The following is a 288,358-nucleotide window of genomic DNA, read 5'->3' on the forward strand; positions in this document are numbered from 1 at the left end:
AATAACGTGCAGAATGTTTTAACAAAATCAGTGTGGGAAGGTAGACGGCTGGGTGTTGTTACACTGTGCCAGTATGTTGTATGTAGCGGGTTCACTTCTTTCATTGTTTTTTACAATGTCGTGCACCAGGCATAATTGTCAAGTGGCTGGACAAGTGCTTTTGAAGCTTTACAAAACACGAAATAGTATATGTTCTCATATTTTGTGTTCCTGTAGTGAGTTTTCGCATGGAGTCGAAATTTCCTCAACTTGACAAAACTCGCTAAACAATTGAAAATTCGTAATATTTGCTGCAGCTGTACACTTTCTACCATTCTGAGGATGCAAGGGATGTGGTGAAAGCAACTTTTCAATCAATGGGATAAAGTGGTGTCTGAAAGGGTTAAGACGTATGGAAGCGTACTTGTTCCTCGTTCTCACAAGCATCTTCAATAGTGCCCTAAAGTCTAGTACCTTTTCTAGCACTCGGAAGGTAGCATGAACATTGCCCATGCACAAATCAGGTGCTAGATGTGCAGTTACGAACTGCCGACCTATATCTATCCTCTTCAGTGCATCAGGTGTTTGAATCGATATGGGATTCCTCGCTTTCTGTTAGTGCTAAGAGCATTCTAATAAATGAACAGCATAACTTTGTGTGCCAACAACTTAAAACTATTTCAGACTGTCAACAGTGTTCACCACGGCATCGACTTCCGACAAGACATTTTTTTCGCTCTCAGACTGGTGCAGAAACAATGAGTACTCTTAAATGCTTCCAACACTATGGCATTAAGTTATAAGCACAAAACGCATCATGTCAAATTTTGATAGACCCTACGTGATGCTCCACTCTTTAGGGTCGATGAAATGAAAGATCTTGGTGTGTACTTCGACAAAATGCCAAGCTTCTCTTCACATAGATAATTACACAAGATGCCCTTCACGCTCTTGGAATTGCATGATTTCCACTTACCTGTTGTGTTTCTGAAATTCTGCTGTGTGCCTCCGACTACTAGAGTATGCCTCTGTAGGAGGGGTGTGCAATGAGCAAATCTAATTCAGACCTCATGGAACGCATCCAGAATAAACTGATATCGATATTAAAGCACCACTTTTGTCATTCTGGCGACCACAGTTGAGCCTTCTCAAATATACTTCAACTCGCACCAGTGGCGTAGCCAGAAATTTCGTTCGAAGGGGGCTCAAAATGCAGCTTGGCCACCTCCTAAGACGAAACATTAGGCCGGTTGCTCCTATCTAAATACATGTAGAAGGAAAATTCGTTTTTCTCGGCAACCACTTCACCAAATTTGATGAGGTTTGTTGCATTTAAAAGCAAAACTTAAATTCTAGTGATTGTTTGTTTCGAATATTTTAATATTTTATATGGTCGTAAATATTTTAATAAAAAGTGGCAAACAACGAAAATTTCCAGAAAACGATACAATGAAGTGTACAACTCTGCAAATCAGCAATGAAAATTGATATCACAATTCTGTAAATTGCACATAATAGTACATCGACAGCGGACAATATTGATGTTACACATGAGTCTCAAAATATTAAGTATTATGGAAATAAGGCTTTTGCAGAACCCTTGTACATAACATAACCAATTCAAATAGACATATCAAATTTGTCCGCTTTGAATGGTGTAATGGATGCCGTTTACAGAACCATGATATCTGTTCTTGATGAAGAGCTATTAATTTGTAAACTTCGTGCTTCTACTTTCTTCGGAGTTTCGAATTTTTCAAAATATTTTAAACAAAGTTCGGGCCCTAAATCGAAATTCCGCTTCCCACAGACACTAGAATTAAACTTACTCGCTCAAATGCAACAAATTTCATTAATCGATTCAGGAGTTATCTCAGAAAAGCGTTTCTGCGTTTTACATGTATCTGAATAGGCCGCGTCGGAGTTGGGCCCGAGCTAAAGCTTCCTCTTAAACATTTGCCTAGGGACCAAATACATGAATAATAACTGTATTGTCATTGCCAAAGATGCTGCAAACGAATTCTTGAACGCTACGCACTGTCAATACAAGCAAAATATGTATTTTTTCATAGAATATTATACTCGCATGTGCCAAAAATTGTGCCCAACATAACTGATGTCAATGCTTCCATGTTTTTGTCTAATTACTAAGTAAAGAAAATATCACACGAGCTTTAGAACTACATCAGTTGGAAACCAGCAAAAGCAGTGCATGCCGCTGATATGAAAAATGTAAAGGCCATGAAATGAACAAGTTGAGGACAAATATGTTAATGAAACTTTGTCATTCAATATCCTTCTTTACATTCTTGTACATATGCAACGGCCAGTGAAAAATCTCAATGACGCTGTCATTTGTTCCAATGTATTACGCAGGAGCAGCTGTCACCGGTCGTGTATCATGAGTAATTGCACCGAAATTATAGTCGCAACAGAAAGCACGTATAAAAAGCAGGAGTTCTGCAGAATTTACGAGGGCCAGTCAAATGAAAGTGAGCCAATGCGAACATATGACAAACGGGGTACCTTATTTAAAAGTAGCCTCCATGAGCATTTAGACATTTGTCCCATTGACTAACGAGTCGCGTAATTGCCGTCTCATAAAGCTCCTTGGGTTGTTGCTCCAAAACGTCTGCAACTGACTTTCACGTCATCGTCCGAGACGAATCTGGTTCCCTTGGGCTGTTTTTTTGGTTGCCCCAAAATGTCGAAGTCGCAAGGCGACAGGTCTGAGCTTTATGCCGGATGTTGCAGCGTTTCCCGCTTGAACTTTGCCAGTTTTATGTTAACCACATCAGCGACGTGTGCACGGGCATTGTCGTGGAACAAGATGACCCCATTCGTCAATTTTTCACGTGGTTTGTTCTTGATTGCAACATGCAGCCGATCCGGTGTTTCATAATATCGGAAACAATTGATAGCCTCTCAAGATTTAGCAAATTCTATCAGTAATGTCCCCTGACGATCGAAAAATAAAAATCAACAGCACCTTTCCGGCGGAAATGACGGCCTTTGCTTTCTTTGGGGGTGGTGAATTCGAATGTTTCCATTGTAAGCTTTGCCGTCGTGTTTCAGGCTCGTAGTAGTGGCATGATGGTTCGTCTCCGATCACAATTGCAGACATGAAATCGTCACCCTTATTGTGATACTGGATCAGAGGAGTAAAGGCAGCGCCGAACTTCTCCGTACTCTGGCAGTGGTTCAAAATCTTGGGCATCCATAGCGCACACAAGAGCCTATAACCGAGATGTTCATGAATTATGGCGTGAACGGTGACGGTGAACTGGACCGTGGCTGATGTTCACACGTTCTGCCACTTCATCGATGCTTATCCTCTGTTCTTGCGTCATCAGCTCATCAACCTTTGCAATTTTGTTAGGGGTGATTGCACGATGGCTTTGGTGCGGTCTGCAATCGTCTTTGCAACTTTCACATCCTTCTTTGAACCGTTTGTTCTAACGCTTGACAGTGGCCAATGCAATGCATTGTTCAATCAATGTTCAATAGGACTTAGTCAAGCTGCTGACGCAGCTTTTTTCTTCAAGACCTGTCCATATTCAAATGTATATTGTATATGGGGAATAAAGCACTTACTTACTTACTTTACTTGCTTACTTACTTTACTTGCTTGCTTGCTTGCTTGCTTGCAATGTACACGGCAGCCATACGGTCACTAATTTCTTTTTGGGAAACAGATTCAGCTGTCAAAAACCTCACGGCACCACGCTGCTCAACTTCTGGAGCGTCCATTACGTCTCGCAACCATGTTAAACCCAGTGTATGAGCCCATTAAGGAACATTTATCCTCACACCTGCGTGTCACTTTTGTAAATGAGAGATGCCTGTGTGCTACGCGCAGGCCTTGCAGATAATGAACAGAACCATAATTGCGCAGGATGGGTGGGCTTACTTTCATTTCACTCGCCTTCGTACATTAGAAACGCGAAGATACAATGGAATATACAAATGCCAAGATACAGCTTGATAAAGGGCAAAAAAGTGCGTCTCGAAACAAAGTTCACTGCACGTATGCACAAAACCTCGCAACAAGATATCTAAACGTACGTATAAGTCTCCAATAAATCTACGTATCTAAGAGAAAGTCACAGTATATAATTGGTGAAACAAGGCAAATAAACATGTTGCGCAATCACAGATTCACAGAATCCTAGATCCGTCCCCCATTCCATCCACTCCCTCCGATGTATCGCGCGCGACGGAAAGCGGCGCGCTTGCTCCTGTTTTCTCTCTCGCGCACACAAGACGGAGCCACCATCGTCGTCTCACCCATTCCGGCCCCCTATCCCCCTTCCTACGTCCTCGGACTTTATGTGAAACATGAGGGAGACGGCAACGGCAGGAATGCGCCTAGAGTGTCCATATAATTGCTATCGCAATAGTATAATAAGAGTATCCGGCAGCTGAAGCGTCCCATGACCCGTTACTTTCCGCAAAAGAAGAAGGAACAAAATGGAACTTTCACCATGCGACAATTCGCTGTGCCACAACAATGTCTTTTTTTTTCCTTTTGTGGGGCGGAGGCATCAAATGCAAAAACGCAGACGAAAGTATCTCCACAATCGAATGCCTACTTTGGGCACCTAATTTGGCTACCGAAAGAATATCGAAGAAATCGTGAGACGTTTGGTCCACCGAGAACCATACGCATACTGCTCGGTATCCTACACCGGCTAGACAAGACTCTCTGGAGAGGTTACGCTCAGGCGAACGCGGTGCAATCCATCAAGTCCCCACAGTGATGGCGGCGAGCGACCATTGTTTATTTTTCTCGTCTTCTAGCTAGAAAGCCTCCAAAACTCTGCCAGGTGAAAATTTACTCGGCCAGAGAAAACCGAATGCGCACCGAAGTGCGCCGCGCGGTGGTCGGGGCAACACGAGAAAAACGCATGTGCTCTGGCTGGCTCTGGCACCCCGCGGGTAGGGCAGCGAGAACAAAAAAAAATTGAAGAGGCTCAATGTGCCATGGCAATTAAATGTCAAAATAGAAAAAATAAATAGGAACGTAGTTACCTTGGCTGGCTTTAGTGTCTTCATTGGATGCTTTGGCGCAGGTGAAAAGAAAGTGTTAATATTTTTTATGTGACATGACGGCACGAAAAAACCACCACAACGCTTCGTCTCATCGGCCCTCGATGCGGGCTTTGTCAACTTGTCTGATAGTGCGTTGACTTGGCTTGTCTCGTTGTATGGCCCGATGTACGAATTTGGAAAAGTTAATGAACCTTTGGCGTCAAATATTTATGGGAACATTAAACTTACAAAGTTCCGCAATTGAAAATCTAAAGCACGCGTTTGGAAATGTCAATGCACCTTCCACATCAAAAGTTAATGAGAACTTTACACCCATAAAGTTTCGGAATTGACATCCACGCACTCCGTAGATTCCATGATAAAGTGTAGATACCGCGGCCTCCGCGAGATGCCCCGCGAGCCCGTTCGCCATCAAAACGTCCTTGAAACTTTGTGCTCGGATGGGGCTGCTTGCGTTATGTGACTCCCGGTGCATGGGCGTTGCCGCGAAATCCAGCCCGAGTTCGCGATTTTTTCGGTGAAATGGCTTTTCGAGCGTGGAAAAGACGTTCTACACAAAATTCAGACTGATTGCCGGCGCCGGGGCTTGCTTTGGTCGGCGGTGCGTGGACAGCACGAAAAAATTTCGGGGGGGGGATGAAGCCCCATAAGCACCCCCCCCCCCCTTGGCTACACCCCTGACTCGCATCTCTAGATTCAAGTCTTAATTAATCACACCTTTTGTTCCTGTATAAGGTGGTCCATGACATTATACATTCCTTAAAGCTTCTTGATCATATGCATTTGTTTGTGCCGCAACAGTATACCAGGTAGCATTCCAGATTCGTTGCCTGGGCTTGTTACAAGATTGTGCTAATAAGACTCGACTCCAAAACATACTTCAGAGTTCATTTCCTGTGTTTTGTGTATCTGTAGATAATCACGTAGGATTAACTCCCTTTTACTTTTCCGCGTTTCCTTTTTTCCCTATTTGTTTCTCTATCTGCCATTTTTTTGTCTACTACATTCATGTTTTCTGTACATTTTGTATCACATAGTGCTCGTTAAGTGCACCAGTACAAAGGCTCTCTAGCTGTTCCTGGGCACTACAATAAAAATTTGAATGATTGATCATTATCGTAGTATAAAATTGGGCTATTTAAGTATGTACTAGTATACTATTTCAGTGCAGTAGCTTTTGTGCAATTAAAGAAAGGGCATGAATTAAGAAGAGAGAGAGAAAATTATAAATGAAAGTTAGGGAGGTTAACCAGGACTGAGCCCGATTGGCTACCCTCCATTGGGGAAAGGGAAGGGGGACGGAAAGATTAAAAGGAGATAAAGTCCACTGGGGATATCAGTCGGTCACTCAGTCCGGATCACAGACGCTGACTCAATCCGGTATCTTTCAAATATCGCAGCAGCGCTTTTGTGGCCTTTTGCAGCTGCGATATGCGAGGCCATGGTCCCAAGATCTTGTTCAAGGTGAACGGCTTTCCATCTAGCTGGCTGAGAGCTGTGCAGAGGCCTTGCCTTTCATCTTCAAAAGATGGGCAGTAGCACAGTAGGTGTTCTATGGTTTCCTCGACACCGCAGGCATTGCACTCGGCGCTATCAGCCATTCCAATCAAAAATGCATATGCATTGGTGAAAGCGACGCCCAAACGTAAGCGGCACAGCACTGTTTCCTCATTTTGCGGAAGACCTGGTAACAGCCGCAGTTGCATAGAGGGATCGAGGGAATGCAAGCGATGGTGAGTGAATTCTGATGTGTGCCACTTTTCCAATGTCAAAAGAGTGCGCTAGCTTGCCTAAGTGTTGAGCTGCGTCGGTCCGCGATAAAGGTATAGAAACAAGGGTTGCTCCTTCGTGGGCTTTCCTAGCCGCTTCGTCAGCGAGGTCGTTGCCGGAGATACCGCAATGACCAGGCAGCCACTAAAACACGACGTCGTGTCCTTTCATGATCATGTGATGGTGCATTTCTCGTATCTCCGACACGAGTTGTTCACATGACCCGCGACGAAGAGATGACAGAAGACATTGTAAGGCCGCCTTTGAATCGCAGAATATTGCCCACCGATTAGGCGGTTGGTTATTAATATAATCAACGGCACCTCGGAGGGCAACAAGCTCCGAACCGGTCGATGTTGTCAAGTGAGAAATCTTGTATTGGATGCTTAGTGATCGTGATGGTATAACCACTGCGCTGGTGGAGCTGGTCTGAGTGGAAGAACCATCCGTATATATGTGGACTCGATCAAAGTAGAAAGTGTGCAAACAATCCAGAGCTGCTTGCTTCAAGGCCAAGGTAGGCAAGTCGGTCTTCTTTCTTATCCCTGGAAGCGTAAGACGCACTTGAGGTTGTTTTAAACACCACAAAGCTGAGGTTGAACGTGCTGAGGGTGCGAAGCCCGATGGGTAAGGAGGCACGATGGATGCTCACCTTGTTGGAGAAGGACGCCTGTGATCGTCGTTCTGGCATGAATTAAGAAAGTGTAATAATATGCTATGTGCCTGATCATATGCATTGTGCTATTAATTTCTTCTGAGTTTTAATAATGGCTGGCTACTGTATGCAGTGTTGTACAATAAAATAATATGCCACAGCAATTACTGCGTGCCTCGCAGAACAAATTGAATATATATTTCTCAGTCAAAACATCATAGCAGGCTGAAAACAATAAACTGCAATTTTTCTTTTTGTGGTGACGAAGTGTACAAATTGTGAAAATAACCTGTTTTGATGATTTTCTCAGAACCCACTTTTTCACGTTTCTCTCATGCACCAACAAGCAACCCGCCGTGGTTGCTCAGTGGCTATGGTGTTGGGCTGCTGAGCACGAGGGCGCGGGATCGAATCCCGGCCGCGGCGGCCGCATTTCGATGGAGGCGAAATGCGAAAACACCCGTGTGCTTAGATTTAGGTGCACGTTAAAGAACCCCAGGTAGTATTTACCGTCGCTACTACATGGCAATATTTCCAACACAGATTTTTTCAGTTATACATTGCACGCCTAATTCTTACATAGTTGCAATGGCAGTGCAATAAGCTACCAAAAAATGAAATGGTACAACAGTTTTTGATATATGGCATCGTCGTGCAGGTGTTTGCAAAGCGATCTTGCAGACAGACGACGCGCGAGCGCTGATGTCGATATTTTGTACACTGTTGTTACTTCAAAAATAAAAACAAACTGTTGCGGCAGGCGTACATTCATTATTCAAACATGTTTTTTATATATAAAAGCACGTACAGACCACTAAGTTATTGTTTCAAGCTTAGTTTACAGCAGGCTGTTTTAGGCCGGACTTTGACGGATGAAGACGGAATAGTCCAGCAACAGTGTGCCGCAGTCGAGGAGCGAGCTTCGGCGCGCGTCGGAGCTTCTGTCCAGTGGTTGCGTGCCATCTTCCTCCCACCAACGCGAAGCGAAGCGTTCGCTTGTCGGCGCGCGCCGAAGCTTGCCGACGCGTGCCAGTGGTTGGGGCATTAGAAGGCGCACACGTGAATCGAGAACAGCTAAAGCTATGGTCACACATCACTCATGCAGTCATCCCCAACTCATGCTTGTAGGAGACCCTTTTTTCTGTCATCGTTTTGTTGTTGTGACCAGAAAAAGGCAAACACTTGCTTTTCTGGACGTAGACATTGCAGCCGAGCTCGTTTGATGTGGAACTGAGTCTCCAGACGTCTCGCCAAGCCCTCCCACACGCAGGCGCCGGACGCATTCCGTGGAAACCAGTGAAACGCGCACACTTTGATGTAGGTCAGGAAAGAAGCGTCATTCCACGGCTCGCGTGAGTATCGCCAACGGGCTGCGTGGCAGAAAAAAAAAGGCAAAGCAAAGGCGATAACAGAAGTGGGGGAGGGGGCGTACATAATGCACTCGCGCTGCAACAAATTTTTTCGTCTGTGTCGGCAAAAGTGGAGCAACAATCTTAGCGCGCGAACAACTGCATACCGCTTGCTGAACGGCATCACTCAACGCAGCGCCACCCTTCCATAGAAAGGCTGCTTACGCGCGCAGGTCTCGGAGCTGCCTACACGAGTCTCCGGGGCAAGGCACGGTTTGTCACTCGCTGACAGCGCTATGGTGGCTAGAGGACCTCTAGCCACCATAACAGCGTGTTATTCCCCCAAGGTGGATGAGCGCCAGATGGGACACGAAACAGACAGGACGCCACGAGTGAAATGGTTTGGTTGTTCAGCCAGGGATGTACAACTCAAAACCAGCGAGGGCCTAACCCGTTCCCCTGGGACCCGCATTTTAGTGTGAAACGTTGCAAGTTTTGCTTGGACAGTGGCACTGTGTTTGGTGGCACAACACTTGTTGATGTACCCAGCGTGTCTTGTAATGTCACGTCCGTCAAAGATCACAGACGGCGCCTCTTGCTCGAAGTCGCAAAACAATGTCTGCACACAGAGCAACTCGGTTCCGTAGTGAGTCTCACGACGTTGTTAGCTACGTTTCCATGTTTGTTTTCATAGAACCGAAGGCTGCTCGGCAGCTGCGCCCATTTTAGATCCATCGAAAACTGCAGCCCTGTAATGTATAATGGCTATCTCGGCGCCACCGAGCAAAGGCCGCGAAAGAAATGCTTGCTCACGTTGGAATGACTTAAGGCGCTTGGAACTCTGTCAAAATGTCCTCGGCATGTTCCTTAGCTCTGCGTTGCATTTCCTCTACTTACGTGTGTATTTATTTATCTTGAAACCTAAATGTGTTAGCAGCTGCTAGAAAGAAACGAACAAAAATAAAAGGCCATTACCATATCAGTTTTTGCTGTATGAGACGAACAAAAACATCGTGCTTTTTGCCGTTGGAAGGGATCATGAAATGGCTATATCTGCGATCGAACCGCAATGTTGTAGGCATCGACGCAGAAAAAAAATTCACCGACGATTACGATAATCCCTAATGCAAAATTTGAGCTCAGCTCCATACGTACGTGTCTTCATTTCGCGATATATTAGAGAGCTTTCGAATAGGGGCCCCAATAGTTTGGGGCCTCAAAGAGGTTTGCGGGTGTTAGCGTTGCTGCACGGAGGAGTTTTCGAATGAGGTTTTGTGTTTCCGGATAGGGTCTTGCGCTGACAGCACCGCTACGGCGCCAAAGAAAAACATTTAGAAATAATAAATAACATAAAATTTTCTGATACGAACAGTAATTATTACTTCCGTGTATTCGCGTTTAATTACACTTTAGAGGTTATTCTGTGAGCAGCAAACAATGTAACAACAATGGTAGTAACAGTGGCATCTTGCTGCGGTGTCGAGCCCCAAGTGGATCGTTGCCGACTGGCGCTTTTTACTGCTGTGGTTGCACCAGGCGAGGCAAAGCTACGCTCCGGTTGCCAGTCCAGAAAGACGGTTTCTTCCAAAAATGGCTCCAGGTAATCCGCAGTTGAATTAGCGCAAGAGGCAACACTGGAAAACTGCCGGCATTAGTCGGCTTGAGCGAAACGGCTCCGCATGAGGCGGACCAGGTGAAGAGGGAAAGTGGTCGCAGGAATGGATCCGGGAGGAACCGCGCGCCAATAAGCACACCGAGGAAGGCCATTCTAGAGAGGCGTCGTTGGGATACAGTTGGCTGGAACTGAGCGGGACATAGCACATCGCCAAGGTAACCACTGGCTGTAACAACAACGATGGTAAGTGCGGCACCCTCGATGCGGTGTTGAGCCCCCTGTCTGGATCTGTACGCATTGCATAGAGTTCATTAAAGCTATAATTAATTGCCGGATTATTATGTTTCTGTACTGACTTTAGAGCTTTAACTACGCTTAACATAACTGCCTTCTGAAGAATCCTATTCTTGGCGTGCTAAAAACATTTCATAGGCCTCAGTCGTTTGCAGCGAAAGTGACCGACTGCTGCATGAGGCACTCTGGCATGATGCAGCACGAGCACACTTTCTATTTAGATGTGTTTGCTTCCATAAAATGCATGTCGCACAATCTGCGAGCTGTCACAGGGGTTTATCGTTTAGCCGGCGCCATTAGGCGACGCTCAAGGAGGAGTGGGACACCCATTTCGTTTCTTAGGTTGCTCACCTGCAGAGAGCAGGTTGGTCACGGAACATGGGGGCGCTGGTCATATCGTTCACGGTTGAATAAGTGGGATGTTCACGGTTTGCATGTTCTGTCAAAAATACACGAAACTTGAGTAGTACGACCTTTGAAAATGGAGTGGCCGTTAATTAGGTTCGACGTGGAGATCGACTTTTTACAGGACTTCTCCTGAAGGCACCGGCAGCCAGGCGGATATCTAGATGGCAAGCAGGTTACATCATCTTTAGGCGCTCGGATGAGCAGGTTGATACACTGACCCAGAATAATTTCAGCGCGCATGTATGAGGTTTTTGTAGTGGTTCATGAGGTACTTGTCACTACTCCAAGTTGTGTGCGACAATTAATGACGTTCATTGTTTTCAAGCACTTGCTCTTAACATATTCATAACATATGTCATAACATATGACGAAGAGACCAGCGTTGTGAAGACGACGGCCAAGTGAAGCGTCTCCATTTTGTAAATATAATTGTATATAGCTTCTCGTCTGCGTCTGCCAGCGTAACAATATTTTATGTTTGATATAAATGTTAGAGCTGTGTCCAGAATTATGCCTAAATATGTGTGTTTTTATTTACAGATAAGTGCTGTCCATGTAGCTCAATGTCTGGATCTGGGATGAAGCCTCTCAACAAAACAGACTGGAGGGTTAGTTGGTATTGCCTGTTAATATGTTTAGCGCAAAGAAACGCACGACGCGAGAGAAGGCACACAGGACACAGTGATGTGTACAGTGTGCCTTCTCTCGTGTCGTCCTTTTCCTTGCGCTAAATGTATTAACATGAATCCTCTCTTTCTTGAGGAAAGGATGCAGGAGCTTTTGTTGAGCTTCAGCTAAAAAAATAATTTTCAGCGGCGCATTTAAGGACCTTGTACAGAGTAAAGCGTATATACTTCATGGAATATATGGGCGCAAAGAGTTCATCTTTACAATGAAGAGATTACAACTCAGTACTCCGCCCTGCGGGGCCCCAGTTGGCTGGATAAATAGCCCAGACAAAGCATTGCGAAATCTGACACGGAACGTACGATGAAGTAAGCAACTTTCGATTATATTAAGCATGTTGTCATTGACACCTATTTCTTAGAAGTCATAAAATCCGCGTGTTGATAAAATTGCATAAGCAGGTCTGGAGTGCGGCCTGATCCCGGTGACCAGAACCGGTAACGCACTCCCTCACCAGAGCAGGATTGGCCACCCTGGTGCTGTACTTGGCCACAACCTCCTATATGAGCACAACAATCAAACCCCGGCCATTAGTCACCAGCAGCTGCGAAACAACTGACCACGGCGGCGGTCAGACTTGTGACACAGCAGAAGGTGCTAAGAACCCCTGGGTCCGGACAGATCGCCATTGGACTCTGAACCTGGCGACGTTTAAAGCTAGAACGTTATCTAGTGAGGCGAGTCTAGCAGTGCTATTGGATGAATTAGAGGGCAGTAATGGGGATATAATAGGACTCAGTGAAATTAGGAGGACAAAAGAAGCATATACAGTGCTAAAAAGCGAGAACGTCGTGTGCTACCGGGGCTTAGCGGAGAGACGAAAACTAGGAGTCGCATCCCTGAATAATAAGGTATAGCTGTTAACATACAGGAATTCTATAGCATTAACGAGAGGGTGGCAGGTCTTTTAGTGAAACTTAAGAGGTACAAATTGGAGGTCGTACAGGTCTACGCCCCTACATCCAGTCATGATGACCAGGAAGTCGAAAGCTTTCATGAAGACATGGAATCGGTGATGGGCAAAGTAAAAACAAAGTACGCTATACTGATGGGCGACTTCAATGTCAAGCTAGGCAAGAAGCAGGCTGGAGACAAGTCAGTGGGCGAATATGGCGTAGGCTCTAGGAATAGCAGGGGGGAGTTATTAGTAGAGTTCGCAGAACAGAATAATATGCGGGTAATGAATACCTTCTACCGCAAGCGGGATAGTCGAAAGTGGACGTGGAGGAGCCCGAATGGCGAGACTAGAAATTGTGATAGCGCCGACAGGCGTCGTTCAGTGTTTGTTATCAGAAGCGGATAAGCAACCGCCAGCGTGTATAAGAGGCACGCGCTGTTCCGAATAAAGCGTTCTCTGTTCAAGAGCCCGCTGGTCTTCTAGCTCGTCACGCTGCGCGCCTGGGCGCGTCTCCGCCCGCACGTAGTACACAACACATGGCGACGAAGATGGGATCGACGCAAGTGGCTTCCCGGGACCGTGGCGGATGCTGACAACAAGCGCGGCAGGCAACCAGGCCAGGGCGGCGGAACTTCGAGGAAACGGCAACATGTCAAAGGTGGGAAGAATCGATGGCTTTGACGAGAAGGCCGAAAGTTTTGACTCGTACGTGAAACGGTTCGAGTTGTATGTGGAAGCAAATGAGGTAGCCGACAGCAAGAAATTAGCCGTATTCTTGACGGTCGTAGGACCGCAATCGTACCAAATACTGAAAAACCTGCTCGTACCCGATGCGCCGTCCAGTAAAACGTACGATGAAGCTAAAGCGGTTCTGAAGAATCATTACAGCCCCCGTAAAGCCATCGTTGCGGGACGGTACAGATTCAACCACCGCGTACAGGTTGAACACGAAAGCGTAACAGACTTCATACTCCAGCTGAAGAATTTAGCCAGAAATTGCGCATTTATTTATTATTTATTTATTTATTAGTTACCTGCATCGCCCCGTAGGGCATTACAGCAGGGAGGTTACAAACTTGAATCAATACATCAACAGATTAGTTCAATGCGTGGTAAAAAGCATCATTTTCTGTAATATATACAATGGTCGATGGCAAACTGTTCCAATCTCGAACAGTTCTAACAAAAAAAGAATAACGGAAGACGTCACCCCTACAAGAAAATTCCCTGACCTTCAAACAGTGGTCAAGTCGCCTAGATATATAGTGTGGTGCCTGGATATATTTATCGCGGATTATGCCTGTTTTAGAATAATAAATATCGTGGAAAAAGTTTAATCTAATATGCCTTCTACGATCCTTCAGCTCTTGCCATTTAAGTTTAAGTTTGCTTTCTGTCATGCTAAGCTGCCGGCTATAATTACCAAGAACAAATCTAACTGCCCTATTCTGGATTTTTTCTAATTTGTTTATAAGCTCAGATGTGTGTGGGTCCCAACAAACACATCCATATTCAAGTATTGAACGTACATGACTAAAGTACAACTGCGTCTTCAAGTTACTCGGTAAATGACTAAAATTGCGCCGCAAGAATCCCAAAACTGATGCTGCCTTATTTCCAATATAGTTAACATGCTTGTTCCATCGTAAATCAGAAGTAAAAAACACACCTAGATATTTAAATTCCTTGCTTACTTTTAGAGTTGAATCATGAATTCTATACATATAGGGATGATTAGCTCGTTTTCTTGTAAAGGTGACGTGAACAGTCTTATTTATATATAACGACATATCCCAACGCACACACCAGTCTGCGATAGTGTTTAGGTCAACTTGCAGGATTTGTGAATCGGAAATGGCATCTATGACTCTGTAAACAACACAATCATCGGCAAACATCCTGAATGAAGACTGTATACCAACTGAAATATCATTAATATACAACAAAAACAATAGTGGCCCCAACACTGAGCCTTGGGGAACTCCCGACGTAACTGACGCATATTGCGAAGATATACCGTTCAGAACCACAGCCTGTTTCCGCAATGACAAATATTCGGCAATCCACGCTATTATTTTACCATCCAAGTTATAAGCTTTTAATTTGGAGAGTAGGAGACTGTGTGCGACTACATCAAACGCTTTACTGAAATCCAAAAAAACGCAGTCCACAACTTGTTGCTTATCAACTGCCGAGGCTAAATCATGAATAAACTCTACCAACTATGTATTGCACGATAAACCACGCCTGAAACCATGTTGGCAAGGACTTAGGAGATTATGCTTAGTTAAGTGGGCCATAACACAACTGTATATTACATGCTCCATAATTTTGCAGGTTATACTAGTTAAGGAAACGGGCCTGTAGTTCTGAACGGAGTTACGCACCCCACTCTTTAGTATGGGCACGACTCGCGCTAACTTCCAATCATCTGGCATATCAGCTTCATTGAGGGACTTCTGAAACATCCGGACATTCAGGCATTCGGTGACTTTCTTGACCAAGCCTTGAGGGACAGGCTCGTAGCGGGGCTGCGATGCGCGGACACCCAGCGGGAGCTGTTCGCGGCTGACGCCGGGGTTTTGACCTTTGAAGGGGCTTGCGAAATTGCTGTGAACCGCGAAATGGTATCGAAGCAGTCGCAACAAATTAAGTCTGAGGAAGCAGCTCGTCAGACGGACCTGACAGTGGAAAGCAGGCAAATAGGCAAGCTCTCAGGCCAACAACGCCCCGTCAGAGAGAACCGCAGGCGAGGAGTCGTGACAGAACCAATAGAATGTTTCCGATGTGGAAACAACCACTCGGAAAGAACATGTCGATATCGCAGGTACAAGTGCCACAACTGTGGCACGCAAGGTCATCCCAGGACGATGTTCAGGTGGGGAACCGAACCACGCAAAGAACTAAATTGGGTGGACTACTCCACGGAAGAATCGGATAATGATTTGCAGATTTGTAGTATCACCAGCAACAAGTCCGCGTATTATGTTACCGTTGAGGTAGAGGGCCACAACGTTACCATGCAAATAGACACGGGCGCCTCAGTGACGGTGATGCCAAAGGCAATCTATCAGCAGAACTGGGCGCACCTGCCCCTGGAGGCGGTGGCTGATCCGTTAAGAACGTACACGGGCGAGCTTGTCCCAGTCCTTGGTTCGGTCGACGTGCAAGTAAAATACAATAAGCAGACTTGCGTCTTTCCCCTGATAATAGTCGATGATGCAGGAAAGCAGTGGTCATGCCTATTGGGAAGAAACTGGCTGAGTCGACTAAAGGTAAATTGGAACGAAGTCGCTGCCATAAGGTCAGTAGACATTGTCGCTGAGCTCAAACAGAAATTTGCGCCTGTTTTTTTGAAGCAGTTAGGACCAATTTCCGGGTTCAAAGCGCAAATACTAATAAACCAGACAGCAAACCCGTGTTCTGCAGAGCACGTAAGGTACTTTCCCTCTTGTTGAACCAGTGGGAAATCAGTTGGATACTTGGGAGGAAGCCGGCGTCGTGAAGCGGGTAACACGGAGCGATTGGGCAACACCCTTAGTCACTGTGCCAAAGGACGGAGGGGCAGACGTCCGGTTGTGTGGTGACTATAAGCTTACTGTGAACCCCGTGCTGAAAACAGAGCATTACCCGCTTCCGCTACCAGAAGACTTGTTCGCAGCTTTAGAGGGCTTGAGTGTTTTTTTGCGTTTTGGATCTAGCCTCTGCATACCAGCAAGTAGAGCTATGTGAAGACTCCAAGTCACTCTTGACGATAAACACGCATAAAGGGCTCTTCCAATACCAGCGTCTGCCCTTTGGCATTGCAAGCGCTCCGGCAGTATTCCAGTCGCTTATGGACAGAATTCTCAGTGGTATTCCTCACGTAGGATGCTACATTGATGATGTAATCATTGGGGGTACCACCACGTCGGACTGTCGCGAGCGGCTAGAACAAGTACTCCAGCGGTTTCAGGCCCACAATGTACCTCTTCAAGAGGAAAAATGCAAGTTTTTTCAAAGGGAAGTTCGGTAGCTGGGCCAGCGGATATCTGCAGCCGGAATCCAGCCTCTGGGATCAAAAGTTAAAGCAATTACGGCTGCGCCAGAACCCTGAAACGCAACGGAATTGAAATCATTCTTGGGCATGGTCACCTTTTATTCCAAGTTCCTGTCGAACTTGGCGACCGTGGCAGCAAAGCTGTACGCTCTTTTAAAGAAACGCCTGCGGTGGCACTGGTCCAAAGAATGCTCTGCTGCTTTCCACAAAACAAAGAAGCTGCTCACGTTCAGCCCAGTACTCTGCTACTACAACCCAAAGCGACCGCTTGTACTCAGTTGCGATGCATCCCAGTACGGACTGGGCGCAGTGATTTCGCATGTGCAACCAAATGGGGACGAAAGGCCCATTGCGTTTGCCTCTCGAACATTATCGGCAGCAGAACGCGCGTACTCGCGCGTTCTGCTGCCCGATGCGTTATTGAGATTGCCACTTCCAAGTCAAGCAAAGGATGAAGAGGCCGATTGTTTGGCAGTTTTTGAAACGACGCCGCTGTCAGCCAGAGATGTCGCCAAGGCTACCAGACAGGACAAAGTGCTGTGCAAGGTTGCTGAACTTACGCGTAGTGGATGGCCACTGCAAGTAAAAGCCGAGCTACGACCATACCACACAAAACGAATGGAACTATCGCTAGAGCAAGGATGCGTGACATGGGGTAGCAGGGTCGTCGTTCCGCTCAAACTGCAAGCACATGTGTTGGCATTACTGCATGCTGAGCACCCTGGAATAGTCCGAATGAAGATGTTAGCTCGCGGCCTAGTGTGGTGAAAACCGGTGTGGTGGCGAAACCGTCGTGAAAAGCTGCAAAATATGCCAAGCAACGCAGAGTAGCGCTCCCCGCGCCCCTCTGGAACCCTGGCCATTTCCCGCTCGCTGCTGGCAAAGAGTACACGTTGATTTTTTCGAGTGCGAAGGCGCTTCATTCTTGCTGTGTGTTGACTCTTATTCGAAGTGGATTGATGTCTTTCACATGAAGTCGACAACGGCCATGAACACCACTGAACGGCTTCGTACGCTCCTTGCTGCATACGGGTTGCCGGAACAGCTAGTGTCAGATAATGGCCCCCAGTTTACGGCACGAGAGTTCAATGATTTTCTCGAGTCATGGGGAGTGCGTCACACGTACAGCCCACCTTATCACCCGCAGTCTAATGGAGCAGCTGGGAGGTGTGTGCAAACAGCAAAGAAAACCTTGCGTAAGCAACTACTCCATGATAGCGCTTCCGGCAGCCACAGGACGCTACGAGAACGCCTAGACCATTTTTTGCTTGCCTATCGGACAACTCCGTGCGCAGTAACGGGCCGCTCACCAGCCGAACTGTTTCTAAAAAGGGCACCGCGTACAAAGCTGTCGCTGCTAAAGCCATCATTTCAAGAAGACATATGCTAAAGGGACAACAAAAGTCCAAGGCTCAACGCGACCGAGGTCGCTCTCCATGGCGCTTAATTCTTCACGGAAGGGGACCGCGTCTACGTTAAAACGGTCAGAGGGGAGAAAACAGCGTGGACTGAAGGCCGAATAGTGAAGGTCATTAGCCCTGTCACGTACTTGGTGGACACGGTGAGCCTTTTTAAAGTACATTTCGTTCACGTTGATCATCTGCGTTTGGCCAGTTATTCTCAGCACGCAGATATGTCTACCCCATGCTAGTCATCCCAGCCAGCCATTCCAGAGCACCTGCCGTACGCAGGCCCCCAGACAGTCCCGGCGGGTGTGCCTGGGAGCACGACGGGTGTGCACGAGCGGGACCAGTCCATGGAGGGAGACCGTCAGCCAATGGGTCAACGAGAGCATCTTCAAATAAATCCAGACGATGAGGCAACCGTTCAGCCCACGACCTCCCCCCCCCCCCCCCACACACACCAGCACGACCCCTATGCCAGGCACCCGTCCAGCCCACGTCACCCGAGCCCCCTGCCGTACCACGTAGAAGTTCACGACAGCGGCACCAACCTGTTCGTTACGAGTCGGAGGACTTTCCCAAAGGAACTTAATTTGTGGGTAAAGGAATGTGATAGCGCCAACAGGCGTCGTTCAGTGTTTGTTATCAGAAGCGGATAAGCAACCGCCAGCGTGTATAAGAAGCACGCGCTGTTCCGAATAAAGCATTCTCTGTTCCGAGCCCGCTGGTCTTCTTGCTCGTCACGCTGCGCGCCTGGGCGCGTCCCCGCCTACACGTAGTACACAACAGAAATGAAATAGTCTTTATAGTCTGCGCTAACCCTGGCATCATACAAGATGTGGACGTGCTCGGCAAGGTGCGCTGCAGTGACCATAGGATGGTAAGAACACGAATTAGCCTAGACTTCAGGAGGGAATGGAAGAAACTGCTACATAAGAAGCCGATCGATGAGTTAGCGGCAAGAGGGAAAATAGAGGAATTCCGGATCAAGCTACAGAACAGGTATTCAGCTTTAACTCAGGAAGAGGACATTAGTGTTGAAGCAATGAACGAAAATCTTATGAGCATCATTAAGGAGAGTGCAATAGAAGTCGGTGGTAACTCCGTTAGACAGGACACCAGTAAGGTATTGTAGGAGACGAAAGATCTGATCAAGAAACGCCAGTGTATGAAAGCCTCTAATCCTACAGCTAAAATCGAACTGGCAGAACTTTCGAAGTTAATCAACAAGTGTAAGGCAGCTGACATAAGGAAGCATAATATGGATAGAATTGAACATGCTCTCAGGAAAGGAGGAAGCCTAAAGGAAGTGACGAAGAAACTAGGAATAGGCAAGAATCGTACGTATGCGTTAAGAGACAAACCGGCTTTATCACTACCAATACGGATGAGATAGTTCAAGTCGCTGAGGGGTTCTATAGAGATTTAGACAGTACCAGTGGCACCAACGACGATAATGGAAGAGAGAATAGCCTAGAGGAATTTTAAATCCCACAAGTAACGCCGGAATAAGTAAAGAAAGCCTTGGGATCTATGCAAAGGGGGAAGGCAGCTGGAGAGGATCAGGTAACAGCAGATTTGCTGAACGATGGTGGGCAGATTGTTCAAGAAGAACTGGCAACCCTGTATACACAATGCCTCATGACCTCGAGCGTACCGGTATTTTGGAAGAACGCTTACATAATCCAAATTCATAAGAAAGGTAAGAAAGGGGACGCCAGGACTTGAAACATTATAGACGAATAAGCTTACTGTCCGTTGCCTACAAAGTATTTACTAAGGTAATCGCAAATAGAATCAGGAACTCCTTAGACTTCTGCCAACCAAACGACCAGGCAGGATTCCGTAAAGGCTACTCAACAATAGACTATATTCGCACTATCCATCAGGTGATAGAAAAATGTGCGGAACATAACCAATATATATCTTTCATTGATTACGAGAAAGCGTTTAATTCAGTTAAAACCTCAGCAGTCGTGGAGGGATTACGGAATCAGGGTGTAGGCGAGCCGTATGTAAAAATACTGAAACACATCTATAGCGGCTCCACAGCCACCGTAGTCGTCCATAAAGAAAGCAACAAAATCCCAATAAAGAAGGGCGTCAGGCAGGGACATACGATCTCTCCAATGCTATTCACTGCGTGTTTACAGGAGGTATTCAGAGATTTGGATTGGGAAGAATTGGGGATAAGAGTTAATGGAGAATACCTTATATAGTAACTTGCGATTCGCTGATGATATCGCCCCGCTTAGTAACTCAGGGGACCAGTTGCAATGCATGGTCACTGACCTGGGGAGGCAAAGCAGAAGGGTGGGTCTAAAAATTAATCTGCAGAAAACTAAAGTAATGTTTAACAGTCTCGGAAGAGAACAGCAGTTTACGATAGGTAGCGAGGCACTGGAAGTGGTAAGGGAATACATCTACTTAGGCCAGGTAGTGACCACGGATCCGGGTCATGAGACTGAAATATTCAGAAGAATAAGAATGGGCTGGTGTGCGCTTAGCAGGCATTCTCGGATCATGAACAGCAGGTTGCCATTATGCCACAAGAGAAAAGTGTATAACAGCTGTGTCTTTCCAGTACTCACGTACGGGGCAGAAGCATGGAGGCTTACGAGAAGGGTTCTACTTAAACTGAGGACGACGCAACGAGCTATGGAAAGAAGAATGATGGGTGTAACGTTAAGGGATAAGAAAAGAACAGATTAGGTGAGGGAACAAACGTGAATTAATGACATCTTGGTTGAAATCAAGAAAAAGAAATGGGCATGGGCAGGGAATGTAATGAGGAGAAAAGATATCAGTTGGTCATTAGGGCTTACAGACAGGATTTCAAGGGAAGGGAAGTGTAGTAGGGGGCGGCAGAATGTTAGGAGGGCGGATGAGATTAAGAAGCTTGCAGGGACAACATGGCCACAATTAGTACATGACCGGGGTATGATTATTATTATTATTATTATTATTATTATTATTATTATTATTATTATAAAATTCCAAGACGCCAAGTAGTGTCATGGGATTTTTCCATGTCAAGGAACACGGACAGAAAGAATTGTCTGCGAACTAAAGCCTCACGAATGCATATCTCAATCCGGTCGAGGTTGTGGATCGACCTTTTCTAAAGTTGCATCGATATGAGTCCAATAATTTGTCTGATTTGAGGGCAACAGCCAGCGATTTAAAATGTTTTAAAATAATTTTCAGACGCAACTTATTAGTGCTATAGGCCGATAGCTTGTCATGGAGGATAGATATTTGCGCTGTTTCAAAAGAGGGACTATAATAACGTCTTTCCACGCCAATGAAATGTACCCTGTTGCCCAGATATTATAGAAAAGGTAGAACAATACCATGGCTATGTCAGGATGAACATGTTTTATATTTACATACATAGTTCTACCATTTTCCAGTGCAGACATCTCACCTGTATTCAAAGATGCTCTTAACGCGGCCATACCAAAGGGAAGGCTGTATATGGTTCATTTACACTACACCTGCGATTGAGTGCGTTGTTTTCTGTTATTTTGTTGTGCTATAGGAAAGTTTCAGAATAACGTAGTTAGCTAGACACATGCTCGAAATGTTGGTCTTCGAAATGCTGACCAAGGCCTGGTCTTCAAGTCCTTGATCATCGACCCAAGGCAAGAGGTAAGGCTGCCTAGCTATTAATCTTGTTAACCTATTCCATATGCCTCTTAAATATGAGAATTTGTGCTCAAAATGTATTTTCCCCAGCTCTCTTTCTGGCAATACGCCGTGTTCTTCCTCCTTGCGATTTGATATGTTTCAAGTTTGTTAGATTATCTGCCATTGGAGACTGGCCTAGCAAGCCCCGAGCTTCGTTCTGTTTTCTCACGCGCATGTCTGAATTCTTCGTTCCACTGGGGCACGCGTCTTTTCTTTGGAGATACATTCTTTTGTAGAATACATTATAATCCGACGTCAAATATGAAAGCGCTAAAATAGTCGACCGCATTGTTCAGAGCGTTACGAGGCATGTAAGGGTCATTTGCTCGAACTTCTTTCAGTCTGCAGATAGTGTCCTTTCTAGCAAGGGGCGTGAGGGGAATCATGTTTTTTCTAAGGTAGATATCCTAACGACGTTCCATGCTAATTGTAGGGCATTAATGTCGGGGGTGCTATGTTCAAGTCTATTGAACTGTATGTGTTAGGTGCAAGGGCTGCGATATGTTGACTTTTTCTTATTTGTTAAGCAGGCGCCTGAAGAGACAAGAAATTGCTCTATTAACCGGACTCTTGCATCGAATCAGGTAACTTATCAATCAAGCTCTGGAATTCTGTTCTATGGAGTCGATAATTAGGTGGTGTGAACAGAGATGAGATCGTAATCAGTTTTACAAACAGTATGGCACTAACTAAACAGCCTCAAGAGTGGTTGGAATTCTGATGCGTGACATGCTGCTCACTTACCAGTTGTAATAGCCACACCGCCAGACGAGGCGTTAGCGTTGTCATGGTCCTTGCGGAAAATGAAGTACTGCGGAAGAAAGTTTGTTTCTCCACGTTTTAAAGGTGTTTCCTCAACACAGCACCTTCGGATTATATTTCTGCAGCAGTTATTTGATATAGTCATGGTTATGAAGGAGTCATCTGATATTTTATTGTAATATTTGAGTCTCGATCCTTATTAGTCACACAAAGGTTGAAATATGGGCTTATGGACACATTTGGAAACTTATTTTGAGGATCGCTCAACGACAGGACAAGGACTGCTCCCTTGTGTTGTCTTTCCTTGTCCCGTCGTTTAGCGTTCCTCAAAATAAATGTAATAATGGTGCTGGTGCTGTGTGCTGAAGAAACAAAATTGCTGACGAAGCCCTTTCCGGGCGCCATGATGCGAGGTTTGTATTTTTTGGAGCACTGGAAAGGCTCGCGCCGTTCCTTAGGCGCTGGCTGTGCCATCGAGTTGTGTCCATCGTTTCTTACGTGGTGCTGGACACACGAGGCGCTGGATACATGCTGTTTGCTTTGAATGCCGCGCTTCGACAAACGAAAGCCTGGAGGCCACCAGCCCAGAGGTGAAACAGCGTCGGATGCTATCGCCAAGGGCATGGCACTCTTTGTGGGGGCGGGGCAGAAGCCTAAGTCTGATGCCCTTTATCAGCATACGTTGCGGTATGAAGAAGCTTCTTGGAAGGACATTTTTTTTTTGCTTTCAGCGTGATGATATCCACGCGAGACACGACAGAGAGTGGGTTGGGTGCCCACCGTCGCAGTTGTCTGCAGGGTTTTCATGTGCAGGTGAGATGGCCTCTGAGAGCCGTGAGCGAATCTTTGACAAGCGAAGCAGCGGTGTCGGTTGGGCATGTACGGATAGACGTCTGTTTTGAGGTAGCCTGTTTAAAGGTTGTGTGGCTGATGAGGCATTTCGTTGGGACTTCTTTATCACCTCCTCTAAGTTCAATTCTCTGTACGTTTGGCACATTGTGTTTTTTCTAGCCCCCAAGGAGCTCCGTTTTATTTGAATATAGCAACTCCACTTGTGAAATTACTTCTCGTGAGCCGTTCATTGATTGATGGCGGCTAACCGAGATTCAGGCTGATGATGATAACGATGGTGTAATGTAGGTGGTAACAGAATTAGGGTGTATTACGCATTCCCTACTTAGGGTCAATTCATCGTCTGCAATATTTTCTCTGCCTGATTCAGCAGGTATTACTCATTGATCTGTATTCCCATGGCGTGTATGCCGAGAATCTGCATGAAGTTGAGTTGCTGAGACATAGCCTGGTTGTCACAGGTGACTAATAAGTGGTAACATCCAGGTTGGCAGGTGTGCTAGTAGTGCACATTTTGGTGGGGAGGATTTTAGACAATGGTCTGGCGCAGCATATTGAATTTTGTTGGTGTACTGGGCTCCATATGTATACAGGGGTGCCTGTGTTTGACCATATTGGGATGCCAGCGATGCTTGGAAATGCTATGTGCACCTGGCACATTACTAGACTGAAACGTGGCGTTACTGACAGGACTATTATGTTTGAATATTGGCATGAGGTGGTATGTACATTCCAAAATTTACTGTTTACGTGCTTTTTTCAAATAGACGAGTTCGTGGCCACATGTAATGGCTTAGATGTTTTAGTATGGTGCGGCGAGTGGCATTGTCAAAACGTTTTTTGGGACTAATGTCTAGGACAACTTTGATTTGTGCTGGTCTGAGGTCGTTAATTATGTCGGCCTGTAGTAGAGCTAAAGCATACTGTGTTGACATTTTCTGTAGCCAATGAGCGTGTAGGATGCGTCACTATAATATGTTTGTGATCTGTTGAGGGCCATTTTTCTCACAAGTTTTCCTACACATGAGGTTAGTGAGGTGGGCCATAAGTTTTCAACTGAGTGTGTTTTCCAAAGTTTCATGTTGGCGGTTTTCTGTTTAAGAGCTGTGTGTCGTGTATGCCAGGCAACATTTATTTGCTTTAGCAGAAATTTGTAATCAGTCCCTGTGAGCTTGTGTAATGGTTAGCTATTATATAATTTGGCTATTACGTTAAAAGGTGTGAGTAAGCAGCTGTGAGTAGTACTTTGATAAGTGTAAAGTCAGGTACTGTGTCATGCTTTATAGGCTCTCTGTGTTGAGTTGGTCAGTCTTTATTAATCAGGAATGTGTGCTCGACGGCGTTAAAGACTACTGTGCCATTGTAAGTACAGTTGTAGACCCAGACTATATTGGGTGCTGAAATTCCACATTATGACGCGCATGAAATGCTGTATGTGTTGGCATTGTTTGACATAGTGCTTTGAGAAAGTCAGTGTTTTGCTTAAGTGGGCTGCATATGTTAGCAATGTAGAGGTGATGTTGCATGTGGCATTGTCTTGTACGAGTGACCACAGGTAGTGTTTCTGGAAGGGTATGTGGAACAGTAGAGTGTATTACTCTTATGCACTCCTTGGATCATTTTGCTGCTGAGGTTTCAGTTCATATGATTATCGCAAGGCTTTGTCTCCACATAGCTAGACTGTGGTGTGGTATTCTATGCCGCTACATTTTTCACTAAGGCTTGCTTTTTTGCGTCTGACCTGAAGAAAAACTGATCAAGGAATAGCTGTGTTTTGGCCTCATGATTAAATGGTTCAGCTGGTGTGGTAATGTATGGAACAAAGGTGGTGTTTGTTTCCATGATCCAGGAAGAAATTCACATAAATTTCAAGTTTCGGTCACAGTAATTTAGTCAACTGTTTGCTTGCCACGACAGTTGCAAGCAGGCATAACACAGTACTTCTGCGCAGTTGCAATAACCAGTCACGAAATTGCCTTTCTTTATCTGACGCAAATAAAACAGTTGTTTTATTACACAGTGATATTTACACAGTGTTATTTCTTTAGTTCTCAATGTAAGCTAATAACAGTGATACTTTTAGTTGGAGCTGAAAAGTCAATAGGCATTCTCAGAGAACACAGGCATGTAATCAAAGTTGACTTAAAATAAACGAATACCTGCCAACCTTTGAACATTCGAATTCTTAACAATCTTGCCAACATAGCACTAGGGAGAGTAGAGAAGACACGTATCCCCATTTTTAAAAAAAGTTTGCCTGGATAAATGTTCTGTGAGAAACATCGACACTTTTTTAATGATAATTTAGGAGTCAGCGGAGAGTGACAGATGACACATTCATTTTAGAGCGCAGCTCTTTGGCGTCCGTTCCTGGGTTTCGCGTCGTCGTCGTCGTCGGCGTTGTTGGCGTTGTCGTCGGCCTCGTAACCAGCTCGCCGACGAATCTGCTGCTCCGCCGCCGCGCATGCGCGCTGTCGGCTCTCCGGGCGAGGGAGGATGATGGAAGGGAGGAGGAGAGACTGTGGAGGAGGGCTGGCTACACAAATGGCTCTTTGGCGTCCGTTCCTGGGTTTCGCGTCGTCGTCGCCGTTATCGTCGGCCTCGTAACCAGCTCCGCCCCCCTTTCATCCCCCCAGCGCTAGCAGCGACCGACTGATACCGCTTTCGTGAGTCCGCTACCGCACTCACGAAAGACGTCGTGCACTTCCTGCAACTCGCATTAACCGTCCATCGATCCACACCGATGTTAGTAGTGGGGGACTTTAATGTTGACATAAAGACAAACAGCAATTTCCTAACACTTATGCGGGAGAACATCCCGTTCCTCTCGCTCGTAACGCGTCCCACGGCTGTGACAACCTCGCGAGGCACTTGTATAGATCTCGTCTTTGAGAATCAAGCATTGGTGTACCAAGTCGAACATATATCAGTCTATTTCTCCGACCACAAAGCTTCCTTCATGACTGTCAAGAACTGTTAGTGGAGTCTTTGTTAAAGGAATACGTGTGAAAATAAAAAAAAATTCTGTGATAGCGCATACATGTGTTGCTCGATTTCTTTGCCTCAATCTATCGAAAAGGTGAAACAGCTTATTTGCTGCGCTCAAATTTCGCATTAGGAAGTAACGTAATCGTCGGTAATTTTTTAGTTCACAGAAACTGGTTTACTTTGTTTGTGCTGATTTTGTCTGCATAAACTGGTGCAAAACAGGTATTCTTCCACATCAAGAGTGTGGCCATAGATTGATGAGTGAAATATTTCAGTGAACAGAATTTATCATAAAACTTGACATGACCTTTGAAACATTAGCGAAATTTTGTAAATGTTACAGAAATTCGGTAGACTTGACAGATACGTAAAAGTCAATAAAGCAATGATATCCTGTACTTAACCACAATTGCAATGTAAAAATAGCAATTAAGTACTTCACACACAACACAGATCACACTCAATGCTGATACACCAGGTGCCAAAAACAGTATCAACCATCACAGAGAACTTCACCAACATGAAGTTAAATTTTCACAAATGGACACAAATTCTATTTCTTTATACTACAAGCTTGAATTCGGGGCTTATGGATAAATGTCTTGGGCCAATATTGAAGGATAAGCAGCGTCCCTGTTGGGTTACAGGGGGAACAGAGGACACGGATAAAGCGACTAGCTTTCTTTTAAATGCACTGTCCAAGGAGAAAGAAATGAAAAATCTGTAGCCACAGTGGTATCCCGTAAGTAACGCAGAGAAAAGCAATCTACACCCCTGTTTCAGATGTGATGATAAATATCTGTACGAGTTCCACACAAGGCCATTGGTACTTTGCTAGTGAACTGCCTAGTGTTGCCTAGAGGCCACAAGCCTGTTGTTTATATAGTTGACTTTTTTCCTTTCCATTAAATATTCTAATTCTTGGAAAAATGGACATTTGCTTTAAATATTCTTGTGCTTTGTATGTAAGCATGAGTGCAAAGACAATAAATGTGAAACAAGCTTGATGTTTTTACAATAGAGTAGTGAAAATGATGCAGCTTGCATTCACTGAGTTCGACGTCAGCCAAATCATATCAAAAGGAACCTAATTAAAAGTACTGTACACAGCACCGTGTGCACTATGTCAAGTCAAATTTTGCGATTTTACACACAACATAGATGAACATGCTGCAGCTGTTTCTTTTTAACTTTTCAACTCTAAAGCATGATTACTGAAGTTCTGTTTAGAGCTATGAGACATCATGGTAGAGGGCTTTGCATTAATTTTGACTGCCTGGGTTTTCTAATGTGCATTAAATTTACATACACAGGTCTTTTTCATTTCTGCCCAAGGCTACAGGTTGTTCCATTGTTAATACCAAGGTGAAGATCCTCAAACTCCATACAGTTGCTATAAAATCTGTACACAAGAATGATGGGCCTAGCTCTCGCAATTAAGTACTCCTTGCAATACACGTCTGAGGTCACATGCACTGGTTCTCTACATTATGAATGCTGGTAAAACGACTAATGCTGTCCTGAATTACCTGCAAATGCATATAATACAACAGTGAAGGTGAACATTTCCACGCTACAGTTTCAATTTGAAAGAGTAAATTCTCGTGAAATTTCTTAATTTATTGTAGCATGTACTATCATGAGCAATATGAAAGGGAACACAGGAACGCGTGGCAAACAGCCTCGAAACAGACTCGGAGCGATACGCGGATGGCGCTGTGAAAAACAAAGGGGGAAAGGAGGGCGCTCTTCCACAAACTGTGGGCATGCACTGCCACTATGCTGGCATTTCTACAAAGCAGCAGCTTACGTCATGGATCATCCGACAGCCGATAAGACAGTAATCGTCCAGTGACTTACACGGATTCACTTTCTTTTCTTTCATTCTCTTTTTTTCTTCGCGCAACCGCTTGATAGTACTCCGAGACCAAGTTTGCCCTGTATTTCAAACCGATTCTTTATTTGAATCGACGCACTCGGTTGTCAGTGGCACCTCGAACAGTGGCGACGCTCGAACCAATGACGCCAGAGGAATAGAATAAATAAAAATAAAAAAAGAACATTGATAAACTCTCTTTCGTGCGACTTTGTTGCACGAAGTTTGTTCAGAAAATTTCACGTCGCACACTGCAGTGGCCCACGCAGGGCAGCCAACTCTGATTTTGTAGCCACAAGATGCCTCGAGTGCCTCTTAAAGAGCGGGAAGATATAATAGAAATGTCTAAAAGAGGTTATACGCAGCGCAATATTGCTCTCGTGACAGGCCGCCCGTCGAAAACGGTCAACCGGATTATCCAGGCTTACCGAGACGAAGGATGCATAAACGATGCGCCACACTGCAGACGACCCCGATCAACAACGAACGACCAAGACCTTTGCACAGTGGCTGCCGTCAGCGACAAACCATTTCAAAGTGCCAAGGACGTTCGAGGTGCTCTTGGACTGGACAACTTGAGCGACAGCACGGTACGACGAAGGCATAGAGAAGCAGGACTGTGAAGTCGCATCGCCGCACAGAAACCTCTGCTCACCGTAGCCAACAAAGCAGCTCGCTTGAGGTTCGCTATACTGAACACCGCAGCTGGAGCGAGAGTGAGTGGAAGTATGTAGTTTTCTCTGATGAGTCCATGTTCTCGAGCCGCTGGGACCAACGAAAGAGAGTGTGGCGGACTGAAAACACACGCTTTAGTCCACAGAATATCCAGGAGGTGGCCACCAGCAGATGCGTGTCTGTGAACGTCTGGGGGGGGGGGGGGGGGAGGGCGATTTCTCACGAAGGCCTAGGCCCACTGATGAGAATTGATGGGAGGTTCACCAGTGCTGCCTATTGCACTCTGCTCGAGCACCAGATGATCCCCTATGTGTTGAACGGGCCGCACCCGGATGGGTGTTATTTTTTCCAGCAGGACTTGTCTCCCGTTCCCACATCGAAGGACGTGGCGTGCCTTTTGGAAGAACGAGGGGTAATGCAACTTCAGTGGTGCGCGAAGGGTGCCGACATGAACATTATAAAGCACGTTTGGGGCCGTATGAAAGTGAACCTTTCGAAGAGCTTACTAGAATTGGCGAACTCCGACCAACTATGGGAAGCAATAGAACATGAGTGGAAGCACCTTCAGCGTAATACGGCATTCATCGAGGCTCTCTACGCGTCTCTGCCCCAAAGAATGGAGGCCGTCGTTCAAGTCGACGGTGGCATGACGCGTTATTCGGCAAGCAACGAACAAAACAGAGGACGAGGATAAGCTGCGATGACGTTATTGCCGTATTTCATTTGCTTCAATATCTGTTTAATATTCGGCAAGCGCCAATAAACTTATTTTCAACTCACCCTTAAAGACAATTCTTTCCTGATTTACAAGATTTACCACAAATCAATATAGAAGTCAGGAACAATGCTGCCTTTTGTAACGATTCGACGCAAAGGCTTACCAGTGACGAAATATCGAACAGTGTTATCACTGTCTGCTGGCGATGCGAAGTTCCGCACTTTGCAGACGCACGGCGAGAGTGCGAACAGTTGTTAGAACAGCGTCCCCCTTTCCACTTTGTTTCCGACGGTGGCCGCTGCGTATCATCCATATAGCTGGGTCTGAGGGTGTTTTCTACGTGTTCCTGTGTTCCCTTTCATATTGCTCATAATAGTACATTAACATATAATATAGGCTGACAGTGTGAGAATGTGAGAATTCAGAATGAGTAGCATGATGCTCTACGGCATTTGTCTATGATTGTTCAAGCTTTTGTGTGCTTAGAATTGGAGGTTGCAGATTCAACAGGATGCAACACGTTCACATTATATTACTCAAATAAGCAAGGGGGTCATTAGGTACTTGAAAATTCTTGAAAATTAACAATATCAAACATTTTTATACGCTGGATAGCTGTTTCAACATTGATGCGCACCTGAGCAATGTGGTAAGTTTGCTGGAGCTCATCATATGTAAATTGCATGCTTCCTTTAGAGAAATGGGGCAAGACAACAATGCCCTTGTTTCCTTCCACTGGTGCTTTTATGCCTGGAAAACCTTTGTCGGCTAACACAACGTGCCCTGGCTCAATTCAATTGAGAAAGCCTGACTCAAGAGTTATGTGCTTGTCTGAAGTTCGACCTCCATAAGCCTCTGATACAAAAGTCACTGCACAATTGTGCAAGATTAAAATTAAAACTTCAGTGTGTAGCATCCTTTGTAGCGTGAAAAAAGAGCTCGACGCTGTTCTACAGTAGGTGGCTCTTCCGTTCTCACTTCAGTGGTCCATAATAAGACGACAGTTAGGGTAGGGTACCTTAAAGCATGTTGGCATAGTTGCCTTGACAGCCTTGACGGTTCGGGAATGAAGTGTTGCATTGAGTAAAGAAGATTCCTCAAAACGAAAAAGAAGATGCGGCTAACAGCTGTAAGATGCAGGCCAAAAATAACAGCTATACCTGCAAATTAAATGCCAAGTTGCATCTTCATTAGGAAGATCACCATCTATTGAAGGATAGGGAGATCAACACACCTCACGACTACAGATGAAAATAGAGACATTAGCATGGCAAACACATTTGCCCTGACTCCACATAGTTCTGTGAATGCATCTTTCTTTTCGCAAAGAGAGCTGTATCCAAGGGAAACGCAGCTTAGCTGTTCTGGCCCAGTGGCGGCCGACCTCACTGCGGGTTCTGCTTGCACGCTACTGTCTGTAATTTCAAAATGAGACACTTGTGTCGATGCATCACACTGTGACACCACAGAAAGAAACAAGCTACATGGCCCCTTGAATGAACTGTTCTCTGTCTGAGTCATCTGAAAATTCAATATTAACAGGCATTATTGTCACATCTTATTATTGTGTTGCCATGAAAATGATCAAACAGACCAAAAATATAGCCGTTGTAAGTTGTCTGGTACAGTATACAAGTCATGGGCGAAAATCTCTGATTCAGGACAACATTCATTTGGGCTAGATGGTGCATACTTGAATTATGAAGGAACAGCGCCAACAAAGACGATCACAAGTGGGGAGAACGACACAGGATGGCGCTTGTCCTGTGTCTTTCTCCCCACTTGTGATCGTCTTCGTTGGCGCTGTTCCTTTGTAATTCAAGAAAATCTCTGAACCTATCTGTATCAGTAGCAACTAGTTGGGTGCAGAAAAATATATTTTGTAGAACAGAAACTAGCAAGAGAACGTAATCAGCACTACAGTTCATGTTAGCCCACAAAATTTCGAGATGCGCCTGTTTGGAAAACAAACCGACTGTGTACTGTGCAATAATGCCAGCGTCTTACCAAGGACGCAAACTTGTTGCATTCTTCCGACGCGGATGTGTCCCGTGCCGAGTCAGAACTGGAGGAAACGGTGGCTTCCAAGTTTGACGTTTCGTTGCGTTCTCCAGTGCCGCTTTGTCATGTTCAGAATTCAAGGAGACGGTAGTTTGACACGTCGGAGCAATGACTGGTCGCAATGAGGTCCGTCGCTGAATTCTAGAAGAACAAGACAGAAAGCATGAATGTTACTGCACAATAAGGTGCCCGAATGCACCATCGGGGCAAAGCTACGAAGTTTCACTTTCATACTGGCATTAATCGATAGTAAGACATGTTTACCTTGCTCGGCGGACAGCTGCGATCCACCTCTGTCTTCTTTCAGTCTTGTACGATTTCGAAGGAAAGCGGTAGAATTTGATCGGCGGCAATTTTCCAGCAGTGTTCCTAGCTGTTGTGACAGCCATAAACGCAGCAGTACGGCGAATTGTCTTTCCTGGACCCGGTTTGCACAACCACGCAACGAGGCGCCATGCTCCCCTGCGTTGTCAACGCGTCCACTTCGCATTCACCCCCAACCTATAATCGCCGACACCCGCGACAGAGGGCGCTACGTGCGCGGTTTGAAGCTGCATAGCACGAGCCCTACATACGGCAAGAAAGGCGGGAAAGCAGGCAGTGCGCAGTGGGTCCCTCAAGGCAGATGAGGGGCCGAATGAGAATGGAGAGGGAATCGAGTCAACGAGGCACACACTGTGATGTCGATATTAGGCTGCAGAAAATCGAGGCCTTCCAGGAAGAGCTTGTCAAACAGGTGGAACAGCTCAAAAATGAGCTAAACAGGGAACGCGATGCACGGAAGGTAGTTGAAAAAAGACTTGGAGTAGCGGAGGAAAAGCTGAACAGGGACGCCATTGTGAACGAGAATGTGCGTGACAATGGAACACAATCCCCCGACGTGACAGGAGTAGGAGTGCTAGCAAAATACGTGAAATGCGTGCAACGTGGTGAAGGGTTAGCTGGAAAGAGCGGCACCTACCTTGAGGCCGCCACGCGGAAAAAGCAGGGACACAGGGGACAATGCCCTTTGCCGAGTCCGAATCACTCAGAAAAGGACAAAGGGAAGCAGGGAGAGGTAGGAGAGAATGAAAGGTTGATGATCGCCGGCAACTCAAACCTGGCTGAGTGCTCAGAATCAATTGTGGAGAGGGTGAAAGGCGACAAACAGTGGCGGTAGGGACATTTCCAGGGCGGATCCTGGGATCTGTCATGGAGTGAGCTAAAGAAAAGCTCGCGGAAAATGCCCGCGAGCGCAACCTTGTCACAGTAGCAGGTGCACTAAATGACGTCCTGAACGGAGAAAGGGACAGGACTAGCCCAGCGCTTGCGAAGGGGATGGACGACTTGCGCGTGCTATCCCCTCAGGTGCAGATCGTGATGTGCACGGTGCCGGAGGTGCCTGTACATAGTGGCCGCTAATGAGGAGATATGGAAAATGAGCCGAGAGAAAGGCTTCGAGGTTGTCGAAGTAAACAGGGAATTGAGGAGGTGTGAAGATTTTAAACGAGACGGGATCCACTTCAGTTACAGGCTGGCACGAGAAGTGGTTTGGTGGCTTGGTGGTCGCGCTGTTTTCTTAGGGGGTCCACGGGCGCTCAGGAGGCCAGAGTAGGTAGTAATGAAGAAGGTCCCCTAGGGGAACCTCAGAAGAGCATCGCCTTCGACAACAGAAAAAGAGGAAAGCAATAAAGAGAGCTCGCCATGCAATCATCATCATCATCAGCCTGGTTACGCCCACTGCAGGGCAAAGGCCTCTCCCATATTTCTCCAACAACCCCGGTCATGTACTAATTGTGGCCATGCCGTCCCTGCAAACTTCTTAATCTCATCCGCCCACCTAACTTTCTGCCGTCCCTTGCTACGCTTCCCTTCCCTTGGAATCCAGTCCGTAACCCTTAATGACCATCGGTTATCTTCCCTCCTCATTACATGTCCTGCCCATGCCCATTTCTTTTTCTTGATTTCAACTAAGATGTCATTAACTCGCGTTTGTTCCCTCACCCAATCTGCTCTTCTCTTATCCCTTAACGTTACACCTGTCATTCTTCTTTCCATAGCTCGTTGCGTCGTCCTCAATTTGAATAGAACCCTTTTCGTAAGCCTCCAGGTTTCTGCCCCGTAGGTGAGTACTGGTAAGACACAGCTATTATACACTTTTCTCTTGAGGGATAATGGCAACCTGCTGTTCATGATCTGAGAATGCCTGCCAAACGCACCCCAGCCCATTCTTATTCTTCTGATTATTTCTGTCTCAGGATCCGGATCCGCAGTCACTACCTGCCCTAAGTAGATGTATTCCCTTACGACTTCCAGTGCCTCGCTTCCTATTGTAAACTGCTGTTCTCTTCCGAGACTGTTAAACATTACTTTAGTTTTCTGCAGACTAATTTTTAGACCCACTCTTCTACTTTGCCTCTCCAGGTCAGTGAGCATGCATTGCAGTTGGTCCCCTGAGTTACCAAGCAAGGCAATATCATCAGCGAATCGCAAGTTACTAAGGTATTCTCCATTAACTTTTATCCCCATTTCTTCCCAATCCAGGTCTCTGAATACCTCCTGTAAACACGCTGTGAATAGCATTGGAGAGATCGTATCTCCCTGCCTGACGCCTTTCTTTATTGGGATTTTGTTGCTTTCTTTATGGAGGACTATGGTGGCTGTGGAGCCGCTATAGATATTTTTCAGTATTTTTACATATGGCTCGTCTACACCCTGATTCCGTAATGCCTCCATGACTGCTGGGATTTCGACAGAATCAAATGCTTTCTCGTAATCAACGAAAGCTATATATAAGGGTTGGTTATATTCCGCACATTTCTCTATGACCTGATTGATAGTGTGAATATGATCTATTGTTGAGTAGCCTTTACGGAATCCTGCCTGGTCCTTTGCTTGACAGAAGTCTAAGGTGTTCCTGATTCTATTTGCGATTACCTTAGTAAATAGTTTGTAGGCAACGGACAGTAAGCTGATTGGTCTACAATTTTTCAAGTCTTTGGCGTCCCCTTTCTTATGGATTAGGATTATGTTAGCGTTTTTCCAAGATTCCGGTACGCTCGACGTTAGGAGGCATTGCGTATACAGGGTGGCCAGTTTCTCTAGAACAATCTGCCCACCATCCTTCAACAAATCTGCTGTTACCTGATCCTCCCCAGCTGCCTTCCCCCTTTGCATATCTCCCAAGGCTTTCTTTACTTCTTCCGGCGTTACCTGTGGGATTTCGAATTCCTCTAGACTACTTTCTCTTCCATTATCGTCGTGGGTGGCACTGGTACTGTACAAATCTCTATAGAACTCCTCAGCCACTTGTACTATCTCATCCATATTAGTAATGATATTGCCGGCTTTGTCTCTTAACGCATACACCTGATTCTTGCCAATTCCTAGTTTCTTTTTCACTGTTTTTAGGCTTCCTCCGTTCCTGAGAGCATGTTCAATTCTATCCATATTATACTTCCTTATGTCAGCTGTCTTACGCTTGTTGATTAACTTCGAAAGTTCTGCCAGTTCTATTCTAGCTGCGGGTTAGAGGCTTTCATACATTGGCGTTTCTTGATCAGATCTTTCGTCTCCTGCGATAGTTTACTGGTATCCTGCCTAACGGCGTTACCACCGACTTCCATTGCACACTCCTTAATGATGTCCACAAGATTGTCGTTCATTGCTTCAACACTAAGGTCCTCTTCCTGAGTTAAAGCCGAATACCTGTTCTGTAGCTTGATCTGGAATTGCTCTATTTTCCCTCTTACCGCTAACTCATTGATCGGCTTCTTATGTACCAGTTTCTTCCGTTCTCTTCTCAGGTCTAGGCTAATTCGAGTTCTTACCATCCTGTGGTCACTGCAGCGCACCTTGCCGAGTACGTCCACATCTTTTATGATGCCAGGGTTAGCGCAGAGTATGAAGTCTATTTCATTTCTAGTCTCACCGTTCGGGCCCCTCCACGTCCACTTTCGGCTATCCCGTTTGCGGAAGAAGGTATTCATTATCCTCATATTATTCTGTTCCGCAAACTCTACCAATAACTCCCCCCTGATATTCCTAGTGCCTATGCCATATTCCCCCACTGCCTTGTCTCCAGCCTCCTTTTTGCCTACCTTGGCATTAAAGTCACCCATTAGTATAGTGTATTTAGTTTTCACTCTACCCATCGCCGATTCCACGTCTTCATAGAAGCTTTCGACTTCCTGGTCATCATGACTCGATGTAGGGGCGTAGACCTGTACAATCTTCATTTTGTACCTCTTATTAAGTTTCACAACAAGACCTGCCACCCTCTCGTTAATGCTATAGAATTCCTGTATGTTACCAGCTATATTCTTATTAATCAGGAATCCGACGCCTAGTTCCCTTCTCTCTGCTAAGCCCCGGTAGCACAGGACGTGCCCGCTTTTTAGCACTGTATATGCTTCTTTTGGCCTCCTAACTTCGCCATGCAATAGGCTACATAAACGTGCAGGGCGACAGCAGAAAGGAAAAGTGGGCAGAGATTGAGGAGCAGTTAAATAGAGGACAAATAGGAGTGTATGCAGAAGGGTTGAAATCTGGGCCAGTTGGTACATACTTGGTTCGTCCTTAATAGTGGGATCCCTGGTGCCAACACGGCCTTTTCAGTTGACATTGAAGACCTCTTCTACAGCATTCCCCATGATGAACTCTTTGTAGCTGTGCGTGAACTTATTGATCACTGCAGTGCTGTAAACTTCCAGAATGCATGTGGTATGTCGGTGGATGCCTTTCTAGAGCTCCTATCCTTTTATCTGTCATCCACTGTTGTTGAATTCAAAGGTTCCTTGTTCCTTCAGAAAAAAGGAATATGTATTGGCTCTAGTGTTGCCCCAGTGCTTTCAAAGATATTTTTAGCAAAATTTGACAGGAAACTTCAAGGCTTCCTTCTAAACAAGCGTGTGTGCAAAGTTTTTAGGTATGTGGACGATTTTTTAGTACTTTTAGAGCTTTTACCAAATGACACTCTGCCCGCAGCAGTAGACGATGTATTGACTGCTTTTAAGGCTTCTTCACGCACTCTTAATTTCACTCATGAACTTCCTAGCAATCATTCCATCAGGTTCCTAGAACTGCAACTAACTTTCCTTGACGACGGGCATTTGTGGTGGATGTTTTCACCTAGGGGCAAGAAAGCTCTTTTACCATTTGGATCTGCACATTCAAAGATTGTTAAAAGAGGGATTGCAATGAATTGTTTCCGCAATGCACTTGAAAAAAGCTGTCACCACGCTATTAAAAGTAGCTTTGACGCACAATCCCAACGTCTAGAAGCCGCAGGGTTCCCTCCGCCTCTTTTGAAAGCGGTGGCTGAATCGCTGCTTCAGAGGCTAAAGAAGGAACGTACGGAGCTGGTAGATGGTGGGGCTATTGAACGTAAGAAACTTGAAGTTATGCCGTACGTGCATAAAGTGAGCCACAGTATTAAGAAAGTTGCCGCCAAGCAGGGAGTAAGTGTTGTTTTTTCTGCCCCTTGTAAGCTTTCGGGTCTGTGTTCGCGCATTTCTCGAGGCAGGGCAAGGAACCATGTTTGCACAACGCAGCATGAAAATCGTTTCACGGCATGTGCTGCAGGGGTTGTTTATAAGTTCCCTCTCACGTGCGAAAGATTTTACATAGGCCAAACCGGTCGATGTATTAATGACCGCCTGCGTGAGCACCACTCCTCCCTGGGGTCAGATAACGGTGCAAACTTGCCTCGCCATTGCAATGAGTGTGGTTGTTTTCCTTTGTTTAGCAATGTGACGATTCTTGGTAGGGGCAAGGGCAAAGAAGAGCGAGAAATCCTGGAAGCGTACTTCATCAGTTTATTAAGTGATGACTGCGTTAGTACAACTTCGGTGCGCTTACAAGAAAAAGAATTTGAATTTCTAAGTCGGTGCCGATAGAAACGGTGCTGTCTTTTCATGCTATGTGATAAGTGATGATGCGATTGCGCATGCTCTGCTGCCCTTGCTGGGACTACACCGATTCTAATAAACCACAGTTGATAGTCCAGTCATTGTGATGTGAACTTCTCCTCTTGTCCTTTGTGTTTTTGACTGGTTTTTTCGTTCAAGGAGTGTATGCGGTGACAGAAACGCACCTTAGAGTATCGGAAGAGCCGCCAGTGATTGAGAATTATGTTTGGGAAGGGTGCGACAGAACTGAGTCAGAAAGAAAGGGAGGGGGAGTCGGAATGCTTATCCATCAGGGAGCCAAATGGAAAAGAGTAAATTCTAAATATCAAGAGCATCTTTGATTATCAGGTACAACGAGTGGGAAAAAAACATGGCTGGGCGTTACGTATTTGTGGATCGGAAATAATTGCACAGAGAAGAATAAAGAGTTAGTGGAACGCATAAGCACTAATATTAAAGGGTTTGGGAATGGTGCTGAAATTATACTATAGTTGGCGACATGAATGCCCACATTCAGGATTTAAATGGCTATACTGACAACAATGGGAACTCAATGCTAGACCTTTGTGAGAAACATAACCTCGTTATCGTGAATACAGGGCTTAAGTGTGGAGGGCAGACCACGTGGGAAGTGGGAAATTGGCAATCAACCATTGATTACTGTCTGATGATAGAAGGAGTTAATGATAAGTTGAGAGAAATGGTCATTTATGAGGAAGGGCCTCGTTATCGTGAATACAGGGCCTACGTGTGAAGGGCAGATCGCGTGGGAAGTGCGAAACCGGCAATCAACCATTGATTACTGTCTGATGACAGAAGGAATTAATGATAAGTTGAAAGAAATAGTCATTGATGAGGAAGGGTATACTAGCATAGGGAGTGACCATAAACGCCTCATTATGAAAATGGTATATGTAGTTGGGAAAGAGAGCAAGGAGTGCAAAATGGCCAGTACGAATTTGAACGCTGTACAAATAGCAAATATAGTCACTAGAGTCGAGGAAGAACTTGGCAAATGGCCATATAAAGAGTGAGAATATAGTGAGCTTCTAAGTGTGATAACGTCAGAAATACGCAAAGAGAAAGAACATGTTCGTTGGAATGGAAATAAGAAACTGAAAAGCTGGTGGAACGGGGAGATACGAGAAGCGATCGCCGAACGACAGAAAGCAGCCAAAGAGCATAGGCAGGTAAAGAAGGCGCAGTTGCAGCAGAATGAAGTAGCCAGTAAATGGGAAATATACCGGGAGAAAAAGTCTATGGTTCAAATGCTGGTGCAAGCAAAATTAAAAGGTGCAAGTGAACGTTGGTTGTCAGAAATACGCGAGAAACGGAAGGCCGCACCTAGAATATGTTGGAACCACATAACATTATTAGGCAGGAAGTGAACAACAACACAACAACCTATCCTAGACGAAGATGAAAACAGACTGGTAGGAGAAGCGGCAATAAATTACATCCGAAAAATAACAGCTGAATCTTTCCAAGACAATGCCGAGGTTGGGTTTGAAGAAAAAAAGAGCATGAAAGAGACCCAGGTGGAAAAGGAGCTGGTGCTGACAAATTTCAACTGGAAGAAAGCCGAAGAGAAAATTCTTAAGCGCAAAGCCACAGGGATAGACGAGGTTCCCGTTAGGCTGATTAATGAAATGGGACCAAAAAGTAAGGAAACTCTGGTGAAAGCAGTGGCAAAAACTTTAAAAGATAGACAAATACCAGACAGTTGGCGAGAAAGTAGCATGAATTTAATTTATAAAGGTAATGGGGGAGAAAGATAGCATTCACTCGCATTGACCGTTGATCATTACATCGGTAATATACAGGCTATCAATGCAGGCAATCAAACTAAACCTTCAAGCATGGGCAGAGAATAAAGGCATTTTCAGCGAACTTCAGGATGGCTTCAGAATAGGTAGGCGTTTAGATGATAACTTATTTGTTCTTACCCGGTGTATTGAAATATCAAACGTAGAAAGCAGACCGTTATATGTGGCCTTTTTGGACATTACAGGAGCATATGACAACGTAGACCGCAACGTTTTGTGCGATATTCTGGAAGTGGAAGGCTTAGGTGACGATTGTCTACAGCTTTTGAGAGAGATTTACCTAGAAAATAGTGTTTGCGTTGAATGGGAAGGGATGAGGAGCGAGGAGAAAGTTCATATCAACAAGGGTCTGAGGCAGGGGTGCCCTTTATCCTCACTGCTGTTTATGATGTACATGGTGAGGATGGAGAGGGCGCTAGAAGGATGTAATATCGGGTTTAATCCCTCATACGAACAGACGGGTACAGTAGTAGAGCAGCAGCTTCCAGGTGTATTTTATGCGGACGACATAGTGTTGCTAGCTAACAAGCAAAGCGATTTGCAACGTCTGGCTAATATCTGTGGAAAGGAAGGCAACAATTTAGGTTTGAATTTTAGTTGATTGCGAGGCATCTAGAAGCGGCTTCTAGATCCCTCGCAATCAATCCCCAGGCGCACGATCCTGAAGCTTACTTATCGCTCCTTAGGTTTGTTCTCACGTTCAACTATTTCGAATTCGATTCTATACACTACCTGCAAATTTTCGGCACTAGCATGGGTACGCCATTCGCTCCCACGTATGCGAACTTTTTCACGGGACAGCTTGAAGCAGACCTGCTGAAATCCTACCTTTTAAAACCCCACACCTATCTTCGTTACATTAACGACATATTTATAATATGGGAACACGGCACAAGCGCCTTAACCGACTTAATTAGCCATTTCAATCGCTTTCACCCGAGTATTAAATTTACTGCTCACCGCTCTCCTAGTCAGATCAACTTCCTGGACACGACGGTCTACATAGAAAACGGAAAACTGAGAACGACACTTTAGCAGAAGCCTACAGATAGCGAGCAATATTTAGACTACAACAGTCATCACCCGCGACATTGCAAGCAAGGAATTTTTGTTGTACAAGCGAAACGTATAAGAAGAATCTGCAGCGAAGACCACGATTATATGCACCACCGAAATGACCTTAAATCAGCGCTAGCAGAAAGGAACTATCGCCAAGTTGCTCTAGATAGAGCTTATCATGCCGCGTCAAGATTGGAGAGACAGTCGAAATTGGCGAAGAGACAGCCCAGAGTAGAATCTGACAGACCGCCGGCCTTTATAACAAAATATTCTAATGCACTCCCAAACATAAACATCCTAAGAAAATACCACCCAATATTATCAAGTAACGAGCGTCTGCGAAAAGCGTTCCCGGATGTACCCAGCGTTACCTATCGCCGAAACAAGAACTTTAAAGACATGTTAGTGCGCGCAAAAGTCAGCCAACAGCATTCCCCCGTAACAAAAACATGTTGTCGCCCTAGGTGCAAAACCTGCAGGCACCTTCAAAGTGACATTAAAATTAAAAGTACCGCAAATAGTTATACACATGAAGTCAAATCTAGCTTCACTTGTACAAGTTCGGATGTGATTTATATGTTTGAATGTTCCTTTTGTAAGAAACAATATATCGGGGAAACAGGACAATCAATGAACGTCAGGTTAAACGGACATCGCGCGGACACAGCTAAAGAGCTTCCCAAAGCCGTCGCCGAGCATTTCAACCAACCAGGTCATAACTCTGATGAACTTAAGCTCTACATCTTACAGTCCATTTTCCGTTCTGAACGAGAAAGAAAATACAGAGAATCATATCTTATCCATAAGTTCAAGACATTGCAACCAATAGGCATAAACGTTTCGAAGGGAGCTTTAGAATCTACTCGCTATGCTAAACTTCAAGCTATAGGCAACAACACTTAGTTTGATTTCTTGGCGTATCTCCCCCCCCCCCATTTTCCCCCTTTCCTTACCTTTTCTTTTTTTTTTGTCAGCCGGCGTGTCAGACGCTCTTGACACGCCGGCTAACGCGCGTGCGTTGACAGACCGGGGTAGGTGGGGGTGCCTGGCTTTGACTTTGTACACAGCGTTCCTTTACTCTCAATTCGACACGCTAACACATTTTCCCTCGTTTCCGCATCCTCCCGCCTTACACCTTCTCCCCTTTAGAAGAACCACACCTATATACACTGTGGCGAGGAAAACATACATCGCCTTGACGCAGACAAGTCCACTTGTCGAAACGTTGGCTCCAGCATTCAGCTTGTTCACGTTTTGCTCAATACAATACAAGGATGTCTTTCGCAAGTGGTTTAGTACTAATGACGGAATTTAACTGAGGAGTGCTTTCGTCATCGGGCAAGTACTTGAGTGTCTCGGGGGAGCCTATAATCATGTCCTGCATTTACCTCAATTTCTCCATTATGATGGCTCTGTTCGCGATAATATTGACGCCTTAGTGTTTCTCCAGCCCTAATCTATCACTTTAGCTTGGCTTATTATTTGCCTTTAGTGTCCCTTTAAAGTAGATTGTGTTTTAGAAACAAAAGAAGATATGAAGGAAGCCAATAAAATAACGCTTATAATGATATCAGTAAGTGTTAACAGCAGAGACGAGTGCGCACGACTGAAAACCGTAGAGCAGACGAAGCTCATCAAACCCGACTGTTGAGAAAGGAGATCGCTTTTAATGAAAGTGTTCTGTCATTCGCAGCAGCACTTATTATACCGTATGGTTGCTTATTCACAAATCGGAATGGAGAGACTGCACTCTACGGCAGACGGAAAGAGGGAAATAATTGCCGTCTTTGATGAGCCGAAGTAGTTAGGGGTTCGATGAGTAGCTAACGGTTGCGTTGTAGACGATGAGAAGCAGAGGACGGCCGACGGGAACATGCCAGCAATTTGAGGAACGCGCCGCAGACGAAGGGAAGGAGGAGCAGACGGCGGAATCTTCGCTTGGCAGAGCGAACATGGCGGCGCATGTGCTCCGGCGCTCTGCGTGAATGAAAGGATACCGACCCCTTCTCTCGGAGCGGGCGGCCGAGGTCTTTGAACGACCGCGGCAATGCAGGAGCAGCGGCAGCACCACCACCATCAGTCGGCGACGGCCCTCCGAGACAGAGGAGGAGGAGAAGCGGCTTCTCTGCGGGGTGAAGGGACGTCTCCGCCTCTGTGCGGCGCAGATTGCTCTCTCCACCGTCGCATCCCCCTTTTACGATTCGGTTCGAGACGGCCCCTCCTCTCTGGATGCCTGTATCCTTTGTTTGTACTAGCAGACGTGTGGTGGCGCAGCAGGAGCGGCTTCTCTGGGTATCTCCGTCTCCCAAGAATTCCTGGGCGGCCGGACTTGCGCCGCTACCGCCCTCTCTTGCACCCCTCCGCCAATTTCTGAGCGTGCCACTGGACAAGCTCGTCCACCAGTCGGGCCGTATTTTCCCACTTCGAGAGTTCTTTACCTTCCGAGCCATACACTTGGCGATTCTTTCCAAGAAGCCAGCGGCGTCCGGCGTAGGTGCGGGATAGCGCTCATCTGCCGAAGCAGCCGTCTGCTGCTGCCTCTGTGCCTCCGCGATTTTGTCTATTTTTGCTTTGCTCGGTGCGCTCGCTCAGCAACGGAAGAAGGAGCCTGGAAGAGAGGTTCCCGCCTTTTCTGGGCCGCGCCGGCAGCTCTCGCTGGCCGTGCGTTTACACGCGGCCTGCTTGCCGAGCTCTTTCCGACCCAAATGTGGGCCCCAATGTAAAGGCCCAGAACCCTGCCAATATGTCTAGGAGCATTCATCGCCCGCTGATATACGTGACGCGACCATGAAAGAAAAATAAAATGCGTGCGTATTTTATAAGCCCAAGAAAATAAAATAGCATACCAAAAAGCTCGTTAGACAATTGCTCATGAAGATAGGCTTTGGCCCCGATAATGAGGTTATCATGATCTCAACGTCGGAGCAGATAAGCGCAACAAGACCCTCCCACTTGCTGAGGGGGCGTCAAATAAGACACGATAAAATCTGAAATCCCGAGTGGTGCTGTGGAATGCCGGAATATATATATATATTTTTAATTCGACGTTCTTTGTTGCCGAGCACAGCAATGGTGGCTGTATTATCTTATTGAAACCTTCGCTGCTGATTTTCAGTTGAGTAGGAAAACAAAAGCTAATTAGTTGGCACAAAATTAACCCGGAGAAAATAACAAAAATGGATGCGCATCAACTGTACGAGTACTCCTACATCTCGTATTTCATTTGGCCTCTCAGAGGACATGTGAGCGGTGTTAAACAAATATTGTTTCGATTTGTACAGGGACAACCGATGAGCAGTCATCGTGTCGCAGTGGCGACGAATTCTAAGCCAGCACCCAAGGGAGAAGAACCTCACTATCGACAAATGCTCGCTCGCACGTGACCTCGGAATAGAGCGAGGGGGCACGGCTCTTCCCATGCGAGGGTCTGCGCGGTAGTCCGTTGAACACCGCCCCCTTTTTATATTGCCCTCTCGCATTCCGAGCGCCACTGTGCCAGAAGACGCGTCAACAAAACGGTCCCGGCTCTCCTCTCTTTTCGCCGATCGTGGAGGAGGAGGCACGCATACCGGACACACTCCTCCTTGCCTCGTGCATCAGGATTTCTTGTTCGCGACGTGTTCTTGTTGCTGTTTGAGCAACGCTCTAAACAGTCCGCGTGCAACTCTCTGTGGAGCCGCCCTCCAGCATGTAGTAATTAACTACTCGGTGATGCTGATTGCGCTTGCCACAACGATTTCATTGCTTCCGAGAATGATGTCCCTGTGGTCATGCGTCCTTACGTTACCGCGAGAAATGTCACCTTCATGATCGCTGTCCAAAGCAATGGGAATGTGACAACTCCAGACATGCTGCCTGGTGGAAAGCTTGGCGAGTTAATGCTAACAACACAGGTGGTGGTCCGCAAAGTCACTTCACATATGTACAACTGTTGCGTGCTGAAGATGGTTCACGTCTAAACGGTTGAAATCCAGATACGATGCTGAGTTTGCTTTCAGGTGGTTTACTGTAATCGGACACCAATGAACCCAAAAGGAATGTAGTGACATCCGTTGTTTGGTTTACTTAAGGACTACTGCATGAAAGGTGTGCTACATGAGTTCTATCTGCAAAGTGTATGAGTACACCTTGCAAGTAGCACTGACATCGCACTTAAAAAGAACAGGGGGAAAAATAAAGCACGCCGTACAGACGTTTTCCCCCTTCATATGAAACATTGTGCTAGGACTCCACTCCTTCCTAGGCTCAGTCACGCAAGCAAGAAAACCGCGGGAAATCTTTCGGAGGAAAGCAACAGACAGCGGTTAACACGTTCTTCGCTCGCATTCCTCTGGTTAGGGTGGGTGCATGAATGCGCGGCTCTAGTAGGCACGGTGGAAACGCAACCACGCATGCCACTGAAGCATTCACGTTTCGCCCATGAACTCTTGGCAAGGCCAGCGCAGCGGGAGCGAAAGTTCAGCGGAAGCCCGGGCGTGTGGCTCACGGCTTCAGCCGCTGTGCTGAATGCGCGACCTTCCCCGCGCACACCCTCTACCGACGTTTCATTGGAAAAAACAGCTGTCAGGGGAAGTGGCTAAGTCGAAACAGGCAAAGCTACGCGAATAGTCCCTCGTTCCGAGGCTGACCCGACGCCCTCGATGGAGGTCAAGAATGCGAAAACGGCGGGAAAAGAGGTGATCACGGCTCTTTTCCCCGCCAATTCTTGGCCGGCGGCGGAGGGCCCAAGGACCTTGCGCGGCAGGATCATCGGCCTCTGAAAAGCGGCGGGCGACCACGTGTGAGGGGCCGACAGAACACAAACAGTGCATGGTGCCGGGCTTCGGCAACAGCCTTTTCCCTCGCGCGCTCTCCTCTGGGTCTGCAGAGAGAGAGAGAGGGAACGCCGGGAAGCGCGCGCACTTTTTTCCCGCGCTTTTCGGTCTCTCCGTAAAAGGCGCCAAAAGAAGTGGCTGCGAGGGATTCTTAAGTGAGGTTGTGAAGGTTTGGGTAAAGTGCAGCGCACCAACTGTCTCTCAATAGAGGACACCCAAAGCGCGCTGCACTAGGGGATGAGGATTGGAATGAGTAGCGGCAGAAGGAGCAGCCGCAACGCCGCAGGCGTGGGCTGCGACGCGTGTGCGAGCTTTCACGTCCGCGCGCGGAGCATTCGCTCAAATTTACCGCGCGCACAACGTTGCTTGCACAACCGCTGACAACCAACCTGCAACCCTCTCGCTGCAACTCATCTCACAGGATGCTTTTCCGCGCGCTCGTGGCCTTGGGCCGATCGTCTCTGACCGCTGCTCTCCCCAAGCCTTTCCGGCTGCTGCTGCTCTGTCCCCTTCTGTCTCTCCTCTTTCCAATACCCACCCAACTAGTGCAGCGCGGCTAAAGTGTCCTTTATTGAGAGACTGCGCTGCGCTTTACCCAACCTTTCACAACTCAAGAATCTTTCTATGCGGGTAGAAACGATCTAAACGGCCTTCGGCGAAGGTCAGGAGCGCGCGGAAAAGCAGCCCGTGTTGCAGCCAGGAGAGCGCATCCACCGTTGTGCAAGGAAGGAGCGCGCGGACGAGACCAGCCGCCGTTTGCTTACCAGCAGGGATCCGGCCGACACGTGACGTCGATCACGTGTTCATTCGAACAAGAGCTGCACCTGAGTCCCTCGTGCGCTCAACTGTTCCGCAATTTTGATTTCCTCGACTGGAAAAACGCTACAGAACGTCTCTTTAATTAGAGGGTGGCTGCCTAAGGCGTAGTAGTAATATTATTTAAAAAGAAAAAGCGATAAACAGCGCCGCATCTTGCGGACAGTCCACCAAGACGTGCTCACGTCGGAAGACAAGGGAGGCGCTCGTTCAAAGCTGCGAGTTTAAAAGCGCAAACCGCTCGGCAAGTCGCACTGCTGCCCGGCTCGTTCTCGGAGTTTAAATAAAGCAAGCTCGTTGCGTTCCGTCCCGAGGCAGGAAGGGCGACCATTAAAAGAAAGCGAACTTGCGAGTGAAAAGACTTCGGTGTGAATGGGGGCGCGGCGAACGGTGGACTCCTCGCAGTTGGCGCAGAGGAGGAAAGTGGGCAGTTTGACGGCGCTGTGCGATAGAACAAAGATTCCGTCATGAACGTAATCATTCGAGCACGCAACTTTGACAAAGGCCAGCGCGATGAAAAGCGAGAACACCCAAACAGACGATGGCAGAGCCGATCGTTCAGGCACGCTAGCTTACAGGACGTTCGTAAAGATTGATGAAAACTGCAACATTTAAATCAAGTGCTCATTGCGGATCGTGGGCGACAACCGCGGCGGCGTTCGCCGGGCCGGTTCTGCCAGACGCGAAGGTGCAGCGGCTCCGCTGCGAGGAACCCCCGGCACACTGCAACAGGTGTCGCCTGCAGTACACATCATTTAGAGGTCGAAATATCGACCACTACTCGCATTGCTCTTCCTATCCTAATGCATTAACATTACGAGTGGCAAACAGGTATGTTTACAGTGCGGGAAGCCGGTCGCGTGGTAGAAGTAGACAGGGCATGGGAGAGCTTCAAGAGCATGCGTGTACATTACATAGGCGTGCACTTGGCTTCTCGAAGATGCAGCACTTTGTACTGCAGTGAACGCGGTTTAAATCACGGGACCTTGAAGAGGCGCGACGTAATGCTAACGCATTTCTTCTCATATTTAGCTCTACATCGCCACTGAAGTGTTCGATAAAGGAACTGCGTGCCTTCGTAGTCGCCGGACAACCTTCCAATCGGATGTAGTTGCCCCTTAGGCGATTATCTGTTTCCACAGGAGCGTGCCCACAATAGGCCTCTGGGTGTTTGCAAACAGCGTGACGTCACCGCGAGTGCCTCTCCCATCAGCCGGACCTGCGCTGGTCGGCAAAAAAAACGCCCTGTTCTGCGATGGCAATTCCGACATATGGCTATTTTTTTTTAAGCGAGAGCATGCACAAACTTTCTTAGGATGCACAATCGTCCCCGTTCTGCCGGCACAACAACGTGACATTGTTGCCGACTGCATGGTTCTTTTAATCAGCATGTAGTGATTTTGTAAGAGTATGCCGTGGATCAAACAGTCGCAAAAGTGTATTGCTGTTTGAAAGCGAACATTTTATTACAGATGATGCACATTTTCACGGTGCCGAAATGATACTTCGTTTAAGTGACTAGCCTGGATAAAAATTGCATTGCCGTAACGGTACTCATAATTTACACTGTAGCTTGAGAAGATATACAAAATGCAACGATCAGCCACACCCATCACGGCGGCGCCAAAAATTCAGAAAAGGAAGGAATGCACTTGCTATCATGCTTGAGGAGCACGAAACGATAACCCAAGTGGTCAAGACAAACCCGGAGCCTTTCCTCACCCTGTCCCCATAAGCCACTGTGCGGCTTAGGTATGTTAAACGCCATAATATAATTTTATTCATTAGTCATGGTCAGGTGAATCCTCAGAGCAGGCACGTACCCAGGAATTTTTTTTTAGGGGGGGGGGGGCGGAACCCAAGGCAACGTTTTTATGCAAGTGAGAGGAGGGGGGTACTGTTACATGTAAAGCTGTGAATAATGCCTACCAATCGCTATAACGATGCGTAAATCCACAAAAGAGAAATGAAATAAGGTGTATTTTACAGGTACGCCTGTGAGATACACCTCTCCTTTACTTGGCAAACAAAGAACCACGTCAAATGGACTCGCGCAGGAAAGAAGCGCAAGAAGAACACTGCCAAGAACAAGTAAACAAGCGAAAGTGTAACATAAAGATTTCTAGTAGCATTTCTTGAATTAGCTCTAGAAGAATTGTAGAGGAACATATATTTGCGGAACAATCACACTTATTTTGGATCCCTCGTTTACTGCTCTACCAAGTTAAGTACCAAAACCGACTCGTATTGTTATTTGGGAAGTTGCGTAACGATGCGTGGCCGCCAGTCCCGCACAGCAGCGTAGTGCGCAAGACGTTGAGGTTCTAAATGCACTGCACCCACCGCAGAAAGTTACAAAAACACCTATATAAGCCAGGCACGTACCCAGGATGTTCTTGCGGGGAGGGGGGTGCTCAACCCAAGGTAACTTTTCTATGCAAAAGAGGGGGTGGGAGTTACTTTTACTAGTGCAGATATGAATAACGCCCACCACTCGTCATAAATGCGTGTAAACCCGCAAAAGAGAAATGAAATAAGGTGTGTCTCACAGGTATGTGAGACACAACGTTACTAGATAGGTAGGCCTGCTAGATACACCTCTCCTTTACTTGGCAAACAAGGAACCACATCAAATGGACTTGCGCACTAGACATGGCGAAAGTGTATGGAGTCTGTGCATTTCACTCTTCAAAAGTCGGCGGTACAGCTCATTTCACTGCTAAGCCCGTTTTACTCATTAAACTTCACAGCCAACTGAAGTGAACCTTGACAATAGTTGCAGCGAAGCAAGCATTTTATTTCAGTTCAATAAAGAACTAGGTTTTCGCCATTCCACTACAATAGGCGCGGAAAAACGTATAAAATGACGCACTAATAATTTTATTTTTGGTGTTACCGCCTTATTTGGGCAACAGGAAAAGTTTGAATTACGAATTATTTGCAGCCTCGCGGAGGAACAGTGGCTGGCGGTTATGAGGGCGTGGGCGGGCCTTCACTGCAGACTTAAGTTGTATCCGACTATAGTAGCGTTTTTTTTTAAAGTTAGCTCTCGAAGAACTATAGAGAAATATATATTTGGGGAACAATCACTGTTATTTTGGATCCCTCGTTTACTGTTCTAGTAAGTGCCAAAACTGACATGTATTGTTATTTGGAAAGTTGCGCAACGATGCATGGCCGTCAGTCCCGTTCAACCGCGTAGAGCTCAGGACGCTGCGATTGTAGAAGTACTGCGCCCACTGCGAAAGGTTAGAAATTAGGAAGCAAAAGCTAAGCTTTTGCTTCCTAATTTTTCAACCCCTTGCGACTCTTGTTTCCAGTTGCCATTTTTGCACGAAGAGTGCTGTATAATTTGGGGAAAACCAGACCAGGTAAAGGTGACAGTCATATTGCTTATTATGGGTTTAAGGGTTATTGCAGGGTTTGATGATGTACGCTGTTTCGCATTATCTTATTTTACACTATATTTAATCCGTATCGCGGGTATATGGTTCCAGGGATCTGCCGGCGTCGCAGCGAGCCGTCACTCGAGGAAATAACGAAGCGAAAGGAAAAGTTAAACCCAAATGGCGTTTTCTCCGGCCGCAACTCGTTCCACGAGCGTACTGACCAGCTGAATAGGAACCGAATCCATTTTCTGGTCCCTGCATCAGTCTAAACAAAGAAGGTTCAACTAATGAAGCAACAGCGTTGCGCGTGACCGTTGAATAGATGGTGACAACTGAATGCATATCGAGTTAATCACGCGGGCACCGAATCTATGAAAAAAAAAATGACTGGCCTTCACACCCCAAGAGGGGCCCATAACTACAGCCATCCAAAACGAGTGAAGGCAGCAAAATGTTGCTGTCAAGTCTCAACATTAATTTGGCGGCGCTTTAGGAATGTGTGAGGAGTGCTGGCGTGGGCAGGGAAGGGGGGGGGGGGTGCTTAATGAATGAAATAAAGAAACCATAAATTAATGGAAGTGAGCGTGGACGAAAAAACAACTCGGCGCAGCTGGGGCACAATCCCATAACACCAAGCACTGCGCACCAAAAGGCTGCGTTTCGCCAGCCGCACGTGCGCCGGTGACATCACTGCGTTGGCGCGGCGTGACGTACTGGACGTACCCGGGCTCCCCTTCGCGGAATCGTCGACCCGGGCAGAACGCTGCAGGGGGAGTGCCGTGAAAGTACGAAGAAAGGAGTCCCTTGAGGAGGGTTTCAAAAGCGCCGGAATGTCGGCAAGGAGAAAGCGTCTCCGCAGCGTCGTCAATGCCGCCACCAAAATGCATGCAGTGCTGCGAAGAAAGCTGGCACCAGTCGCTGCCCTCCACTGCATCCGCGGTCTGCTCCTGCTGAGAACAGTGAGATGCGCAGCCGTCGAGAAATAGCTCATCGCACGAGTCGCTGGAGGTTTCACTTTGACGTCACGCTTGACAGCAACTTTAGACGCGTGGCGTGCCGTCAGACGGGACGGAACGCGATCCGGTCACAGCGCTGCGAAGCTAGCCCAACGCCCCGCAGTACGGAGACCATGCATTGCAGGCTTTTCGCAAAACCCGAGCGGTCCATCCTCCGGAATACGTCGACAGCCCCTTTGGCCCGTTTTTTTTCCAGAAACGATTTCGAACTGTGCCCCGCGGTTCTTTTCACTGGCGAGGCCCCTTTTGCTCCCGCTGGGTTTCCCCGCCTGACTGGCTCCCCTTATGTTGGTAAACAACGGACGTCCTTTCTTCTAATGCTTTCATTCTCTTTCTCTCTCTCCGCATGAACAGTCGTTGGCGAGAAAATTGAAAGCTTCACCTCCCATCCTACACATCTTTTTGTCGATTTCATTTCCTATACAATGGCAGTTATTCACGCAAACATCTACAGTCTTTTCAATTCGCAACTTTCACGGCCTATAGGGGGCGCCACCTTAAATCCAACATTGCTGTCCGAGAGATTAAGAACTAGAGCAGTCGGTGCAGTGGTGCGGTCTTCTTGCTCAGTGACATCTTGTTTCGCGTCGTCATGTTGAAATGTCTCTTCAATTTACACGCCCGCTGCCGTTAACCTGCGTAATGGCTCACATTGGGCGAGAGGAACGCAGGATTCGAAGCATGCTTGAAGGCGAGGAAGTCCTAAACGCTGGTCATCTTGTGTGCTGCGGCATAAAAGCGTGCACGTCGACGTCCGTGACTGTTGAAGGCCTTTGCATGCAAACTTCGTGGCTTCGAAGCAAACCACACGAGCTGTGGTTTCAGTTTTACCGCGGCGGTGTTATAAAGAGAAGTGACCGTGCTTTCTCTTTGCTATTCTATTAATTCGACCGCTATGAACGGGTACCATGAGCTTTTATACGGTGTGGTGCTCTCTGCAAGTTGTTACTTAGACCGCTTGAATAAGCCGCCGTGTCGAAAAAAAAAAGAAAAACGAACCTTCCTGGTGTTGCGCAACCGAAGTCCTGTACATCGAGGGCGTGAAAAGCAGCCCTAAAGTAGCGTTCTGTGTGCGAAAATTTCTTGTCTAGTAATCCCTGCCTGTGTTCACAAAGCTGGATGGTGAACACGAGAAGTACACAAAAAACCAAATCTGACCGCTTTTGCGACCTAGTACGATAACCGTTCACCCGTGTAATTAGTTATTGCGCTTCATGCGTGCTGTGCAAGCTACAGTCTTGCGGTAGTTTTACAGCCTGCCCGAGTCCTACCACGTCTTTACAGATCAAGCGATACATAGCCGATATTTACCGGTCCGCGGCAATGCTCGCTTCATTCTCCCAGTTATCTTTATAAAATAATATACACGCAGATCAGCTGAGGGTTCGCTACGCGGACGCTGCACAGTAGCTTAACGTTTGTTGGACTAGAATGTGTTACCTTACGAGTGCAGTCACGCGCGCCTGTGCACACGTTGCAGCCGCGCATCGAAGTGGCAGACGAGGTACGAATTCCAGGTCCCTCTACGCCTGCGTCACTTTGCTTCGATGCACAAATTAGAAACTCATCTCTCTGTTCCAAAATGGTGGAATGTTAAGCCGGTGTTGCAGTGCACGAATGCATTAACGAGAACAAGGAATTTAGAAGAAGGCAAGGCTTCACGGAGAATGTTTGTGCTCCAACGTAGCCGCAAAGGCATGAGTGGCAAGAACGCAAGCATCAATCATCCTACAACACATTTGAGTTAAGATTGCGCATTATTTCTTTCCCTGCACGTAATATAGTGCTATGCCTGCGTCTTTATGGAGGTGCGTCTATTCGCGATTTCAAGTACTCGGAATCGTCACTCATCTGTCGTATTTCAAAAAAAGTCCTCCGGCATGAAGTGCGCACTGCAAACCTTCATCGTTTCTGTGACAGCTTTGCCGATCCGCAACTTAATGATCAATTTCTTCCTCATGGACGCAGCCAGTGGGACTGGGCGAAGGCTCACATCACCTGCCGCATAACTACTGCTCGGCACCCATTGCGGCACGCAGCAAATACGGTTACTCATACTGTTTGCTCATTCCGAGCATGTTAAGTGCCCTTCAGGATCACACAGGAGCTTTGAACGCGTTAAAACATCAACCAAAAGTGAAGGAAAAGCGTAGACAGCACCAATACACTACGCGAACGGGCGGCAGCCAGCGGCGAGTATAATGTTTCGATTGTTTCCGGCCGCCGCCGCACGACGGCGCCACCGTACGTGAAAGTTGCGAATAAAGGCATCATGTCTGTATCATACATAGAAACAGAATTTTTCTCATTGGGCACGTGCTACATAGAGTTCCACAAAACGCCTCAAACTGAAAAGAAAATAACAAAATTAGGCCGTTTTGATTCCTAAACCAAACTAGGTTATTGGAGGAGCTACTGGCGCTGAGTGCCACAGGGACAGCTAAAGGAGGCACAAGAATGGTAGCAGAAACCATCGGAGATGATGGCCGATGCCAGCGACAGCTTTAATGAGTGACACGCCGTCCGTGATTCACAAAAGCTTATGAGCAGATCAACAGACACAAGAAGTGGCAATCGCGAAGTGGCAACCACAATGCCACACAGCATATCTTCTTGCAATGACGGCGGCCCTGTTGAAACTCCGTTGCAAACCCACCATCGCTGCAGTGGCTAACCACCAACGCGCACTGCCCAGGCGGCGCGTCCGGATGGATGGAGGGATGCGTCCCCTTTGGAACGGGGCGTTGGGTTGCACCACCAAGCCGTTGCTATTATACTGCCTAATGTCCTACCGAGGTTAAACAATAAAAAAAAAAACACACCATGAACTCCCACAACCAAATTTTCTGATCCCCTATTGCGAACTGTGCTTTTGTACGTCTCCGTATTTTTGTCGTTTCCCTACTTTTATACCACCAATCCTCCAATCGCCTCTTACTAATCCCTATTGCGGACATGTTTACTTCTCCACTGCTCTCACTGAACCCAAGGGATTCAAGGAGGCCAGTGTTGCCTAAATCGACCACTGGGTAGACGTCTTCACATTCTAATAAAACATGCTCCATAGTTTCCCCAGCTTTACCGCAGCAAGCACTTGCTTCTTCCTTCTTATGAGGAAGCTTTAGCTCGGGTGCTCCTATCTAAATACATGTAAAAGGAGAATTAGTTTTTCTCGGCAACCACTGCACTAAATTTGACTGGGTTTGCTGCATTTAAAAGAAAAACTTAAAATCTAGTGACTGTTGGTTTCGAATTTTTGAATTAGGCCGTCAATATTTTATAAAAAATTGACGAAAATTGCAAATTTTCAGAAAACGAAACTATCAAGTTTACAACTCTGTAACTCAACAAGAAAAAATGATATCGCAATTCTGTGAATTGTATCTAATAGCACATCTACAGCGGACAAAATTGATATGTTACACATGAACCTCAAAAAATGTAATAATATGTAATTACAACTTTTGCAGAACCCTCGTAAACACTGTAACAAATTCACCTAAGATGTAAAATGACATATCAAATTTGTCCGCTTTGAATGGTCTAATGGATGCCGTTTACAGAATCGCGATATCTGCTCTTGATGCAGAGCTATTAGTTTGTAAACTTCATGCTTCTATTTTTTTCAAACTTCTGAATTTTTGAAAATCTTTCTAACAAAATTCAAGCCCTAAATCAAAATTCTGCTTCCAACAGTCAGTAGAATTTATCTTACTCTCTCAAATGCAACAAATTTCATCAAAATCGGTCCAAGGGTTATCTCAGAAAAACGTTTTTGCGTTTTTACATGTATTTGAATAGGCCGCGTCGGAGTTGGGCCCCAGCTAAAGCTTCCTCTTACGTCTCGCTTTATAGGTGCGTGTTTTAAGGCATCCCGATCTTGCTTCGAAAAGTAATCAGCTTCCCTTTGAGTTATCATACATTGTTTCTTTCCTGATTTCGTTTCTCCTCCTAAGTAGTTACTCATGGCAGCTTTCTTTTCCATTGCCGCCACCGATGAGACTACTTCGGCCTCTCCGACTTTCCGCTTGACCTTCTTTGTTGCTGTGTTGCCCACCCTACTGGCCGCATACTTGCTGGTAAGCTTCCTAGTTCTTTTCTTCCACTGTAAACCAATGCTTTCCCTCTACAGACACCTCAACACTCTGCCAGCCCATTTATTTTCTTCCATATTCCTCAGTCGTTCTTCATGACTTCAGAGCGATCCAGGCAGCAAGTAGCACCTGCCACGTACTAAACCCGGACCTTGCATCTTTGCAGCATTTCCCAGTGAGCGGATCAACACGGATCTAGCGTCGCCGTGCCTGCTGAATCCTCTTCTGACGGCGCAGCTGTGAGGCATATCTGCGAAAGATTGCTTAAGAAGAGGGTGACTTCACTGGTGGCCTAAGACGGACCTATCGCCCGAACGGCTGATCGCGCTGTCACCACAGCAGCTGGTGCGCGCAGCGGCTATTCTGGCAAACGACGCACCTTGGCTTTGCTATAAGAGCCCTGTCTGGATGGAGCCAGCATCACTTCAGAGCGATCCAGGCAGCAAGTAGCACCTGCCACGTACTAAACCCGGACCTTGCATCTTTGCAGGTACGTAAGCGTTCAAACGTTCATCTCGAGTTCAAATTATAGCTGCTGGATCGCTCTGCATTGTTGCATTGTTGCTCTGTTGTAGGGAAATTATAATGGGTGAAAATCCGCTGAAATCATTTGGACAGGTTCTTGCGGACAAACCGCCGGGTACCATTAAAGAACTAGCTAAAGTCTTGCTTGACATAACCTCAAAGCTGGAAAGTATCAGAGCTGACATAAGAAGCTTAGTAGCAGACAACAAACAGTCCCAGAGGGACATGCAGGACATCAAGACATCCATGGATGTAATGAATAGGACATTTGAGCAACTAAGGACTGACGTGCACAACGTGCACCGCGAACTATCAGAAGTGAAACACCAGCAGGCTAGTATTATTGGCGATGTGCACCAGTTGCAGGGGGAAGTGAGGGAAATGCGACAGGAAATAATCGAGCTCAAGCAATACAGTCGTCGAAACAACTTGGAAATAAGAAATGTTCCAGTGTCGGCAGACGAATCGCTGACAGACATGATGCAAAACATAGCGACTTGCTTGAAGATGGAACTTTGTACCGAAGATATCGATGTAGTGCATCGAGTTCCGACCAAAAACAAGGCTCAACAGAATATTTTGGTAAGGTTTACATCCATTGCAGTCCGAGACAAAATGATAAAGAATGCCAAGAAAGAGAGATTGTCTACATCAGCCCTTGGCTTCCAAAAGAATGAGCCCATATTCATTAATGAACACCTCGGCCAAGATTCTTCTCGCAAAAGCTCGCCAAGCGAGAAGAGAGAAAAATTGGAAGTATGTATGGGTATCGCAGGCCAAAATTCTAATGCGGAAAACCGAGAATTCTCGTGTCTTGCACATCATTTCTGAAGACGACCTGAAAAAGGTAGTTTAGAGCCTCTAGTGCAAAGTCTTGCTTGCCACACCAATCATGGCGTTCTCAATCCGTGATGTTGAACGGGAATTCCACAAAACCCAGGGTATATCGATACTTCACTGTAACATTCGAAGTTTTCGAAGAAACAAAGATACATTGTGTTCCTTTTTAGCACAGCATAATTTTACCTTTGATGTAATTGGCTTAACGGAAACTTGGTTAAAAGAAGGTGAGCACATCTCCGTTCCGGGATACAGTCTTGTAAGCAATCCCAGGAATACAGTATCTCGTGGGGGTGGAGTGGCTCTACTAATCACGCAGACAGTACCCTTTAGGATAATCACCAATACTCAAATAAGTAACAATACGGTTGAATCTCTCTTTGTTCTTTTAGATTCACGCATAGTTGTTGGTACAATATACCGGCCACCAAACTCGAGTCTGCCCGTTTTTTATCAATCGTTGGAATCTATCCTTTCCACCCTAAGCAGTAAGAGCTATGGTACCATCACTATTGTTGGCGACTTTAACATTGATATCAGCAAAGACACGAATTGTGAATACACGCACCTACTGGATTCATACAACTTCAAAAATACAATCCAAGAACCTACTAGATTGTCACCAAGTGCATCCACAACTATAGACCATGTATTGTGTAACAGTGATAACATACGTTCTGGCGTATACGATACGAGTCTCACGGACCACTGCCCTATTTTTGCGTTATTACACAGCGCAAATAATACCATTGCAAAAAAGACTACCTTGGCAAATCGCAGGATTAATTACAAAATACTGCGACAAAAAATTAAAGAAAAGGAATTTCAAGATGAATTTAGCAGTGACTCTCATATCGAATGCGCAAACTTTACAAATGCATTAGCCCACATGATATCTCAGAGTACCACATATAAACAAAACAAATACGAGGAACCTTTGTGCCCATGGATGAATAACACCATACTTACAGCAATAAAAGAAAAGGACTGGTGGTACCAAAAATGGAAAAAACATAGAGATAACACCTATTATTTGCAAAATTATCGAATATCTCGTAACCACGTAGTAGCTGTTATCCGGAGGCGGAAAAAAGAATACAACGCATTCCTAATAAAACAAGCACAAGGCAATACCAAAAAAATGTGGGAAATTATAAAAGCAGTAATTGATAAACCAAATAAAAAACCAATCGCTCCTGAACATGTCGATGCCAAGTGCGCCGACACTTTTAATGCGTATTTTATTAGCACTGGCCCAAAACTAGCGGAGCGTATCCCAGTTACTGAAAGCAATGTCGATTGCCCCATCATCCATGCATGTTTTTCCTTGGTTCAAGTGGACGAGCATACCATAACCTCAATTATATCAGGCATGCCTTGCTACAAAGCTACTGGCCACGATGGCATTACTGTAAAAGCATTGAAAGACAATATGGATATTCTTGTGCCAGTACTCACTAAAATAATTAATAACTGTATAATTCGAGGCACATACCCTGATATATTAAAGATAGCAAGAGTTTCTCCTATATCTAAAAATGGTGACGTCAATGACCCTGGAAGCTATCGGCCTATCTCTGTGCTTAGCATAATAAATACTGTATTTGAAAAGGTAATCGCGGCTCAACTGAAGCACTACCTAAACGAAAACAAGCTTCTAACAGATTGCCAACATGGATTTAGAGCCAATCGATCAACGTCTTCAGCAGTGTTAGAATTAACCCAGAGTATAAACACAGCCCTACACAAAAACGAGATTGCCGTAGGATTATTTTTAGATTTAAAGAAAGCATTTGACACGGTCTGTCATTCCATACTTCTAAAAAAATTACGAACTTATGGTTTTAGCGAAATGACAATGGACCTCTTTTCAAGCTACCTAAATGGTCGAAAACAATATGTAAAATATGGCTCCTTTGTTTCCCAGTATACTACTATAGTCACAGGAGTTCCGCAAGGATCAGTTTTGGGGCCCATACTGTTCTCGCTGTATGTAAACGACCTCCCAACAATACTAAAGTCATCAAATAGTATCATGTACGCTGACGATACCACGCTATTATTTTCAGGTAAATCTCCTGGAATATTGCAGAACACTATAAACAGCGAGTTATCCAACATATCAACTTGGTTTGCTTGTAATAAATTAACACTTAACAGAGATAAGACAAAATACATAGTATTCAACTCCCGTTATTCCAGGGGTGACACAATTGGCATGCAAATTCACCTTCTAGGTGGAACAATAGAACAGCTCGATCACATAAAATATTTAGGGGTATTATTGGACTGCAACTTGAACTGGAGACCACATATATCTAGTATATGCGCGAAATTAGCTTCGGCTTGCTATTTATTAATAAAATGCAGGGAATATCTTGACCTTAGCGTACTTAAAGTTGTTTACTTTTCCATATTTCACTGTCACATCACATATTGTTCTGAATCATGGTCAAGCACATATAAAACATACATAGATCCCGTTTTCCGGTTACAAAAAAGGGCCTTGCGCATTATGACATACACAAGCCCACATGATAATACTGACATGCTGTTCTGTCGTCTCGGTATATTACCTTTATCTCTGGCATGTGAAATGAAAGTTGCAATTTTGATTAACAATATCTTACATGGGAATCACTCATTATCACCAAGCCTGTTTGTTACACCTAATCGCAATACAAGGGGTGCAACAAATATAAATTTTAACCTACCAATCGCTCGTAACACGTATGGCCAACGACTACTTGAGTTTCATGGTGCTAAAATTTGGAATACAGTACCTCTTGAGGTAAAAATGGCCAACAACTTCGTGTCTACTGTTAAAAAGCTATACCTATCAAAAAGTACGTGATTTTTTGTCAGTCTGGTTCTCCACCTGTTTCATACTGTGCTGGATCTATTCAGAAAGCCTAAACACTTCAACACAGACCTTTGCAAATGTGTCACTTCTACGTATAATATGCTATCTCGGTTTTTTCATTGTGTATGTGCATGTATTCTCCTGACAGTTCTGTTTTATTACCATTGATTGATATGCACTGTTTTTCTTTTGTAATGTTTTTGATTGTATGTATCCACCTAACTGTATTAGGTTGTATCATTAAAAAACTAGATAAGCGCATGACATTGTAGCTGCTACTACAAATATGACTATGGGCCTACACTAGCCTTTGGCTACAGGCCCAACAGTTCCTTTGTACAAATTATTATCAATGAAAAATAAACTGAATTGAATTGAATTGAATACTCAATTTTACTGCGAGCTTCCCTCACTTCAAAACTAGCCCAGACCATATCACCCTGCACAGCTTCATTCTTCCCGTGACCGCCCAATGCGAGGCGACTATTTGACCTTTGGTTTACACCGAGTCATGATTGTGCCCCTGATTTAAAGAAAACAACCGCACTTCCAAAAGTAAGTCCAGGAACCATTACACCTTTCCACATACCTCAGAGGACCTCGTACATATATTGTATCCCCATAGCGCTCTGTGTTTCATTATGGCTGCATTTCTGCTCCCCTTCACTGTTATCGTTTTTTCCTGTGTTTCTATATATATATATATATATATTGTCTTCGTTTATCCATATACCGAGGTGTTTATATTCTGTTACGCGAGGTATTTCCTGGCCCTGTATCGCCACTGTCCATTCACTGTTTTCATCGAATACCATAACACCTGATTTTCCAACACTAAATTTCACACCTAAATTGCTGCCTTCCTTTCCACAGATATTGGCCAGACGTTGCAAATCGTTTTGCTTGTTAGCTAGCAACACAATGTCGTCCGCATAAAATAAACCTTGAAGCTGCTGCTCTACTACTGTACCCGCCTGTCGGTATGAGAGATTAAACCCGATATTACTACCTTCTAGCGCCCTCTCCATCCTCACCATGTACATCATAAACAGCAGTGGGGATAAAGGGCACCCCTGCCTCAGTACCTTGTTGATATGTACTTTCTCCTCGCTTCTCATCCCTTCAACGCAAATGGTATTTTCTAGGTAAATCTCTTTCAAAAGCTGTAGACAATCGTCACCTAAGCCTTCCCCTTAGAGAATATCCCACAAAATCTTGCGGTCTACGTTCTCATATGCTCCTGTAATGTCTAAAAAGGCCACATATAACGGTCTGTTTTCTAATTTTGATATTTCAATACACCGTGTAAGAACAAATAAGTTATCATCTATACGTCTACCTATCCTGAAGCCATCCTGAAGCCATCCTGAAGTTCTCCCAAAATGCCATTATTCTCTGCCCAAGCTTGAAACTTCAAATTTATTGCCTGCATTGCTAGCCTGTATATTACCCCTTACATTTATAAATTAAATTCATTCTTCTTTGTCGCCAACTATCTGGTATTCGTCTATCATTTAAAGTTTTTTTCTACTGCTTTCACCAGAGTTTCCTTACTTTTTGGTCCCTACCTATTCTGAAGCCATCGTGAAGTTCGCCGAAAATGCCTTTATTCTCTGCCCATGCTTGAAGGTTTAATTTGATTGCCTGCATTGATAGCCTGTATATTACCGATGTAATGATCAACGGTCAATGCGAGTGAATGCTATCTTTCTCCCCCATTACCTTTATAAATTAAATTCATGCTACTTTCTCGCCAACTGTCTGGTATTTGTCTATCTTTTAAAGTTTTTGCCACTGCTTTCACCAGAGTTTCCTTACTTTTTGGTCCCATTTCATTAATCAGCCTAACGGGAACCTCGTCTATCCCTGTGGCTTTGCGCTTAAGAATTTTCTCTTCGGCTTTCTTCCAGTTGAAATTTGTCAGCACCAGCTCCTTTTACACCTGGGTCTTTTTCATGCTCTCTATTTCTTCAAATACAACCTCGTCATTGTCTTGAAAATATTGGGCTGTTACTTTTCGGATGTAATTTTTTGCCGCTTCTCCTTCCAGTCTGTTTTCATCTTCGTCTAGGATATGTTCTTGTATTGTTGTTGACTTCCTGCCTAATAATTTTAGGGGGTTCCAAAATATTCTAGGTGCGGCCTTCTTTTTCTCACGTATTTTTGACAATCAACGTTCACTTTCACCTTTTAATTTTGCTTGCAGCAGTCTTTGAACCATAGACGTTTTCTCTCGGTATATTTCACATTTACTGTCTACTTCATCCTGCGGCAACTGCACCTTCTTTGCCTGCCTGTGCTCTTGGGCTGCTTTCTGTCGTTCGGCGATCGCTTCTCGTATCGCCCTGTTCGACCAGCTTTTCATTTTCTTTTTTACTTTCCAACGAATATTCGCTCTCCATATGTTTGTCGTTATTACACTTAGAAGCTCACCATATTCCCACTCTTGGCCATCTGCCAAGTTCTTCGTCGACTCTGGTGACTATATTTGCTATTTGTTCAGTGTTCAAATTTGGACTCGCCATTTTGCGCTTCTTGATCTCTTTCCCAACAAGTACATATCCCATTTTCAATATGATGAGTTTATGATCAGTCCCTGTGCTGCTAAACTCTTCCTCATCGATGACCATTTCTCTCAACTTATCATGAATTCTATCATCAGACAGTAATCAGTGGTCGATTGCCAGTTTCCCACTTCCCACGTGATCTGCCCTTCATTCTTAGGCCTGTAGACACGATGAAGAGGTTATGTTGCTCACAAAGGTCTAGCATTGAGTTACAGTTGTTGTCAGTATACCCATTTAAATCCTGAATATGGGCATTCATGTCACCTAATAGGATATTTTGAGCACCATTCCCGAAACCCTTAATATCAGCGCTTATGCATTCCACTAACTCTATTTTTTCTGTGCAATTGTTTCCGGTCAACAAATATGTAACGCCGAGCCAAGTTTGTTTCCCACTCGTACCTCATAACGAAAGATGCTCTTGCCATTTTGAATTATACCTCTTTTCCTTTTGGCTCCCTGATAGATGAGCATTCCGACTCCTGCTCCTCAATCTCTGCCCACTTTTGACGCCCACGATGAAGAACTTTGAAGAACTTTGCCCACAATGAAGAACTGAGTGCGAAGAAAGAGGAGGAAGCAGCTAGCTCGGGATGCGTAGTTAAGCCGCAGGAGGAAATCCTTATGATTTTTTCGCAAGAAAATCAGAAAGAGAAGTACGCGCTGCATGACGAAGCCGAACACAGTGCAGAGGAGGAGGTTGAAGTAGCTAGCTCGAGAGACGTAATTCAGCCGGATGAGGCAATCTTGCGTATTCCCCCCTCCCCCCATACGAAATTCAGGAATAGAGTCAGGCGCTGAATTACAATGAAGAACTCAGTGCGAAGAGGAGGAAGCAGCTAGCTCGGGATGCGTAGTGTAGCCGGGGGAGGAAATCCTTGCGATTTTCTCGACAGAAGACTAGAACGAGGAGCAGGCGCTGTGTTGTGAAGCGGAACTCAGAGGAGAGGAGGAGGTAGCTAGCTGAAAGACATAATTCAGCCGGAGAAGGAAATCTTGCCGATTCCCCTCCCCCTACGAAATTCAGGAAGAGAGTCAGGCGCTGAATTAGAATGAAGAACTTAGTGCGAAGAAAGAGGAGGAAGCAGCTAGCTGAGAAGGGATAGTTAAGCCGAAATCCTTCCGATTTTCTCGACAGAAAATCAGAGAGACGAGGAGACGCTGTGTTACGAAGCCGAACACAGTGCAGAGGAGGAGGTTGAAGTAGCTAGCTCGAGAGACGTAATTCAGCCGAAGGAGGCAATCTTGCGTCTTCCACCCTCCGCTACGAAGTTCAGGAAGAGAGTCAGACGCTGAAAGACAATGCAGAGCTCAGTGCGAAGAAAGAGGAGGAAGCAGATAGCTCGGAATACGTATTTGAGCTAGAGGAGGAAATCCTTACGATTTTCTCGACAGAAAATCAGAAAGAGGAGCAGGCGCTGTGTTACGAAGTGGAACACAGTGTAGAGACGGATGCCTACGTAGCTAGCTCGACAGACGTAATTAAGCCTGAGGAGGCAATCTTGCCGATCCCCCTCCCCCCTTCCTACGAAATTCAGGAAGAGAGTCAGGCGCTGAAAGACAATGCAGAACTCTGTGCGAAGAAAGAGGAGGAAGCAGCTAGCTCGGAATGGGTAGTTAAACCAGAGGAGGAAATCCTTCCGATTTTTTCGACAGAGAATCGGGAAGAGGAGCACGTGCTGTATTACGAAACGGAACACAGTGCAGAGAAGGAGGTTGAAGTAGCTAGCTCGAGAGAGGAAGAAGAGGAAGCAAAAAGGACCTTCTGGAGGAGTTTGCCCAGGCAAGGAAGCAAGCAAGGTGTGCGGACGAAGAAGCCAAGAAGGACGTGGCCTGTTGCCTGAGCTCCCGAACACTAGTTCTGGTCAAGTAGCTGGCGGTTTTCTTTATCTCTGTCTATTACGTAATTGTTTTTACCTGTTGTTACAATATCTGTTAACGTGCCAGAGTAATTTCTTATTTCCAATATCACTCTCATCGCCAGGCCAGGAGGCTTCCACGTGGTCGGCTTCTGTTCCTAACTCTGATTTGCCGGTGGAGCTTTTCTAACGCAGTGGAACGAGCAGCGTACCTGTGGCTTTGGTTCCGAGTGGTGGCGGAGTGATTCGCATGAAGAATCCCAAGGCAATTCGAACCGAACTCCGGATGGCCTCGGCCAGTTTTCAAGAAATCACCGAAGTCCGACAGTTTGGCCGAGGGGGTATCTTTGCTGCGTCAGACCAGGCTTACCTTCAAGATTTAGTGAAGTGCGATATTTTTGTCATACATCCGGTGAGTAGTTTCATTCCTTATCACTTTGCATATACCAAAGATCTAGTCCGCGGTGTCGACATAAGTCTATGTCAGGCAGAAATTTTGGATGTCTTCGGCGGCAGGCATGATTTTTGTATATCGTCGCGGCCGTGTCGTTGATAATAAGCGCATGCCCACAGAAACAGTCACTGCTATTTTTGCTGGAATTAACGGCCCATCGGAAATCAAGGCATGGCCACTTATACACCGATTTGAGCCTCTATCACCTCGTGTCTTTCAGCCTCTAAAGTGTTGGCGGTTTGGGCACTCCATAAAAGGCTGCAGGTCCAACATACGATGCCGAATTTGTGGAGAAGACCATCATTCAAATGACTGTTCTTCCCGAAATGAGTCCTGCTGCCTTTGCAGTGGTCCCCACTCTGCAGCTGAGCCTAATTGCTCTGCAAGGTCAAAAGAATTGCAAATCCTCGAAATAATTGATAGACGTCGAAGCTCTCGTCGTGAAGCCATTGGAGAAATTAGAGCAGGACTCAAGGGTATGCTAGTATAACGGCCCGTCAAACACTGTGTATGGAAAACTCAATCTCTGAGGCTGTGGTAGCTTCCGTAGAAAAGGCGTTGGAGAAAGCAATGGAGCGCATTATGACAAATCTCACCGACTGCTGGTGAGGTGCTGTCCTCACAACTAGCTCCGGGGCTTCAACTAACTAATAAAGCCAATATTGAGGACCGGTGCCGGTCTACCGCGGAGTCCACCTATTGAAATATCTACCGCGCGGCCATTCATAAATAACGATTCATCAAAACTATCAACTTCTGAGAAAGTCGACCAAATGTGTATCTGCGACACAGATGAGATAGAAACTTAAGATGTAGATATGGACCCGCCATCTCTTAAACGAGCAAGGTCACTGGCAGAGAAAAAATTCAGCTCTCCCACCAACTCCAAGGCAAAAAAAGTATGTTAGAGAGATTACGACTAAGAATATGGACTTCTTAAAAGAGCGCTTTAGACCAAGCAGTCTTCGCTTCTCGGATTTATTCACCATACAAACCTCAACAGTAATGCAGTGGTACTGTCGTTACATGCTTTCCGCTGCAACTGATTTATCATATCTTATTTGTAGATATTCTCCAGATATTGTTATTTTACCGGAAACTTGGCTTGCTGCTGGTCAGACTTTTCATCTAAAATATTTCCGATGTTTGCGATTTGGATCGCTTATCCCGAGGTGGTGGTTTAGTTTTGTTTGTCTCATCAAAACTCTGCCATATAGCTATTATAGCATACCAGATAATGTCCCAAGACTGTCAAATCTTGGCACTGGATATAATACTTCCTGGTTGCATGCCTTTTTCTTTAATTAACACATACTTCCCTGCTGGAGTGTAAGATACCAGTTATTTATATACCTCTATTGCTCGCAGACAGAAGAACATCATACTAGTGGAAGATTTTAATTCTCGTCATGTATCGTGGGGTTTCCGAACGGACACTTCGGCAAACGCTTGTGGGATTGGGTCTTAACGACTCATTTCTCTTGCTTAAATTCGAGAGCACATGCTTTTGTTCGGGGTCAGTCGCGAACTGCCCTATATCTTACGTTTGCTACCTCGAACATGTCTGTCACCTCCTGGAAGACTGTAGACTCCGGAACTAACAGTGATCACTTCGCTATAATTTTTAAACTGCTTACACCGTTAACTAGTTTAGATAGTAATGTGCGCACTTTTGTTAATCCCGGAAAATTTCAAAATGCGCTAAAATCAGCTTTACATGCGCAGGAGGGCATGGACAGGGATATTAAAGCTTTTCGAAGTCTAGCAATAAAAAAGCCTTGTTTAAATTTCATCGATCTCGTAAAGTTATACCGGCGCCCGTGAATGCCGAATCTGTCGTTCTATCAAAAAAAAATTATCAGAATCACTTCAGAAGATTGCTCAAGGAGTTGCGCGACGTTTCAAACATAAATTTCCTATGTGACTAAAGAAATCTCCCTTGGGAGACGACTTTGTAACAGTAACAGCGACATAGCTTGAAGGCTTTATTAGTTCGTTACCGGCGTCAGCCCCCCGGTCCAGATGGAATTACCAAATGAATGCTAAATGTTTTATTTGATTATGCGCCTCAGGACCTGCTAAACATAATAAATTTCTCTCTCAAGCATTCATGGGTTCCAAGAGAGTGGAGAGTAGCTAAAATTATTTCACTGTTAAAGAAAGAATCAGCTGGACTTGACTTAGACAACATAAAACCAATTTCTCTTACTTCCAATGTCGTCAAATTAATAGAAAGGGTTCTTCACGACCGTATAACAAATCTTATGCAGTATGATACCCTTCTCAGTACTATCAGATTAGATTTCGTCCCGGCCACTCCATATGGTGGGCCCTTGTAGATTTAGAGAGCCACATTAAACTTGCTCACCGCAAACGATAGTGCGCAGCTTTGGTGACGCTAGATGTATCAAAAGATATACCACTTTGCACCGCTGCACAGACTCTGTAGAACGTTGTATTCTATTGGATAAGCTCCAGTCTACGAATTTCCCAAAATATATAACCACTTGGATCTATGAATTTATATGGGATAGAGAGTTTTAGTTTCGCCAACACGGTATTTCGACGTCAAAACACAAGCAGACAAGAAGTGTACCACATGATTCGGTTGTTTCCCTTATATTATTTAACATTTTGCTAAGCAGAATTCCTTTGTATCCGGAAGTACATGTTTATGTTTATGCCGACGATGTCGCATTTTTTACATCCGCAAATAATATACATTCACTACAACAGTCGCAGAATTACTTAGGAATGGTGGAGACATGGGTAGAGGGGTTATGTATGTCTTTAAATATTAGCAAGAGTGCGTTATTAGTATTCGCGTTAACTGCACAGGTGCATATATCTTTACAATACCGACAGGGAATCATTCCCCAAGTCAAGTACCTTGGTGTTATTTACGATGGCAAACTCACCTGGCGCAGTCACATTGAACATATTAAAACAAAGGCAGAACGAGCCGTAGCTATGCCCCGCCGGCTCAGCCACCGTCGCTCTGGACTACGCAGGGATATCTTACTGATGATTTATAAAATTTTTGTTCGGCCCATATTAGAATTTGACTGCGTAATATTTTCCGGTGCCGCGCCTACAAAATTAAACCTCTCATACTTTTAGAAAGAGAAGCTCTACGCTCATGTCTCGGGCTACGTAGATTTGTTGCCAACGCTGTTTTATATCAGGAAGCTCATATACCAATCCTACATTGCAGATTCTGCATGCTTACGGTTCTGACATTTTTTAAAAAATTTATGACTTTTTAAAGAAGACGTACGCAATATGCATTTATCACTGAGCCGTCTGAGTTTTTTCAAGTATCGTGGTCTAGATTCCACAGTCCTCAGATAATATTTGTGCAAGCACAGTTACAAAAATTGGATGTGTCCATACGCCAAGTTTTCCATTCAAATGATGCCTTAACAGACCTCAATATTGAGTTCGAGGACATATTTTTAAATGATGCTAAACTATTACCAAGGCGAGCTTTAATTAATATCTTACACGGCCACCTACACCAGCTAAACACTGACATTTGTTACGACTTTGCACCGCTGCACCACTATTACGACTTTGTGGTCCCGTAGCGCTCGTCACCCGTTTCGTGACAGAGCGTTGGTAGCGAAGACTCCGAGCCAGGCGTCGATGAGAATAACGAAAGGGATTTTATACATTATATACAGGTCATTGTACAGGACAAGATCGGATCGGCACTGGGGCCGAGAGCTCACACAAACGCGACTGTTCCCGCACGGCGACGTCCGGCGAAAACGCGTGACACATCTCATCCCAGTCGGGAGCGACACTGTCTCCCGGTGGGTCGGCGGATCCTGTTTTTCAGGCGGCGTGTCGCGTCTTTTATAATCCCCGAGGAACCATTGTCATTCAAACGGCCCAATACAAAGTCAGCACTCGGCGGTCGTCCGAGAGGTCCAACCAGCGACCGCACTGGCCACCCGGTTCAAAGTTCGCGCGCGCGGTGACCTCCATGCAAAAAGGAGGTGCGGCGCCGGGCTGTCTGGCACTCGCTGACACGTCCGAACACGCTGCTCGCCGACGCTTCTCCCGCAGGACACCGCTGCCTGACGGCTCAGCATCTTGACTTGTGAAGGGAGAATTAGGGCGCTCGCAGGATAGATTCTGCATCTTGCAGATTCGGAATCCGGGCTTGTGGTAATGGCACAACACATTGTAATAGCTACTGACGCTTCCGTGTGCAATGAGAAGGCAGGAGTGGGGATCGTCTCTGAATCTCTCCAATGGTCCTACTCCCTTTGCCTTCCCGACTTCACACCTATATTTCAGGCAGAATTATTAGCGATTATATTATCATTGCGAAAACTCCCCAAAATGACCCATTAGCTGTTATTGTGACCCCCTCGCTATCTGTTTGTACAGCACTAACTGCATATTTAAATTCAAGAACTCAAAGAACATTTCATTTGATTGTACCTCCGTACTTACGGAAAGTAGGTTTGCTTTGGGTACCGGGAGTTCATGGGTTGCACTTGAATGAAATGGCTGATTCACTCGCAGGAGCATCCCTCAACGGCCCTATCATATCTGTTTTGCCGACATCAGCTTATGTCACCGCGGCTAGGCACAGAAATTTTGTTATATCTCAAAACGCTGCAATATCTATGCTGACACCGTCTTCTGAATTCCAGCATCATGGCTTCCCATGGAATAATAATTGGTGTCCTTCAAGGCAATTGAAAGTTTCTTTTATAAAATTGAGATGTCGTATACCTCCTCTAAATTTTTGCTTACACAGGTTCGGTTTCGCTATGTACCTTCTATGTTCTTTTTGCAGTGCCCCTGAGAAACTATCGAACATTATTTTCTCTCGTGCCGCCGCTTTCTGAGACAAAGAAAACTATTAGAACACTCATTCATCAAAACTTGGGCTATCGCTAACCTCGCCAACCATTCTTTCTTTTGGCGTGATTTCAGTGGGATCCAGCCATAGGGATGCTTTTTTTGCAGTATACAATTTTATTAGAGAGACAGAAAGAGTACCTTGCTGAATTTCTAAAATTATCAATAATTTTTATTATTTCATTTCTTTACGTTAACTTATCAAAATTCTAAACAATATTTTCATGACACTTCTAAATTGCAGTTCTATCGTCCCACGCTCCACTATTCAAATCTAGTTTCGCTCTACTTCTAAGTTTACGGAAAACCGCCTGCTTCTTGGCCAATCCCCCATAGTGGGTACGCGCCACTGTTGAGGATACAAGACAAGACAATTCAACCGGAGGAGGCAATCTCGCCGATTTTCCCCCTCGAAATTCAGGAAGAGAGTCAGGCGCTGAATTACAATGAAGAACTCAGTGCGAAGAAAGAGGAGGAAGCAGCTACCTCTGGAAGCATAGTTAAGCCGGAGGAGGAAATCTTGCCGAGTTCCCCAACAGAAATTCAGGAAGTTGGTCATGCCAAGGAGCCGCCAACGGAAAGAAAGGCACTGGGAACGGAGCACCAGAAACAGTGCCAAGGGAAAGAGGCGTCGCAAATTCAGAATTTCGGCAGAGAAGACAGTAAACCTAGAGCCACTAAACCCCGTGGGGAGCGCCGAGAAAGAGGGGAAAGATATGCGTGCCTTTTGTAATCCCGGGTTGACATGTTTGACAGGAGCTTTCAGACAGCGCCCACCTCGAGTGCGGTTTAAGGGGACGGCTCTCGCACGCGTAAATTTTTGGAACTTTGTTTTTCGATATGTTGTTTTTTCTTAGTAGATAGACTACATTTTTTTGGATACGCTTGCGCCGCCAAGTCAAGGTTATTTGCTAGAAACCTGTAGGGCACGCTTGAGCAGCAGTTCTTTTTTTCGTAGGCGGTCGCGAGAGTTTTTTCTTTCGAAGAAAGACGTGTTGTTTAGCGGAGCCGTCGTTAACCGCACAATTTAGAAAATGTTAATACTTTCCCTTTAAGAGGAGTCTCGCTCGGGCACATGGAAGCCAAGCGTTGGTGTGTGTCTCGCGCATGTGTTCATCAGACAGCAGCGTTTGAGAATCGTTTAAAGCGTGCATGGTAGAGATTAGAATTTAGCTCGGATCTTCGTGAAACTTAAAGTGCGTAGTTTACGCAACATTTTTTTGGTTCTTTCATTAGTGCCGGTCCTTCGTGGAAAACTGAAGCTTAGCGGAGCTTACTCGGAAAATGGGGATTGCTCGAGAAGGAAGCTTTGTCTTCACGACTTGTACTTGTCGCGCCGGACTACTGCAGAAGATGCATCCTATGGTGTGACGCCAGCAACCATGGTCAAGGTGTCGTCCGTGCCTAAATTAACGAAAGCGGTGAAGCGCACCCTGAGCGGTATCTGAGTCGAAAACTGACATTGCGAGAAGAGGCGTTTAGCACTTCGGATAAATAGTGTTTTTGTATGGCAAGAGCAATTCAAAAACTAGGGTACGATATTCAAGGCGCTAACTTTTCGGTTGAGGTCGACCATGGCCTTCTTGCATGAGTGAAGCAAAGGTCGGAAAGAAATGGGAGACGAATGAGATGGTCGCATTTGGCCGGAGTACTAATGCAAACGTCTTGGGCCGAGGCCACGAGGTCAGAGCCTTTTTTTAAACGCATTTTGTACGTATTACTAGTGACGTTATTAAATTAGGCGACATATTTATGTCTTGTCCAGAGTTGACCACGACTAGAAAAGAGAAAGACAGGGGCGAAACGTTGCAAAACGGATCACGTATCGTCCGGCAGGCGTGTCGCTCGGGCACGCTGACGAGGGTGCGTTGTTAGATACAGGACCTTTTTCTGAGCCCCCTTCGAGTTCCCCAGACCACATCGAATCGCAGCACAGCTAATTGAGAAGCGCAGAAACACGGAAAGCACATTCCAGAGGCGCGCACGTGCAAACAAGTTGAAGGCCCCCACTTCGTACGCCGCCGGTGGAGCTATTCAATGCTTGGCTCTTCCAGAAAGCGAGGGGTTGGCCCGGCACTGTTCCAGGTAACGTGAGTCCCGAAGCCAGACGGCTGTGATGTACCCGGAAGGCCTGGCAGCGTCGCACCGGTCGCCTTTGAAGAGGGCATTTGCAAGCCAGCGAGGACATACCACCGGGAGTAAGGGGCCCTCGGACAGTTGGGGCCCAAGCGCCGCCCCACCGGCCGTCTTTGAAGAGGACCCTCGGACGATTGGGGCCCAAACGTCGCCTCCCCGTCCGCCTTTGTGACGGCGCGTAAGTCAGCATCGTAAGTCAGCAAGGCAAGACCGCAGGGAGCCGCCGGGTGTGACACCACCGCACGGGCGCCTACCAGTGGCCGAAAATGGCGTCATCTGAGCGGACTCTCCCATTGGCCGAACATGACACGTCTTCAAAACCTCGAAGGGTTTAAAAGACGCAGACCGGGAGCATTCCAGAGCATTCCCGGATTCACCTCTCTCGCACTTCTTACCGCGGGCCACAGCGTCCGAGTTGCTGCCGGCCCGTAATGACTCTATGACTGTTCATTGACGCCTCACTGTAAATAATGTAAAATAAACCCCCCCAAGTTTTTTTCATCCCGAAGTCCGTCCTCACCTCCTACAGCGTGTGCCTGTGTACTCCCAGGGAGGTGGACACAACGAGGCGAGGGCCCTCGGGCTGCAGTGTGACATCAGCCATCAAATCTAGAACGATCCCCGAGGCCGCAACCGAATATGGACGCTTCGGTCAACCTGACATATTGTCACCCTCAGGCCGGTTCTCTTGGCGGCGGAGGTGTTTGTTACGTCTTAACACCACCAAGGGAGTTAATTGAACGTTTGCCACGCGTGAAACCACCGCGCATCCTATCCAGATATCAGCAAGGCGTGCACAGCGACTTAAAGCTCTCACCCCACCATTACCTGGAAACCAGAGAAAAGGATGAACGGGAGGGCACCACGACAACGAATGGATAGGCCAAGTTAATTAGATGGCTCAAATCACAATCCATCCCTCGACACTTATCCAGCCGACAAGACAGCGTGTAAACCGGCTGTTGCAGGGTTCCACGAAAGTCTTTCAGCCCGCCCTTCACCTGGCAGACCGAGCGAAGTCTGTTAAGAACGGCCAGCTGCAGTGCAAGTTTGCCACCCAGTTACAACTATGGCGGCAACATTCCGGGAGCGTCACCGCCAACTTCTAGCCACAGCGTGACTAAATCGACTTTGTGTCGGGGAATAGTACGGGCATCCTCCACTCTCCGTCGCTTCAGCTAGGATGCGTTCGATGAAGCAGGCTTTGTGCTGAAACCACCACCAACCTCTAGCCTCATCGCTGTTGTGACCGAATGAGTTCGGCGGGCCAACTATTTTCCCAAACTCCCCAACGCGGACCTGATCTGCTACGGGTGCGCGAGTGGGCCGTGGGAACGCCGTTTTGCGCTGCTTCCCACGCACCGGCCAAGACGCAAGACAGCGCGCTACCCGGAACGGCTCCGAGTTCTACGGGGCCCCTCTGACGTCGGCTCCGGCCGGACCTTCGCACGTGTGTGCATTTGTGTGTGTAGACCACCCTGCGGGGAGGCGGCTAGTTTGCGATGACGAAACGAACGTTCGCATCACCTTGTATCGGGAGAGGACCGAATGTTTAAAAACTGCTGTTGTGCGTCTGCTCAGGACACACTCTCTCAAGCAGTCATGTTAGACTGATGTACTTTCTCAACCAGTCATGTTAGACTGATATAAATACTGTAAATAAACCCATATTCCTCGTTCTCGATGAGAAGCAGTCCTTCCCTTCATCAACGTCCTCAGCGTGGATAACTTGGACTACGGCATGGGCCAGCTACCTTCTAATTCACGTCCGACTCCAATCTTGACAACCGATCACGAGCGATGGCGTTGAGCCCCCAATCCTGACAAGACCGGGGTGGGGCAACGACGAACGAAAAAGGTGTGGCCGGATGATTTCTTTCTTCCACAGATTCCAAACCAGTTTCTTCGAGGCGGAGTTACTGCGGGATATGGATAGCATGGGCAGGGTATCGCAACGGAATCGACGATGGTGATTTGCTGCTGGACAGCCTTCAGATTCCCTAGTCGATTCGCCTAGGAAAGACGACGAGGTTAAAAGCAGAAACTTTTCGAGAGTGAAGACAGAGGGTCCTGATTTAAACTGAGACGTTGACTTGCTCTTGCATGCAGTGGGCTTTCGCACTGGAGCCGCGTAAATAAGCTAAATAAACCATCTTCCCGTCATTTCCTACAACCTGACGTCGTAGTCGATGGGCTTGGTGGATTCAGTGCCCTGAATGCCACCCTATCCGCAACAGGTCTCATGCCCAGCAGTCACCTATATTGCCCGCCTGTAACTGACAGCATACACATTCAATGGTTCATGTTGACCCTCCTTCCATCAGCGGCGATTTACAAACCGTGAATTGGGGGGAACAGTCAAATTATCGCTATAGGTTTGCAAGCATATAGTATTGAAAAGTGGATAGTGCCTTTGGAAGAAGAGTACGTGGGATTGCGAAGTGGCCAATGACAACACTTGAGTACCGTACGCTGGTTTATTATTTAACAAAATGACAAGCTCTATGTGTGTAAAACGCTTGCAGAACGGCAGCCGTAGTTGCGGCTCGGAGCAAGTGTGGTCCAGCGGTGCGTTAACCTGGCACGCAGTCTGTTTACACATGTAGAAGAATCGACATTTGGGCAAGTTTGAGCAAGCTTCAGCACGGTAACGTGGTAGGATCATCTCTAAAATCTGCCGCACTCAAATGTTCCAGTTGTTTTAAAGAACTTTCAGAAGTGTGTTGAAAGCGTGCGGGAGCGGCAGATTTCCGGCAGGGTGCTATCCGCGTGATCATGAGGAAGCTTGTTAAGCGTGTAAAATGAGGAGCGCCCACAAGAAAGAATAATTCAGAGTCTGTGGAAAAGAAGGAAGAAGTAGTTGTAATACCCTGTGTACATAAAATCACAGAGCCTCAGGAATGTAGCAGGCAGTTTGGATGTAAAGGTTATTTGTTCTGCCCCTAACAAAATGATCAAAACTTGCGGGGACATTGATAGGAAGTTGGCACAGGCTGCCTCCACTGTTGCTGGGAAAGGCTGCACGGTTAAGCGCACGTCCCCACCTGTGCACTGTAGAGTGGGAGTTGTTTTCGAGCTTACGTTTTCCTGCGGTCACGTCTATATAGGCCAGAGCGGCCGAAGCCTGAACATTACATTGTCAGAGCAGAGGCGCTGGCTAGCGGGTAAAGCCTACTCACATGCCTACTCACCTGTCGCGCCTCATTGCTCTGAGCATAGGTGTGCCGCATTCTATGGAGGCACCATAATTGTTTCTGCTCATAGCAATCAGACTACGAGGGAGATTATTGAGGCCTACCATATCAGGAAAAAAGGATCGCGTTGTGTAAGCACGCTTTCAATAAATTTGCGTGACAGTGAAGTTACTTTCTTAAACTGCTTCATAGCATAGCACTAAGTTACAGGGCTTTGCTGTTTGCCTGTGCAGTGGTAATTGCGCCACCAATTGGAGAGCACGTCTTTATAGGTTGTAGTACTTAAATTTGTGTATGCCTTCCATTAAAGCCAGTCGCGAGACCAGCGCTGTCCTCTGTGTTTCCTGCTTTCTGTCTTTGTTGTCTTGCGCTGCCCCTTCAGGATCTTTACATTTGTTGCTGTTATCGAGGCCGGTGCCGATGTCACATACAAGGCTTCGCCAGCCGCATACACTGATGTCATATATTCTCCGTATCCAGTGGCGTAGCCAGAAATTTCGTTCGGGGGATCGAGCTCATGTTGCCAGTCCGCCTCCTCCTTATAGAATTTGTCGAGGAGTCAAATATGTGAACAATAACTGCATTGCTATTGCCAAAGATGCTGCAAAGGAATTCTTGGACGCTTCGAACTATCAAGATAAGTAAAATATGTATTTTTAAACAAAATAATATGCTCTATGTCCCAAAAATTTTGTCAGAAATAATTGATACCAATCAATGTTTCCACATATTTGTCTATTTTATAAGTAAAGAAGATATCAGACGAACTTTAGAACTATATCAGTTTGAAACAAGCAAATCAGCAGTGCATGCCGCGGATGTGATAAATGTAAAGGCAATGAAATGAACTAATTAAGGACAGATATTTTAATGAAGCTTTGTCGTTCAATAACCTTGCTTACATTTTTGTACACATGCAACGGCCAGGGAAAAATCTCAATGACGCTGTCCTTTGTCCCAATGTATTGCGCAGGAGCAGTTGTCACTGGTCGTTCATTGTGAGTAATTGCGCCGAAATCATAGTCGCAACAGAAAGCACATATAAAAGGACTTCTGCAAAATATACGAAGATGAGTCAAATGAAAGTGAGCCAATGCGAATATATGATGAACGGGTTACTTTATTTAAAAGTAGTCTCCATGAGCATTTAGACATTTGTCCCACTAACTTACGAGTCACATGATTCCCGTCTCATAAAATTCCTTGGGTTGCTGCTTCAAAAAGTGTAACTCTTTCACGTCACTGTCCGACAAGAATCTGGCTCCCTTGAGCTGTTTGATCAATTGACCCAAAATGTTGAAGTCCCAAGGTGATAGGTCTGGGCGTTATGGCGGATGTTGCAGCGTTTCCCACTTGAATTTTGTCCGTTTTGTGTCAACCACATCAGCGACGTGGGGACGGGCATTGTCGTGGAGCAAGATCACCCCATTCGTCAAATTTCCGCGTCGTTTGTTCTTGATTGTGGCACGCAGCCGATTCGGCGTTTAACAATATCGGAAACGATTGATAGTCTCTACAGGTTTAGAAAACTTGATTAGTAATGGCCCCTGACGATCGAAAAAAAGCCAACACCTTTCCGGCTGAAATGATGGCCCTCGATATCTTTTGGGGGTGGTGAATTTGAATGTCTCTCCGCAAGCTTTGCCATCGTGTTTCAGGCTCGCAGTAGTGACACCATGATTAGTCCCCGGTCACAGTTGCAGACAAGTCGTCACCCTCATTGTGATACCGGATCAGATGAGTCAAGACAGTGCCGAACCTTTCCGTTTTCTGGCAGTGGTTCAAAATCTTGGGCATCCACTGCGCACACAAGAGCCGATAACCGATATTTTCATGAATTATGTTGTGAACCGATCCGTGACTGATGTTCACACACTCTTCCAGTTCATCGATACTTATATCATTCGTTTTTGTCTAATCAGCTCATCAACCTTTGCAATTGTATTGCGGGTGATTGCACGGTGGCTTTGGCCCTGTCTTGGATTGTCTTTGCAACTTTGACGTCCTTGTTTGAACCGTTTGCTCTAACGCTTCCCAGTAGTCAATGAAATGCAACGTTCACCATAAATGAGAGATGTCTGTGTGCTACGGGCGTGCCTCGCAGATAATGGACTGAACCATTACTGCGCGGGGTAGGTCGGCTCACTTTCATTCGGCTCGCCGTCGTACATTAGAAATGCGAAGATACAATGGAATATACAAATGCGAAGATGCCAAGCATGTTTCACATACAACGCACCAATATTTCACAAATGAGACTTGTGCGTTATAAGGGTGACTGACGTAGTCTATTATTATACAGTGCAACTCAAAATGTGGGATCTGGCCGCGTCAAACACTGGTCCTCTTGGCAATTTTATAAGACAATCGGCTGTCTGCCCAACGCCACCCGTACAGTTTCCTACAACAATTACTGGAGGGAATTCTGGCACTGCGGTCGTTTGTTCAGCCGCCATGGGATCAATAATGGGAAGAACATGGATTTGTCTGATCTTCGTACTTGTGGACTCAGACATTCTTGTGGCTTTGTTTACTATACATTATCTTCCTTAATTATCCCAAATTTCACAGCAATCTATACTTTTCTAAGGGCAGAAGACTATGCGAACACGCACAATTGCTACTAATTGTAGCGATTTAGCTTGCCCACGTGGCCAAATGAAAACACGCCAAGCCTTTCAAGGCGCTGGCTTGCTCGCGAGCAATTCATTAGGGAGTTTTATGCCGCTTGTCGATGCATGCCTCCGTGGCGTAATGGTTTCAATATCGGGCTTCTGTGCTAGATGTCCTGTGTTGGAATCCTGTCGTCGAGCAACCCCAATAACGTTTATTCAATCATTTATAACATAGTACTTGATTGAAAATGACCAGTCTGCAAAGCCGCTTGAAGCCAGAAGGTCGAAGTTTAGGCAAATCCATGTAATCCTATGCCGCACCGCTTGCAGCTCTCTGGCAATCACTGCGTGGAACTGTACAATGCCGCACGGCCCACTCAATTCCTCCTCGCAATCTCGACCACACCTGTCCTCTTTGTGCCCTAAACTTGCGGCTGTAATTTTCCCCTTCAACGCTTCTAGCACGGCTCTTCGTGTGTAAATGGAAGTAATGCGCCTCGTTGTTCTACAGCCATCGTGATGGTTAAAGTCTGCGTGGAGCTGCTTGGCGCACGCACCTTCTCGCAGACACGGCAAGCATTGCCGACTCATTCAGAAAAGAAGCCGTAAACACACATCGCTTTTGCCGAGTCGCGAAGCCACGTTATCTAACCTGTCCGCCTGAAGAGGCAGCTTCCCCCTCTGCGGCGGCACCTTTGAAGCGGTCACGTGATGTGGCTGCTTTTCGCAGGTCGCTCACCTTCACGTGGCCACCGTGCAGCTCGCGGCGAGGCCCTTTCGCAAAGCGTGACAGTTTCGATTTCACTCGAGAGCTTGCTTTGGTGTCGCACCAGCGTGGCTCGGGTGATCCTTCCGTCCGTGGCAGAAGACGACTCGTGCAGACATGGCGCATCCAGGAACCCAGCTTCTCGTCCGGTATTCAAAAATAAGAGACAGATCGATTCATTGTGGGCTTGTGATACCTTGTGCAGATAAACATTCCTATGCCACAGTCAAGTCTTCCGACTACGCATTGAATCAAAACAGAGCTCCGTTATAGACTTCATTATCGGGCGAGGAGGAAAGGGTATACGCGGCCGGCCTCTCCTCCTCCCTGGCTTGTGCGACGTTGAAAGTATTGCTGTCGCGTGATGCGCAACGATTTCGAGATGTTTTAGATCGTACTTGTGAAATTTATTAATTCCGCGATGTTCATTCATATAAGGTCGTCAGGGAAGCCTTCCGGTGCATGGGTAACTACATGAGAAAATGTTCCAAAAGCCAGGGGAACTCATGCTTCAAAGTGTTGTTTTCACTGGCTTTACTTAACGAAAAATAACAAAAACATAGACGTTTCGCCACCTATGCGGGTGGCATCGTCATCGTCGTCATGCGGGTGGCATCGTAAGTAAAGCCAGTGAAAACAACACTTTGAAGCATGGGTAACTACAGTACGCGGAAATATCTCCTGGGGGCGCAAACATGTGACGCGCATTATCAGCCGCGGTGTGTGTAGATGTACTGAACTATTTTGCGCATATCGGTTTCAGTTCAACGAAGAGAACCGGTGACTCTGTATTAGCAGCATGGAATGGTAAATCGGCTCACTATCTGATCGCTTGGCCTAGGGGCTAATATATAAAACATAAGAACACATGCTCGTGTACGACCAACCTAAGGCTACCACGAAACAGCTAAGCGGCAGGCGCTATCGAATATCTGTGATACACCGGCATCGCACTCGCGCATTTCAAGTCTCGTCATCATCATCATCATCAGCCTGGTTACGCCCACTGCAGGGCAAAGGCCTCTCCCATACTTCTCCGACTACCCCAGTCATGTACTAATTGTGGCCATGTTTTCCCTGCAAACTTCTTAATCTCATTCGCCCACGTAACTTCCTGCCGTCCCCTGCTACGCTTCCCTTCCCTTGGAATCCAGTCCGTAACCCTTAATGAGCATCGGTTATCTTCCCTCCTATTTCAAGTCTATTAGGCTTCAAATCGCTATATTTCTACGGTAGCCTTCCTGCAATGAAGCCGATGGCGCTGCTCAACATAGCGATCACTGCGGTTGCTGAACCAACATTATACACATATAAGCTATTTACTTCGGCATTGCCTTTTTGCCTTGTAGAGCCATAATATATGGGAAGGATTGCATAAAGAGAATGCCATGGCTATTTTTGAGGACGAAATTTTCATAATACATGTGAATGAACCGAAAAATGCTTCGGTTATCATCCTCTTTCTCGAAAAAGAAAGAGAAAACGGGCTAGCGCCGCAGTATGACCTCGCACAGTCACGCCGCACATTTATAGATCTATAAACGTTGATGTCGCATGGCTGGACCATGCGCTATATAGAACAAGGATTTATGTAATCCAGCACCTCTCACTGCTGCACTGCTATCACTGCACCTATCGCGCAGTTTGTAAACGGTCGCTTTGGGGGACAAACTTAATTCACACAGTAAGGTATGGTGTTAGTACGAAAGAAGACTATTTTATTCATGGGTGCAAACTTCATCTACCGAACCAAGTAGTCACGCAATGTAATCTGCAGCTAACAGTTTGAACGCGCTTGTCAAAGTGTAGCAGCACAGCTCCTATTGTAGCAGAACTGTACACGCGCTGTTACGATCATCGCGTATATTTCACTACACCTAAACAGCCGCTTAGAACTAGGGGATAGTACTGCAATAAGGTCACGTTAGTGAATGGAACATTCAGAAATACACAATTTATCTCCGAGACTGATCGCAGGCTCAAGTATGCGCGCTCACATTGCGCAGCGTGCTCCGTCCGCCTCAAGGCCAGCAGACACTTCGGCCATACCGACTTGAACCACTTGAGCACGTCTCACAGAACCGTTTACCACGTAGAAGACAAACAGACCGCACGAAAAGAAACGCCAGAAACTACCGCCGAGCGTACACCTGCCATGCAAAACGGAACGTTCGCCCAAGTCAACATGCTGAGTGCCCATAGATGCAGCCACAGCGTAGCAATATGGTGGCGCCCATGAAAAAACGGTGTATACAGGGTGTCCCAGCTAATTTTATCCGGAGCTTGAAAAGATGCGAATGCCACGTAGCTGGATAGAACCAAGGTAATGTTGCCTGCCGTCGCTCGGAGATTCTCAGATTATATTTTTTCATTATGCCTAATTAGATAATTAGTCTTAATTAATCAACTTCTCAACTGTTATAATACGACGAAAGGTGTCAATCGGAAAATTGTAGAGCAGCATAAAAACTCCCGCTACCGTTTACTGCTGCTCGATATGTGCCGCATAAAACGTGTATTTCCGAACGTGAAAGAAGCCCGCGCAAATTGCCTCGAGCGGCCAGTCGCGCGGCAATCTTGCGTGCATTTGCGGGCATCTTTCACGCTCGTAAAAACTTTTATATAGCACCTACTGACCAACAGAAAGCTGTATCGGGAGTTTTTCATGTCGCTCTACAATTTTCTCATTGAAATTTTATATGTGACTGTGTAATATTTGGGGAAAACACGGCGAAGGCGGGAGATGGAAATTCAAGACGATGAGCAAAACGAGAACAAGGTGAAAGCAGGAGCCAACGTTTCGACAAGTGGACTTGTGTTCTTCAAGGCGACGCATGCTTTCCTCGCCACGGTATATATAGGTGGGGTTCTTCTAAAAGGGAGAGGGCGTAAAGCGGGTGGGTGCGGCAACGAGTGAAGTTGTGATGGTGGCGAGGGTGTCGAATTGAGAATAAAGGAGAGCTGTGCACAAGGCCAGGGACACGGTCGTCTGTCAATCACGTGTCAATGGCGTGCACAGCAGCCCTCTATCACCTGTTTCGCTGTTGGCCCTGGGCCATCGTTTCTATGAAAGAGATAATGGAAGGAGCGGCAGAAACTGGTGCTCGTAAAAAAGCAAAAAATGAAGGAAAAAAACAGGAAAACATAACAAACAAAAAACGCGGAGAAACCTATAGCTTGCCTATAGCTTAAATTTAGCTGCTATAGCTAAATTTATGCTTAAATATTGCTGCTTAAGCTTGAAATTTAGCATATCGAATAGATTCTAAAGCTCCCTTGGAACAGTTTATGCCTATTGGCTGCGATGTCTTGAAGTTATGGATGAGGTTTGATTCCCTGTATTTTCTTTCTCGTTCAGAACGGAAATTTGACTAAGATGTAGAGTTTAAGTTCATCAAAGTTATGACCTAGTTGGTTGAAATGCGCGGCGATTGCTTTGGAAAGCTTTTTAGGTGTGTCCGCGCGATGTCTGTTTAATCTGGTGTTCATTGATTGTCCCGTTTCACCGATATATTGTGTATTACAGAAGGAGCATTCAAGCATATAGATCACATCCGAAGTTGTACAAGTGAAGCTAGATTTGACTTCGTATGTATAATTACTTGCGGTGCTTTTAATTTTAACGTCTCTTTGAAGGTGCCTGCAGGTTTTGCACCTGGGCCGACAACATGTTTTTGTTACGGGGGAATGCTGTTGGCTGACTTTGCGTGCACTAACATGTCTTTAATGTTCCTGTTGCGGCGACAGGTAACCCTTGGTACATCCGGGAACACTTTTCTCAGACGCTCGCTACTTGATAATATTGGGTGGTATTTTCGTAGGATATTGTTTATGTTTGTGGGTGCATTAGAATATCTTGTTATAAAGGCCGGTGGTCTGTCAGATTCTGGTGTAGGCTGTTTCTTCACCAGTTATGACTGTCTCTCCAATCTTGACGCGACATCATAAGCTCTATCGAGAGCAACTTGGGGATAGTTCCTTTCTGCTAGCGTTGTTTTAAGGTCATTTAGGTGGTGGATATAATCGTGGTCTTCGATGCAGATTCTTCTTATTCGTTTTGCTTGTCCGACAAAAATTCCTTGCTTGCAGTGTCGCGGGTGATGACGGTTGTAGTCTAAATATCACTGGCTATCCGTATGCTTTCGGTAAAGTGTCGTTCTCAGTTTTCCATTTTCTATGTAGACCGTCGTGTCCAGGAAGTTGATCTGACTAGGAGAGCGGTGAGCAGTAAATTTAATACTGGGGTGAAAGCGATTGAACTGGCTAATTAATTCGTTTAAAGCGCTTGTAATGTTTTCCCATATTATGTCGTCTATGTAACGAAGATAGGTGTGGAGTTTTAAAGTGTACGATTTCAACAGGTCTGCTTCAAGCTGTCCCATGAAAATGTTCGCATACGTGGGAGCGAATGGCGCTCCCACGCTAGTGCCGAAAGTTCTCAGGTAGTGAACAGAATGGAATTCGAAATACTCGAGCGTGAGAACGAACCTAAGGAGCGGCAGGTAAACTTCAGGAGCGTGCGGTTGGCGATTGATTGCGAGGGATTTAGAAACGGCTTCAATTCCTTCACTCATGGGTATGTTAGTGTAAAGCGCAGAAACATTCAACGTGACTAGAATAGCGTGGTCGGAAAGCATTTGGCTGGCGTTGATGCCGTCGATCATTCGAAGGAAGTGCGGCATATCTTGAACAAAGGATGGGAGGGTGGCGGGGATGTTTGACAGGCGGTGATTTAAGAATTTAGATGGTGGCTCAGTAGGTGTGTTGGAATTAGACACAGTAGGCCGACCTGGGATTTCTGCTGTAAATATCTCTTCGACTGGAACTTTATGTATTTTAGGAAGAAGATAAAAGCGTAATAATGTAATAATAATGTAATATTTGAGAAGGTGAATCATTAATGAATACTAATTATCTAATTAGGTAGTAGGAACAAAATAATTTGAGTATCTCCAAGCGACGGCAAACGATATTACCTTGGTTCTGTCCAGCTACGTGGCACTCGCATATTTTTACTTATTGACTAAAGTTAGCCGGGACGCAGGGTATAATTAGGCTTATAACAACGTATATTTGCAAGCAATAAAGAGAGGATGATACACAACAACTAAAAGAAGTGTCTACCAAGCCAGCTTCCTACAGATCATATGACGTAACTTATTAAGGTTATAGCGATGCTCGGGAGATGGGCAGGAAACCGCGGGAAGCTTTTCCCATCGGCATCCCATTCTTCTTTACAACGACACATCGTGCTTCCTAGGTTTGTGTCGTTAAGAAACTGTACTGCAAGAACTCTTTTCATGGATAACTTGTGCATCGCTCTTGCAGAGTATTGGAAGATCGACAACAAAGGCAACGCTTATCAGGCGCTGACTTTCAGTGGTTACTTTTATAAATGTCAAACTATATGTAGGCAGTTGGTGTCGTGCTTGGCGGTGCGATCGGCGCGCGCATACGGTGTCGTCACCGCGTCATCGGACGCGACGCGAAAGGAATGTGAACTCGGCAGTTCGACGAGAAATGAAAAAAAAAATGCTTTTAATTAACGTATTCGCACTAGTCAACTTTAAAAGTAATTACTTTACAACACAATTAGAATTTACGAGTTGTAGTAGGTGAGTTAGCTCGCAAGGCGTATCCATTCCAACTTTCTCTCAGGACAACACCAGTTTCGAGATATTCATTTTCAGAATGTCCAACGAAGCACATATTCCGGTTACTTCTGTGCTTCAATGAATAAAACAATAAGTGGAACAAAAGTGCATGGTGATCGCAAATTTTACGGCGCATATGTCGAAACTGGTGCCAACCGCAGAATTCGATCACATGCCTCGCAAACTCACTATAGGTACAATTTGTAGATTGACATGTGTCTTCTAGTTTAATGAGGTAAAACCTAAGCTGTGAAATATTGGTAATTAGTTAAGTGCACATTTGATTTCTCGTGGATTAGTGTCCGTATGATTGAGAATTAGATGTGCTATCTGCCACAAGCGATTTTTAAAGATTTAGTGCGACCAGACAAACAAACAAAAAACACCTTGTATATCTGGCGAAATACCGACCCAGGCCCCTTTCGGAAAAACTTACCAAACCATGCACAACAGAACTTACGTTTCCAGGTGACCACCAAGAAACCACATGCTCCTCACATTGTATCCTCCCGCACACACCGCGTATGAAATGACGATAGTGGTAATTATTAGACAAGTAAGTTTCACGACCGTACTGAGGACCGCTATTACGAATAGTAAAGCAGCGTAATGACGTAACTGAAAGACTCAAAACACTATAAAGGCTAACTACTTCTAACCTAACCATTCACCACCACGCATTTTGATCGCTATCCACTGTGGCGCAATGGCCAACGCGAACATGCTGACAAAGCTGCTCGATCTGTTCATGAAGACGGAGTGCAGCAACCGCTGTCACGAAGAGATACAGCGGCGCCAGTGCTTGCAAATGGTACCGCACAGTCGTTGTGGAACACACGTCTACATGGACTGGATTCTCCTGTGTTCGATTTGGTCCCCCACCTTGACCCAAGACAACAGTGCCTTGCTGACTCGGCGTCGCTTTTGTAGAATCCTTTGCTTTCAAGAGGGAAACGTTCTTCGCCCCCGACACAGACAGCTACTCGCGCTGGCCCGTCGTGACGACCTTTAGGAGCAAACACTCTTGCGGAAACGCCAGCACACACAGTCATCACACCCCAAGGAACGACCAAGTCGTTCGACGTACTCTTGGAAGTTCTTGCGTTCGGGTGGCCTTTAAGATAGGCTATAGTTTTCACGGTCATTCCCAACCTCCTCTATTTTTCTTTTCGTGCTTTTGCTTTATATCTCCGCCTATTCGTTGCGTACTTCCTTTCCCCTTACCCCAATGCAGGGAAGCAAACGAGAACCTCTACCGGTTAAACCCCGTTTCTCTCATCGTTATGCTCATATATGGCGCCACACAAGCAACAACTATAGGCCTTGTAGAAGGAAGTGGTTTCCAGAGAAATACAACGGGCTTGTACACAAGAAAAAGGTGCAATACACGGACGGACGCTGTACCAGCGACCAGCGTCCGTCCGTGTCTAACGCTTTTTCCTTGTCTGCGCGACCTCTAGGTACCCCCCTTTACGAGTTCATCATGCACCAACAGGCCCAAGAGCAATCCAATTATAGGCCTGTTTCAACTGAGGAAGCCACTTGCGTCGCTGCATCGTTTAAAGTACAAAGTGCAGGGCAACAGATTGGATACCTTGTGTTATCGAGTAAAATTAGATTATGGGGTTTTACGTGCCAAAACCACTTTCTGATTATGAGGCACGCCGTAGTGGAGGACCCCGAAATTTAGAGCACCTGGGGTTCTTTAACGTGCACCTAAGTCTAAGTACCCGGGTGTTTTCGCATTTCGCCCTCATCGATATGCGGTCATCATGGCCAGGATTCGATCCCGCGACCTCGCGCTCAGCAGCCCAACACCACAGCCACTGAGCAACCACGGCGGGTTGTTATCGAGTAACCGAGCGAAACGGAGTGACCGCCACCAGCATACAAAGGCTGTCGTGTGTTTTGCGCCGTCCCAAGAGTACACGTCACGCACTTCCACGGTACGGGGCTTCGAATGCCGGGCACACAAGCCTAGTCGAGCGACCGATCGCTGGATGCGCAAAGAGCGGAGCCCACAAGCAGGGAGAAAATGCCGACTCATGGCTTCCCGCGCCTCATGAGAAAAGCTGGTTCGGTCAAACACAGCGAGGCCTCGGTGGGGCATCTGCTGTCGTGGAGCGTTGGAGCAGTCTCAGTTGCGGAGGTATCTGAGTGCGTCATACAACGGCTACTGAAACCTCTCCACTCACGGTCGACAAGTCTGAATGCACAGCCTATTCTCGCCACTTCGCTTCAGCTATAGTGAGGGAAGAAACCGAAAACGGGCGCCCATGCATTCGCCACCGAATATTAATTACTTCGGTGAAGTCATACCGTGTTTGACTGACGTGCCCTTGGCGAACACTGACTTCTTGCCATTAAGGCAAGATTCGATTACTCGGTAATGACGAGTACACTCGACTGAATATGCACAAGCGATCTTTCCTTCAATTCCTTCCAATAGAGGCTGCAGCGGCTTGGAACAAAATTACGTCACTTTGGCGCATTTATCGACAGCCCATGATTCGTGAATGAAGTGTGTATAGGAAGTCGCGCGGAAAAGCAAGAAGAAAGAACTGCGCACGTCAAAAACATCTGAGAAGCTAGCCAACTAGCTTACAGATTTCAGCACCAGACAGTCTCGAGAAATACATGCAGCCGTCTTTTAACAGCGGAGCTGTTTAAGCTTTAGTTTCACCGTGGAGCGTTACCAGAAAACTCAGCGCAGCTGTGCGCCACATCGCGTTGCCTAGCAGCCACCTGCGAGAACACCGAGCTACATAACCTCCTCGCAACTCACGCGTGTAGGGCGGACTCGTGACGTCACAGGCGAGTCAAAGCTCGGAACAGCCGGCGCGGCGACAAACCTCTTGCCTCCTCTACTCCGTGCGTACGTGCTACTGCCATGGGCCGACCGAAGAAAGTCCCGACGCCCAAAGTAGAAGCGGCTTACCAGGAAGAGCGTCGTACTGCCAAGCGAGAAGCGATGCGTCGCCGCCGAGCTGATCCGGAACACCGCGCCGAAGCTGCGGCTAAGAAGAGGTGACGCCTAGTCGAGGATCCCGAATTTCAGATCAGGGAACGCGAGAGTCGGCGCCTGAACGCTGGACGTCGCCGAGAAAGCGATCCCGGCCTGCGACTGCTCTAAAACTTCCAGCTTCAAGCCCACCGATACAACTTAGCAAAACCTAGCATAACCTCGCAGAACCTACAAACAACTTAGCCAAGCCTACCACAACCTCGAAAAACCTGGAAACGATTTATCTAGGCCTGACAACAAGTCAGCAAAACCTTGCATAATTTAGAACTTAGGCAAGCCAAGCAAAAGCTAGGTGATCACAAGCTCCGCTGTTGACTCCAGCCTTGCACCACTAGTGTAAGCTGCGCACGTTTTTCTTGTCGCTGAGTGCATTCTACAGTGTCCTTGCGTACTCTGTGGTATTTTTATATGTTTGCTGACGCCAAGGAACAATATCGGCCAGCCACGCGCGGGGTGTGCCACGCGCTTCAAATGTCACCGACGGGACAAAGCGCGCAGATAGTGCGACGGTGCTGATCGCGAGCGGAAAGATCTTGCCGCAAGCTCGTTATGCACGTGCCTATCGCAGGCACGGGATGGGCCGGGTCAATAACCCACGATACCTCTTTATGGACAATGTTGCGCCAAGAAATCCAAGAAATTTACTGGAATTTGGCGATGACGAAGTAATGGGTTGCTCCTCTAATTGCTTGGGGCACAATTGCCCAGAACGCTTTTCTGATTACTAGCCCTGAAGCCATAAAAACCCTCTTCTTGCATTGTAACGGACAGAAGTCACAAACTGGAAAGCGGTCCTTTCGACCGATTACGCCGTCGTCCTCGCTATCTGCATTCGTTGGCGGCGAATCAGGGACAATGTGGGCACCCTATATATTGTAAGCCTCGGCTATTGGAAGCGCGCGCGCGCTTTTGAACGCCGCACAGCAGAGTCTATGAACGTATGCCGCAGCAGACAATACTGCAGCGATGTGCGCATCGCGAACATGTTGTCCGTGAGATTTTGGTGCGGTGTTTGCTGCAATTCAGAGCTGGAGCAACGGCTGAAACCCGCTGATGTGACAGCATTACACGGACCATTCAAGGGCGTTCGGCTTTGTGGGTTTTCGGAACCATCGCACACGACGGGGGAGAAGAGTAACAAAGTAGGTCGAGGGGTGAATTGTAGTTAGGCGCAGACGATTATTTATTTATTTAACAATACACTGCTAATCTCACATGAGGTTGTAGCAGGGAGGTCACATACGTGAGTACATTGTAAAAGAGACATAATACAGTTATGCGAAACACAATGCAATACAGTGTCAACAACGATTATTCATAAAGTCAACGGTGACAAATATAAAGAACGTAAGTATATCGAACACAGTATCAAAAATTAAGCAAAACAAAACCAAGTCAACATAAAGAAATGTAGCACAAATTATGAGACGCAAGTGCGAAATCAGAACGCAGGGAATATAATACAGTTCAAAAATATACGAGATGTAATATTAGTGATCAACAGTTCCGCACGTATTGTTTCCTACAAGATTTTCCAAAGTCTGAGTGCTCGTGTCTAAATTGTCCAGTTGGATCCACTCTCTGATTGCACGATTAAAATAGGAGTATTAAACACACATTGAGTTGGGCCTGTGTTCAACAAGGGTATGAGGATGTTTACGTCCGTGACAAAGCGATGATTTTAGTTGTGTCAATGTTTATCTCACCATGGATTAATTGACACAGAAACTTCAGTCGGGCTAGTTTAGCTCGATTATGTAAGCTAAGCTACCAACTTGCATTAGTAAACTAGTTGGTGAGTCGGCTGTAGCTTGTATTTATTAAAGTTACAATGCCTTTCTCTGCACGCCCCGTCTGTCAATAAGTTCGTTAGTGAAAGGAAACCAAAGAATCATTGCGCACTCAAGGCGGGTTATGCCTGGCGAAGGCGTCTTCTCAGGAAGTCGCTTTAGTGCTGCCGATGTAATGTTTTCAACATGCGCGTTCAATCGGAGATTATGGGATAACATTAGACCCAAGTATTTATGCTCTCAAACCCGAGTTGTTATTAATAGTGTAGGTGAAGTCACATACCTTTTTCTTTCTAGTTATTGCTAATGTTGCCGAATTCTGCGCATTTATAGCGATCAGCCACTGCTGACACCAAATGAAAACAGACTACAGAGCATTATTTAGGATTTCATAGTCATCATTAGAATTTCACGATAGAAGATGCAATCATCCGCAAAAAGTCGGCTATTTACATGACACCTAGCAGTTAAGTCATTTATGTAAATGAGAAATAAAAGTTGTCCCAGGACGCCATCCTGGGGTACGCCCAAAGTTACAGGGGCTAAACTAAAGCTACAGGCAACAACACTTAGTTGGATTTCTTGGCGTATCCCCCCCCCTCCTTTTTTTCTTTTTTTCCTTTCCATTCCCCCCCCATTTCTTTTTTTTTTCAGCCGGCGTGTCAGACGCCCTTGACACGCCGGCTAACACGCGTGGGTTAACAGACCCAAGTGGGGGGTGAGGGGTGGCCCTGGCTTTGACCTTGTGCACCGCGTTCCTTTACTCTCAATTCGACACGCTAACACACCTTCCCTCGTTTCCGCACCCTCCCGCCTCACAACCTCTCTGCTTCAGAAGAACCCCACCTATATATACTGTGGCGAGGAAAGCATACATCGCCTTGAAGAAGACAAGTCCACTTGTCGAAACGTTGGCTCCTGCATTCACCTTGTTCACGTTTTGCTCATCGTCTTGAATTTACATCTCCCGCATTCCCCGTGTTTTCCCTAGGGGCTAAACTAGAAACTTCATTATTAATTTGAACGAACTGTGATTGGTTAGCGAGGTAAATCTCAATCCATTCAGCTACATGACCACCACTTAATGTGTAATTAATTTTTTTATTAGTTTTATGTGTGGTACGTGGTCGAATGCCTTTGAAAAGTCAAGAAAAATTAGGTCTATCTGTTGACCATTGTTTATACATTGAAATATGTCACGTGTTTAAAGTTTAAAGTTTAAAGTTTGAAAGTTTATTTAACATAATGAATGTATACAATTGCAAAGTACACACTTTTGGGACCCAACAAATTTGTTAAAGGGTCCCTACCGATTGTTGTCAGGGAAAAAACACTTCTATGGCAGCTGTTTTTTTTTATACCCAGTTGAAAAAGACAACAGGAATTCCTGTCGCAACTACAGAAATTTCTGTTGTACAACAGGATTTTTCTGTAGTAACTACAGATTCCTGACGGAGCGACAGACTTTTCTGATGTACAACAGACATTTCTTGTTGTGACTACAGAAGTACACTCTGTCGTATGTCTGTTGTGACAACAGAAAGCTGAAGCTCTACAACAGATTTTTGTAGTACTACAGAAAAATTTGTCAGCACAACAGGCACCCTGGGCCGCTATTTTGTAGCGATGCCTTTTGCCTTATTCCATGCTATTCTTATCATCCACCACACACGGCCGCCTGATCCCGTTGATAATGTGGGCAGACCGTCGCTCTGACCACTGGCCAAGCGCGAAAAGCCTGAAAAAGCATAGAATCGGAAAAGGCATCGCTACAAAATACCGGCCCTGTTGTCTCAACAGAAATGTTCCTGAAGTAACTCAACAAAATTCTGTAGTGCTACAGAGAGCTGTTGAAATACTACAGAAACCTATCGTGGCAACAGGCCCCCAATTGTCACAACAGAAGTGTTCCTGAAGTAATGCGACAAACTTCTGTTGTACTACAGAGAACTGTTGGTGTACGACAGAAACTTATCGTTGCAAAAGGCCCCCAATTGTCATAACAGAAGTGTTCCTGAAGTAATGCGACAAACTTCTGTTGTACTACAGAGAACTGTTGTTGTACGACAGAAACCTATCGCCGCAACATCTACCCAATGATGACAACAGAAGTGCACTGAAATTATGCGACAAGCTTCTGTAATGTGTACTACATATATGTAGCACGGAATTTCGTTTTGACACATAACCTACTGTGAAGACATAACTCAGTTTAAAAAATCCCAGTTGAAAAAGACAACAGGAATTCCTGCCGCAACTACAGAAATTCTGTTGTGCGACAGAAGTTCCTGACGTTTCTTAATTGAGAGACATCTCTGACGTTACGACAGAGATTCTGATGTCGCAACAGAAGCATTCTGTCGCGAAGGCCAAGAGTTATGAAGTCGCAACAGAAACGTTCTGTCGCGACAACAAGAGTTCTGAAGTCGGAACAACAGCTTTATATCGTGACAGCGACCCCGACGTTACGACACCAATTCTGACGTCGCAACAGGAACATTCTGTCGCGAGGGCCAAGAGTTCTGGAGTCGCAACAGAAGCGCCTTCCGTCGCGGCCCTTTAAAATTGTATGTCAATTTCAGATCGGTGATGTACACTGTACTTTTCTCTTGCGCGGTATTCAATCGCGCTTCTCCGAAGCCGGCAATGCTGATAGCACCGACACCGGTATTAAAGTCGACGTGGCCAATACTTATAATTGTGCCGTGAAGACGCGGCACCAGCAACGCCCTGCCGGTCTCCTTAAAATCGGCCGCTGATCAAAATCGTACCATCTGCGGGAATGGCTGCGCATGCGTTTTGTTTTATTTGGTAAAATGTGGCACACAGGCCTGTGGACTTACATGTGCTGTTACACTGACACATTAGTTAATTTCCCAGGAATATTTCCCAAGCTTATGCGAAGCGGAAAAGAAGTTTTGGGTTGTTCCACAAAGTTGCGTGAAAGGCTGTCTCGCTCGGGTCACATTAATCTGGTACAGCGCTGCCGTGAGAAGCCAGTATGCTGTCAGAAAGAACACTCATCCACGAATGTTTATGTAGCTATTTTGCATTGAAAACACGAATTATATGCGCGCTCGAAAGTGTAAAGAAAGAGCGACAACTGTCGAAATTAGCAGAAACAACTCTAACAGTCACCGCTGCCTATTTCTGAATTTCTCATTTAATATGGATATTGTACATCAAAATCGATGTTCTAGCACTCCACGATGTACCTGTCGATGGTGAGAACACTCTTGGTCTTCTAGAGATGCGGCACTTGACGCGGTGGAGTGATAGCGCATCTTGACCCTTAAAACGCAAATGTAAACATCAGCGCATCAGCACATCGTACTGTTCAAAAGGCCAAAAATTTACTCTCGAAGAACATATCAGCGGTGGTGCAGTGGTAAGATGTCGAGCTTGGAATCGTGCGGTCGCAAGTTCGAATCCTTGCCGCGCACGTTTTTCTTTCTTAATTTTTTTTTTCACTTTTATATTTTTCTTTTTTTGCACTAACAAATTTACATAGCCTTAAGGAGGTCTCTGTCAATTTTTCATTAAATATTGATCATGAACTACAGAGCTTTCTACTACAGGACTTCACACTACAGACAACAGAACTACAGACAACAGAACTATAGACAACAGAACTACAGGCAACAGAACTACAGGCAACAGAACTACAGGCAACAGAACTACAGGCAACAGAACTACAGGCAACAGAACTACAGAAACAGCGTCCCAAAATACGACAGCCTGTCAAAATTTCCTGTTGTGTTTTTCAACTGGGTACTGCAAAATCACACAAAACCTAAATAGCTGAGTAACTAAAACAAGAAAATACAGTAGTAGGGAACATTTCACAAATGAGATACATTTTTCTAACAATTTTCTTTGTTACGTTATCGAAAACATCGGCACAGGAAAATAAAAAAAAGAAAATTGGGGGCATCTGCAAGCATCTGCAGTGTTACGCATTGTTAATAAGTGAGAGTTTTAATCGTTTAAGAAATGTATGCAATGTTCTTAGAGTGGTTAGCTCACTATCAAGCTTCTTCCAAACTGAGGTACCTGTAAACTGTAGTGTAGAGCGACCGTAATTAGTATTTACCTTAGGCAATAAAAAACGACAGCGAGGTGTGTTTCCAACATTGCGAAGTGAGGGATGGAGCGAGACTGTTGTCAAGGCCAATTTTTCATGAACTATTTGATGCATGACGGAGGCGATGTTGTATGTTGTCAAATCGTAAATGTTGAGAATGTTAAGGGTTTTAAATAAATCTTCACTCTTAATATGCATACTGTTGGGTGCTATAATGCGAAGAGCTCTTTTTTGAAGTGTAAACTCTGGTGACAGATGAGTTTTGTATGTGCAACCCCAGCTCGCTAAGCAGTAATTAATGTGAGAGTGAACAAATGCGTAGTAAAGATTGATAAGTATGTGGGGAGGGAAATAGTTTCGACATTTCGACAGCACATGCAAGCCATATGAAGCCTTTTGAACTACGGAACGCACATGAAGGCGGAATTTTAAATGGTTATCGATAATAACACCAAGAAATTTTGTCTCATTAGATTGTTTTATCGGATGGTTATTGTAAACGACATCTGAATGAATAGCCGTTTTCCTTTTTTCAGAGTGAAATAAGATAAAAACTGTCTTAGTTGGGTTAAGGTGAAGGGCATTCATTGTACACCAACGGTGCAAAATTTGTAATTCAGAGTTAAGTTTATTAATTAGGTTGCATTCTTCATAATCTGCTATAATAAGATCTATAGGTTAGATCTATAGGTTAGATCTATAGGTTGCGTGGCTGTCGAAAGTCCCCTGCTGAAACCATGCTGGCAGGGTGATAGTACAGATTCTTCGTCTAGATATGTGGTTGTGTGTTTTAGGACAACATGTTCAAGAAGCTTGCATACAGTCGAAGTCATTGAAATGGGTATGAAATTAGGCATCTCAGATGCGTTTCCAGATTTATCAACTGGGGCAAGCTTGGCAATTTTCCAATCTGCAGGAAGGTACTCGTTAAAGATATGTTAAAGGTTAGGCACAGATATTTGGCGGTCCATTCAGCATATCTCTTAAGAAATGTGTTGGGTAAATTCAGGGTATGAAGGCGTGCACTTGTGAATTCGGATGAATTCCACTGAGCTAATGTTAGGTCACGCGCATGTGCGCAACGTTTTTTTGCTGCGTCAGCTCTCCAAACCGGAATGGCAACTCAGTTGACGCCGTCATGGCAAGATCGAGCAGACGTAGCTGCTCGATGTTGCCATGACTAGGCAACCACTGATATATTATATCGTGGTGGTGAACTTCTCTGATTTCTGCGACGAGCTGCTCATGTGATCCATGGCGCTGCGCTGAGAGTACACTCTTGTAAACACAGAAGATTGACCTTGCATGGGGTGGTTCCTCTTGAATAAAATGAAGAGGCTACCAGTTCAGCAGCTGTCGATGATACATGTGACGTTTTTAGCTGTATTTTGACGGATCTTGCTGGTATCACCAGAGTGGCAGCTGAACTTGTAGGTGTGACAGAGCCATCGATGCAAACATGTGCGTGGCCACTGTGCAGATAATGTAAAAGTCCTAATGAGGCCTGCTTCAGGGAAAACAACGGCATGTTAGCTTTCTTCGTGATTCCTGGGATGGTGAGGCATATTTCAGATTTGTGAAGGCACCATAAAGGTGAGGGTGCTCTTACTGCAGGCACGTAGTTGGATGGCAACGAGGTACGATTGGCAACAATGTGCGACTGAAAGTTATGTGTGGCCTTTCTGCAGGTAAAACAGCGAGATGGTTGATAAGGTAGTCGCGCAACGTGCCAAATATGCGCCATGAGAGCGTTAGTGGCTAAGTACATTGATATTTATTTATTTATTTATTTGTTTACTGTACCCTCAGGGCCAAAGGCATTACAGAAGGGAGCGGATAATACAGGTTACGCGGAGAATAAATACAATACAGTGAATTTTGTTAGAACATAATTTCAACATTCTCCAAAATAAACAAAGGTTGTTAGTGCATCAAGAAACCATTGATTATCTCTAATGGCTGCAATATCGGGAGGGAGGCGGTTCCATTCGACAGATGTCTGGGGAAGGTAGGACTGAAAACAAGCTTTAGTATTGCATTTTTTGATGCCAACCTTGCGCCGATGATCAATGCGATGGGATATGTATTCCGGTGGTGAAATAAAATTGTCGTGTAGCGTGACGTGATGATATATCTTGTGGAATAGAGTGAGGCGACTGATTTTCCGGCGAGATGTTAAATATGGGAGAGAAATGTTAGTTTTCATGGCTGTGATACTTGCAGTATGGTTGTAATTTGAAAAGATGTAGCGAACGGAGTTATTTTGTATAAGTTCGAGAGAAGATTCATTATGCAAAAATAGAAGTGAGGCGTGCAGACAGGACACAAGAGTAGAGAAGTGGACAACACGTCCTGTCTGTAGCACACGTCTTGTGTCCTGTCTGCACGCCTCACTTCTATTTTTGCATAATGAATCCTTACCAACTAGCTCAGATTTCTGTCGTTCTAGAGAAGATACAATATTTTCATGCCCAGGGTCCCATATAGATGACGCGTATTCAAGTTTAGGTCTTATTAGTGTTTTATAAAGTAGGAGTTTTAACGACGATGAAGCAGCAGAGAAGTTGCGACGTAAATAACCTAACATGCGATTAGCGTTATTGGTAACGTATTCAATATGGGCATTCCATGTTAAGTTTCGTCATATATGTACGCCTAGATATTTATATGATGCGACGGAATCAAGAGGAATGTCATTAAGAAAATAAGAAGGGGGAGTGTTAGAGCGGCGAGAAACGCGCATGAACTTACATTTGTTAATATTCAATTCCATTTTCCAAGTTTTGTACCAGTTAGAGACCAAATTAAGATCCGTCTGGAGAGGATTAATGTCGTTGACGTTACGTATTTCTCGGCAAATTACACAGTCGTCGGCAAAAAGGTGGCTGGCAGAAGATAGGGTGGACAGAAAGTCATTAATATAAATTAAATATAGAAATGGTCTGAGGACAGATCCTTGTGGTGCACCAGATAGCACGTTAGTAAGCGGTGAGGTTGTGCCATTAGTGAAAACAAACTGCCAGCGGTTGAGAAGGAAAGATTGAATCCATCTAAAGACATGTTGATGAAGATTAAGATGACTTAATTCATAAAGCAACAATTGATGGCACACTTTACCAAAAGCTTTCGCGAAATCTAAAGAGAGCAACATCAGCAACAGACCTACTAAAGGAGCGACGCGACTACGACCAGATCAGAGGGCACGGCACCTGGCCTGCGGACAGCATGGCTCACCCGCTTCTGCTGTTTGTGCAGGTACTGCCATGGATCCTGCATGAAAGGCCAGCCACGATAACGACGACTAGTGATGGAATGATGCCGTTTTCGGTGTCTCACTATGACCACGTGGCAACGAACTTTTCATTCGTGGGATACGAACTGCAAGGTGTGACGTCATCAGCAACAGACCTACTAAAGGAGCGACGCGACTACGACCAGATCAGAGGGCACGGCAGCTGGCCTGCGGACAGCATGGCTCACCCGCTTCTGCTGTTTGTGCAGGTTGGTCCTCAGGGTACTGATTGTTCCTACCGAAGTGACAACAGATTTTTGGTTATCCTGCCGTGCCCTCGCAGGTGTTGTTGCATTCTTATTGACTGTTGGTCCATGATGTTGTTATTAGTGTCAGGAGACATAGAAGAAAATCCCGGGCCTAAATCGACCGAACTGCTGCAAACAATTATAGAGAATCAGGCGGCGACTGATCGCCGACTATCCTCAATAAGCGAGAACGTTGTGCAGTTAAACGCAAAAACAGATCGACTGACGGAATTTCTTGTTATGATACAGGAAATGAACAAGAAAATTGGGCATCTTGAGGCTATAGTTCAGCACCGGGCTGAAAAATTGATCGAGTATGAAAACCGCAGCCGGCGTAACAATTTGTTGGTTTTTGGAATCTCGGAGGAAAGCGGTGACTCAGAGGCGAATTTGAGGGCAGCTGTCATTGATGAACTGTTTCATGAAAAACTGGGGGTTCAAGTTAAAACTGTCGAAAGAATTCATCGCATTGGCAAGAAAAACAGTCAACGACCGAGACCAGTTATCATGAAGTTTTATGTTACCAGAGAAAAGGAGCAGGTATTGAAGAACTGCAAAAAACTTAAAGGAAAGTCAGTTAGTATCAGCAATGATTATGCAAAGGAAACAGTAGATGTGCGACGAAAGTTGTGGGCGAGCGCTTCTGCCGAAAGGGCGAAGGGCGCGAAGGTATTTTTGATTGACGACAAGCTCAAGGTAAACGATAAGCTTTACGCATGGGACCAAGAAAACAACGCACGTTTCCTTCTAAACCACCGAAATAAAAATAAGCACCGCACACAAAGGACAGATGACACGCATGGTGATTCTGGTCCCTCAGGCAGTCCCAGCAATTCCCCATGTACTTCAACCCTTTCACAGCTCCGAATCTTGTCACTGAATGCACGCAGTATTGTTAATAAAGTAACTGAGTTAGAATACGTGTTGCTCACAGAGACCCCTCATGTGCTAGTAGTAAGCGAAACATGGTTGAACAGCAATGTACCTAGCCAATGTATAGTGCCACCCAACTACCGAATGTTTAGATGGGATAGAGACACTCGCGGTGGAGGCGTTGCGATTATTGTTAAACAGCACATTGATGTTGTAATGATTGAATGTATAATTCCTGAGACGGTATGGTGCAAAATTACTTACGCAAACACTGTATATCTTGTTGGCGCAATATATAGGCCACCTGCCACTGCACCCGAGTTTTTAGATAAGCTGAATGATTTCCTATGCAATCATTTGGACCGTAACACCAGACTAATAATGACCGGGGACTTTAATCTACCTAATATTAACTGGGACAGTTTACTACCTGGGCACGTAGAAATTTCTAGTAGTGAAAAGCTGCTTCAAATAATGATCTCGCACAATCTAAAGCAAATCGTGAAAGAAAACACGAGGGTAACGCCTGAATCTCAGTCATTGTTGGACTTGGTGTTTCTTTCGAATAAAATAGGCGACTATACAGTGTCTGTGGATGATGGTCTGTCAGATCACAAGATGGTTCTTGTACACATAGTGTCGAGCGCAAGCACTCGTTCCCAGCCGTTTATACCTGTGAAAGTTAAGGACTATAGTCGGGCAGACGACTCATCTATTCTCGATTTTTTAGAATTATCATTTAATCAATTTGAACTTGCCTGCGATTGTGAATCGGTTGACGAACTATGGCAGCGTTTCAAGAAAATTATAAGACATTGCGTTGATAGTTTCATCCCAACTCGACTAAAAAATATAAAACGACGGAACCCTTGGATTAATCGAGATATCATTCATATTAAGCGTAAAATAAAGCGTTTACGCAAAAGGCAAGGTGTCTCCGCCGAGGTATCGAAATTGCGAAGGGCACTGAAAACGGCTCTGAAGGAATCAAAAGAGCAGTTCTTTAACCAAACATTAACTAATTTTATGAAAACATCACCACAAAAATTCTGGCTTTATCTGAATGATAAAAAAGAACAAATAAACAAGATCCAAGTTAACAATGTAATAGTAACGCAAAAAGCAAATATTGCAAGTCATTTTAATAATTTCTTCCAATCAGTTTTTTCAGCGCCTAGCAGCGATTGCGCAGTCGCTTGTCTGCCGTCTTCCTTTTCATGTGGGATGGAAAATCTCGTCGTCACTCAAGCAGGTGTGTTTAACCAACTACTACTTTTAGATTCTAAGAAGGCTAGCGGGCCGGATGGAATACCAATCCAATTTCTAAAGCGATACGCCGAGTGGGTATCATTTTTCTTAAATAATATCTTTGTTAAGTCATTGCAAACTCACTCGTTGCCACAAGACTGGCGTTGCGCAGTCATAACTCCTGTTCTTAAAAACGGTAACCGATTGCTAATAAATAACTATCGCCCAGTTTCCCTGACTAGCGTCTGTTGTAAAGTCTTAGAGCATATCATAAATAAGCATATTCTCGTTTTTCTTGAAAATAACGACTTTTTTTATCAGCACCAACATGGTTTCCGAAAGGGACTTTCTACAGTAACCCAGCTCATAGAAACTATTCATGATTTTACTTCAGCTATAGAAGCCCAAGAACAAATGGACGTCATCTGCGTAGACTTTGCGAAAGCCTTCGACAAAGTTTCGCACAATAAATTACTTTTCAAGTTACAAAAAGCAGGAATAAATGACACTATTCTAAAATGGATTGAAGCCTACCTACACAATCGCAGGCAGGTTGTGCGTGTGGACGAGTGCTTGTCCCCTGCGTTAGAAGTGCTTTCTGGTGTTCCCCAGGGGTCTGTTCTGGCCCCATTGCTGTTCTTGGTTTACATTAACGACATTACAGAGATTGTCGAGTTCCCTGTGAAATTGAAGCTTTTTGCTGACGACTGTTTAATTTATTCTACGGTAACACACATTCACGACCAAATCAGAATTAACCGGGTTCTTCATTCCCTTCACCTTTGGTGTGAAAAATGGGACATGGAAATCAATTACAACAAATCGACTTTTACACACGTTACTAACAAAAAAAGTGTGGCACCATTCTTTTATAATATTGCAAGCAACAAACTTAGAAATGTAGATACATTCAAGTATTTGGGCATCACAATTACACATAACTTAGACTGGCGTAAACATATCGATAACCTGTGCTCGACGGCTTCACAAAAACTGTATTCACTGAAGAAAAAGCTGGAACATGCAACGAAAGATGCTAAATTAATTGCTTATAAAACTCTCATACGTCCATCTTTAGAATACGCTTGCGTTGTCTGGAGCCCCCACCAAAAAGTCTTAATACACAAACTAGAAAGAATTCAGAGAATGGCTGTTCGTTTTATTGCTTCAAGGTATCGAAGGACTGACTCGGTATCAACAATTCTGCGTTCGTGTGGGCTTGAGTTGCTGGAAACCCGAAGGAAGAAAGCCAGACTTAAGATTTTTTTTCAGATACTTCAAAGGGCTCTGAAGATAAAAAAGGAAACATATGTCCAGTTCCCTGCAAATCGCAGTGAGAGAATAAACCACAGCAGAGCCGTCAAGCCTTATAACACACGTGTTGATGTTTTTCGTTATTCTTTTTTCCCGAACGTGATTGAAATGTGGAATGCCTTACCTGATGTTGTTGTCGATCAGACGGATGTGCACAAATTTGAATGTTTGATTGATATTTTGTATCATGAACACCCAACCTGATGCTATGAAATGTAAAATTTGCTTGTGTTGCACTATTTTCCCTCCCTGTAACAACCCTCAAGCGAGGGTTAACAGTATTAATAAAGAAAGAAAGAAAGATGCAATCGGCGCAAGATGACTGGTCAAGAATGCAATGTAATTTATCAGTGAATGACAGTAACTGCGTTTCGCAGGAATACGTCTGACGGAAACCATGTTGCGCAGACAAAAAAAAGAGTTATCATCAAGAAAGGTGGCGAAGTTTTTTAAAATTATATCTTCCAGTAATTTGCAGCATCTGCTTGTGAATGAAATGGGACGATAATATTGAGGCAAGTGCTTATTACCAGATTTGTGAAGTGGGACCGCCTTCCCGATTTTCCAGTCGTTAGGGAGGCTTGATGAATCGAGCGACTGCTGGAACAGTTTTGTGAGTATAATTGAATTATATGCGCATGTAATTTTTTGGGTGATCCCAAATTATTTTTTTGGGTGATAATGGGTGATCCCGAGCTATCACAATTGTTGCCGCTGTAGACGCCCACTTCGGCAGACCGAGACACGTCCTTAGGGCTTGAGCTTGTAGTCCCTGGAGTACACGTATATTTGTTTTGCAGGTGTTACCAAGCACAAGGATACGGTGTCTCGCGAAACCGAGGAACCAGGCGTTATAAAGCTGCAGCATTGACCGCACCAATGTGCCCCATGACTTTCCGCCGATGAATTTTAGGGGATGTATTATTGCCACTAACTTCCTCTATAGGTATGAAACGAGCGGGCTCCATGATAGGTCGCGGTCGGTAACACCCCTAAAAAGCGGTGTTTCCGTGCGTTTGCAATTGCTTGCCCATTGACACTTACAGAGTAAGGCTTCATTGCCTTCCGAATGTAACACGGCAGCATTACTCTGAGGATAGCTCTAAGTTCTATTTTCGCAAGTACAGTGACGTTAACGTAGCTGCCTTTTGTAGCCTTGCTTGTACATGCATGCAGTAGTATTACAGCAGACGCCCAGATGCAGATGTTGTCAGCATAGATTGATACTTGAAATGTGTTGGGCGAGCATCTGACTAGGCCAACGAGCACTAGGCTTAATAGCATCGGGCTCAACACCCCGCTGCGGTGTTGGCGCCAGTTTCGGCGCCATCCTCGGTCATCACGAAAAAAATGTCGGTCGCTCAAGTAACTGCGCAGCCACTGAAAAGTGCGGCCACCGATTCCGGCTTCAATCAGAGCCTCTATAATGGCATAATGTGCTACATTATCATGAGCGCCTTTTATGCCAAGGAATAATGCCGCAGTGAGTCGTTTCAGACGTTTTTGATGTTGAACAAGCGTGACCAAATGGATTACATTATCTATGGTTGAGCGCCCACGCCGGAAGCCAGCTTAGCTTCTGGCTACACGTAATTCTCCAGGTGCGAGTCCAGACGCGTCAAAATTATTCTTTCCATTATTTTCCCTATGCAACTGGCGAAAGCGATGGGGTGGTACGATGACAAATCTAACGGTGACTTAGCGGGTTCGAGAAGTGGAACCAAGCGGCTGCATTTCCATTCACGTGGAATTAAACTGTTGCGCCAGGACTCGTTGTGATGGTTTAGCAGCATGAGTCATGTGCTCTGCTCAAGTTTGCCAAGCATCGCATACATAACGCCGTCCGGCCCAGGTGACGAAGAGTGCCTGCAAGTCGCCAGTGTCACTTCAAGCTCCTGCACCGAAAACATTACATCCATGCGGGAATCCCCGGGCACAGGAGTGACACATCTCTGATCTGATCTCTGATCAGATCATCTCTGATCTGAGATGGTTTAAGTGCGCGTTGAGGCTGGAAGCTGGGAAGTCTTGAGCAAAATTCTTCAGCAATGTCAATTTCTCTGAGATTTTGGTGCAAAGCGAAAGATTTGAAAGGAACACGCTGTTGCGGCGATACGCTGAGTCCATGCGCGGTTCTCTGTATCTGAGATAAGCGCTGACGTGGATCCAATGACTCACAGAATCGTTTTCATCTTTGAAATTATAGTGCATCAATGCGGCGTTGAACCTTCTTTTGCATCCGCCTTGCCTCTCTGAGATCGTGAATCGATTTAGTTCTCCTGTATCTTCTTTCAGTCCGCCTGCGAGTCGCTTGAAGTTGCTGAAGTTTGGCTTCAGTTTTTTCATATTTCTGGAACGGCTGAAAACCGCGCGTAGCCTCTTGCATGGCTTTTTGAATGTCGTGTTCCAGGCTAGAATGGTTCCCTTCCCGACATACTTCCTCCATGTGTGATCGAAACGCCAACCAGTCAATTCACTGGAGAGTCGTAGAGGAGCATTTAAATAGCCCCTTGATCTTCAGTTATGGGGGAATACGGTCGCTTCCATGTGATTCGATGTCTGGGAATCATTGCAAGGCGCCGAGAAACCAGGGTCAAGTCTGGGCAGCAGCTGTATGTAAGCCCTCGTAAAAATGTCGGACTACCATCGTTGAAGCAAAAAAGGTCGTGCTGTGTGGCAAAGGATGCTAGTCTCCTTCACCTGGAGTCCATTTTCAATCTCCCCGAAGCGGATGGCAAGCATTAAAATATCCGGTGGAGATCGTAGGGCGGGGTGTCACTGATAGCACTTCGTGCAGTCGTTTAGAGTCGAAGAAACTTGAAGGAGCAATGTAGACAGCGACGAGAGTGAACTTAAGCTTCTCCGTTTTTGCAATTAAAAAAACCTGCTGGCTGTCGTCGTGAGGCGGGACTGGGCGCAAGACGTATGTCAGATCACATCTAATATACACAATGACCTTCCTTACATCACCACAGATAGAACACATGAATGCCTCATAGCCAAAAATGCGTATGACACTCTGCGCGTTTAGTTCGCAAATTACGAGGATGGGAAAACCGTTTTTGAAGACAAAGTGTCTAAAATCTGAAATTATCGATTTCAGGCCACATGAATTCCCCTGCAATAGAGATGCTTTCTTTACTTCCTTGTGGAAGGGCAGCGAGGGGCAGGCCATGGTGCTAAGCTAAGCTTTCAAGCACTGGAGTCAGTGCGTCATGTACTTGCATTGTGCTACGAGCAGCCGAAGTGTCCGTGTTTGTCAGTAGTAGACGCATGAAATTCGTGAGAGACTTTAGCATAGCAGTCACTTGTGTATCCTTGTCTTGCATGTGGTCAACTGCAGCGACATTGGACTTTAAAGTGGGGAGTCATGTGCTGTGGTTTTGGTGCATGGCATGTCTTCGGAAGTGCTGGCCACACATCTCTTGATGAAGCATGAATAGCATGGCCGCTTTTTTTTTTGCTGACATTCGTGCTCCTATTGGAGACAGATGGAACCGGAGGCGGCGTCGCCGGACGAGGCAACGGCGCCTCCGGTTCCATCTGTCTCTAATAAGAGCTCTCCTTGAACAGGAAGACGATTTCGTGGACTTTCGTTTCCGGGAGCGATGTCGCCTTATCGCAGCAGAAGCATCTCTGTGTGATGACCCGTCTCTGGCCATCTTTCTCAAGATTTTCTACTTTTTCTTTAGACGCGGACAGTCTTTTGAGGATGCAGCGTGCGAGCCTTGACAATTTGGGCGCTTCAGCTCCGTTGCAGGGCAAGTGTCAGTGTCGTGTTGTTCGGAACATCGCGGACATATCGTTGAATTTCGGCAGAAAACACTCACGTGTCCAGTTCTTTGATACCTTCTGCACTGAAGTGGTTAGGGCACGAAAGGCCGTACCCTACGCCCGAAAGTGGCCGACCTTTACTTACTCTAAAGACGAGCATTTCACAGGTCGAATTCCCAAGAAGCCGAGCTTGCAGTAAGGCGACACCATCTGTCGCAGGTTTGATTAAAATTGGCAGGTCGCTGGCGCTAATTGATGCGTCAGTATCATAAACAACGCCTGTGGTGGTTTCACTGTATTGCGGAACGAAGTACGGGACATCATTGTTGCCCACGAGCTTTAGTGCCATCATAGCATTGATTGCGCCTCGGTTGTGGACATTAATTGCGAGGACGTTCTTTCGATTATTAATTCTGTTATGCTTGATTTCTCCTGGGACAAGAGCCTCCAGAAAAACGGAAATCCCTTGTCGATTAAGGCGGTTCAGGTTGTCGGCAGGTCTCTCCGGCATAAAAAGAATTGTGTGCGCCGATGGCGTTCGCCGTGGCATGACGGTTGACTTACTTGACGAAGACCGTCCGCTGATTTTTCTTCTCTTGGCCTTCCGGTGTACCACTCTCTCAAAGCCTTCTTAATCTGAGGCGTCATCGCTTGAGCAGTACGTCACAGTGTCCTCGATGTCAGCTTGACTTGTAGGGCAGTTCTGCAGCGAAGCTGTATATTTCTACCGTCCAAGGAAATTTTTGTGTCGTTGTAAGCAAAAAAAACTCCCCATACGTGGGCCGATCCCGAAAATAGTGCAATACCGGGCCGAACCGTGGCGAAGGTGCAGTTCGCCATTAAGGGACCCACATACACAGCTTCGATGGCCATCCTTCTTTACAGAATGGGAGGGCACTGAGATTTTTTTCTTCCTCAGGCCAGTTCTTGCCGATGTAGTCACGTCACGTCGGCGTTCTGCGGACTCCAATTCCATTGTCGTGGAAATGGGAGTGGTGTCTCCCAGTAAAATACCGGAAAAAAACAAAATACTGCAGCGCGAAGGAACAGTGATCTCTACAAGAATCACTTCTTTGGTAACCAAAGTGATGTAGAGGAGCTATTATAAGACATTATGAACGGTTGTTTGAGACTTTTCGCTATTTTTGCTATAGTTTAGAGGTCTAGGACCTGCATTTAACGCAAAAAAAATTAATAGTAGAAAATACCATGTCAGTACCCTTTTAAGCTGCACTTAAATTTAAGTACACGATAGGGTTCCTAACCATCCGTAATTTAGCAGGGCAGTCCCTACGTTTAAGTAAAAGTTCCGAGTCCCGACCTGTCCCGATTGGAACAGTCAAATGTCCCGACTTTCGCTTTCTTTGTTTTTTCTACTGAATATATCAATCAATAAACTAGATTTTTAGTGGCCGACAGCTCGGTTGCACATTCTTCACGTTCGTCTTCTGTTGCGCTGTCATAAAAGTGGTTTCGTGTTTTTCTAGTGGTTCTAGTTCTGTTGTAGGCCGGTACCGTTCACAGTGCAGGTCTATATCTGTGTTGGCAGCCATGTTAGCCGGGCAACATATACAGCACCTTTCTTTATCTAAATCGCGACATGGATGTACTAAAAAAAGTGCTGCCCGAAACATTTTTTTTAAATTATGGGGTTTTACGTGCCAAAACCACTTTCTGATTATGAGGCACGCCGTAGTGGGGGGACTCCGGAAATGTCGACCACCTGGGGTTCTTTATAAATATATATATATATATATATATATATATATATATATATATATATATATATATATATATATATATATATTTATAACGTGCACCTAAATCTAAGTACACGGGTGTTTTCGCATTTCGCCCCCATAAAAATGCGGCCGCCGTGGCCGGGATTCGATCCCGCGACCTCGTGCTCAGCAGCCTAACACCATAGCCACTGAACAACCACGGCGGGTGCCTGAAACTTTTCTGATAAAGTGATGCGGTACACGCCTGGCGAGGTAGTGATAAACCCGTGTAGCAACTCAAGTGGCTGCGTCGGTGTTTTCACAGCACTGAAGGAGTGCGGATAGCGCGAGCAGGGAGGATGTGTTCGAGTGACTGTGTCGGACCAACCGCAAAGCGTACTACGCGCACCGTCGGCGTGCCACGCAGGTCGTCGAACTTGCGGTATTGTCATATGGAACTTTCGTTTTCTTCATATTTCGTGCGCTTTATTTGCAACCAGGCAAAAGCTAGAAAACGCTACAGCTGACTTTTACGGAGACCAACTGATGAATGTTTCTCGATAAGCTCCGCAACTTCTGTAGTGCCGCTGCTGCGTTTCGCTCAGTACTTCACACGTCGGCTGAATAAATTTGCTATCTCGTCAATTAAACGTAACACAAGAAACCACTCTCCGGTTGACAGTGAACAGTTCCTCGTTTTGTTACATTCGCGTACTGGCCTCGTACTTGTTTTTTTACTGTGGAGTTGCAATACTCTAGGTTCTGCCGGTTTGTGTGCGTAGGCAAGAAAGATGGCGGTCACCCAAGAACTACAAGAGATAAAGCATAAACCAAAAGCGCATCACCGAGTGTGCCCCAGCTGCTTTTAATCGCGAGAAGTGTCAAAACATATTGTAAAAAAAAAGATATCATAATAAGAGAAGTGAAATCGGAATAGACACTGTTTACGTATGGATTGCGGTTTGACCCCTTCCACCCGTGCAATGGGTAGGCCGCGTGCGTTGAGGACTGCGGAAGAAAAGCGCACCTACGCCGTCGTGGACAGAAGCAAGCGGAAATGGGCGCGGCGACGGCGGGCGGCGGTCGCAGATCGTGCCGCAAGCGCCAAGTGCATTCGGTTGGGTCAGGGTTGCCGACTCCACTCTCGTCGTAATTGTGGCTGATTTCAGCATAGACGCGCCTCGGCCACACGGAAAGTGGTTCGTGGCGTTTCTCTGGGAAAGGTTCGGCATTCAATGGGCCTACGACGCGTCATCAGCCGTGTATAGACCGTTTCATCGGGCGAGGAGGATAGGGCGCGCGGAGAGCCTTTCCTCCTCTCTGGCTTGGGCGATCCGGCGCGGCGCTGCTTGAAAGTATTGCTGTCGCGTGCTGCGGAACGATTTCGAGATGTTTTAGGTCTTACTTTGTGCAATTTACGCCATGTCCGTTCATATAGGGTCGTGAGGGAAGCCTTTCGGTGCATCGGTAACTACAGTAGGCGGAAATATCTCTTGGGGGCGCAAAAATGTGACGCGTTTTATCAGCCGCGGTGTACGCACATTATCAGTCGCGGTGTGTATATGTGTTGTGAATTATTTTGCTTATATCGGTTTTAATTCGACAAAGGAAAGCGGTGTCTCTGTATTAGCAGCATGAAATGGTAAATCTGCTCACTATCTGATCGCTTGGCGTAGGGAGTAAAACATGAAGCATAAGAGCGCATGCTCGTGCACGGCCAACCTAAGGCAACCACGAAACATCTAAGCTGCAGGTGCTATCAAATATTTGTGATGCGCCGGCATCGTTCTCGCGCATTTCAAGTCTAGTATGCTTCAAATTACCATATGTCTACGCTAGCCTTCCTGCATGAGGCCGATGGCGCTGCTCAGCACAGCGATCACTGCGGTTGGTGAACCAGCACGATACATATGTAAGCTGTGCGCTTCGGCATTGCCTTTTTGGCCTGCATACAGCCATAATATATGAGAGGGATCGCATAAAAAAAATGCGATGTATATTTTTGAGGACAAATTTCCGTAATACGTGTGAGTGCGTCGTAGAGAACTGAATGAACACAATCGAAAAAAAAATTCGGTTATCATCATCTTTCAAGAGCAAGAGAAAATGGGCTAACGCCGCAATAGGACCTCGCATAGTCACGCCGCACAACGTTTATAAATATATAACCGCTGATGCCGTATGCTTGGACCATGCGGTATATAGAACAAAGATATATGTAATCCAGCACCTACCACTGCTTAGGACGCTCGCGCAGTTCGTAAACAGTCCCTTTGCTGGACAAGCCTAATTCAGACTTTAAGGTATGCTGCTATTACTTGCCAAAACTATTTCATTCAGGGGCAAAAACCTCATCCATCGAACCAAGTAGTCACGCAATGTAATCTGCAGCGAACAAGCGAACAGTTTGAACGCTTGTCAAAGTATAACATCACAGCTCCTATCGTAGCAGAACGTACCCACGCTGTTACGATCGTCGCGTATGTTTCATGGCTCCTAAACCGCAGCTTAGAATTAGAGGATAATACTGCAATAAGGTCCCATTAATGACTAGAACATTCGGAAATACACAACTGATCTCCGAGACTGATTGTAGACTCGAATATGCGCGCACACATCGCGCTGCGTGTTTCGTCCACCTCAACGCCAGCAGAAATTCCGGCCATAACGCCTTAAACCACATCAGCACGTCTCACAGAAGCCTTTACCACGATAGAAAACGCACGTAATGCTTAACAGAGCGCACGACCGCGAAAACAAACGCCAGAACCAACCGCCAACCTGCCATGCAAAAGACCGCTTCCACCCAAGCAAGTATGGCGCTGCTCATAGGCGGCGCCACTGAGCTCACAATATGGCGGCGCCTACGAAAAAACGGTCTATAGACCTCACACTGGCCAAGAACCTTTCCAGTGTCGCCGTAGAGCCAGTGGCCGTATATCATAGCGACCATAAACCGATAGTCACCTTGGTGACCCAATAATAAATAAAAAAAAAGCTGACAAAAGAAGGCTAAAAACAAAAAGCATTGATTATGCAATTTATTACAACAACATAAAGAGAGACGTGAAAAATCGAAAATAATTGTGTTATATGTGTCTTTTATTTTGAATCTACATATTTATTATCAACATATTTATCGCCATATGTACAACTCCGCTGGTCATTCAGCTTTAGAGAGTGGAACTGCTCTGCATTTCTTTAGGCTGGCACATTTTTTTTCGTCTGGCGTGGCCAGCGTGTTCACGGTATTGTGTGGCTGCTCCCGGCCATGGCGGCCGCATTTTGATGGGGGCAAAATGCCAAAACATTCGTGGAATTAGATTTAAGCGAACGTTAAAGGTCTCCTGGTGGTCCAGGTTTTCGGATTCCCCCACTACGGCGTGCCTCATAATCAGATTGTGGTCTTTATACATATATATATATATATATATATATATATATATATATATATATATATATATATATATATATATATATATATATATATATATTCACAGTGAAGTAGACACGCGTATGAAGCGGTTTATTGACGTTTCGGCCGGACCCCGGCCGAAATGTCAATAAACCGCTTCATACGCTCGTCTATTCACTGTGAATATTTACCCGGACCCAGAACTGCTTTTTTTCTGGTATATATATATATATATATATATATATATATATATATATATATATATATATATATATATATATATATATATATATATATATATATATATAGTACTGAAGAGGAATGCCCCGTGCTGCAGCAACCTCGCCAGTCGTCGGGGCGACGCGAGCTCGGGATTGCCTGGGCTGCCCTGGTCGAGAGGCTGCCATCGCTGCCTGTTGCTCTCTTGTCCTGTGCTTTGTTCGCATTAGATTTTGGTGCACGTGCTGAGGTTTTCCCCCACCCGGGAATTTCACAACCGAACTCAGCCGTCCATCATGCCTGACGACGCCAAACAGACGTCCTCACCAGTTTCGCCATCCATCGTATGTGCCGGTGCCCAGCGTCAGCGGGATCATGACATCCTCAGCCGCCCCGATGAGAAATGTTGACGATTGGCTGTAATCGTATGAAAGAGCAAGCACCACCAACAAATAGGATGATCCCCTAATGCCCAAGAACGCGATATTCTATTTATCGGCCGTCGCCCAGCTGTGGGTTAAAAACCACAAAGCCGATATGCGCACGTGGGCTGCCTTGAAAACCAGCATCGCGGAAGGTTTCGGTCGTCCTGGCGTGTGCAAGCTCCGCGCTGAACGACGCCAACGAAGCCGATCCCAGCAAGCAGGTGATCACCAGCTACAACAGGGGACGTCATCGACCTCTACCGGCGTGTGAAGCCGACGATGGCGGAGGCGGACAGGGTACGTCACATAATGAAGGGCATTTCCGACGATGCCTTTCATATGCTCCTGTCAAAAAACCCTGACCCTGTTTCTCAGGTCATTAAGCTTCGCCAAAGTTTCGACGAGCGCTGCAGACAGCGTCTCCTCACGCGGCGCCCACTTGTGTTCGACGACAGCCTCGCGAGCATAGCCACCGCTCTTGAAATGGACCCCTGCTTTGCCAGGTAAAGAAGGAGTTGGTACGGTCGCTCGTCAGCTTTCGCTGCTGTCCTTAGCCGCGCCACCACCCTCGCCTTTGCCTGCCAACCTTCGGTGCAGGAGCAAGTCAGCGTCGCTCTGCCCGCGACACTGCGCTGGTGCCGACTCCCGTTGCCTATACCGAAGTGAACCCACAGCTACGCCGAGGCGATCGCACGGCCACCACCTCAGCCTGCTGCGTCATTCCCATCAGCCGTGCTACTGCGCCCAGCTGCTCACTTGGTTCAGACGAGGAGCCCACACAGCAGTGGACAATGGCGGTCTCCCGACAACCGGCTAATATGTTTTGCGTGTGGTCTACCTGGCCACACTGCACGATTTTGCCGTCACCGCGCAACATCCTACCGCCGTAGCTTCGACTCCAATTTATATGTTTTATCGTACCCGTCATCCTGCTCAACTCGGAACCTCGGCTGGATGTCTTCATACTCGGACCACCGCCCTCTTGTTGACTGCTGTTCGACATTGCCTGGATGCCGCTCGCTTTCACCGAAGCGTCGTCGCCCTTCTACTCCGGAACAGGAAAACTAATCGGCGCAGTTTCAGAGGCAGGAACTGCGTCCACGAAGAGGCCTCTCCACTTTCTCCGACTGATGTGTGACTGACGGCGTCGCTGCGCTCGTCGACCCGGGTGCCGCAGTTTTTAGTGCCAAACTTTGCCGTTTTCTTAGAAAGGTTACGATGCCATGATGTCGAACGTGTCACTTCGTACTGCCAGCGCAGACTGCGGCATGCCGACGGCTGCATGTACTGCCCGCGTTGTGATTAACGGCTTCTTCTACACCGCCGAATTTTTGGTGCTGAATTCTCGTTCCCACAATTTTATTTTGGGTTGGGACTTTCTCCGCTAGTGAGGCCGTCATCGACTGTTCTCGTTCTCAAGTGGTATTTCAAACGGCTTGCAAAGCCCCGTTTTTTGACGCTCGTCAAATCGTGGCATTTTTTGCAGGAGACAATACGACCGCCACACTCCTCTGCCCCTTGCTACGGTGCCGTGCAACATCGTCGCTGATGCACTTCTTACGCCACCTGCTATCTTCGTTCCTCGCAAATGTTCCCGCTGTCTTTTGCTCTTTTAGAAGTTTGTGACGGTGCCAGCAGACTACACGTATCCAACCAATTGTCAGGTCCCGGCCTTGGCCATGTGCAGTGTGTCAACCCTGCGGCCATCGTCGACATGCCAACTGGTTCCATCACCGCTCATGAGGTCACCGGAGTGATCTGCAAGCCCGCGCAAGAGCCGACGTCCACCAATGTTCGTAATAGCTCCATCGCCGACACATTGACTGTTTCCCAGCGCGCCAAGCTTCTACGCCTTCTCGGCAAGTTCCGTTATTCTTTCGACTGCCAGCGTGTTTCTATGGGCCGCACATCATCTGTTTGTCAACGCATTGACATGGTTACCAAAGCGCCACTGCGCCACTGCCCATGTGTCCTCGACGGAGCGCCGTGCTATCGATGATCAAAATGAGCAAGCAGACGATGTGCTCAAGCGCGGTATCATCCAGCCTTCGAATAAGCCCTGGTCATCCCCATTTGTTATTGTTACAAAGGATGGATCGGTTCGTTTCTGTGTCAATTACTGTCATCTTAACAAAATCACTCGCAAAGGTGTTTACGCTTAGCCGAGAATTGACAATGCCCTTCAACTGCCTTCAAGGAGCGGAGTTGTTCTCTTCTATCGACTTACGCAGCGGTTATGGGCAAGTTACTAGGCACCAGACGACCAACCTAAAGCAACCTTTGCTACGCCAGATGGCCGATATGAATTTCGTGTCATGCCTTTCGGACTTTGCAACATCCCCGCCACATTTGAGCATCTGATGGACAACCTTTTGCATGGTCTCAAGTGAAAAACGTGCCTCTGGTACTTAGTTGATGTGGTTATTTTTTCACCCGATTTTCCCACCCATCTCTGAAGGGTTGAAGAAGCATTGCAGCGCCTAACTGACGCCGGCCTTCAGTTCAACCTGAAGAAATGTCGCTTTGGCGCAAGTCAGTTCACCATCTTTGGCCATATGGCATTTAAGAAGATATCCTTCCTGATGCCGCCAAGCTCCGCGCAGTTGCTGATTTCCCAAATGTTCCTCCATAAAAGAACTTTCCAGCTTCCTTGACCTATGTTCTTACTTTCGGCGCTTCATTCGGAACTTTGCGTTCATCCCCGCACCCTTGAATCAGCTTTTACGTAGCAACTCGAACAATTACGCCTGTGCACCCGCCTGTGACGATGCCTTCCAAGAGTTGCGTCGTCTGCTAACTTTGCCGCCAACACTGCGCCACTTCGACCCTACAGCTCCGACCGAAGTACACACCGACGCCAGCGGTGTTGAACTCGGCGCTATGCTCGCGCAGCGCAAATCTGGCTTTAACGAGTACGTCGTAGCAAACGCAAGCCGCACCCTCACCAAAGAAGAGATGAATTATTCCGTTACGGAAAGAAAAAATGTTTGGCCATATATGGGCACTTGGTAAATTTAGACCTTACCTTTATGTCCGTACCTGCGATGTAGTTACAGACCACCATGCGCTTCCTTGTCTCTTCACGTTAAAGGACCCCTCAGGCCGATTAGCTCGCTGGGCTTTGCGGTTGCAAGATCTCGAAATGTGCGTTGTCTACAGGTCTGGCTACCACCACACTGATGCCGACGTGCTTTCGCGTTCGCCAGTGTCAAACGAAGGCGTCGCCTGCCTTTCAGCCATTCACGAAGTACTTTCATTCCCAGCAGGCTGCGACGTGGCATCGGAGCAACGCAAGAATGCCTGGATTAGCGCTCTTTCTCCGCTTCCTTGCAAACTAATCGACTCTACCTTTACCTATTAGAGCTTTGCACCGAGATACAGGATGGCCTTCTCTATCACCGGAACAACCTGTCTGATTTCCGCAACTGGCTGCTGGCCATATCGCGACATCGTGGTGAAATATGCTCTGCCTTCCACGCCAACCCATAGTGTGCGCATGCGCGTGTCTTCAAAACGTACGCCCGACTTCACTCCAGCTTTTATTGGCGTGGCATGTACACCTTTGTGTGTAAATACATGCGATCGTTTCCTCAGTGCCAATGCTACACGGTTCCTGCTCAGCATGTCTCTGGTCCTCTCCAGCCAATTCCGTGCCCTGCCAAGCCTTCAATCGCATAGGCATTGATCTCTACGGACCCCTTCAGAGCACAGCTCTCAGAAGCCGCTGGATAGTCAGCGCCATCGATCATTTGACACGATACGCAGAAACAGCCGTTCTGCCTGCTGCCACAGCCCGTGACATGGCATCCTTCCTCTTTCGAAACTTCATTCTCCGTCACGGCGCACCTGGTATTAGATCTTGCCGTTGAGCGCGGGAGTTGGCCGACGTTAAGGAGGATAGTGAGAACTGAAGATTTATTTACATTATTTACAGTAATAACACAATGTAATGAACAGTCATAAAGTCATCGACGGCCGTCAGCAAATGGGACGCTGCGGCCCGTGGCAAGAACAAAAGAACTCATCTCCCTGTCTCTCGCTTATAACCCCTTCGGTCTCTCGGGGTCTCGTCATTTTCGGCCAATCATCGAGCAAGCTCAAGTGTCATCATTTTCCTCCAATGGTAGGCGCCAGTGCAAGTGCCGTCACATTCGGCCAATGGGGACGCTCCAATGGCTTCATTATCCGAGGGTTGACTTGCCTCCGGCATCGCCTCCTTGACTGGAAACGATCAGCTGGAGGTGACGGGTTGTTCTCGAACGACCTTCCAGAGCCGCAAAACAGCTCAGCTCGGGACCAAGATCAACTACCTGGAACCGTGCCAGCCTCCCGTTGCACTTTCGGGAAGAGTCAAGCAGGGTGGGGGGAGACAATAGCTCGACGTGCGGCGCATGAGGTGGTGGTCGCCAACCTGTCTGACGGGTCCGGTAACATGGTAGACGCGCCCCGGCGTATGATAATTGCAATGCGACCGCGATCGGACGTGGTCAGCGAACTTGAGTGATGTCAGGAAAAAGGCCTATATCCAACAGCTCCTGCTCGCCCCGGAAGGTCGTAATGGCCGGTGAACTCAAATCGCTGGCCATGAGGAACGCTGATGGAACATGTAGTGTACTGGTGACGAGCCTCGTGTGACGAATTCCTGGATCCCGTGCCCTGGAGAACGTACGTAAAACAAATGAAACAACATAGCGCTGCACCATGTGCAAGCGCAGGCTCTTCAACCCTGACTCGCCAGGCTATTACTACGTCAGAATCAACCCTAGGTTTCTTTTTCTTTTCCCAATTTTGATAAAGCAGTTCCAACCACCTTTCTAAACAAGTTTCCATATCTCCCCGAATGCCGACAAGGCCAGAGTGATATTGTCGTTGCAATAGAAACGGGAGAAAGGTAAACAATTAATGAAAACAACTTTTATAACTATACACAAGCGAAGTTTTGAAACTACAAGTGTGACTTCCAGCCCATAATAATACTTCCTACCTCGTTAGTCAAAGGAAGGAAGGTAATACCTCGGTTTACCGAAACAACCGACTCAAGCTATCCGCGTTCCCATTTAACTTGCCCCTTTTTTAACGGACGGTGAAGTTATATTCCTGGAGAATTAGACTCCATCTGAGCAAGCGTCCATTCTTAGGGCACATGTGTCTGAGCCAGGTCAGAGGACAGTGGTCGGTCTGGAAAGTGAATTTCGCTCCGTACAGATAACAAGATAATTTCCGGGCCACCCAAACTAAGCAGGCGCATTCTTCGGAAGCACTGTACGCCTCCTTTCTGTCCGTTCATTTTGGGCTAGCATACAGTACCGGATGCTCCTCCGCGTCTTCGCCCTGCTGGCTGAGGACGACCCCCCTGCCCCCCCCCCCCCTCTTTCACTAGCGTCGCACTGTGCGATGAATACCTTAGAATAATTAGGGGTCCGAAGCACTGGTTCTGAGCTCAGAACCACTTTCAGGTGCTGAAATGCGCTTTCTTTGGCCTCATTCCATCGAACTTTGTCGGGCTCTCCCTTTCGGAAGGTGTCTGTCAGGGGGGCTTGCTACATGAGACAAATTCGAACGTACCGCTGGTAATATCTCACGAGCCCCAGAAAGGCTCTGACATCCGTCTTAGTTCGCGGTTCAGGAAAGTTAGTGATCCTGGTCCTATGACATGCCCTAGGTAGGTAACCTGCGAGCACCCGAAGTCGCACTTTTTGGCCTTTATCGTGAGAGCCGCGTCTCGTAGACGTACCAGCACCTTCCTTAAGTGCTCCATGTGATCGATCCAGTTGTTAGAAAAAATGGCCGCATCATCTAAGTAGGGGATCGCGTAATCTTGTAGGCCTTTCAAAAGAATATGCATCACCTTGGAAAGCTAAACGGTGCGTTCTTAAGCCCAAAACTTAACATTAGTGGTCAAAATGTGCCAAGCGGGGAAGTGAATGCTGCGTAGCGGCTTGAGCTTTCTGACATGGGCACCTGCCAGTACCCTTTAAGCCGATTGTTTAAATGTACTGGGCGCTGCCCACCCGTTCAACTCGTTCATTCATGTTAGGTATAGGGTAAAATTGGTCCCTTGTAATCGCAGTCAATTTGCTATAGTCCACACATGGAAGCGGCTCTTTCCCGCTCGCTTCTACGAGAATCATCGGGGAAGTGTAATCACTGTCTGCTGGCTCAATAATTCCCAAGTGAAACATTCATTTGATATCTACTTCCATTATTTCTCGCTGACGAGGTGAGACCCGGTATGGTTTGGATTGGACGGGCTCGTCTGATGTCAACTCAATCTCATGAGTAATGAGCGTCGTTCTCCCCGGCCGGCTACTGAAGCATTGGCGAAATTCCTCAAAGAGTTTCCGGAGGCCGCTTACTTGATCGGCCTCGAGAGCCAGTCGGATTAAAGACAGATTCAGGTTGTCCTCTATGGAGCGTTTCGCATCTGTCACTGTCGCTAAAACTGGAAGTTCTACCGCTACTTCTTCATACGCGTGTGTCACCATGTTCACAATATCTTGCTTTCCACACTAAGGTTTCATTAAGTTTCACTGGTAAATGATTACTTTCTTCTTTTTTCCGGGAACTTCTAGGGTGTAGTTAGCCTCCGATATCTTCTGGGTAACCTTTACGGGTCCGTCCTACTGTACCTCAAGTTTGTTTTTTCGTGAAGGGCTTAGGATCATGACCCGGTCGCCTACCTCAAATGTTCGCCTACGCGCATTTCTGTCATAGTACACCTTCACGGTTTCCTGGGCCTCTTTTGGGTTTTTTTCAACCAGTGCTTGCGAGACACTTGAGTGATCCAGCAATATTAAAACGTAACTCACCACCGTCTGGCTTTCACCTGAGTGAGTGAGTGAATAAACCTTTATTTGGTCGAGCAAAACGCGATAAAATTTGCACCCGGCTAATCCGACGACGGGACTGACAGATCTATTGTGCTGACCTGATCGCGGGCGTGCTGGATGGCCAGGATTTGGTCCTCAAAGATGGGACTACGCCGGAGCACGTCCCACTCTTCCTTGGTAAACTTCGGGTCCAGCGACCCGCACTGCCAGAGCATATATGAGGCAAGGTAGCAACCTCACCACAGGCCAAGCAAGAACAATTCGGATAAATCTCGGGATATATGCTGTTAAGGGACGCCGGATTTGGGTAGGAGTTCGCTTGCAGGAGTCTGAATGTGACCGCCTGCGGCCTGCTTAGCTTGGAGTGAGGTGGCGGGAAAACCCTTCTCTCTAAGTAAAATAATTTAGTAAGCTCATTGTGCGTTATAGGAGCGCCTCTGTGTCCGGAAAGAGGGTCGCCCGATCCGAGGGCAGCGCGGTCGGTAAAGCCACGCGCAGCCTCGTGGTCAGACTGTTCCTTCCCACATTTCTTCTCAACGTTCTGAGGGGGGAACGGATCGTCCGACCGCACTCCAGCTCGGAAAGAGTGAACCCCGTCGCCTTATGTGGGACTGTTCTCAACGCGAACAGGGTTGTGGGTAAACAGTCCTCCCAGACTGCTTTGTGTTCATAACACAATGCCCGTAACACTCTCTTTAGCACCGAGTGCATCTTTGTAATACTGTTTGATTGTGGATGGTACACGGAGCTGTGTATCAGCCGCACACCGCACCTTTTTAGGAACGTCGTGGTTAAAGCACTTGTAAACACCGTCCCCTGGTCAGCCTGAATCTGTGCAAGAAAACCGATTCGCGCAAACACGGACAACAGAGCGTCGACTGTCTTGGTGGAGCTCAGTTCCTTCAAAGGAATCGCTTCAGGAAACTTTGTCGTGGGACAGATCATGGTCTAAGGGTACTTGCACCCTGATCGGCTCGGCGGCAAAGGCCTCACTGTGTCGATCACCAGCCGACGGAATGGCTCCGTGATTAACGGAACCAACTTTAAAAGTGCCTTGCGTTCATCTCCCGGCTTCCCAACTCACTGACACGCTTCAAAAGACCTTACATAATTTTCCACATCCTTAAAACATCCTGGCCAGTAATATTTTAACAAGAGCCTGTCCTTCGCTTTGTTGATTCCTAGATGGCCAGACTAGTCATTTCCGTGACACAAAGTCAGGAGATCCGCCCGATACATGTCCGGAACGATTAACTGATCGAGGATACGGCCCTTACGATCTCGGTAGTGTCTATACAGCAGTCCTTCCTTTTCGTGGATGGTAATGTTGCACCTAGCTATGCCCCCTTTCGCGTTGTAGTGTAAACGTGTCAGAGTCTGGTCTCTCTGGGGTTGCTCCGCACTGAGCGATTCCCTGTACACCTGGAGAAGCCTGTCAAAGCACCCAGAGGCACGTGAAAGTACAGAGCTGCTCTCCCTTTCTGTTACTTCCACTGACGACCTTCCTTCGCTTCGCGAGTTTTCTACGGGGATCATTTTAATTGGCACCTCTGCAGTGACACTGTTTTCTTTTTCCTCAGTTGTCTCAGGTTCTACTAGGGACTGCACTTCCTCGAGTTCCGCCACCGCTTTGCTGGGGTCCTCGATCGGCTGAGCGGTGATTTGGCATGCTCGCGAGCGGGTTAATGCCTGCACCATTCCTTCTCCGAACACCTGACCACGCTGCCGCAACAAACGCTCTGAATGGCTTGAAAAGAGATACGGGTAGTCCATTAGTAGGGCCTTCGAAACGCCTGCCCCTGTCTCTAGTTCTCCAAAAGGACCGGAAATTGTCACTTTGGCAGACACATGCCACATTGGCAGACATTGGCAGACACACGCTGTGTTTCTCTAGCGCTGACTTTATCCAAGTTACCTTCCCTGTATAGTCCTCGGCGTTTACAAAAGAAGGGTGAACTAAGTCCATGGCTGCTCCACTGCCCCTTAATACCTCACAGGTTTTCCCGCTAATCCGTACCTCCTGGAGGTGTGGACGGAGAAGCTGCAAGCTTTCGTTGCTTCCGCCCAGGTAGGAAAGCACTACCGGCTCTTTTTTTTGCAATCCGTGGCATAGTGACCTAGGCCCTGGCACTCATGACATCGGACCGGTCGTCCCTTCTCGAACTCTCGCGTATCAACCTTCTTTGTCCCCTGTTCCGGAGAGTTGCTAGCTCCTTTATCGTTGTTCCTTTCCTGAGTTTTTTCATCGACTCGGCCCTCTCGGTAGCTTTTACCTGTGTCTGTTTTTTTGTGATAAATATACCTTCTCTTATTAGCCCTTCCATTTGAACGCTCGTCGTCGGTAGTGAGTTTTCGTCGCATCACGTACTCATCAGCTAGCCGAGCCGCCTTATCTACAGTGTGTACGGCTTCTCTATCCTGCACCTAAAACCTCACTGACTGCGGAATGCTCCGATAGAATTGTTCGATAGAAATACACTCTATAATTTTGTCTCTACTTTCGCAGACTGCGGCCCCCTTAAGCCACTCGACAAAATTTGTTTTCAAACCGTACACAAACTCTGAGTAGCCCTCGTCACTCTTTTTGTTCACTTCTCTAAATCGCTGCCTAAATGCTCCCGGGAAAATCCGGTGCCTCCTCAACAGCACTGCGTTTACTTTCCCGTAGTCCTCCGCGTCATTCGCCGTTAATCTTGCGACTACCTTCGCTGCCTCACAAGGCAACAAAGTCACCAACCGCTGTGACCAGGTGCCCTTAGCGAAATTACACCTTTCACAAGTTCTCTCGAAATGAGCCAAGAATAAGGCAATGTCCTCTCCAAGCTTGTACGATTTTATCCACTGGTCCATCCGACATGACTCGACCTCGCTTGATGTGCTACGATTGTCCCCTTCACGGTTGTCTCTTCCCCAACCTGCAGCTCTGCCATCTCTTTCTCACACTTGTACATTTCTCGCTTACGCTCACGCTCCCTCTCACGTTCTTGACGCTCACACTTCCGTGTTTCTTGTATCACCTCCCAAGCAATCTTAATGCTTTCATCATCATTGCCACTATCTAGAATTGCCTTTTGGATAGCTGGCTTTTTAATATTTTCGTCCGCCTCAACTCCCACCTCGTGGTACAATAACAAGTCCTCGTCAACCTTCTATGATCCATGGCAGCTGCCCCAACTGCTGGTAAGAACTGTTTTTCTTAAATCATTTGTGCAAACACAAAATGTTCAACAAATTCCCGATTCCTAGTACCATCAAAATAAACACGCAAGATTTCAAGTCCGGCGAATAAAAAGGAAAAGACCACGCGCTCACTCACGGATGCAGCACCACGCCATCAGGTTCATCGTTCATCGCTGTTCCCGGCTCCTCAGGACTACCTGGGTTGAAGGCTCTTTCTTCTTCGCTGTTCACATTTCCTCAGGACTTCTTTGGACGAAGGTTCATCCTTGCTGCTGCCACCAGTTATTCGATGTTGTTGTTGAGTACGGGAGTTGGCCGACATTGAGGAGGATTTTGAGAACTGAAGGTTTATTTACATTACTTACAGTAACAACACAAAGTAATGAACAGTCATAAAGTCATCGGCGGCCGACAGAAAATTGGACGCTGCGGCCCGTGGCAAGAAGAACGAAAAAACTTTTCTTGCCTGTAACCACTTGCTCGGACAGGTTAAGCAAAGTCGATATGCTCAATGACATTGATGAAGTGATCGAAACGCAGGTCACCGCTCAGGTAGTGAGGCTCTCGTCAACCAGGGCAGGGAGACGCATCCTAGACGGGGCCGGACTTGGCTCCCAGGACTCTCAACAAACAGGCAATCACCTTATCCAGGGAGGCCCGGGCAAGCGTTGTGGTTAGCCCATTCTCTAGGAATATGCAACCGCAATATAACGTACGGAGGCGAAAAGCCCGAGCACGGGCGATTTTAGAGAAGGCCGGCGAGGATCGAGATTCGACTGTCTTTGTCGACACGGCTCAGTACGGCAAGTCTAGTACATTTGCGCTGGTAATCATTGACGGCAAAGGGGAATTACGCTCCTCGGCCTCAGTTAGGTTAGCTACGAGCGGAGTCGCATTACAGGTCGCCATAGCTCTGGTCATGACCGACCCCTCGCGCACCAATGTTTTCAGACTCTCGAGCGGCCATTAAAGCTTTCTAATCGGGTAACCTAGCCCGAGAGGCTGCCTCCATTCTGGAAAAGAGAAAAAACTCTGACACTCACTTCATCTCTTGGTTTCCCGCCCATATGGGTGCGGACGTTCATCAGAACATACCTAACTTTAACGAGCTTGCCCATGACCGTGCGCGAGATCTAAGGCGCCGCGGCGGCATGGAGACCTTATGGGGACAGCATGAAATACAGCATACCGATCCACTCCTTACTTTTCGCGATATAACCTCTCCCTATAGGCTTAGTAGAAAGGCCTATCCTCTTCCTTACCCGAAGTTAGACATTTCTCAGTCAGTTACACTTAAAATGCTCTAGACGGGCTCATTCCCCTCGCGGGGCTTTCTCAGCCGTCTCTCCACAGACATCGATTCAAGCTGCCCGGACTGTAATGAGATTTATTGTTCCTTAGCGCACATGCTCTGGCAATGCCCCGCATTACCTAACGGCCCTCCATCCGGCGAAGCCGACTGGGAAGAGGCACTCCGCAGCCCATCGCTCCCGACACAACTACAGGCAATCCAGAGAGCCTAAGAAAGGTCGGCACATCACGGTATTCCTGCCCGACTTGGACGCGGCCAGCAGCTTCCGCAGGTCCCCGATAGGATCAAATAAAGTTCACTGTCTGTCTGTCTGTTCCTGTCTCTCGCTTTTAACCCCTTCGGTCTCTCGGGGTCACGTCATTTTCGGCCAATCGTCGAGCCAGCTCAAGTGTGATGATTTTCCTCAAATGGTAGGCGCCCGTGCAAGTGCCGTCACATTCGGCCAATGGGGACGCTCCAAGGGCTTCCGGCGTTGCCTCCTCGCCTGGAAGCTCTCAGCTGGAGGACACGGGTTGTTCCCGAACGACCTTTCAGAGCTGCAAAACAGCTCTGCTCGGGACCAAGATCAACTAACTGGAACCGTGCCAGCCTCCCGTTGCATTTTCGGGAAGAGTTAAGCAGGGGGGGGGGAGACAATAGCTCGACGTGCGGGGCATGAAGTGGGCCTCGCCAACGTGTCTGACGGGTCCGGTAACGTGGTAGACGCGCCCCGGCGCACCTTAATTGGAATGCGACGGCGATTGAATGTGGTCGGGGAACTTGGGGATGCGCGACCCTCACGCGTCCCCTGATATGTTGTTTTCCCACATAGCTCCCGTTTCCTGTAATCCGGCTTCGCCGCGTGGCCTGATGCCCACGGCAGTTGGTCTGGTTGAAGCGCGCAGTACGAGAGATGGCGCGAGTGTTGCGCTGCCAATGCCACCTAACGGCGGGGTTACTTGGGCGCGGAAAGGAGAAGGCGCTTCCTCTTTGGTTTGGGGTCGGCAAGCTGCGCGGAAGTTCCACGCGTACGCTGATCCATGCTTCTGTGTGACCGTCTCGCGAGACCTCGTTCGAACCCGCCAGTGTTCGCCTGACCGTACGCGCGAACGACCAGGCGTTGGTGTCCAGCTTGGGGCGAACATATTCGCTCGCTATCCGGTCGCGGTGAGTCGGACTTCCGCGATTTGTCGCCCGCCCATTGGCATGTTTTGTGGATAGCAACTCGGCTAGCAGGCATAAGTCTATGAAAGGTGCAAGAAATGCCCTTTTGAATGTTTGCGCTACTTTTTTGGCGTTCCTTTGTCCCAAGAGCACGGGTGAGAACCCCACAAGTGATGCCAGGAAAAGGGTCCGTATCTAACACTGGCGAACTTTTCAGCGACAGAGGACGTGTGTTCCTCTCCTAAGTCGTTAGCGCGCTCATTGCGGAATGTGGCATCGTTCACCGCACTATCATCGCCTACCATCCTCAAACTAATGGTTTGACGGAAAGATTAAACCGCACTCCTGGCGACGTGCCCTCCAAATATGTCACCTCTGATCCCATTGATTGGGACCTTATTTTGCCGTTCATGACGTACACCTAGAACCCTCCACCACAGGCGACCACAGGTTTTTCCCCTGATACAATTTCTACCGAGTGAGGTGGGTCTTCACCGCAAGAATCAGGAAGCGACGACGAAGCCGGGCATCGTGATGATGAGAAGAAGTAGATAAGATTGTGTTCATTTCATTGGTACATGGTTGTGACTCTTATCCGAGTCTCGAGCGGTCCTGATTAACACGGGCGCCAGGACGGCCTTAAATAACCCCTTGTGGTCTTGTGGTCGTCGACGTCTTCTTGGGGAGCCTGTGGAAGTATTAGTGCTTTCGTCAGGTTCTGCCGTCGAGCTCCTGACATTCGGATTTCCTTCGCTTCGTCCTTCTTTTTGTGCTAGCTCGGGGAATAGAAGGCGTGAATCCGTTTCGGAGAAGACGGCAATTAGTCGGTGGACCAAGAAACCGGCCCTTGAAAAAGGACACTTCACCAACCGTAAGTTTTGGGTAAAAAAAGCAAAGATACCCGCGAAGTTGTGCTTCCCATCCTCTCTCTCTCTCTCTCTCTCACACACACACACAAACACACACACACACACACACACACACACACACAAACACACACACACACATTATGTATATATATATACGCTACCCAGGGTACTTTTGAAGGGAGTGTAATTAACGGATTCACCATATTTTAGTCATCTCGAGGGATCAGGTTGATTTGAAAAGTTGTGGAGTATGTTCAGAACACCTGATGAAGTGGTTCTCATGTTATCTTTTACGTGTGGTTTTTTCTCCTGGCTCGTAACAAGCAAGCACGTGAAATATATAAAAAGAAGAAAGATACAAAAACAAAGAACAATATGCCGTCTCTGTACGCTTGCGCCTTCCTAAGCTTGTCCAATGTCTTTTCGTTGTTTCGCCGGTATTTCTCAACGCTCGCCACTGACAGTCGCACGCATGGCGCTGCATTAATGTGCAACTCCGGCTATTTTTTGACCATGCCAAGGTTATGGAATATTTAGGTTCCCGAGACCCCCCTGTCACGCGTCTGATAGTAGAATTGTTTCGCAAAAAAAGCGCAAAAACGAAACCGGAACCTGACCAAGCAGCCGAGCGAACCTCTTCGTGTGACGTCACGAGTGTCTCCACCGGGGAAGGCGCGCAAGGCATGGTGGTCTCGCCTACTGGCAGCGAAGAGCAGACGCTCGGCTAAACATCGTGATCGCGCCGGATATGCGGGTGACAATGTCAGCTGCACCAGCTCTTCGGATCTGTCAAATATTGACAGATAAGTTTCTGACGGATTCGATAGCCACGAATCACCGTTCGCTTTTGACCCGTGACCACGAGAGCCAGCGCACATGCACTCGCTGCATATCCCGCTGCATCATGAAGACCAAGGGAAGCCGAAATTTGCCACTGATATTATACGTGCTGCTTGCAATTTCAGGTCTTTCACCTCTTCTCAGGGAAACGCTTCGAATGCTCATTGTAGGACGTGGAGCACGAGTTTCCGCATTCGTATCTCACAAAAACGTCGCTGACAGTCCAACGCACCGAACGGTGCAATTGCTTACATCGGCAGGTGCAGCGACCACTCGTCGTTCGTTTGAGATATGATACTAGTCGCTCATCGTTGACATCGAATAATGTCAGAGCATATCAAAACAGGCAGATTTTGTGCATGTAAACACCGTTGCATCACTGAATCGCGCTGGTATGAGCGACCACGCACCTTCGAAAACAGCGAGCGAAAGACTGTAGTACGGGAGCCTTATAATTTTGCTGCCTACTTATCACTCTTTGTATTCTCTTCAGGCGCACAATATGCTCCGTAAAGTAGACATAGATGAGGAATTTACACCTGTGATCGTTCGTATAGAGAACACGCAGTTTTCTCGTGGAAATGCCGATGCCATTATAGACACCGATGCCCGTACAGACCTCAGACTCTGCCCAGGCCGCGCTGCGGAAAAACCCGTCACCAGCGCCCCCATCGCAGCCTTGGCGCGAACTGAGTAGTGCAAGGAGATCTGTCCGCAAGCGAAGGTCCATAGGCCACAATGGACCCTTCTCTTTCGTTTGTGTTGAGGCACGGTTTCCTAAAAATCAAGGACCTGGAAATCTTCTTCCGCCCATCCACGCTTCAGAAACGAAGCTCAGCAGGGCAAAGTATACGTGTACAATATAAAATAAAGTCTCAAGTGTTATTTAGGCGTGCTGCAACTCGCAAGTACAGAGAGCATCAGGTTTGTCTAAAGGTATATCAGCATAAAAATTTAAGCATATTTCAAATTGGTTCATATTTAATATGTCCTGAACACAAGACTGAAGTATCTCCTATATTTGTATGCATTTTATAGTAACGTTTTGCCTCGCAATTATTTACAGAGAGTAAATCCTTTCATAGCCTTTTCCAGGGCAGCAAACAGAACACGTTTTCCAAGGCAGCAAGCAGCATGCGATCATAACGAAAGCAAGCTTCCTACAGTGCCTACGCGCTGCATCTTTCTTTCTCGCAGGAGCTACAGCATCGCTCAGTACCTTAAGAGGAAGCTTTAGCTCGGGTGCTCCTATCTAAATACATGTGAAAGGAGAATTCGTTTTTCTCGGCAACCACTGCACTAAGTTTGACTGGGTTTGCTGCATTTAAACGAAAAACGTAAAATCTAGTGACCGTTGGTTTCGAATTTTTGAGTTAGGCAGTCAATATTTTATAAAAAATTGACAAAAATTGCAAATTTTCTAAAAACGAAACTATCAAGTTTACAACTCTAACTCAACAAGAAAAAATGATATCGCAATTCTGTGAATTGTATCTGATAGCACATCTAAAGCGGACAAAATTGATATGTTACACATGAACCTAAAAAAATGTAATAATATGTAATTACAACTTTTGCAGAACCCTCGTAAACAATGTAACAAATTCACGTAAGATGTAAAATGACAAATAATATTTGTCCGCCTTGAATGATCTAATGGATGCCGTTTACAGAACCGCGATACCTGTTCTTGATGCAGAGCTATTAGTTTGTAAACTTCATGCTTCTATTTTTTTCAAACTTCTGAATTTTTGAAAATCTTTCTCACGAAATTCAAGCCCTAAATCAAAATTCTGCTTCCAACAGTCACTAGAATTTATCTTACTCTCTCAAATGCAACAAATTTCATCAAAATCGGTCCAGGGGTTATCTCATAAAAACGTTTTTGCGTTTTTACATGTATTTGAATAGGCCGCGTCGGAGTTGGGCCCGAGCTAAAGCTTCCTCTTAATTCGAACTTTTTACAGACGCTTCGAGCAACAAGCGCGCACAAATAAATGTATATAAACGCGAAATTTTTTTCTTTACACACATGCCTTACTTCGCAATTACTCATACAGTGCTCCTACAGCAACTTTATTGCTCGCATTTGAAAAACGCAGTCAAGCAGGCTCAGCACACTGCGAAGCGTGCTTGTTGTATCGGCGTAGGACTTACAAAATACCGAAAGTAGAAATGAGCTCGCGATACAACGATGCTCTAGAACAGGATCTTGAATTCAGAAGCGAACCAAAATGTTTGGTTAAGCTGACCTGCCAAATCTCTCCCTTCCACTTGTTGAGTCAAGCGGAGGCGGACATCTGTTAAAAGGTGGAGATATCGACGGCACATAAGCAGGATGGTTCGCAACGTTGTTTTTTATGTTACCAACGAAGTGGTGGCTGCAGATTCTTGAGTTTTCACTTTGTTACCACGGTCCTCCGTCAGGGCTATGCAACACAATTACAGAAGTAGAAAATTGTCGCACTTTCTCATGCGAGCCGCTGTGTTGTGGAGAATCCAAGTAATCCGATTACAGAACAGGTTGAACGGCCCGTATCTAGCGCTCTCGCCTTTCCCCTACATACGATCGCGATGTAAATCGGTAAAACTGAACGTTGTTATTCCGTCCTTCACGTTCATGGCAATTTACAACACGACAGTAGCGTCGATTGCGGCGTTTCTTCGTAGCGCGCAGAGCTATCGTGGTTGCCGTCGTTTCCGCCATCAGTCTGAAGAGTACCAGCAAGGGCTTCATGGCAGTTCGGCGGCGCGTCCGACTAGCGTAGACATTCGTAGCTCTCTGTCTGGGTGTTAAATGAGCAAAACGCTCGCAATATGGACCAAAATCTAGTTAAATCGTTGTTTCGCAGTCGCTAGCTGCATAGGAAACTTAGCAAGGGAGTCAGGCTTTGCACTACTCAATTACTGCCTCTTCGCATAGGCAGGTGGCGCTACGCGTCTTGCAAAACTCTATAGTCTGACGTCCATAGACACGGTGCTGTATCGAAGGAGCCTACGCATGCTGCCCATTTGGGATACGAGGCAAGCAGCGCACCTAGGAAGCCAAATAATGAGTCTGCATGACAATACATAAAAAACACATTCATCTTCGTAGTCGCATTTCATTTAGAGAAGTGGCAGTGAGTGCGGCGGTCAGCTTTCCGTCGAAAACGGCAGCGTACCGATGTCGATAGTGCTCAGTGTCGTCGCTTCTCGCTTTTTGTGTGTGTACTGTACGAAATTAGAAATGGGTTATTTCAAATCCGTATGGGCAAAACTGAACTACAGAAGAAGTTTTTCTTCGTCCTGATGGCTTAGTTAGCTACAGGTGAGTCGCTCAGGCCCGCAAGCAGCAGACGCATGAACTACGTGGCTGTGACATATAGGCTTAACCTCGGCTGAACGCGATCGGCATCGGCTCAAACTATGTGTGCGGATGGCGAGGGTTGAAGTTCGTGCAGCCAACAACACAACACCACTTGCCTCTTGCACGTCTGCAGGGAATGCATCTTCTCGCGACAGCAACTTCTCACGCCATGCACTAGCTCACGATCGTCGACTGCTCGACGCTTCCGTCGCTGTCGTCTGCATGATCCCGATATGCTCTGCATGGAACATTCCTAACGTCATGCACAATGTGGCCTGTAACTGAGGTGTAGGCAAGGTAGCGTGCTCGAGGAAATTCCTTAAATGAATTTGTAAATGACCTCGCGACTCTCTCAAACCTGCTTTTTTGAGAACAAGACGGAAGTGTTCAGAGGAACCTACCCAGCGAATTTCACAGACATCCGTTGACATGGAAAAAATCACCGGAGTTGCTCTTTAAGCGATTACCAGTTGCTCATGGTTTAATGCTCGTCGAATATGCGAGGCGCCGCGCGCTCTTCTCAACCGAATTCAGCGACAGCGCAAAAATCCTGACAGGACGAATAACCGCGGCGGCCCTGAATCGGCGTCCGCCATGGGTAGATTCCGAATGGGCTATTTGATATACTGAAATAAAGGTTACAGCTGATATCGCCGTTGTTTACGTTTGGGGACGAATGTAATGGAAGTAATAGGAATCTTATCTGAACTATTTAGAAACGAGAAAAAAAACATTGTATAGCACCCACCCCTACCCCCAAGGTTTAGAGCACCAGATCAGTTGGAAGAAATGAGAAAAACCTGTATATGCAGGCTTTATGGTACGAGCTAACAGCGTGCATTGAGCAGCAATCCAGTGCGCGCACAGCCACCCCGGCGGCAGATGTCGCTAGCCTCGTTCCAGTTCGTTCCACAGAGTGACGCACTCGGGGACGCCCCCGAAAGATAGAAGAAGCGTGCGCACACGCCCGAGAATCCCATGCACGCGTCCCCGTCTGTTGCTGACAGAGACGTCAATAATTCTCTGCACGTGCCGAGAGTGGCGCCTTATCGTGTTCCGGCCCCGCCGACTGATAGGAACGGCCGTGAGGGAGCACTCGGAACGCGCCGTTAGTTTTGAAGAAAGACTCGGGAACATGGATCAAAATAAATGGTCGGCTAAAGTGCACGAGTACCTGAAGAGTGGGGAACAGAAGAAAGTTGGCAACCAAGCACAGGTAACTGAAAGTGTAAATATACAACCAGGAGTCATCAGAAAGAATCTGAGAGGAACAGAGACAGCGAAATCGGTGCAAAGAACGAAAACAACAAAGAGCACGGAGATTTACGAGAGTGAGAAGAAAGAAATTAGAAGGGAAAGTCTGTACGATAACACAACGGGCAGTGCATTGCTATTTTTAGGCTCGAGCTTGTTGCCTAAGGACGAAAGCATACCGGAGCAAATATTCGCAACAATGTGAAGCATGTGTATGCTGCAGCGAAAATACGTACACCACTCAGCACATCCGAATGGAATGCGAAGGGATTTACCCAATGAGACCAATACGCAACGGACGGCTTCAAGAAGTGCTTGGATTTAAAGTGGACGGAAGCATCAACCGGTCAGCAGTCGAGATAAGCGAAAGACGTTTGAAGTATTGGTGGGGAAAAAAATCAGGGAAGAAATTGATACGAACGGATCCGTTGCAGGTATAGATAGCGGTACAAGGTAGATAGAGAACTTTTGAGGAAGGGAAAAAAAAATGGCTGTGGCTTAGGTAAGGTTAAGCCCAGGATGCGAAGCATACTAGCCTTTATTTTAGTTGTTGAACCACTGTTTAGCCTGGTGAACTGCTGTTGCTTGGCTATATTTGGTTCGGCTAGACGAAGAAACAACTCATGCATTACTTCTTCGCCTTCAAGAGTGGAACGCGACAGCGTTCCCGTCGACCCGCCAAGGGGTGTAAGACAATGGGCTACAGGGCAGCGACTACGCGCCCCGCATTGGACGCGGTGAGCGTCGAGCAAAGCAGCGTTCGGCGCGGCAACGAAATGTGCGCCTGAGCAAGAGACGCACGCCTTAGAAACAGCGCGTTTCTAAGGCAACACCGCATTCACTAGAGGCGCTTTTGTACCGCTTTGAAGCGTTGTACTCGTGGCTCAGTGGTAGCGTCTCCGTCCCACACTCCGGAGACCCTGGTTCGATTCCCACCCAGCCCGTCTTGCAAGAGTTGAGCCAAAGCCACTTCTCCTCTGTCGTGACGTCACGGTGTCACGTGATTTCATGGTCACCGCCGCGCCTGAGGAGCTGGGTTGAGCCCTCGTAATATGCTTCGCATAAAACACTATGGAAATGCAAACGAAAGTGCTAGAATGAAAAGCATGTATAGCATACATGAGTAACTCAAGCAGGCTAGGTGACTATTTGCCACAGCCTCGTTTCAAAGGCGATTCCAATAAGTCATCCCCATCATCATCACCACCGGAATGTTCAATCTTTGGACAGGGCTAGCAGGGCATTCCTCCCAAGTAAACATGTCCGCAATAGATTATGAAAAGGCGGTTGGAGGTTTGGTGGCAGAAAAGTAGTGAGACCACGAACAACGGAGGCGTACAAGAACAAAGTTCCCAATAATGGTTCGGAAAGTTTGATGCTAGTAATCCTTGTGAGAAAAAAAATAATAAAAGAAAGTGAGATAGGCACGGCATTACAAGCCTAATAAAAAAGAGCTTGGAGGCGCAACCAAACACCAGTTTCAAAGCACACATCCATCCATCTATGGAGTATGATCGCTTCTACGTGCACAAAAATTGAAAGACGCTTAAGCTTCGCCTTCAAGAGTGGAACGCGATAAGGTTATCGCACCCCGTTCGCACCGCCTACTCAAACGATCTACGCGAGATCAGCGCGAGCCAAACAGCCGGGCCGCGACGCACCATGAAGGCGGACGCGGTCACGGGGCGAGTGGCGCGCCATACATTGCGAGGAGGGGGTCTTCTGTGTTTGCCGCAAGATGGCTCTGCGTGTGCGCAGAGCGCAGAAGAAATGTAGCGGAAACGTACTTTGCTACTCGTGAAACTGCGACTTCTATAATTTACATGGTCATAATTACCGATATAAACCGCAGTATAGCGTCCTACGGCACGTTTCTAAGGCAACACCGCATTCACTATAGGAGATTTTGTCCCGCTTTGAACGATCGCACTTGTGGCTGAGTGGTAGCGTCTCCGTCTCACACCCCGGAGACCCTGGTTCTATTCCCACCAGCCCAGCTTGCAAGATGTTTTTTATTTATGAAGTGCCTTTTGGGATTTATCACTCACGGCCAACGCCGCTGACGCCGACAACGACGACACCGGCTTTTCTGCGACACGAGCTCCTTAACGCTTTCGCGTTAAAATAAAGCATTGTTAAAATTGTGTACGAACGCAGCCTTTGGCGACAATAGCTGAAGCCCGGTGTTTCGACCAAGCGCCAGCAGAAGCTGTCAGCAGCGAAAATAGATGGCCCAACGTAGAAATATAGCAATTACGTACAGTCATGCAATGTGTCCTGCAGGCAATATTCACCAAGGTAATTTCCAGTAGCACTACGGCAACACTTCAGTCAATTCAGCAAACAGGCTGGCTTCAGGAGAGGGTATTCAACGATTCATCATTACTTGTCATCAATCTGCTAATTGAGAATTATGCAGATGGCAATCAACTACTATATATGTGTTGCATTGATTACGAAAAGGCGTTTGATAGCGATACAACGAGTCTTGGAGGCATTGTGTAGTCATGAAGTACAGGAAGCAAATGTCACTGTCCTACGAATACATATAAGATTTCACAGCTACATGATAAAGCGATCGACATCCTTGAGGGTGCTTCCTGTCTATGACTCACAATCGTAAGCCCTGGGTATAAAAGTGTGAGTTTTGTACCCTTCAGGGCCTTTAAAGGTGCAAATAAGTTAACAGTGTTCCCTAATTCACTTCAAGAAAAACGGAAAAATACTGATGAAGGAAGGAGTCAGGCAAGGAGACAATCTCTCCTATGCTATTCACTGCATTCTGAGAAGGAGCACTTAATTTGCTTTAGACTGAGAAGGATTTGAAGAGTCAGGGTCAAGCGGAGCATTTCAAGAACTTGCAATTTGCAGGTGAAATTGTCCAGTTCATCAATGATAGAGGTGGCTAGCAACAAATCACCGATAACCTTAGCCGACCAAGTGTAACAATAGTGCAACAATACTATTGTGCAGAAAACTAAAGAAGTAGCCATGCAAGGAAACGAGATGTGTGATTGGCAGTCAGCCTCTACAGAATCTGCGCAAGAGTGTATAGGCTATTCACTGGCAGGAGACCCTGCAGATTATGAGAAGGAAATTACAGAAAAATGAAAATGGGGACTGGAACGCATACGGCAGGCATTACCAAATCACAACAGGTAGATTACCACTTAAGATGAAAAGCATGCAATCATTGTATTCTGCCAGCGCTGTCATACGGGGCAGAAACCTGGAAGTTAACGAAGGAGGTTGAGCTGTTAAGAACCACACAACGACAGCTAGAGCAAAAGATGTTAGGCGTAGCAGACAGCGGTGTGGATCACACGGCCGACGGGTGCAGCCGATATAGACACGGAAGAAATGGTGTTGTGCCCGGTAGTCTATTGTGGAATGGGTGTCCACTGTAGGACGGTAGATAATTAGGTGGTGTGATGAAATGAGGAAATTTGCAGGAATGGTCCGCTTAACAATTGGCAATCATTGTAGATTATTATTATTGTCTGTGCCTCCGAAATGTATTGCGCCATATTGTTACGCGAAGGACGAGTCAGTATGACGAGCAACTATTTACGGGTTATATTTAAGCATCGGTTGCAGCGCTGACTGGTTCAGATTCACCGCGCCCGAGCTCAGTTCGTTCTTCCTCCTCTTTCTTCGAGTGATGGTGCCCACGCGCTTCCCTCGTTCAAACAATCAAATACTACACGCGTGTAGCATAATTCCCTGGCGGCAGAAGCGACGTCCTGGAGCATCTAAAGGGCATCACAGGGAGGGTGATACTGCTTCAGTCGTGTAACGTGCACGATATCACTGGACTGGGAAGCAGATGGGGCGTCAGGGGCGATCTCGTAGGTGACGGGAGTCACGGCACGAAGCATTCGGTATGGCCCTTGTTAGATACAAGCCCTTTTCCTGGCATCACCCGAGTTCCACGACCACATTCAATCGCCGTCACATTCCAATTAGGGTGCGCAGGAGCACGTCTACTACGTTCCCGGACCTATCAGACAAGTTCGCGACCCCCCCTTTCCTCGTGCGCCGCACATGTAGCCATTGTCTCCATCCCTGCTTGAGTCTTGCCGAAAGTGCAACGGGATCCTGGCACGGTTCCAGGTAGTTGATCTTGGTCCCGGGCAAAGCTGTTTTGCAGCTATGAAAGGTCGTGCGAAGAACAACCCGTCTGCTCCAGCTGACCGCTTGCAGACCAGGAGGCAACGCCGGTGAGAACTTACCCGTCCGACAGTGGAGCCCCTAGAGCAACCCCATCTGCCGATTGTGACGGCACTGGCAGGCCATGAGGCAATGCCGGTGACAAGTCACCCTTCCAACAATGGAGCCCTTGGAGCAACCCCATCTGCGTAATGCGACGGCATTTGCAGGGGCGCCTACCATTGGAGGAAAATGACGACACCTGAGCGGGCTCGGCAACTGACCAAGAATGACGTGACCCCGAGACACCGAAGGGGTTAAAAGTGAGACATGGAGCAGACACAAGCATTCCTTCATTCATTCATTTTTTCGTTGTTCTTGCCACGGGCCGCAGCATCCGATTTGCTGCCGGCCGTCAATGACTTTATGGCTGCTAATTATTTTGTGTTATTACTGTAAATAATGTAAATAAACCTTCAGTTTCATCTCAAAAACTTCCTCAACGTCGGCCAACTCCCGCACTCGACAGCAACATCCAATGGTGGCAGCGATAAGGATGAACCTTCGTCCAAGGGAGTCCTGAGGAACTGGGAACAGCGAAGAAGAAAGAGCCTTCAACCCAGGGAGTCCTGAGGAACCGGGAACAACGAAGGAAGAGCCTTCGTCCAAAGAAGTGCTGATGAACTGGAAACAGCGAAGAACGAGCCTTCGACCCAGGGAGTCCTGAGGAACCGGGAACAGCGTACCGATGAACCAGATGGCGTGGTGCTGCATCCGTAAGTGAGCGCGTGTTTCTTTATCCTTTTGACTCGCCAGACTTCAAATTTTGCGTGTTTATTTTGATAGTTCTAGGAATCGGGAATTTGTTGTATATCTTGTGTTAACACAAATTATTTAAGGAAAACAGTTCTAACCACCACTCGGGGCAGCTGCCATGGATCTTAGAAGCTTGACGAAGTCATACTTGTTATTGTGCGACGAGTTGGGAGTTGAGGCGGAAGAAAAGATGAAAAAGCGAGCTATCGAAAGGGCAATTCAAGATAGTGGCAATGATGATGAAAGCATTAAGATTTCTTGGAAGGTGATACATGAAACACGGGAGCATGAGCGTCAAGAACGTGAGAGGGAGTGTCAAGAACGTGAGCGTGAGCGTCAAGCACGTGAGAGTGAGCGTGAGCGAGAGCAGGAAAAACACGAGAAAGAGATGACAGCATTGAAAAAAACAGTTACAAGATTTTCGGTTGTTAAACGCACAATGACAACGGCTGCCTGAAATTTCTGTATATAGTAAAGAGCAAAAAAAGAGGAAGTATCTGACGGATTTTCGCCAAAAGCCGACGAGAGGAGTAGCACCTGTGTGATTAGCAGCACATCTATAGGTGAACGGAAAGGGCTAGCTGCTAACGTTGCCTTAGTGGCAACAGAGGCTGTTAAAGGCCGTAGTGATAGGTACGAGGGGATTTGCCAACGGAGAACTGTAGAGACAGCTAGGCTAGCTGTGAATGAATTGGCAGTCACCGCGCGTGTGCTTCGCATGTAATGTTAACGAGGTCGTTAACGAAGTACAGATTACTGCTGACCCGACAGACACAGGCACCCATGTCAAGTCAGATCTACGTACCGAAGTGCAATGCCAGCTGGACGATGCAGTTGAGGGCATTTCGCAGGATCGCGAGCTGCGTAGCTCAAGGGAAGACAACTGCAATGTCCAGGAATTCGGGCAACTCTCCGCCAGTCTAGGTAGCCAAGAGAGGGATGATTTAGTTATGAATCATTCGGACTGTGCGGAGGAAACGGCGATCGAGACCGACGAGCTGTGTGCCGATGCACAGCATGAGCTGGGCAATGCAGTAGAGGGCAGTTCACAGGATTGCGCGTTGCATAGCTCGAATAAAGACTGCTGCATTGTTCGCGAGTCGGTTGAGCTGTACGGCAGTCGAGATAAAGGGAGTTGATTTAAATGAAAATCACTCAGACTGTTCGGGTGGGAGAGCGATTCGGACCGACGAGATTTGTACCGGCCAGCTTGAGGCGCGAGAAGGTGGCATGAAAGGGAGTTCGAGCAAAAAGCGCCGTAGAAAAAAACGCGGTAAAGATCGGAATGCGGTGACTAATGTAGCACAGCCAATTAAGACGGCGGCAGACGCAAGAAGCCAGGGCGCGAGAAGAAGAAAGGTGCCTTCGTCGTTAACGACCTTGGCACATCAAGCACGTTCGAGCAACCGGTCAAAAAGAGACCGAAAAGCATGTTCTGCGCGGACGCGAACAAAATGCACGGGGTAGTTATGTTCCTCGTCGTTCCGTGGTTCCTTTCGGGGTGAAGCATGTAGTGCGAAAGAGCCCAAGGTGGCAAGACGAGACGAGGTGGTAGGGAGTCGCCACGTGGTCAGTCGAGTGCATGATGAAAGGCTGGCACCAGGACGCAAAATGGCCAGACACTGCAACGTCTTGAAGGAGCTCATAGTGTGTCGGTCCTTTTGTTGTTCCTGGGTAGCCAGAATCGCTATCGAACAGCGACTACCTCGAGTACGGCTCAAAAGTAAAAATCCGTCGTAAACGTTTGGAACGGGAGATCAAGACAGCTTCCGTAGAAGTGAAACGTGTTGTTTTGTTTTATTTTTGAGCATTTGAAAATTTTCGCCATTCGAGACTAGAGTTTCTTTCAATATGTAAGGTATGAGCTTTGTTTATGTTTTCGTTTGAAAGATGCATTTAAGATTGCAAGATTTGAAAGATGCATTTTATGTTAACCTTAAGTTTCGCGCAAGGTTAGCGGTGAGAGACCTGTGGTAACGCGCGTGTGCACTGGTTAACCTTCTTAATTTTTAAAAGTCTTTCGGAAGTTTCTAAGGTTAAGCGCGTAGGTTTTCAGTAAGTGCATAATGTGCATGGAAAATCATTCTTAGTTCCATTAGCACGTGTCCTGTGCGGACGGAAGCAAGCAGAATGTTTTGGACTGGGTCGCTCGTGTGTGTTGAGGACGGCCGCGTTCTGACTTCTCTAGTAAGCGTGCGTGGAACTAGTTATTAGAAGACGCATCATTTTAAGGGTTCTGCAGAGTGCGTAAGTTACGCAAGTTTAGTTGTTGGTATAAGGTATGTGTCCTGTACGGACTAGAGGAAGAAACATGAGTACGCGTGATGAAATGTTTTCGTACAACGCAAATGCGCATATTGAATAGGATCCACAATGCTAGCACGATTGGGATTACGTACCTGTGGAGCTGACCAGACTGTTCAGTGGCACCAGCAAGTGCGATAAGTAGGCTACCGCGATAGGGTAAGAACAGGCTGTTCGTGAAGTTAGGCTGCTTATGTTATGTTCGGGTAAAAGTGGTCGGAACTGTTTTATTAAAATTGGGGGAAAAAAACCAGGGTTCATTTTGACCTAGTAATAGCCTGGCGAGTCAGGGGTGAAGATCCTGCGCTTGCACGTGGTGCAGCGCTATGTTGTTTCGTTTGTTTTACGTACGTTGTCCAGGGCCCGGGATCCCGATATTGATCACACGAGGCTCGTCACCCTACATGTTCCATCAGCGTTCCTCATGGCCAGCGAATTGAGTTCACCGGCCATTCCGAACTACCCGGGTGAGGAGGAACTGTTAGATACGGGCCCTTTTCCTGGCATCACTCGAGTTCCCCGACCGCATCCAATCGCCGTCGCATTCGAATTAGGGTGCGCAGGAGCGCGTCTATCACGTTTCCAGACCTATCAGACAAGTTGGCGACCCCACTTCGTGCGCTGCACGTCGAGGCATTGTCTCCACCCCTGCTTGACCCTTCCAGAAAGTGCAACGGGAGCCTGGCACCATTCCAAGTAGTTATCTTGGTCCCGAGCAGAGCTGTTTTGCAGATCTGCAAGGTCGAAGAACAAGCTGTCTCTTCCAGTTGAGCACTTGCAGACCAGGAGCCAATGCCGGGGACAAGTCACCCGTCCGACAGTGCAGCCCTTGGAGCAACCCCATCTGCCGATTGTGACGACACTTGCAGGCCATGAGGCAACGCCGGTGACAAGTCACCCGTCCGACAGTGGAGCCCTTGGAGCAGCCCCATCTGCCGAATGTGATGGCACTTGCGGGGGTGCCTACCATTGGAGGAAAATGACGTCACCTGAGCGGGCTCGGCGATTGGCCGAAAATTACGTGACCCCGAGACACCGAAGGGTTAAAAGCGAGATACAGGGAGCAGAGACAAATATTTCTTGAATCATTCATTTTTTCGTTCTTCTTGCCATGGGCCGCAGTGTCCGATTTGCTGCCGGCCGTCAATGACTTTATGACTGTTAATTACTTTGTGTCATTACTGTAAGTAATGTAAAGAAACCTTCAGTTTAATCTCAAAACCCTCCTCAACGTCGGCCAACTCCCGCACTCGACGGCAAGATCCAATAGCCTGTGTAACGAGGCAGCAGTTTTTCTGACAGGCCGACCTGACATGACGGAGACCATCGAAGCACCAAAGAATCAGATGGGAAGAGCATGTTTCGGTGTCGCCGGTCGTACAAACACCTTTCACTCTCTTGGGATTTCAGAAGGCGGTCACGGGCAAGCTCCCTTGCGTGCGCACAATGGGTGATGGCGTCAAATGGATATTTCCTGGTCGGCGCCGCGTGAACAAGGAGAGTTGTGTCGAGGAGCAGTGCTGGTCCTCAGCCGAACAAAAGAAAAAAATGGGAATAACCGGCTGTGTCGTGGTGCGAGGAATGATAAGCAAATCTGCCAATTCATTCACAGCTAGCCTAGCTGTCTCTACAGTACTCCGTTGGCAAATCCCCTCGTACCTATCACTACGGCCTTTAACAGCCTCTGTTGCCACTAAGGCAACGTTAGCAGCTAGCCCTTTCCGTTCACCTATAGATGTGCTGCTAATCACACAGGTGCTACTCCTCTCGTCGGCTTTTGGCGAAAATCCGTCAGATACTTCCTCTTTTTTTGCTCTTTACTATATACAGAAATTTCAGGCAGCCGTTGTTATTGTGCGTTTAACTACTGAAAATCTTGTATCTGTTTTTTTCAATGCTGTCATCTCTTTCTCGTGTTTTTCCTGCTCTCGCTCACGCTCACTCTCACGTGCTTGACGCTCACGCTCACGTTCTTGACACTCCCTCTTACGTTCATGACGCTCATGCTCCCGTGTTTCGTGTATCACCTTCCAAGAAATCTTAATGCTTTCATCATTATTGCCACTATCTTGAATTGCCCTTTCGATAGCTCGCTTTTTCATCTTTTCTTCTGCCTCAACTCCCAACTCGTCGCACAATAACAAGTATGACTTCGTCAAGCTTCTAAGATCCATGGCAGCTACCCCGAGTGGTGGTTAGAACTGTTTTCCTTAAATAATTTGTGTTAACACAAGATATACAACAAATTCCCGATTCCTAGAACTATCAAAATAAACACGCAAAATTTGAAGTCTCGCGAGTCAAAAGGATAAAGAAACACGCGCTCACTTACGGATGCTGCACCACGCCATCTGGTTCATCGGTACGCTGTTCCCGGTTCCTCAGGACTTCCTGGGTCGAAGGCTCGTTCTTGCTGTTCCCAGTTCATCAGCACTTCTTTGGACGAAGGCTCTTCCTTCGCTGTTCCCGGTTCCTCAGGATTCCCTGGGTTGAAGGCTCTTTCTTCTTCGCTGTTCCCAGTTCCTCAGGACTCCCTTGGACGAAGGTCCATCCTTATCGCTGCCACCATTGGATGTTGCTGTGGAGCGCGGGAGTTGGCCGACGTTGAGGAAGTTTTTGAGATGAAACTGAAGGTTTATTTACATTATTTACAGTAATAACACAAAATAATTAGCAGCCATAAAGTCATTGACGGCCGGCAGCAAATCGGATGCTGCGGCCCGTGGCAAGAACAACGAAAAAATGAATGAATGAAGGAATGCTTGTGTCTGCTCCATGTCTCACTTTTAACCCCTTCGGTGTCTCGGGGTCACGTCATTCTTGTCAGTTGCCGAGCCCGCTCAGGTGTCGTCATTTTCCTCCAATGGTAGGCGCCCCTGCAAATGCCGTCGCATTACGCAGATGGGGTTGCTCCAAGGGCTCCATTGTTGGAAGAGTGACTGAAACGGTAGAGCGAGGTCCAAGTCAGTGTGGTCTAAAGAGACATATTTTGCGAGCATGTCTGTGAGAGTGCGATTGAGACGCTCCGTGAGGCCATTTGTTTGCGGATGGTATGACGTGGATAGCTTGTGCCTTGTAGCACAGGACTGCAGGATGCGTGCGATAACTTTTGATAGTAATGTCCGGCCACGACCTGTGGAGCTTCATGTAATAAAATCACGTCGCGTAAAAGAAAATCGGCGACATCTGAGGCACAGCTTGTAGGAAGCGCTCGGGTGATGGCGTCGCGCGTGGCATAATTCGTGGCCACAGTGGTCCACCTGTTCCCAGATGTTGAAAGAGGAAAGGGCCAAGTAAGTCCAAACCAACCCGAAAGAATGGTTCCGAAGCGAGTGGTTGAAGGTACCGAGCAGGCAGCGCCGATGGTGTCTTGCATCGCTGGTATTTCTCACACGTAGCTACGTATGTTCGAACGGAGCAAGCCCTAGCTAAAAGAAGCGTCGGCGGATCCGGTAGTAGGTACGTGGCACACCCAGGTGACCGGCAGTGGGGAGGTTGTGAAGTTCGTGGAGAACAGCCGAGCGAAGGTGTTTAGGGATCACAAGGAGTAATGCAGGGACGTCGGTGTGAATGTTGTGGTGGTAGAGTCCGCCATCTTGAAGTGCGAATAAGCGAACTGTCGACAAGTGATTATTCCAGGCGCTCAATGATGATACACAAGGACGCGTCAGCGACATGGATCAGTGGAAAAACAGAGAGAACACAGGCGTCGGTGTCAGTATTAGACGTAGATGTCGCGTCTTCGACTGGGTAGCGAGAGGCAATCTGTGTTCTGGTGTTGGCGACCCGACTTGTAAGTCACTGTAGGGATATTCTTGTAGTCGGAGGGCCCAACGACCGAGCCAGCCAGTAGGATCTTTGAGCGATGAAAGTTAACAGAGCGCGTAATGGTATGTGATTACTGAGAAAGGCTTGCTATGCAAATATGGGCGGAACTTTGAAACAGCCCAGACGAGAGCAAGACATTCGCGCTCGGTAATCGACTAGTTGCACTCTGCAGTTGTCAGGAGCCGGCTAGCGTAGGCTATAACGCGGTCGTGTCCGTGTTGACATTGCGACAAGACGTCGCCGATTCCATAACCACTGGCATCGGTTCGGACCTCTGTAGGTGCGGACGGGTCAAAGTGGGCCAAGACCGGTGAATTGGTGAGAATCATGATGAGGCGTTAAAATGCGGCAGCCTTTGGGAAACCCCACGTAGAAGGCACGTCTTTCTTCAGAAGTTCAGTGAGTGATCGAGCGATTGCTGCGAAATCTTTCACGAACCGTCGGAAATAAGAATAGAGCCCCACAATACACCAGACGTGTTTGACAGGCTGAGGTACAGGAAAAGCCGTTACTGCTCGAACCTTCTGCGGGTCGGGTTGTGCTCCGGAAGCATCGACGAGATGGTCTAGGACTGTAATCTGTCGGCGCCCGAAGTGGCACTTCGATTAGTTTAACTGGAGCCCTGCCTTGCGGAAGACGTGAAGGATAGCCGTGACGCGCTCAAGGTGCGTCTCAAATGTAGGAGAAAACACAAGGGCGTCGTTGAACTAACAAAGTCAAGTTGACCATTTGAAACCTTGAAGCGCAGAGTCGATCATCCGTTCTAACGTGGCGGGGGCATTGTACAAACCGAACGGCATAACCTTAAATTGATAGAGGCCATCTTCAGTGACGAAAGCGGTCTTTTCTTTGTCTTGCTCATCGACGGAAATCTGCCAATAACCAGATCGAAGGTCGATGGACGAAAATTATTTGGCACCGTGAAAACAAGAGCGTCATCGATTCGTGGGTAAAGGGTAAACGTCTTTTCTGGTAACGTCTTTTCTGGTAATTCGGTTTAGGTGGCGGTAATCAACGAAGAAACACCACGTGCCATCTCTCTTTTTGACGAGAACGACCGGCGATGCCCAAGCACTCGACGAAGGCTCAACAATGCCTCCGGCGAGCTTCTTGTTTAGCTTCTTGTTTACTTCCTGCTGAATAACTTGCCGCTCTGCCGTGGACACGCGATACGGTTGGCGGTGAATGGGAACAGCATCCCCAGTATTTATCCGATGCTTAACAAGGGACGTTAACACAAGTGGTAACAAGTGGTCGATTGTCGGTGTCAAATATGTCGCGGTAGGAAAGCAAAAGGCGATGTAGGGCGGCTGCTTGGTCAGGTGCGAGGTCCGGAGCGAACATGGGACGTAATGCGCCGTCAAGGTTCCAGGCATCCTGCGGGTAATCAGGAGGATCTGGAGACGCGTCGGCTGCAAAATCAGTGACGTGGTCATCTGTCACTGACCGGAGCGTGGCCACCACTGTGCCTTCAGGTAACACTTGCTTCGTGAAGCCAAAATTGATAACGGGGAGACACATCCGATTAACGGCAAGGGTTACGACGGAGTGTCGCCCAGAGATGTCGCGCGCCAGGAGGGCATCACGAATAGGTGCGACGACATAGTCGCCATCAGACACGGTTGCCGTTGAGGCCAATTCGACGAGCGTTAGGGCTTTTGGACGTAAGCGAACAAACGCTGTAGTGCAGAGGGTGTTCGGGGCGAACGTCTGAAAGAAGAGGAAGCTCGAGGCACAGCGTACCGATGGAACAGTCGATGAGGGCAGAATGCGCTCTCATAAAGTCGAGTCCGAAGATTAGGTCATGACGGCAACTGGTCAGCACGGTGAACATGACTGGAACTTGGAGCCCAGCAATTCCTATGCGAGCAGTGGACATACCCCTGACGGCAACAGTCATTGGCGACGTGTACGGTTCGAGTGATGGCAGGCGTAAGAACTTTATTGAGGCGATGACAGAGGTGAGCGCTCATTATGGACACTTGGGCTTCAGTATCAATTAATGCCGTCAACGGAACACCATCTACGTCTACTTCAATTAGGTTCGCATTCGTGAGGAGCGTCAACGCAGAATTTGGACAGGACGAACGTGATGCAGCACTACCTCTAAGAGCTGCATGGCCTAGTATTCTCATGGCGAACGATACGTGTGACGTTCTCTTGAAATGGTCGTGTGGCGGTAAGAGCGGAACAAGAGGACGTGGCAGGGGTGTTTGAGAGCCGGGAAAACTGTGGGGCGACGCGGCGGCTTTTGGCTACCTCGAAGCGGCGACATTCTTTGACCATGGCGTCGACGGTAGAAACGTCGTTATAGACGAGCAAATTGAAGGCGTCGTCCGCGATGCCTGTTAGGATACGGCCCATCTTGTTAACATCGGTCATGTGCTCGTCGACTTTCCGGCAAAGGGCGAGCACTTCCTGTATGTAGGAGACATACGGTTCGGTCGACAATTGGACACAGGTGGCAAGCTCTTTTCGCGCAGGCTGTTGGCCATCTGACGGGTTGCGAAATAGATCGCGAAGCCGCTCTTTGAAAACGTCCCAGCTGGAGAACTCGATCTCATAAAAATATATAAATATAAAAAATAAAATATTACCGATGTAATGTTATTGATGTTATTAAAATAAGTATATTACCGATGTAATGGTCAACGGTCAGGCGAGCGAATGTAAATGAAAAAAAAAAGCACCCCACTATATATCAAACAGAAGAGACCACAGTTCTGAAATACGTGAAATTTCCTGCAAGACGAACTATATAAAGTTTTCTTTTTTTCCCCGCAGTATTTCTGAATGGAATAAGTTGCCAGTTGAAGTTGTGAGTGCTCCTCGGGATGCATTTTTAAGACTAATCAGTGATTTGGAATTGCAATCGTCTTCCAAACTATTGACTGCAGGATGAATGAACTTTTTTCTTGTACTGTTTTTCTTGTACTGTTTTTCATGTACTTTTTTCATGTACTTATTTTTATCTTGATGCATTGCTCCTTTGTCATCCCTCCCTTTTGGGTGATTATATTCTCGTGCTAGTCACTTCATGTTGTACCCACTCCCCTGCTATAATGCTTCGGCGCTGCAGGGTGTACTGTAAATAAATAAATAAATAAATAAATAAATAAATAAATAAATAAATAAATAAATAAATAAATAAATAAATAAATAACATAAATCATGGGTGCGAACCGAGACACGTAGTGTCCCGTCCAGATAAAAGATCACATAGGCAAGTATGATGGTAGGGTCCCAGTGGTGGCTTTGGCTGACACGCTCATACATGCTGAGCCAGTAGACGACGTCAACCTCATTTTGGGCGTAGAATGTCCTATGATCATGGCGACTAGGAACCGTAACGCACGTTGTGGTTGGCGCCGCATGTGTAGGTGGCGACGAGGTGGTTCCATCGGAAATCATGGCTGAGAAGACGACGGTGCTGCCGCTTCGGAGCTTCGTGGCGAGGATTGCGAACGTTCCACCTCCACCGCAATGCTACGCGAAGGACGAGTCAGTAAGCTGAGCAACGATTTACAGGTTATATTTACAACAGCGGTTGCAGCGCTGACCTGTTAGATTCCCCGCGCCCCGAGCCCAGTTCGTGCTTCCTCCTCTTTTCTCGAGTGATGGCGCCCACGCGCCTCGTTCAGACAATCAAATACCACACACGTGTAGCAATATTAAAAGATAGTGTCCCCCTTCGCTTAAGCACTTGATAGACAATTGATGGAAACCGCAGTGCGCATAAAGCTTTTCATAAAGCCACGCTGTTGCCCACATAACCGTGCAGCGGAGCAATAATTTGTTCATTCACCCGGACACAGCCGGCATTCAAGCCAGCCTGTACGGCAAACAAAGGAGTTATTTAACATTGAATGACAGTTTGTTCCCAAGGAAAAATAACCAAGCGAAAGCGAGCTGGCACACGGACTCAGCAGCACGGGATGTCAGCGCGTTCGTCACAAGGCCAGACGTCTTGTTTTTGAAGCGTGCCCCGTCGCAGAGCCACTACGGCGACGCCGTGGAATGCCGCGTGGCTGGATTGACGAGAGCGGAAACATTGTGGGCTGTTATCGGCGAGCAGGAACTGCGCATTCCTGTGCCCGCTCCGTGCCATGCGGAGAGCAAAGCCCTCTTCCAGATGAGATTAGACGAGCGGCTTCCCAAGTTGAACATAGCGATTGTGCATGATTAACTCGAAGTGGTTATGCAGCGAGTGGTCGCGAAAGCACAGCGTCAGGAGTCCCTAGTCAGCCGCGGCATACTGTTCATAGCGAACGTGCGCGAAGGTTAAGCGCAGGCACTACGTAGCTCAGGGACGCATTCTGCACGCGTTTAACACCGGTCCCTACAGTCCGTACACATAGATACACTGTAAGCGAATTTACACCATTAAGGATGCACAAGGGTGTAAGTCAATTCAGATCTGGCACTGTTACGGGTGTGAGAGAGTACCTTATAGATAGGTTTGCACGCTTGTGCACGCTAAAGGGTGTAAGTTGCTTTACAGGGCTTAAATTAAACAGGAAAAAATAAGAGGAAAGACGCAAGGGCTGGTAGAATGCTCGTCTTTCCTCATATTTTTTCCTATTACTTCTAAGCGCTGGAAATGCATGGAATGTCGACGCTTCAACTAGCCCAGCTGTCCACTTGAAGTACTATTGGCGGATGCACATGTGGTATCTGTCAGTGAGTGCACACAAATGGGAACAGCGCTGTGTGCTGCTGCAAAAGCTGACTACCTTCTGCCCCCCCCCCCTTGCCACCGTTACTCAAGTTATGGCCAAGTGCAACAAAATGTGACAATGTGTATTTCAGTTTTTAGTGACATGTTATTTTTGTTCTGCCATGTCTCCTTCATTTCGTTCAGCAATAATGAACATGTCAAGGATTTCATATACGTTTGTGCAGGCTTATAAGTAAGCTCTTTTTTTTTGTGCGGCTGTCAAACAGTCTTAGCATTGTATTCTATATTTCAGGTATTTTGCGTGCAATTGTTTCTGCCATTACCAGTGAATCCTCCCTTTCTTTAGTTGTCATGACTATATGCCATACGCGTCGTCCAGTTTTGTGCAATATCTCAGTGCGCATATCAAAAGCTCTTCTACAATTCGGTCTTAAGACATTAAATAAAAATCTTTTATATCTGTGCACATGAAACGGCCTTAGCGTTTTCTTGAGTTTTATATTATAAAGGAGATTTATTGTGGTTCCTAGCGACCGTCGGTTCTAGAATGCACCGAGCAGTGCGTGAGCTCGAGTCTCTACCGCGGGCTTGGTGCTGCCGATGCTGCTGACTCTGCGCTCACGTTCGTTATTATCCTTACAATGTTCCCGCGGAAAAGAAGCCATCCTGGCGACTCAGTTTTTTGGAAGGACGGTAGAATGGTGATACGGCTTGAGACGCTGAACGTGAACGACTTCGCGGTTACGACGTCGCATGTCGGAAGGCGGCGTTAGCGGCTCAACCAGGTAATGGGGCTCTTGCATTGCCCAGGGGGCGCTGCGAAAAAAGGTGATAAAAAGCGCCCTCTGTTCTAAAATGGGTTGTACCAAGCTCGGTCGTCTGCTTCGGAAAGCACGTTTACAATATGGACCCGCCACTTTCGGTTGTGTTGTATCACGGCCTGCAGCGAATATTGGGCGCCGAAGATTTTTTTCAGGGGTGACACGCTGCGTAAAGGCAAGAAATTATGCAGTGCCGAATACGTGTACACCGTTCAAGAATTAAGCGGCGAAGTTTTAGCGCGGTGTCAATCGCAAGTGAAGCGAGTCGCGTACGAAGTGGAACTTCAGGTAAGGTTTGCACGCTGCTAGATTCAGGCGCAATAACGCGAGGAAATGCTTGCTATAAATGAATCCACAGCAACGATAAGCAGACATCATGTGTACGGAACTGATCGAGCACACGACGGTACGCGCCGCGATGTACGAACTGCTCGAGCGCACGATCGTACGCGCCGTGACGGCAGCGGTCTTTCGACATGCCGCGAAACGGCGGGCCTTCTGCAACCTTTGTTGACTGCATGCCGCTAAACAAGTAGTTACACCTGCGTTGTAGTAGCGGCCATCTGTCCCTTTTAGTAAGTGGTAATACCTGATGCAATGCATATGAGCTCGCACGTACGTGCGAATCGCGCTGCAGCGCGAGCTCGTGCGCTGCTCGCTTGATGTGGCTTTTAATGACAGCGCTCGAACGTAGATCTGCTGTAATCAATACTACCTTGCTGCGCTGCCTCAACATGCTGGCTTGAGGTCAAGTATGAGCACATTTAACTCTCTAACCTGTGTTGCTCGTAGTGGGGTAGTGAATTCTCACCGAATCAGTACGGCCATTTGTGGTCATTTGCACACACCTGGTCACTTCACCACTTCGCATCGGTCGAATTGTTAATTAATCGCTGTGGCCGGGTCTCGAATCGTGAATTACCAGCCATGCCTACTGCTATGTCGGTCTGCTGTCGGGACTGTAGGTGCAAAAGACCGAAATTTAAAACGCAGATAATCACGTAAGCTTCAAGATGGGCGAAGCAGTCAGCATGGCGCGAAGTTTCGCTTACTCAGCGCGACGAACTGCAGCTATGCAGCGCGCCCGTTGCTCCACTTCGTGAGGGCTTGAAGGAAAACAGTAGAATCTGATGTTGGAATTCAGGCCTTCTTGTTCATGGCAGCCCACGACGCAGAAGTAATGACGGTGACGCCTTTTCGAGGCTGGGCTAGGTCTCTCCGGATCGGCGTCACCGATTCCTTCTGCTCCCAGCATTACGTCCCAGGGCACCCGGAGAGTCCGTTTTCGTTAAATTATAGGCTGCGGCGAGCTCGCAGCGTGGTCGGCATGGTTTGTGAGAAGTGACGAGCCTTTTCGCACTCGCAACAGGGCAGAAATAAGTGCGAATCGACGCAAAACTCGGCCTAGAAACGTGCTTCGCCACAGCCAGGGCTTGATACGACCCAAGCAGGTACGACCCAGATGTCGTTTCCCGCGCCGCCACCAGGCGCCGCTACTATACCTCAAACTCCAGCGCAAGACGCCCATTAACGGATGTTCTCTCGAGAACGCGGTACGGCCCGTCGTACTTCGGAAGGAGTTTTGAAGCGACCCCAGGCGTGCGGTGTGTTACTAACAACCAGACGAGAGCGCCTGGGAGAAAAGTGGGAGTCGAGTTCTCGGCATCGTGAACGGCTTTTTGACGGTTCTGGTCGTCCGAGGTGAATCGGCGGGCTAGCTGGCGACATTCCTCGGCGTGTCTGGCGGCTTCCGAGATCGGCAGGCATTCGGATGGGTCCGGCCGGTACGGCAGAATGGTGTCGATTGTGTGCGAAGGATGATGGCCGTAAAGAAGGTAAAAGGATGAGAATCTGGTAGTGGTATGAGTCGCGGTGTTGTAGGCGTAGGTGAAAAACGGAAGAACTAGGTCACAGAGTAATCAGGTGAGACATACATGGCGAGCATGTCACCAAGCGTTCTATTGAAGCGTTCCGTGGTACCGTTAGTCTGTGAGTGATAAGCAGTGCATTTACGATTAACAATAACGCATTCAGCTAGCAGTTGTTCGATGCCTTCAGATAAGAAGGCGCGGCCTCTGTCGCTTGAAAGTTTACGTGGACCTCCGTGACGAAGAAGAAAACGGCGAAGTAGGAAATTGGCGACCGCCAGCGCTGTAGCATTTGGAAAAACAGCAGTCTCCGCATAACGGGTTAAGTGATCTGCCGCAACTATTATCCACCTATTGCCGCTAGGAGTCAACGGAAGCGGCCCGTAGAGATCTATGCCCACGCGATCAAAGGGTCGGGATGGGCATTGTAAAGACTGGAGTTCACCTGCGGAGTTGTGTGGTGGCACTTTGCGGCGTTGGCACTCATGACAAGAGCTGACGAACTTTCGAACGAAATTGTGCATTCCCCGCCAGTAATAGCGGTGTCAAAGTCTTTCGTAGGTCTTGAAGATTCCCGCGTGGCCAAACTGAGGGTCGACGTGGAACGGGGAGCAGAGCTCTGATCACCAGATTCTCGGAATGACGAGTAATCAGGTGCGTTCCTCTGGGGCATAGTTGCGTCGATATAGTAGCTGGTCTCGAATCGCAAAATGAGGAACTTGGCGCCGAAGCGTACATGATGCCGGAACTTTCGACGTATCCGAGAGAAGGTCGAGCAGAGATGCAGTCCAGGGATGATTACGCTGTGCAGCAGCGATATTGTCAACGTCCAGAGAGGATAATGTGCACTCGCAGGAGGAGTCGTGACTGGCCGTCGGGGGAAGCGGCGATCGGGATATCACGCAAGCGTCGGAGTGCTTTCGCCCGGAACGGTAAACCACGCGGATGTCATATTCTTGGATTCACAGTGCCCAGCGGGCAAGGTGGCCCGATGGATGTTTGAGCGTCGACAGCCAACATAGTGCCTGGTGGTCGGTCACTACGTCAAAAGTCAAGCGATCGGCCGTATAAATATGGGCGAAACTTGCCAAGCGCCCACACAATGGCCAAATACTCCTTTTCTGTAACGCTGTAATTGGTCTCCGCCTTGGTTAACGTTCGACTCGCGTATGCGACGACCTATTCTGTGTGGCCAGGTTGACGCAGTGCCAACACAGCGCCAAGGCCTACACCGCTTGCATCGGTATGGATTTCGGTTGGCGTTTGAGGGTAAAGTGGTGAAGAATGGGTGGCGTCGTGAGAAGACGGCGCAAGGTTGTGAAGGCGTCGTCACACTCTGACACCATGATGAGAGACCTCTAGCGCCACCAAGGAGCTGCGTGAGAGGCGATATAATTGGCGCAAAGTTTCGAACGAATCGCCGGAAGTAAGAGCAGAGGCCGATAAAACTGTTTAGCTCTTTCGTAGTGGTAGGATTTGGGAACGCAGTAACCGCACGTAGCTTCTCGGGATCCGGACGAATGCCCTCCTTTGACACGACATGGCCTAAAATTCTGAGCTGACGAACAGCAAATCGACACTTCTTCAGGTTAAGTTGCAACCCGGCGTTGGTCAAGGAAGTGAGTACGTGCTGGAGGCGGAGCAGGTGCGTTTCGAAATCAGGGGCGAACACCACAATGTCGTCAAGATAGCAAAAACAGATTTTCCATATGAGGCCACGCAGATAATTATCCATCATTATTTCGAACGTAGCAGGTGCGTTGCAAAGTCCGAAAGGCATGACGGTGAATTCATACAAGCCGTCTGGTGTAACAAAGGCAGTTTTCGGGCGATCGGCCTGTGCCATCGGAATCTGACCGCAGCCTGACCGCAGATCCAGCGAAGAGAACTCGGCTCCCTGCAAACAGTCCAGAGCATCATCGATTCATGGTAATGGGTAGACGTCCTTCAGCATGATCTTGTTCAACCGTCGAAAATCAACACAGAAGCGGATGGAACCGCCTTTTATTGTGACTAGGACCACGGGAGAGGCCCATGGGCTTTGGGAAGGTTGGATGACGCCTCGACAGAGCATGTCATCGACCTGGTCTGCGATGACGCGACGTTCCGTAGCGGACACGCGATTTGGTCTTTGTCGCAGCGGTGAGTGAGAGCCAGTGTCGATGTAATGCTCAACCGTCGATGCACGGCCAAGAGATGTTTGGGCAACGTCGAAAGAACGGCGTAAGTGCTGAAGGATTGCGAGAAGTTGAGATCGCTGTGAATGCGTCAGATCTTCGGCGATGAATGGGCTGAACATACCAGTCCATGTTGAGTCGGGTACAGAGAGGACACTCAGTTCATGGACGGCAGTAGAAGGCACTTCGTCGAGGATGGAGACAATTCGTGTTGAATCGACCGACTCGACGTAACCAAGGCTTTCACGGCGGAGCAGTGATAGCGGCGATGAAAGAAGATTGTAAATGGGCATCGTGCTGACACCGGCGGCAAGGTCAAGAGCTGCAAAGGGCAAAGGAAGTGCTTTTCGGGTAACAATCGGGTGACAAAGTGATGAGAGGACATGAAGAATACCGTCCCGTCGGATATGGTACTACAGAAGACTGGTACGAATGCTGAAGAGCACGGGGGAATACAGGTGTCTTATTTCACGACAATTTTAGCGGCAGGATAAGCATCGACGGAGGCTAGGTCACCAAGGTGGAAAAGTTCAATCTCAGCCCAAGCGAAATTGATGATGGCATTGTGGCGCGAGAGAAAATCCCATCCCAGAATAACGGTGTGGGAGCATGATAAAAGAACTATGAAATGAATCGTGTACAAAACGTTCTGTATGGTCACACGGGAAGTACAAGCAGCGGTAGGGCGAATAGGTTGAGCTCTCGCCGTTCGAAGCGACCATACAGACAGAGACGTCGTCACTTTACGAAGCGAACGGCAAAATCTAGCATCCATAACTGAAATAGCGGCACCGGTATCGACGAGGGCGACTGTAGCGACATCCTCGATAAACACATCAGTGACATTGGCAGGTAAAGGAGGAGGACTTTAGCATGTCGACACTTGCACAGTTCTTGCCACAGGAACTGCGTCGTCTAGTTTGCCTCTTCGTTAGAGACGGGTCGTCGACGTATAGGGGAAAGCGATCGGCGACGTGGGGAGGGTGATCGGAGGTGTTCGAACCGAGGACGGCGATCAGTCTGGGAGCGAGCTGGTGATGGGTCGAAGGGTCCGTAAGGCGCACTTGAATCAGGCGGCACATAGGGCGCTCGGCGATCTTCATCGAACGCCTGCGATCGGCGGCGGCAAAACCTCGCGTCATGACCGGGATACGTATACATGCGAAGCATATAGGGCGATTGTCCGGCGTACGCCACGGGTTAGCGACGGCAGTAGTGGTCCAGGGGACGGGAGGGAGAGGGCGGTGCACAGGCTGCTCGAAGCGACGCACGGGCGCAGTGCGAGGGGTCATTGCAGCAACCGTAGCATAAGTGGCTGGTTTAGTCACGACATCCTGCTGGTGAACAGCCGGCAGCGCTTCCGCGACCTCTTCATGGATCACGTTACGGAGATGAGACGGCAAAGTGCTGGCAGACTACTGAGTGACGGACACCAGAGATAGCTGTCGTGCGACTTCTTCGCGCATGACGTCCTTGATTTGGGTTATCATAGAGGCTTGTTCTGTGCAGGTGGTCAGGCTGCAGAGTGACGCCGCATTTGGTGTGGGATGTCGCCTTGTCGCCTTCTCGCCTTGCTCGCTGCTTGCGTAATTCATCATAGTTCTGGCACAAGCTGATGACGTCGCCAACAGTGCGCGGGTGCTTGGCCAGAAGCATCTGGAGCGCGTCATCATCGATTCCCTTCATGACCTGCTTGATCTGTTCCGCTTCCGTCATGGCAGCGTTCACGCGCCTGCACTAATTGAGAACGTCTTCCATACAGCTGGTGAAAGTCTCACCCGTGTCCTGTGCGCGTGTACGCAAACGCTGCTCGGCTCGGAGTTTCCTGACGGCGGGTCGGTCAAATGCGTCTGTAATCGACGTCTTGAACTCCGAACACGTTCGGATATCCCTCTCATGATTTCTGATCCAGAGACTGGCAACGCCCGCGAGGTAGAATGATAGGTAAGCCAGCTTGTCCGAGTCATTCCATTTGTTGTGAACGCTCACCCGTTCGTAGGACGACAGCCACTCTTCAAGGTCGTTGTCGTCGGTTCCGCTGAAGATAGGAGGCTCCCGCTGGCGAACGGTGCCAGCGCAAGGGACGGGTGGCGATGGAAGAGTCTGTTGGTCGGTGTCCGGCATGGCGGAGGGCAGCGTCCGGGAACGGAGTTCCAGGATGGCAGAGTTATCCCGCACGGCTCCACCACTTATAAAGCACATTTATTGGGGTTCGTAGCGACCGCCTGTTCTAGGATGCACCGAGCAGTTCGTGAGCTCGAGCCGCTGCTGCGCGCTTGATGCTGCTGATGCTGCTGACTGTGTGGGCACGTTCGTTATCTTCCTTACAATACTTTTTGTTATTTCACTGTCTGTGAAATTTTGTGTTGTTTAGTAATCATGTACATGTCATGCATTTTTCACCTTTGTTTATTTTCTGAACGTGTTTCATACCAAGTTGTGCGAAAATATTTGTTTTCGGAAACGGAAGTCAATAAAACGAGGCCAAAGAACTGTTTTGTTGGCAGTGGAATTTATAAATGTTCTGGAATAAGCCGGCACCTAGTTGAAAAACACAACAGAAAATTTCAGACTGTTGTATTTTGGGACGTTCTGTTGTCTGACGTTGTGTTGTCTGACGCCTGTTGTCTGTAGTGTGAAGTTTTGTAGTGGGAAGTTCCGTAATTTTTGATCAATATTTAATTAAAACGTGACACAGACCTTTTTGAGGCTATGTAAATTTGTTAGCGCAAAAAAGAAAATATAAAGAAAAATGATAATTCTCCGCCGGGGAATCGAACTTGCGACCTCAGTATCCCGAACCCAGTATCTCACCATTGCATCACGCCGTTTTTTTTTTCTTCCTTTCATGGTATTTATTATTGTAGTATTCAACCCGACATTCACCAGTTCTGCATAGCCAGATGATGGAGGGCACAACTGCCTTTTCTGTGTGCGACTTTCACTGTGCACCACGCCGATTTTCTTCCGTTATCACCTTCATGGCAACATACAAAACAAGACATTTTAACAATAGATAACAGTCGCGATAAAAAATCTCTGCCACTGTTTGACAGTCGTGGGGCTAAAAACGCTTGAAATTCGCAAGCTTAGTCATCACACTGAACCACGTTGGTTTTTCTTTTTGCAAATTATACATTTCCTCAATATAACAAATGCTTTCAATGAAGTATTCTCTAACAGGCCGGGCGTTTATTTCGGCATGTCTCGCTGCCATTCTAGTTTTTCATAAACTGTGTAAGGATACCACCATGAACATGTCATACGGTAATTTGTCTTCATTTGGAGTAGGCAAGAAACGAATACCATATGGTGTAATCTGCAAGTCCTTCTTTAGCGTTCTCTGCAAGATGTCCCAATGGAACACATCATCCCAGCAGTCAAGAAATATGTGTTCGACAGTTTCGGGTTTCTGGCATAGTAAACAGCTGACGCTCCAAGGCACAGAAAGTCCTTTTTCCTTTAGCCACGGTTTCACAGGTAAAGTATTGGTGTGGAGCTGGAAAAAGAAGGACTTTACTGACGGGCGTACTGGTATTCGTTTTAATCTATTTAGAACGTCCTTTTCAGGTCCAATGCAGAACATCGAGCGATACAATGGCACCGGCAACATTGTGTCTATCAGGTCCTTATATAAGCGCTTTCGTGGTACCCTACTTAAGTATTCCATGGAAAACCGAACCTTCAACAGCTGAAAAGCCCAGGCTACTTCTTTTAGGAAACCATGCACTCTGCCTTGACTGCACCGACGAGACGATACAATGAATTCAGGTATAGCTTCGCTCAGCCTTGTTTGAAACATAGTTAACAAAAATTGGTCATTTTGGTCCCGTAAGTAAACAAATCTCGACACAATCTGCCTAATGAACAAATGTGCCAGACCTAATCCTCCACTTTTAACAGAACGAATGAGATTAGTGCGAATTGTGCGCTCCCAGCTTGAACTGCTTACAAACACTGCGAGTACTCTGTGTAAAAGTTGTATGCTGGCCCTTGACATGCATAACGCTTGAAGCACGTAAGAAATTTTGGCAACGGCAAACAGGATGCACACTGTCGCACGAGTAAACATTGAGAAATCGCGGCCTCCCCATTTAAGTGTACACTCACGAACCCTTTCAGTTTCCGCATTCCAGTAATCAACCACGTCACGGTAGTGCTCAAGCGGCAACCCTAGGTACTTTGCCGGCGTGACTGTCCAGCAAACGTACTCGGATGGTCCTCCCAGTTGCCGATCCCCTAGGGATTTATCAAAGTTGATAGCCTGTCATTCTGCAGTATGCTTCCGCGACCGCGATTTCGACGCTTTCATTATCCCGACAAAACAACGCGATGTCGTCCGCGTATGCGAGCACTTACGCGGACTGCACTGTGAAACCCGATATTCTACTGTCATTAATAATTTTCCTGCAAAGCGGCTCTAGGTATATTGCGAATAAAAGAAGGGACAAACCACACCCTTGGTGCACAGATGACCGGAAGCTAAAGCTTTTGGTAACCGCCTTGTTTATAATGAGGCTGGCGGCACAGTCTTGATAGCACATCTTTACCCCATCTAAGATCGATTCACCTACATTTATGTGTTCTAGAACACTGAAAAGAATTTTATGGGCCACATGGTCGAAAGCCTTCTGCATATCTAACTATAACATGACACAGTGTTCACCTTGGTAGTTACAGTATTCGAAGATGCTTCTGGCAATATGAATGTTTGTGTAGACAGACCTTCCTCTGATACCGCAAGTTTGATGCGACCCTACTATGCCGGTCACCACTCCCTGTAATCGCTTTCTGAGAAGTCTTGTAAATATTTTACAGTCTACAGTCATTAGTGATCTCGGGCAGTAAGCGTCGACAGCTAACAACTTTTCTGGGTCCTCTGATTTCGGTATCAGACGTGCAATGTCCAAAAATATGGAGGAACCTGTTTTTGCGCGTAGGCCTCCTTAAACAACCGTAGCAGGATCTCGCTGACGTCGCTTTTGAAGGCTTTATAAAAGGCCGCTCCGAGTCTATGAGGTCCCTGGGACTTGCCTACAACTAAATCATCTATGGCTCCTTCCACTTTGGTAATGCTCAGAGGCCACTCCAGACGCTTTTGAATGTCATCTTGTAATTGCGGCATGTTTGAAAAAAAGTCCATCTTGAATTTTTCTGTGACGTCTTAAACAGTCCCGCATAATTTGCGATAATTATCAAGAAACGCCTGTTCGATTTTTTGAGGTTGGCTCATGATCTCGCTCTCATATCGAAGCATTCTGATTTCATTTCGCCTGGCGTACGCCTTTTCATCAGATAAGGCTTGTTTTGTCGGTGTCTCACCTAGCCACACCTTTTATGCTCGTGCGCTTATAACTGCCGCTTTGAACTTCTTTTCTTCGATAAGCTCAAGCTGGCTCTTTAGTTCTTTTATTTCTTTTGTTCGCCTCCCAGGTCTCTAGATTTCCGCGGTGTACAAAAAAATCAAGCTCGCGTTGCATTTCATTTTCTTTTTCCTTTTATTAAATTTATGTTTAGTGGCTTCTTATATAGCGCTGATCTTGACTTCTTGTTTAATGTTCTCCCATAATTCTAGCACGTTGCCATCTTCGGCCTCGATCAAATTATTTAACTTTGCTTTCACGCTTACACAAAAAGATTCGCTCATTAACAGCCCATCATTACACTTCCAGAACTTCAAGCGACCCGCCGTGGTTGCTCAGTGGTTATGGTGTTGGGCTGCTGAGCACGAGGTCGCGGGATCGTATCCCGGCCACGGCGGCCGCATTTCGATGGGGGCGAAATGCGAAAACACCCGTGTGCTTAGATTTAGGTGCACGTTAAAGAACCCCAGGTGGTCAAAATTTCCGGAGTCCTCCACTACGGCGTGCCTCATAATCAGAAAGTGGTTTTGGCACGTAAAACCCCAAATATTATTAAACTTCAAGTTAAATCTCGAGTTTCTACACCAAAGGTTACAAGGCTGTGATCGCTGAAAGAGGCGTGTTTCACACTATAGCTGCCGCACATCGGAATAAGCCCCAGTGCGACATACCCTTTATCTAGCCTTGCGTGACTTTGCGCTTGAAAATGTGTGAATGCAGGCGTGCCAGTACTAGACAGGAAATGACCAACGTCATCCAGATTAGATTCTTGCGCTAGTGTGTATAAAGTAAATCACTTTTGTCACGCACTGGAAGGTTTTTTACTCGATCGGCTGCGAAGCATACACAATTAAAATCTGCTAGCCATACGCCTTTCCTGTCACACTGTAAATACTGACTTACTCTCTCAAAGGAAGGCACACGCTCACTTTCAATGTTGGGGGCGTAGACGCGTATCACGCGCCGACCCACGCCCAGAAAAAAAATCCACAAAAACCAGCCTTCCACTTTTACAAGAAAAAGCAGCTCCTTCTCGAATTCCCCGGTTTTGGTTTCTAATGAAGATAGCGCACACCGCGGAAGCCCCAAGAGCATGTGATACACAAGCATTGTATCTATTGCGGAACTGCAGCAGCATGTGATCCGTCTGTTCTCCACTTTCTGTATGCGTTTCCTGCACCGCTGCTATATCATCATCTGTTTCTAAGAAAAACCGGCTATAAGCTGGTATTGCCGTGTTCTGGCACAAAGACCACGGACATTTATAGTAGCAAAACGAAGTTCAGTGTTTTTTTGAGCCATTGTCGTGTTTTATGAAGAAACGAACTGCATGGTACCCACCTCATGCGTCTGGGGTCAAAGCTGCCTTGGCATCTTGCACAAACCTTCCGAAGCTGCCATCGCAGCCGCAGCTTCGGAAGGCACAGTTGATGTCCCTGTCATGGCGTTCCATCGTCCCTTAAGTTTGGCTTGGTCACTTAGTAGACTAGAAGAGACTCCGCGTAGCACACGCTCTCGCGGCTACGTCGGCGGCCTCTCCGCCGCCCTCCGGTCCGGAGGTACGTTCGGACGCAGCCTCAGCGTTGACCGCCGAGTGATCGCCGCCGGCGATCCTTCCGAGATCCTTGCAGCCAGGGCCTCATGCTCCTGCAGCGTAGCGTCATGGACGCGCTTGGAGACTGAGGCGTCACTTGTTTCCTCGCTCACTTCCATGACTGCCGGCTCCTCAGGTGACGGCGACGGTGTTGTGGCATCCTGCACTTTCACGACGCCGGTGGTGTAGCCAGCTGCGACGGACAACTTTCGGCTTTAACACTTGCGTCTCGGAGCATGTCGGGCGGGGTTAACGTTGCCGCATAAAGTCCCCCGAGCCTCGACGTTGCTTCGCATGCGGCTTCTTCAGCGTCAGCCTCGTCCACGACGAGTTCCGCAGTGTCTTCTCCTCCAACCGGCCCCGCAACCACTTGCGTACGACTTCACGCACTCAGATTCTTCGTGTCAAAAACGACGGCAGTGCGTGCAGCAAGAAACTCGGCATTCTCGCCTGATATCCCTGTTTCAAAACCAAGTACCCAGTACCCAGTGCCCAGTGCAGCACCGGTTGTCGGCCCTGTGCCGCGCGCTGGATGCTGGGGCGCTGGGTAGGCGCAGCGTGCTGGGAGGCGCTGGGTACTGGTGCGAAAAACAGCTCTGGCGCGTTAAATATGTGGTGCCTGGGCATCGTATATATTTTCTTGAATACAGAAAGCAACAGAGAGCGTTTAGTGCAATAAAGAAAAGTAAAAAGAAAAACGTAAAAATGAAAGTGCTCCGACCAGGATTCGCTCGTCGGACCCAAAGACCCCAAAGCCCAGTACATTACCGCTACGCCACGCCAGCTTTTTCTTTCTTTATTGCGTGAAATTATCAGTAGTGTCAAACCAATATTGTTACATTACATTTGGACAAACATGAGAAACAAACGCACACATGGTATGCAGTCCAATGAAAGTTCTAAATTCTGGCAAACAAACACAAGCGTCCAGACATGCGCCCATGTTCATCTGCTGGCGTGGCGTAGCGTAGTATTCGCTACGCCACGCCAGCAGATGAACATGGACGAATAATTTGCCATGTCACGATCGAGAAGCAGTTTTACTTTCGCAGACATACGTCTCGCACAGACATGGTAGATGCGCTATCGCCCAGCGGCTAAAACTCACGCCTGCACCACAAAGAAAAAATTTGGTATCCGTATTAAATAGTATGCTCGGAAGTTCCACAACACCGACTTTCACTTGCGATTGGTATTTTAACCTCGAAAAAGAATCCTAAATGAACCGCCGACCCAGGACGCTGAATGGGCTGTTACAGCCGATTTCGTTAGCCGCTTCTTGTTCTTCACGCAAGGGATAGGCAACGTTTGCTTAGTTCAGTGATGCCTTTCAGTCGACACGTCTGTCTAGACATATATATTCCTCAGAGAAGCGGAGGCTACTGCCGGCAGCCTTCGGCGACAGCACATATACCTGTGTTTATGACGCGTAACATCGGCGCTCATCGCTTCCTGTGCTGGCGCTGTAGACAAGAAAAAAGAAATGGTTTATTTAAGAATACCGATGCGAAATCTGAAATATGGAGATTTATTCTTGTTAGACTTGTTTATTACTGAGCCTAGACGCACCGATAGCGTGCAGACGGACTCGGCAGATACGCCAGGCCTAAGCTTCCTTCGGTGGGGAGCTGGTAGCTCGCGGGTAGCTGGCGCAAGCTAAATTGTGTGTATTTGAGCCTCAGAACTTGCTTTAGTACCATAGGGAAAGTGGAAGCACACGAATTGCCTCAGCTTTTTTATCGGTGCGGTCATATCAATAAGCGGGAGGCTTCGAATTCGGGGTCGAGTGCGTCTGAATGACTTCTGGATTTCATGTTCACTCCACAACACTGCGACAACGGCGACAACTCTCAGTAATATGTTACGTCGTCGTCGTCGTCGTCGTCATCGTCGTCGTCGCCCTCGTCATCGTCGTCGTCCCTTAGAATCCAGTCCGTAACCCTTAATGACCATCGGTTATCTTCCCTCCTCATTACATGTCCTACCCATGCCCATTTCTTTTTCTTGATTTCAACTAAGATGCCATTAACATTAGCATTATATTGACACCTTAGACGTTCTAGAGCATTGCTTTATCACCTTACCATGACTTTCTGGTAACCTTTAGTGTCCCCTTAACTCGCGTTTGTTCCGTCACCCAATCTGCTCTTTTCTTATCCCTTAACGTCACACCCATCATTCTTCTTTCCATAGCTCGTTGCGTCGTCCTCAATTTACGTAAACCCTTTTTGCAAGCCTCCAGGTTTCGGCCCCGTAGGTCGCCACTGGTAAGACACAGCTATTATACACTTTTCTCTTAAGGGATAATGGCGACCTGCTGTTCATGATCTGAGAATGCCTGCCAAACGCACCCCAGCCCATTCTTATTCTTCTGATTATTTCAGTCTCATGTTCCGGATCCGCGGTCAGTACCTGCCCTAAGTAGATGTATTCTCTTACGACTTCCAGTGCCTCGCTACCTATCGTAAACTGCTGTTCTCTTCCGAGACTGGTAAATATTACTTTAGCTTTCTGCAAAATAATTTTTAGAACCACCCTTCTGCTTTGTCTCTCCAGGTAACGTGAGCATGCATTGCAATTGGTCCCCTGAGTTACTAAGCAAGGCAATATCACCAGCGAATCGCAAGTTACTAAGGTATTCTCCATTAAATTTTATGTTCAATTCTTCCCAATCCAGGTGCCTGAATACCTCCAGTAAAAACGCTGTGAATAGCATTGGTGAGATTGTATCTCCCTATCTAACGTCTTTCTTTATTGGGATTTTGTTGCTTTCTTTATGGAGGACTACAAGGGCTGTGAAGCCGCAAAAGATATTTCAGTATTTTTACATACGGCTCGTCTACACCCAGATTCCGCAATGCCTCCATGACTGCTGAGGTTTCGACAAAATCAAACGCCTTCTCATAATCAATGAAAGCTATATATAAAGGTTGGTTATATTCCGCACATTTTTCTATCACCTGATTGATAGTGTGAATATGGTCTATTGTTGAGTAACCTTTATGGAATCCTACATGGTCCTTTGGTTGACAGAAGTCTAAGGTGTCCGTGATTCTATTTGCGATTACCTTAGTAAATACTTTGTAGGCAACACACAATAACCTGATCGGTCTATAATTTTTCAAGTCTTTGGCGTCCCCTTTGTTACGTGCAACGTGTTACATGTTACGTGCAAACTACTAAAAACGGGGCGTCCCTCGCGTTTGCGTGGTTCTGTTCAAGAAGTTAGCCATCCGCCCAGTCAGAAGGGAAAATGCAAGAAACGAAAGTGATCAACGGTGTCAAATGTGCATGCATAAACAAAGCCGCTCACGCACCTTTATTCCAAGCTGCGACACGAAATTATGACCCCAATTAGTTTTATGACGCCAAGATATACCGTTATTTAGGACAAGAGACTAGTATGAAGCGATGAAATTGTATAAAACATTTAATATTCAGCAGCGCTCGTCTTGTGTGCTGGAACCAGCGCCTGTACAGCACAAACCAGTGCGCCCCAGCGTCATGGCAGTGCAACGAGCGTCTCTCCAGCGTGACCCAGCTCTTATCCAGCGTTCGCATTGGTGTCCCAGTGAGTCCCAGCGAGCGTCAGCGTACCCAGTGCGATCCAGTGCGAAAAAACGCGCTGGTTTCACCCTGCACTGTAAAATAATTTACCCACTTAAAAGTGAAAAAGGGTGTAAATGTATCTATAACTCACACCCTTAGGGTGTCAGTTGTATAAATAACACCCTAGGGGTGAGTATTATAGACACACTTACACCCTTTTTCACTATTAAGGGTACAAATTATTTTACAGTGTGGAAGGCACTGGAAGACGTTGGTTTTTGCAATAGGAATGGCCCTTACTGTGGCACCGCAGGCACAGTGGCGCTCTTTCAGGCGGGACTAGAAGGGCCATGTCACCGGCGGCGTGAAGCTGGTGTGGAAGGTCGTCTGTACCCTAATGCCGTTATGGAGCTTTAGGCGTACGAGACGCGTCGTCGACCCCTTGTCTTGGATCCCTTGAACTTTCCACTTTTCCTCCGAGGCCTCGGTCACCTTTCCGAACGGAGCAAGCGCTACACACAAGTCATCGTCGGCCACATTGAAAAGAAGCCAGTGAAGCTTCAGACGCACGCCGTGGTTTGTCGGATCAATAACCAAACAACGTTGGTCCTTCACATTCATTTCGCCACATGTCAAAGCTTTCTTCATCCCTTCCGTGCTCTTGAAAGTCACAGCCCATACGTGGCTCATCTGATATGCCCCCAACGCTATCACTTCAGCGAGCAACGCAAGACGCGCTAACGTGTCTTGGAAATGTTCGGCTCTGTAAGGCCTCGACCGGACATCCGCGTGCAAAAATAAAGTATTCAAAAACACTACGACCTGATGGCAGCGTAGGCAAAATAACTTTGTATTCCTCGCGATCCATTCCGTCGATCCAGTCACCGCGGCCGCTGCTAGCCGAAACCACCGCTCCTTGGAAGCACACGAAACGCACGTCCTTCCACCTCGGTAACCAAGACGCGTCTCCCACTGCACCACACCAAACATTGTACATTTTGGCTGTGTCAACAGTAAGAGCCTGTGTCTGCGTTGATGTTTACATTCGCATTTTAAGAGCCAAGCTGCGCTTTCACTCCACCGCGTCAACTGGCGCACCTTTAGAAGAGCAAAAGTGTTGTTACAATCAGCAAGTACATCGTGGAAAGCTAGAACATCAATTTTGCTTTACGATATCCATATTAAATAAGAAATTCAGAAATAGACAGCGGTGACCGGGGACACTGCTAGGGTTGTTACTAATAATTTCGACAGTTATTTATTTATTTACATATACTGCCATCTTGCATAGCAAGATATTGCAGGAGTGAGTGCATACATATGTCAATAAATTGAAGAATACATTTAAGTGGCAAAATGAAAACAAACAATAGAAAAAACAATATCAGGAATAGCTAGTTGATCAATGAACATGATTAGGTAATAGGTTGGCAAATACATCACTTGGTAACTCGCGCAAGGACACCTCAAGGCTATTCCAAATCACAATTGTATGCGGAAAAAAGGAAAACCTAAAACAATCAATCGTTACATTCAAAGGAACGATGTTAAGATGATGACTTCTTCTGGTGGGCCGAGAAGACGGATTAGTGAAAACAATAGGCGCATTGACATAAGTTTTTCCATGAACAATTTTATGTAGCAGAACAACACGCTCACAAGTACGTCTGTGGGCCAGTGGCTTTAGTAGTAGCTTGCTGGCACGTGATGTCGGTGAGAAATGGCGGTCATAACGATTATATATAAACCGCCTTTTTCTGAATAGACTCAAGCATGTCTATGTCTTTGGAATGATGTGGCGACCACACTACCGACGCGTATTCAAGTAGAGGCCTTATTAGTGATCTGTATGCCGTTAATTTACATTCTTGTAAATTGTCTCCCTCTTTACACTTTTGAGCGCGTATATAATTCGTGTGTTCAGTGCAAAATAGCTACAGAAGCATTCGTGGATGAGTGCTCATTCTGACAGAATACTGGTTTCTCACGGCAGCGCTGTGTCAGAATAATGAGACCCGAGTGAGACAGCTTTTCACGCAACATTATGGAACAACCGAAAACTTTTTTTTTTCGCTTCGCAAAAGCTTACGCAATATTTCTGGGAAATTAACTAATGTGTCAGCGTAACGGCACATGTAAGTCTACAGGCCTGTGCGCCACATCTTACCAAATAAAACAAAACGGATACGCAGCCATTCCCGCAGGCAGTATGATTCTAATCAGCGGCCTATTTTGAGGAGGCCGGTAAGGCGTTGCTGGTGCCTCGTCGTCACGGCACAATTATAACAATTGGCCACGTCGACTTTATAACCGGTGTCGGTACTATACGCAATGCCGGCTTCAGGGAAGCGGGATTGAATACCGCGCAAGAGAAATGTACAGTGTACACGATCGATGCGAAACTGACATACAATTTTAAAGCTTCTCGACCAAAAGTGCTTCTGTCGCGGCGTCAGAACTTGTGTCGTTGCGACAGAAAGTGGCACATTTCTGACGCCACGTCAGAAAACGTATAGTCGCGACAAAGAGTTCCTGTTCCGACGTCAGAATAGCTGTTGCGATAGATAGTTGTTGCGACTTCATAAACTGTTCTTGTCACAACATAACGTTTCTGTTGCGACTTCAGAACTCTTGGTCGTTGCGACAGAATGTTTCTGTTGCGTCATCAGAATTTCTGCCGTAACGTCAGACATGTCTGTCGCAACTACAGAAACATCAGAAACTTCTGTCGTACAACAGGAATTTCTGTAGTAGCGAGAGAAATTTCTGTAGTTGCGACAGGAATTTCTGTTGACTTTTTCAGTTGGCCATACTCAAAGTATAAACAAGACTGCGCGCGTGCTAACGGATAAAGAACCCATCGAGCACCACGAGCCAGTTCACAAACAATGCCTGGGGTAGCGTACGCACGCGATTTAAAAAAAATACGCGCCGCGGACAGGCAAGAAGAAAGCAAAAGTAAAGGCGCGCGGGGCATGGGGAAGGGTGGAGTGGAGCGAGTCGTCATAATAAAAGCGAAGAAAAAAAACAAAGAACGCTAGGATGAGGAGGTGCCGCGCGCCTGCTGTTTCTGTTTCCATGACAACGTAAACAATCGTGCGCGCCACCATTTTGCCAAAGTCTCGGCCTCATGCTAGGGCCGTAACTGAAGGGGACCTTGGCGCTAGCGTCGAAAGAGCGTCTGCTCAAAAACAGCCAATGGCAGCCGTGTGGAGATTCTTCTCTGGGGTTCAGTATCGCCAGGCCCCGTACACTCTCAAGTTCAACAAATGGCCACAGAGGGCGAAAAAATCGACCGCGCGCCGCTGCTAACAAAGCCGACCTAGTTTCATCACCTCGGGATGCGTTCGTTAGTTCCAACATTTCCCGGTAGAGGCGTCGTAATAGGCACAATTTTATCTTACAAACTTTCTCTAACAATTACCGAAGCATTTTCTTTTACATAAAAACAGGGCAAAATTATTATTGCTAATTAGATATTGTACTATTTGTTAGTAAGTTTATTGTTTCTTTGCCATTATAAACGCAAATAGCGTTCAGCATCATCGATCTTTCACGTGACCTCTGGCCTGGATTTAAAGTTTTTACCGGTATTTCTGAGTGCACGGCGGCACGGATTCATTCGTTCGTACACTCAAGACTGGTTGCTTCTTTGTTTCTAAAACTAGTTTCTCGCGCTTAGATGTAACTTGGGGTGAAGTTACGTGTTTGCAAGCGGACATGTAAGCCCGGCAGTTGGGTTTCGGTCGTGAGCCATTCGGAACAGGTCTGCATCGAAACGGGAGCTGGATTTTGCTGCGGCTGACAACGGCAATAACGGTGAGTCGTTTAACACCGCTGCTTCAATCGTTATATAATATCCGTCTCATTACCTTCCAGGCGGGCACAAGTTAACGAACTAGATCCTGCATTACATATGGGCAGTGAGGATCTCAGTTGCTCTTTCCTAAATAAACCTTTACTTGCGAGGCTGTCGTTTGGTTTACACACACAACCAGGAAAGAAAGAGCGATATCGGAACGCGCGTCTCATTTTTCATGTTATTGTAGCCGTGCTTGTAGGTGACTGAGTAGCCTTATCAATATACATATTAAACTTTTTTTTCGAGTCGGCCGGCAACGTCTTTCGTCCACAAAACCGAATAGTCCTTTGGTAAAATGAAGTGAAAGTACAGAATTTAGTGTATTAAACAGTTGCAAGCATGATAATTCACCCATATTTCGTACTTGTTCGTTCCAAATGTTCTTGCTGTTCAGATTGGTTTACCGTAGGGCATTTATTTTTGCAGTAGTGAAGCGGTGCATCACGTTCGTGCAGAAAAATAATGCATCAGTTCTAATAGCTTCATGACTTTCATGCATTTACTTGTAGAACTAGCAGTGTGATCACTTCTAGTGTATAAATGAACCCACAAATGTTCTCATTTGTGATCTTAATAGTACTTGCGCTGTTGACATGCATTGTAGTTAGGCAGACCTCAACTTTATGGACAATAGCAATATTTATTTAACATGCTGCTTAAGCACCCTAGAACAGACAGTGTACATTTGCATGTGTTCTGTAGTCGCAAATCATTACAACATATATGTCACACCTTTTTGCATTTCATATTGCAAAACTTTGCTTTTTCAATTTCTGATTCAGTCAAAATTTCTGTTCCAGACATGCAGTAATGAGGACGGCGCCAGTATAAAGCAACACACTCCACGCACTAAACAGAAGCTGCTGCCTGCTACAACAAGGTCATTGTGTGGACATTGGCTACTACTACAAGGTAAACAACACATGGTTCAGAAATAAATATGTTTGATCTATGCTGTATTGGCTTGCTTTTTGCAGCAGATATGAATGTTTGTTCATATTTATGGTTCAGTATAATTGGTTCGAACATATAAAACACCCATAAATTTGGCTAATCTGTGCTGTATCTCATGTGTCACCGTTTTGCCCCAACAGAGTCTATGCCAAGCACATCTTGGTCGTCACAGGAGCTCCTATCTGCACTAACAGGAAGGGGCTGGAGCCGAATTTGCAAGGCTTTTACATCAAGAACAAAGAAGCACATGCACAAGAATATGGATGAGATATCAAGTCTGCAAAGGACTGTGTTAAGACTGCAAAGAGCTTCAGCCACTATTCCACCAGCACGGACATTTGGCCGAGTCATCCAGGTAACTCAAAAAGGACTTTCTAGAAATTCTTCGTCTTCAGATGCACCTGCAACATCTGACCAAGCACGGACGACGCTGGCCAAAAGATTGAGTTCCATCAGCTTCCTAGCCATGTTAATTCCGTTTGTGCCAAGTGTAATTTTTCTTCTATAAACGCAAGCTTTCTCATTGCCCATTTTTGTTAGAGGTCATTCATCCTCATCCAAATATAAAGGTCAACCGATTCTTCGCTGATACTTAATACCAGTCACTGTCTAGCAGCCTAACATATCTGTAGCAGTATCTTCTAGTGTATGTTGTCATGCGCAATTACTCTCCTGAAATAGCTGATGCAGCATCGGCATGCGTCTTGCATGAACCTATGCACATGTGCTATGCACCATTTTACTTTTCTTGATGTTTTTAGCCTTCAATGCTTGCAGAGCAGTGTGGCTTCTCGTTGATGATTGCTCCTCTTCCTTGATAGCCTGGGTCTTTGTGCAAGCTACAGTGAAGTGATTGATTGCAGAATCTGGTTTTGCGGCCACACTTGGTTGTGGTAACTGTGTTACGTTTCTCAGATGTGGGGGCCTGGTCAGTTGCATTGGTAAGCAGTCCCTCGAGGTAAGCATTTGCTCCTGCAGTCCGCAAAGCGACATAGACTCCCAGTATACACACACTGTAACTGGTGCGCTCCGTTCGTTCTGGCCTGCTGCAGCCATGGGCAAATTGTGCTTGTGGCCTACCTCGGCCATGATTTGCTCAAAACGGAGACCAGCATATGTGCTTACATGGTTTGAAGTGTATGAAGTTGATAGCCGTATGGGTGGAAAGGCCCGCAAGAATGGCTGCCGAAGGTGATGCCCACAAAAGCGACTTGTCCACATTGCGACAAAGTGGGACAGAAAGTATGAGCCATACATAGCGGCCCCAGAAAGAAAATAAATGTGCAGGGTGGAAAGGAGTTAACGCTAAAATGCCGGGTAGTCCATGTCGCTGTGCTGGTTGCGGCAGCAGATGCCTGCGTCACCTGATTGCTTCACAATGGAAGTTGCTCATCTTCAACGGCAACTGTTGGTTCAAACAGGTGCAAGGCTCTGTCCAATCTGTTTGTACCGCAGGTTTTCGCTCGTTACCAGACCACCACATGTGACAAAGGCAAGCATTATGCCTGTAATATGGTTCGTAGCCAATGTATAATGTATTGTCTGAACCTCATGCGGTGACTGATTGCCGTTTAATTTTGCTGTTATGTCACTTGGTTACGGTCGCAGTTTTATGTTTTTCGAATATTGCGGCCTGGTCGGTTTCACTGGGAAGCAGCCTCTCATATAGTAAGCATTTGATCCTGCAGTCTGCACAGCGACATAGACTCCCAATTTACGCACACCGTGATTCGTGCTCCCCGTTCACCCTTTCCTGCTGCAGCCATGGGCAAATTGTGCCTCTGGCCTTTCTCGGCCGCGATTAGGCATGAACGGAGACCAGCATAAGTGCTTACATGGTCGGACGTGTATGAAGTTGGGTGGAAAGGCCCGCAAAAGTGGCTGATGAAGGTGATGCCCACGAAAGCGACTTGTCCATATTGAGACAATGTGGGACATCAAGTGTGAGCCACACATTAGCGGCCTCCAAAAGAAAAGAAACATGCAGGCTGGAAAGGAGTCAATGCTAAAATGATGGGAGTCCATGTCGCTGTGCAGGCTGCGGCAGCAGATGCCTGCGTCACCCGACTGCTTTGCACTGCAAGTTGCTCATCTTTAACAGCGACTGTCGCCGCAAATAGGTGGGACACTCTGTCCAATCTGTTTCTGCTGCTGGTTGTTGCTCGTTAGTAGACCACCACGTGCGACGAAGTCGGGCACTACGCCTGTAGGTAGGCAGCTCAATGTACCCTAAGAGACCCGTGTATGTGAATGCTCACTGTTGCCATATGGTTCGTCGCCAATGTATAATGTATTGTCTGAACCTCATGCGGTGACTGATTGCCGTTTAATTTTGCTGTTATGTCACTTGGTTACGGTCGCAGTTTTATGTTTTTCGAATATTGCGGCCTGGTCGGTTTCACTGGGAAGCAGCCTCTCATAGTAAGCATTTGATCCTGCAGTCTGCACAGCGACATAGACTCCCAATTTACGCACACCGTGATTCGTGCTCCCCGTTCACCCTTTCCTGCTGCAGCCATGGGAAAATTGTGCCTCTGGCCTTTCTCGGCCGCGATTAGGCATGAACGGAGACCAGCATAAGTGCTTACATGGTCGGACGTGTATGAAGTTGGGTGGAAAGGCCCTCTAAAGTGGCTCATGAAGGTGATGCCCACAAAAGCGACTTGTCCATATCGAGACAATGTGGGACACCAAGTGTGAGCCACACATTAGTGGCCTCCAAAAGAAAGAAACATGCAGGCTGGAAAGGAGTCAATGCTAAAATGATGGGTAGTCCATGTCACTGTGTAGGCTGCGGCAGCAGATGCCTGCGTCACCCGATTGCTTCGCACTGCAAGTTGCTCATCTTTAACAGCGACTGTCGCCGCAAACAGGTGGGACACTCTGTCCAATCTGTTTCTGCTGCCTTTTGTTGCTCGTTAGTAGACCACTACGTGCGACAAAGGCAGGCACTACGCCTGTAGGTAGGCAGCTCAATGTACCCTAAGAGACCCGTGTATGTGAATGCTCACTGTTGCCATATGGTTCGTCGCCAATGTATAATGTATTGAGTGAACCTCATGCGGTGACTGATTGCTGTTTAATTTTGCTGTTATGTCACTTGGTTATGGTCGCAGTGGTATGTTTTTAGAATATTGCGGCCTGGTCGGTTGCACTGGGAAGCAGTCTCTCGCAGTGAGCATTCGCTCCTGCAGCCTGCACAGCGACATAGACTCCCAATTATCATGCACCGTGATTCGTGCTCCCCGTTCGCGCTTTCCTGCTGCAGCAATGGGCATATTATGCCTCTGGCCTTTCTCGGCCGCGATTAGGCATGAACGGAGACTAGCATACGTGCTTACATAGTCCGATGCGTATGAAGTTGATAGCTAGATGGGTGGAAAGGCCCGCGAAAGTAGCTGATGGAGGTGATGCCCACGAAAGCTTGTCCATAGCGAGACAATGTGAGACACCAAGTGTGAGCCACACATTAGCGGCCCCCGAAAGAAAAGAAGCGTGCAGGTTGGAAAGGACTGAACGGCTAAAATTTGGGGTAGCCCATGTCGCTGTGTAGGCTGCAGCAGCAGATGCCTGCGTCTCCCGATTGCTTCGCAATGCAATTTGGGCATTTTTAACGGCGACTGTCGCTGCAAATAAGTGGCATACTCTGTCCAATATGTTTCCGCTGCTGGTTCTTGCTCGTTAACCTGACCACCACGTGCGACGACGACGGTGAGCCGTTCACGAGCTCGCGTCAATTATTCCAGCGTATCTCGACATGCAAATTTTATTTCTGCTATTGCACGAGAATGTACACTGCTTGTCTTCTGCCAATAAAGTCGCGCGTTCTGTTCATTCACTTGTGGCTTGTTTGTATGGGCGTCAGTAGAGGCTCTTGGCAATTAGAACGCACCAGCTACGCGGCAGCGAAGGCATTGACGCATGCCGCATAGCCTGCGGGACAAGCATGGCGCGTACCAGCGTACGCGACCGGCAAAAAACGGCCATATTGAATTTTGCGCTAAAACAAAAAAAACTTGCACTTCCGCTTTCGGATTGAGCAACGTCATCTGGCGTCCCCCAAAGTAAGTTCCATGCGCTGCCGCTGCTTATTTTCGAACCACGGCGGAAGGTACAGTTCCCCTTCTCTAAGTATCTTCTTTATTCTATGGTATCGCCATGAATCGTGCGCCAGCTGGGGCCGTCTGTGCGCGCGCTTCAGCGAAAGCGACAAGCTGAATCCAATCATGCAGTAGATGTAGCTAGAGCTGCGACATCTCGAGCAACGGCAGAGTTGCCTGCTGCAGAGCAAAGGGAGGCCAGATTAGCATGCTACAAAGATGCTTACCAAGCGCGGAAGCGGGCCACCATGGAAGCTACTGCAACCGCCGCCGTCGCTCGGCAACGCGAACAAGAAGGAGACGGAGCCGTCGATACAAGAAACGGCAGCCACAGCGAGCTTTTGACGAACCACACGCTTCGGCTGGCGGCCAGCTCGACTGAGACAGCCATGTTTCACCGCGACTTCACGGACAACCCGTTCGGCAGCGTGTGTAACGTGCGCGAAAGACTGTGTCCTAACTTTCATGAAACACTGTGCGCATAGACTTTGCAAAACCAACCCAAACAGACCTTTCGCTCGGGAAAACTAGGTCTACAAAAGTTAAACCACAGCCAATTTCTTGGCGTCTTAGCGACTTTCTTTGGTGACGTAGAGGGAGAGAGCGATTTGAGAGAAAGAAAGAAGCAAAGACAGGCAGACGAGGCTAACCAGACGCACGCCCGGTTTGCTACCCTACGCTGGGGGAGAGACAGGAAGTACTAGAAGACTGTTTTCTCCCAGTAATTCGTGTTCAGGCACTCAACCAAGAGGCCCCAGTTGGGCGCGCACGTGAAGTTGCGCACCCAGTCTGTCGCAGCGAGCTGGTCGACGCAACGCCCTCGTTGCTTTCTGTGCCAGCGACGCGTCAAGGATGTTCGTTTCCGAATGCGTTCTCGATTCCAGCCGATATAATGCCTTGAGGCGGCGCTGGATGCCATAACGGGCACAAAGACACAGCAGGTGTTTATTAGTACGTCGCTTCTGTCCCGCACGAGCTATAACTCGTCTCACGGCTTGGTGCAACGATAGCAATGGTTTGAGAGCGCCGCTACAGGCGTTTATGTTTTTTTCTCGAAACTGATATAATCCTGGAGGTTCCTTTCAACTGAATACGTCTTGCAAGCTCACCGGCTACAATTCGTAAATTGAAATGGGAGCCGTAAGGTAATTCGCAAATTATTTCGTCAACCTTTTAATTAGTCGAATGTGTTGCGGTTTCTCGTGCTAGAGATGTCCGCCTCTTCGAATTATCCAGCTAAAGCACAAGAATAATGCTACCTGCGACAGGCAAGTTTAAAAAATCCCAGAAAACTGAAAGATCACCTCGTACGTGCGTGCGTGCGTGCGTGCGTGCGTACATACATACATACATACATACATACATACATACATACATACATACATACATACATACATACATACATACATACATACATACATACATACATACATACATACATACATACATACATACATACATACATACATACATACATACATACATACATACATACATACATACATACATACATACATACATACATACATACATACATACATACATACATACATACATACATACATACATACATACATACATACATACATACATACATACATACATACATACGCATGTACATGCACACGCTCTTCTAAGCGCTCCTATCCCCGCTCTACCTATACCACGTGAGCTGCTTCCCACACTTCACACATACTTTTAGCTCTGGCATTCCTAATAGTAACGCATTCAGAAGGAAGAGTCGCATCAATATTTGCGCACGATAGCTTCAATCCACCCGGACGACGACACAGTGAGAGCGCGCGTCTTCACTCCCGCCGTCGTTTCAGAAGGCAATCGAACGGCTCGGTGTACCGGCTGCTACGTCCCGTCTTATTCCGAGTCCCTTCAACAGTCCATGTTCTGCTCACTGCAAATCGAGCATCACATGTGCGACTTAATATAGGTGGCGCAGTGCCTTGACGCTTACCGTCCCTTAGATAAACGTATTGAATGCATTTTCTGCTGGACGTTAAGAACTTCCAATCTGAGCGGCATGAAACGGCACGCGCTCTCACAGGCAAGTCCTTCTGTGTTACCGAGCACGGACGCAGCGGTATCCGCCTAGACGCGAAGTCTTTTCCACGAGTCGGCCCTAATATGGCGCAATTCATGCTAGCAAACCGTGAAGACTTCCATAAAGCAGGCCAACTGTTTTACCCTCTCTGCAGCGAGCGTGCAACAGATTTGTTACGTGACGCTCTGACGTCACAAAGGGCGCGAGGCGCAGCCCAGAAGCGCCCACATGAGCTTTCATGGGGCTAGCACGCTACGGCGAAGGCCGGCTGGAAAACCACGCACGAGGCATTTCTTTCTTGGGCATTCCATTCGTTTTACTTTCGAGGGCGAGCAACCCAATGCCCTTTCAGCACAGCAGCGAAGGGGGGCAGTTTGTTTTAAAAGCGCGCAACAACGCAGTCAGCGGAGCCTTGACCAAAATACACGCGGAAACTCGAGAGTACGCCCGTGAGCTATAATTGGCGGCTGCAGGGAGCGGGCATGCAGAGAACGCATGACTCATCGCATCTTCAGGGCGCGCTTTTAGCGAGCGTTATGTTTAGGTGTCGTGAACGCAGATGTAAGAGGCGCCGTTGGACTCGTGCAGGCGAGCGAGAAATTCGCGGTTCCCGCTACATTTACGGCATGCCAGCGAGCGGCTTGTCGAAAAGACAATAAATGTTACCACAAATAATTTAGAACGCTCAACTGCAATATTTCGGGAAAGCACGACTGGCACTTATTCGTATACAATTCACAAGAAATGGGGGCAATATATCGCCTAGGCAATTGGAGCTGCATTTCTTGAATCCGCCATTGCCGCTAAAGAGGCAGCGTGCTTTAACCCCAACATTCGCGATGGTGGCGACGACTGTTGGTGCGAAAATCATCCACAAAAGGCAGCGCTGCACGCGCTGGTGGCACTCCATGTCGAGTTCGAGGTACACATTTTACTTATTCATTTATTCATTTATTTATGTTCGTACTCTCAGGACCCGAGGGCATTACAGGGAGGAGTCTTCTAACAATCAATTGTTCATCGCAACATTAAAGGCGGTAGGGTCTTCGATTGCAGCGACGGAGCCGGGAAGGTGGTTCCAGTCACTGCTTGTCTGCCGCAAAAAGGAGGCATGACAAGTGTAAGAGTGACATAAAGGAATTTTAACCTTGAGTTTACGATCGATCCGTGAGGACACGTAATCTGTCCTGCACCAAGATTTTAATATAGGCTCCGTAAAAGCGAGCAGAAGAAGCTTTATTAAAGAATAGTCCGGCAGTTCTTGCTGTGGTGGCGGCCTCAGGTGGCGGCTCGAAGTCCTTGGACTCGGGTGGCATCTCCGGCTTGCCGGACGGCCCAGAGCTGGCCTACCAGCTCTGAACTTCTGATAGCCGCCCCCCAGCGGCGGTGACGCCTACGGAGAAGGTCCCCGGCGGCTTCCGCATCCGGGGCGGCGTCGGGAAGAAGCGAGCTCTAGCCTTCCCGTACTCTGGCAACGGACGCGATTATGGGCGGGTAGCGAACGGAGCAGGTTTGATTACCGTTGTTACCGGCACAGTAGATAATGTTATAAAGAACTTGCAAACGCAAAAGTAGCTTGTAACGCACCGCATCACTGTCGACTCGTATACACGCATGGGTTCGGCGATGGAACATTAAAAACGGCCGTGCACCAGGGTTGCGAATGAATGAACAAGCAGAGCTTTTACAAACCGCAGCCTCGGCCTACTCTGCGGCCGAGCACATGAACGGAATGCAAAACCCATCTGCCGCGACTGTATTACTGGGTTGCGCGAGATAATTCACGCGATACACACTTTATTCAAGTTGCACGCCAACTTGGCCTGTTGTGCCCCCAGCAGCTATCAGGCCCTGCCTGATAGTGACACACGTACATTTAAGATGTACAAAGACATACGTACAAAGACATCATCTATGACGCTACTAATATAAAAGGACGAAAATGGGTATCGATTTTGCTCCTCTTGGGGAGCAACTGATCTGCCACAAGCATTCGTCCTTTTGGGGTGTAACGGCGAAGGTGAACTGTTACTTCCTTGTGGTTACTGTTTCAAGGACTAGCAGTTGTTCCGTTACAATGCTCCTCAAGGGAGTAACGATCATTCCTTCTAATGATTCACAAATAAGCAATTCACGACCTTAGTCATTTATACGCTGATAAAACATGTTATTGAGATGAAAAAAAAGGAAAAAAAATTATGCGGATCCCACGCACTGTGGGAAACGACGTAAGCGAAGCTTTCTGTGGTGTTTGATTTCAGTGACAATAAATAGCGTTGATGTTAACGGCAAATGTTTCATTTCTTCAGCGATTAGTGCAATACGAGAGCGGTGCCTTGATGGTAAATGTTACCTTGCGTGCACCTCTGCTGTTTGTCTTCGCAGCACACAAAACACACAGCAAGGTGCGTTTGCTCGAGGCGTTCTCCTGTGGGCCATTGTTCATACCCACCGAGAAGGTTAGCACTAACATTGCCTCGCACCACACATCGCATCGGAGCAGGAGTGTCAAACGTTACTTGAATTATGGGACTGTACGTGCCAAAGCCATAATCGGATTATGAGGGCGCCGTAGTGGCAGACTACGGATGAATTTTGACCCCCTGGGGTTCGAGCACCTAAACGAGTGTACACGAGTGTTCTTGTATTTTGATCGCCCCCGTCGAAATGTGGCTATCGGGATCGAACCCGTGACCTGGAGCAGTGTCATAGCCACGGCGGGCACAGTTCGGTGACGCCTACAGACGGTGCTGCCTATAGGCAACGGTGCTTTAGCGCGGATTTGTGTCTGCACGCCGTGCGTCAGTTGACCAATCTGCACGGTGCTCATTTCTCAGAAACAGCAGACGCGCACCGCTCCAGCCTCGGGGGCGCGCGCATCGAGAAGTGGCGTTTTCTCTCGCCCCGCGTGACGCGTGAGCTGCGAGCGCCGAGAGCTTCGCAGGTGCGTCGGTTTTATTCTCTGCTTCCTCTCCCACGTCTTCTCTACCATTATGGATGATGACGATGATGAATATAGTGTTTTGTGGCGCAAGGGCCAAGTGTGATCAAAGAGCGCCAGTTAAATGTCAATGTGTTCAATGTGAAGCTATAAATTACGAACGATGGATGTGACAGGGATGTAAAGGGGCCTAAAAGACGGTCGCTGTAACGTGCGTAACAGATACATGTAATAAAACTATGACAATGACTATGAAGCGTGCCAAGGACGCGAAAGATACATTGTGAAAGAATTGCAATGTGCTAAAATTGGTCACAGGCAAAAAATTCCAAAAAAGCACTACTTCCGTTACAGAGCCGTTGAAGTGCAAGGACCTGAAGGTGCGTGCTACACAAGGACTACTATCCCAGCAGCATCCTCTGGAGAGAGGATGCGCTACGAAACGTTTGGGCTAATATCATGCAAGACTACATCTTTCAAGAAACCTAGGACAGCTTTGGTAGCAAAAAGGGGTTCTTTACCAAGAAACACAGCAGGATAGAGAGGGAGACAATCGCGGTATGCTAGAGGAAAATGTTTCCTTCTTTCTCTTTTGCCTTCCCGACACTCCACGAAGACGTGGAGGACGGTGAGCCTCTCACCACATCTACCACAGGTTGGAGGCTCATTGCTAGTCAATAGAAAATTGTGAGTACCATATGTTTGTCCTATTCTGAGTCGACGTAATAGGACATCAGTTCTTCGTGATTTTGTAACGGAGGGCCAGAAACCTAACTTTGGCTTAATCAAGGGGAGCTTATCATTTGCTTCGTTGTCCCACAAGTGTTGCCAGTGGCTTCGCAGTTTCGTTCGCAAAAAAAGGCCTGAGATCTGTGGTAGGAATAGCAGTGGTAAGATTGACAGCTTGCGATGTAATTGATGTGACCATTTGGTTTGTCAGCACATTACCCTCGATGCATCTATGGCCAGGAACCCCGCATATTTTTACATGTCTACGAGACGAATAAATATTACAGAAGTACGAATAAAGCTGACTAAAAACAGGATTTTTGTCTTTTCTTAAGGACATCAGCGCTTTTACGACATTTAGAGGGTCCGTGGATATTATGGATAGCTCTAGTTTGAATTTCTTTATGTGTTTAACCACAGCCAGTACTACATAGGCTTCTGCGGTAAAGATGCTTGTATGGGAGTTCAGCAGGCGTGCTTCAGAGAAAGAGGGACCAACAGCCGCGTAAGACACGCCAACATGCGATTTTGATGCATCGGTGTAGAATTCCAAACAACAGTACGATTGTAGTTCATGGAAATGCATTCGAATTTCGAGCTCTCGAGCGTATTTTGTAACTCTTACAAAATACGCCTCACATTCTATAACCTGCCAATCCTAAGGCGGTAGCTGCTTCGCTGGAGGAATTATGCCGTGTTCGAATAGTGGAGCATGCGTTTCCACGCTAAGCTCCTTCACGCGGAGGGAAAAAGGCCGTCTCACAGAGGGTCGGTTATGGAAAAGTGCAGTGCATGTCCTAATCGTTAATAGTTTCACAACACGGATGCTCAAGATTAGAGTGCACTTCAAGGAAATATGTAAAGCTGATGTATGATCTCTGCAGGTGGAGTGACCACTCATTCGATCTATATATAAGCTTTCAATGGGGCTAATTCTGAAGGCGCCTGCGGCCAGACGGATACCCAGGTGGTGGACGGGATCCGGCATCTTTAGTGCGCTCGAGGTGACAGAGTTGTATACTATGGCACCATATTATAACCGTGATTGAATGAGGCTCTTGTAAATATTCATTATGCACTTCCTGTCGCTACCCCATGTTGCGTGAGACAGTATATTCAGTAAGTTCATTGTTTTTAGACATTTTCCTTGAGATATTTTATGTGTCGTATAAAAGTAAGCTTAGAGTCAAGTATTATACCTAAATATTTGTGCTCTTTGTTGAGAGGTATTTGTTGTCCACACTGTTCCACGCATGGGTCTGGAACCAGGCCTCTCTTTCTTGTATAGAGAACACAAGAACGTTTGTGGGGGTTGACTTTAGACCCATTTTCGTCTTCCCACTTAGATATCTTGTTCAAGCCCTGCTGTACTTGTCTCTCGCACACTACAAGGTTACAGGATTTGAAACCTATCTTTATGTCGTCTACGTAGACGGAATAAAATATAGCTGGTGCTAATGAAGCGCGGAGTATGTTCATCTTAACTATAAAGAGTGTGCAGCTGAGCACACCTCCCTGGGGTACACCAGTTTCTTGTATAAATGGACGCGAGAGTACATGCCCGATTTTTACGTGGAAGATACGATTGGACAGATAGCTTGCTATCAGGTTTAGCATATTGCCATGGATGCCCATTCCCTACAAGTCTCGCAAGATAGCGTAACACCACGTTGTGTCATACGCCTTCTCCATATCGAGGAATATCGATAAGAAAACCTGCTTCTGTAAAACGCGTCACGAATATTTCCCTCAATGCACACGAGATGATCAGCTGTGGGCAGACCCACTCTGAAGTCACACTAATAGGGATCAAGCATTTTGTTCATTTCAAGGATATGCATGAGTCGCCGGTTAATCATTTTCTCAACCAGCTTACGAAGGCTACTCGTGAGAGCTCTCGGGCGGTAGCTTGCCGCTGACGAAGGATCGTTAGGTTGCTCCAAACGGGGACCACAGTTGCCTCCTTCCACACGGGCGGAAGATATCCAGCAGCCCAAATAGTGTTGAAAAGTGCAAGCATAGTGTCAGTTGTGTATCAGTGTGTGCGTTCTCAATTCATGTCGTACATTATTCTATAAGTTCCCGGTGCAGAGCTCTTGCATACGATCAAGGCAGCTCTCAGCTCGGCAATGCAGAAAAGATGGTTATAGGGTGCGTTTTGTGGGGATTTCCGCTCAAATGCCTTATATTACTCTATTTGTCTGTACTTCATGAAGGATTGCGAGTAGTGGATTGAGCTTGACACACGCTCAAAGTGCTCCCCTAGGGGGTCTGCCTGCTCTTCTAAGGTATTCCCTTGATCTTTCACCAGAGGCAACGGATTTATTTGCTGCCCCTTTAGCCTCCCTACGCCATTCTAAACTTTTGTCTCCTGTGGGTACGAACTTATGCCTGAAAGGAACCTCGCCCAGCTTTCTCTCTTCGCCTGACGTCGTATCCGCCTCCTCTGCGATTCTATGTGTTTAAATTCAATGAGATTTTCTGTATTCGGCGATCTACGCAATATGCCCCATGCCTTATTCTGCCTCTTTCACGCATGTCTAGTCTTCATTACATCAGGGAACACATCTTTTAAGTGAACCACCATTTGTTCGCGGGATAAACTATTCAGCAGCATCAATAATAACATCGGTAAAATATGCGACAGGATCATCTATAATAATATTGTGTATAAAATCGGGTGATAAATGAGTTGATTCGTTAAAATGTTCCCAGTCAGCCGATGCTAATTTCCAAATGGGAACAAGGGGAGGGTTGTCATGCTGCGTTATTTTGAAGTTATAGGGAAGTGGTCACTTCCAAAATGATTATTCATCACATTCCATTCCAGATGAGGCAGAAGAGAAGCAGATTCTATTGCTAGTTCTAAGGATGAATATGAATTGTGTTGGATGCTGCAATATGTTGGGTCCTTATCAAACAAGCAGGCACCAGATGTAAGAACGAAATTTTCAATGAGTCGGCCCCTCGCGTCGCATCACGCGTCTCCCCACACAGTGCTGTAGGCGTTAAAATCACCCACACGTATGTAGGGTTCTGGGAGCTGATTTATGAGGTTATAGAAATCTGTATTTTTGGGGGTGATAGCTTGGGGGTATATATATGGAACAGACAGTTACAAACTTATTGAAAAGAACCCCTCTAACTCACACTGCCTGATGGGGTATCTGTAAGACTAGTGGCAATTCAAGCTACAGACTTGTCTGCAAGGATTGTCACACCACCGCACGAGGTGTTAGCTTCGTCACGGTCCTTTCGGAAGATGGTGTACTGACGAAGAATGTTTGTGTACCTTACAGATGTGTCTTTTGAACACACAGCAGCTTTCGATTATGTTTTTGTAGGAGTTCTCTAGTATCATCAAGGTTATGAAGAAGTCCTCTAGCATTCCAGTGTAGTATTTGCGTCTCCATTTTGGTAAATCTGCTATGTGCTGTGCGTTTAAGAGACGAGCTCACGGGCCCATTCCAGAAGCCGTGACGCGAGTTCTGTCTTTTTTGGAGCGGTCTAGAGAGGCTCGTCGCTGCTTGGGCGCTGGTGGCACCGTCTTGCTGGTTGTTGTGTCCATTGCCTCTTGCGAGGCGCTGGATATACAGCGCGTGTCCCAACTGTCGTGCACCAAGAGTTAATGTTATGCAAATCCCACGTAGCTGGACAGAACCAAGGTAACGTTGTTTGCCGTCGCTTGGAGATACTCAGAATATTTATTGCATATATCCCGCTTAATTACATAATTAGTCCTAATTAATTAACTTCTCGAATATTATAATTAGGTCAGAAGTGTTCATGAGAAATCGTAGAGCAACAAGAAAAGCCCCCGATACAGCTTTCTGTCGCTCAACAAAAAAAGACTCAGTTATGGGGTTTTACGTGCCAAAACCACGGTCTGATTATGGGGCATGCCGTATAGTGGCGCACTCTGGAAATTTTGACCACCTGGTGTTTCTTAACGTGCACCTAAAGCTAAGGACACGTCTGTTTACGACCCCATCGAAATGCGGCCGTTGTTGCTCAATACGTGCTAAAGGTGTTTTTCCGAGCGTGAAAGAAGCCTGCGAATACAGGCAAAATTGCCGCGCGACTGGCCACTGGAGACACTTTGCTTGTGTTTGCCTGCTTGATTCGCGCTAGGAAGAGCACTTTTATGTAGCACGTATTGAGCAGCAGAAAGCTGAATTGGAGTTTTTCATGTTGCTCTGCAATTTTCTCTCTACACTTTTCATGTAACTATAATATTTCAGAAGTTGATAAATAATTAGGACTATGTAATTAGGCGCAACACAAAAACATATCTGAGTATCTGCAAGCAACGGCAAACACCATACATTGGATGATGATGATGATATGTAGTGTTTATTGGCGCAAGGGCCAAAGAGCGCCCAGGCAGTGGTGATGAGCACTGAACTGACTAATGGCTGATGTGACGTGGCTGTAGAGAGGCCTAAAACTGAGAGCTGTCAATTGCTTAAAAAACATAAGGGATAAAAATTGGAGAATGACTGAAGTAGGGTATGATATAAGTATGGGATATACAACGATGGTTTTATAGCGTTACATGAATATAAATCGACAGGTGATTGTTGTTGAAGAGTAGCACAACAGGCTCAGCGGATACCTTGAGCACAAGGGCCCGGAGGCATGTGCTATACTAAAGGTTGACATAGAAACCGTGGCCTCTGGCAAGAGGCTGTGGGCCGTGTTACGAATTTCTTGGACACAAAACATGGAGCATGTCAACGTCATTTAAAAAGGCTAAGGTAGATTGCATGTCAAGTAGCGGTTCTATGCCTAGAAACAGTGCCAGGTGAAGTGGTATACACTGAATATACGCTAAGGGGAAGTGTCTTCTCCTCTCGACTTGTATTTCGCGGCATTCTAGGAAGACATGCTGAACACTGAGTGTCTCCCCAGATCTACTACACATTGGACGTTCACCGCCAGTCAACAAAAAGCTATGTGTACCGTAAGTGTGCCCTATTCTGAGACGACAGAATAGGACATCACTTCGTCTCGACTTGGTCAGTGATTGCCAGTATCCTAAATGTGGCTTAACTATGTGGAGTTTATTAAGGGTTTCAGCATCCCACTTATGCTGCCAGTAGGTTCTCAGTTTTTTCCGTAAGTATGGCTTTAGATCTGAGACAGGAACGGCTACGGGCATGTTGCAAGATTTTGTGTCTAAGGAGGTAGCAATTCGGTCTGCCAGGATGTTACCTTCAATACCTCTGTGTCCAGGCACCCAGCATATCGTTACATGTTGGCCATGCAGAGGCATAAATAGTACATAGGAGATAGAAAAGATCTGCAATTACTGGATTTATGTGGTTTTAACAACATGACATGACATAAATGACACATACATGACATAAATGAACACATGACACATGACATAAATGAACATGACATCAATGTTTTAACAACGCTTAATGAGTCTGTGTATATGACCGCATTACGTAGTTTTAACTATTTGATGTGTTTTGCAGCCGACCACAGTGCATACGCCTCTGCTGTAAAGATGCTTGTTTGAGGGTGCAGAACATCGGACTAGAAAAAGAACGGGCCGACGGCTCCATATGACACTCCAGCATGTGATTTAGACGCATCGATGTAATACTCTGGACAAGGGTACTTAAATTGTAATTCCAGAAAATGCATACGAATATGCGCCTCCAGGGCGTGCTTCGTTACCTCCACAAATGACGTGTCACTGTGAATGATTCGGCACAACCACGGCAGAAACGGCGTGGCAGAGGCCATTAGACGATTTTCATGAATAGGAGCATCCATCTTCTCGCTCAACTTTCTCACACGGATCGAGAATGACTCTCTGGCTGTAGGTTTGTTAAGAAAGAATGCTGCAGAGGTCATATCGTTTATGGTGGGATAACAAGCATGTTTTTAGCACGTACTTTCAGAAAATAATTAAAAGTAGAATATGACCGCTGCAGATCGAACGACCATTCACTCGATTCGACATAGGGGCTTTGAATCGGAGTCGTCCTAAAGGCACCGGTGGCGAGGCGGATACCAAGATGATGCACAGGGTCCAGCATCTTGAGAGCACTGGGCGTAGCAGAGTGATACACTACGGCACCGTAGTCTAACCGCGATCGTACAAGGCTCCTGTAGAGGTTCATGAGGCATTTCCTGTCGCTTCCCCATCTTGTGCGTGACAGTATTTTCAGGATATTTATTGTTTTAAGGCATTTAGCTTTCAGATACTTGATATGAAGGATGAAGGTTAGTTTTGAGTCAAGTATTATTCCTAAAAATTTATGCTCAGTGTTGTGTGGTATGTGCTGTTCATGCAACATAGTATCAGAATCTTGTATCAAGCCTCTCTTTCTAGAAAAAAGCACACAGGAGCTTTTGAGGGGGTTTAGCTTGAAGCCATTTTCATTTGCCCATTTTGAGACCTCGTTCAGTCAGAGTTGGACTTGACGCTCGGAGACTGCAAGGTTACAAGACTTAAATCCTAGTTGCACATCATCTACGTATATTGAATAAAACATTGAGAATGGGATGACTTTATGAAGGGAATACATTTTCAAAATGAAGAAGGTGCAACTAAGCCCGCCCCCTTGTGGCACACCAGTCTCTTGAGTGAATAGCCTGGACAGGGCATTGCCCACTCTAACAGGGAACGTGCGGTTTGTCAAGCAGTTTTCTATCATATTTAGCATATTGCCGCGTACGCCCATTGCAGACAGGTTTCGGAGGATTCCGAATCGCCATGTTGCGTCATAGGCTTTCTCCAGGTCGAGAAACACAGAGAGAGAAAACTGTTTGTGCACATAAGCATCTCTAATGTTCGCCTGAATGCGAACAAGGTGGTCTGTTGTTGACCTACCCTCTCTGAAACCACATTGAAGGGGATCAAGTATACGGTTGCTTTCCAGGAAATAGATTAGACGCCGATTTACATTTTTTTCATATAACTTACATATACAGCTTGTTAGTGGTGTTGGCCTATAACTACTGACTAATGCGGGGACTTTGCCTTGCTAATGAATTGGGATGACAATCGCTTCTTTCCATGAGGATGGAATATACCCAGATAGCCACATGGTGTTGTAAAGAGATAGAAGTGTGTTCAATGTTTCTGGATGCATATTCTTCATCATTGCATACATTATGCGGTCACCACCTTGTGCTGAGTTGCTGCAGGAAATGAGAGCAGCCTTCAGTTCAGCGCGACTAAAGGGACAGTTGTAAGGTTCATCTGCTGCACATTTTCGTTCAAGGCAATCTCGCTTTATGCGTTCCTTGAACTTTAGGAAAGTTGGCGCATCGTGTGATGCACAAGCAATATTTTGAAAATGCTTGCCCAGGAAATCTGCCTTATCTTTCATGGTGTCGCTTGAACGTTTACTAAAGGAAGTGGTTGTGTTTCCCTGCCCTTTAATTTATTCACCCTGTTCCATACCTTACCCTCATCCTTGTACGAATTGATACTACATATGTACCTTTCCCAGCTTTCTTGCTTAGCACGTCGACGTGTTATCCTGCCCTGTGATTTTGCCTTATTGAAGTTAATGAGGTTCTCTGCAGTTGGAGAGTCACGAAGCAGGCCCCAAGCTTTATTTTGTTTTTTCCGTGCCTCTTTGCATTCGTCATTCCACCAAAGCAAACGACGCTTATTAGCAAGTCCGTTAGTTTGTTTTATGCATTTTTCAGCGGCGTCAATAATAAAACGTGTTAAATATGCCACAGCATCATCTATGTTTAAAGAGCTCAAATCATCGTGCTGTAAATATGTAATCTCCTGAAACAGTTCCCAATTCGACGAGTCTATTTTCCATCGGGAAATCTGTGGAGGGCATTCAGCACGTTTTGTTAAATTTAGGATAGCAGGAAAGTGGTCATTTCCGTAGGAGTTTTTCAGGACTTTCCAATCAAGGTACGGCATTAAAGACGGAGAGGCAATGGTTAGGTCTACTGAAGAATATGATTTATGTGTAGTACTATAAAAGGTGGCTTCCTTTTTATTCAGAAGAACTGCACCGGTACATAAAAGAAAGTCTTCTATAGTACGCCCTCTTGCATCACAGCGCAAGTCGCCCCATAGCGTATTATGGGCGTTCACATCAGCGGTTAAAATGAATGGCTCCGGAAGCTGATTGACTAGCGTTTCAAGTTCCCTTTGTTGCAAGCGAGGTTCGGGTGGTATGTAGAGGGAACAGACCGTGACCAACCTGTCGAATAGAATCGCCTCAACCTCTACTGCCTCAAAATTAGTTTGAAGGTGGAGGTGTTGGCAAGCAACTGACCTCTGAGCTATAATAGCCACGCCACCAGACGCGGTAGGCCATCATCGTGATCTTTGCGGAATAATGTGTATTGTGTAAAGAAATTTGTATTCGATGTTTTCAAGTGTGTTTCCTGAACGCAGAACAGCCTAGGGTTAAACTCTTGTATTATTTCTTTCATGTCATCTAAGTTGTTTAGAATGCCACGGGCATTCCAATCAATAATTTGTAGAGCCATTTTATTAGGATGAGAAATGTTCTGTGTTCAGGTGTGTGGCGGTGTACCTTAGGTAACAGGACCGTCGTCTGGCCCTGTTATGGGTTTTTTGTAAGTTGTGGCGAGCTCGAGAGAATCACGCCGGTTTTTCGGCACCAAACGTGCCGGTGTTGTGTCCATTGCCTCCTGGGAAGCACTGGATGCCCGCGCGTGCGGGCTCCTAGTTTGTTTGTCAGACTTCGTCTGGCGAGGCGTGGTCTTGAGGCCCGACGTACCCGGGGTAGCCGGCCTCTGTGTCTTGGTGGGTGGAGCAGGTTTGACTGCTTCCGCCTCGGGGGCGGGGGATGCCACAGCAAGTATGGACAGCTGGGCTAGTTGGTTATGATTAGCATTGTGAAACATAGTTCCAGCGCACATTTGAACAAGGACGAGGCGAGAAAGACAACACAAACGCCGGCGTTTGTGTTGTCTTTCTCGCCTCGTCCTTGTTCAAATGTGCGCTGGAACTATGTTTCACGATGCCACAGCAAACGGCTCACTGTGCGCGGGCCGGGCAGGCCCCTGACGCGTTGTGGTGTGGAACGGCGAGCACCTTTTACGTGCTTCCTTGAAAGAGATGTGTTCGTGTACTTTTAGGGTGATTATTTCCTTTTCTTTTTTCCAGTTGGGACAAGATCGGGATTATGCTGGATGTTCAGCATCACAGTTCATACAAAGTGGGGGGTCGCTCCACACTTGTCTGAGACGTGACCTTGAACTCCACATTTCGCACATGTGAGTTTACCACGGCAGCTCTGTGATCCGTGGCCAAATCTTTGGCATTGTAAGCATCTTCTTGGATTAGGAATGTATGGTCTGACAGCTATCTTTGTGTATCGGGTTTCTATGGTTTGTGGCAGGTCGCAAGTGGTAAAGGTGAGGATCAGGTGCTTTGTAGGAAGTTCTTTATTTTCTTTTCTGATGATAATTCGCTGCACGTTGGTTACATTTTGCTTTATCCAGCCTTCTAATAGTTCTGTTTCGGACAAGTCGATGAGATCTGCATCACATATTACACCGCATGCTGTGTTCATAGATCGATGGGGTGAAACGGTAGCAGGAACATCTCCAAATGCCACAAGTGTGTTTAGTTTGTTGTGCTGTTCTTTATCACGGATCTCAAGCAGGAGGTCCGCGCTCACCATTTTGGTGACCTTATAGCCTGGGCTAAGTGCATCAGTCAAGCCTTTCGAGACAAGGAATGGGGATACAGTTCTAGCTGGTTTTTCAGCTCTTTCGCTATGCACAACTTGGAATCGCGCAAAAATTACTTTTGGTTTGAAAAGGCTTATAATTTCATCGGTGCGTCCCCTCTTTTGAGGGTGACGATCAAGTAGACGTGAAAAAGCGGGTGGTCCCATAATATTTCGGTCATTTTCGGTGGCAATGGCGGCCACCCACCACGGAGCCCCCCCCCCCCCATCAGGGGGACGCTGTAGCACTTAACGTGTAAGGCTGGAGACGCCAGCCGTGCATTGCTGCTATAATGTAATATTACATTAGTATTACACCTAGTTAACCTAGGGTTAACCTAGTATTACACAAAGTTAACCTTAGCCGCTTAGGAAAATTAGGAAGTGACGGAAGAGAATAGATGACAGGACAGTAAAAGAAAGAAGATGGGAAAGAAAAAGATTCAAGAGGGAGACAGGAAAAGAAAACTGCCGATTTCCCCCGGGTGGGTCAGTCGGGGGTGCCGTCTACGTGAAGCAGGGGCCAAAAAGGTGTGTTGCCTCCGCCGACGGGTCTTAACGGTCCGAACACCTGGCATCGGCTCAAACCCCAGGATCCCCCTTTCCCCAGACACGGCTAAGCCGCGCAGGGCTACACGCGGTAGGGTCCAGCCCCCATGTGCTCGGGTACGTGGTGTCGCAACACACCAAACGCCTGCTGACGCAGACGGCCCTGCGCGGACAACATTACATTGGTTCTGTCCACATAAGCGGCCTTTGCATATTTGTAAATCTTTGTGCATGATAGTTGAGACACCCTGCATAAGTTCCCTCTGGATGGTGGCAGGTTAGTAGAAAAGCGCTGCGATGGAGTATTCTGATACAACACCATCCATTATGCGGAAAACATTTCGCAACAGCTGAGCTCCTCTGCTATTTTGAGTGGCGTGCATCAGCCAACGTAAGATCATAAGATCGTTAATATAGCGCGTCATTACAATTTCTTTCCTCACTGAGGGAAACCTGCATTAGGATTAGCCTTGAGTGTACGTCGAGGGAATGCATCTCAAAGCATGTCACATTCAAATTTATTTTCATCTCAAAGCATTCAGCCACCTGCAGTGTAGATAGCCTATCACACGTTTACATACGCAAGCAGCACGGTCACAGGTGCTTTAATTTCTGTGTGGATGCCATAATCGCGCCTACACGAGTTAACTAACTTCCTCGCGCACAATCAAATATGCAGACTTGTTACCCAGATCGGACGGCCAACAGCTCAGATTTTGCAGGCAGGTGTATTGGGCCGCTGTACTTCCCGTCGCCAGCAACCGAGGCGATCGCGTCTGTTGCCGCTCACGGCGACATAGAAATCAGCCACAGTTGATCTTTCACGTGAAATTAATACAACAATATTACACCCAATGTGCGCATGTTTCATAGAACGGCGCCGCCCACTGGGGCGATCAGCAACGATCCGTCGTCTGGAAAAAGCGCAATGTGACGAGCTGCAGCCAGATCGCCGTCGGCCGTCGTTGCGGCGTTGAGCACGCTATGCGGGCCGTGTTTCGATGGGCGCGAAATGGAAGAACTTGCACTGGGTGCGCGTCAAAGAAGCTCAGGTGTTCAAAGCTAATCTGGAGTGCCCCGCGTGCCTCGCAATCGAACCATCCATCCCCCCTACTCCCTGAAATAAAATAAAAGAGCGATCCTAGCGTGCTAGCGGGTGCGGCGAATGAGGGCGCAGTGGGTCCTGCATAGGCAGGAAGTTTTTATTTTTCCGGAAGGGGGCGGCCAGCTTTCCGAGCCACACCCTGAATATTATATATATATATATATATATATATATATATATATATATATATATATATACACTCTGACGAAGGCTGGTCCGCCAGCCGAAAACGTTCGGTAAGTAAGCATTCCTAAAAGTTTTTTGTCTCTTTCCTGCGTATGTTACGTCGGGTCCTGCATGCTGAACTTTGAAGAAACCCCCTAAATATATATATTCTCCCCTTCTCCTCGTCGTTCCTCAACACCTCTGCTCCACCGTGCTTCAGGAGCTTCATGACGCCCCAACTGCCGGACACCTTGGGTGTGCTCTCACTTACCACCGCGTGCGCCGCCGCGTCTACTGGCCCGGCCTCGCACGCTCCGTACGGCGCTATGGGGCTTCAAGGGGAGTATGGTAGCGCGATTAAAGGACGGCACAAAAGAAGGCACATAGGGACATAGACACATAGGTTCGAAGTGCCTATAAAACAAAAGATCAAGTTTCTTGTTAAATTTACCGCAATTACCGTTCAATTGCACGTCCCCTTACCGACCTCTTGAAGAAAGACGCCCCCTTTTCTTGGAGTCCTGACCATGCCGCATCTTTTTCGCAGTTCACTATTCTCCTTACCACACCTCCAATTCTGGCCCACTTTGACCCGCCTGTCTCAACGGAAGTTCTAACTCATGCCAGTGGTCACGGCATAGGAGCAGTGTTAGCACAATGCCAGCGTGGACATGATCGCGTTATAGCCTATGCTAGCCGACTCCTATCACCCACCGAGCGCAATAATTCAATCACAAAGCTCGAATACCAGCTCTTGTGTTGGCTGTTGCGAAGTTTCATCCATACTTGTACGAATGCCCACTCTGTGTCATCACTGACCACCACGCTCTGTGCTGGCTATCCTTGCTCAAGGTCCCCACGGGAAGACTCGCTCACTGGACGTTACGCCTGCAAGAATACACCTTCTCCGTGGTATATAAGAAGGGACGCTTGCACCAGGATGCCGTTTGTCCCGCTACCCGGTCGGCGAACCGGCTGATGCGGACGCCATCACTTGCGTGTTCTCTGTGTCCCAGTTGCTTCAAATCAGCAACGAGCAACACCGCGATCCTTCATTACGAGCCCTCATCCACCATCTGGAATACACGCCTGGCGACGCCTCTCTCCGGATGTTTCTCCTTAAGGAGGGGACACTATACCGCCGCGATTTCGATCCACACGGTCTCGAGATTCTGCTCGTCATTCCATCACAACCGCGTTCAACTGTCCCCCAACAACTTCACGAGGCTCCCTTGGCTGGACACAGCGGCGGCTCGCGCTCATACGACCGTATACACCAAAGATTCTATTGGCCGGGTCTCGCCAACTCCGTGCGGCGCTACGTTGCTGCTTGTGAGCCCTGTCAGTGCCGGAAAAAGCCCCTCACACCTCCAGCTGGATGTCTTCAGCCGATCGGCATCCCACCCGAACCCTTTTTCCGTGTTGGTCTAGACCTTCTTGTACCATTTGCTCTCTCAGGCTTCGAAAATAAATGGGTTGCCGTCGCTACCGATTATGCTACGCGGTACGCAATCACCAGAGCCCTTCCAACAAGTTGTGCTACTGACGTTGTCGACTTTCTGCTTTGTCACATCATTTTAGTGCGCGGTGCTCCGCGCAAATTACTCACTGACCATATGGCCGCAGCTTTCTCTCGGCAGTCGTCGATGACATCCTCCGCTCCTGCTCGACAAAGCACAAGTTCAGCACCTGCTACCAACCGCAGACCAACGGCCTCACGGAGCGCCTCAACCGGACCATCACCGACATGCTTTCGAAGTACGTTGCGACCGACCACCACGACTGGGATCTTTACTTACCATGTGTGACGTTCATGTATAATTCATCGCGTCACGACACTCCGGCTATTCACCATTCTATCTCCTATATGGCAGAGAACCCGCGTTGTCCTTGGACACTTTGCTGCCCTAGGCCACACGTTCAGCCACTGAATACGCCCGCGACGCAATCGCACACGCCGAAAACGCACGCCAGCTCGCCCGCACCCGTATCGAGGCCCCACAGGAGCATCAGAGGTGCCTGTATGATTGCCACCATCGCAACGTGCACTTTTCTCCGGGTTCTCTGGTGCTTCTATGGACAACCATTCGACGTGTGGGCCTTTCCGAAAAGCTGCTGTCGCGCTGCACTGGCGCATACCGTGTGGTGCGACAAGCGACCGATGTCACGTACGAAAATATCCCCGCCGACCTCTCAGCTTCATCGTCAGCTGCAAGTGACATCGTTCAAGTTGCGAGACTAAAGCCATACCACGCACCTTTCACCGCGGATGTGTAGATTAAGCACCGGGACGGTGCTTCTACTGCCGGGGGTGATGATACGGAACAGCCGCCACAGTGTGGCTGCACTTAGGAGGAAGAAGACGACGTGGGCCCGCTTGATATAGCGTCGCCATTTTGGCCTCCATTAGCTTCCCTGCAAATAAATTGTAAATAGGATTGGGCATCAGCTACACGTAACAATATGTCCAACGACAACTTCTAACGACTGCCATTGATTACAAATAACCACAGATACCTAGTAATCACCAGCAACGACTAATAATGATTGCAATGACTTGTAATGATTACTAATGATTACAAAATGACCAACATGTCTAACGACGATTTGTCACGGATACAGTTGATTAGAGATGACTACAAATGTTTTGTAATGTTGCACTTCAGGGCGATCCCTCCGTTAGCAACCAGTTTGTTGCATTTGTAGGCGATCCCACTGCTAGCGACCTGTCTCTCGAAGCTCCACCGACATTACTTATTGGGTAGCGTGGCGTTGTCCGCGAGCTGCAGGCATCCGGTAGACCATGGCGACCGAGGAAGGGCGAGACGACGTTTTGCTAGTGCGAAACTTCCACTGTTTATTCAAAGGTAGTTGAAAGAAAATAAGAAGAGAATGAAGTATGAAGTATGAAGTATCACAAGTACATTTCGGAGCCCCTTAAATAGGCCCTCTACAATCGTGTGGGCGGGATCTTGCTTTCGTCGGTGGCACGTGACAGGCACAGAGAGAAGGCCCCTCCTCCTGCAATACCAAGCACGGGAAGGAGAAGTCGATTCTCTTTTCGACGAATCAGGGGAGAGCGTCGGGTGAGTAACCTCTCCGGTAGCGTGGGGATGACGCAGCACCCTCGGGCCCCGACCATGAGAGGGGAAGGGGATGACGTAGCACCCACAGGGCCCTGGCGTCCGGCCATACCTAACAGTAATGAGCAGTAATGACTAATAATGACTGAAATGACTGCTGATGACTATGTTATGACTAACATGTCTAAAGACGGCTCGTAATGGCCACAATTGATTACAAATGACTAAAAACGCTTAGTAGTGAGGAGTAATGACTAATAATGACTAAATGAACGAATAATAATGATAGAGATATGAAGGAAACAGAAATAGATAAAGAGAAATGAGTAAAGAGATAGAGGCAAATGCAAAAGGAAAAGAAAACAAGTAGGACAAATAAATAAACAGAAGGAATGAAGAAAGAAGAAATAGGTGAACAGAAAAAGGGAAGAGAAAGACAAAGAAGAGAAAGAGGAGAAGGAAGAAGAGACAAAGAGAAAGAGGCGAATGATAAGACGAGGTAGAATACGCTTTCGCCGTTCACCTCTTAAGAGAGGTCTTAAGAGACCCTCTAATTTTTATATCCCTGACGCCAGCACGTGCCTTGACTTGGCGGCCACACTAGATTTTCACATGCTTGGGGAGAGACCGACAGCACGAAACTGAAAAGTCTTCAACCCGCCCTGGTTGCTCAGTGGCTATGGTGTTAGGCTGCTGAGCACAAGGTCGCGGGATCGAATCCCGGCCACGGCGGCCGCATTTCGATGGGGGCGAAATGCGAAAACACCCGTGTACTTAGATTTAGGTGCACGTTAAAGAACCCCAGGTGGTCGAAATTTCCGGAGTCCTCCACTACGGCGTGCCTCATAATCAGAAAGTGGTTTTGGCACGTAAAACCCCATAATTTAATTTAATTTGAAAAGTCTTCAGAATTTGACCTCCGATTTAGCTGCTGCGTACCGATACACTGTAAACGAAAATAAACCTACGTGCGATTTTTTAACAGGTGATGTGCCCTGATGCCTCCCCATCCTTGAATATTTATTCCGAGGTATGAACGCAATACAGCGGTATTCCCTCGTTTCACTCCGTTGGCTAGCTGCGGGAGGATTAAGAGGACATGACGTGATTTAACTCCGCTTCAAAATATTGTTCTCCTCTGAAAACTCCGCACAGGGAGTTTTAGAAAACTGCCCCCACCGAAAGGGGTTGGTCACGTGGCGCTTCCCATGAGGCTGTGCGCCGCGCCAGCGACCGGCCTCGTTCGGCGCAGTCGGCAGTGCTCATGGATGATGGTTTGTTTACATCTGTGAAGTGCCGTTCCGTGACAGTGTTTCGTCAATTTATTTCCCGTATTTTCTTTCAGAAAGTGTTATAGGCGTACCTGAAGCTCACTGTATCACAGTTTCAAGTACGTTAGCTGCGATCGCTTTGGTGACAACGATAAATGCAAGATGAATGTTTTCAAGTGCGGAGAAAGGCTTAGGTGTACCTCGAAGCTGCTCATTGATTCGCGATGTCGGCTCCGGTTTCTGACTGTGCTTTCGTGCTCACTGACCGTGGCTTGTGTTCTTCAGTACTTCAAATGTGACATTTATGTCCTTGTGCGTACATGCTGATAACATCCGGTGTAATGTTTGAAAAGACCGCGTAGCAATGGCAACAGCAGCCACTGTTCGAGCGACGGCGTTGGTAGTCGCACATGAATGGCGTATTCTAACTTCGTTGCGCTGCCGTGTTGCCAGTGAGAAGTACCGGAGTGCAAGCAACTGTTTTTATGTATCTGTGTACGAATATCCTCGCCCAAGAAAAAAGATAGGACCTAAGTATGCGTACTTTATATAAAGCTTCTTACTGAGCGATGTATATGGTATTGTTATCGCGAACTTCTGTTTTGATCACGTCGTTGCTTCCGATATTGTATTAGCGTTATGCTCTATCACAGACATTGATTTAGGAGCATGCCTGCTGGCACCGAGTGTGAGGATTCGTTCGACAGATCAACGGTGTAACTCCTTTTCACAACCGGGGGGCACTGCTTGGACGCTGAGCAAGTAGTGCGGTGTAAAAAAATTATGGTTACATAGGCGGTGCCATGGTGCGGCATTATACGATTCGGCGAAGCACCGGTCAACAGGCGCCAAAAGGTCGTCGGAATAGGAACCGGCGAGCAAAAGAGTTATTGCCGGCCGCTCGTGCAAGCGGCCGAAAGAAGGCAGGTTTAGGGATCAGTTTTTATTGTTGGCGCGACCGTGACGTTCCAACGGCGTTTTGTAGGAACCCCTGTGTATTCTCTGCGTACATTGAGAAGCTTGCTAAGGCTAATACTCTGAAATATGTGGTGCCTCTGTGCAATCCTGGGTCCACGAACAGTGTATGTGTGCCGACGGCGCCGTATGGCCGGCTGCCGTCGTTTCTCCTGTTTGTGATTGGACAATAGAGGCCCGCCACGGACTCAAGGGTGTGCGCGTGTGGTGCAATACGAGTGCACGAACTCTAGCAGCAGGGGGGAATCACCCGTTGCCTCTCCCCCAATTAAAAGGGGTGCGGCCAAGACCATGGGAGGAGCCGAGATACAATTGGATGATTTTGATTGGATCGTCACGGATTCCTGCCGTTCTCCGACCCAGGGAAAGAGGGACAAAAGAGGTTACTTAAACGCAGGATTTAGACCGAGCTGGGCAGTTTAGAAGCAGAACCTACGATCTGCTGAGAAGCGTTGAATGGCTGGTGCCATCCAGTATCGACTGGGCCGCCTAACCGCTTCTAAACTCCCAGCGGCTAGCTGACCTAAGAGACGACAAACCAACGCCTGCAACGAAGCTCACAGTAGTCCCCCTTAAGTTAGCTCAATCTTCTCGAGGGAAGACGTCAGACCTGGACTCCCGGGAAACCTAGCCCAGCAATTGCACCACCGCAATGAGATCGGCTTGCCAGCGTTCTTCGGGGAAGCTCTGCCGTCTACTCCACGCTTTATGGACCTGCCGCAGAAGCCCGGTCATGCGTATGCCATCACTTGCTTTCTTTTGAACTCTCTTTAGTTCATCAACATCATCAGCCTGTTTACGCCCACTGCAGGGCAAAGGCCTCTCCCATACTTGAACAACCCTGGTCATGTACTAATTGTGGCCATGTCGTAACTGCAAACTTCTTAATCTCATCCACCCACCTAACTTTCTGCCGCCCCCTGCTACGCTTCCCTTCCCTTGGAATCCAGTCCGTAACCCTTAATGACCATCGGCTATCATTCCTCCTCATTATATGTCCTGCCCATGCCCATTTCTTTTTCTTGATTTCAACTAAGATGTCCTTAAAGGGACACTAAAGGTTAACATGAAGTCAACGTGGACTGTTGAAATACCATCCCAGAAACCTCGAAACGCTTGTTTCGTGCGAAGAAGAGACTTATTTTAAGAGAAAATGCGTTCTGAAGCGTCCGCGTACCTCTAGCGCCCTTTAAATCACCCGCCCTCCGATCGAGGAGTATTGATGTCATGGTCTCATAGTGACGTTGCGCCGTCGGCGAGTAAAACGGCTCCCGCAGACGGCGCTACTGCTTTTCTGCACAAAACGCGGCCCGAAAGAGCCAAGACAGAAGCGCGAAAGCGGAACTAAAGGGAAAGCGCACGACGATGAGCTGGTTCTTTATTTTATGACGCCAACTTCGACGCTCGTTGCAATGGATGACCCTGACAACGACACATGAGCTCGGGATGCTCGAGTTCTGCGATTTAAGCACTGATGAACGTGACCTACTGTTGAGGACTCGCGCTGCCGGCGTCGTTGTGTACTACTACGACGACGGCCTGCTTTGAAAAGCACTTCACGCGAGTTCAGCAAGTCGGCGTTGAACTCGTAATCCTCTGGACGAAAGTGCAAAGAGCACACTACGTGATTTTTCTGCTCTTTGCCAGCGCGCTGTGGCAGAGGTACGGCACTTAACCGCTTCGAACGGTGAGGTTCACTCGTTGGCACACAGTGATAAGTAACGTTGGATTCGCCGCTGCAACTGCCCTTGGCCAAGTTCCGCGGACCGTTCGCGCATCCCACGACATCACATGGACGTGGCATTCTCGCTGCTTGTTCCAAATGCAAATTTCGCAAGTCAACAGGAGAACCGTAGCACGACGCGACTAAGAAACAACTGAAACTCCGAAGCGCGCGCGGCGCCAAGTCGAGCGCGCAGAGTCGAGCGAAAACGAAACATTTCGATCACCCATACTACTCAAGAGTAACGTCAAAATGTTATTTTTTCTTAGAATCGAATAGAAATAGACAAGTAGCATTTTCTTCCATCTTATAATCTAATGAAATGATCTTTTTAATACGAGTAGTTGAGTATTAGTGATATAAATTATGATGAGGAGTGCTTTCGCCATCGGGCTAGAACCGGAATGTCGCTGGGGCGTGTCAAATCGTGTCATCCATTTACCTCAATTTCTCGGTTACTAAAGCTCTGTTCGCGATTATATTGACACCTTAGACGTTCTAGAGCATTGCTTTATCACCTTACCATGACTTTCTGGTAACCTTTAGTGTCCCCTTAACTCGCGTTTGTTCCGTCACCCAATCTGCTCTTTTCTTATCCCTTAACGTTACACCCATCATTCTTCTTTCCATAGCTCGTTGCGTCGTCTTCAATTTAAGTAGAACACTTTTTGTAAGCCTCCAGGTTTCTGACCCGTAGGTGAGTAGTGGTAAGACACAGCTATTATACACTTTTCTCTTGAGGGATAATGGCAACCTGCTGTTCATGATCTGAGAATGCCTGCCAAACGCACCCCAGCCCATTCTTATTCTTCTGATTATTTCCGCCTCATGATCCGGATCCTTCGTCACTACCTGCCCTAAGTAGATGTATTCCCTTACCACTTCCAGTGCCTCGCTACCTATAGTAAATTAATGTTCTCTTCCGAGACGGTTAAACATTACTTCAGTTTTCTGCAGATTAATCTTTAGACCCACTTTTCTGCTTTGCCTCTCCAGGTCAGTGAGCATGCATTGCTATTGGTCCCCTGAGTTACTAAGCAAGGCAATATCATCAGCGAATCGCAAGTTACTAAGGTATTCTCCAATAACTTTTATCCCAAATTCTTCCCGATACATGTCTCTGAATACCTCCTGCAAAAACACGTTGTGAATAGCATTGGAGAGATCATATCTCCCTGGCTGACGCCTTTCTTTATTGGTATTTTGTTGCTTTCTTTATGGAGGACTACGGTGGTGGTGAAGCCGGTATAAATATGTTTCAGTATTTTTACATACGGCTCGTCTACACCCCGATTCCGTAATGCCTCCATAACTGTTGAGGTTTCGACAGAATCAAATGCTTTCTCGTAATCAATGAAAGCTATATATAAGGGTTGGTTATATTCCGCACATTTCTCTATCACCTGAGTGATAGTGTGATTATGGTCTATTGTTGAGTAGCCTTTACGGAATCCTGCCTGGCCCTTTGCTTGACAGAAGTCTAAGGTGTTCCTGATTCTATTTGCGATTACCTTGGTAAATAGTTTGTAGGCAACTGACAGTAAGCTGATGGGTCTATAATTTTTCAAGTCTTTAACGTCGCCTTTCTTATGGATCACGATTACGTTAGCGTTCTTCCAAGATTCCGGTAGGCTCAAGGTCATGAGGCATTGCGTATACAGGGGGGCCAGTTTCTCTAGAACAATCTGCCCACCATCCTTTAACAAATCTACTGTTACCTGGTCCTCCCCAGCTGCCTTCCCCCTTTGCATATCTCCCAAAGCTTTCTTTACTTCTTCCAGCGTTACCTGTGGGATTTCGAATTCCTCTAGACCATTATCTCTTCCATTATTGTCGTGGGTGCCACTAGTACTGTACAAATATCTATAGAACTCTTCAGCCACTTGAGCTATCTCATCCACATTAGTAATGATATTGCCGGCTTCGTCTCTTAGCGCATACATCTGACTCTTGCCAAGTCCTAGTTTCTTCTTCACTGCTTTTAGGCTTCCTCCGTTCCTGAGAGCATGTTCATTTCTATCCATATTATATTTCCTTATGTCAGCTGTCTTACGCTTGTTTATTAACTTAGAAAGTTCTGCGAGTTCTATTCTAGCTGTAGGGTTAGAGGCTCTCATACATTGGCGTTTCTTGATCAGATTATCCGTCTCCTGCGATAGCTTACTGCTATCCTGTCTAACGGAGTTACCCCTGACTTCTATTGCGCACTCCTTAATGATGCCCACAAGATTGTCGTTCATTGCTTCAACACTAAGGTCCTCTTCCTGAGTTAAAGCCGAATACCTGTTCTGTAGCTTGGTCTGGAATTCCTCTATTTTCCCTCTTACCACTAACTCATTGATCGGTTTCTTATGTACCAATTTCTTCCGTTCCCTCCTAAGGTCTAGGCTAATTCGAGTTCTTACCACCCTATGATCACTGCAGCGCACCTTGCTGAGCACGTCCACATCATGTATGATGCCAGGGTTACGCTGAGTATGAGGTTAATTTCATTTCTAATCTCGCCGTTCGGGCTCCTCCACGTCCACTTTCGGCTATCCCGCTGTGAAGGAAGGTATTCATTATCCGCATATTATTCTGTTCCGCAAACTCTACTAAGAACTCTCCCCTGCTATTCCTAGTGCCTATGCCATATTCCACCACTGCCTTGTCTCCAGGCTGCTTCTTGCCTACCTTGGCATTGAAGTCGACCATCAGTATAGTGTATTTTGTTTTCACTCTACCCATCGCCGATTCCACGTCTTCATAAAAGCATTCGACCTCCTGGTCATCATGACTGGATGTAGGGGCGTAGACCAGTACGACCTTCAATTTGTACCTCTTAAGTTTCACAACAAGACCTGCCACCCTCTCGTTAATGCTATAGAATTCCTGTATGTTACCAGCTGTATTCTTATTAATCAGGAATCCGACTCCTAGTTCTCGTCTCTCCGCTAAGCCCCGGTAGCACAGGACGTGCCCGCTTTTCAGCACTGTATGTGCTTCTTTTGGCCTCCTAACTTCACTGAGCCCTATTATGTCCCATTTACTGCCCTTTAATTCCTCCAATAGCACTGCTAGACTCGCCCCACTAGGTAACGTTCTAGCGTTAAAAGGTTTCCAGGTTCAAATTCCAATGGCGGCTTCTCCGGAGCCAGGGATTCTTAGCACGCTCTGCTGCGCCGCAGGTCTGACCGCCGCCGTGGTCAGTTGCTTCGCAGCGGCTGGGGACTGAGGGCCGGGGTTTGATTGTTGTGTTCATAGGAGGTTGTGGCCAAGTACTGCACCAGGGTGGCCAATCCTGCTCTGGTGAGGGAGTGTGTAACCGGTTCTGGTCACCGGGATCAGGCCACACTCCAGGCCTGTTTATGCAATTTTATCAACACGCGGATTTTTTTTTTATCCGGTGGAAAATTGCGCGGCACCGGGATTCGAGCCAGGGACCTCTTGCATGCGAGGCGGGTGTTCCATCTCTACACCACCGCAGCACCCTCTGTTTAGCTGACCACCATTAAGTGTGTTTTGTGTAGTGCTAATTCCTATATTTACTGTTAGCTGTTCGTTGTATTTCTTTCGTCTTCATCAGTTATCTAGATTAAGTGCATGTGTGTTAGTGTTCTTGTGTTCTTTTGTGTTTCATATAAGTTGTGTGTCGTTGTCAGTCGATAACTGAATTTTTTTCTTTTTTTCTCCCGACTCTGACTTCTTCGCTGTGTTCGCTTGTATATCGGCTTGTATATCCCGTCGACGACTTCGCGCCGACGACGAATGGGTGAGCCATGACAGGCGGAAAGTTGTCATTGTTCCGGGTGGGGGGGGGGGGGGGGGAGGCTGGGGCCCGATCAGCTTTCCGAGTGACGAGCTTTTCGTGTGACATCGAAGAGAGAGAGAGCAAGGACAGGAAAGGCAGGGAGGGGGGAACCAGACGAGCGCCCGGTTTTCTACCCTACACTGGAGGGGGGGGGGGAGAAATTGTGCACTGAAGTGACGACCTTAGGTGAGAATTTACAAGACCTCATAGTGGGAGAAAGTTCAATTTCTCAGTCGTATACTTCGCTATCAATAATCCTGCTTTGCTTTTACGGCGACACTGCATTCTTTTTCTGTGTTTTTTTTTCTTTTTCTGTGAGTCCCAGTATAAGCGCTTCAGCGCGTCACTGCTGTTGATTCTGATTTCGAGGGAATCCGCCTTGGCCTCATATTACTTACCGAGTGAATTATACACGGAGACCCATCTAATATGCACCAAGACTTAAAAAAGAGCAGTTGCGTTACTCGAAGAAAACCTAGTGCATATTGCTTCCAGTACAGTGCAGTACCAGCCAGTAATTCTGTCGCTCCTGAAATTTAATTCGGAAATTGCAATTATTTATCTGTTTCTACAAGTACTTCCCTAATTATCAAAGTGTAAATCAGGCATTTGTAGGCACCACAATATGACATATAACTGCTGTGTTTTCGGCGAAGCACTGATTGTTTGCAATTTTTTCTGACTGGCAAACTAACCTCAAGAAATATGAAAAATGCCACGTGACTGCGCTTCCGCCAGCATCATTTTGCAGCGCCCTCAAATAAGCTGATTCAAAGAAACTGCACTGCCTAGTCGCAAACTAGAAGAGACAGCGCGTCATATAGATAATGGTACGCAAGGAGCACCAAAACAACAGCAGGTATCGCGGCTTTGCAGCTATTCCTTCCTCTCTACGTCACACTCATTATCCGTCTCACACGGCCAACTGATCACATTGATAGCAAAAGCCCCTTGATAACGCGGCCGAAGCGCACCTCTGACCACGCACTAAACACGAAAAACAATGGAGTAGGCATAGCATGTTTGAAAATCCCGGCTTTGCTCGCACCGCATCGACAGAGTGCGCGCGCACCTACATTTCGCGCCAGAAACTTGCTTCGAACCAAAGTCAATATAAAGGGAAGGTTTTAACGCGACAGCGTTAAGGAGCTCGTGTCACAGAAAAGCCGGTGTCGGCGGCGTTGGCCATGAGCGAAAAATGGCAGAAAGCAACTCATAAATAAAAACAACTTGCAAAATTAGCTGGGTAGGAACATAACCAGGGTCTCCGGAGTGTAAGACGGAGACGCTACCACTCAGCCATAAGTTCGATCGTTCAACGCGGGACAAAAGTGCCTCTAGTGAATGCGGTGTCGCCTTAGAAACGCGCCGTAGAAAGTTATACTGCGGCGTATATCAGTAATTATGAGCATGTAAATTACAGAAGTCGCAGTTAAACGCGTAGCGAAGTACGTTTCCACTACATTTCTTCTGCGCTTGGCGCGCACGCAGAGCCATCTTGAGGCAAACACACAAGACCCCCTCCTCCCGATGTTCGGCGCTGCCCCGACAGGTGGCGCGCCACTCGCCCGCTTCTCCACTTCGTCTCGTTTGAGCGCATTGGGGCCATGCGGGGATCGGTGCGAGGATGCCCCAATACCCTTGCATTTAATAAGCTTTCTAGCTCTCTCCCCTTCCAACTTCCAGCGTGCGTCACTCGAACACTCGTGTTTAGGTGACTCTGCTCCTCTTTCCGCTCACAGCGCGATTCCTAGGTGCAGCGTCAGATGCGGGACGCCTCTGACGTGATCGCTGCGCCGTAGCGCGTCTGGTGGGAAAGCATCACCTGCGATGTGTGCCGTGCTGCTGGCGAGGAGTCATGAGGATAGTGATCTAAAGAAAGGAAAGACGCTTGATTCTACAACCCGTGAGGGAGCACGGCGAAGCGTCGTCAGGGGAGGGGGAGTGCGAAGTGAAAGATGATAGAGAAAGAAGGAGGTTGTGGCCTAATACACCCCACTATGCGCGACAGATGACAGTCCTTAGTAAAGTTGCCAGCGTTGTAGCGGGCGCTTATAGGTGCTGCTGGTGCTCTCCGCTTGGCTATCCCCTTGAGGGACAGGTGCACGTCCGGAGGTCCGTGATGGGGAGGAGGAAGAGCCACTGCCACAGGTAGTTGGGGAACTGTCTCCTCATATAAGCGACCCAGGCTGCCCATACGTGAAGCCGGTAGGCTCCGGAGCTGGTCTAGGAGAGACAGGCAGTCTGGTGCGCGATGTAGCGTGTCAATATTGCCCAGTCCACGTTGCAACATGAGCAGTGACAGTGGCCATTCGACGGCCTCGGTGTTGCGGCGATCTTGGAGTGCCTTCGAAGCCCCAGGACATTTGTGATGGCCGTCCTGTGCAGAACCTCTAGTTCTTTCCTGGCATGCGTCAGGGAAACCAGCGGCAGGGCATACAACAGGGACGATGTTGCTGCAGCCTTGTTCAGGCGCAGAGCCCACTTGGTGGAGCATCGTCGGACTTGTTGAAGGAGTCGGTCCACGGCTGCATGTACTCACCGCACCTTGGCGCTGAGGGCCTTAGTAGCCGGCATACACGTCAGCAGGTGGTCTATTGTGAGGCCAAGGTACGTCACTGTCTCCTTCCACGGAAGTGGGTTGGTGCCGATTCTAAACTGGTGGACGCTCAGGCGGGACGCAGCCCTCGGGTGCATCAGTAGGGCCTCCGTCTTTATAGGAGAGAAGGTTAAGCCGATGTTCCCGAGGAATGTTGTCACCGCGTCCAGGGCCCCTTGCAGTGATTTCCAGACGGCTGGAACGGACCGCCTTGGTCCCCGGACCCAGAGTGGCACATCAGCGTAGATGGAGCACTGTGTGTGGTACGGGGTGTCTGCTGGTAATGCGGCTGGCAGACCTGCCAGGGCTGCATTGAACAGAAACGGGCTGAGCACCGATCCCTGCGGCACGCCAGTGACGATGGCTCGAGAGGCGCTGAGCCCCAAGCCCGCTCGTACTCGGAACGTTCTTCCCGTAAGAAAGGCAGAGACAAAGCACCTGAGGCTGCCAGTGATACCGAGGATATCTAAGGAGGCCTCGATGACTTCGTGGGGCAGGCTGCCAAAGGCGCTTTGCACGTCAAGCAGCACGAGATGGGCCACGTCACCACTGTTCTTTGCATCCTCCAGTGGGGCCACGACGTCGGCGATGGAGTCGGCGGTGCAGCGGTGGCGCCTAAAGCCGGACTGCTGCTCCAGGAAGTAGTGCACCTGCGTGGCGATCCAGTCCATGCGTGCCAAGACAATCCTCTCCATCCGCTTACAGGCGGCAGAGGTGAGAGACACTGGCCTGTACGAGGAGGGTGCCGCCGCAGGTTCCCGTGGCTTAACGGGACACTAAAGGTTACCAGAAAGTCAAGTTAAAGCGGTAGAGCAATGTTCTAGAACGTCTAAGGCGTCAATATAATCGCGAACAGAGCTTTATTAACCGAGAAATTTAGGCAAATGCATGACATGATTTGAGACCCCCCAGCGACATTCCGGTACTAGCCCGATGTCGAAAGCACTCCTCATAATTTGTGTTACTAATACTCAATTACTCGTATTAAAAATATCATTTCATTTGATTATAAGACGGAAGAAAATGCTACTCGTCTACGTCTATTGGATTCTAAGAAAAAATAACATTTTGACGTTACCCTTCTGTAGTATGGGTGGTCGAAAGGTTTCGTTTTCGCTCGACTCTGCGCCGCGCACGCTTTGGAGTTTCAGTAGTTTCGTTATCGCGTCGTGCTTTGCGGGTTCTGCTGGCTCGCGAAACTTTCATTTGGAGCAAGCAGCGAGAATACCACGTCCATGTGATGTCGTGGGAAGCCCTCGTAGCTTTCCCGCTCCGGAGAGCCGGTGCCGAGACCGCCGTCGTAGTACGCAACGACGCCGGCAGCGCGAGCCCTCAGCAGCAGGTTGGGCTCGTCAGTGCTCAAATCGCTGAAGTTGAGCCAAGCAACCCGAGCCAATCTGTCGTTGTCAGGGTCCATTGCGACGAGCGTCGAAGTTTGCATGATAGAATGAAGTAGCAGCTTATGGCCGCGCGTTTCTCCTTCCGCTAGCCACCATACTCCCGCTTTCGCTCTGCTGTCGGCTCTGTCTTGGCTGTTTCTGGCCGCGCGTTTGCGTTTTGCGCAGAAAAGCCGTAGCGAGCTCCATCCGGTGCCTTGATGATCGTGGCACAGATGACCTGCCAGCTTTCGCGCCTGCGTTGCCGGGAGTGTCGTCTGCAGGCGGCGTCGATGCGACAGTGTTCTGTCCGGTGCTTTGCCTGGTTGGTTCGCAGTGCTCTACGTTCAGCCCTGCGCCTGGTAGCTCGTAGCTGGAGGTGCCGAATGTCTGATGCTGGTTGGCCCTCCAGCGCAGTGGACCAGACTGTGGCTGCGCGGCCGCTGTCCGCCACAAGCTGCAGGAAGTCAATGGTACTGGTGTGCTACTGGCACAGCTTACGGAAAGCACTCCAATCGACAGTGGCGTACACGCGCGTCCTGACTGTCCTGGCCCTGAACGGGGCCAGTACGATAGGGGAGTGGTCGGAGCCCCAGCTGCCCGGTTGTAGTGTCCAAGCGTATCGGCAGCCCTCAGTGACCAGGCTCAAGTTAATTGCCGTGCTGATGGCACGGGATGTGCAGCGGATGAAAGTGGGCATCCCGGTGTTTAGAATCTTAAAACCCATCTGGTTAACAACGTCCACAACGCTGCTATCTCGCCCGCAGTAGCGGCGACTGCCCCAAATGGTGTGGTGAGCATTGATGTCTCCGCAGAGGACTAAGTCTCTGCCGAAATGTCGGGCTAGCTCCAGCAGGCACGAGGGATCCCAGGGCTGGCACGGCCAAATATACACGCTGGCCACAGTGGTGTCAATGCATCCAAGACGCACACGAACAGCACAGCATTCGAGTGGTTCTCCAGTCAGATCCGCCACATCGACCTCAGCTTGCACCACACCCGCCCGCACGTACACCGCGCAGTGGGGAAGTCCCTGTGGATGTTCCTTGTTCAGACATGGGGTCGTCGTGCAGGGTTGCAGCGTGCACGAAGTGCGGCTGCTGTAGCCTACGTAGCCAGGTAGACGCAAGTCATCTGCAGTCCCGTACACCTCCTGCAAAGCAAGTACGTCGTAGTCGCTCTGCAAGAGGTGCAAGGAGAGGTCTGTCTGTCGCCGCCGCAATGAGTGCGCGTTCCACTGAAGCACGCTCGGCCGGTGACTGTGGTTCCCAGCTGGGGCGCTGGCCATGGTGCCTCTGCTGAGGAGGCTGCCCACCTGCCTGGAGGCAGATTGAGCGCAACTTGTTTTTGGCTGGCAGTAGGTCAGCAACGGCCCGCAGAAGGAGCCTCAGGCTGGTGGCCTCCGACTGCTGCTCAGAAGCGTGGCTGGACGGCGCCATGTCACTTGCGGCAGGGGTGCGCCTGCTGCATTTGCCGGAGCCGCCTTGCACCCCCGCTTCTCTTAGCCACGCTGGGTTCCATTCGACGAGGTGCTTTTGGCGGAGGCGGTGGCCACAGCTGCATAGCTGGGGCACGCCGCCGTCTCCAGTGCATGGACTCTCGAAGCGATGGGAGAGGCTTGTGTCTTGGCGGAGGCACACATAGCTGCTCGAGCTTCGAGGTGAAGCATGTGGGTCGGCGCTGTAGCCTTTATCGTGGCTATGCGCCTGTCAGCCTGCCACAGCTTGCATGTAGGGGCGTCGGCAGCGTGTGCCCCTCCACAGTGGAAGCACTTTGGCTTGGCTGTGCACAGGTGATCCGTCGCATGCTGACCGCCACAGCGCAGGCACCATTCCGGCCATTCGCACGCCGCCATCACGTGGCCATAGCGCCCACACCGCCGGCACTGCAAGGGCTGGGTCGCGACGGTCGCACATCAAAAGGCAACTGGAACAGGAGGATGCGGGCCGGTGGGCTCGGGGCTGCAAAGCGCAGGGTCAGGGTGCGACCAGTCCGCTTGACCGCAGTCACCGGCACGACCGAGGTCACTGTCGCCAACAGTGCCTCGTCGGAGCAGTCACCATCGACGCCATGTACCGTGCCCGTGCTCTGGGAACGGTCCGCAGGGAGACGAGAAGTGACAGCGATACCGGTCAGCTCGGTCCTAGCCAGCAGGAACTGTAGCCACGCAAGTGTTGCGGCGTCAGCCGCCACAATGTTCTTTTTCGTATTCACGCGCACCTCCTCGACTCCAGGCAGCGCGGAGAACGCTTGCGCGATGGCGAGGCGAGGTGTTCGGTGAAACGGAGTTGCCGCGGATACCGGCTTGAAGAGGACCGTGTCAGCGACGCTGGGTGCAGGCGCGCCATCCCCTGTGGTCCCAGCCGCAGCAGGAACTGTCGGTAGGCAGGAACCAGCATCGGCAGCGGGCATTGGTGCCGCAGCGGGTCCCGGGAGGTGGGCGGCAGGGGCTACACTAGCGGCGATCTCCTGTCGTGTTGATGCAAGCAGGCGTCGTTTTAACGCGACAGCGTTAAGGAGATCGTGTCGCAAAAAAGCCGGTGTCGTCGGCGTCGGTGGCGTTGGCCGTGAGCGATAAATCCCAGCAGGCACTTCATGAATAAAAAACAACTTGCAAGATGGGCTGAGTGGGAATCGAACCAGGGTCTCCGGAGTGTGAGACGGAGACGCTACCACTGAGCCATGAGTTTTTTTTTCTTTATTACCGGCTTGGCAAGTACATACAAATATTGTCAAATAAATCCGAATGTTAAAAAGTCTAGTCTTTACTAAGACTGACGTGTCATGTTAAAATGGCTTCATCGAAGCCAAACTGTTCAACACTGAAAGCCAATTTGGCGGATCACTTAGCAGTTTCAACACTTCGCTTGTATAATTAACATTCTCGGTAAAATAATACATTGCTGGCCTTGCATCAACATCAGCATTGCGTACAGCCATACGAGTTCGCCACACACTTTGCATACACAATAGCATTTCGATGCTCCAAAGCGGTACAAAAGCGCCTCTAGTGAATGCGGTGTTGCCTTAGAAACGAGCTGTTTCTAAGGCTGAGGCGTGAGTCGCTTGCTCAGGCGCACATTTCGTTGCCGCGCCGAACGGTGCGTTGCTCGACGCTCACCGCGTCCGATGCGGGGCGCGTAGTCGCCGCGCCGTAGCCCATTGTCCTACACCCCTTGGCGGGTCGCCGGGACCGCTGTTGCGTTCCACTCTTGAAGGCGAAGCTTAAGCGTCCTCCAATTTTTGCTTGCGTGAGATCACATTTGTGAAGATCTCTTCTTCGTGGAGCTCCGTGGCACGTGGGCTGCTCTGGTTCTGCGTCGTGTTGGCCGTGCCGTCGTCTGAATGCTCCACAGACTCCGCCGCCTGCATCACGGCGTTTTCGCAGACGGGCGTCACAGGAGGGGGCGATGATTCGTCAGAACCTGTCGCCGCTAACTTGCGCGGGGCTTCGTCGTCGCTGCAGGACTCACTCGGGCGCGAGCGCTTGCGCGAGGACGAGGTGTCCATCGCGTCGTTATCGAAATCCGAATCCGGGAGTGGAGCGCTCCATAGCTCGCTGATTTCCGCAGCTGGGTAAGCGCTAACGGTAGCACGCACGATGGCGGCGGAAGTTACGGAGTTCGGCAGAAGAACTGGAGTGTTTGGCGTCTCACGCGGTGCGAGAACCGACGCAGCAGCGGGCGGGACCAGCGAAGCAGCGTCTGCACCGGCATCCGCGGTCGCGTTGTGGGAGTTGGCATCCGGTGGTGAAGCTTGACACTCGGTCGTGGCTGGTGTCCCTCGTGCCCCGGCGTCGTAAGCCATCGACGCAGCCAGAGTAGACTGCGGCATCACCCCGGTAATCGCGTCGGTAGCGGGTGACCCGCGTGAATGCTTGGACCATTTGGCGGCCGCGCAGAGCCGCCGTGCCTGCCCCTGGCGTTGAAGGGTCTCCTCGCACTGGGCAATCATGTGCCGAAGAGACCGCGGGCACGCAACGCTCTCCGAGCGCTTGTGCTGCGATGAACGCGTACCGGACCGCCATGTTCCGTCAGCGTGAATCAAGCGTCGTTCCTTTCTTTAGATCACTATCACTATCATCCTTCAGCAGTTGATACCGTGGGGGTGGGCGTATCCGGCTCCATCGCTGTGACCGAAGGGGAGGCACTATGCGCTAACGTCGATCAAAAGCAACAGTGCACGTGTGGTCGACTGTTTCACTTGTTGGCAGCTCGAAAGGTGCGGTGGAAACACCGCGCACAGAGAGAGCGTGGACGCGACTGGCACCGCCAAGAGGGACGTGAAACAGCAGAGCACGTTCCGGCGTGACCTCTTCCAATGGCGGTTCAGACAAGACTCTGAGGAGTCATGCGTCTGCGTGGTGCTCCCAAGCGAGATAGAGGAGGATCCCATCGAGGCGTCAGCCCCATGATCGCGTCCGCCTTCATGGCGCGTCGCAGCCCGGCTGTGACGATCACGACGTTTGGCTCGCGTAGATCGTTTGTCCCTCCGAAACACCGAGTTCCTTGGTTCGTTCCGCTTGCTCAGGCATACGTTTCGTCTTTGTGTGACTCAAGAGCATGCCGAGCGAATGAGTGCGCGGTGCGAACGGGGTGCGATAACACTATCGCGTTCCACTCTTGAAAGCGTAGCTTAAGCGTAGTCCAAGATTTCCGTTTTCATGAGTAGATACGTGCTGCAAAAGCAGGTTCATGGCATCAAATAAAAGCGAAATAAACAGACCAGAAAGCGACCCACGTCATGAGTAAAAGCAAAACTGATGCGTATGAGGATAGTAATAACCGCTTCTAAAGAGCTGAATTGACAATCGGGACGCCTGCACAAACAACTAACAAAAAATACACCAGATTTCAGTCTGCCCATATATCTATGAACTCGTAAGCTCCATTGAGCACCAGCTGCTGCCTAGAGGACCTATTCGAATAGGCGTCTTTCTGCGGCTAAGCAGTACTCAGTGCGCTTTATTACATCTTCAGTGGCTTTCTTGATGACCGACGCTCGAATTCTACGGCAGACATCTGTTATCCTTCTCTTGAGCTATTCTGAAGTCCGTTTCTTCCATATAAGCACGGCCTTTTACATAACCCCAAAAGGAAGAAATCGAGCGGAGAGAGGTCAGGCGACCTAACCGGCCAAATTATAGGCCCGTGCCTTCCCATCTATTTCGCATGAAAAGTCGCGTACAGCCTGTTTCGTGCTCGGCTGCTGGCTGCTGTGTGTGGGTGTCCCATCTTGCTGATACCACAGAATTAAGCGGAAGACGGGACGATGGGACTTCGCTGAGAAACTCATCCACCACTCTTTCAAGGACTCTTTTAGTGTAACGCTGTCCAGTTCAGTGTGGTATCGAAGATGGGACCGATTATAGCACTGGCGTAAATTTCGCACCCCACATTTAACGACCTCTGATGCTGATGTCAATTGCGCTTTAGCCAGTGTGCATTACAGTCACTCCAAAAGTGTGCATTGTGCAAATTTACCTGAGCGTTTCTGTGAAAATTGGCTTCATCTGTACACATGATGCTGATCAAAAAGTCCTCTATGGTATGGTATGAAGCACTTTATTTAGGTCCTGAGGGATCAGTCTGGGACTGATGCGGGCCGCTCCCACGTCGGGACAGAGAGGCCGATACCCTCTGCCGTCACACGGGCATTCTGGACAGTCCTGAGTTGGTCCGCCCGCACTTCACTGTGCAGCATCAGCTGACACTAGTGTTGACCTCTGACACTAGTGTTGACACTAGTGTTGACCTGTTGATGACCGGCAAACGCCAAGCAGCGCCAAAGCATGTGTTCTAATTCGAGCAAACGCCCACACTTACTACAATAGACTGAAACCCCGCAGTACGAATTAATTTTATTCATGATGACCGGGTTAGGTTACGTTCGTGTCTGCAGAAGCCTTAATGTAACCGCCTGTGGCCTATCTAATTTAGAATGTGGCAGGGGAATGCCCTGCGCCCTAAGTAATAGTGCTTGGTGATCTCGTTGTAGGTTAACAGTTGGTCCCTGTACTGAGGAGCGGGAGATCCAGGCCCTTCATGGAGTACACGGTACACTAATCCTCGTGCCTCCCTGTGCGCCACCTCGTTGAGGTTACGCGGGCCTCCCTCCACTGTCGCCATGTGCGCCGGGAACCAAGTAACTGTATGCGAAGTGATATCCCTACCCTGCAGCAGTCTGTTAGCCGGTTCCACAGCAAGTCCTCTCGAGAAGTCCCTCTCGAGCAGTCACTAAATACCAACGCCCTTCTTGAATGAATTAGTGCTAAAGCAATAGCCACCTGTTCGGTAACTCATCGCCTTTTGCGAAGTCCCAGTTCAAGTACTCTAGACGATTCTACAGGTCTCTATCTTCTGAGCATTGGTGCTGGTTGAGATGGTACGAGTGAAAGGCCATCATTTAGAATCCTTCAAACTGATGACTTGGAAATTGTTACCTGGGCGGCCACATCCCGCACTGTAGCATGAGTGTTTAAGGCCATAAATGCTACAACACCCGAGCGTAGGCTAGGACTCAAAGATGAAGCCCTACGCCGCTGTTTCTTGAAGCTGCTGGGTTTCTCGAGTTTCCATCATTTCTGATGATAGTCAGCGCGTTTGGTCTACTGCCACACTTCCATGACTGATATATATTCGCGGCCTTCCTCTTATTGCCATTTGCAGCTCCCAAGTCGAGGATCATTTTTACCTTCTACTGATTAGAAAAAGACATGGTGACTGGGACCAAAAAAAAAAGCACACCTTTAAACGTTTGCACTGACGCTGTCAAATGGCTTTTGCGGCGATGGGTTCTATGGCAAAAAAAAAAAAAAACCGTCCAGGCACTTTATCTACGCTGAGAGAACGGCTATTACATCTTGTTTCCAACTAACACCAAACGTGATATGTAACTTCGGCTGGGACGCGGCAGATAAGGCACTAGCTTGATCACGATGTTTTTCTTTATTTGCTTTATTTCGTTCTGGCTAACTCAGAGGGTGCTTGTTCGAAGGCGCTGCTTTATGATGCGAGTCGGAGCGCAGTCACGTGGTATTTTTCATATTTCGCTGGGTTTACTTATCGTCGGAAAGAATTTTTACGTAATAAGTATGTTGCTGAAAATACCACAATTAGATGTTTCTTGGCGCTACCTACCAATTCCTGACAGACACTTTGATAATTAGGGTGTGAAATCTTTAGTCAGACTATTAATTAAAATTGCCTAAATAAATCTCAGTATTAAAAAAAATACTGGCAGCTACTCTACTTTACCGCAAACAATATGCAATATATGGTTTTCTTCGAGTGACGCACTTCCTCTTCTTTATTTAATTAAGCGCATGATAGTTAACTGGTACACACGGTATATATTTATAACCTCTGCGTGCAAGTGACGATGTTTCCATTCCTAATAAATGTTGTAAATTTTGAGAAGAGTGTTTTTTTAGCATTGCTTAATGGAAAGAGAAGCGATATTGAGACATATCTTTCACGTGCCAGAGTCTGCCCGAGGGGCCCCTAAAGTCTACAGGTTTTTTTTTTTCAGGGTAAAAAACAAACCACGCAAACGATTTCAAAACGACGTGAACAAAGAGCAACATATTCATTCTCTATGCATAATCTATCCATACCTTTAAAATAATTGTTAATTGGCTACCTCCTTCTCTTTAAACGTATAATAAATTTTGACCTGTGTATATAGTTAAATATTTTCTGTAAAAGCAATGCTGAAGTGAGAAAATACGGTTGAGGCAGCTACTGCTAGTGCTTCTAATGCGCTTGTTCTCCTATTGTCAGGCTTTGCAGAAATGAAGCAAAGCATGAATTAAAAGCCGTGCACGTCCGCGCAAACAATGATGCAATAAGCCATTGGCCACAATAAAATTGGCAATAAAATACTGGCAGCATTGCTGCTTGTGTATCAAATCTACGTTGGACGTCTGTCAAAGTTCGGCATTAGGCATTTCTCAAATGTTTATGCATGCCATGATGTATGCGGTTTCATTCAACTGTATCGTTTAATTTGACGCGGACTTGTGTGTATATTTCGAAATCTAACCATAGCCTCTGCATATAAAAATCTTAACGCAAACTACGCGATACCTCTTCTTATACTCCGACTGTACCTCGAAAAAACTCCAACCAGTGCAGAGTAAACAAAAAAACAAAACAGAAAATCTCCCATGGTTCCACGCAAAAATTCCGCTCGCACGGCGTAAAAATTCTACTCCGATCATAAGGAGCTTAATAAACTCCCAACTGGGTAGTCGCTAGAGGACCAGCTATACATTCACACATGTGGATTATTTATGCTTACAGTGTAGCGGAGCTTACGCGCGCCCCCCGATTTATTAAGGCGAGAGCCTTAAATGGCTCGTTGCGCGATGGCCCTGAAAAAAAAAACTAATGAAAAAAACTCAGCACCCTTCCACTCTGTGAAGAAGGATTACCGGTGAAGCTATGTATGTGGGCCCCTTAATGGCGAAGTGCTCCTCCGCCGCGGGTCTGGCCGGCATTGCACTATCTTCGGCATCGGCACGCGTATGGGGAACGCTTAACACCTGCTTCACCTCCGCCGCGGGTCGGCCCGGCATTTCACTATCTTCGGAATCGGCCCACGTATGAGTGCTTAACGCCTGCTTCAGCTCCCGTGCGTGTCGCCCCAGCATTGCACTATCTTCTGGATCGGCCCACGCATGGGTAGTGCTTAACGCCTGCTTCGCCTCCGCCGCGGTTCGGGCCGGCATTGCACTAACTTCGGAGTGGGCCCACGTATGGGGACTGCTTAATGCCTGCTTCACCCTCGGCGCCTGTAGGGCCAGCAATGCACTATCTTCGGCATCGGCCCACGTACGTGGGGTACTTAACGCCTGCAGTAAAACAGGTTGTGGGGCTAGTTGGTGCATAGCTTTCAAAAAATGAAGCGCCAACGGTAACGTCACACTCACAAGGAACAAAAAGACAGGACTCCTGTCTTTTTGTTCCTTCTTAGTGTGCCGTTACTATTGGCGCTTCATTTTTTGAAAACTTAACGCCTGCTTCGCCTCCGCCGCGAGTCGGGCCGCCATTGCACTAACTTCGGCATCGGCCCACGTAGGGGGAGTGCTTAACGCCTACTTCACCTCCGGCGCGTGTCGGCCCAGCATTGTACTATCTGCGGCATCGGCCCACGTATGTGGGGTGCTTATCGCCTTCTTCGCCTCCGCCGCGAGTCGGGCCGGCATTGCATGATCTTCAGTATCTGCCCACGTTTGGGGAGTCCTTTATGCCTGCATCACCTCCGCCGCGGGTCGGCCCGGAATTGCAGTATCTTCGGCATCGGCCCACGTATGTGGAGGGCTTAACGCCTGCTTCGCCCCCGCCGCGGGTCGGGCCGGCTTGCACTATCTTCGGGATCGGCGCACGTTGTTGCATTTAAAGGCGATCCTACCGCTCTCAACCAGATGTAAGAGCTGAAGAGGATGTCGGGATGAAAAAATGGACGTTTATTCACATTATTTACAGTGAGACGACCAAGAAATTAACAGTCATAGAGTCATTACGGGCCGGCAGCAACTCGGACGCTGCGGCCCGTGGCAAGAAGCTCGAAAGAGATGAATGAAGGAATGCTCTAGGAATGCTCTCGGTCTCGGGCTTTTAAGCCCTTCAGTGTCTCGAAGTCACGTCACGTTCGGCCACTCGGCTAGCCCGCTCAGGTGACGCCATTTTCGGCCAATCGGCGAGCCCGCTCAGGTGTCGTCATTTTCGGCCAATGGTAAACTCCCATGCGATTGTGCCACACCCGGAGGAGAGGGTCGCTCCTTGGGCCCCAATTGTCCGAGGGCTTACTTCTCCCTGTGGTATTGCCTCGCTGGCTTGCAAATGCCCTCACAAAGGCGGAAGGGGGGATAGCTGCCAGGCCTTCACGGTGCATTACAGCCGTCTTGCTTCGGGACCCATGTTACCTGGAACAGTTCCAGGCTCTTGCTACACTTTGGGGACCTGCGTTACCTGGAACCGTGCCAGGCTCCCGCTACACTTTCGGGAAGACTCAAGCTGTGAATAGCTCCAGATGCGGCGTACGAGGTGGGGGCCGCCAACTTGTTTGCACGTGCCGCTCCTCGGGAATGTGGTATACGTGCTTCTGCGCTCCTTAATTAGCTGTGGCGCGATTCGATGTCGTCTGGTGAACTCGAAGGAGGCTCAGGAAAATGTCCCGTATCTAACAACGTATGGGAGTGCCTAACGCCTGCTTCACATCCGCCGCGGATCGGGCCGGCATTTCACTATCTTCGGGATCGGCACACGTATGGGGAGATACCTCCGCCGCGGGTCGGCCCGGCACTACACTATCTCCGGGATCGGCCCACGTATGGGGAGTTTTTGTTTGCCCGCGCCAACGACACGAAAATTTCATGCAGCTTCGGTGCAAAAATGCGGCGTCTAGTCGAGTGGTAACGAAATGCAACTCCATTCCACCCTGTGGAAATGGGGGGGCGGGGAGCAGCGAAGCTGTGTTGGGCGGCGCGGCAGCACGTACTACACAGTGACACGCATTTTTTTTTTTGCAGCAGCAGCAGCAGCACACCTGCCACGAGAAAGTGAAAACGACATTGAAGACTGAGAAAACCGGGTTCGCCGTGGCGCGAGACCGACGTCGTCGCCCATGCCGGAGCGGCTTGAGAACGTCGGAACAAAGGGCTGTCATTCATTCAAGGGCTCTCCCCTTCCCCCTGACGCCTGTCCCAGACAACCGTAGGTTCCATAGAGAAACTTTGCGCTACGTCAAAGATTCCGCAGTGTTTTCCGGAGCAAGCCATTTTGTTTTTCCCTAAAAAAAAAATGAAGGCAAATTTATAAGCGCTTTTTGCCATCGTTTCGATTGATTAAAGCTGTTTGATGTCAACGGACCTATTTGTCACTCTCGCGGCGAATCCTTCCGTGCTGCGTCGACGAGTGAAGATACGCACAAGGCCTCTTTCGAGCCCTCCGCAGACGGCAGGGAAGAGAATGCTCGCCACATAAAACGGGAGACAAGCAAAGGCTGATGCGTGCGAACACCGCACATTATAACGCCGTGCAACGAACGCGCAACGCAGTTGAAAAAACAAGTACCAATCGAAGGAAGCTTAACTAAGGCAATATAGAAACTCGGAGAGAAACGAGCGCTTTCCACGCGTCGGCAGGGCTTGGCGCAAGTCGCCTTCCACAAATAAGGGCCTGGCCTAATCAGCAACTGCGAAGAGCCGGGCCGACGCATCGCGCAGAAACGGCGGCGAGGAGGGCGGATTAGTCAGCGGCCGGGCCAGAACCCTGACCTCAAAAATGGCGGCGGGTTCTCTTTCTCACACGTCTGATTTTCTTTGCTTCAACGCCGCCCCTTCAGCTCGCATTCCTAGCGCTAAACATAGATCGGCGTCTGGGCAGGCGGGGGTTGTTGCGCGCACCTCTCGTTCTGTATACGAAGGAGGGCATGCTGTGACGCAAGTGAAGGTTGTGGGTTCGAATCAGTCCGGAGATGGCACTAGCTTTCCTAGTGTGCGCGTGAAAGGTGACAGTCTCACGTGTTTGATTAATGCGCTATAGCCGACACCATTATACACATCAGCACGAAGGTGCCGTGCTCCGGATCGGTCCTTAAATGACTGCTTGTGGAAATTTCACGCGAGGCTGTACCTTCCTGTGCCCACCTGTAGAACACCTTGTCCGGTGTCTTAACGTGAGATGGGGTGTCCCGTTGAAATCACAACGAACTGCATGCACGCTGCGCCCAACTAAGCTACTTGGACACCATAAGCGCTACGGAATGCGAACGCAAGGAAAAGACACAGAGACAGGACTGTCTGTATGACACTTCCTTGTGTTCGCGTTCCTTATCGCTTGTTTTGATGTTCGAGTTCCGTTATCACCTACTAGCGCAAACTCATGCGTTGAACAAAGTGATGTGCCTCTCATCTAAAAGCTCGGCATCCACTGCCGTGCGCGAGCTGTGATGAGCAAAGGGACCCAGTACAGCTGACAGGCACCGGGGCTGAAAGGCGACCTTGCGCCGGTATTAGCAGCCCAGCTCAAGGGTCGGAACACGCTTGCGATGAAAAGCAAGCACCGCAGGCAGCGAACAATACAACCGCAATAGTTATGGGTACAGCGGTAAGGCTGGTTCACGGAATACATTACGCAGCCTGTAAAGGGGATTAGCATTGCTGCCTGCTTGTTTGTAACGCGGTGTTCGTAGAGAGGGAGAGAAAGAGAGGGCCATAAAGCAGGAAGGTAGCCCGGTAGGCTACCTTGCAATGGGGAAATGAGTGAGAGGAGGATGAAGTACAGACTGTGCATACACATTCAAGCGCTAATCGTTAAATCATGTTGAGTATTATAGTCAACGCATAGCTACACTTCTCAAAGCTTAGCCTCAAATAGCAAGGCTTCGTATTTTCGTACACATCATCACTTCTAATTTCTTTCTTCCCATTCTTGTAACTCTCCATGGTCTTTTTTGTCTCGATTCTTTACATTCAATTCGCTGTCTCTGTTTCGCTCTCTTTCTGATTACTCCTGGTTGTCTATACTTTCGATTACCCTATACTTGGGTGCCTGCTATATTGACCTAATATTTCTCAATTCTACGTCCAAGTTTTTCAGGTACAGATACGTGTGCACTTTAGCCACCCATTTATTTTGATTCGTGTTCCTGAGTCTTTCTTCAACACCAATTTTGCTCTGAGCTTCTTCGACTTCGAAAGAGACCCAACCCATAAGTCATCCTGCACTGTCTCATTTGTAGTTTTGCCGTGGGCTCCCAAAGCCAGCCGGCTTGCACCGATCTTTGGTGGCCTTCCAACCCCGACAAAATGCGTTATCTATTAGCACATAATAGCATCTGCGAGAGGTGGCACCATTACCCCTTTGTAGATTCCACGCACCACCTCATATTTGTCGTGGCCCAAGAGTGCTCCATGTTGCTGCATTCCGCTTCCTCTTTATTTGCAGAATATGTTGATGGGTGCTTGAGCAAGTCTTTATATTACGGTGAGACAGCTCGTAACGGCTGCCCGTGGCGTATCTCATCTCGGAGGCCACGCAGCGACGCGTAACTGTCGTGCATATATATAGACAGGCGGTGCTCAAAACCCGACCTCTATGACGTGTTTCCCGCTCCCAAAATCACTTCCGGCACATTCAGCCAGCAAATACATAACCTTTATTATCATTTTAAATCTACAGGGCGCCACCGTAAGGGGCGTAGAAAGTAGCAGCAAAATCTACCCATGGGTGCCCTGGAGTTCCTGCGCCGCCTGCATTATTATAACCTCACGTGCTTTCCTGAGGCCTCCGTTTGCCGGTTACACGTGCCCTCCTGGAGCAATGATTGTAAAAAATTATGCAGATCCCACGCACTGTGGGAATCGATGTAAGCGAAGCTTTCGGTGCTGGTTGCTTTGACTGACGATAATTAGCGGTGATGTTGACGGCGAATGCTTAATTTCTTGAACGTTGAGTGTAACACGAGAGTGGTGAGTTGATGTGAAACGTTACTTTGCGTGCACTACTGCTGTTTGCCTGTGTAATAGACAGAACACACAGGGAGAAGTGTTTGCTTGAGGCGTGGTTGTGGCTTGAAGGGTGTACTCAACACTCTGCGAGGGTTAAGTACATTCATTGCCTCAAGTGGCACATCGAATCATGGCATAAGTACTAAACTTTAATTGAATTATGGGGCTGTACATGCCAAAACCACAGTCGGATTACGCGACATGCCGTAGCGGCGGACTCCGGATTAATTTTGACACCGTGGTTTTTTTTAACGTGTCCCTAAATCCAAAAGGCTCAAGCATTTTTACAGCGCGTCTGCATATGGCTACCCGATTGGTTCGTCCATCGCCTGTACGCCCAAAACTCCTCCGGCGCAACCCCATGCGCATGCGCGAAGAAATATGAAAGAAAGAGAAACGCGCGATTGGCTGCGCCAGTAGTGACGTCGTTGCTCTGCGTCGCAGCCGAGCGCGCGTGCAGCAGTTTCTCTCCGGCTCCGATACTCCTGAGGAGCGTAGCTTTCGATCAGCAACGCCCCGAGCAGAACCGGGAACGAGGTCGTCTACGCCGTGCCGGTGCTGCCGTCCGGGCACAAGGACAGGCTCGTGCAGCCGAGCGCAAGCAGCAACTGCGTGCTGAAGATCCAGCAGCCTATCAAGCAGTTTTTTTAACTAACCGTCAGAATTAACCCAGTGATAAACACCGAGGCCGCACGTTTCAGCTTTGCTGGTTAACCATCTGCACGGAGTGCTTGGGAGGTGATTTCTCTTTATTTCGCCCCCGTTGAAACGCGGCTGCCACGGTCGCGATTAAACCCCTCACCTCGAGCAATGCTATGCACAAAGCTACCATGGCGGGCACACAAGTATGGAGGACACTGCGCTTGCGTAGTGTCGCCTAGACCCTACGGTGTGCTTTAGTGCGGCTCTGCCTTCTGCCCGCTCTGCGTAATTCATCTACTTGATAAATTTGCAAGGTGTTTTTTTTTTTCATTTAGAGATAGCAGAAACGTACCGTACCTTGAACTTATTCCCGTTTGCCCGCGACCGCCGTCGTTCCCATGTCGCTACAGGCATGGGTAACTGTGCAATATAGAATTAAAGGTTTCATTAATGAAGAAAGGAAAGATCAAGGATAGGCCAAATGCTAGACTGCGATAGATGTAGTAGTAGGAGGAGGAGGTAATAAAGAGAGAAGGCAGGGATGTTAACCACAAATGCGCCTGGTTGGCTACCCTACTCTGGGGGAGGAGAAAGATGGAACAGAAAGATAAGGTAGATAAAGGAAGGAGAGGGGGGAGGAAAACCACGGTAGGCTCGCGCACGCACGTGGGTGGCATGAGATAGTCAAACATATTCACATAGGCCAGCCGCCCTCAAGAAAGACAACAGTGCCGTCAAAGCTTTGAGGGCCGACGAGCGATGAGAAAGCTAGGTGACTGTTTATCACAGCCCCGTTCCAAAGCGTACGCCAATAAAATCATCGTCGGAGCGGAGGAGAGAAGCTGCTGAGCTGCAGTACACTAACAGTGCATGGCTCCTATACAACGGCGCACCACTAGCACGATCTCGAAGGCCACGCAAATGACTTCGCGTGGACTTCGCGGCGGCACAACTAGGTAGATGGTGCAGCGTTTCCAGAGGGATGAGGAGCGCGGAGAAAGTTGATATCACCAAGTGACTGCGACAGGGGTGCCCTTTATTCCCGCTGCTGTTTATGTTATACATGGTAAGGATGGAAAGAGCGCTAGAATGAATCAATACCGGGTTGAATCTCATGCGAACAGGCGGGCACAATAGGAGAGCAGTCGCTTCCAAATTTGTTTTATGCGGACTACATTGTGTTGCTAGCAGGCAAAGTGATATGCAACATCTGGCTAATATCTGCGGTCAGGAAGGTGAAAGCTTAGGATGGAAATCTAGCGTTAAAAGATAAGGTTTTATGGTATTCAATGAAAACAGCTGATAGACAGCGTCAATAAAAAGCCATGAAATAGCCCGGGTAAAAGAATACAAATACCCTGGTACATGAATAAACGAAGACAATGGATATATGAAAACACAGGAAAAAATAACAGCTGAGGGAACGATCAATGCGGCCATAATGAAACACAGAGTGCTATGGGGAAACAGTAGGTACCAGGTGCTCCGGGGTATATGGTGAGGTGTAATGTTTCCAGGGCTAAAATTTGGAAATGCGGTTGTTTGCTGCTTGAAGGGGTTCAATCAGGACTCGATTGCAACCAAAGGTCAATGGGACGCCTCCCGTTGGGCGCTCACGGGAATATTACAAATGAAGCTGTATGTGGTGATATGGGCTGGACAAACTTTGACGTGAGATAACCTCAAAGTAAAGCTGATTTTAAGAACGACTGAGCAATATGAAAGAAAATAAATGGGTTGCGAGAGAGTTGAGGTATTTGTACAGAAAGAAAACTTAAAGGCGTAGCTTAAGCGTCCTCCAAGAGTGGAACGCGATATCATTAAAATTGCTTCTCACGCTTCCCGGCAACTGCAGCTAATGTAACCGTAATGTTTTCCTCGAAACGCTCGCGGCGTGCGCTATGCACGAAGGGGAGCTTTGTGGTTGTTTTTATGCGTAGCATATTACGAGAGCTCAACCCAGCTCCTCAGGCGCGGCGGTGTCGCCTTGAATACCACGTGACACCGTGACGTCACGACAGAGGAGAAGTGGCTTTGGCTCAACTCTTGCAAGATGGGCTGGGTGGGAATCGAACCAGGGTCTCCGGAGCGTGAGACGGAGACGCTACCACTGAGCCACGAGTACGATACTTCAAAGCGGTACAAAAGCGCCTCTAGTGAATGCGGTGTTGCCTTAGAAACGAGCTGTTTCTGAGGCTCAGGCGTGCGTCGCTTGCTCAGGCGCACATTTCGTTGCCGCGCCGAACGCTGCGTTGCTCGACGCTCACCGCGTCCAATGCGGGGCGCGTAGTCGCTGGCGGGTGGACGTGAATGCTGTCGCGTTCCACTCTTGAAGGCGAAGCAGAGTAACGCATGAGTTGTTTCTTCGTCTAGCCGAACCAAATATAGCCAAGCAACAGCAGTTCACCAGGCTAAACAGTGGTTCAACAACTAAAATAAAGGCTAGTATGCTTCGCATCCTGGGCTTAACCTTACCTAAGCCACAGCCATATTTTTTTTCTCCCCCCCATGCGGGCGCAGCCGCTGCCGCGGACGGGCGGCTACGAGTACTATCTGGAGCAACGCTGCTAGACTAGGTTCAGACTTCAAACTCCTGTGACTGCCTGGACCCACCACCGATCCTCGCATCTCGTGGCGCTGCTGTCGCACTTTACTCGGTCGGCACGGTGCGTACGGGGCGGCGAAGCACTGTCCGCAGCTGTTCACGCGTTTTGGCTGTTTGTATAGATGCGTGTTTTGCTCGGTGATTTTTGCGACAACTTTGTGCGTTTTCAATGATGTGGGCATTTTGACGAGTTTACGGCCCGTATAATCCAATTTTATTTGGTTACGCGAATGCATATTTATGCTCCGTTCCTGCGGCGAGAACCGGCATTGAATGCGCAAGTCTGCTCGCAAGGGAGCAAAGCTCACGTAGGTTTTAACATTGGACTTGTGAATGTGGTGCCCTCATGCCCTCATGAAAGAAATAGTGCTAGCTTCATTTTTTTTTCATCCCGAAATGAAGTGCTCAGAGTGTGTCCCAGCTAAGTTTAGTCAAAGTAAAAATATGCGAATGTTTGTTTGCCGACGCTTGGAGATACTCAAATTATTTCTTTCATTCGCGTAATTACATAATCAGTCTCAATTTATTAATCAACTAAAATATTGCCGCTAGTTGTCATGAGCCAGCGCTGAGAAAGTTGTTGGGACTGGCGCTCAAGGATGATGAGGATGATATGTGGTTTTTAATGGCGCAAGGGCCCTGGCGCTGAAGGAGAAGAAGTAGAAGCTAAGGACGCTGGCTAGAGTTATTGCACGCCATCTTGTACAACTCTGCCTCGCCGACGCCGGGTACACCTTCCATTGTCTTTTCGTGACAAAACTTGTGGAGGCGCGGAGTACGGTTCATCCAATGCCCCAAACCTCTCCTGGTAGCAGGAGTACCAGTCCTCTACTGATGAACACACCTATTCACCGGGCCAGCAGGAGAATCCGAGGATTTCCTCCGGATCTTGATCGTTTCTCCGCAACAACATCGACGCCCCCACGGACCGATATGGAAGGAACGTCGACATTCCTACCGACCATTAGGCAAGTACGGTCATAACGGCAACTCAGTACCTGCTGCAGTATCTCCGAGTGCCTAAAGTGTTTCCCAGGGACATCTTCGAGGATGTAGAAGACTGGTTAGTTCATTTTGAGCGCGTTGCCGAGATAAACGAATGGAGCGATGCGGGGAAGTTGAGGAACGTCTACTTCAGCTTGGAGGACGGTGCCCGCAATTGGTACGAGAAGCGAAAAGGGCTCATCAAATCGTGGCTCGAGTTCCGTCGTGCCTTGCTGGAGACCTACACAAATGCTGATGGCCCCGAACGAGCCGAACGGGCGCTGCAATCCCGCATTCATCGGCCGAACGAGAGCGTGACATCGTACGTCGAGGATATGACGCGCCTCTTCCGTCGGGTGCACCCAACCATGTCCGAGGAAACGAAGCTGCGTCATCTAATGTGGGGAGTTCATCATCATCATCAGCCTGGTTACGCCCACTGCAGGGCAAAGGCATCTCCCATACTTCTCCAACTACCCTGGTTATGTACTAATAGTGGTCATGTTGTCCTGTTGTCCCTGTAAACTTCTTAATGTCATCCGCCCATCTAACTTTATGCCGCCCCCTGCTACGCTTCCCTTCCCTTGGAATCCAGACCGTAACCCTTAATGACCATCGGTTATCTTCCCTCCTCATTACATGTCCAGTCCATGCCCATTTCTTTTTGTTGATTTCAACTAAGATGTCATTAACTCGCGTTTGTTCCCTCACCCAATCTGCTCTTTTCTTATTCCTTAACGTTACACCCATCATTCTTCTTTCCATAGCTCGTTGCGTCGTCCTCAATTTAAGCAGAACCCTCTTAGTAAGCCTCCAGGTTTCTGCCCCGTAGGTGAGTACTGGTAAGACACAGCTATTATACACTTTTCTCTTGTGGGATAATGGCAACCTGCTGTTCGTGATCTCAGAATGCCTGCCAAAAGCACCCCAGCCCATTCTTATTCTTCTGATTATTTCCGTCTCATGATCTGTATCCGCGGTCACTACCTGTCCTAAGTAGATGTATTCCCTCACCACTTCCAGTGCGTCGCTACCTATCGTAAACTGCTGTTCTCTTCCGAGACTGGTACACATTACTTTAGTTTTCTGCAGATTAATTCTAAGACCCACCCTTCTGCTTTGCCTCTCCAGGTCAGTGAGCATACATTGCAATTGGTCCCCTGAGTTACTAAGCAAGGCAATATCATCAGCGAATCTCAAGTTACTAAGGTATTCTCCATTAACTCTTATCCCCAATTCTTCCCAATCCAGGTCTCTGAATACCTCTGTAAACACGCTGTGAATAGCATTGGAGAGATCGTATCTCCCTGCCTGACGCCTTTCTTTATTGGGATTTTGTTGCTTTCTTTATGTTGGGCTACGGTGGCTGTGAAGCCGCTATAGATATCTTTCAGTATTTTTAAATACGGCTCGTCTACACCCTGATTCCGCAATGCCTCCATGACTGCTGAGGTTTTGACTGAATCAAACGCTTTCTCGTAATCAATGAAAGCTATATATAAGGGTTGGTTATATTCCGCACATTTCTCTATCACCTGATTGATAATGTGAATATGGTCTATGGTTGAGTAGCCTTTACGGAATCCTGCCTGGTCGTTTGGTTGACGGAAGTCTAAAGTGCTCCTGATTCTATTTGCAATTACCTTAGTAAATACTTTGTAAGGTATTTTTTAAGGTAATTGCAAATAGAATCAGGAATGCGGCATGCAGGGAGTTAAGGAACAGCTATTTGCTGGCCTTGTTCGAAGCCCGCAGAAGACCATGGCTGAATTCTTAACCGAAGCCACCACGATGGAAAAGATGTTACACCAGCGCTCAGCTCTCTATGAAAGGCAATTGATGCAAACTTCACCTACGGACCAGCGCTCAGCTCCGTATGACAGGCACGCGAACGCTGCTTCACTGAAGCAGCGTACAAGGTATAACAGGTTAACAAGGTACTGCAGGGTAACAGCGAACTGGGTACCAGGTTCGCATCTTGCTACCAATATCACCTAAGGAGTTAGGCGTTCATAAATGCACACCACAGCGCTCATTCCGTTCGCCAATTGTGTTAGGAAAAACGAATACAGGTATTTTTGAAGGAGTAGCTTAGCGCAAATAAAACCACGGACACAAGGAAGACAGACAAGGACAAGCGCTACTCACAACTGTTTAATGGAAGGAAGGATAGTGCATATATATATATCCTCTTGTCACGCATGCGCCTACCAAGCAGAAGAGAAGTCGGTACATGCACATCAAAGGCGGTTGTGCAAGAAGTTAAATTCGGCATCCAGTAATGTGATGGAAGGCTCACTCACACATCTATCTCTATTCTTCTTGATAAAGAAGGCCTCAAGAGCGAGCCTGGAAGACGCATTGCCGCTCCTGCCAAGCATAGCTGTCGCATAAAATCGAGCGTCGCAACCACACGCGGTAACATGAGCTACCAAATGTGCGCCCTTATCCTCTTTTTTCTTTAGTTTTTGCGCATGTTCCCTTAAACGGTCATTCACACAACGCTCAGTTTGACCAATGTAGAGCTGCCCACAAGGGTGCAAGGGAATTTAACTTCTTACGCAACCGCCTTTGATGTGCATGTACCGGCTTCTCTTCTGCTTGGTAGGCGCATGCGTGACAAGAGGATATATATATGCACTATTCTTCCTTCCATTAAACAGTTGTGAGTAGCGCTTGTCCTTGTCTGTCTTCCTTGTGTCCATGGTTTTATTTGCGCTAAGCTACTGCTTCAAATATTGACGACCAACTAGCCCAACAGTCAACTCTTCTAGAATACAGGTATATCCGCCTACTATTTTACTACTGCATTTACGCTTAGATATGCAATGCGGAGGAAGCAGAAACATAGATTTATAGATACCGATGCGATCATTGTGAGTATTGTTAACCTTAATTATTGTTCTTGGGTACAACGTTTTCCAGCCAGGCCTCTCCCGGATCTTCTGTCGTTTCAATTACACCGCTCATCGCACGTTTCTGCACTCTTCTCTATTGATGCTTTAATTTTGTTGTGAAGAAATTCCCAGGTAACGCACAAATACTCCAAAATCCGTCTTTATATTGGTAAAATAAATAGTTTCTTCCAAGACGCGAGGGGGGTTCTTGAAGTTTCTTTGAAAAAATCATCTGTGCGAACAGTTACAGCTATAGGAGGGGTGAGAGTAATACCGTATTTTACTCAATCAACACTTGTTACTAATTTGCTGTTTAGGAATTATGATTCAGCAAGTATTTTACTCCTGCTCGTGAACTGAATGTGTTAACGTTTTTCTGCTCTCAAATACATTGCCCACGTTTCATGCCAGCTACAAATCTTGTCAACAGGCAGTTTTCAAATAGCGTTTGCAACGAAACGTAAGCGCATTACGTACGTACAGGAATAGCGTTGTGCTCACTGCGTGTGCTCCGAACGTTGTTAGTTTTCTGTGGTTCACGTGCGTTCGTAATGTTTACGGACGCTAAGAAATAGCATTGTCGAAAATGGCGCCACCCATGGCTCGCGCTTCAGTGTGAATTCTCCTGATGACTACGCTCTCACTCGCGTTGCTCGTCAGTAACTACTGTGATGAGCTTTCGCTTTCTCTAAATTCACCTGAGATGTTAGTTATGAATGCACAGCGCATCCATTTTCTGAGATCGTTCGGCGACTCTAGCGCCCGTAGGCCTAACGAGACGCATCCATATAGCAACAGCAGGATGCTTGCTAATGGATCGTCTTGGCTTGGATACGTTTGGCACGTGGCACCAGATGGCACCCTGTTTTATAACGTCTTCTTTACGTTTTTGTTTCCGTACGGTAAAAAAAAAAACACTTGAGAGGACGCGCACCGTAACTGCCCGCAGAGGTGCTTACGTTTGACGAACGCAAGGCGACAAACTATATTTTAAAGCTACCTGATATCTGCCTGCAGAGTAGCCATGACACTTAATAGCAGCGACGGGCATCTCGTGCGAGGCCACTCAAACAAAACGGTGGAATTTGCGGCCGACGCACTGCGGGCTCCTCACAATGGCCCCTCGTGCGGCCACACGGGAGCATTAAATTTACACGCGCCGATCCCTCAGAGCGCTGTCGGCCTCATCGCAGCGTAAATATAAACAGGCGCGCCGTTTATCCGTAGGCTCGGGGCGAGCGTGAAAGAAATTGCCGGTCAGTCGCAGCGCTGCCGTGGAAATGTCGGCGCGTTATTACAAATAGAAATGAGCTCTTCTTCTCGTGACAAGTTCACGAGCTCTGCTTTCGCCTTTGTCCACGTGGCCGCCGCTCTATGGACACTTTCATCGGGCGAGGAAGAAAGGGCGAGTCTTTCCTCCTCCTCTCTGGCCTGTGCGATCCGGCATTGCTATGCTTGAGAAAGCATTGCTGTTGCGTGCTGCGGAACGATTTGGAGATGTTTCAGCTCGTACTTGTGCAATTTACACAATGTCCGTTCATACAAGGTCGTCGGCGAACCAGCCTTTCGGTGCATCGGTAACTACTACGGCATGCGGAAAAATCCCTTCGGGATGCAAACATGGGACGCGCAATGTCGGTGTTTGTATGTGTTGTGAACTATTTTGGGTGTATCGGTTTTACTTCAACCAAGAGAACCGGCATCTGTGTTTTGGCTGGAAACTGAAAATATGCTCAACTATGTGATCGCTTGGCGCAGGAATTGAAACATAACAGCGCATGATCGTGTACGGCCAACCTAAAGCAACCACGAAACACCTAAGTGCCAGACGCTATAAAATATTAGTGATACACCAGGCATCGTTCTCGCGTGTTTCAAGTCTAGTAGACTTGAAATCACTATATTTCTACGGTAACCTTCCTGCACGAGGCAGATGGCGGTGCTCAACACAGCGATCACTACGGTTGATGAACCAGCAGGATACATACATGTAAGCTATGTGCTTCGGCATTGCCTTTTTTCGGCCAGTAAAGCCGTAATATACGAGAAGAATCGCATAAAAATAATGCGACGGCTATCTTGAAGGACAATATTTCCGTAATACGGGTGAGTGCGTCGTGGAGAACTGGACGAACACAACCGGAAAAAAAAAATGAAATGCTGTTATCCTCCTCTTTCTCAAAAAAAAAGAAAGAACGGGCTAACGCCTAAATACGACCTCGCATGGTCAAGCCGCACAACGTTTATTGATCTATAAACGTTGATGTCGCATGGTTGGGCCATGCTCTATATAGAACAAATATATCTATAATCCAGCATCTACCACTGCTTCGGACGTTCGCGCAGTTAGTAAACAGTTGCCTTGCTGGACAAGTGTAATTTGCACTGTAAGGTATGCTGTTATTACTAACCGAAACTATTTTATCCATGGGTGGAAAGCACGTCCACCGAACCAAGTAGTCACGCAATGTAATCTACAGTGAACAGTTCAAAAGCTTCTCAATGTATAACAGCACAACTTCTATCGTAGCAGAACGGCACCCACGCTGTTACGATCATCGAGTATGTTTCATTAGAGTGTTTTCGTTGAGCGTCTTCACAGTACTCTCCGCACTGAGTTGCCCCGCTAAGTCACAGCGGAGCAGCCGGCGATTTGCACGTTTTAGTTATATGTTTAGCGTAGTGGAGCGGAATGGATGTTATGCTTGCTTGCTTGAAAGCCTTTATTGAAAACAAAAAGAGAGGTGGGGCCCTTGAAAGGCTCCGCAATGGGTGGAGTCCCTATTCTGGGACTCCCTTGGCACGAGCCGCCAGCTTAGCCATCTGAACCAAGGCCTTCTGGCCCTGAAGGGCCGAGCAACCGAGCAGCGTCGCCTACCACTCCTTTCGGGTTGGGTTAGGGTTGAGGGAAAGAGCTGAATTTAGCTGACAAGCCCAAGCCATGTGGTAGGTGTCACACACTTCCCCACAGTAATGGCACTTCCCGGTGAAGGAACAATCGAAATGTTTCGAGATCGCCGGGCACAATAAATTGTTACTGAAAAGTCGGATCAAGATTCCTTCATTAGCCTTGCCAAGCCCCTTTTACAGGAGTTGGGTATTGGCGATGCCTATCTTTGTGAAAAGTCGTGATATCTTTCAATGTAACAAGAGAGCTAGCTGCCTTCGGATTCCAGGTACTAATGATCTAACTGGGACGCGCGGTAGATGAGTGCTCGGGCCGCCGTGTTGGCGGCTCTATTCCATGCTAGGCCCTGGTGGCTCGGAGTCTAGACCGGGCAATGGGGGTAGGATCAATTCTCCCGTTACTATAGTTCTCCAATATTCGTTCCGCTAGTGGGGTGACCCAACCAGCTTCATAATTTCGACAAGCCCCGCGCGAGTCGGTTATGATATATTGAGACCGGGGGTCAGAGGCAGCTAGGGCAATAGCTACTTCTTCTGCTTGCGTTGAGCCCGAAGCTTTGAAAGTGAGCCCATCTACTTGCTTTTCCTCGTGGATGACCGCTGCCGTATACAACCCCCCCGCGGCATGGACCGGCCACATCCACGTAGAAGACTCTGCGTTTATTGCCATAGTTGCGTTGCAAGGCGTCCGCCCTCTGTGGTCTCCCCTATCCATCTTTATGGGGAGGGGTCGAACTCTGATGGCGCGCCTCCAGAGTTCGGGCACTCCGACCCACTCCTGAATGTGAAAGCTGTATTACAAGTGGAACCGGTCCAGCAAATGCCGTCCCGACTTCGTATGAGCTAGACGTGTGTATTGCCTCGTAAGGTGGGCTTCCTTGAGGTCCTGAAAGTTGTGCACTACTCCCAAAGCGAGAAGTCTCGAGTTCGAAGTTGCGACAGGGAGGCCAAGGGGCCTCTTCATCACTTTGCGGAGGATGACCTCGAGTTTAGCTTCATCATGTTTCCGCAGATGGAGATAGGGGACCGAATATACAATTCGGCTGGTTACGAAAGCATGAGCTAGCCGCACAGCGTCCCTGCTTCGTAATCCCCCTCTTGTTCGAGACACGCCGGACCATTCGGCCCACTTGGTCCGCAACCTTACGGAGCTTTTCTAGTGTTGTGTCCACTCTTTGATTGCGGATAAAGAGTCCGAGAATTCGGAGCTCCTTGGCCGCATGTATGGGGCACTAGCCAAAGAGAGACGTACTTGTGTAGTGTCCTTAGGTGTTGGTCTAAGGTGCACAAATTGTGATTTGTTTGGTGCACACTGGAGTCCACAGCGCTCTGCGTAGCGATCCACTACGTGGGCGGCGTTGCGTACTCCAGGTTAGCGTATCGTACTGCTACCGAGAAGTAGCGGCGACTGCCTAACGAAGCTCGACCGACGTTAATTATTGGGAGCGTGGCGTTGTCGGCGGGCTGCAGGAGTCCGGTAGACCTTGGTGACCAAGCAAGGGCGAGACGATTTCTAGTGCGAAACTTAGACGGTTTATTGAAAGGTAGATGAAAGAAAATGAGAAGAGCATGAAGTGGCAAAAGTACATTTCGGAGCCCCTTAAATAGGCTCTCTACAACCGTGAGCGGGATCTTGCTTCCGTCGACGTCACGTGACCGGCGCAGAAAGAGGGCCCCTCCTCCTCTGGTTATACCGAGCCTGCTGAAAGGAAGAAGTCGTCCCGCCTCCTGGAATTGTAGACGCCTGACCGCCTCTTCTGCGCGTTGCGGGTTCGTGGAAGTTCTCCTCTAGGTCCAATTCGAGAAAAGGTCTCTCTAAACTCGCACACCCACACACACGTACACACACAAAAGAGGCCTGTACACTGCGAGGCTTCCGGCAGAAAGGCAGATACTCAAACGGTCATGGTGTATTAGAAAGCCACGCTTCATTTCTAGGAGGCCTGGTAAAAGGTCGGGTGAAAGTTCTTTCTGCACGTGTACCAGGACGCCCACAATAGCAGGCGAAGTCACACCTCATTTTGACGAGGCAGGGTGAGATGGTCGGTTGAAATTCCTTCCAACATGTGGTGTCAGACGCCAACCCTAACAGCGGCTGCTTGCAGGTTTTCCTCCATATGCCCTACGTTCCCCTCTGTGGCCCAGATGGCGATATCATCGGCGTATAGCGTGTACCGCACGCCTTCAATACGGTTTAGGTGGGCTGGGAGATGCACCATATCAAGGTTAAATAGCAGAGGGGAAAGCACAGCGCCTTGTGAAGTCCCCCTAGTACCCATTTCGTAGGGTCCATATTCAGTGTATTGGATTCCGACGAGTGCGGCTCGATCCGTCAAAAATCCTTGATATAATTAAATGTGTTTTTGCCACAGTGGGTCTCACTGAGGTGTGCTAAGATAGTGTTGTGTTTAACGTTGTCGAAAGCTGCCTTTAGATCTATAGCCCCGTTTACATGAATGCAACAGTGGCGCATCGAATTTCCAAGCGCATTTGGGAAAGGCGACGCGAAGCCGTTTACATGTAGCGCATTAACTCACGCGAGAACGTAGTGCCACACAGAGTCATATCAGGGAAGTGCAACCGACTTACTGGTTTCCGGTAGTGGGCCGAGTGCACGTTGGTGGCTGAGTGCCGAGAAATAATTTCGCGTAGAGCACGCTGCGTGCGAGCGAAGTTGCTGTGGGGGACGCCATTTTGCTTCTGCTTTGGGCGCTGCTGTCTGGCAGCTTCACCAGCGCGGCAGTCCAGCAGCTAATTCCTTCCCATAATTCCTAATGCAACGATCCTGCGTTTACATGCTCCGCGAGAGTCGACTCGCGCCCATAAATCTACCTCTCGCGTGGCGCATTAATGCGATGCGCCTTCCTAGCGCATTACCGCTGCTTACATGAATGCGATGCGCTAGAAATGCGATGCGATGCGATACTGTCGCATTCATGTAAACGCGGCTTTAAAAGGCCAGGACAACTTTGTCGTTGTGAGGGTGTTCCGTTGGCTGTAGTATGTCGTGATTCAGTTGTAATAATGTCTTGTGCCAATTTGTGTGGGCGAAAGCTGAACATGGTGTCTGCAAAAGTGTTACGCTTTTCCAAATATTCTGAGAGCCTATCTCGCCCCATCGTCTCCATTAGTTTGCCTACACACGATGTGAGCGAGATAGGTCTCAGGTTGTCCGTGTTAATTTCCTTTCCTGCTTTAGGAATGAAAGTGACACGGGATGTTTTCCCATCGAGGGATATGCGAGTCTCCCCTTTCCATATGGAATTAATCGAAAAGCGCAGCTACCGTGTGGGCCCGGTAGCTGCGCGACATTGCAGTATACTAATCCGCTGCTTTTCATGATGCAGGTGTTTGCTCTCGCCGTCCGCCTACTTCTAACCGTTCCACCGTCTGCCTCCCGTGGATCTGTGCCTTCCGTACGTGAACCTGCCCTACCACAATCAACACATCTTGGATCAACCCGCAACGTCATCAGTGCTGCATGTGCCATCACTGCCATCAGTCTACCGCATCTCGGATCAATGGACAACCCCATCGCCAGGAACATCATCCGCTGCTGCTACAAAACCCGTGCGCTCATCGCCACCGCTCTGTGGGCCCGGTAGCTGCGCGACAGTGCAGTCTACTAATCCGCTGCTTTTCATGATGCAGGTTGGTAATAAATTTTCTCTGTTCGGTAAAAAAAGTACTAACCTTTTCCTGATGCAGCTACCGAGCCCTCAGTGCTGTGCCTGTATTGTTGCCGAATGTTCGCATGTTATTCGTATTCTCTTGCTATTGTCGGGTGACGTAGAAACTAACCCAGGCCCCGACCGTTTCGACACCGTACTTGCCGAGCTCCAGAAACTAACTGCCGGGCAAACCGCGTTATTGTCTGATTTACAATCCCACTACACTACCCTTTCTGCTCTCCACTCTGAAATAGACACCCTGAAAACTTTAACAACCGAACTTACCTGCAAGGTCGACAAACTGGAAGCACGAGTGGACGACGCAGAAAATCACTCCCGTCGTAACAATCTCATTTTTTAAAATGTTTCGGACACTAACCCCGCTGAAACCTTTGCAGACTCAGAACAAACTGTCATTCGCCATTGCTCTCAACAACTAGGCTTTGACATCGACCCTCATTTAATAGAGCGTGCTCACCGTCTCGGGCGTCACTCACCTAATCGTACCAGGCCTATCATAGTAAAATTCACATCGTCCAAAACTAAAGAACGCATTCTATCATGTGGTTATAAACTTAAAGGCACGAACTACAGCATTGGCGAAGACTTTTCCGCTTCTGTCCGTAACACTCGCAAAAATCTTGTATCCTATGCCAGATCGGTATCCGATAAGTTCTCCCTGCGCTTCAAAACTTTGCACATCGGTCCGAAACGCTATACATTCGATGAAGCTTCACAAACAGTAAAAGAAGTGAAATAGCAATCATCTCACCGTCAATCGACAGGCCATTCTAAGCATGTTCAACAACAAGCACTTTCATTGTCAGCTATTTTTTCTAACGTGCGCAGCTTCATTTCAAAACGCGACATTATTTCAAATATCGTCTCATCTTCCGCCAGCAACCTACTAATCTTGACGGAAACGTGGCTAACCAGCGACATCTGTGATAGTGAAGTCCTTGCCGACTTGCCTAATTTCCGTGTCTTCCGCAAGGATAGCCCAGACAGGAGGGGAGGGGGAGTACTGATTGCAACCAGACAATGAACTATCATGTACAACCATTAATATTTCATCAGACAGAAATGTTATGAGTCTTATGTCACGCTTCACCTCAGTCCGTTTTGATTGGCGTTTGCTACAGGCCTTCGAACAGTCCGGATTTCCCCACAAAACTGAATAATGCAATAAATGAAATTAAAACGAAGCATTCAAACACCTGTACACTTATTTGGAGACTTCAATTTCCCGAGTATTGATTGGCATAATCTAACTACCACAGGTAACAGAGATGCTAACGAATTTCTTGATGTTTGCCTTAATTTTAATCTTCTTCAAATTATATCGGAGCCAACCCGTGTAACTGAGGACTGCGCTAACATTCTAGACCTAATATTAACGGATAATCCGGAATACGTTCATTCCATCACGCATCTACCAGGCGTCAGCGATCACCAAGTCATACAAGCCGACTTCACGATTAAACCATTTTCACGGACCACTAGCAAACGTACCATCCGGCTTTATGATAAAGGAAACTATACTGCCATAAATAATGAACTTCGCACATTCTTACCCCGTTTTCAGTCTGACTTTAATCAAAGAACTATCCACAATAACTGGCACTTGTTTAAGATAAGAATTGAAGGCTTGGCTGACAGGTTTATTCCGAGCATAAATATAAGAACTAACCCCCTAAACCCTTGGTTCACAAACACACTCAAACGCCTTGAAAACAAAAAGAAGCGTCTTTTTCGTTCAGCCAAGTTGCGGCCTAGTCAGAACGCTTGGGACAAGTATTATGCAGCTGAAAAAAATTTACCTACAAGATGTGCGAGAAGCCAAGCACTCTTTCTTTCATTATGACCTGCCAAACATGTTGTCTACTAACCCCCGTAGGTTCTGGCAAGTCATTAATCCCCAGAATACACGCACAATTTCCCTCACCGATGCATCAGGTGAAACTATCTGTGAATCCGAATGCGCCAACATTTTTAACGCAGCTTTTTCATCCGCGTTTACTAATGAAACCGATCCGGTTATTTCTCCAAACCCCGCAATTATTCAGGAGACAATGCCTTCACTTGTATTTTCTTCATAAGGGATTTTGTCCCTAATTGAAAACTTAAAGCTTTCATCCTCTGCTGGAATTGACAACATCAGCGCTAAGGTTCTGCAGAACACTAAAGATACATGTTCATCTCTGTTGTGCATGTTATTCACTCAGTCACTCCTCACAGGCCAACTGCCCAAAGAATGGAATCAAGGGAACGTCGTTCCAGTCCACAAATCAGGTAACAAGAACTCACCTCTAAATTACCGTCCCATTTCTCTAACTAGTATTCCCTGCAAAATCATGGAACACGTTATCTATACTCACATCATGGCATTTCTCGACTCGAATAACTTTTTCAATCCTGCCCAGCACGAGTTTCGCCGTGGTTACTCCTGCGAGACTCAGCTTGCCGCTTTCTTACACGATCTGCACTCTAACCTTGATTGTAATCTTCAGTCTGAAGTAATATTTTTAGATTTTGCTAAAGCCTTTGACAAAGTGCCCCATAAACGCCTTCTTATAAAGCTTTCCCGCTTAAATTTTGACCCTAATATACTGAAGTGGATTGAAGAATTCTTGACTAATCGTTCACAATTCGTCACCATTAATAATAGGAATTCTAATTCAGTCTCTGTAACATCAGGCGTCCCACAAGGATCCGTGCTCGGCCCGCTACTTTTCCTAATATGCATAAATGATTTACCATTAAACGTAACATCTAGCATACGTATGTTCGCGGATGACTGTGTGATATATCGTGTTATTACTTCCACCGCTGACCAATCTTCTCTTCAAAGGAATCTTAATGCAGTCCAGGACTGGTGTAACGAGTGGCTAATGAAACTTAACCCGCGTAAGTGTAAGTATTTGTCCATTCACCGTCGCCGTAATTCTCTCCTATTTCCTTATGTAATATCTGAAGTTCCGGTAGAACTAGTTCATTCATACAAGTATTTAGGAGTAACACTTTCGAGTGATCTTTCCTGGAATCCTCATGTTACTAACCTAATATCATCCGCCAACAGGACGTTGAGATTTCTAAAACTCCATCTGCATCATGCTCCTCAACATATAAAATTGTTAGCCTACAAATCATTTGTCAGGTCAAAACTAGAATATGCATCGCCTATTTGGAATCCTCATCAGGCATACCTAATTATTGATCTTGAATCTGTGCAAAATCACGCCGCTCGTTTCATCCACTCGTCATATTCCTTTGACATCAGCGTTTCCGCCTTAAAAACTGCATCCGCATTATCCCCCTTATCGCTCCGTCGTCGCATTGCCAGCCTATCTTTATTTCACAAATTCTTTCATAGCCCTATGCGCATCGCACCTTATATCCTTCCTCCTACACGTATATCTCACCGCACCAGCCATCAGCTACAGGTTGCCCGTCCACGCTCACGCACTGTCACGTTTTCAAATTCTTTTTTTCTTCGCACAGCTGCAGACTGGAACGGCCTTTCTAACGACATTGCTGTCATTATGTGCCCATCCAAGTTCATCGAAAATATAAAAAACTTCCTGTTATTGTGACTATGTATTTTAATTCTTGCCACCCCTTATGTAACGCTCCATTTATTGGAGCCTTTAAGGTTATAAAATGAAATTAAATGAAATGTAGTCAAAAAGGGCTTCATACGCGCGATCTGGCAGGTTGGCCAGCAGTTTCTCTGTGACCTTGTTCCGACCGGGCGCAGTGCCTCTCTTCATTTTGGCTAAGGCTGCCTTGAGGTCGTAAAGTTTGAACGACTGATCCATCTCTGGATTATCTCTGCCTGCATAGAGATATTCCTGACCTCGAGGGTCGTGTTTGGTGCAGAGATACTTTTCCCTTAAAGTCTCTGCCAGTTGTGTTGTTGTGCCCTGGAAATTGTGTCAAGCACGTTGTAAGTGTTTCTGTGTTTCTCCTCGCGATTGAGCGAGATCAATCAAGCTGCGGAAGAGCTTCCATATATTCTTCCCTGACATCTGTCGGGCTGCCGTGTTGCAGCGATCAACCCAGTAGGAATCAGCTAATTGAGAGGCATACCCGGCAGCCTGCTGAGTCAGGTCTGTTACACGTCTTTTCAGTCTTTTGTTGTGTTTTTGCCGTTTCCATCTTTTCGTGAGACTGCGGCGAATTTCCCAGAGATGGAGTAAATGATTATCCACCGCTGGACAGACCTCCGCAATCTGTATGCATGTCACATGTTTCTTGAGCGCTGTCATGAGATTTTGAGCCCACGAGCTCTACCCTTCTTTGAGAAGACTGGTCTGCGGTAAGGACTTACGGAAAGCAGTCCAGTCTGGCGATTTCACCTGAGTTATTGGCCTTTTTAGGGGTCGGGTATGAATTAAAGTGTTAAGGATGCAGTGATCGCTTCCTAGCGTGTCTTCGGTGTTGTACGACTCAACGTGTTGTATATGTTTGGAAAGCGTGAGATCGGGACAAGTGTCCTGAGTCACGGAGTTTCCAACACGTGTTGGTTGTGCTGGGTCGATCTGAAGGGTTATTGCCTAGCGTGGAAATGAGCTCCGCTAGCTTCCTAGCACGCACCTCCTCCTCCTTGTAACCCCCCACCTTACTGGGAGCATTGAAGTCGCCCACAATAAGTAAGGGGTCCCGACCCGCTATCTTCAGTGCCCGTGTGAAGATGTCTGCAAAAGTGATTCGTTTTAGCTTGGGCGGACAATATATGTTAAGGATATATACTTGCGGTTCAGAGCGTCGCAGAGGTAACACTGTGACCATGGTGTACGAATAAGTTGTCTGTAGGTCGAGGTCTACCTCTTGTGCGGTGTACGCTTTGTTACAAGGATGCAAGTAGATGGATCTCGCTGAAATATATTGTACCCTGAAATTTTAGCTGAGGACCCTGGTTCCTGTGGAGCCATGATGGCTGCTAGAGATTGCAATGTTTGTAAGTAGAGACGAAAACGAGCGCGCTTAGTCGGATCCTTGAAGCCCCTACAATTGCACTGTACGATTGACAGTGGTTCGTGTTTTGATTTATCTCGCCTTTTTCTAGATCCCTGCGCCATGATTAGCATTAGTAGACTCTGGCTGGCTATGAATAACCGTGCCGGCACTCTGTATGGTATCCAGTGAATAAGCAAATTCTTCATGTTCCTCGTCCTCCATTACGCGAAGAAATTTGCTCGGACGCCCGGCCTCTCTAGTGGGACCGGTGCGGTGAAAGAGTCTTGGGTTAGTTTGGATCAATGTTTTGATGTTTTGAGTCGCCTGTTGCGCGACTATTGTAGTTATTTGCTGTGGTTGCAGTTGAATGGCAGACTGGACTGGCTCACTGATTAGATTTGAGAGTTGAGCCACTTGTCCTGTTAAGGCCTTCATTTGCTGCTCCCAGGCGGTAACCCGGGCTTCTAGGCTGTTAGTAGGCGACGCGCGTGCCCACGTTACGGTGCTGCCAGAGCACACGGATGCCGAATCCCCCTTGTCACCCATGGGTCCTCCCGGAATCGGAGTGTTCGTCCTAGCATTTTCCAGTGCATGAATTCTGCTAGCAAGCTGCGCGTTTTGTCTCCTGAGAGCTTCTAGCTCTTTCCGCATCTCGAGTTCCATTGGGGAAGATTGGGAGGGGGGAGAGCAGGAATGAGAGGCGACTCTACCAAGTTACTCACCTCTCTTGAAGAGTTGCCAAGAGGGGGAAATCCTTGAAAGTCGGCGGCTTCAACCCGGTCTCGAACTGTACAGCATTTTGCGTCTTCTGCGTCTTCTGTCCCAGTGGTGCTTGTCCGGACTTGCCTATCTTCTTTTGTAGGGTGGTTATTGTCCTCCCCATTGCTGCCCCATTCACGCCGTGGCCGCTCCTCTTGCTTGGGTCATTGATTCCGGCCGCTTAAGTTTCCGGAATTTTTCTACACACTCTGCGGATCCAGTGAAACGGGCTCCTCCGCAGATCATGCAGGATGATGCGCACTAATGTTCTGCGAGTCCGTCTGTTGTGGAGCCGACTTGTTCGCCACAGAAGCCGCATCTTCCTTCTTCTGTGTAGGGGCAGTTATCCAGGCAGTGACCCACCGTGCCGTATCTGTAGCACGCGGGTATGGTCTTATACTCCCTGACCGGGACGCATTCATAATTATAACGGGGGAGTCTTCGGCCTTCAATGGTTACCACTGCCACGTTGTTAGTTCCCAATTTTCGGACAAAAGCGATTCCGCCCTCCCTCAAGTAAAGCTTGGGCTTAAGAGAGGCGGAGGTTTCATCCTCGCGGACATTGATCAACCCCTTGCATACCTCTCCATTCAGCTTGAGATGACCGCGGAAGGAATAGGAGTGTCCCCCTACCTACAGGTCGAATTCTTTGATCAGCTTGTCAGCTACCGGTGTTCTCTGGGTTCCACACACGATAACCTTCTGCTCCCATACGGGCCACACATTGAGATCCCCGGCGGCCACTTCACTCACGTTTTGGGTCACCGCCGATCCCACGTCACTATGCTTGAAGGCCCTTCTCAGGTCCAGGGTGCCTCGGGGCTTCGACACCACGATTAGGTCTTCGGAACGGAGTCTTGGTGTCTGTTTCGGGCGCCAGTTTCGAGCCGTCTTCATTTGCAGCAGTGGCGCAGAGGGAAGTCCCCGACGTCGGCGACGCCGCGCCGACGCCGCCCTTCGTAGCCATGTTCGCTTGTTGCTTGCGTTGCCGCAGGCGTACAAGTGCTTGAAGAAACTCACTTTCGGTGGGCATGATGTCCTCATCTTGGTGCTTATGTTCGAGTTCGGTCCAATTCATGGATGCCGGGTCGTACCCGGTGATCTTCTGCGTCGCCATGTGCGGATAACTTCCGACGCCGGCTGCGCCGAGCTGAGCCCTGGTTAGGGTCAGCTCAAGCGCGGCATGATGAGATCTTCAGATTGGCGTAAGAGCGCTGAAAATTGGTCCACCTGTCTCAGGTCGGTGTCTGCAGGATCCTTGCGATGTTCGGCGTCGGATAAGAGCAACATTTGCGGTGTACCATGTGTTGGTCAGCGGTTCGAGTCGAAAATCGACGGAGCCGATGCGTCGCACGTCCAACCTCTCGGAACGCGGCGTCTCACCCTGGGTGTTATGAGCGTCCGCTCTGAAAAGGGGTGGGTTGCGCCACCAAGCTCTTACAGTGCCAAATTTCTTCGACGCTGCTCCGAACTAACTTCTGAATTCCTATATATTATTTTTAATGCATCCCTTAAACAGAGCTCAGTACCAAAATACTGGCTCACGGCCAAGCTAATATCGGTCTATAAATCAAGTGATAAAGTTATTCCTAACAATTACAGACCTATTTCCCTCATAAGCACATGCTGTAAGCTCTTGGAGCATATTATCGCTAATCACATATCTAATCACTTGGAAACGAATAACTGTTTTGTTGATTTTCAGCATGGCTTTCGTAGGAAGTTTTCAACATCAACTCAATTGTTATCTATTGTACACGACTTTGCCAGTGCCATAGATGACCGCCTGCATATTGACGCAGTATTTCCAGACTTGTCAAAGGCATTTGACCTTGTGCCACATGCAAACCTAATTGGAATTCTTAAATCACTTGGACTACCAGAAAATATAGTGCATTGGATTCAAGCTTATTTACCGAATCGTGTTCAGTTTGTGGAAATCGATGGTGTGAAATGTAATAGTCTGCTTGTCTTATCCGGTGCACCACAGGGGTCAGTGTTGGGACTCCTGCTGTTTCTTATCTATGTAAGTGATACTGCTAAAAATTTGGATCCTAATGTCAAGGTGAATTTGTTTGCTGATGACTGTGTCATTTATTCTGTTGTCAGGAGTTCTTCATGCGAGGATACACTTAACAATAGTCTTTGTAAACTCGCGGACTGGTGCGACGACACATGAAAGCAAATAAACTTTTCCAAAACAGTGTCAATGACAATAACACTGACATGAAAACCACTACTCTATACTTACCACATTGGCAATCGCAACCTTGAATCTATCAACTCTGTGAAATACTTAGGCATAAAAATTAACAGTAACCTCACATGGGATACCCATATTAACAACATATGCAACAAAGTCTTGAAATACCTTTGCTTTCTACGCAGAAAGCTAAAGAAGTCACCTTCATCTGTCAAGCTGCAAGCTCATCGTTCCCTCATATGCCCAATCCTAGAGTATGCTTCCATATTGCGGGACGCGTCCAATAATAGGGAAATTGATAAACTTGAACGAATTCGGCTCCTGGCTGCACGGTTTATTTGCTCCGATTACAAAAGGACGTCAGTTTCTGGCATGTCAGGCCAACTTCCATTGGATCCGCTCCACGTGCGCCGTAAAATCGCCAGGCTGAATTGTTTTTACTCGTTGTTTCATAATCAAACAGGTTTAGCGAATGCCACATATATTACCCATGCTGCAGGAAGGTCGTCGCGTACTTTTAGTTCTAAAGTAGTCCAGTCATACTTTGCTCGCACTAAAATAATTTTTACCACTTACGAGCGAGGGATGGAATCATTTAACGGAATGTGCTGTTGAATGCACATCTGATGTTTCATTTGAAAATATGTTGAAAAAGCATCTTTTGTAAACCCTCTCTTGCTTGGGCAGCATTTCTGCGTGCAGTATTGTGTAAATAAAAAAATAATAAATAATCTCCTACCTAGGTTAAAAAACGAAAAAAATGAACGCACGGTGAATTCCCATAACCAAATTTTCTGACCCGCTATTGTGACGATGGATGGATGGATGTTATCAGCGTCCCCTCTGAAACGGCGCTGTGGGTTGCGCCACCAAGCTCTTGGTATTATACTGTCTAATATCCTAACTAGGTTAAAAAGAAAGAAAAAAAAATCGCGGTGAACTCCCACAACCAAATTTTCTTACCCCCAACAGTGAACTTACCAAAGAAACCAAGGAACGGTGAACTTATTAAGGCTTTTAAATGCTTACAAGAAATCTGGAATTGATATATGTGCCCTTATCTCATAAGAATTTTCTCGGCCTAATCAGCAGGACTAACATTGATGTTTACACGGTCAGCTATTTCAGGAGTGCAGATTAGTTGATTGCATAGCTTCTTGTGTACATTTATATTACATTATATATATATATATATATATATATATATATATATATATATATATATATTGCTGTGATGTGTGAAACATCATTTAGTGCGTCTCATGCATTCTTGCAAAACTGTATTTTTGTATTGTCAAAAACACGCGGCAGCTCCGCGCTGCCCATGTCTTGTGATCATAGGGGGCAGGGTGAATTTCAAGCTGCACTCCCAGCTTTTCTTCCCTGCCTCCTCCAATCTGTTGAAAATAAAGATATATTCAATATTCAAACTCTGCTTTTGTACGTTTCCGTTTTCTGTAGTTTACCTACTTCCACCAATCTTTCAATCGCCTCTTACTATTCTCTATTGCGGATATGTTTACTTTTCCCCTGATCTCGCTGAATCCAAGGGCTTCAGGGAGGATAGTGGTGCCTAAATCGACTGCTGGGCAGATCTCTTCCCATTTTAATAAAACATGCTCTATCATTTCCCTAGTTTTACCGCAGCAACCACATGCTTGTTCTTCCTTCTACTTCGCTTTATAGGTGCTGTTTTAAGGCATCCTGATCTTGCTTCGAAAAGTAATGAGCTTCCCATTGAGTTATCATAAATTGTTTCTTTCCTTATTTCGTTTTTTCCTCTTAAGTATTTACTCATGGCAGGTTTCCTTTCCATTGCCGCCACCCATGAAATTATTCCAGCCTCTCTGACTTTCCGCTTGACCGTCTTTGTTGCTGTGTTGCCCACTACAGGCCGCATACTTGCTGGTAAGCTTCCTAGTTCTTTTCCTCCACTGTGAATCAACGTTTTTCCGGTACAGATACCTGAACACTCTCCCAGCCCATTTGCTTTCTTCCGTATTTCTCAGTCGTTCTTCATAATCAACTTTATCGTGAGATTCACTCACTTCAAAACTAGACCAGCCCATATCACCCTGCACAGCTTCATTTGTAGTCTTCGCGTGAGCGCTTAATTCGAGGCGACCCACTGACCTTTGGTTCCCGTCGAGCGCTGATTGTGCCCCTGATATAAGGCAAACAACCGCGCTTCGAAACGTAAGTCCTGCAACCATTACACCTTTCCACATACCTCGGAGCACCTCGTACGTATTGTCCCCATAGCGCTCTGTGCTTCATTATGGCTGCATTTCTCTTTCCCTCTAATGTTATTGTTTTTTCCTGTGTTTCCATATATCTATTGCCCTCGTTTATCCATATACCAAAGTATTTACATTCTTTTACCCGAGGTATTTCCTGGCCCTGTACTACCACTGTACTGCCAAAGTTTTTATATTCTTTTACCCGAGGTATTTCCTGGCCCTGTACTGCCACTGCCTGTTTTCTGTTTTCATTGAATACCATAACGCCTGATTTTCTAACACTAAATTTAAAACCTAAATTGTGGCCTTCCTGTCCACAGATATTAGACAGACTTGCAAATCACTTTGCTTGTTAGCAAGCAACACAATGTCATCCGCATAAGATAAACACCTTTTGTGGCTGCAGCGGCCCCTGGCGAAATTCAGGGCAATGAAAGAAAATAAGAACACCCATTGATCACTTTTAGAAAGTAAAACGAATACAGATAAGTTATTTGTCCCTGAAGTACCTAGAAATGCGCTTGTAATGCGCTGCCAGTCCGTTTTCTCCAGTGGAAAATAAAGCGCCGTCTTGGGGTACGCCACGTGATAGCCAGCGAGCTTGCTTTTGCATCCAGTCCAATCCTTTCGGACGCCAACGCTAGCCAACGCGCTGCATAGCACGCTCCGCTCAGGCAGCTTGTGTTGTCGCTCCGCTAGCCCGCTTCTGGCTAAGCGGGGGGCACATGCGCCTTCGCCCTTCCGCTCTGCTCAGCTGCTGAGCGGAGCGTAAAAACGCCAAGCTAAAACTCTCTTTTGCGCCTAAACCGCAGCTTAGACCTATAGGAGAATACTGCAATAAGGTACATTAGTGAATGGAATTTTTCAGAATTACGCAACTGGTCTCCGAAGCTCACTGTACCCTGAAACACGCGCGCACACATCGCGCTGTGTGCTCCGTCCGCCTCAACGCCAGCATAAACTCCAGCCATGCCGACTTGAACCTCTTCAGCACGTCTCACAGAAGCGTTTTCCGTGTAGAATACGCCACGTCACACTAAACAGACCGCGCGGAAATAAATGCCAGAAACGAGCACCGAGCGTGTATACGTGACGTACGAGACGGAGCCCAAGCCAGCATGTATGACTGCCCATAGATGTCGCCACTGCGTACGATATATGGTTGCGCGCATGAAAAAAGAAACGAAACGGTCTACAAATGAGTTCGAAAAGGAGAAGATCTGAGAAGGCACAGGTTCGAACGCTGTAAGTCTAGAAACACTTGGCTGTCTTCCCAAGCTCACTTCGGACCACACTGTTAATTAATTTACACCCTTAGAAGTTCATAAGGGCATAAGTCAGTCTATGGCTCACACACATCCAAAAAAAGTGTAAGGTTGTGAATTAAAGACCGGTTCACACCCTTATGCACACTTAAGAGTGGAAGCTAGCTTACAGTGCACCGAACCTCACAGGACTTTTAAGCGTTCGTTCATTTCTTCTGCTTCTCAGTAGTGCCGGAGGATCTTCCGTACTTCGCGAACCTCGGCGACGACACTTCTACGCTCACTATGCAACCATGCCGTGGCAGCACGCCTGCACTGCTAATTATATAAATCAACGCCACCAAAACGCGAATAGGGTGCACTTGACAAACAAACGAACAAACAGATAAGCAACCAGACTGACATACAAGCAAACAAACACGTTATCCGTAGTGTCTGACCTAAGCGACACGCAGTGCGGTCGAAAGCTGCTGGAAGTGACACCACGGAAACGACCACTACAAGAAAAAGAAGAAAGTTGGTTTTATTGTGGCCGTTCAGTGTAGGACCGTATGGACGGCCAGAAGGCACCTGCGGATGTGTACAAGCCGGAAAAAGCAACATGCCTCGACTTCGTTCAACACTATTCCATGTTCGGCGAAAAAATAAAAGTGCAGTGGTTTAATAAATGCGAGCGCCCTTTTAATATATGCAATCATCTGTCTGAACTCAAGCAATAGCAGGTTTAACATGCACGCGCTCTAAGGAGATAACAGGAAGTGCTTTAAAAGATTAGGTGAGCACATTCCAGGCGGCACCCGATCAGTCGTCATCAGCACACTGCGCAGGATGTGTGCGGTGCAATTCGACTGCACATCGCAGACGGGCAACGTCACGCTTTTCTCAGTCGTCTCGAGGACGCGTTGGAGTAACGCAGACTCTCGATCAGCGTCCATTTAACCCATGGGTTTTGCAGCCCCGGGCACGATAGACCGTCAGGAGAGCCACAAGGAATGTTTCCTGGCTCAACAATTTTGAAAGGGTGCTAACCGAGGCCTTATCGGGAAATATAAATTAGAGGTTGTACAGCGTCGCCTGGAGATCGTCATACCTCAAGAATTGTCCGGCAGTGACCGAGACAGAAACAAAGCCCTTGATGCGCAGCGCTCTGCTGCTTTGGTCGGCCAGCGCCAGGCTCTTGCCTGCAGACGAAGGTCTTGGCATTCCACACCACGTATACACATTTCAAGTGCATAAGGGGGGCGCTGCAAGCGCTTGATTTTGTCGGACGTGTGTTCCTGCAGCTCCGACTTTTGAAGTGTTTTTTCCCTTTGGAACTGTGAAATTCCGCCCCCTTTGGCCGCTCCTTGTAGGCAGCCCACCTGTGGCACCGAAGCGACTCATCGACGGCCCCCGGGATGCTCCCGGGGGCAAGACAGCGTCGCCTAAAGCGAGTCAGAATGCTTTAGGCTTAGCCGCATCATCGCGTGAACAGCGATCCCGCCAAGGCGCAATAACGCCACGCAAGAAAGAGCAGCTGCGGCAGCAGCAGTTAGCTGTGGAGATTATGGCGACTATTCCTGCTGCTGAGTCGGCAACCGGCACCAACGAAGAGACGATGGAAGAAGAGGTAGAGGACCCGCGAACACCGGCGTCTCCTTGCAACGCGGCATCAGCGGGCGCGTCTCCCGTGCTTGCCTCGTCAGTTGCTCTTGTCCAAAAGAGTCCGTGCCTGCTGAATCCAGACGCTCTCCTGGAACGGCCATCTAACAGCCCCCCTGGATCGTACAAAGTTGCCATCCGTCCAAAGGAAGGCTACAACATAGAAGGCATCCCTACGACGACCCTTCAGAAGACGCTCGCTTGTTGCGTCACCGCGACGGGCTTCTCAGGCTACACATATCATCGAGCCTCCAACACGGTGTCAGTGCGGGTTCCGTCCTTAGAGAAAGTGTGTGCCCTGTGCACATTGACAGCAATCAACTTTCCCAATGGACTCGTCCTGCCCATTCAAGCATACCTGCTCTCTGGCACGGACATCTCTCGCTACGTGGTAACAGAGGTCGATTCCGACGAATCGCCGGAAACCCTACGTGATACTTGGACTTGTGACTATCATCATGTGCTACTGGCCCTCTACCTAGGACGTGGTCGCGCATGCCTGCTAACAGTTTGAGGACCCGCTACCCCATCCAAACGGTTTATCTACAGTGGGTGCGTCCTTCGAGCTCGTTCATACCGCCCAAGCGTAGTATACTGCTATCAGTGCCTACAACAAGGCAACCTGCGTGCATCGTGCCCTAACCCGGCTCCGGTGCCGACAAATGAGCCAAACACCTCCCATGCATTCCGATGCGGCCTATGTAAATCCAATGACCATTCAATAATGGATCGCGCTTGCCCAACGAAACGTAAGGCTCAGAAAAGTAAACGCGCCGTTCGAACTTTTCGCTCTATCCACATACCCAGGACCTGTTGATATCTCCCAACCACTTCGCTCCGCTAACAGAAGAGGATGAAGCCATCGAGGAAGATGACCCTTCATCATCCAAGGGGGTATGTACTCCTCAGGCAACTTGCAGCGATGTTACTAGCCGGACTCGTCACAGATATCGTATGTCTACAACAACGGCCCAGGAGTAACTTCAAAAGGAATTAGGTGACATCGATCGGAAGATCGAAAGATTGCAAACAGAATTATCTAAATTCAACTCTCGGTGCAACCGCCCTGTCACTGCGAACACTTCGTCGAGAACGAGTAGGTCATCGGCGGCTCAAACGCCTCATAAATGCCCTCCACCAGTGCCAGCGTCAGGTATTGCATCTGTGCGTGAACCAGCGCCTAAACTCGCCTCCAACCCGGCATCGCTTCTGCGTTATGTCGCGCAACAATTACGGACCCTAACTTCCACTCTTGCTGAGCACTTATTAGGATGGCTGCCACAATGGCCTCTAACCCGCCTTCATAAGTAATTCAATGGAACTGTCGGGGTCTCGCTAACAAAGTTGGTGAGCTCCAAGAACGCATTCTCTTGCGCTCAATCCGAGCTTGGGCGTTCCTCCTGCAGGAGCAGAACTGTCTTCCTCGAATCCCGGGTTTTCTAGCTACGCAACACCTTCCATCCCAGATCGCCGTGCGTACCTGTCAGGTGATAAACCAGGCCAATCAGCTATTTATGTTTCCACCTCTCTCGCTCAGACGGCTATACCTATGGTTACATGGGGCACTGCGTGGCAAGAGGTCGTGGCTGTAAAAGTGCAACTCTCTCAGTGTGCTATTGTGCTTGTGTCGTGTTATGTGCGTCCCCACTCGGGACAGGCACCCCGTCTTCGTCTAGGGTGGATCAGCTGGCTTCGTCGGCATCATCCTCGTTGTCCTATCCTCATCGCCGGTGATTTCAATGCTCCTAACCGTGGGTGGGGCTACTCTGTGGCCAGTAAACGTGGACGTCTCATCCTTGATACTCTCTCAGAACAACTTTAGTCTGATTAATGACGTACCCATGCCTACACGACGTTGCAACCACCCACGAGTTCCACCGTATTCACCGGACCTGGCCTGGTGGTTGGGCCATCAGACAGTTAGATACCTGGCATCGGGAACCGGACTGCTGGAGGAGCGATCACCATCTCATTCGGCTGGACCTAGCCCCTCAGAAAACCGACGGTCTCCGTCGCCAAAAATAGGGTTATCGAATGGGACACGTTTCGTGCTTCGTTATCAAGGGACGCCTCGCCGCTCTATGCGACCCCATCCCAATGTTACAATCGGCGGTCAAAACAGCCACTTTAACGTCATGGGTCGAGGAATCTCGTCCGGCACCGGATCTTAGACTCCTACAGCTTTGGGCGCAGCGTCGCCAGGCAGAGGTTCATGCCAGCCGACACCCAGATTCCGTGGAGGCTCAAGTCCGCCACCATCAGCTGACAGCTGCAGCTAGACGCCACGAACGCCGCCTCTCACGTCAACGTTGGTTGGCGTGGTGTTCTTCGCTAGGTGCAACCACCAGCGCCACCTTAATTTGGAAAACGTTCCGAGCAATGGAAGTTCGTGGACGCTCTCCTGACCCGGGTTCCAGCGCGTGCCTCGCGTCTGGCAAAACTGTAAACATTCTTGCATTTGACAGGGTGCAGGCATTATATTCCGGTTATTATAAGCGACCACCTGTGGTCCCATTTACGCTTCCGCCGAGTGCAATGGCACTCCCATCAGCTCACGCTATCGCTGGGATGCAGTGTCCGCTCACGGTGGCTGAATTTCTCGCTGCAATAGACCAGGCCAAATTGAAGAGTGCCCCGGGTCCTGATGGCGTGACCTATGAGGCACTGAAAAACCTAGAAGGAGCCACCTTGAAAGCTGTTCTCAGCTCATTAAACGCTGTATGGCTGTCAGGAGAAGTACCGGAGCACTGGCTGCAAGCAGCTATAATCGCCGTTCCAAAGCGCGGCAAACCTCATGACAACATATCAAGTCTTCGACCAGTTTCTCTCATGTGTACATTATGGAAATTGTTGGAACGAATGGTGGCTAACCGTCTAGAGTGGTGGGTAGACATACATCACTGGTATCATTCGTCGCAAGTTGGCTTCCGCCCCCACCTTGGTGCAAAGACAGCCTAGGTCACTAGTCCCCTATGGTTTTGATTGGTGGCTGATCGACCTGACTGAGGTCCGTTCTCGGCGTGGATGTGCACAAGGCATACGACCACGTCAGCCACGCTGCACTCGTTGAAGTGCTATGCTGGATTCATTTACCCACCCACATATGCAAGTTTATTCACACCTTTCTTGCATCTCGTGAATCCACCATACCCATCAACAAGGAGAATGTGGGATCCTTTCGGCCACATCGCGATCTACCGCAAGGGTCAATGCTGGCCCCAATACTTTGCTGCATTAGCCTCCTACCCTTGGCATGGCGATTGGGCGACTTTGCTTGGGCGACATTTATGCAGATGACATCACAGTCTAGACCGTCCCCCCGTCTCCCCAAATTCAAGCCGCAAGGTTACAGCTCGCTCTTGCAATTACAGATCAATGGTGTTCTTTTGTAGGACTCACGTTGTCGCCTCAAAAGACGGCTCTGCTTCCGGACGCGAACGCACGGCCGCCGTGCGTTTAACACCACCCTTATCGTCCTTCTCTTGCACGGAAGCAGAATTCCAGTCGTCAACTCACTCCGAGTCCTCGGACTGGACCTGTACGATTCCGGCTCCGCCAGTCCCTAGATTCGCACAGCACGTCAGAAGACATCCCAAATGCTGCAACTCATCCGTAGGATTTCTCAAAAGTCAGGTGGTGCCACAACCACCATCGCCCACCTCCTCATACGCACATTGCTACAGCCAAGATTGATATACCAAGCCCGGTTTCACCACATGACACGAGCAGAGTGGGACCGCTTGGAATCTATCAATCGAGCAGCAATGTGGGTTATTAGGGGCCTCCCACAAATTACGCCCATTCACGCACTCCAGGCCGAAGCGCAATTAAATACGCTAGACGAACTGGTCCACCAGCGTCGCCAAGCTCGTTCCGCAAAGTTCCATAATATCCCTGAAGCCACAGCTCTTGAGAAGTATATTGCAGACGGTTCAGTGATACCCTGCGATTCCTGCCGGCCACGACCACCGCGGCTGTATCAGCAAGTTACGGACAATCAGCCTCTTACTCGCATACACACACGACCCGTTGGCCCCCTCAGTGAGTCGAGTATAATAGCAAACAGCTCCTCAACTACGAGTGCGAGCTCTTCCTGTAGACATGTAGCGTATGTCGACGCAGTGTGAGTGATGATCACGTCGCCACGGCTATCGCTTGTCCGGAAATATTGTCATAGCAACCTGCTCGTATGCTTGCTGCCCTGCCTGGCCGTCGACACAGGCGGAGCTCTGGGCAATCCAAGACTCGATATCCATGCTCTGTCCGCTGCTTCCGCCGTCTAGTAGGCACATTGACATCACCACCGATTCCTCAGCTGCCATCCATTGCCTGCGGCGTGTTCTGAATTCTGACGTTTTGCACAGAAGATTCAGGACACAGTTGAGAAATTACCCATCACAGTACGTGTACAATGGATACATCGCAATGCCCATCCCACACAAACCTTAGTGGATGCAGCAAGTCATAACAAAACTTGTCGTCCACTTCAATTGGCGCCCACCTCTCCGGAGACAAGGCTCCTCACAGAAAAAGAACACCTTCGACGTGCCATGCGAGCACTTCTCCCACCGTGTGGCACCGACCTCCCTGGCGGCCTAGCACGCTGGGAAGAGGTCTCGCTACGAAGGTTAAGCCTCCGTGTCGCCCTCTCCCCTGCGGTAACCTTGTCGTGGTCGGGACAATATCGTACCTCCATCAGTGATTCCTGCCCCTTCTGTCCTGCTCCTGTCTGCGAGGTGGACATTGGGCACCTCCTCTGGACTTGCCCCTCTCTACATGGCCTCCGCCAGAAACATCTGCTTCGATGCGGATCACCCCCAGGTCGACCGCCAAATGTAGACAGTTGGATCTTGGGGCCCCACAACCGGACATTGCTGGACTTCCTCCGAGAATCCGGCGAGTATCTACACGTTTAAATATTTCTTTATGCCAGAAGGCACGCTGTCGCAATAAAAAAAAGTGCATAACTAGAATGTTGTTTGACAAAACACGCTTCCCTGAGTTTTGCGACTAACACGGCATGGAAATGACAATGACGTGCTCGTTAGAGAATTAGCCTGAGATGACAGCTTTTCTCAAAGCAGAAATGTTGCAAACTTCATTTCAAGATGCAAGATGCCCTCGTGTGCAAGTCCATAAGCTCGTAATCTTTCATGTGAAAATAAGCATGAGTAGGGCGGGTAAACCTGTGAGAGTTTGGCATCCAAATGGACCACCGTGATCGAGGCAGGCTCGTGTCGAAGCCGGCGATCGACACCAGTTGCGTGGCCAGCGCAAGCGAGGCGCGTTAGCCCCGATTTGGTCCGTTAAGCGCGGCTGCATGCATATTCCCGCGCGACCAGCGTGCACATCATCGACTCCACGGAAGCCGGCAAAGAGGGTCGAAACAATGCCGGCTTGCATACATCGGGCTCCGAGGGCGCGCGCTCACGCATCAGAACAGAGCGTTTCTTTCACTAGCGAAGAAGTAATTTAAATATAGCCATCTATATTTGTATTTTTGTATCAGACGCGATGGCATGCATGCTTTCAGTGGATTTAAACGCACATGGTGTAATAAGCCGTTATTTCAAGAATAAGAGAGGTCTTCCCAATTTTACAAGATTAGGATCACACAAGACATTCAGGAAAGAGATAAGGTGAGGTCGCCCACGATTCGGCGAAGTACCTTAAAATCACCACAACAGACATTCGCTTAATGAAAAATCAACTCCGGGCTCAATGGTGCTCAGATTAGAACATCAAATGTAACATTGAAGCAAAACAGGCATCCGCAATCAACGGATTAAAACTGCGTTGCAGTTGTTGCCCTGCACTTGGAACGTAAGCTTTGCAACGTTTGAAATTGCGTGCGAAACCTGGATCCTCTTCCTCACTGCGTAGTATCGGGCACTGGACAGCAGTTTCAACAGCAGCGAAATCAAGCAAGGACACCTGATTGAAAGAACCCTGAATTAGCCTGCGGCAAGTGCCAACCAAGGTATCTCCACAACAGAAAGAGCCATGCAGGCCGTAAGGGAACCTGCATGGGGGGGGGGGGGGAACAAACCGCATCCTTCTGTGACGCGTCCTTGCATAAATGCCTAGGTGTCCCTAATGGAAAGAAAACGCCAGCCCACGTTAATTATGTGACTTTCAATAGAATAAGCGCCAAAAAGTTACAGCACACAAGAAGAAAAACAGACAGGACATGGCGCTACTTGCAACTGTTTATTGAAATGACAAGTGGCTGATTATATAGCCATGAGGAGAGGAGAATGAAAAAAGAGGAACACTGAATATCTGAATGCGCACGTGCGAGAACACTGAAGATACAAGGAATCACGCATAATCTAAATATAAAACTTATCTAAAAACATGCTTTCATTCGTGTATATATTCAAAGACGGGGTACTGACACAGTTGTCCCCTCTTTTCCTAATCTCGTTGGCCTCCAACAATTCACGCGCAACAGAACCTTTACTTTTATACATGATTGTCGTATCATGAAGCCTTGCTTCACATACCCGCTCATCCTCATTAGGCCTTGCAATGCAGCGGCAAGTTAGAACCATATCCATTTTTCAATGAAAGCTTATGCTCGCGCAGGCGTTAATTAATACATCGGCCAGTTTGGCCGATATACTCTTTTCCACATTTCAATGGAATGTGGTATACTACCCCTTCTTCACATTTAACGAAAGGGTTCGTATGTTTAATAGAACACCCTACTTTTTTAGAGCCATCCGGACCAATCAGGCGGCACAAAGTAGCAAGCTTTCGCGGCGCGGAAAAAACAACAGGAATTTTGTATTTCACAGCGTCGTGTTTCAGAATATGCGTCACTTTATGAGAATATGGAATCACCACCGCTTTATCTTTCTTTTCGACTGATTGACCTTCTTCACTTCTTTTTCTTTCTTTTTATGCGAAGCATATTACAAGAGCTCAACCCAGCTCCTCAGGCGCGGCGGTGTCGCCTTGAAACCACGTGACACCGTGACGTCACGACAGAGGAGAAGTGGCTTTGGCTCAACTCTTGCAAGACGGGCTGGGTGGGAATCGAACCAGGGTCTCCGGAGTGTGGGACGGAGACGCTACCACTGAGCCACGAGTACGATGCTTCAAAGCGGTACAAAAGCGCCTCTAGTGAATGCGGTGTTGCCTTAGAAACGAGCTGTTTCTAAGGCGTGCGTCTCTTGCTCAGGCGCACATTTCGTTGCCGCGCCGAACGCTGCTTTGCTCGACGCTCACCGCGTCCAATGCGGGGCGCGTAGTCGCTGCATCTCTATGGTCGCTGCCCTGTAGCCCATTGTCTTACACCCCTTGGCGGGTCGACGGGAACGCTGTCGCGTTCCACTCTTGAAGGCGAAGCAGAGTAACGCATGAGTTGTTTCTTCGTCTAGCCGAACCAAATATAGCCAAGCAACAGCAGTTCACCAGGCTAAACAGTGGTCCAACAACTAAAATAAAGGCTAGTATGCTTCGCATCCTGGGCTTAACCTTACCTAAGCCACAACCATTTTTTTCAGTTTTTTCAATACCGCCTCCGAAACTGCGCTTAAAACCAAGCAAGGAAAGCCAGCCTTCCTCAACTTCAAAATCTGGTCGTCAAAGCTTGCTTGTGCCTTAAGACAGCACGTTTTTTTCAGCGCGGATTCGAGGCACATAGTAGCAATTGCTCGCTTGACAGTCTTGGAGTTTGTAGACTTATACGGCAACACCTCCTTGCGGGCACGGGTTCGGTACATCCAGCAGGAGCCTTCGTCAGTAAGGGTTATGTCAATATCTAAAAACTGCAAGCCGTTATCCTTGGCTAGTTCGAAAGTAAAATCTAAGCCTTTTCCTTGCAGTTTAAAATCAGTTAAAATGTCCTGCACAGTATGCGAGTAAGTCATGGAAGATCGTTCCGTCAGTAAAATTAAAAATCGTCAACATACCTAAAAACCTTGAGCACTTTGCCTCCGTCAAACACCTTTGATAGCGCTCTGTCGATGCCCGCAAGGAAAATGTTGCAAAGTACGGGAGCCACGCATAAGCCAATACAAATTCCTTTCCTTTGCACATAAAAGTGGCCTTGAAAACACACAGCTGTTGCGCACAAATAAAACTCCAAGAGTGTCATGAGGTTATCCACGGAAATTCCTGCGGTATTCTGAAAGGATACCTGCCCGTTCATCTCAATGCAGCTCAGGATGGCAGCTAACAGTTCTTTTTGCGGAATAGAATAAAAAAGGTCAACAACATCTATTGAAAACAAGCATCCTATCGAATGGGACTCACGTAAAAAGGCTATGACGTCAAAACTATTCTTTACCATGAATGGGTCGTCTATAACCAACGTGTTAAGCTGCTTTAGAAGGTAGCGGCTAACGTTGTTTTGCCAGGAAGCTCTTTCACTCACAATACATCTGAACGGTATATCATCTTTGTGCGTTTTTGCAGTAAATAATACATTTAAACAGTTTTTCCTACATTTCGGGACGCTATTAGCGAGCTTCTGTAGTCCAAGGTCTTCACACAAAGCTATGGCACGGCTCTTTTCCTTACTCGGCTTGAGTTTCGTTACCTTGAAATTCTTCTGGACGGCTTGTAGAGCCTTTTCGTTAAACATGCCCGACGGCATGGCCACGAACCCTCCTTCTTTGTCGGCCTGCAGGAGTCGAAGGTCATTGTCGTTGAAAAAATTCACGATACGTTTTGCGGGGGTTCTTGGTCGAGTTCCTTTCTTAGACACCGTTCTGGTCAGGCTGTCAACTCCGTCCAGCAGACACCTTTCCTTGTCCTCTGGTGCAGCTTTGCTGGAAATCCTTCTATTCAAGGCGAGAAGTTCATGTCCCGGGATCCTGGGCTCGGAGCTGAACTTGGGGCCTTTGTTAAGGACGTCGACGATGTCTTCCGGGATGAAGGCTCCCCCGAGAACTTGCAGCGCCGTGCTGTTGGTTTCCTTGGTTTCGCCTCCTTTAGGAAGAGTAGGTAGGGTCTTACGCCATAGAAATTCTGTAATCTGAGCTGCAAGCTTTCGAAGGGACTGCAGCTTAGTGCTTGCAATGTCCACTGGGTCCAGCGAAAAGCATACCAGGTGAAGCCAATCGTAGAGCAGGCGGACCTGTCGCCATATCTCGGAACGTAGTATCCTGCACATTATTTTCACATGGCCAACCGACGGTCTAACGCCACCGAACAGAGTGGCGAATTCTGTCGGTACAAGTCCCTTCCTAATGCAGTATCCTAGGGTTCTCGCTCGGCACGTCGCAATGGCGATATGACAGACCACCACCGAAGGATTCGGCGCACTGGAAGGCACACATAGAAAGGGGCCCACTGTAGAAGAAAGGTACTGCAGTAAAACAGGTTGTGGGGCTAGTTGGTGCATAGCTTTCAATAGAATAAGCGCCAAAAAGTGACAGCACACAAGAAGAAAAACAGAGAGGACAAGGCGCTACTTGCAACTGTTTATTGAAATGACAAGTGGCTGATTATATAGCCATGAGGAGAGGAGAATGAAAAAAGAGGAACACTGAATATCTGAATGCGCACGTGCGAGAACACTGAAGATATAAGGAATCACGCTTAATCTAAATATAAAACTTATCTAAAAACATGCTTTCATTCGTGTATATATTCAAAGACGGGGTACTGACACAGTTGTACCCTCTTTTCCTAATCTCGTTGGCCTCCAACAAGTCACGCGCAACAGAATCTTTACTTTTATACATGACATATACATTTTTTTTATACATTTCCTGTTGTTTTTTCCGCGCCGCGAAAGCTTGCTACTTTGTGCCGCCTGATTGGTCCGGATGACTCTAAAAAAGTAGGGTGTTCTATTAAACATACGAACCCTTTCGTTAAATGTGAAGAAGGGGTAGTATACCACATTCCATTGAAGTGTGGAAAAGAGTATATCGGCCAAACTGGCCGATGTATTAATGAACGCCTGCGCGAGCATAAGCTTTCATTGAAAAATGGATATGGTTCTAACTTGCCGCTGCATTGCAAGGCCTGCGGAAATGAGGATGAGCGGGTATGTGAAGCAAGGCTTCATAAATAATAATATATGGGGTTTTACGTGCCAAAACCACTTTCTGATTACGAGGCACGCCGTAGTGGGGGACTCCGGAAATTTTGACCACCTGGGGTTCTTTAACGTGCACCTAAATCTAAGTACACGGGTGTTTTCGCATTTCGCCCCCATCGAAATGGGGCCGCCGTGGCCGTGATTCGATCCCGCGACCTCGTGCTCAGCAGCCTAACACCATAGCCACTGAGCAACCACGGCGGGTAAGCAAGGCTTCATGATACGACAATCATGTATAAAAGTAAAGATTCTGTAGCGCGTGAATTGTTGGAGGCCAACGAGATTAGGAAAAGAGGGGACAACTGTGTCAGTACCCCGTCTTTGAATATATACACGAATGAAAGCATGTTTTTAGATAAGTTTTATATTTAGATTAAGCGTGATTCCTTATATCTTCAGTGTTCTCGCACGTGCGCATTCATATATTCAGAGTTCCTCTTTTTTCATTCTCCTCTCCCCATGGCTATATAATCAGCCACTTGTCATTTCAATAAACAGTTGCAAGTAGCGCCTTGTCCTCTCTGTTTTTCTTCTTGTGTGCTGTCACTTTTTGGCGCTTATTCTATTGAAAGCTATGCACCAACTAGCCCCACAACGTGTTTTACTAATTATGTGACGTTTGTGCGACGATTCACTGAAACCGAAGTCATGCGATGTTTAGCGTGGCTGCGAGTGAGGTCACTCACTTTTCTTTCTCTTGTTTAAGTGCTCGCACGGCGTCTAGGGCATTACAGAGTCGATCGAGTGGTATAGCACTTGTGTACAATGCAGTAACGGCGATCTTCAACGAACAAGCCTGAGGATTGCAAGCGATGGAGGCAGTCTTCGGTACGAAGGAGTTTGCATACTAGTTTGTAGGGGAGCACGGAGGGCCAGAGCATTTTTTAAGTGCGCTGCTGCTGCTGAAGTGGTGATTGACTGTGCTGGGTTTGGCTCGGTTGGCTGGGTTGGAGCTGCGCGAGAAGGAGGCTAGTCTACTTCTCGTAGACCCGGCCAGGTCAAGACCGCTTACAGAAAGAACCACTAGTTCAGCTCTGCAATGTGGAAGATTTTTTGGAAAAAGCAAGAGCCAAGTCTCGAGAGAACGCTTAATGGCCGAGGCAAGTTGCACGGAATAAACGTCTCACGCATTGTTCTGCGCGAGTCTATTATACGCGGGTCCCTTGCTAAAGTGCCCCACGCCTTGTCACGGCCATCCTCAGTTCGACCGCCAAATGGGGAGTGTGCACTTATTAGGATGCACCGCCAACCGGCGAGTGTAACTTTCTTTTAACACTGTTGCGCAGAGCAACCAAGGGAAAGGACTTGAACGGGAAAACAACACACGACATCTGAGCGTCTAGGGTTATACAGAGACCTGAGCCCTATAGGTCCATCAAGATGGCCCCACAGGGCCCATGTGTCAGCGCGCCTTCCATCTTATTCAGCAATAAAGAGATTTGCACTACCATTGACAACAGAGGGCGTAGGTAGACCGGGAAAAGCACACCTGCGCATGCGTTTAGGCTACATGTGCGCATCGTTAATTCCCTCAGGTGTCGTGTGTTGTTTTCTCGATCAAGTCCTGTCCCTTCGTCGCTATGCGCAACAGTGTTAACTAGCTGGCTGCGGAACTTTTCTGAACTACAACTTTCTCGCTTGATAGCTTGTGCGGGTTTTCACGCCGACTCTAGGAAAGGTGGCGCCCGTCCGTGCGTTTCAGAGGCAACATCAGGCAGTATCTACTATAAGGCGCATACAAAGACGACGCCGTGCACATATCGAGAAGAAGCCCTCGAATGGTAAGATGAGTGATGCTGATCTTGAACAATGTCCAAGTCGCGGTCGTCGGATGTATAGTCGCGGACGAAATTTAAGTGCTGTCGCAGTCAGGAAGAATCATTGCTCATCATCTTGCGGCGCTTGAGCTTATTCCTCTACTGTGTCTGCCCATCAGTGTTTTCTGTCTTATTTATGCAGAACAGGTTTATGAGAGGTTGTGTGTTGAACACACAGGCGCCTTTACAGTTGGGCTATGAAGGCAGACAGTTTTTCACGATCGATTGGCCAATCGTTTCTCTCCAAAACCTGGGAGCTGCCAATCCCTTGCTGCGGCAATGGATGAAGAAGCCCTCGAGGACCTTGCTGACACCCAACCATCACGTCGGGTCCCGTCCAGGAAACATGGAAGCGCATCAAGTCCCGCGCACAGCGAGGCAACCGAGTTGTACTCGGACAGCGTCGACGCGTTGGAAGACGATTTCATGCTTGTCATGAGCCTAACTACCAAAAGAAGACTGCTATGGAGGTCATGGAGTGGAATGTCTCGTGTCTCCACCGTGAAGATAGCACCACAGCGCGGGCCGTACACTATGCTCTTCACCTATGTGCACCCTGTGTCCAATCTGCGACTCCTAAACAAGCAAGTCATTTCTGCCTTTCCCGAGGGAATCGCGCCAAACGCGATGAAAGACGTGGGAATAAACGCACGGAAGAATGCCTTCGCGTAGGCGCTCTGCACCGTAGTGCACTGATAAGCCTGCGGCGCGTAACGGAGATCAACAAAGTGAAAGTGCGATCCATGATTCCTGCAGGCTGCAATGGCACTGTCGGCGTCATTTATGATGTCGATATTTCTATACCAACAGACGACTTGCCAATATTAATAAAGCCAACTACAGAAGGCACTCTTGTCGCGCGCATCACAAGACTTGTCAACACACGTTGCCTGAAGCTTGGGTTTGAGGGAGACAGCCTTCCCTCACACGTCAAAGTTGACCACGTCAATCCAGTCCGCCCATACGTACCGAAGCCCCTGCAATGCTGCAAGTGCTGCAAGATGGTATGCGTAGAAAGTGTCTGTAGGACTAACCTCGTGTACGGACGGTGCGCTGAATGTAATGCAGCAGATGCCTGCCGCGAAACTGTGCTGAAGTGCCCTAACTGCCATGGTACTCATGAGGCCTCATCCAGTGTGTGTCCGCGGGTGAGGAACGATCGGGCGGTACTCAAACGCATGGCACGGGACCATTCAACACACAGAAAGGCTGCCGCTACTCTCAGGCGACGATGACATCGCCACTGAAGAGCATCAGGAAGAGTTCCATCTACCGATAGAGATACACCATCTTCCGGCAAAGCAGCTAGCATATCAATGCCTACTTCCAGAAAGGCGGACACTGCGAAAACGAAGAAAGAGGCAAGACTCGCAGCTTATGAAAGTGGCCTACACTTCCACGAGCACAACCTCCCTCGGAGTCACATCACGTTGCGCCACCCTCGATGCCCTCACGACCCACTGAGGCGACGACGACTGAGGATCGCCAAGCCATAGTGATGCTGAAGTCATTTATGGATGCCATGCCCATTCTACTGAGCAACATGAAAACCCCCTCAGCACAGAGCGCACTGCAGGTGCTGGATACCTTGAGTCCGGTGCTTGCGGCTCTAGGGTAAAACCACGGCCCGAGAAGTCCTGTCCTTTCAAAAGGAGGTCATGAATGCATGTATTTCAGTGGAACGCCATAGGGCTTAAGTCACGCATGTCCGACTTTGGACAGTTTGTCTTTACGCACCGATTCCCCATTATCGTGATTTGCGATCCGAATCTGTCAGCTGCCATCAGATTGTCCGGGTATGAGTGCTTTATGTCCTCTACCCACGGAGAATGCAGCCAGGTAGTTTTGTTTATAAGCCGTGACTTGGCTTATGTGCTTCACCCAGTGCCTCATGAAGTAAATCAATACGTTTGCTTAACAGTGAAGAAGAAAAGCTCACGTTCACAATTTTTGGAGCCCTTTATCTCCAACAAGTAGTCCAGATTGTGAGCGCTTACGGGGAATTTTGACATCGACTCCACAGCCATGGGTGATTACTAGCGACTTTAATGCCCATCATTACCTATGGGAAAGCTCCAAAGTGAACTCTAGAGGCAGAACGTTGGTGTCCTTGGCTCCGAACGCGAATTTTGCCTCTCAAATGCTGGAAGCCCCACTTATCTGTGTAGATCAGCGTATAGTAGCTGCTTGGACCTTACCTTCGTTTCACGTTCGCTTTCGAGAAGAGTGCACTGGTTTTCGGATTTAGAAACGCGGGGTAGTGACCACATCAACTTATTTGAAGATCGATGGTTTGACTAGCTCCAAGTCCTCTAGAACCATACAATGCACCGATTGGCCTAAATACAAAATAATCATGGAAGACTGTTGTCATGACGGCACCTCCTATAAGCTACAGGGCGTGATAAAGAATGTCATACAAACAACCACGCATTCGCTTTCGAAGAGTTCTGCCCACACCAATTTCAACATCGAACTCGAGAAACTTCCAGCGATTCGCCGTCGTGCGGAACGAAGGTCTAGACGCACGAGGCCCAATCATGATTTGAGATTGGCTAGACGATGGATGGATACAACTTTCTGTCCCCGGGGACAGCCGTGATCGTATTGTGGTTAGTACCTTGGCTAGACGAACGCAAAAGAAAATAGAGCCTCACATGAACAAGCTGGCTTCCGGTCAATGGGTATCCTTTGGCGAGTCCCTAGACACTCAAAAACCTTTGTCACAAACATGCAGGATTGTTCATGGCCTTCGCACAACCTTTGGTCGGCGCTACCCATTTAAATCTCTGACGCTCCATCTACTATGTAGAGATATTGACGTCGCTGAATCCGATGAGGATAGCTATAGGGGCTTGTTGGTACGGCATTTCTTATTTTTTATAGCGCAAGCTGAACAAGGACAACAGAAAGGCACATCTGACACACACATTGCTAAATCTGACACATACAGTCGCTGAATCTTTCTGTAGAAAGATTGCTGGCGAAGCAAACTACGATGGAACGATTACGGGAACGCTCGACCACCCACTGTTCGCACGCGATCCCCGCGTGGAATGCCCTTTTTCTATGAAAGAACTAGAAGCTACGCTGGCTTTGTGCAGGCGTTCTTCAGCGCCAGGACCTGATGGCCTTACATACCGTGCCCTGTGTATAACCTAGGTGACCAAGCTCGGAAGGCCCTATTGCTCCTATACAACGACTCCTGGCAGACGGGTACGGTTCCGCAAGAATGGAAGTCAAATCGCCTCAATCCACATCTCATAGCTGGCAAGTCGCCTTTGGACATTTCCTCATACCGTACGATCGCACTGGCCAGCTGTGTTGGAAAAACAACGGAAAGAATGATTTTAACAAGTCTGTAATGATACTCAGAGTACTATGAAATCTGCCCAGATGGTATGGCCGGATTCAGGTGTGGCCGTTCGTTGACAGAGGACACTGTTGACTTGGCAACATTTGTGAAACACCAGAAGGCCTGTAAAAGACTACCTGCTGCTCTGTTTCTCGACGTTTAAGGGGCTTACGACAGTGTCACCCATGAAGCCATCCTAGGCACGTTAGAAGCCGTAGGACTTCGTGGAAAGATATATATGTTGGTGTGCAACTACTTACAGAGGAGATCATTCTACGTGCACACAGAAAATGGCCCGACATCCGAGCATTACGGTAGTCGAGGAGTGCCTCAAGGCGGAGTGCTTAGCCCGGCGCTTTCCAATCAAACCCTCATAGGATTAGTTGACAACCTGCCAAGCACCGTACGACTTTCCATCTATGCGGACGACATCTGCATTTAGGCATCAGGTGTAACAAAACTTCAGCTTCGCACTCAGCTTAAGAAGGCAGCCACAATGACATCTTCCAGCCTTCTTCAACAAGTACTTGAAATTTCATGCGGAAAGTGCTCAATGGTGGCATGCACGAGAAAGCCAATGTCTGCTTGTGGCATCGCAATTAACGGACAACTTATACCATACAGCAGAAGCCATAGATCTTCGAGGGATTAGTGACCCTAATGTCATTCATGCTACTTTCTCTTTTCCTGTAACACTAAATAAGACACATAAGAAAACTATAACGCTTTACGAAAAGGATGACTATGACGCAATTAAACGTGAACTTGACACCTTCTTCCCCACGATTGAAGCCGCAAATGGCAATCAGTCAATATTTGATAACTGGTCAATGTTTAAAGATAAATTAACAGATTTGAGTAACAAATATATTCATAAATTTCACATTCACGCCAGTAATAAAAAACTATGGTTTACTAAGGCCTTAAAAAAACCTGAAAATAAAAAGAAACGTCTTTACCGAGTGGCTAAAAATAACGGGAACTCGCATCGATGGGAAATCTACGAACAAAACCGAAAACGAATATCTGATTGCTATCCGCAGTAAAAGCGTTCCTTTTATGTCACCAAACTCCCAGAGTTGCTGCGCACTGACCAAACACAATTTTCGCAAGTAATAAACCCTCATCCTGTTCGCACTACTACGCTCACCAATGACTCACACGAGGCAATTACCGATACTGAATGCGCTGACACTCTTAATTCCGCATTTGCAACAATATTCACGGAAGAAATCGGAACGAATATTTCTTGATGGTTGCAATGTGGGCTTGTTGGTAATGCATCTTGAAGAGGTGTAGGTAAAGTTTATAGAATATTGCTACGGAACAATATGTGCGATCGCGAAAAGGGAGCAGTGCGAAGACGACGACGACGATGAGAAGCTAGCGCGGGCTGTTGCCTCTTGGCCAAGCGCCGCGTATTTTATTGTAAATATACTTGTACATAGCTTTTCGTCTGCGTCTTCCTACGTAACATACCTGGTGGAGGTGGACCTTCCCTGTACCTCGCCACGGAGCTTCGCAGTGGGCGGTACGTCGAGCCTTCCTTCATGGCTCCCGGCGACGACAACCGAGAGAGAGAGAGAGATAAAAACTTTATTGGTTCTATGAAGGGGCTTAGCGGTGAGCCGTCTTGCGCTTGCTGCCTGGCTTCTCAGCACGGGTGTGCCCCTATTCCAGGGCTCCACTGAGCCTGGCCACTTCGCACGCGTACTGCACGATCGCCCTTTGGGCGGTGAGCTCGCTGCCGAACTCTCCCGGCTCCGACACCTGCTGCCATTTCGACGACCTACATCACTCTCCCCGCTCCCCGTGATGCTGGCATATTCTCGGGCAAAGATGGGGAAGACGTCGATGACTGGATCAGCCTGTATGAACACGTCAGCCGCAATAAACGGTGGGACCCTACTATTATGCTCGCCAACGTAGTCTTTTACCTCGGTGGCACACCTAGAGTTTGGTATCGCACGCACGAAGATGAGCTCACCAGTTGGGATTCACTTAAGACACAGCTTCGGGACTTGTTCGGCAACCCCTACGGTCACCAACTTGCCGCGCAGAAGGCGCTTTCCGGCCGTGTGCAGACGTCAACAGAGCCCTATGTCACGTACATTAGGACGTCTTGGCTCTGTGCCGCAAAGTTGACACCCCCATGTCTGAGTCAGACAAGGTTGCCCACATCCTCAAAGGCATTGCCGAAGACGCCTTCAACTTGCTCGTTTGCAACAACGTAGCGACGGTGGATGCTGTTATCAAAGAGTGCCGCCGCCTGGAACTCGCTAAAAGCCGACGTATTGACCAGCAGTTTGCCCGTCTGCTCAACACCCCAGCGACATCTTCCTGTGCCGACACTCCTCGTCCCAACACCACAGCCGATGTTACCAGGATCGTCCGGCGTGAGATCGAGGCCGCCTATCCGGCTGCCTTCGACTCCAGTCCCACCAACACATCTGCAGTCACGGTCCCACTGATCCAGGCAGTCGTCCGCCAAGAGTTCGAAAACATGGGTCTTCACACCACCTGCTCGGCCCATCGTCCTGATACCGGCCCGGCTTCTTCGATTCCGCCCCGTCCCGCACCTTCTTACCCACCACGTTTCCGCAACCCATCTGAATGGCGCACTGCTGACGACAAGCCCATTTGTTTCCACTGCCATCGAATCGGGCACATTTCTCGGCACTGTCGCAGTCGCTGGAGTTCCCCGACCCGGTCTACTTATACCGCCTACTCTCGCACCCCAGGTGGCCCTTCTCGTCCCTATGCCGCACGCTCCAATAACGCCGCCGCTGATTCTCCTGCACCGAAGCGTTCCTATTCTCGTTCGCCTTCGCCCCAACAACGACAATCTCGCTCTCCCCAGCCCCGCCGATCCTATTCGCCGACTCCCTTCGGACGCCGCTCCCAGCCGGAAAACTAGACGATGCAGCGCCTCGAGGTGACGCTGCATTGCTCCCTACGCCGCCAAATCCTCTACTGACGTTGCCCACTCATCTGAACCTTCTTGACGTGCAAGTCGACGGTGTTTCTGTGTCTGCACTCATAGACACTGGGGCGCATTTGTCCGTAATGAGCGCTGACCTTCGTAACCGGATCAAGAAAACTATCACGCCCGCCGCGACGCCTGTTGTCCGTGTCGCCGATGGCGGAACAGCCCCCGTAATTGGTATGTGTACCGCCCGCGTCGCCTTCGCCGATCGCTCAACAATCGTGCTATTCACAGTCATCGCCCCCTGTCCCCACGACATCATCCTCGGCTTAGACTTCCTCTCCGCACATTCTGCTCTCATCGATTGTTCCGCCAGTACTCTCCGCCTTGACCTGCCTGTTCTGGATCCTGCTGAACCATACCCCAGTCGCCTCAGTTCCGTCGACTTCGTTCGCTTGCCACCTTCGGCACTTACGTTGACCTAGTGCCTTCCTCACCAGTCCCCGACGGTCACTACATCGCGGCTCCTATGCAAGACGTACTCCTTACACACGGGATCACAGTACCTCATACAGTTTTATCTATTACGGCGAATTGCGTCTGCCTGCCAGTGGTCAACTTTGGCTTGACGACACAAGTGCTGCCACGCGGGGTGTCTCTGGCCCAGCTTTGCTCATTCGCGGATCACTCAGTAGCATTCATTGCAGTAGACGACACTTCATCCGATGCTCCTCTACCATCGCAGCCGGCAAATTTTACCATCGCTGTCTTACAGAAAATGATTGCGCCCGACTTGCCGTCCGAGCACGCTCGTGAACTCTACCGCGTTCTGTTTTCCTACCACGATATTTTTGACTTTAACGATCGTCCTTTGGCCCAAACTACAGCTGTCAAACATCGCATTAATACAGGCGATGCCCCTCCTATTCATCGCCGCCCGTATCGAGTGTCACCAGCAGAGCGTCAAGTTATTCACGCAGAAGTTCGCAAAATGCTTGCCAAGAACATTATTGAACCATCATATAGTCCATGGGCGTCACCTGTTGTACTGGTCAAAAAGAAGGATGGCTCATGGCGCTTTTGCGTGGACTATCGGCACCTTAACAGGGTTACCAAAAAGGACGTGTATCCCCTACATCGGATTGATGATGCCCTTGACTGCCTCCGTGGTGCTCGCTATTTCTCCTCTATTGACCTTCGCTCCGGCTACTGGCAGATTGCCGTGGACGATCTCGACCGCGAAAAGACTGCTTTTGTAACACCCAACGGTCTTTATCAATTTGAAGTGATGCCGTTCGGTCTATGTAACGCCCCTGCCAATTTTGAATGCATGATGGACTCCCTTCTTCACGGTTTCAAATGGTCCACGCGCCTGTGCTACTTTGACGACGTTATCATATTCTCCCCAACGTTCGCTACGCACCTCGAGCGCCTCTCAGCAGTCCTGGATGTTTTTCGGCGAGCCGGTCTGCAACTCAACGCATCGAAGTGCCAATTCGGCCGTCGCCAGATTACCGTCCTTGGACATCTCGTTGACGCGAACGGAGTGCAACCGGACCCAGGCAAGATTCATGCTGTTGCGCACTTTCCTGTTCCGAAGTGTGTCAAGGATGTGCGCAGCTTCATCGGCCTTTGTTCGTACTTCCGCCGTTTCGTGAGAAATTTCGCCGCCATAGCACGACCACTAACCGATCTTTTGAAGAAAGACGCCCCTTTCCAGTGGGGCGATAACGAGGCCTCTGCATTCTCACATCTAATCGACATTCTCACAACGCCTCCCATTCTGGCCCATTTCGATCCTTCTACGCCTACCTAAGTCCGTACTGAGGCCAGCGGCCACGGAATTGGCGCAGTACTGGCACAACGCCAGCATGGCCACGACCGTGTTATCGCTTACGCCAGCAGGTTCCTCTCACCCACGGAGCGCAACTATTCCATCACTGAGCGTGAGTGTCTGGCCCTAGTTTGGGCAGTTGCGAAATTCCGCCCATACTTATATGACCGACCCTTTTCCGTTGTCACAGACCATCACGCGCTTTGCTGGTTATGCTCACTGAAAGATCCTACAGAAAGACTTGGTCACTGAGCTTTACGCCTCCAAGAATATTCGTATACTGTCACCTATAAATCTGGCCGTCTACACAAGGACGCTGACTGCCTGTCTCGCTACCCAGTCGACGGAGTCTCGCTACCCGGACTAGGAGTCGGATTCCTGATTAATAAGAATATAGCTAGTAACATACAGGAATTCTATAGCATTAACGAGAGGGTGGCATGTATTGTTGCGAACCTAATAAGAGGTACAAAATGAAGGTTGTACAGGTCTACGCCCCTACATCCAGTCATGATGACCAGGAAGTCGAAAGCTTCTATGAAGACGTGGAATCGGCGATGGGTAGAGTGAAAACAAAATAGACCATACTGATGGGCGACTTCAATGCCAAGGTAGGCAAGAAGCAGGCTGGAGACAAGGCAGTGGGGGAATATGGCATAAGCTCTAGGAATAGCAGGGGAGAGTTCTTGGTAGAGTTTGCGGAACAGAATAATATGCGGATAATGAATACCTTCTTCCGCAAGCGGGATAGCCGAAAGTGGACGTGGAAGAGCCCGAACGGCGAGACTAGAAATGAAATAGACTTCATGCTCTGCGCTAACAGGCTGGCATCATACAAGATGTGGACGTGCTCAGCAAGGTGCGCTGCAGTGACCATAGGATGGTGAGAACTCGAATTAGCCTTGACCTGAGGAGGGAACGGAAGAAACTGGTACACACGAAGCCGATCAATTAGTTAGCGGTAAAAGGGAAAATAGAGGAATTCCAGTTCAAGCTACAGAACATGTATTCGGCGTTAACTCAAGAAGAGGACCTTAGTGTTGAAGCAGTGAACGACAATCTTGTTCGCTCAACAATCAATTTCGCTCAACAGCTCGCCGCACGTGGCGAGCTGCTCGCGGTTTTCGCTAAGGGCGCGCAGAGCTTGGTCGGCGAGCTGTGTTTGCGCAGGGCATGACATTACGTACCACTGGGTGTCGACTGGCGTTTGCTGTGCACAAAAATCAAGTGCACAGGCTGAGACTCAGGCGGCATTACGCGCCCTTTGACACTTTGCAAAAAAGTAAACGCCCCCTGCCGTAGGCCTGAGGAAGCGTTCGGGGCACTGGTTGCGAGAGTATTTGTGTGCAAGGCATTCCCCGTCGTCGCCTTGTTGCTACCTGTTCCATCGAGTTTCATGGCGTGAACTTCAGCTTGCGTTGTTTGTTTAGTCTCCTTACGTCGTGTCAGAACGATGATGAAGACTGCATTGCGTTTCCTTTTTTTTTTCTTTTGGACACGACATGGACTTGCGACTTTTCGCGATGCTCGAGCGCCAGCGAGCAGGTGTGGAGCTCCCTGTATTCAACAACTGCGACCGTGCGTCAGCCCCGTCGTGGTTGGGCATCTAAAGAGAGGGTTACGTGAAGAACGTCATGCCGAGTCTGACCCCCAGGTGCTGCTTATTCAGGCAGCTCACCCCTGGATTTGACCGCCTGTAGATTCATTCTTGGTTTCCTCTTCCTGCAGTGTTGTAGAAGCTGAACTCTATGCATTAAAATGAACATTTAGTGCTGCGCAAACTGTTATACGTATGTATTAAAACAACGCTAAAATGAAGTTCAGGGACCAACTCAATCGAGTGGCTTGAATAGACGGCAACACATACAACCTGTCGCATCATCAGCTGTCGAAACTGGCTGCATTCCGTCAGCTAGCCTTTGCTTCATATCGCTCACTTATCGCGCACTTCGATTGGCAGCATGGAATGATCGCAGACCTTGCGCCCTAAGTTCCAACAGACTGCATTTATGTCGTATAACTCGTCGCATCAAGTAGCCAATCTATGTGCTATCGAATGTGTAGCGACGTGCGAAACGGTATGGCATGATTTTCAAGATAATCGTTATCAAATACAGCCCTAGATTTTCAATTCCCCATTGCGATAAGAACACGCGCGCCGACCCGACGGCGAAGCGAGCCCGAGCGACCGACGTGCCTCACCGAAATCCCGCTTGGCTGTCCGTGCGACGACGACGGTGCCGGAAGTTGGGCTGAACACAGTTGGCACCTTGTCAGGGGGGCTAGAAAAGTTCGAAGCCTGGCCTAAAATTGATGAAGGGCAGATATTGATACGAATGGCTCATTACAGACCAAAATTCATGACCTGTTATAAAGTCCTCGCTGCGAATCCGAATCCCCGAGTTGCCAAACTGAGCCGTCCGTATTCGACCGCTTTAAGTCTAAACCCCACGAGCACGATTTTGTGCGCGACAGCGACGAGCGACGGGTCGGGCCGTCGCGTGAACAGATCGCTCGGTCTTGTCGCGCGATCGCTCGGCGCTGCAATATGGAATTCGTCGCTGAGCGACTATACAATAGCGCGAAGCCGGAACTGGATGTACATATTTCCGGTTGTCGCACGGAACCAGAAAACGATTGAATTTTTATACGTGCAAGAATAAGAGCCTACTTCAAGACTTTCAGAAATATTTTATGCTGCTTTTTAGGGTAAAACATCAACTGAAGTTAATAAAGCACACGTCACGCTAGTTGCGGCGCCTATATTGCTGCCCTCATACCGGCGACTCTGGAGAGACGTCGTTCGAAGTCATCGCTCGCATGGGGTACGACTTAGCGAGCTCAATCGCGTCAAGCCGCTGTCGCGTGCAAGATCGCTTTCATGGGGTTCGCACTTTGCGGCATTCGCCCACGACGATCTTTTTAGAAGGTGCCTCTGCTCGGATGGAAACAACTAAATAACAGAAATGACGTCATCCTTGCCATTCGTACATCCATATACGCGACGCAGTGCGCTGGCATGGCATTCAGAAACGTGGACATGGTAGCTCGGCTGAGCCAACACCAGCTAGATAGGTGTTGCGTGCCGGAATGTCCAGCCAGGAATGTCCAACCGCATAGGAGGCGCTCGCGCATGCTTTTCTGCAAAGTGTCCCTTCATTGGGCAAGCAGCTGATCGAGCTTTCCGTAAACCAAGGGCACTGAATGTCACGCTTCTTCGCGCCGTCCACGCCCGTTTGCCTCCGTGGGTGTTGCGGAGTCTGTTTAGTATACAGCGACATCGCTCGGTCACATGTTTTAACCGCAGACCGTTGGTGCATTACACACGCCCGAAAAGGCCAAAATATTGCACAAAATGGCGACCGAGCATCGCCACGTGCGCTGTCGCCGCAATGCGGCCGGGCACGTCTCCGGCTTGCACCACGCTGTCCCCGACTGGTGGCAACATTGCGCGGGAAGCCGCGTGATCCGCCTATTTTCCCGCTGAAGGAGACTGCGGCACAGTGGCCGCTAAAAATAATTACGCCGTGCATTATCCTTGCTTTGTCTCACCTGTATATACGGTTTGGACATTATCAAGCGTTTTCATACTTTGTGCACTCAGCATATACAATTATTTTTGCTTGATTTTAACACTGTTGGTCAGCAGCGATGTTATGTGTATAAATTTCAACGTGATGGCTCAATCATGTTTTATATCTCATTGCTAACATGAACACTACATTTTGTTGTCCTGTGTGTGCCGTCACCCGCCAGTGGCCCCGTCAAGATGTCTGACAGATTTTTTTGCCAAGCAGGCCACCAACATAGAGGCATATATATTGGAAAAAGATTAATTCATTTGTAATTTAAATACTTGCCAAGAGTGTGAACTAATTCACTCGATTCCGGATGCGCACAAGAACGGCATGCACGCGACGCTGGTCTGGCGGCTTTTCACATAGTCACTGCGGTCAGCAGCAATTTCTCCTTCCCGAATATGTTGAATAAACAGCCAATTGCCGCCACACTGCTCTCTATCTCTCTCTCTCTCAATAACTTCCTTCCCTGTGCGTGTATACTGATCGCTGCCTCATTCTTTTGTCTCCCTCACTCTGCCTCCCTCCTTGTGTCTATTTTAGGCTTTTCTAAGGCTGCAGTTGCGCGCTTGCAGTGTCCTACTGCTGCCATTGTTACCTCCACGTGTTGGCCAGCCTCACAGCGCCGCCTTCAGCACGCGCGGAAAGCTGCTGAGTCTTGCTGGAAACACGCATCACCATCATCATCATATTTTATGTCCCCTGCAGGACGAAGGCCTATCTACCTGCGATCTCAAATTACCCTTCTCCTGCGCAAGTCGATTCCAACTAGCACCCGCAAATTTCCTAATTTTGTCGCACCACGTAGTCTTCCGCCGTCCTCTACAGCGCTTCGCTTCTCTTGGTACCCATTCTGTCGCCCTAATGGTCCAACGGTTATCTAATCTGCGCATTACATGACCTGCCCAGCGCCATTATTTTCTCTTAATGTAAATTAGAATATCGCCTATACCCGTTTGTTCTCTGATCCTAACCACTCTTTTTTCTGTCTCTTAAAGTTATGCCTAGCATTCTTCGTTCCATCGCCCTTTGCGCGGTCCTTAACTTGTTCGCAAGCTTCTTTGTCAGTCTCCAAGTCTCTGCCCCATATGACAGCACCGGTAAAATACACTGATTCTATAGATAGATAGATAGAATAAACTTTAATGTCCAACGGAAAAAGGTGATCTACCCACCCCCCGACGCACAGGTCAGGGGGCGAGTGCCGCCGCCTCAGATGCAGGCTGGGAGGTCTTGGGTCCCAGCAGCCTCTTCGGCCAGTTGGACGAGCCGGAGCTGGAGCTCAGGGTCCGAGCTGCGCAGCAGGGTCTCCCAGGTGTCTCTACTATCTATTTTGTGCGTTCCCCCGGGAGAGTACGGACATTCCCATATTATGTGGTCGAGGGTCCCTCTCGCCCCACAAAGATTACACTTATCGCTCCTGGCCTCGGGGAACATGTGGTTCGCCATAACCGGGTGCGGATATGTATAAGTTTGTAGTCGTCTCCACGCGACTGCTTGTCTGTTGTTTAATTTTGGGTCTGGCGGGGATACCAGTCTACGAGCCAATCTATAATGCTGCGTGATCTCCCCATATTTTAGCATGCGCTCTCCGCTCCCTCGGTCATCGAGGGGCCCTGTAGCGGCTCGGCGGTAGAGATCTCGAGCCAGCTCGTGGGCCGCCTCGTTGCCGGGGACGGCTTCATGCGCCGGAGTCAAAATTATTTGAATTTTTCTATCTAGCTTTCTCTGGCCTAGGATTCTGGCCGCTAAGGGCGAGATCCTTCCCTTGCTAAAATTTTGTATGGCAGTTTTGCTGTCACTGATCACAAATTTCGCGTCCGTTCCAGCGCAAGCTAATGCGATCGCAATTTCCTCGGCAACTTCTATGTTGCGCCCGCGCAGAGTGACAGCAGTCACGGGAATACCCCGGCCGCTGACAGCCGTTGCCACCGTAAAACTGCCGCTACCTCCCGCCGCGTCTACATAGGCCACCACATGCTCCGAGATATTACCGAATCTAATTTTTAATGCTTCGGCTCGTTTATGCCTCCTGTCTTTGTTATGTTCCGGGTGCATGTTTTTTGGCAGAGGGGGGATAATCAGATTTTTTCTAATTTCCCTATCTACTTCCACCTTTTGGGTGGGGCCTCTGTCCGGGTTTATTCCAACTTTGGCCAATATGGCTCTTCCTGTCTTCGTGGTGCTAAGTCTCTCAATTTGAGACGTTCGCACCGCTTCCGCCAGTTCTGCCCATGTGTTGTGCACTCCTAGAGCCATCAGTCTCTCTGTTGATGTACACATGGGCAGTCCCAGCGCTCGTTTTACACATTTTCTCATTAGAGAATCAATCTTTTCTCTTTCCACCACTTTCAAATCGAGATATGGCGTTGCATAGCTCACCCGGCTGAATATGTACGCCTGTATTAGCTTAAATAAATTTTTTTCCTTTAGCCCTCGACCTTTGCTGGCCACCCGCCTAATTAGGCTCAGGGTCTGTAATGCGTGATTCTGCAGCCTCTTGAGGGTCTCGCCATTGTAGCCGTGTGACTGGAGAATCAGGCCCAAGATTCTAATTTGCTCTACTATTGGTACCTCTTTACCCGCCACCTTAATTTTGATCTCCGATGGTGCTTTGCACCTTAAGTGTTTCGGATTGTATGTAAACAATTCTGATTTCTGCGGCGAGCATGCTAGGCCTCTCAGGTGAGCTCCTGACTGGAAGCTTACCGTTAGCATTGAAAATGCAGGTATAGAATCAGTGATGACATCACTGATTCTATACCTGTATTTTCAATGCTAACGGTAAGCTTCCAGTCAGGAGCTCACCATGTCTGCCGTATGCAGTCCAACCCATTTTTAATCTTTTGTGAATTTCCTTCTCATGGTAATGATTCCCTGTGATTAGTTGACCTAGGTAAACGTACTCTTTCATAGACTCTTCACGCTGACTTTCGATCCCGAACTCTTGTTCCTTTGCCCGGTTATTCATCATTATCTTTGTCTTCTGCATATTAATCTTCAACCCCACTCTTACACTCTCCCTGATAAGATCATCAATCACTTGTTGTAACTCGTGTACAGTGTTGCTGAATAGAACAATGTCATCGGCAAACCGAAAGTTGCTGAGGTATTCGCCGTCGATCCTTACTCCTAAACCTTCCCAGTTTAATAGCTTGAATACTTCTTCCAACCACGCAGTGAATAGCATTGGAGAGATCGTGTCTCCTTGTCTGACCCCTCTCTCTATAGGAAACACGCACTCTGTGACATATCAGCTATAGTTTGCAGTACACAGTCTCGGCTTCAGCAGGAGGTGATGGCCATGCGAAGGCATCGCATCCTATCCTTCGAACAACAGCGCCAGGCCGGGTGTGCATCGACGCTCATGCATTGCCTCACGCTGTTGCCTCGTAACCGCGGTTAGGACCAGGGCAGTGGCGTAGCTTACGTTGCAGCTCGGCATCCTGCTTAAGAGGAAGCTTTAGCTCGGGTGCTCCTCTCTAAATACTTGTAGAAGGGCAATTCGCTTTTCTCGGCAACCACTGCACCAAATTTGACGAAGTTTGTTGTACTTAAAAGAAAAACTTGGGGGGGGGTTCTTGTGACTGCTTGTTTCGAATTTTTCATTTAGGTCGTCAATTTTTTATTAGAAATTGGCCAAAATCTCAAATTTTAAGAAAACGGAACTATCAAATTTAACAGTGTAACTCAACAATAAAAAATGATATCACAATTCTGTGAATTTCATCTAATAGCACATCTACAGCGGACAAAGTTGATATGTTACACATGAATCTAAAAATGAAGTATTATGGAAACACGGCTTTTGCAGAACCCTTGTACGCAACGTAACCAATTCACCTAAGATACAAATACACATAGCAAATTTGTGCGCTTTGACTATTATAATAGATGCCGTTGACAGAACCGCGATATCTGTTCTTGATGCAAAGCTGTTTGTAAACGTCGTGCTCCTATATTCTTCGAGCTTTCAAAATTTTCGAGATATTTTAAACAAAATTCAGGCCCTAAATCGAAATTCCGCTTCCAATAGACACTACAATTTAACTTTCTCCCTCAAATCCAACAAATTTTATTAAAAGCGATCCAGAGGTTATCTCAGAAAAGCATTTCTGCGTTTTACATGTACTTGAACAGGCCGCGTCGGAGTGGGGCCTGAGCTAAAGATTCCTCTTAAACAATTTGTCGAGGGATCAAATACATGAATAATAATTGCATTGCCATTGCCAATGATGCTTTAAACGAATTCTTGAATGCTACGCACCGTAAAAACAAGTAAAACATATTATTCTTCATAAAAAAATGTACTCGTATGTGCCAAAAATTGTGTGCAATATAACTGATATCAATGCTTCAATGTTTTTTGTCTATTTAATAAGTAAAGAAAATATCACACAAACATTAGAACTATATCAGCTCGAAACCAGCAAAGCAGCGCATGCCGCTGATATGAAAAATGTAAAGGCCATGAAATGAACAAGTTGAGGACAAATATGTTAATAAAACTTTGTCATTCAAGAACCGTGTTTACATTCATGTACGTATGCAACGGCCAGTGCAAAATATCAATGACACTGGCATTTATTCCAATGTATTACGCAGGAGCAGCTGTCACCGGTCGTGTATCGTGAGTATCTGCACTGAAATTATATCGCAACAGAGAGCGCGTATAAAAATTAGCAGTTCTGCAATATATACGAGGGCGAGACAAATGAAAGTGAGCCAATGCGAATATATGACAAACGGGGTACTTTATTTAAAAGTAGTCTCCATGAGCATTAAGACATTTGGCCGATTGACTAAGGTGTCGCATGATTCCGATCTCATAATGTTCCTTGTGTTGCTGCTTCAAAAAATCTGCAACTGACTCTTTCACGTCATCGTCCGACACGAATGTGGTTCCCTTGAGCTGTTTTTTTTTTGTTTTGTTTCGCTTGCCCCAAATTGTGGATGTCGAAAGGTGACAGGCCTGGGCTGTGTGGCGGATGTTGCAGCATTTCCCACTTGAACGTTGCCAGTTTTTCATTAAATACATCAGCGATTTGGGGACGGGCATTGTCGTGGAACAAGATGACCCCATTCGTCAATTTTCCACGTTGTTTCTTCTTGATGGCAACACGCAGCCGTTCCGGCGTTTCACAGTATCGGAAACAATTGATAGTCGCTGAAGACTAGCAAATTCTATCCGTAATGGTCCCTTACGATCGAAAAAAAAAAGTCAACAACACTTTTCCGGCGGAAATGATGGCCTTTGCTTTCTTTAGGCGTGGTCAATTCGAATATTTCCACTGCAAGCTTTGCCGTCATGTTTCGGGCTCGTAGTAGTGGCACCATGGTTCGTCCCCGATCACAATTGCAGACAAGAAGTCGTCACCCTTATTGTGATACCGGATCAGACCAGCCAAGGCAGCGCCGAACTTCTCCATCTTCTGGCGGTGGTTCAAAATCTTGGGCATCCATTGCGCACACAAAGGCCCATGACAGAGATGTTCATGAATTATGGCGTGAACCGAATCGGGACTGATGTTCAGACAATCTGCCAGTTGCTTATGATGCTTATCATCCGTTCTTGTCTCATCAACTGATCAACTTTTGCAATTTTATTAAGGGTGATTTCACGGTGGCTTTAGTCCCGTCTTCGATCGTCTTTGCAACTTTCACGTCCTCCTTGGAACCGTTTGCTCCAACGCTTCACAGTGGCCAATGAAATGCGATGTTCAACGTACACGGCAGCCATACGGCGATTAATTTATTTTCACGAAATACCTTCAGCAGTCAAAAACTTCACGGCACCACGCTGTTCAACTTTTGGAGTTTCCAATATGTCACGCAACCATGTTCAACCTAATGTATGAGAGCGTTACAGAACTTTTATCCTCACACCTGCGCGTCACTTTTGTAAATGAGACTTCCCTCTCTTCTACGCACATGCCTTACAGATAAAGAACCGAACCATTATTGCGCCGGGCGGGTAGGCTCACTTTCATTTGACTCGCCCTCGTACATTAGAAATGCGAAGATACAATAAGATATACAAATGCGAAGATAGAGCTTGATAAAGGGCAAATAAGTGTCACTGGAAACAAAGTTCACTGCACGCATACACAAAATCTCCCAACAAGATATTTAAATATACGTATAATTCTCCAAGAAATGTACGTATCTAAGAAAAAGTCACGGTGTATAATGCGTGAAACGAAACAAATAAACATGTTGCGCAATCACAGATTCACAGAATCCTAGATACCGCCCCCATTCCATCCACTCACCCCGATGTATCACGCGCGACGGAAGATGACTAGCTTGCTCTCCGCTTTTCTTCTTTGCGCACATAAGACTGAGTCACCATCGTCGGCTCACCCATTCCAGCCCCCCCCCCCTTCCCGTACGCTTTCACTCGCACATACAGCATGCGGCGCTCGGTAACGATGTTATCGCTCTTGGACTTTATACGAAACATGAGGGCGACGGTGACGGCAGGAATGCGCTTGTAGTGTCTGTATAATTGCTATCACAATAATGCAATAAGAGTATCCGGCAACTGAAGCGTCCCGTGGCCCATTACTTTCCGCAAAGGAAGAAATAACAAAATCGAACTTTCACCATGCAACAATTCGCTGCGCCCCAACAATGTATTTTTTTTCCTCTTGTGGGGCGGGGGCACCGAAATTAAAATAACCCCAAGGAAAATATGTTGGCCACAATTGAATGCCTAGTTTGCGCACCTAATGTGGCTACTGAAGGAATATCTAAAAGAACGTGAGACGCTTGGTCCACAGAGAACCATAGGCATACTGCTCCAAACGCCGTTGAAACTTTGTGCTCGGATGAGACTGCTTGCGTTATGTGACTCCCGGTGCATGGGCGTTACCACGAAATTCAGGCCGAGTTTGCAATTTTCACGGTAAAATGTCTTTTTGAGGATGAAAAAGACATTCTGGACAAAATTGAGCATGATTTCCGGCGCCGGGGGTTGCTTTAGTCGGCAGAGCATTGACAGCAAGAAAAAATTTCGGGGAGGGGGGGGGGAGGGGGGCTGAAGCCCCATAAGCCCCCCTGGCTACGCCCCTGGATCAGGGTGGCATTGCCCAGCGAATTTTTGTGAACACGCGGGGATTGTGGCGACGCAAGATCGCCGAGTGCGCTTTTCTGGAAGCGCGTATAGCACAAAACATTCACTCATTAACCAAACAGTGTCGAAGCTGGTCGAGTCGCCGGTGGATTGCACAAGCCTGCTGCCTGCTGTGCCCGCCCTACCAGCCGGAGTTTGTCATGCGGAGCCGGTCAGCGCCAGCTGCTTCCGACTGGCCAGGGGTGGTGTAGAGGATGGGCGGCGTGCGCTGTGTGATATAAGGAGGACATCTACACGGGTGGGATGGACGGCATGGTATAAACCATTTTACTGAGGACGCCGGCCATTTTGCGATCACAGCGCCGCCTCTCGTCCGGCGCCATGCTTGTGTGCGAGATGATCGCGCTAGAAGGTGCACCCCGAACGTGCTGTTGACGACGAGTGGAAAGTTGTCGCGTTTTCCTGAGAGGTGTTAAGAAGTTTTTGGGATTGGGAAACTTAGCGTATCGTCACTAAGCTAGGCGACGGGCCTAGAGGTACAGCTCTGCCCGCGATTGAAAGAGGAGGCAATTCACGTCTGAACATTGTCGACGTGCAAAATACGTGCAGCGTGCTATTCTTGTATTTGTAGCCTTAAACTCTATTAAGGTATCACTCGGGCGACAACAATCAGAGGTGTATCTCCGTGCGCCATGCAGTCTGCCGGGCCACCGTACATCCCAATGCAGGTACCTGCGAAGCCTGCAGGAAACGCGATTTGCTAGCCTTCGTTCGCGTTACGATTTTCTAAGCATTGTTTACCTGGCACCCTGGACTGACATTACAAAATAAGGAACTGTAAAATAACTTAACCGCAAGGGCAATCATCCAGACGCACGCGATGCGTCGAATTTATATGCGCATGCTCTCAGGCTAGAAGTGATACCTGGCTCCTCGCCGATTCGAGAGAGCAGAAAAACGAACTACTCTGTGCAACAACAAGTTTTTTTCTCGCAAGCAATACAGCGCGCGGCATTGGGCACGCAGCGTGCCGGTAAGAAGCACGGGACGAAGCCATGTGAATGAGAGCTATGCAGCACACGTTAGAAAACGAAAATGAACGCACGTTCCCTTTCGTAGTCGGCACGAGCTGCTTTTGTGATACATAACAGTCGCTATAGCCTACAACTTACCGTTTATTCTCAACAAACATGTAGGTATTGCAGGTTACAGTAGAAAGCAACTCCGACAATATTTTGTTCAGTTATGATATTTTGTGTCTGTAGTCTCTATTTCTTGCATTTGCAAACACGCGTCTCTTGCAGAAACGCACGTTTCTCTCATCTACATATGCATTTGCTGTCATTATTACAGTGAATAATGACATACTTATTCGTAATGCAGTCATGACTATTACGTTTTTGATCATGCACACACACACAAACAACAATGTTTTGATCATGTGGAAAGTTGATGTTGCCATGTAAGGTCTTTTGGGCTCCGTCAAGCTACTATCCTAGCTTTTAGCCCAGAATGACCATCCAGTTCTGTTTCTACTACTGGAAATTAACGACTGGTTTTATTTCGATTTGAATACTTGTCGTATATGGAAGAAGAAGAAAGCCGTGCCGGAAACAGCAAAGAAAGAACGATGATGTACATGCATCGATTGTATCATTCTTCAATGTTCTTCTAAAAATTATGGGGTTTTACATGCCAAAACCACTTTCTGATTATGAGGCACGCCGTAGTGGAGGACTCCGGAAATTTTGACCACCTGGGTTTCTTTAACGGGCACCTAAATCAAAGTACACGGGTGTTTTCAATGTTCTTCTAAATACGCGTACATGAATACTACGTCAACTGTCAACTTCCACCAGAACGTTAGTTACCAAGCATGATAATCTTAGAATACATTCGAACAGAATAACTTTATTGGGCCTCCACGAATAAACAATTGACTTAGGCTATCCACAATAGTTGACCGACTCAAATACGCACCTTTCGTTGATATCCCAGTTTGATCAATGGCGACGAGTTCGTCACCGTGCGCTCACTGGAAACAGTCTTCTGAACATACACGCGACGAATCTGATGGCGTCAAGTCCTTCCTGTTTATGCTAGCAATCCAAAGCGGACGCTTGACTGCAACCACAGCGGCGGAGTCAACAAAGTCGCCGCGGCTGAACAAACACTTGACGTTCGCTTCCGAAAGTTATTTTTGCAGCCGAATAGAGGGTAGCCCGTTGACATTGGGTCAGCTGACACCGCAGCACGGACAGACAGACCACGTCAGAATCGCACTAATTCGCAATGAAAGCGCTACTGTTCCAAGCTGCCAATGGTAGAAACGCCGATCTGCACATGCCCTTGCGAGGAGGAGAGCGGCGCGCTGGTTCGAGGCTAAGTTCCTCCTCGGTGATAAAACAGTCTCGTGTTATTGAGGACGCTGTCGATGGATGGATGGATGGATGGATATTATGAGCGTCCCCTTTGGAACGGGGCGGTGGGATGCGCCACCAAGTTCTTGCTACTATACTGCCTAATATCCTACCTAGGTTAAACAATCAAAAAAGAAAAAGAAACACTCTGAACTACCACGCCCAAATTTTCTGATCCCCTATTGCGAACTGTGCTTTTGCACGTGTCCGTCTTTTGTCGTTTCCCTGCTTTTCTTCCACCAATCCTCCAGTCACCTCTTACTATGTTGCGATCACAGCGCCGTCTATCGTGCAGCGCCATGCTGGTATGTGGGATCGCGCGGGAGGGTGCACAGCGAACGTGCTGTTGACCAGGAGTGGCAAGTTTTCGCTCTTTCCCGAGAGGCGTCAACAAGTTGTTTGGATTGGGAAACTTCATAGCGTGTCATCACTAAGCTTTCAGTTTCGATATAGCCGCAATATCGAACGGCGACAGGCCTAGAGGCGCTCCCGCAGCTCTGCCCACGATCAAAATAGGAGCATATTCAAGTCTGAACATTGTCGATGCGGAACGTAGACATCTAAAGTGTTATTGGATGTCTCGCCTTGAACTCCATTAAGGTATCACTCGTGTGACAACAATCAGAGTGTCTCCATGTGTCATGCGGTAACAGCTTACATCCCTATCCAGGAAACTGCGAAGCTCCAAGGAAACAAGTGTTACTAGCTTTCGTGCTCCTATAATTTTCGCGATACGAGTTTCTGAACATTGTTTACCTGGCACCCGGACATCAAGCTTCACAAAATAACATATTGTAGTATACCTCGATCGAAAAAGCTTTTAACATGGCTAAAATCTGAGCTTATGATAGTGGCCGCGAATACGCCAGGACCAACCAGACGCATGCGACGTGTTGAAAGATTATGCGAACTCTCTGGTCTCGAATGGTGCGTGTGTGTGCAAGGATACCTCGCCTACTTGAGAGAGGCGAAAAACAAAAACTACTCTTTGCAGCAGCAACTTTCTGCAATAAAACAGGTCGCGATGAGCGGCGTCGACAGCTTGCCGGCGAGATTCAGAAGCGCGGGAGAGCCCATGTGAACAAGGAGCGGCCGGCACACGATAGGTATGGCATTGGTTGCAGAATGGAAAAGAATACACCATTTCTTTTAGTCAGTACGTAGTGTGCGTACTGCTTTCATAGTGCGTTCTCGGTCGACTTCCACCAGGACGTTGGTTACCAAGCATGATAATCTTAGAACACGTTGGAACAGAATAAGATCAATGCGCGCGCACGAAGTTAACAAAGCCCATTCGCAATTGTTGAGCGACTCGAGTGCGCACCTTTCTTTCAGATCCCGGTTTGATCATGGGCGCCGAGTTCCAAGTTCGTCGCCGAGCGCTCACTGTGAACGACACTTTCCGAGCATACACGCGATGGCATGAAGCGCTTTCTGCTTATGCTGGCAATACAAAGCGGAGGCTTCCTTGGTATTGCAGCGGCGGTCCCCCCGAAGTCGCCGCGAGTGAAGATGCATTTAACGCCTGCTTTCGAAAGTAATTTTTGCAACCGAATACAGCAGAGTGGCAGCCCGTCATCCTTGAGTCATCTGACATTGCAGAAATCCAAGACAGAGCACGTTAGAATGGCACTAATTCGCAATTACACGGCTACCTCTCCAAGCCGGCGCTGGGAGAAGTCGGAATCCGCACGCTAGTGCGAGAAGGCAAGCTGGTTCGAGGCTACCTTCTTCCTCAGTCATAAAATGGTCTATGGGGAACCAGCGCTGGAGTTTTCACGGCGCCTGCAGCGCCGCCCTGGCGGTCAGAACGTGTACAACGATTGCGCGTATACGCGATTGCGCGTATACAACGATACGTGCGTATATCGATTTTAATCCGATGAAGAGAACCGGTGTCTCTGTACTACCAGCATGAAATGGTAAATCTAATAATAATAATTTTTTTTAATATTTGGGTTTTTACGTGCCAAAACCACTTTCTGATTATGAGGCACGCCGTAGTGGAGGACTCCGGAAATTTTGACCACCTGGGGTTCTTTAACGTGCACCTAAATCTAAGCACACGGGTGTTTTCGCATTTCGCCCCCATCGGAAATGGTAAATCTGCTCACTATCTGGTCGCTTGGCGTAGAGACTAATACATAAAACATAAGAGCGCGTGCTCTACGAGAGGTAACTACGAAACAACTAAGCGCCAGGCGCTACCAAATATCTGTGATACAGCGGCATTGTTCTCACGCATTTCAAGTCTAGTAGGCTTGAAATTAATACCTGCATGAGGCCGATGCGCTGCTGAACACAGCGATCAGTGCGGCTGTTGAATCAGCATGATATATATATATATATATATATATATATATATATATATATATATATATATTCAAGCTGTGTGTTTCGGTATTGCCTTTCTGCCCTGTAAAGCCATAAACTTGAGAGGGATCGCATAACAAGAATGCGATTGCTATTTTTGAGGACGAAATTTTCGTAATAGGTGCGAATGCGTCGTAGAGAGCCAAAGGAACACAATCGAAAAAAAATTCGATTATCATCCTCTGAAAAAAAAAAGAGACACAGACAGACAGAGACAGACAGACAGACAGACAGACAGACAGACAGACAGACAGACAGACAGACAGACAGACAGACAGACAGACAGACAGACAGACAGACAGACAGACAGACAGACAGACAGACAGACAGACAGACAGACAGACAGACAGACAGACAGACAGACAGACAGACAGACAGACATTATTTGGTCCTAAGGGACTACGCTGTCGTAGTCGCGGGCCGCATCCGCGCCGGGGGCGGAAGACCGTGATCTTCAGCTCTGTCGCCGGCCCTTTGGACAGCCCGAAGCTGGAATTGGAGGTCGTCGCCCTTGACGGCTCCTTCCCAGTCTTCTTGCCTGTTGAAAGGCGAGTGGTGCAACGCAGAACATTACCACAGCAAACAGTTCAAGGTGGACCGTTCCTCGCCGCAGTCGAGGCAGCGGCGATCCACACCCGGAGTGTAGTGGCTAAGCCTGGATCGAGACGGAAAGGAGCCCGTCTACAGCATTCTCAGCACCGAGGCCTGGGGTCTGCCTAGCTTTGGGTGAGGAGCCGGAAACTACGTGCTTCCCAGCTCGTAGTGAGCAGTGATGTCGTGGAAAGCAAAGAGCGGGTCCGTGGTTCGGTCGATCCCCTGCCCCTCGAACCGTCGCGGTTGACGAGACCTCGCGCCTGGTCGTGGGCCAGCTCATTGGGGTTGATCGAGCCGGTGGAGACGTTCCGCCCCATGTGAGCCGGGTACCAAGTGATGACGTGACGGGCCGTGCCTACTTTGCGGGTCCTCAGCACCAGCGCAGCCTCGGCCGAGACCGAGCCGGCGAGAAAGGCCATCGCCACCAACCCGGAGTCTGTGAAGTTCTGGGTGGGCCCGGGTTCGCACAGAGCCAGCGCCACAACGACTGGCTCTGCGACGGACGCCGTCGAGTGTTGGATAGACGCTGCATTGAGGATCTTCCGCTCAGGGTCAACCACCGTGGCCGCGTACGAGTTTGATTCGGGATACTGCGCCGCGTCGACAAAGGACGCGAGCTCTGGGTTCTGCAGGGAAGTCTTGATGAGTGCTCGGGCCCCGGTTGCGCGCCGGGCACCGTTGTGTTGTGGGTAAACGTTCCTCGCGAAGGGGGAGACTCGAAAGGTGTCCCTTTCACCCTGGCAGAGCGGGACGGCGCACGACTCCTTGGCCATGGCTGCCAGATCCGCCATGTCGAGCATTCGGCGGCCGGCCTTGGCGGTAGGCCGGCCGCCAAGAAAGAGAAAACGGACGGGCTAACGCTGCAATACGACTTTCCATAGTCACACCACCCAACGTGTATAGATCTATAAAAGTTGATGCCATATGCTTGGACCATGCGCTATATAGAAGAAAACTATCTAACCCAGCCCCTACCACTGCTTAGGACGCTCGCGCAGTTCGTAAACGGTCGCTTTGTAGTACAAGCTTAAGTAGCACTGTAAGGTATGCTGTTGTTACCAACCAAAGCATCTTTATGCATGGGTGGAAACCTCATCCACCGAACCAAGTAGTCACGCAATGTAATCTGCAGCTAACAGCTTGAACGCTCGTCAAAGTATAAGAGCACAGCTCCTATCGTATTAGAACGGTACCCACGCTGTTACGATCATCCAGTTTCTTTCATGGCTCCTAAACCACAGCTTAGAACTAGAGGATAATATTGCAATAAGGTCACATTAGTGAATGGAACATTCAGAAATACAGACTTGATTTACGAGGTTGACTGTAGGCTTACACGCGTGTACACATCGCGCTGTGTGCTCTGCCCGCCTCAACGCGAACAGAAACTCCGGCCATGCTGACTTAAACCACTGCAGCACGTCTCAGAGCCATTTTCCACGTACAAGACGCACGTCGTACTAAACAGACCCCACGAGCGCGAAAACAAACGCCAGACACTACCACCGAGCGTATACCTGCAATGCAAGACGGAGCGCTCGCCCAAGCCAGCATGCCGGCTGCCTTCAGATGGCGCTCCTGTGTAGAAATATGGTTCTAAGCGCACAGCTACAGGGCTAGACCAGGTTCACGTTAGGCTGATTTATGAACTAGGACCAAAAAGTAAGGAAGCTCTGGTGAAAGCAGTGGAAAAAGCATTAAAAGATAGACGTATACCATACAGTAGGCGACAAAATAGAATGAATTTAATTCATAAAGGTAAAAGGGAGAAAGACAGAATTTACTCGTATAGACCGTTGACCATTACATCGGTAACTTACAGGCTAGCAATGCAGACAACCGAATTAAAGCTGCAAACATTGACAGAGAATAATGGCATTTTGGGAGAACTTCAGAATGACTTCACAATAGGTGGGCGTTTGGATGATAACTTATTTTTTCTTACTCAGTGGATTGGAATATCAAAAGTAGGTAGCAGGCCGTTTATATGCGCCCTTTTTAGAAATTACATGAGCCTATGACAACGTATACCGCAACATTTTGTGGGATATTCTGGAAGGGGAAGGCTTAGGTGAGGATTGCCTACTGCTTTTCAGAGAGATTTGCCTAGAAAATACCATTTGCTTTGAATGGCATGAGGAGCGAGGATAAAGTTGATATCAACAAGGGACTGAGGCAGGGGTGCCTTTTATCCTCTCTGCTGTTTATGATGTACATGGTGAGGATGGAGAGGGCGCTACAAAGTAGTAATATCGGGTTTAATCTCTCATACGAACAGGCGGGTACTGTAATACAGCAGCAGCTTCCAGGTTTATTTTATGCGGACGACATTGTGTTGCTAGCTAACAAGCGAAGTAATTTGCAACGCCTGGCTAACACCTGTGGACAGGAAGGGAACAATTTAGGTTTGAAATTTAGTGTTAGAAAATCAGGTCTTATGGTATTCAATGAAAACAGTTCACAGACAGTGACAATAAAGGGCCAGGAAATACCGCGGATAAGAGAATACAAATACCTTGTATTTGGATAAACGAAGGCTAAACACAGGAAAAAACAACTGTAATGGAGTGTATTGAACAGTTAAGTTGGTAGCTTATGTTCGTAATCGAGAAAGCAGGTCACGCAGGGCAGGAACAGCTGGCTTCCCGAACGGCTCAAGCTCTTGCTAAGCACTGGCGATCCGGCTGGCCGACTGGTTCCACTGCAGGCACCGAACAGACGATCTGGCTGGCCTTGTGCTTGTGCTCTTCTTCATTACAATTACCCCCGGTGCAAAAGCGGGGCCATACTGGCAACTTACGACGTGGAGACGAGCGGGTCATAGGATGGTTTCAGGCGGTGAACGTGAACAACATCCCGTCCACGGCGGCACTTGTCGGATGTCGGTGTAAGCGGCTCTATGACATAGTTGACAGGAGAGATGCGTTCGACGTTGCGGAGAAGTTTTGCGAAAGTCCTGCCAGATAAGTTTTGTCTGCTAGAGAAGTTTTGTCGAGAAGTTTTGTCTGGCAAGGAGTGGGGCATCTGGCTTTTCACTGCAGAAAGCATGGGTGAAGTCCCATTTATAAACAGTGCACACTGATAGGAAGAAGCCCAACGCAAACAACACGTGAGATTATTGAAGCGGCGAACATCGCTAGTTTGGGGAGCGCTTGTGTCAGCGCGCCTTCAGTCGATCATTCAAAAAAAGAATTCGATTTTTTAAACGGGACACAGAGGGTGGCCTGATGGAGATGACATTCTAATCTTTCCTTCTTTCCTTCTTTCCTTCTTTCCTTCTTTCCTTCTTTCCTTCTTTCTTTCTTTCTTTCTTTCTCTCTTTCTCTCTTTCTCTCTTTCTCTCTTTCTTTCTTTCTTTCTTTCTTTATTTATTTAAGACAATGAACAGATTGTCTTAGGGGACACGGCTAAAGGCAAACATTTGCAATTAAAAAAAAAGACGTTTTTTGGCTATGCATGGTCGTTTTTTCATCTTCGATATCATCTTAACTTTCCATTACACATGTCTCGTTGCTGTCTCATTTGATTAGAAATCAGTACATATGCGCATGCGTACGGTGGTGTTACGGTACGGTTACCTATATATGTGTGTACCGCTCCGTGGAATAAAACAATTGTTGGATGTTAGCGCTGTGTCCGCGTCTTGCCACTGTCCCTAGTCCCTTTTCGTGCGCTAAAAAACCTGAGTTATGGAATACCAACACGCCCTAACCTACGCTCTTTCAAGCTCCTCCAAGCAGGCCTGCGAGGTCACGTCCGCGGCCAGAATGTTTCTCTTTGTGTTAACACGGACCGCGGACACACTTGGTCGCGCAGATAGCACAGCGGCAATCGCAAGGCGGGATCCTCGCTCGAAGGCCCCTCCCTGGACAGAAGGGCGGAACAGGGCCGTCCCGAGCACCACTGGGTTAACTGGTATGGCGGCGGCTTGTTGTAGAGCCCTGGCGCGACGCTGGGGGTATTCCTAGAGAGGACCGTGGTGAACGCCTCCTGTGCTGGTTCGCCGCTCTCGGGTGCCGGGGGGAGTGCGATCTGGGGCCTGGTGGGAGTGTCCTTCAGTGGCGCCTTTGCTGCGGAGAAGCCGCTGAGCCCGAGCCTGTAGTGGAGGTTTCTGAGGAACCTCCTAGATTGCCTTGGCCCCTGTTGTAGACTTGGCAGGAATGCGTACAAGTGAATCCGTTGTATGGGGAACCACAGCATCTCGGGGGTGCAGTCTCTGTCAGACCGGGCATCGCGGTAGTGTTTGCGGATGCGGTCGAAGCGGCAGCGCAGTCCTCAGCTGTGGGGTAAGGAGGGACAGGCGCTGACTTTTTGTTTCTGGGAGGGCACTGGAACGCATCGACTGCTCTGGGGCGTCATCCCTGTGGCGGCCGCGTTTCGGAGAGGCAGACAAACCCTAATCTTCCTCATCGGAGCTCACGGGGTGTTCCACGGTGGTTGGTTCGGGAGAACCAGCAGGCCGAGGGGAAGTGAGGAGGGCGAAACTTGCGAGAGGGCCGGGGGCTCCGGCTGGCTAACAGCACCACTGGTCAGGGGTGTTCTATTGTGGCGCGACAGTGGGGCGCTTGGCGAGCCATTCGTCTACGATTACAGCGGACCTCGCCTCTACGGCTTCGTGTTGCCGAAGACCAAGGCAATGCGAGGACCAGGTTAGCGGTACGTTGATGCTTGTAGCACTCGACGTTCGTCAGTGACCAGCGCAAGGAGCGTGCCTGCTTGGTGCGGCAAAGTCCGCCATAGTACTTTATAATTCATGTGCGCGCGCACGCACGCTAAAGAAAAGACAAAAGAAAAAAAAACGCGGCACCAACACAGGCGAATCGCAAGGTTCACTCGCACATGTAACGCTCTGTGGGATACGAGGCCGTTTTATCGGTGAGGAGGAACGTAGTCTCGAACCAGCGCGGCGCGGCGCCCTCCTTCTCGCATGTGCGTATTCCGTTTTCTCCCAGCGGCAGCTTGGAAAGGTAGCTGTTTAATAAGTGCCATCCTAACGTGTTCTGTCTGGGATTTCTGTGATGTCAGATGACTCAAAGTCGACGGGCTAGCATTCTGCTGTATTTGGCTGCAAAATTAACTTTCGGAAGCAAGTGTGAAGTGCATCTCCAGCCGCGACGACTTCGTGAATACCGCCGCTGCAATACCAGGGAAGCGTCCACCTTGTATCGCCAGGATAAACAGAACGGGTTTGATGCCGCCGCGTGTATGTTCGAAAGGTTTTGTTCCCAGCGAGCGCTCGGCGACGAACTCGGCACCCATGACCGAACCGGAATATGAAAGAAAGGTGCTTATTCGAGTTGGTCAAGCATGGCAAATGAAGTTTATTTCTTCGTGCACGCACACGAAATTTATTGTGTTCAAATATGTTCTAAAACTATCATGCTTGGCAAACAACGCTCTGGCGGAAGTTGACCGAGGACGTATTATGAAAACAGTACGTGCCGACTGAGAAATGAAGGTGTGTTCTTTTCCAATCTGTGTAACCAAAGCCATGCAAACCGTGTGCCCTAGTTCACGTAGGCCCTCCCGTGCCTCCGATTATCGCCGGCAAGCTGTCGACGCGCTCATCGCGCGCTGTATTGTTGCAGAAACGGAAGTTGCTGTTGCAAAGACCAGTCGTCCATTTTTCAACTCCCTCGAGTAGACGTGGTGCCCTAGCTTGCAGCCATTGAGACTTAAGAGCTCACATAATTTTTCAACGCGTCTGGTGGATCGTGGCATATTCGCGGTCGCTGTCATCAGTTCTATTTATCCATGTTAACAGCTTTTTCGACCGAATTATATTACAATATCTTATTTCGTAAAGCTTTATGTCCGGGTGCCTGATAAACAATGTTCAGAAACTCGTATCGCGAAAATTTTAGCAGCACGAAAGCTAGCAACACTTGTTTCCTCGTAGCTTCGCAGTGACCTGGATTGGGCTGCAAGCTCGTGTGGCACACCGCATGGCACATGGAGATACATCTTATTGTTGTCGCCTGAGTGATACCCTAATAGAGTTCAAGGTTAGACATACTATGTTAACACGTTACATGTATACGTTACGTATCGACAATGTTCAGAATTCACTATCCTTTTATTGCGATCGTGGGCAGAGCTACGGCAGCGCCTCTAGGCCCGTCGCCGTTCCATGTCGGTTATACCAAAGCTAAAAGCTCACTAACGACATGCTGAGAAGTTTCCCAACCCAAATAATTTGTTGGCACTTCACGGGAAAGCGCGAAAACTTGCCACTAGTCGTCAACAGCACGTTCGCCGTGCACCCTCCAGCGCGATTATGGCGGCGAGGATTTACGGAGTCGCCATCTATCGGAAGCGCCTCGCTGCCGTAGTATGAGGGATCACGTGGTGCGCTCCTCATAGGTTTTGCTACGCGCGAGCTCTCACCACGCGCGAGCTCTCCCGGACATTTCTGTAAGTACTTTCGAAACGAGAGAAGCTTTTTACTGTCTAAATAATAATCTTGGGCAAACTGAAAGCACAGAATCGTTCACAGACGTTATCTCGTAACCGAATACGTACAGTGAACGCCACTGCGCGTGGTCGCCGCGATGGAATCTCCCGAACCGGCTTCTTGCGTGAAAGGTAGGTGAACGCTGAGAGCAAACTATGTGAAATATATTCCTATAGTGTTTGTATAACTAAATGGAGCATAATAGAATTAAGCCTTAATGCAGCCATCGCACAGGTTCGCAGCGACCGACTGCGCGTTTGCATGCTTGTCCGCGCACTGTTTCGCTTTCGCCACGTGCGCGTTTTCGCACCGTGCCATGAGCTTTAAGCCGCAGAATATGAGCATTTGACAGTATACAAACAACCATTGTTGCGTGGGCGCTATCAGAGCTGTTCAAAAATAATTTAATTGTAGAGACTTCGACGCCTACGGCGGCTGTGATGTGCCGTCGCGACGACGCAATTTTTTTTCTTTTAAATTCTTGGACGTTTCAATATTATTTCTCGAGTTACGTTGCACTGTATGCTTATCGGTGTTCTCAGCGTGCGATTTCCCGCTGCTTCTTTTTTGTAATCCAGTGCATTAATTCGTAACACAAACATGACCATATGCCAAGCTTTTTTTTAATGGGCTTCTTACCGCTCCCTTTCCACTCCAGTTAACTTGCCAGTATCTATAGCATCGACAAGTTCATAGCCCAAACCGTCATGACATTAGTCGGGCAGAGGACTTGGGCGAGCGTCTCAGTGCGCGTTTTCCGAACATCGCAGAGCCGGCGCCGTAGCAGAAATCTTCCTCGTGTCTGTGCTTGCTGCATACCCGAGTTGTAGCCGATGACTGTTTGCCGGTTTTATGTTTCGCCAGCCAAGCTTCACGCAGCTTCTTGTCCAGCGGCTACGTGTGAATAAGGTTGACACCGGGCTCCGTTGCGTACGGCCGGCACTGTGGCACCGAGCACTGGCCTACCATGTTGCGCGCCTTCAAAGGCAGCCTCTACCTATTGTAGTGCTTTCAAGCGTTTTGAAGGAGACACTCGAAGGGGGAAAATCTCGCCTCTAAATGAGGGCCGCGGCGTACGAGGGAATTTACTCTCGTTTTCAGCTCGCTTTGGCGCTCTCGAAGCAGCCGACGCGGCCGCTATGTCCACGTGATCCCTAATAGCACGTCATGCCGACGGTGGCGCCAGCTCTTCCAGTGGTGGAACTCGAGGCCAATACCATGGCGGGTCTCGAGGGGTGCGCGCGCTTCTCTTCTTACGGCCTTCGCAATGGGGTCTGTTTCCGTCTCCCACCGCACCGCGGTGGGGTCGCTACTGCCCCACTGCTCCGCCGCTGCGACCGCCGTTCATGCGGAAGGAGAACGCGCGCCCGCTCCAAGTCCATCCCGCGTGAGTGGCAACCGTCAGGTCCTGACATTTCACCCCTATGCATTATTCAAAGACCGCGCAATCAGCCTCTTCGATTTGACAGCTAAGAGTTATAAACAACAGAATAACTACCGCGCGCCATCGCGTGCTCTTCTTAAGTATGACTGCATGGTCGCATGAGGCTTTGGTACACTCACGTCAACACTTTCTACCCGTTAAATTTGGAGAGAAACAAATCTATCAGCCTCTTCAATTTGTCTACTCACGGGTTTTAACCAGTGTGTTGAATTATAAGCGACCTGAAGCGTTTATATGACAGATTCCTAAGAATTCCGAAGCGTATAAAATATAGCTCCTGAAATCTGAAGCGCTGCCGTTTCTGTTTTGCACGAAAGTGGATTTAGCATGAATTCATGACGTTGGACGGATTCAGAGAAACGAAAACAAATTTATTCACAGCTAAATTCAAGGTGTCCAATGCGCTGCGCTCAGATCCATAACTTCAATATGTTTTACGTTCAGAAAATATCAGTTGGCTGAAACACTCTACATATCTATAGCATCGCGACTGACGTACATCTATTGCAGATTCAGTCGGTTTAGTACATGAGTGATCAACAACTTCCCATCAAAGAAAATGGCATGAACAACGCTGTGGAAGTGAGAAGAGCGCCAAACAAAAAGAAGAAAAGTTCACAGTTCACTGGGCACCAGGTAGCACGGGTACTCCCTTATGAAAATGGATTTAGAGTTCCTTTAGAACTCCTAATGAGTTCCTATGGAGTCAAAAGGGACTCTATAGGAACTCGCGATCTATAGAGTCGTCTGCATAGAATCTCTATAAGAAGTCTATAGAAACCTTTCTATAGAAACAAGTCATTTCACACACAATAGATGTTCTATAGAGGGTGTATTGACGTCCTATGTACTGAATTCTATAAAGTAATTTTTATAGAATGTCTTTAAAACTTCTAACGCGACCTGTCTATAGAATGGCTCTCCATTCGTTCTCTATAAATGTTCTATAGCGATTGTATTGATATCATATGTACTAAATTCTATAAAATAATGTCTATAGAAAGTTTTTAACACTTCTAATGCGGCTTGTCTATAGACTGACTCTCCATTCACGCTCTATAAGCAGTCTATAGAGGGTTTATTGTCATCATATGTACAATATTCTATAAAATAATGTCTATAGAAAGTTTTTAACACTTCTAATGCGACTTGTCTATAGACTGACTCTCCATTCACCCTCCATAAATGTTCTATAGAGGTCGTATTGACATTTTATGTACCAAATTCTATAGAAAATGTTTTATAGAACGTTTTCGGAAACGTTCTATAGAGGTCGTATTAACATCTTATGTGCCAAATCCTACAGAAAAATGTTAATAGAACCTTTTCAGAACTTCTAATGCGGTCTGTCTATAGAATGGCTCTACACCCTCCATAAAAGTTCTATAGAGGTCGTATTGACATCTTATGTACCAAATTCTATAGAAAAATTTATAGAACGTTTTCAGAACTTCTAATGCGGCCTGTCTCTAGACTGGCTCTTCATTCCCGTTCTAAACGTGTGCCATCATATGGCATACGTACTGAGTTCTGTAAAGGAACGTTTATAGGAAATTAAACAAGCTAAAGTGCGGCCTGTCTAAGAACGGCTCTATATTTTCACTCTATAAACAGTACCCAGTATCCAGTGCATCGCCGGATTATGGGTCCAGTGCCGCGCGCTGGATGCATGGGGCGCTGAGCAAGCGCGGCGTACTGGGAGGCGCTGGTTACTGGTGCGAAAAACAGCTCTAGCGCGTTAAATACGCGGTGCCTGGACACCGTATGTCTTTTTTTTAATACAGAAAGCAACAGATAGCGTTTTAGTACAATATAAATCGAAAAAATGAACATGTAAAAACAGAAGTGCTCTGACCAGGATTCGATCGTCGTACCTGCAGATCCGCAGCCCGGCTCATTACCGCTACGCCACGTCAGCATAGGGACATGGGCGGATAATTTAGCTCATCAAAATCGAGAAGCAGTTTTAGTTTCACAGAGAGGAGTCTTGCACAGACGTGGTAGATGCGCTATCGGCCAGCAACTAAAACTCACGCCTGTACCACAAAGAAAAATTTGCTCTCCGTATTCAATAGTGTGCTCGGAAGTGCCATAACATCGACTGCGATTGGTATTTTAGCTTCGAAAAAAGTCCTAAATGAACCACCGACCCGGGACGCTGCATGAATGAGCTGTTACTGCCGATTTCGATAGCCGTTTCTTGTTCTTCACGCGAGGGGTATGCAATGTTTTCTTAGTTCAGTGATGCCTTTCAGTCTACACGTCTGTCTAGCCATATATATTCGTCATAGAAACGCAGGCTAGTGCTGGGAGCCTTCGGCGACAGCACATATACCTGCGTTTATGATGCGTCACATCGGCGCTCCTCACTTCTTGTGCTGGCACTGTAGACATGAAAAAATTGTTTATTTAAAAGCACCGATGCGAAATCTGAAATATAAAGTAATTTATCCTTTTTAGACTTCTTGATTCTTGAGGTTAGACGCGCCGATAGCGTGCAGACGGACTCGGCGGACACGCTATGCCTAAGCTTCGATGGGACTGATCTCGGCGCGGGTAGCTGGCGAAGGCTAAAATGTGTGTATTTGAGCCTCAGAACTCTTTTTAGTACAATAGGGAAAGTGGAAGCGCACGAATCGCCTCAGCCTTGTTATCGGTGCGATAATATCAAGCAGCGGTAGGCTTCGAACTCGGGGTCCGTTCGAGCGCGTCTGAACGACTTCTGGATTTCATGTCCACTTCACAACACTGCGACAATGGCGATAACTCCCAGTCATATGTTACGTGCGAACTACTAAAAAAGCGGCGTCCTCTGCGTTTGTGTGGTTTCGTTAAAGAATTTAGCTGTCCGCCCTGTCAAAAGGCAAAATGCAAAAAACGAAAGTGATTTTCAGTGTCACATGTGCAGGAATAAACAAGGCAGCTCACGCACCTTTATTCCATGCTGCGACACGAAATAGTTCTATGACCCTAAGATATAGCGTTATTTAGGACAAGATACTAGTATCAAGCCATGAAATCGTATAAAGCATCTAATATTCAGCAGCGCTCGTCCTTGCGTGCTGGAGCCAGCGCGGCACAAACACAACCAGCACCGTTTCCAATGCGAGCGTCTCTTCCAGTGTGACCCAGCTCTTATCCAGCGTTCTCACTGGTCTCGAGTGAGTCCCAGCGAGCGCAGCGTACCCAGTGCGATCCAGTGCTTAAAAAAAAAGAAAGAAAAAGAAAAAAGAAAAACGCGCTGGTTTCACACTGGAAGGCACTGGAAGACGCTGGTTCTTGCAATCGGCATTTCAGAGGTTTTTCACTATCAAGTAAGAGCATCGTTAAAAAGACACTCATTGACCAAGGCAAACATCACACTAATCGAAATTAGGAAAACCAAAGAAATATAACGGAAGCGCGCATTGTGGTTTATATCGCATATGCAGGTAAATCACAAAGATGTATACCAAGAAACACTAAGCAAAACTGCGCCTTAGCAATCGCGTCCTATCTATTTGCTGGCATGCAGTGACTGCAGCACTTGGGGCGGAAACAGATCGAACGCCGCCGCACATTTCTGGCACATACCACTCAAATGCGACAAATGCACGCTGCAGAAACGATTTTTTTTTTTCAAGGAATCTTGAAAAGTCACAGACCACATGAGCGCGATCCGCGCATGATAAGCGCATCGCCACGAAAGCAAGATAGGGAACACATAAGCGTAACCTGTGCCTCACGGGTAAAATTAAACATCATCGTATATACGTTGCTGTGCGACGGACACAAGCGCACGGAAACATCCCACACTGCACACGTGTACCTCCGAGGTTGTGTCGACAATTTCTGGGCTACATTTAAACGACAGCAGGAAGTTACTTCAATGAGAAACAAAGTGAGGGCGCCAGGCACTGCAGGTAACGGCTGCGCATAAAGTCAGTTAGGGTTTTAAGGCCAGTGACCGAGGTTGAAATCGTTAAAATCACACCGCAGCGATAGCTTACACAGGGTAAATTGTCGAGATCTTGAAGGCCATGCTTTTTGCTGACTACATGTGGCATAAGCGATTCAAAAGCAAGAATACTGCATGTAATTTATTTCTACCCTAAACTATAGCACACAATATGAGCATGTCAATGTTTCTTCTTGTCTAGCAATATATGTATGTAGTTCGGCTCAAAAGCCGGCTCAAAACAGCACAAAACCTGCTGTAGTGGGTATGATTGTAGGAATCACGGAGGCCACAGCAGCCGCACTATTATACAGACGGCGCTGGCGGCGCCGGTATTTTCGTATTCAACGCGACAGGTAGAATACGAAGATACGGCGTGTTGTTATTGCTCCGTCTTCAACGGTTGTCGTGCGAGCTGCGTCGATGTGTTTGTTTGATCGTGTGTTATTAGGTTTGCTGTAATGAAATGAGACGTAGTTCGCGAGCACGAAAGTGCCAGAAGATGGCTTGAGTCTCGCTGTAAGCACGCCGTATGCGTGGCGCGCCGGCTAAATGTGGACCAACGATTTTCATGCCATGGAGTGCGTTCCCTTTGTCTCCGCTTGTGTTCGTGGAAAGTTTGGTGGACGGCGCAAAGAAATAATGCGTATTATTAGCGCGCCTCAGCTCGTCCACTACCCAGTGGCTTCTTTGCTGCAAGTAACATCGCAGACGCATCACTGGAAACTTGGAGAGTGCCTTTCGACCTCGTCGTACTGTTGAAACGGTAAGCAATCGTGCTCGCCAACTACACGTGCGTTCATCCGTGTTGTGTGTGCTTCCCGTGTGTGTATAGAGTGCCTTGCGAACG

The 288,358-nt window shown here is 47.8% G+C and overlaps 4 long non-coding RNA genes across 4 annotated transcripts in view; 3 read left to right on the forward strand and 1 right to left on the reverse strand.

Annotated features, from left to right (window-relative positions):
- Nucleotides 1–25,655: 25,655 nt before the first annotated feature.
- On the reverse strand, nucleotides 25,656–32,217 carry LOC139060744 (uncharacterized). The gene is made up of 3 exons (XR_011514999.1): nucleotides 32,036–32,217; nucleotides 31,718–31,912; nucleotides 25,656–26,018 (listed from the first exon to the last, which is right to left on the reverse strand). It is a non-coding gene; the product is annotated as an uncharacterized lncRNA (long non-coding RNA).
- A 22,830-nt stretch (nucleotides 32,218–55,047) lies between these two features.
- Nucleotides 55,048–226,530, forward strand: LOC135917046 (uncharacterized). Its single transcript, XR_010569162.2, has 5 exons — nucleotides 55,048–55,163; nucleotides 95,179–95,424; nucleotides 141,707–141,831; nucleotides 209,887–210,070; nucleotides 226,251–226,530. It is a non-coding gene; the product is annotated as an uncharacterized lncRNA (long non-coding RNA).
- On the forward strand, nucleotides 162,066–163,421 carry LOC135917041 (uncharacterized). Its single transcript, XR_010569156.2, has 3 exons — nucleotides 162,066–162,195; nucleotides 163,039–163,150; nucleotides 163,333–163,421. It is a non-coding gene; the product is annotated as an uncharacterized lncRNA (long non-coding RNA).
- A 61,268-nt stretch (nucleotides 226,531–287,798) lies between the features above and the next one.
- Nucleotides 287,799–288,358, forward strand: part of LOC139060743 (uncharacterized) — a 5,377-nt gene continuing 4,817 nt past the window's right edge. Inside the window, exon 1 of the long non-coding RNA XR_011514997.1 lies at nucleotides 287,799–288,274. This is a non-coding gene — a long non-coding RNA (uncharacterized lncRNA). The remainder of the gene's footprint in view (nucleotides 288,275–288,358) is intronic.

Source organism: Dermacentor albipictus, chromosome 6 (assembly GCF_038994185.2).
Source record: "Dermacentor albipictus isolate Rhodes 1998 colony chromosome 6, USDA_Dalb.pri_finalv2, whole genome shotgun sequence".
In the NCBI taxonomy this organism is placed as follows: Eukaryota; Metazoa; Arthropoda; class Arachnida; order Ixodida; family Ixodidae; genus Dermacentor; species Dermacentor albipictus.